Genomic DNA, 288,358 nt, shown 5'->3' on the forward strand with positions numbered 1-288,358 from the left:
TCTTCGTGTCTTCTGGGTATCTATACCCTTAGAGGCACCCACCGTCAGATAATAAAACATTGTTCAGAAGTTGGATTTTTTTGAGCACTTTGGCAAAGTTTTTGTTTCTGTTGACGGATGTGTCACTGTCTCTCACCCTGTCTGAAACTCAGTGAGAAGTGGCAGCTGTCTCTTGAAGTGTCGCCTCGCTCAGTTTTAATAAATCATCCCCAGCCACTCTGTCCTCCACTTTCCCAGAGAGTGGATGGTCTGCCTCTCTAGCTATGTCCCTTTCTCTACTTATCTAAGCCTGCTGCCTTTCCTTCCTCACCACTCTCTATCTCTGTTTTGCCATTCTCTCTCCCTCCCTCTACTTTCCCCTCTCTGCTTGTCTGTCTTTATCTCTCAGCTGCCAATCTCGTCGTCCCTCTCCTACCATCTCTAACTCCTCCGCTTTAATACTTTGCTTCTTCTCCCTCTCTGTTTTACTTTCTCCTTTCCAGTCTCTTTTTAGAAGCTCTTATCACTGCTAAGTTTCTCAAAAAAAAAGAGAGCCCCTCCCCTCGTGTTGTCTCCTCTTGGAGTGCTGGCACATTGAGCCTCTAAAAGCACAGGGTCCTTGGAAGGAGTCCAGGTGCTGTGGGTACCTCACATTTTGCAAAGTAATGGCAAAGGCACGGCGTAATTAATAAAGTAGCAGCTCTCTGCCATTCTCTTTGCCCTTTCTTCTGTATGTTTTCTCTCCTTTTATTGCCCGTATATTCTCTGTCTCTCTTCCTTTGACTACTTCGCCCTTTGTAATGCGATCCAAAACACAAAACGCATTACGACCTTGTGTTGTGTGTGAATGGAACTACACCGCCTAGAATAGACTGAAGAATTGATTACGTTGCCGCACACTCCATCTCATAAATGAGCCTGACCTGTATTGGCAATCCTTCATCACTGTGAGCAAGCTTGACTTTATGAGGCCTTGCTGTCCACTCTTTTGTCTTTGAGTACATTTAACATGCTGTAATTGATTATGAGCAGCCAGCCATCCCATCATTTATGCCTTTGTCTATACCTACACTGCAGTATGAACAGCTGCACATAAATAATAGCCCATTAGCCCCATAAATGCAGTTGAGCTGATAGCTGAGATGTGATGGAGCTCTTTCTGTCTCTTTACCGCTCCCAGCCTAATTTCATTTTCTTCGACTCAGAGCGCAATTCTGACTGTATTTCAACTCATGTCATCATCAAACAAACGTCAGGTCTCTTCACCAGGTGACGTGACATTCAGCCGGGGGTGCCTGCCGTGCCATACACTGCGCAAATATCCAATATAACACAGAGCGACAAGGCACCTGTGACAGGACCCTCCCACTCCTGATCCTGCCTTCGGTTTCTGTCTCATCTTTCTCCCGCTGTGAAATGAATAAATTCTTGGACTTGATATTGTTGCTGTAGCATTACCATACCAACTAGGCTGTTGGAAGGGGAGTTTAGACCGCAGCAGGAAGGGTGAATAGCTCTCTCCCTCAATCTGTAACTGCTGATTGCAGACACAAAGTGCACTGGTGTAGAAAAATATGCAGCACTGCAAATCCTTGTTAAGACCCAGCAATCTGTTAGATGTCAGACTGATCTGTCCTGCTCACTTCTCTGGGTGTAAGATGCAAATGTTTCATTTAGTTATCTGGGTGCCTTCAAGGTTGGGCTTTTTTAACACTGGGTTTTAGGTGCAACTTTCTTTGTGGATAGCAGTGTTAGAAGAAGGGAAACAGCTAGTCTGACGCTGCCCAATGGTGACAAAATCCACATACCGGCACCACTTTCAGGCTTATGAATGAACACATATTTTGTTTAGCTACTCTGAAAAAAAACTTTGGATCTCCTTTTGAGATCAGTACCCAGGGCAGAAAACCAATGGAGCCAACAAGAAGCTCCCAGACGTGAAATAGTCCAGGATATACCACCTTGTCAGTATAACAAAAAGTGTTGTTTCTACAAGGATATAAAAAATGAGTTTTACTGATGCTGGTTGGTGGATTTTCTAACCCCTGGACAAGGGCAGACTTGGTGTTTGCCCCTGTTTGAAGCTGATATGTGGCTAGAAGTAGCCTGACATTTACCAGACACATATCAAACAGTATATTTTCTAGGATGTACAACCAGTCCTATAAAATAGTCTTCAAAACAAACTGATGCCACTAAGCTCATTTTGCATTGATTTTGTCAATTATGAACATTTAGGCCAAGCAGAAAAGGAAACTTTAAACTAAAGTTACCCTGAAATACTTGAGTTTTATGTTGCCAAGGCCACGAAAAGATATACGCCAATCTTAGTGTGCCATTTCAGAATTATTCAACTTTAAGCCGACCTTAAGATCAGGTCATGGAACACTCCAGGAGTTATGTCACACATATATTCGAAGACGCTTGGGGCCATATAGTGGTAAATAAATAATATTGCTTCTGAGACATCTGCACCAACACAGGATAAACACAGCCAGCCAATATCAGCTCACGGCATTCAGCACACAGCCTCCTTTCAATCCCTCTGGTAAACAATTCGGGTGGGGTGAGATTGAAAACAGCAAGCATCCGCACCCAGATTTACATTCCAATCAAGTGACACCCCTGTCAGAAAATGGCTTCATTTTCTTGACTCTAGCGCACACACACAGACACACACAATTATTACAGTGATGCAACGTACAAAACAAGAGCACCTGATGTGCTCTTATTCTCATCCCACTGTCTCCCTACTTTTTCTGTTTCTTCCGTACATAGATACACACACATAGTGATTTCTGAGAAGCGACAGAAGGTGAACGGTCACATCTCGTAGCGGGAGGCATTCTACAGCATCTCCGTCCTCTACTTCCCTCCTCTCTCCTCTTGTTATTGTGAGGAGGACAAAAGCTATCTCGTGTCACTCTGTGGCGTCGTCTTCAATGCTGTTCGTTTGGAACATGGGGGAAGAGCTGAAGAGGCATTTTAAAGGGCTCAGACAGCCTGTGCGGGTCTCCACAGCACCTGCCTGCCTCCACCCAGAGGTACATCACGCATGACCTTGTCAGGAGCTATTGCTTCATGATGTTTGCTCCCCGGAAAAGTCAGAAGTGCTGCTTTATTTGATACAGGACATGGCTCATTAAAAATCCTATTTGGTATGCCTTGTGTTTGTAGTTTTAAAAGAATAACAGTCTCCCATGGTGCCAACTTCACAGTGCAAATGTCACCGGGGGAGCTGTTCTCTGAGGGCTGCAGCTACACGCTTGATGAGACATGACCTGAAACAAGTACTGGCTGTAAACTGGGAACATTGAGCACATCCCATTATAATCCTCAACAAATAATCCCAGCATCCCACTGTTCATGTTAAAAATACAACAGCAGTAGCATTTTCTCCAAAGTACTTTATTGCCTTTGAACAATGATAGGGGACAATATATTGATTTTAAAAACCACACAGAATGACAAAATTACGCACAAGCCGGCTGTAAAGTGAGGGGCTGGGTCGGCAGGTCCATGGTTGATGGGATCCATCTATTCCAGGAGCTCGTCCATCAGCGGAGGACAGACTGAGGAGCAGAGAGGCAGACAGGCAGCTCCACTGGCTGCAACACAAGACACGAGCGGGGAGGAGAGGCAGGACCCATGTCCTGTGTTGCAGCCGTTGGCCCAGCCAGCGAGTCACCTTCAGCTCTGTCCGGCAAACAGGTGATCCACTGTGAAGAGGAAGACAGGGAGACGGAGAGGAAGGAAATTTGGGGAGAAAGGGTGGAAGGGGAGGGCAGATAAAATCGGTTACAATAGATTCTGTGTGAGAAACAGAGGGAGCAGATGGGCTAAAGTGAGAGGAAAAGGGTGACAGAGAGGGGCAGGAGCACAAAATGAAACAGTGAGCCAAGGGGAAAATGAATGAGGGTAATCGAATGAAGGAAAATACTAATGGACAGTGAATGAGAGCAAGAAAGAGAGCGCCAAAAGGGCGATGCACCTCCACAGACACCACATTCATCACACGGCCAATGAAAATAGCCTTCTTCACCTTGCGAAGAGGGTGTCGGCCTTCCTGGCTACATCTCATATCCAGCCTGCTCAACATCCAGAGAAAAACGTTCCTCTGGCCCAAATTGCCTGACTAGAAGGTTAATGACTGCTAGTGCCACGGGTCCACAGAAAAAGATCTCTCTGCAACGTCCTCATATAGAAGCCCTGAGGTGGTATTGGTGCATGTCATTGGGAATAAATGTAATCATTATGACAGTTGTGCGTGGCACACTGAAAAGAAATAAGATCTGCTTTGGTGATTTAGGGAGGAAATTTGAAACGTGTGCAAGCAAACCAATGTTTATGCTGTTTGTTGGCCTCATGGGGAAGCAATTTGTCATCAAAGAAAAAGAAGGCATGCAATCAATTCCCAAACCACCCCGGAGCCTCTTTTATTCTCTCTCATTTTCAACTCGTCTCTCTCGGGGAGTTCGCCCTGTAACAGGCATTAAAAGGTCAAAGCTGAGTGAACTCGAAGCTGCGTGTATCTCAAACAAAGGTCTGAAAATGTCATGGCTTCACAGACATGTCCTCGTATCTGCAGAAGGAACATCAATGGGCACAACAACAACAACAAAAAAAACAATCAACAGCTCCTTTTCCTGTGACATTTATCCCAAATTTCTGATAGGGTGTATTCCTGTCAGGTTTATTCTCTTACCCCCCAGCCCTTTCCAGAGATGCTTACATCAGCCTCACTAGTTAAACCAGACTTCTGCTTTTGTGATGCAGTACGGTTCGGCAATTACATGACTATCTTTCTCTCGCCTAGTTTCGTGTATGAAAATGGGTCCAACCTAGATTTGAGACTACAGGGATATGAACTCAGAGGACAGATGAAAGGAGCTGAAGGACGAAGCAAGCAAAAAAGAAAGCGGTAGAAAGCCAGGGGCAAAATTCAATTCATTTAGCCCCTATTCTATTCGGAATTTTAAAAAAAAGCTTGTAAAATAGAACACCAGCTGAAAAAAAAAAAAAACATCAAATACAGCTGGGATTTCAAATGTGATGGGGTCAGATTGAAGTTTTTGAAGTTTGGAAAATGTGAACTTTGTAAGTTTTAAAAGGTGTCAGATATATTCGCACAGATAATTCTTGAAAGAAGACGGGAAAGGCTCGGGAATGATCTTTTTGAAGTATGCCTACATTAAATGCATGAAGCAACACCAGGCGCTGGCTCCTTCTGTAATCAGACTCACAGTGCCTTCACATAGGGCATGTGACAAAAACAGTGACTAATAATGGATGGCATACTACTGGAAACAGCTCAAGGCAACTTGGCGGTGGTGAGAAAGAGGCCACCCAGATTCTACATTTAATCGTTTACGTGAATTGCCTTTCATTAAGGCAGCAACAATGGGTTTTAACGGTACTGAAATGACTTTGCCGGACGAAAATTCTGCAGACGCAGTGTGGAGTTAATGGGAGTTATAATTGAGGTATTGATTTTGAGTAATAAGTCCCACAAATTCTCCATAAATAGGACAATGATGATACGAAGTGTAATGGATACGTGCTGTGCATCCTTTTGCGAAATAAAACCTTGTCGTTTGAAAAGATCCTCCCTCCTTCAAAGGTTCACACTAAAGGATGCTTCACAATTGTGCATTGTGCCAGCCTGTAACAATGGTCTGACTCCTCTGATCACTGTGTGATATGGAGGCAGAATTGTCGCTGGCGGATCAGGAGGACCACACTACAGTGTGATTCTTACATTCATGAGGAAATCGCTTGAGGAATATCTGCATAACTGATTCCCAACTTTACATAATGCTCGTGCCCCTATCTTGCCCCTGCTCCATCTGTGGTTTATGTTCATTAATAAAATTGCTGTATAAATTTGCTTATAATAAGACAGAAGCAGGGCCTAACTGGGGGAAAAAAACAGATGTCAGATTACTAATGGCAATTACTCAGGCTGTTCATTATCACATTAGCTAAAAGCCATCAATGAGTCCATCCATAATGTAAAACTCACAACAATATAACACCTCATGTGCATAGATCATTTGCATGTACACATTAAATGTGTCTGTGGGCTTGAGGTCGATGAGGCTGCAGTCTAGCTCTGCAACAATCCGTTAGCTGTCTAGGCTTTGACTTAAGAGGAGAAAGGAAAGTCTTATCTGGCAGCCTTGTTGGGTGTGAGGCTGTGTGCCCATTCTTTTATTGTTTTAAGCAAAGCAGCAGGGAGCTAACAAACCAGCAGGCATCGTCATTTCTGCACAGGATTTCACACCATAGACTTACTCTTTAAGCCTTACATCCAACTGGCAACTAATAATGACAACCTTAAATTATAGATGTTGAATCATTGAGGTTTGCTCTGTGGATAACAAATAAAATGATTCAAATGCAAGGTTACCTATTTGGGTTCTGTTAAAACAGCAATGGAGTTTTACCATCACATCTATAGTGCTTAGTGGTTCAATGACAATTTACCACAGAAGTTATATTCACCTATATAAAAGGATTTCAGTATTTTTCTGGGCATGTCTTTGAACACTAACCTTATATCAGTCCCTTCATTTTATTATGGAAAGCACATAATGGTAGAAGACTTTGCTATTCCTCGCTCTCCTTGTTATTCTCCACAGATGCACAACCTTTTTAAAGAGACCTTGCCTGGTCCCTCCACTGGGTCCATTCCCTTGGTGTCTTGTGAATGACCCACTGTTCTCTTGGGTTCTGGATGCCTGGATCGTCCTGATCCAAACAAACAGTGTTTGTAGAACATCTTTGTTCTCCCTCAACCAGATTATGCATGGTGTAGTAGTCTGTACCAGCAGCTCTGGCTCCCAAACACACACACACACACCAGCCAGTGCATATAGATACAAACACATGCATGCACACACTCATGCACATGCTCACGTTGTGCCTTGTTCAGAGCCACAAAAACACACAAGCTATTGTTGCCTAAAAATGGACTTCAATGAATGATTTTGCTTTAAGGCACAGGTTTTTTTTTTTTTCTTTTTTAAAAAGAGGAATATGTAACAAGGTTGACTAACCACATCATCTCCTTTAAGGTTTTGAAGTTTCTCCACCAAGAAGCTTGGTATAAGCCGCAGGAAGGTTTATTTAAAACAGCACATAGGGAAATTGCAGTCTTTTGGCCTCTACATGCGCAGCTTCCAGTAACAGTTAAGTGACTCAGCCCGCTTCACAAATAATCTCCATGGACAGAGTAATCACTCCAAATTTTAAATATAAAAACGATATTCCTCCTCACAGTGTAGCTTTGTAAAATAAGCATTTCAAAGCCATCAGACTATTGATTTTAAATGAAGTGGAATGTGAGAGTGGTTGTCCTTGAGGCAATGTACATGTGAGTGTGTGATAATTCCCGGAGAAATGAAGACAACTTCCAACCTGCACAAACATCAAATTCTTTATGAGTGAATGAAGCTTTGACCTTGGTCTTGTCTTACTCTGTGTTCCTGCATCAGACTATTCATCCACGCTGTGGATTGTGATAAATTCATGACAAGCTTGGAGTGTTTGAAGAGCTTACTCTCTGAATGATGTATTAAAAGGAGAAAATGCCTTGATGGTTGAGACGTAAAGGTCTGAAAAATGTACACATATACAGGCACTGAAACACAAATGCAGCAGCTGATAATAGGTAGTAAATAAGATCAGAATTTAAAAGACAAAGTGAAGATGATATGTGAAACACTGAATGCATCCAGTTATCAGGACACATAAAAACAGACTAAATTACCCTAATGCTATTAATAATTAACTCATCTGGATAATTACACTCATTACAGAAAATAGACTGTTAAACTCAGCAATGTTCCAGATCGAAATGTGTAAAGTCAGACTTCTGCAGGGGAGTGACCTCAGATAACAGCAAACAAATGAATATCTGTGATTCGCATCAGTATGCAGGAGAAAACTGATTGAAGTGGGGCCCTCGAGTTGTTGGAGTTGCATAACTGCGAAAGCCATCACAAAGAATGCAACACAGTGAGCAAATTCACACATATGTGCATGCATTTTAAGTGCATACACACTCGCAGAGCAGTAGGGCACATTGTGCCTTCTCTCTTGAGCTTTCTCAGCACTATTGGAGTTGGTGTTGCGTTTCAGGAGTGATAGCTGGCTCGATGGCTGCTGCTGCTGCTGCTGCTGCTGGGATTGGCTTTTCCCTGCAGATGCTGACAGGACACTTTGGGATGTCTCTGCTCCCCCTGTTTGGTCCTTTGTAGGTGAAAGAAGAATCCCACTGGCACCAGACCTACCTCACCACAGCATAATGAAGCCAGGTGTGGTCCTATCACTGAGGAGTGCATTAATCCTGCCAGGGCTGCTGGTTCCATCCTCTGTGAGTCAGCAGAGCGACTTAAAGAGCCATTGGTGAAACTGAGTGTGAAAACGTGTCTAACAGTGGTTTCTAAAGCATCAATTTTCGTTGTAGGGTTATCTTGTGGAAAGACTAATCCTCACGCTTTCAAGAAGACTTCAGAGGTTTAGTAGCACTACAAATAATGCCTGGCAGTTATGTGATCAACCTCCAAAGGCTTTAGGTTTCCTGCAGGGAAATCAGAACTGTGCAGGTCAGAGGGAGAAGTGCCCCACAAGTCTTTGCTCATTCAGGCTGCATTTTTCTGGCTCATCACAGCAATAATATTCACCCATGCCAATTTACTGCGGTGTCTCGGTGTTAGTGAAAAGAAGCAAAAATGCCTACCTTTCCATCATCACTGTCCTGGTGCAATTTTATTTCAGCATGCGCCAGTAAAGGGATGAGGACGCACTTTGAGCACCAAATCAACCGTTCTGTTGTCTGTGTGTATCTGTGTCTATGTGTGTCTGTGTGACTCTCCCTCTCGGACTAGCGAGTCAATTTAGTCCTAGTAGTGAAGGAGAATCCGTTTATCCGCGGACTATACGCCGAGCTGCACCGCTTGGCTATTTCAATCTGGTGTGGAAGCGCCTGCCTGACAGAGCCTGATAAAGTGAACTCGCGGACAAAGTGAGGAGCAATCCCTCACACTTTAGCTTACTCCATCAGTTTCGGTAAGCTCCATGGCTCGGTGATTTAATATCTCTCCAGTGTCTGGTGGCAGCCCCTCTCCTTTTCTTCCCATAAATGAGCACTCAGAGACACTAAGACGCACGCACGTTGCACAAGAAAGAAGTACAACCTGGAAAGAAGATTTCACATTTGATGATTCACAACAGCAAAAAAACATCACACAAGGCTCCCGAAAATATCCAATCAGGTTCATCCTCGACTCTAAATAACTGAGAACCCTGAACTCAGTAAGAACAGGCCTGGTGTGTGCTGCTGTTTTTGCTGGATGATGCTCTAAAAAGCAACATTTTCTACTCTGGTGTTCCAAACTTCCAAAAGGAAAATAAAGGTGAAGAAGCGTCAGATATTATCTATTTTTCAGTCAGATTTGTGATCAATTACAATGCTCTGGGATAACAATAAATTCGCGGCTTTTGCCTAAAATCGCAGATGAATGCGTAAAAACCTACCGTGTAGCCACGACAGATATTCCGGGGGAAAAAAAGATGCGCGTAAAACGCACCGGTCCCGCCGTGGATAGATGAGAAGGAGCCGGAGCTGTATTGTCGCTGCTGCTGAATGAAATCCCCTCTTGTGTCGAGCAAAAAAAACCTCTTTGTAACTTCTCTCTTGTCATCTCTGCTCCATCGGGCGTGTGTGTCTGACCGAGGTTGCTTCTTTTCATATCGTTAGAGGAAAGGTGCGCACTCACAGGCTCTTCCTCCCTTCTGCTGCTTCAAAAATATCCAATTTCACACAGTGGCTCTCTCTCTCTCTCTCTCTCTCTCTCTCTCTCTCTCTCTCTCTCTCTCTCTCTCTCTCTCTCTCTGTCCTCGCAGAATTCCCTTCTAGACCTGTTTAAATAATTGAACTGGATCCTGCAGGAGTTTTTGTGCGACCGAGTCCTTGTCGGATGTCAGAACCTATTAATGTTTTGGCTTCAAGAAAACAAAAACATTTTTTTTTTTTTGCTGGTGATCTGATGTGCGCAGGATACAGCAATAAGGATGTCAATAACCCCACTGCTGTGTAACATTGGTAATTGTTATTGTTCAATAAGATTCGAGGAATGATGACATCAAATTGGTATCTGTACAATCTAGGTGGGATGACTTTGCGCAAAAGTAATCACTTGACATTTTTGGACATCTTGAGTTAGTGCATTGGCATTTCACTTTGGCTGTAGGTAGTAGGTAAGGCTCCAAATAAAGCTAGACTACCAGTCGTTTAGCATCTAATTCCAGTTAGATTAGGCTAAATAACCTCAGAATTTAAACAATTAGTTTAAATAATAGCCTACAAATTTTATTATGATTATTATTCAAATAATTATTTTAAATTTCCAGTCTATTTGTAAACCATTAACAAGCAGAGAAGTCTGTTACACTCAATTATTAGGCTACCACCAATAGACAAGGGAACCGCACGGTCGCTCAGCAGTGCGCTCCGTATTTACTCAAATTCCCACAATGCACTGCGAGCAACGTCAGAATCTCGCGACGCAACATGAATCTCTCGGAGCCTACAACGGCTGCATGCAGGTTACATTAAAATTAATAAATTTTCCCACTATTGTCTGACGGCTGCTTTTTCGACTGTATGTAATTATTTTTCTAATCTACATCTGTAACTGCTCGGCCAGTTAAACCGTTTCGGAAGAAGTGTTTTAGTCGGAATTCACAGTTTTTCACGTGTCGCATCAGAAAACTCCCTGAAAATGGAGTGTCAGCCCGAAGAAGAAACAGCGAAATTTCTGTTGGACGCGTCTCTGCTGTACAAGGAGAAATGCCCGGAGCTCTCACGGTTCTTACTGTAAGAAACTTTGTTTGAAATCCATCATAAATTCCACTTTTAAGAGCTGAGCCTGTACTTTCTGTGCTGTATTGTTGTAATGGCAGCACGGAGGCGCTAGGTGGAGAACCTCGACCGGTGACGGTGGGTTTTTGTGCCAAAATGGTGGTAGCCAAACTCTATTTACATTTTCCTAATATGTTCATTACATATAGCTTAATGCTGAAACATGGCATTAGTTTGTCACTGAGTGGCGTCTTAGACTCTTCCACTGGACCAGCTTAAATGTAAATATTTAAAAAAAAATGCAAGTCCAGCCCACATTTCCTTCTTTTTTATTTTTACCGTGCAATATTTCAGACATTTAATAGACTGTATAACGAGAAAATAACTCACAGCTTTACCCTATAGCCAAAATAGAAAGGTGGCTTTATAACTGATGTTCAGTAGTACACTATGTATTAAAATTATGTTTATCATTTGGAGATTGATTGCTCTAAATTTGTGTTAAAAAAATAAGCCACTCCCCATTAAGATTGGCTTGGCATTCACAGATTTCCCTTCTTATTGCATATGTGTGCAGTTCCAGTCCTTAAAAATTGCTGTGTTACAACTACCTTCAACTGACGCCATGGTTTATAATAGCATTTGCGCCTCTAAATGTCATGTATTTTTGTGTTTAGTGGTGCCACAATCAAGACATTGTTTCTTGTTTGGATTGTGTTTCTCAGTGTGAAAGCTGCATTATTCCAGTGGAGTGTAGTGCGCCTGCTGATGTTAGACCAGTGACTTATTGAAGCTGTACAAGAGTCCCAGGAGAGTCCCGTGGCTGCTCATGTGCAGATGTAGTAAGCAGGTCTGTGAGCCATGTGTGGGTGCTTGTAGCTGATGATTTTAGCTTAAGTCTTTTGCCATTCGAGCTCATGTGGTTGCAGAGTGAAGTAAATTTTATTGGTGAGGACACAGCACCTTCTTAACAAGCATAAAAATGAGACCAACATGAAGTAAACAAAGTGGCACAGGCGTAGATAGTCCCTCTAATCATTGGGTACGAGAGCCAGGCAGTCTATAAGCTTTTCTCCTTTCTTGTGTCACTTGCATGGCTGTTAAATGGACCCATACAGAGTTTTTTCGCAGGGTACCGACTGTGTTTATCTGATTAGATCCCTCTAGTTAATTTTTTCCATTTTCCATTAGAATAAAACACAATGCTGCTTGGGTTTTGTTTCTTTTCCCAGTATAGCAGCTTCTGGTGGCATATTCCATACAGTGGAGATTGCCTTATTGTGGTGAAAGCTGAAAGTAATTTCCAGAGAAATCCTCTTAAGCCTTTACTGTAGACTGTGTGGGTGTGAGAGAGAGAGAGAGATTGTGAAAGAGAGAGTGAAAAAATGTGTGTACATATAGGTCATGTGCACTTACAGGTGTAGAGAAAGTGTGCTCGGATTGGATTTGTGACGGTGCAAATGGGCATTAATGCATTTAAAGCGTGTAAAAGCGTGCGTGTGTGTGTGGAGGCTTGTGGTGAAGTTGGGCTCCAGCCATGTCCCTGTATCCTCGGGCTTGTTTTCACTTTCACCTGAGCCAGGAAATTTGTGGGCAGTACCATGAATGGAAACAAAAACAGAGGTTTAAATAGTCAAACCGCGGTCTGGGTCATTTTACGGATGTGTGTGAGCCCACTGCTAGTTTAGGACATTGATCTGTTCCCCAGATTACCTGGCATTGATGAGTTATGGTGTTTACAGAACATTCTGACCACATTTAACTATGACCAGCTGCCCGGAAGGCAAGACACGAGTCTAAATGTTTGGACCACTGACTGTGAGATCTAACTGGAAAGAAAGCACAATTATTAGCCACAGCCAAAATTTACACTTATCATGGTGAGCTAATTAAGTGATCTTCGACCATATGGATAACATGAAATGCAGCTTACTAGGAAGAAAATGACTGTTCAGAAGAAATGTTTCTGATCCATATCTTGGATGTGCATTTGATCAAACTGTGCATCCAGGACGTGAGGGGAAATAAATGCCTTTCATATCCCTGGCATATGTGGTCATTGTGTGTTGATGTTTTAAGTCCTGAGGAACCACAACTGTCTGTACGTGTTCTTCTGCGGGTTTCCACTGTCTCTGCTTTCTCCAGTTATGGTTTTGGCCCATGCGTCACTGGCGTGTTTGTTTTGTGGGCGCATGTCATTACTCATACACACTGCTCCACATATTTGTTGGAGATGGCGTTACTGCCTCCTGCCGCTGTCTTCACCTTCTGTCAGACTGATGATGGCTGAATGTGTCAGTGTGTGAGTTACAGTTACATTACCGCTGAACAAAAATGCATCAGTGTTGTTGACTTCTGGTAAAGGCTTTCATTGAATTATTTCTGTCACAGTATAGTATGTTTGTTTCTGTGTGGAGGAGCGGAAACGGGTGTTATTTATTGAACACGTGGCTCGCTACGTGTGACTGTGTTTGTCCCTGACGTCACTTTATTGTCGCTCACGTTGCCAGACCAGTGAAGCTTTTTCCGGTAAGTTCATAATCATAGTTCTGTGTCTGGTAACTAGAGCCTGATAACCAAAGTATGCTCGGTGTCTGCTCTGTAAACAATGTCATAATGACTTGGTTTTTAAATGGCCTCAAGTGCTACTGGGTATTATGTCTTCGCACAGGGCCAACATTTTTACTCTCGTGTAGATAATATAACGGTAATTCAATAGAGACTGTTATTACTGCCACTCTGATTAATCAGTTGAAGTCTACGTTGGAGAAAAAATAAAGCTGAAGATTTTTGCGAAGGGTGATTGTTGTGATTATATTCTTTGCCTGTGCATAATCTGTTAAAATAGCACTTTCATACTATTTCTCAAAGGATAGTGTGATGTTTTCAAAGCACCTGTTTAATTTAATCTACAGTCTAACAACTAAAGATGTTTATTTCACTATCATTTGTCAAAGAGAGGAATCAAATCCCTACATCTGAGAAGCTGTTACTAGTGTTACTTGAAAGATGATTCATCGATTTTAATCTAGTCGACAGCTTATTTTCTCTCAGTTGACTAGTCATTGAATCAAATAATTATGTCTGCTCTAAAATGGTGCCTGCAGGGGCTTTGATTCAATTGAACCCTGCTTTTCATCTGCCTCATAATTAGAGATATGATGGATGAAATATCAATAAACCAATACGTGTCGTTTGTTTTCGTGATGCATTATATCATGAACAGTGTAAGTAATCAGTGCCATGGCTGAGCGTTACTTGCAGCAAGGGGCTTCTTGTATCATTGTTAGATCAGTTTCTGGTGCAAACGTGTGACTAAATTGCTCGAATAATATAATATGCAATTGTGTCGAGCAGATCAGTTTTACAGTGTTTGAGGTGAGCTGGTGTGCTCCAGCTTCCACGAGTGGGAAGGTTTGACTGAAAGAGGCAGGGACAGCCTGGATCCAAGCATGTGGTTGCATTTATCAAATGAATGAGAATACAGTGAACAGAATTTCCTAAAGTAGTGAAGAAATGGAAACAAAAACAGAAAGCTAAACAAATTAAAGTGACGCATTATAAAACTGAATATCAAGGATAGCATACACACACTGACACCACGCTGCAGTAAAGTCCTGCTTCTTGTCAGTTTAACCGTATGTTTTCCTTTCCTTTCCACTTACACAGATTTTGTAATGTATCATAGATATTATATCAGGTGTGGCAGAATCACTGTTTTATGTTGCTTTTTATTGTGGACAACAAATCATGACTGTTCTCAGCTTCATTTGACCGCATTTTTCCTTTCGTCTGCCACCACCTGTTAAAGACTTCTTTCATCTCACCTCGTTCATCCACCACTTGCTCGAATTTCCTCTCTTACTGTGTCTCTCGTCTTACTCCCCTCTCAGCAGGAGCCAGAAACCGTCTTTGGCCGTACAAATGAGCCCCAGACTGGGAGGCACCTGCTGGCCTCTTTCTCTGTCATGTCCGGCTGATAAATGGGTCCAGGCCAGTCTGTGCTATGGAGGGGTACAGTGTCCAGAGAGTTCAATGATTGACAAAGACCACAGCTCTACCTGTGTCTAAATATCTAAATATGTTGCAAACATCAGTGCAGGTTTTTTTCAGGCTATACCAGAAATTGTACTGTTTTCCATGATGGTAGCAATAAAATGTTCATAATGCTTTTAATTTTGTGCGCTTTGCCCCCGACAGTGTTTCTGTCTCTAATTACATTATTAAATTGTAGCCAATGCATAATCCCCCCCATTCAGTGTCCATCCTTTTGCATCTTCCAGTACTCTGTTAATAACGTATTCCAGCTGTCAGCAGTTCATGCGTAGGGCCGGTATCTTCAGCGTTCATCACCACAACCAAGTCTGCACTTAAAAGGCGATGCATGAAAAGTATGTTAATAAGATTTGTGCTGTGGAAGAGGTCTTTGCGGTGTACAGTTTCTGAGAGCTGGCTCATCACGCAAAAAGTGGAAAGAGAGGCAGGAAAAAGAAAATTCCCCACGAATCTGGCTTCTCTACACTCAAGCCATTGAGTTGTTGTTGTTTTTTTTAAAAACAGAAATCTTGTCTGAAGATTTGCTTTCATCTTCCGTCAAAGAAAAGCAGAACATGTTGTTTTATGTAGCCAGACTCTATAGCGAGTGGTGTTATCAATAGCGAAGCAACTGCCGTGGGAAATGTATTCAAAACCTGCTAACTTTCTAAAGAGGATTTTTATATTGGCTTGATAATTGATTGATAATATGGCTTTCACAACAAGTAACTAAGTGTTTCTGGAATTGTTCGAGGTCCATGAATCACTATCAGTCCTTTACATAGTCACACTTCGCCACACTGGCCTCATGCAGCCTGACTTCATTTCCGGTATTTTCTGACAGGGCTCCTATATAATCTGACAGTTTAATCCAGTCACTGATTATTAAATTGGGGGAGGATCAAGGGACAGTGCCTCAGACTGTGGGATGACTGATGAGAGATATGTTGCAAATCTGTCCTCACCCTGCAATGCGTCCAGCTCCATCCAGAATCATCCAGCATTTTAAAGCACCATCTCACATATGGTGCGTTTGGGAATGCAAGTGGTGAAAGTCAACAAACCGCTGCCTGCTGCCAGATGCCACAGCAGTTGCAGCCCGTGGGTCAGCTCCAGATTAAAGTCGACCTCGTACTCCCCCTCTTGTCTCTATAAACAGCCAGCCCCGTTTCTGTCCCAGCCACACGTGCAGCCGGACAGTAAATATCCCTCCATCAGTTTAAGCCTCGGGCTAATTTTAGCAAGGCTCAACTGGGTGTTAGTTAAAATATCTCATTGTGGGTGTTCCAAAAGTGGCGGCATCCCTGTTGTGGGGTGAAGTGATTGCAATGGTTTGGAGAGTTGCCCTATATTGTTTGGGAGAGACCTATCTGCTTTTCCGGTTGCATGTTTTCCACTACACACAATGGGAAGAGGTTTCCATGACGAGCTTTTTTTTCTTCTTCTTTTCTAAATTGGTGTTTCCAGCTTGTAATGAGTTTGTTTGCATGAATGTATTTTATGCAGATTACAGAATTATTTTTTGCAAGTAAAGAAAAATTGACCAGATGTTCATTTCTGTTCACTTTATGTCTTATTATATTAGTTCCATATGAAATGAGCTGTTGTAATGCAAATTGAGAGGAGCGTTTCAAAAAAGGCATGAATATGCATGTTAAATTACACGCTATTCTCCAGCGCTTTAGAAAACTACAAACTTTATCGATTGAAGAGATGAAACTATTAAAGTTCCACTTCATCATCATTTTTGTACTGATGTTTTTTTTTAAACATCAAACCCAGGGAATTTTACTTTTTCTTTTATAAGTCTGTTCAAAGTGTCTGATCTTGTCTCCTCTTTGTCTTCCCCAGGCAACCGCCCCTGAATGCTAACGGTGAGTTAATTTCATTTTTGCATGTTTTCATCACTGATGCCCTAGAGCGTAATAGCCACATAGAGAAGACTGCAGTAGTAAGTAGGACCTTGTCACTGGCTTGTCAAGGTTGATAAAACTCACTAAATCCTCAGCCAAACACACAGTCAGCCAGCTGTCTATAGCAGACTGCTGGGTGGGATCAAACACACACATACACACACTCTGAGACCCATGCCAGCCAAAATCACATCAATAAGCCGCAGCGCCATTTAGTAAGACTGCTCAGAGCTTTCTCATCAAATAATGAAAGGACTGGTTCCAAAGAGAGTAACATGGTGTTTGCTCAGGGGTCAATTTGAAGAAAATTACATTTCTGTCCAAAAGCGGATCATTTGATTTATCAAGTCTAGACATTGAATGAATAAACAGTGCAAAGTGTTTTTTGGGAGTGACAAATACATTCAAATGTAGCTTGTTTTTCTGTGAATATAGAAATATGGGATGGTGTCATTTTGAGCACAGTGTCAGTAGAGAATTGTTCTGCAGTTGCAAAGAAAAACCTGTCCTTCTCATCCTTATGTACACTTGGATCTTTTTGGTTACCTGAATATTCTTTTGTTCCTAAGTAACATGCATGACAGCACACTAAAATATTTGCCAAGAAGTGTTAGATAATCTGTGTGTCTGCTCTTTTCCTCAGCCCCAATGAAGTCCAAAGTCTCCAACCTGATACGAAACACCTTGATCTGCCCGTACTGTTGTCAGTGGCTGCTGCCTGACAATCACCGGATGCGACTGTGGCCCAAAAAGCGTCCGTCAGCACGGGTGCAGAGTGTCCTGCTCAGGAAGGCCAGAGGCAAACGTCTCAGCCTAGTGCAGAAAAATCTGCTGCACCGTTTCCAAACGTCCTCCTCAGTCCTGGTGAGAACACAAAGCACTACAGCCTCATAGACCTTGTTAGTATGTATTGTACTGCACTGCCACATATTGTCTTTGCAGGGGTATATGTCAAGGTAAACAGATTTCAACAAAAAAGGCAACTAAAAGTGCTTTACGTAAAAAATAAAAAGGCTGGACTAGTCGGAAAATAAACTCAAGGCAATTGAAAAAGACACATAAAGAGATTTTTATGAGAGTAAAATAAAAACTAAGATGAAACTAAGTTAAAATAGAACGCCGATTACTTTGAGAATGCAAACTACAATGCAGTGAAGGGGAAAAAAATGAATAAATTGTTCCAAATATAATTTAATCGTGGGGAACAGCAATCTTAAGCCTTGATTTATAGGAACTGACAATTGGAGCAATGTTGGCACAGTAAATCCAGCTGTAAGACTAAATGCTATCTTACGCTACAGTTGTGTTGATGTAGTTTAGGGGTTATTTAGATAGATTTAGAAATAATACTTTTTAATAATAATATGTTTTTGGAAGCTTTGTAATGTCATGGTTTTAAATGAATCCAAAGTCATTTTTGTCCACTTTTTTTTTTTTTAAATATTATTGTTAACACTGGTTCTACCTGTGATCTATCACTTTGACTTTAGTGAGCTCAAAAATGTTATTTAGTTGAAGGCCCTGAAATATCATCCTCTATGTACGCTAAAAAAAAACCCTGCTACATGGCCACTAATTCCATATGTTCACCTCAGATGTCTAATGGGTGCAGGACAGGACAGAATTTCCTACAAGTTATCAAAAATGATCACATTGCTATTTATGGTACTTGTCAAGCCCTGCATTGTCCTGTATTGCATTGTTTCCAGCCTTCGTTGCTATTTAGATCGATGAAGTCATTAGTATTCATTCCACACAATGTGTCTGGTTCATTATGGTGCTCCACTCATTGCTACCGCCTTTACAGTGGTCCCATTAGGCTTAACTGTAAGAGCACTAATGTTGCTAGACTATGCTTTGTCAACGCTCACCCCGTTCTGTCCCAAAGCTCCATAAATTGTTATAGTGTTCCTTTTTATCTGTCCTGTTAATGGATGGCGCCAAGTAGGGACAAAATGGAAAGCATATTTTGGCCGGCACCCACCCATTCTACTGATAAACCCATTTAGGTGAGGGAGCCGGTGATGGAGCACGTAACGATAGGGTCATTTCCCCCTGCATCAGAGAGCAGTGATAGGAGAGAACCAGCGAAGAGCCTCTCTGGTGATCTGACATCAGCCCTAATGACGAGCAACTTAAGTGGAAATGCCACTGCCTCATTAAAATCTGGTTGGGTTCATCGAGTACGCAGGTATTCGCCACACAAGGCACTTTGAACCCACTCACCATTATGTATCTGTTGACTCTGAGGGCAAAGTAGTAGACAGAGATGGACCCAAGCAGCAGGAATAAGAAATGTAGCAAAGAAATAACACAGCACAGTGAAACAGCAAATGTGATAAAAGCAAGAGGGGGAAAGGCAGATAGATAAGAGAGATGAACAGGAGAAATCAAATGATGGACTGCCAAAGGAAATGTTGTCATCTTTTGTCATAATTTAATATGCAGCATTGGTTGTGCAGTCCTGTTCTACCTCTCTGTACTGCTGTGGTGGTCAGATCCAGGCTCTGATAGGGAAATTATCTGGTTCACAGAGGAGAGTGCTGTAAAATGTCTATTATGGGGACTCTCGACATTACAGTATAGTGAACAAACAATTCACAGAGCGGCTGGAAAATGGAAAGTACTGCTGTCAAAATCGGAAGTTAAATTCAATACAGTGGATGGAATAATAAAACCCGGCATAAATAATCTTGATTTACGCAGGCCTCTAATAATAGCAGCTGTCAGGTAAGAACTATATGAATGTAGCTTTAGTGCCAAGAGCAAGTAAGAGCAGTGCTGTAAACTGTTTATGAAATCACAGTGCCTACAAATTCCGGCCTTCATATTCGTAAACTTAGACTTGTGTGGCTTTGCTGTTGAACTCTTAACTCTGAGGTAATTATGTGCTGTGTTGTTCGCTGAAGGCCTGTCTTAAAGACGCACAGCAATGACTCTGCACCTCTGCCTGGGCTCATTTGTCAGCGGGCGTCACAATGAAGAATGTTGGTCTTTGATCATCATGTGACTTCCTAGGAAACCAATACACTCCAAGAATGTCCTCCAAGGTATTTTTACCCTCTGTTTTCATGGTCACCAGCTTAAAATTTACCAGAGGTTCAAGAGGCAACAAGTTCAACTACATATCCGAGTCGGCCTACACCTGTGCTCCACACACGGGTGATGGTGAGGTGATACCCTGAAAATGCAGCTGTGAAGATAAGAGGAGGAATGTGTTCTTTCCCTTTCTTTGCCTCTGTGGCTCCATACTGATGAACAGAGCAACACAACCCCGACAGGAAGAGAGCGGCTCAGCACGAGACCCAGAATAAAGAGACCGACATCCACTCGAGTCTTTTTTAAACATAGAAGCTCCGGGCCACAGATAGGATTACGAAAGAATCACGAGTTATGTGTGTGTGTGTGTGTGTGTGTGTGGGTTTTTTTTTTCTTAGTCCTTGTGCAATCAGTTTTAAAGGATGCTGCTTTGATCTGAAAAACAGTCTCTGCATATCCTGGTCGCTACATGAATGAGATAATACAGCACAGTGAACATGTGGCCTTGGTATGCTTTCATTAGCGCTTCTTCCTTTTATTGTTTTATTTCAGTGTGCCAGAGTTGAGAGTTATGGCTGTGTACACGGAAAACTGCTCTTCTTACTGTCAGTTACGCGACACCTACAGAAGGAAGAACGTCAACACGCTACTGTATAATTGTGATGTCAGTTTTTTATGCACAGCCTGAGACAGACCTTTGTTAAAATAAGGTGTGAGTATTTGCAGATGTAGCTACTTGTGTTTTATTGTGTTCTCGATGTTCTTGCAAGTGTGAAAACAATTACACAATTTTATTGTGGATGAAGCGTGATGTGGAAACTTTGAAGAGTTAATAGCTTTTATGACCCATATTTGGATTAGTTAAAAGCAGTTGGGTCGAGGCAAAATTGCATTCAGTCTTTCTAGTTACTCGGAATGAAATATTTTTTCTTCCAAGCAGTGTGCATACATCCATATACTATGCATTTAGGGTGTCATGTCAATCATCCGCACTGATGATTACCATGATTTTTAAAAAGTCTCATCACATATAACTGGCTGATGTTTTGGCAGATGAGCAATACCCAGTACAGTTATGTTTACTCTCTACCTCCCTACAGTCATATTTTTGTTGTAATTAATTTGTCAAAAAAAGGGGCAAAACACAGAAAAAACTAAGTTAAAAATGAGTTTGGGTGATAGCATTATTAATTTTTTTCATTTTCTGTAGTTTTCGCAGTCTTGTTGTTATCAGCAATTGTTCTGGACAGGATAGCTTTACAGTGAAAATCTGATATTGTGACAGCCCTACTGTACTACATAATGATGCACCACTTTCCATGCAGATCCTTTATCGTATTTACAGTAAATTTATGGTTTGAACTTAATGAACTTATCTAAGCGTGAAAACTTCAGAGAAATATATGCACATTTATACTCGTACACATGCGCGTTTTGAAGTATTTATACTCCAGGATGTAAATCCCCCTCATTTCACACCATATTGCTCTCTCTTAAGGGTGAGTGTATGTGAATGTGCTGCCCTCGGATGCCAGTGTATGATAGGCTTTCCTCATCTCTGTGAAGTTGTGTCTTTGAGGTATTATAAATCAGGTATGTTTATGCATTCTGGGCAGGTTATCTAACAGCGGATATGGAAATAAGCTGGAGTGCATCCCCACAAGAGAGGCAGAGACCCTAAATGGAGCGAAGAATAGACTCTTCTCCTCCTCCTTCATTCTTCTGCTCTCCCTTGTCGAGTACAGATTTATACTTCCCAGCAGAGTTGTTTGTGACGTTCATGTTGTTTTGGGTGGTTAATTTATGTATATTCTGAAAACAGAACGTGTTTTCAGAATAACAGATCAACCAGACATGAAAAATATAACCAAGTGACAGCTCATAAGTGGTTGAAAAATCTTTCCTTTTTCCGAGAAGAGCCATCCCTTCTAGATCTGAGTCCAATCTGTCTCTGTAATTTATGTCACAGCTTCTTCTTAACCTCACTGACCACCTCTCTTCCTCTGCCTGTTTTTACTCTTTCCAATCTATCCTTTTCTCTTGCGTTTTACCTCAACTCCTCTACCTGACTGCCCCCTTGCATTATCTTCATCTTTCTCTTCTTCTCCTTCCATTCTTGGCCATCTCTTCACCACATCTCTGTCATATTTATCTTTCCTGGAGAATGTCTCTTGAGGAGATGACAGGGAACAGGAGGCAGCAATGTCTGGCTGGTGCTTTGCCTGTTTGCTCTCCGGGAACAGGAAACGCTCCACTGAGGGTTATGACACCTTAAGAGAGGCCAGCAAGTGACAGGATGACAGGAAGGGGGACATGTTGGGGAAGAGAGAGGCCATGAGGAGAACACGATTTTTTTTTAGACACGAACAGAGGAGACTCAACGTGAAGTGGAAACACTCATCATGTGTGCAGGGATTTAAGTGGAACATTTTAAGCATGCTAACAGGCACACATACAGTAAGAGCAGCAGTCATTGCAAATCAGTGCCAGCTGAGCTGACATCCTCGGGGAATCTTTAAGTGAACAAACTAAATATGCTCACTGCAACATAAATTTGAAGTTGTTTTTATACTTATAAATGACCTAATGTCACACCATTGCAGCATGTCAGCTCGTAATTATCCTCTGTGTCTCACTTGATTTTGTTTTTCAACACTGCTATTAAAAGCTTACTCTAGAACTTGGCAATCCCCTCCGTAAGTCTGACTGCAAGATGTCAGCAGTGTCAGGGTTTGGAAGCTGCCTTTGTTAAGCTTTTGGATCATCACTCAGCACTATTTACAATATTTTGCTGCTGAAACAATTTTCTCAGCACGTGTACACATTAATGACATTCATTTCATGTGTATTTACACTTGGGAGATTTGTCACTTCTTATTATATTCAGAAAAGAGTTCTAAATCTAGATCTGTCTCTCAGCTGTTTTCTTTATTCCTCAGTCCCAAATGTCTGTCTGCACTCAGAACAGCTGCACCCTGAAGCACAACTGGGCTGTTCAGGTGTGTCAAGAACATTAAATAAACAAAAATACAGACATACAACTGTCACAAATATGAATGTGCCTTGTGCCAAGTAGTTTCCTTTGGTCTCTCTTCACTTAGTAAAAAAGAATATGAAGGTTCCCAAATTGCATTTTTATATCCAAAATACTCAGTTGAGTGCTGTTTTTACTGCCACTTTAAACCAAACCAAGATGGCATGCTTTAGATAAATCTGCAGTGACTGGTTTGCTGTGACTTCAACAGATATTATCTGTGGGATTTTGACAAGCATTTGTTTTAACATTTTATTATCTGATTATATTTTAATTTCATATCTGAGAGAACCACATCAAACATTTTTCACAGGAAGAAGTCAAAGATTAAAGTTGCAGTGATTTCATGGTTGATTAGAAAAGCATATGGAATTTATCGTAAAGAATTAACAGAAGCAGGGCGATCCAAAAGCTGCAGAGGCCTTGATGTAATGTCGCTGGTTTAATTCCCAGCCAGCCTCGTCCCTTCCTGCATGCCATTCCCATGCTCTCCTTAGCTACACTTCTTGTCTCCAAATATCCAAGAAAGGCAGAAATGCCAACCAACATTATAGATGTATATAAAAGTATGTATTTTTATAATATATTCCAGCTGACAGGAAATTTGTGTTTGACTTTAGATACATCATCAGTTCATGTCTTGATATCTTTTCTCCAATCTTTTGCTGTGGTTGGCTTTGAGGCAGATCTGCTGTGTGATGCAGGATAAAATATGACCTTTATCACCACCAACAGAGACAGAAAGAGGGAGAGAAAAAGATATGACATCTTTTTTTAAATGGCAGTGTGTAGCAGCTCTGAATTCAAATTGGTTGTCTCTCTGTATTTACCGGGCTGCCTGCCGCCAGACATTGTACCTAAGTGGCTGCCTGCACCCAATCACAGTACAAGGCCACGGTTAGAGGAAAGTTTACGACGCTTGCCTCGTATTGATCCCCCAACGGCTCTTCTGCGTTCAGCTTTATTGTGTTGTATTGACGTGTTCTCAAATGACTTTCACACACAGCGCACGTAGATGTCCATGCCTTTGAGTTCACAAAAAGCAGAAACATTTTGGAAACTGTCACACGATCGACATTTAGCGATAAACTATTGTGAGACAGATTGTTTTGCTCCAGACGTCTAACAGGCATCTAATTCTGTCACTCACTCTGTTCGTCAACTCTACTCATCTTCCCCCTCTTGGGTGGTATCGTACTGCCAAGGTCAAATTAATCAGCCCAAGCTGACCTCTGGCAGCAGAGAGAAAGAGGAAGGGAGGTATTTATGGACCAGGGGCTATTAATAGAAGGAAGGGTCCATCTGCAGCATTGATTTATGTGGGCCTGTGCATGTTTGTGTGTCTATATGTGTGTCATTTTTATGTGAATTGTGCTCTCCCAGTCATATTTTTTATGTGTACACACACACACACACACACACACACATATATATATATATATACATACAACACAAATCAGCTGAAACATAAAAAAACACTGACGGGGGATGTAACTAACATTTATTATCCTGTTACAATATTAATCAGTCTATAAAGGGGTGGGATTCGAGGCATACATATAGATAGAGGTAGACCTATGCAAACCTCATGTGACACTCAGTCATATACCTATATTTGTAGTCGTGAACAAAAGTTTACCAGGTTATCATTACTGTCATGAGGTTCCAATAACTCCTGTAACTTATAATTTTTTATAATGGAATTATTGAAGCAAATGTGTCTTTGTCGCAAAAAATAATCGTGCATTTTTGTTCTTTCATAGGTTTATTACACGTTTTCTGGAAAAATGACACAATCTTTTGGGTCAAAAATATACATACAGCAACTTCAATTGTCAGTTTTAAGTATGTAGAATGCTGTATTAATCAAATCTTCAATTCAGTCACCAGCATGGCTCAGAGATAATTGGTCAGTGTCCACAATCCAGCATGTTCTACATCGGGATGGGATGGGCTGAGAGGCTGCCATGCAAGGAGGAAGTCCTTCCTCTAGAAAGGGCACCTTGATACTCGACTGAAGTTTGCTGCTGATCACATGGACAAACAAGAGTCTTCTGGAGGAAGGTTTGGTAGTCAGATGAAACAAAAATTGACTTATTTGGCCACAGTGGACAGAAATGTCTTTGGAGGAGAGAACTTCAAGAACACCAATGACTGATGCCTCATCACAAAACAGTGGAATATGACGAAGAAACAAGTCTGTGTAGGATAGCCAGCAAATTTAGTTGAACTGTATCAATTCTGTCTAGAGGACTGTTTAAAGATACTAACAGAAGCGTGTCAGCAGCTTGTGAATGGCTTCCAAATGCACCCAGTTGAGGTTAAAATGACCAAAGGACATTTTATCAAATATTTTTAACCGAGTACATTTTGTTATATTTCCAGAACACCTGTAATAGGGCAATAAAAGAGCCAAAATGCATGTTTGTTTTTTGGGACAAAGACACGTGTGTCACTGATTCCACTATAGAAAATAGTCACTGGAAACATGAGACTGCCAAGATATACAAACTTTTGTTCACAACTGTATAGAGTTTTTGGTATAAAACATAAATCTGTCTGACCTCCCTATAGGAGCCTTCCTTCCTTCCTTCCTTCCTTCCTGTCCTTACTGTCGCTTCCTTCCTTCTCTCCCTCCTATCTGTCGTTACTCGCCCCTTCCTTTCTTCCTTTCTTGTTCCGCATAGCACAAGCAATTATTTTTATTGACGTCCTCACTTGTTTATATGACAGCTTCAGAAGTGTTAAACTCGCCACCCCCCCTTGTCGTTTCTCACAGTATTCTTTTACACATATTCAGCTGGACACAGCTTTGGCCACATGACAAAAAGCTGCACAGCTACACTGAGAGTTGTCCCATTTATCATGAATTGTCTCTCAGCCTATTGAAACCTCATGCAAATATGCTTTGCATTCATAAAAACTGAGTTTGGACCTATTACTGTGCAGACATGAGAATTAACAGAGTGGTTAATTCTGTTGTAATTTTTAAAGGAGTGTATTTCAGTAGCTGCTGTTATCAGTGTGTATAATGATGAGATGTTGTCTTTTTATGGTATGAAGTTTGAACTGCAGGTGCTGACATCCCATGCACCATGTGTGGTTGTCAGAGCTGAATAGCCGGGGCGTGCTGTATGTGTATGGGATCAAAGTTAAGTGTATTTGTCACCACGACTGTCTGAGTTGGCTCACGTTTCACATTGAAGAAAAACACAAGCATGGGTATGGTATCAGAAAGAAACCACAAGGCTCCATTTATTTGTGATGGGATTAAGATGAAAGGTCACGGCTGAGCTGGTGTTGGAATATACAGGTTAGAGGCAATAGTAGACTTCTGCGAAGTAACAAAATGGAATGTCATATGTTCTTCCTCTGACCATATTGTCAACTTGATCTTCTTGACAGAAATTCAACTTTGTGCATAAAATAATCATCCTTCATATTACTCCAGCTGTGTATAGGTTGTTGTTTATCCTTACTCTACCCCGAAGATCTGAAACATCGCCATATGCTTGATTGGCCCGTGTTTAGGGTTGACTGCTGCCAAGATGAGGAAATCAAATCTGTCTCACCGACTCACGTGTGCCCCTCCAAGTGCATATGCTACATGTCAGAGGATTAGCGTAAATTAAACTAGTACACGTGATATTTGGGGATTGAATTTCAGGTTATCACGATGTCTTATCACCAAGGAGCAAACATGCTGTCATTGCTGTATTGGAGTGGACAGTATCACTTCCTTGGCACTTAAATATTGAGGTCTGATAAGTGTGCTCACTGTGAGCTTACATGCACACACATTTTGTGAAGGTTTCTTTACTTAGAACCTGCTGAAGCCTGTCGGTGTTTTAGTTCAGGCCAGCTGATGGTAGTTGGGCCAGTCGTGGTAACTAGAGGACAAGAGGATAAACAGCATGAGGTCATTCTAGCTGCAAACATGCATCTGCAGCCAGCTGTCTGTCTCTCTGTGTTTGATTCTGTCCACTGTGAGCCGCACACTCTTATTTTGCGTGGTAGGGGTTTTTTTGGGTTATTTATTTTTTACTTGGCAAGCATAGGATAGTCATCCGAGTTTGAAATGGTACAATCTAGGCTGTCACCTAAATTTCCACGGCTCTAATCACTTACTGTGCTACAACTGAGGCTGTTGCATTTATAACAGAGGAACAAATAGTTTTTGTTTGACTGTCCCCTACCAGTGTCCATTTTACGATCTGATTAAATGAGCCTTTAATGATCAACAAGAGGAAATTGTGTTATCGTAGCAGTAAAAAAGAACGGGAGGTAGTGACAGAAAAGTCATAAATAGAGACAAAGCACATGCAGAGGATGAAAATAGCATAAGAGTGCTAATCACAACCCTTAAAATAAGAAGAGATGGATAAAGGGAACAGAGTTAAAATTGAAATGATGCATGTGCATTACTGGCTCTCTGCATCATTAATCTATTTAAGTGTGTCTTATCTCTGTCTATCTGCAGTTTTGCAGAAGATATGACAAGTGAAACAAAATGTTATAGATGTGTATATGTCTACCTTGGAGCTGTTTGTTTTTTTTGTTTGTTTTTTTTGTTTTTTTACCAAGAGTGAGCTCCTAGACCAGATATTTCTTTGTTTTGATAATTAATACAGCTCTGTATTAATAGGAAACAACTTGCTTGTAACATTGGCAATAGTGCTTCCGTATTCCGTTGTCAAACGAGATAATGTCATTAAACAAATATTGTGTTGTACTCTCATAGCTCTTATTTTCAAAAGCATATTTTCTTTCAAATGTATCGCTGACTTTTGTTTTTGTCAAAATAATTTCTTTGTCATCTGATGGCACCCTGCTTTACTGGGAAAAAATGATGTTGCTGCATAAAACAGCTGTTTTTCAGATGGTAGCTAGTGTCTAAGTAATAACCCAACCAAGTTTAGTTTTTAGCTGTTTCTGACTTGCAGATATTATATTAAATCTGAGTTTTGAATACTTCACAAATCCTCAGTGTTTGACTTGGGAGCACTACAGCAGGAGAGACACTCCTAGAAGTTCCTCTATTTAGCCAGAAAGTGATGCCAGTATAACATCCTTTGCCATGTGTTTGTAATATAAATGTCCTTCCTTGCTTGAGGACACTTCAGACATGAATAAGTTAAAAAAAAAAAAAAAAAAACAGTTCCAGTTTTGTCTGCATCATGATTTGCTGTGACTTGCTGTGACTTATTTTTATACATTGATTGTGATCATAATAGGCTTGTGCTTTGCAAAGTTAAGAAGAGCGCCACTTATTTCAAGTTCACTTTGATGAAGAGGTCTTTACTGTTGGATATTCAAAGCAGTGCTAAAATAGGGGGATTGCCTTTTTCAGAGTTACACAAAAAAGTATTTTGTATCCCTTATGTGATCACAACACGTCAGCATCCAAGGTATTGGTTTTAGCGTTTAGTCCCATCCAAAGAGTAGACAGTTCAAACCTTTGAAATGTGAATTTATTGAGCCAATACCGCTTTGTTGATGAGTAAAACATCTGTATTTCTGTGCTCCTGAAAGTCCATTGCATGAGTTTGTGAACACTGGAAGTTTGCCACTGTGCCTTCACAATATTCGTAAAGTGCATTATAGAACGTAAAGCATGCCTTTGAATGACTTGAGGTCTTCCCTACAGCATAGAAATCTGCATTCTGTTGATGTGCTGAACTGAGCTCACCACTAATTCAGCGTAGTAACTTTTAAAACTTTCTGAGTTAGATCCCACAGATTTGCAAATAGAATTTATCAAATAATTTTGCATGTAGTAATAATGCCATTCGACATGGAGAAGTATTTAGTATATTTCTGTTTGTTTAGTCTGCCTTTTTGACAGAGCATTGGTCAGTCCTCCTTTGAGCCACACCCCTAACCCAAAGGTGGGTGGGTCAGTTGCTGGGCTCGGTCTGTATAAAGTCGGACATGCAGGCTGGTGGAGTAAACACTTCACACACAGTCAGGTAGACAGAAAGAGCAACTAAGTGTTCCTGGTTCACCGAAACCCAACTCTCCGGCACTTTCCAACAGACACCTGTCAGACTCTAACATGGCAACATTCGTGTCGGTGAGTTTTCCATCTCCTCAGCATTCGGGACTGTCAGCAGCTCGGCTCAGACTTGCTGACCTCTGCAACGGGGGTCTGTTCTAACCGGTTTTAACCTTGTACAACTCTGGATGCCGTGTCATTGATTGGATTTAAGTTACTGAAGGTTTGGAGGGATGTTAAGGAGTCTTTAATCAACACTAAATAGCACTTAACACTGTGTACTGCATTTTCTACTTTGAGGAAAGTTTTATTTAGGGACAAAGTGTAATTATCTCCTCTGCCCAAGAGTTTTAGTCTGTTGAAGCTTGTTAATGTGACAGAAAACAGGATCTATATCTTGTCTTTTACTTAGATTATGGTCAGCTTATTCCTGGGATGATCTGATTGTCTCCAAATTGTTACTTTCCTTTGTCCTGATGGTGGTGTCTTAGTTGTGAGTAATGCAATTGAAAAAGAGCTTCTGCAAATGTAAGAGTGATTGTGGTGTGCCAGAGCAGTTAGTCTGTTTTTGTAATTTACCACAGTGTTTGTTTGTGGAAACAGGATTTGTGCTTCATTAGGTTCTCATTGATTCATTACTGGTGATTGTGTAGCAGGCTGTGTGCACCCTGTGACGCGTACTGTCATTTGTCCCAGTCACAGTGTAATTGCACACAATGTGACATTTTATCGGAAGACTACAGAGTGCTAGGCAGGAGTTTAGGATGCCAGTAGTTGTCTTGGTTCATAACATTCTCATGACAGTGCAGTTGCACCTTGTAACTCTCACAAATGTCTACATGCTTTCCCTTCAATAGAGTCAGATTTTTTGTTTGCATGCGATGTGTAATATGTGTAATATAGTTTTAAATTTGTCACCAGAGGTACATTAAGGATAAGAGTCTGCTGAAGTGTCATTGTAGTTGTAGTTTAAAAAAAAGACTGCTTCATAGAGTTTAGTAGAAAGAGCTGACTGACGGTTTTGGTAACATTTGTCCCCCGACTAGGTCAAGCTGCATGGCAACAGCCCCAACTTGCCCTCTCATAGGCTAAAGACAGTATTTCCCATCCCACTTTGGCTCATTCAGCTATTTTCATGTCTGTGCAACATACTCAAAGGTGAAATTATGTTTGGCATGGCCAACAGGAAAAGCCTCAGCTGTTAGGTGAATCTCCTGTCAGAAGTTTGCTTCCTGGTCCGCATTATGAGCTATTCCTCAGCTGAGAGGCAGCAGTAGACGTCTCTGAGGCTTTGACTGGCCTGCGTCACCCAGAGCATATGAGCAGCACTCATTACAGCCGCAGCTAGTCGTGCTCTCTGTGCCCCAGGAGTCAATCCATCACTGCGGTCAGTGGCCAGACTAAGTCACTGCAAACTCTTCAGTGTCCCATAGAAGACAATTGTGGCAATGCTTAGTTGGATTTTTAAAAAATAGCTAGAAAAATAAATGATCAAAATTCCTCTCTTTGACTGACATCAATTAGTAAATATATTAATATTTTTAGTTTCAAAAACCTGCAGAATTTTCTGCAAAGTCTTCCTATGAGGACATCTTATATGGCTTCACCTCAAAACCTCATTATGTATGAGAGGAATGTAGATGCAGGGCATGCAATATTAATGAATATGTTCTTTTTCTCTCCTTATCCCAGATGGCCACCTGCCATGCTTGCAGTAAGACATCCAGACACAAAGGAATGAACAGGGATTTTATAGCTACCCTCGCTAAGACCCACAGCACGCCGGGGAGTGCTGCCAAACACAAGACACCTCAGTCCACCAGTAGATCCAGCATGACTACCCCCAAGACTCCTGGCAAAGACAAGACACCTGTTCATACATCGAGGTAAGTTTTTTTTTAGCTTGTTGCTATTAATATCTCTTGAGCTAAGATTTAAGATATCACCTTCCTCGACTAATTTTGGGAGGTGTCACAGACATCCGAGAGTCTGATGTGTGAGGCACGTAAGCATTTGAATGATTAAGTTTCTCTTTGTTCAGCAATAAGAGAACTGCAGCGAGTTAGACGAGCGTGTTGATGCCATGCTTGCTAGATTATATTTTTGTTGACGGGATACTTTTAGCAATTCCTGCCAACCAACAAAATCTCAAATTACTGTTTCTTAACTCTGTTTCTGTCTCTCTCCCTCCAGGTCATCCACCTCGTCCAGCTCCTCAGGGTCAAGCTCAACTTCCTCCAAGCCGCCCAAAGCTAAAAATTGGGTCGTCCAGCGTCTGAGCAAGATTCTCATGCGAGAGGACAACGAGAGTGGCAAGAAAAGGGGGTTGAAAGATTTTCTGTCCTCACTTTGAGTATCTCTTTGTCTTGAAGGTTATACTTCAAAAACAAGGGAATTAGACCCATGTTGTAACCTGTTTACATCAGAGGATAAGGGGGAGCTTAAATAACTAACCTCAGGTTCCAAACCGGCGAAGGAAGGGTTACAGTTGGCCCACCAACACTGCTGTTGCTGGGCTGATTGGAATGGCGTTCCTGGAATCCTGAATGTAACAACTGAGAGCACTGAGCTATTAATCACTTAGTGCATCTTCTGCTGAGTCAGACAGAGGTTTGTTTCCATTGTCTACTTTAGGACATGCCTCTTGTGATCTCCCAAACTGGGGATGTTACTCTTAGTAAAATGTTATTCATCAAATTTCTGGAACATCACAGGAAGCCCAGCTTTATTGTGTGGTGGCCGTTGTGGCATGAAAAGCTGGTTTACATGCCAATATCTTTCTGCGTTTTGAATTTTTTTCTTAAGTTACAATTATACATTCATATGACAAGTGTATATGTGTAACAAATCACTATTCATGCTAGTTTTTGTTAAAACATTTGTATGTGTCTCTCCAGTTGGGAGATGTCTGTGTAACCTCATTTGTCATAGCATAAGTTCATCACAACAGAGTGGCAAATGTATAGATGCTATAGATGCCTCTGCTTCATTTGTGTATGTGCATATAAAGGATTTCGAAGCTGTGCAAAACAACGATACAGTGTTTGTGGTTATCATCAGTTTCTGTTTACATTGAGCAGGCTCAAATGCCTAAAATCTGTACAGAAAAATACTTTATAATTAGTGTTGTCTATACTTAAATTTTTCTTTTGATACTTTCTGTGGCTGTGTATTTGAAAGGTTACTCTTTTCATATTGTTGTAAAGAGCAGGAATATTAAATCTATCCACTACATTTTGTACTGCCTGATTACCAACTCTGTTGTAGATCAGCTGTTTAATGAGCAGTGTGTGTTTATATCCTTAAATACCTCACATTTATATTCCACTTACTGTGACACTGAAATAAAATCTTTTCAGTCATGAAATTCTGTGCTCTTTATTCTTAGTCACATATGAGTGCTCAAAATGTTCCTAAACTGTAGCTTCTATGTCAATTTAATTTCCACTGATATATGGATAAATAGACAGAAAATGTTTGATCATTTGAGCTACATATATCGGGGGTGTTGTAAGGAGTCTCTACACCTTGTCTTGCTTAGCCGACAGCTGTTTAACACCACAGGTCAGGGCACTTCACGTTGTAAAGTTAAGACTTTACTATATTACTCTATAGTATGAAACCCAACATATCCAAATATTCACTCTGAGCAACCACTTGGTGACAGTGGAAAGAAAAAAAGTCCCTGTTACCAAGTATAAAGGAGGGCAGCTGTAGCAGAGAGAACCAGACAAATGACACATAAGAGAACAACAAACACCAGGGAGGCTAATGAGGCCAGTAACTACAGTGCAACTCTGCATCCAGAGATACCCGTAGGGGGCACAAACTACAAGAGAGAATACACAAAGTTAATTATATGCAATGGTGACAGATAAATGCATGTAAAATGAAACGGAAAGTCAAACTGCGCTTAAGATACTGCAAGATAAGGCATAACAAGAAAGTAGCTGCCAAATGCATTCAGTGTACAAAGTAAAAAAGAATAAAAATAACTGAACAAAAACATAAATGCAGCATATAACATTGTGTTAAATTCTACCCATTCTTTTAAATATATAGTCACAGGTATTTGCTGTTCCAACACTCAGTATTTTTACAATAGAATAGATGTTATAAAACAACCAAAAACACACTTTATTGGAAATGATGACCGGTAGATCGAGAGAGCGGTCATAGACCAGAAAGCACAATTCAGTGTGTTCATCACGTAAATCACGTCTGCAAGACAGAACTAATGACATTGTGGATGCTGGCTTCAGTAATATTGCTCCTCTCTTTGTGAAGGGCTGGTGAAGCTGGCACACACACGGACACGTCGGACACGTCGGACACGTCCATCCACAGCATCACGTTGCAGATCAGGCTTTCTGAAATAATTTCTTACATGACAAATGGTGGAGTTGTGGACATGCGAGAGCCTGGCTTATGTGGCCCTAACTGACCTGCCAGTATTCATACATTTAAAGGTGGCTTTTTATACTCACTGGGCATATGATTGTCTTTGTACTGGTTACTCTATCTCATCATTGTCATTTAAAGCCTCACATGACAGTGTGTGAATTAACTCAATTTGTGAATTTCTAACCAGTTGAAAAGCTCAGAAACATTTATAAATTTTATCCTTTTCTACCGATAGCAATAGAAATTAGGTTTCTAAGTTTTTCTTTAAGTTGAAAATGAAAACCATTTTTTGCTGCATTTATATTTTTGTTCAATCGAGAACAAATTTAACACATTAGGTTATAAATAGAAATTCTACATGCAATGGTTTAAAGTTAAAGGAATCAGTTATAATTTAAAACAAAGCTGTACATAATTGTGCTTTTAAAAAACATCTGTGGCCACTGCTGGTGGAGTATTGTTTGTATTTTTAAAAAAGCTACAGTTTGGCTGTAAGAAAAAGCCCCCCCGAAAAACATCACAGTCCAGCTGCGTTGCCGCTTGCGTCCTGCAGGTGGCGCTGGACTTTAACTAACCAACCCGGCAGCACAGGAAGTAGAGTAGCAGCACAGCAATGTTTGCTAGTTAGCACGGTGCTAGTTAGCTAGCGGCTAGTTAGCATGGTGGCCGGGACGTTTCATACGGAATTGTTAGCAAAAATAAAACTAATCCTTTTCGTGAACCGTTAATTCTAATTTAATGTCGTTTCCGGGGCACAGTTTGTTTACATTAAGGCAACAATGTCGGACAGAAAGCGAACAAGAGACACGGAGGACAGACGAGACCACAAGAGACACAAGGCATCCAAACATGATATGGAGAAACTCAAGACACACACGAAAAAACTCAACCAAGAAGTCCAAAAACTGAAACACGTCGAGACTTTGTGAGTAATTGCACTGAGAGGGTTTATGTATATCCTCGCAAACTTGTGCATGAATTATAAATGGGACTTAACTAATGTTTTCCACGAGCTTTAATTCCCTTAGGCTAGTTTAAACCAGTAAGTTGCAGTTTCAGTATTAAAAGTCACGTTTACAAGGTTTAGCTACGTTTATGAATCAATTACTTGTCCTCAGTGGGGCATTTAGATATGCAGCAGTGAGATGCAAATAATTAGCACACATTAAAACAGAGGCACTTAAACACAACCCTAATAACATAAATGCACAGTAAAATATTTAGCACAAAAGTCAGTGAAAGAGTGAGTTAAGTCCTTCTGCACAGAACATTTTTCTTCTAGAAAAGGAGAAAATGGCAGAAGGTATAAAGGAGTGTTTGAATCCGGTGGCTTCAGTTAGAAGTCTAAAGAGGGTACCAGATGGCAGAAACAGAAACTGTTGATTTGAAGGAGGAGAACAATCAGACTGGATGGATTTTGCTTTCTTATATAATTGTTATAAATATCCTGCCGAGCACAGTACCAGTTATTTTTGCTACAGGCATGATCCTTTTTTCTTTTTCTTTCCTAGCTTGACCTTGAAAGATTGATACTAGCAGATAAAAGTGAAAGAGAGCCCAGACAAAATTAAAGATTGATAAATACGCTGTCATCAGGGTCCCGTCAACCTGGAACTGAGAGCGTTGGCTTAGAAAAAAAAAAGACTCTGGCTGGCTTTTCTATGTCAGTATTACTCTCAAATTCAGTTTATTGTCAAGTGTAAGTTCGCAAGTACTTCTAGCACTCAGCTGTTTCTGTATTCTGGCCATCAATCACCACACTGTTAGGAGAGAGGTAGAACTGTCACAGTTATTACATAATCACCTGATTGAATTATTCAAGCTGACACTGATCATTTTGCATAAATTTAAGACTCATTTCCATTCACTTGAATAAAACGTTTTGATTAAACTCACAGAAATGTCATATTTCAAGCACTATTGCCACAAATTTTTTGCATTCTTTTGTTATGTTTCATTGACTTGATATGCTTAAATTCTATTTTTCTACCACTTCCATTTCAATAAGCATTTATTGGCATTAATACCGTGTATTTCATTGCAAAATCAAAGAGTGCAGCACTACTGTGGAAACATTTGGTTTGAAGCCAAATGAAAAGAAGAGGTCCCTAACATGTTGGATTTTGCAGCAAAGCTAATAAAGGCTTAAATTCAACAGAAAAAGACAATTGCAATTATTCTTATGACAGCTGTCAACTAAAATATCATGATTGTGACAACTCTGGGGAAAGTTGGGAACATCTAAAATCAGTGCACATGTTCTGAGTCTTTGACACATTCAGTACCAAAAATGATTCCTAATGCCATTGTTAAAAAATATTCAACAACATGCATACTTGTCATACATGCTGCAGTAGTAATTATTGTTCACATGTACAATAGAGAGGACACATCCATTAGCAGAGCCCAGCATGCTATGGACAGCTGGAAAGATTGACAGTTTACTCATTTTTTCGTGTCAAGAATTCATTCAACGATACTGCTGTCCAAGCCAGACTTGTTCATGAGCCTTCAGACTTGCAGATGTGGCTGTATGGTGTTGAAAACTGCACAACGATCTAGCAAGATTGCGAGAGGTACCTAGATTGCAGTGGGCCAAGATATTCAGCCCCATTCAGTAGTTCTTATCTGATCAGTTTTCAAAGGACTGGATTAATAAAAAGGTTAGAGCTGTGGCTCTGAAGACAATCAGAGATTTGGGAACTTTGGTTTTAGCAGCAGGAAATATGGTGGATTGGTTTGTTTTCCATTATCTCAACTACTATCTGTTTTCCTTCATGCAGCTATGAGAAACCTCCACCAGGATATATCAAGGTAAAGATAATCACGGAGTAAAAGCTAGCTAGTGAATGCACAAGATCTCAGTTGCATTTGGCTTTGTAGTACCGTATTTATACAGAGATATGTCTAGAATTAGTGACAGTGACAGTTTCTGTTGCAGGAGCATGAAGAAAAACCAGAGGACTGTATTCCTGCTGAACCAGGAAATGAGGCAGCCAGGAGCTTCCTGGCACACGCCCCAACCAGGGGGCTGTGGATGCCTCTGGGGAAGGAGGTGAAAGTGATGCAGTGTGAGTACAGTTACAGTTTCAGAAATGTTTTCCTGGGTTTCCATTGAGAGAACAAAGATGCTGCTTGTATTTGTATCCGCCTCCTGCTGTCCTGCTATCCCCCCTCATCCCCACTCTCACCCAACTGATAAAGACAGATGGCTGTCTTCCCTGAGCCTGATTCTTTTGGAGTCTTTTTCCTCCTACCAATTCTAGGGTTATTTTCATTCCTTAAAATCGTCACTTATAGAATCCAAAGGACTTCGGATTGTTGAGTTTTCTGTTCTCTGTTTATAATCCGTAAGATCTGTATCTTCCCATGCTAAGCGCTTTGAGATGACATGTTGTGAATCGGTGCTATGTAAATAAAATTGAATTGAACTGAATCTGCAAAAATTAAATCTTTAGCTGGACTGTCATTACCCCTGTGATACTCTCCACAGCTACAGACGTAAGGAGTGGATATCAGAGGTGACGCTTGTTAATTAATTGGACTCTCTTGTCAATTAGCAGAAAATCTGTTCCAAGATACAGCCTGTTGCTCTCAGAGCGGGGGCCATAAGATGATCCACAGTAGTCATTAGTCAAACTCTCCCTTCAACAGACTTTCATTTAGAATTAATACACTTCTCTGCAGTGCTGATGGTAGCATATTTTTTTTATCTTTGAATTTTTGCTGAAAGTGTTATTGTTTGGGCTGACCAGTCTCAATTTATCTTTTATGTTTGAACAGTACACATGGTGTCAGAAAGTCCTGAAAATGTCTCAAAATGTGTGAAATTACATAAATTATTTTAAATATAAGTTAGTATGTGCATTTACACCTTTGTGTAAAAACTCTGCAAAATATTGCTTTTTTTCAGTAATTAAACAGTTATTGCGGGATGTTATCTGATGATGGTTTGCATCATTTCTTTATTTATTATAGGTGTCTGATTATGCGTTCTGGATAGTGTTTAAGTGTCTTGAAAAGTCTTATTTTTATGTTGGTAGAATTTTCCAATATCGCTTATTAGCAAAGTAACAGCAGCGTTTACAGTTTTGGATCTGGATGTAGGTGGGACTAAACCTCCATGACGAGTGGGCAGTGGTCTTGATGGGGATAAAAGTAACATTCAGCACTTTGTCTATTGTTTTTCGAACTAAAATGAGGGAGTAGCGATTAATAAGTGTGTTGCGGAGATTACCTTCTGTCCTTCTGACAAAACAATGACTGTGATTATATTCAGTGTCTTTTCATTCCTTCGTCCCACACATTTTTATACTGCAAGAACAGTCGGGGACTTTGAAAGTCAGTGAGAACACACACACACACACATAGGGCCTGTCCACATGTTGGCATTTGTTCCGCAGTATCTGAGCATGACTTGCTCTGCTTAATCCCTTCAGAAAATGCTTACATTTGTCATACCGTTTAACAGAACAGAGAGACTTTGCTGCCAGTGACAGAACTTCTTTGACAGAATAAGCACGATTTGTGTTCTCACTTTTCAAAACCCAAGTTATTCACAGAAGCTACACTCCCACTTGAAGTGCAGAGCATTAAAACAGTGTGAAACTTTGACATAAATTCTTCTTTTCAGTGCAGAAAAAGTGGTATTGAATTTCAGATGGGCTGTCTTTGATAATGAGGCCTGCAGTTTGCAGCACATCGATACTTGAACAGGCCATTTTGAGTGTGGGACTCCCGAGTTGTTTTGTTTGTTTTTTTAAGGGGGGAGGGTTGCCATTTTTAGGTCAGATAACTAAGATAAAACATTTTGTTTACCCTAAATTAATGTATTTTGGGGGCTAGTGTGTAATGTGGTGATGGTGAGAGTAAGTACAGTGAGTGAAAATCATAGAAAACGTATTATCTAGTTTGACAAATGAATCTTACCTGAAGGTCTACTTTCTAGCTTCTTGCACAGCTTTCATCTGGTAGTTTGGTTGCATGATATGTAGTTGTAAAATATAGCTGGTTCAGTTGTCAGCAAGTGCAGAACCTAAATCACATTATAGTAGGTCTTCAGAAATGGTTTTACATATGTGTATGGTAACTGAGCATAAGTTGAATTACTGTTTTAGGTCATGAGATGCAACTAAAAACTCTAGAAATGCTAGTAAATGCTGGGATTAATTGGTGTAAAACTGTGCTTCTCGAGGACTTTTATTTTTTTTTTGGTTTTTCTGCTAGCTAGCTAGCTAGCTAGTATGCTTGTCGTTCATTTTGCTCAAGCCGACTCAGTGACGCGTGTTTCCTTCTCAACAGGCTGGAGATGCAAGCGCTACGGCCACAGGACAGGAGATAAGGAGTGTCCTTTCTTCATCAAAGGCAACCAGAAACTGGAGCAGTTCAGAGTGGTGAGTTTGTTAGCCGCTTAGCAAGAAAAAAAAAGCAGCCCACCCACAGTGACCCGTAGAAGCTGTTAAATAATACCTTACAATCAAAGAATTCAGGTTTGGTTGTGGCAAAGTTCAAGGGGCTGTGACAGAGACTAAAGTTTGTGTCTCAGACCCAGACTACGGTCGGGACACATTTAGTTTTTACACATGTGGGCAGCAGACTTGTTCACACAGCTTGCTCCAGTGTGTCTGTAATGGAACAATACCCACTGCAGGAACACACACAGCCTCTGCAATGATTACCATAAATGCAACTGTGTCATATTTTCCAACCTTGTATTGTCTCAGTGTTTTTAAAAGTGCTGACATAACACTGTTTGGAATACGAAGATTTGGTCCCCTTTCATCTCGTATGAATAATACAGCAACTGTCATAGTGAGAAGGTATGTTCCTCCTTTTTCTTAGTACATAACGGCACATTCTGTTCTATTTTAAGGCTCATGAAGACCCAATGTATGACATAATTCGGGAGAACAAAAGGAATGAAAAAGAAACCAGGTATGTACATTAATATGTTTGTATGTTGTTCATATCTGTTGCTGGAACATTCCCGAGTTAGACAGAAAGAACAGGCAAAAGGCAGTTTTGAGGCTGCACTCGGATATTTAGATCACACGCTGGAGAGCTTGCAGTTTTGACTATTCTCCCTCAGTAGAGTTAGACAATCTCAGATGACCTGGAAAAGCTCTCATGGTGGCTGGTTCCCTGTGCCGGTTTCTAGCAAATACAGTTTGACACCAGGATGTTTGAATTTGAGGTTAGCTCAGTATGAAGGCTCCCTGCAGGAGGCTGGTGTGTTTGTGAGCATGGAGAGCGGCAGCACACGCACTTGTGTGTGTTTTTGCATACATTACAAAAAGGTTATTAAAGGCCAGCGACACTTTGATGTCTCATTTGCGTGTCTGTGCCACATTAATTTTGCCGTCTCCTTTGAAAGGGAAGCGGCACAGTCCAAGCTCTCCCAGCTTGCTTTCTATTCTACGTACAGTATTTCGTCTCAGGCTGTGCTTGACGCAGTAGCCTCCTGTCATGGTGTGCTGACTGATTTAAGCATTTAATGAAAACTTTCAGAAATATGCCTCCTTTTTAGCATTCCTTCAAGGTTATTAAGATGTGGCCCATCTTGGATGTAGGAGCAAATGCTTTATTGTGTTTTTTCTTAATTTCCCATTTAATCTTCTGTCTTCAGTACATTTGTCTGTTTCCTATTTCGTCTGTTTTCTTTGATGTTCCTCAGAGTTTGACATATATTATTTTTGTCAGATGTAAACAGTAGGTTCAGGATTTTTCACATCTTTCTTAAAACATTGCTGATGTGTCAATTGGTTGCTAACTAGTCCTACTTCCCATATGAACCCTGAAACTTTTCTCTTTGAACACAAGAAGTGGCAGACAGAATTCCACTCCAGAATTTGGCGTGGCTTCATTTAAATCAGGGATGTCAAACTCATTCCACAAAGGGCCGGTGTGGCTGCAGGTTTTTGTTCCAACTAAGCAGCATCACACCAGACGTGACTCATTTAATCAACCGATCTCAGTCTCCAGACAGGTGATTGGTCAGACTGTGTGCTCTAGGCTACAGCATTTAGTTCCAACATATCTACAGCACACAGTCTGACCAATCACCTGTCTGGAGACTGAGATCGGTTGATTAAATGAGTCACGTCTGGTGTGGTGCTGCTTAGTTGGAACAAAAACCTGCAGCCACACCGGCCCTTTGTGGAATGAGTTTGACATCCCTGATTTAAAGTGTCAACAGACCCAATAAGCTAAAGTGAGCTGTTTTTCCTCAGAGTTATAGTCCAGTCCTAAACTAAAGTGTAAGAATCAAAATTAGCTGAATAATTTCGGGCTAGACTGTATGTCAATTTGAACAGCATGCACTAACATTTGTTTCTATAAAATAAATGCCACTGTAAAAGGTGAGCTGCTGACTGGTGTAATCTCCACAGCCTTTTTTGCAACAACATCTTACTCCTACATGTCCACATAACTTTAGTTTGGTTGGCTAATAATTAACACATTCCCGGTATTCATTTGCACTTGAGCTGTCAGCCGTTGTTAGCTTTACTGGTGATGGCACAGCGGTGCCCTTCAGACTTTCTTTTTCTCACAGTACTTCTTGTTCTACAGTAATTGTCCTCTAAAAATGGGTTCCAAATACATGTAACTCTCTGAGCTTTGCAGATGGTGTGTGTATGTCCATTTTTGCCCGTACAAACTGAGGCCTATTTCTTTTTCCGTCAACCATATTTTGTCCTATAAGCTGCAGGTGAGACGGGAACAAACCTCGAGGATCTGGAGGACAACAAGAGAACAGGCTGGATTGACTCTAGCTCATAAAGTTTGGTTAACAACAACAAACCTACATCCAGCTGTTGGAGTTTGTCCTTCCACACAGAATTATTGTCCTGTAAAAAAGAGGAAACGTTCCTTTGAAAAATGCTGTTTTGATTTGGCTAAGTCGGACTGCAGGAGCTTCACATGAGTCTCAGTCAGACTTTGGAGTGGATTTTTTTCACAGAGCATGAGAGGCTGTCAAGTTTGTCCCTCATTTTTCATACTGTAGTGGTTTCAGTGTCAGTATGGAGAGAGGAAATGGTTACAGTGACCAAGACAAATTCTCACATACATATGAGCACATTAGGATTTAACACACACTTAAAAAAAATCTTGAACATATCATCATTGTCTTTTTGTTTTGTTTTTTATAAGTTATTGATGTGTGTCTATGAGGTCTGGCTCCTCTTTTTGTGTGGTTTTTCCAGCCTGTGGCTTCAATATAAAGATGGGTTACTTTAGAACTTGATGCCTGATGGTGGGTGACTGAAACATAACGTCTGTAATAACTTCAATACTGACAGTGAGCAGGCATTCCACCTTTTCTTTCAGAAGTACATTTGAGGGAACTGTAGTTTTTGTACTGAGGGTAGAGACATTTTGAACATTTAACTGTTTTTGATAGACTTCACTTTGAGGACTAGAGGTGCACTTTAAGGATTAGTGTGACAAAACGAGCGCTCTGATCATCTGCTCCGTCTGATCTACATAAATGAGTCCATGTGGACGCTTCACAAGAGCATGTCGACCTTTTCTAAGAGAATCCTGTCATGGTTTCTGGATGTTTTTTGAAAGATACCACACTTGTGATATCATCACTCTCAGTGTGCCGGCTCATATTTCTGAGGACGTGTCCTTATTTCCTCACAGATGTAATGCGTGGATGTTTTATTTTAGCTTTGTGAGCCAGATGAAGTGGTGTTCCTGGGCCACTAGAGCAAGCGGGGAAGCAGCTGTTGTATAACCCAATTACTCCATTTATTATCGACTCGTCTCCTCGTCTGTTTTTGTAGTGAGAGCTGGGGTCGGAAGCAGCTTCACTGAACTCACAGGAGATTTTTTTGGGTTGTAAAGTAATTTTTTTAATCGTCTCCTCTCATTGATGTTTGTGTAAAAATCACCGCCTTGTTAGTTCTTTGTGAAAATAAAAATTTAAACCTCCACAGTTCTTCAGGAATGTATTTAATCAACAGGATGACCTCATTATTCAGGCCGTTTCCAGTGTGTTCTTAAAAAAAACTGCTCACACCTGCAGTTTTCATAATGATCGGGGCATTAGTACTTGCGTTATCAGAAATGTGTAAGATAAGCCTGTCTGGACATGCTGGTACTAGGAGACAAGACTCCGTCCTGCTCAAGGACATTTCAGATGCTGGCCAACCTGGACATCAGAGTCGGCATCAGCTGTATTTTCCTCCCTGCACTTGACTCTAATTCCGCCTCCTCTTCTCTTTCCCGCCCTGTTCTTCCTGTTTGCAGAATCCAGCAACTTCAGCAGCTGCTCCAAGACACCACCTCCTCCTCTTCGTCCTCCGACTCGGACAGCCCCTCCTCTTCCTCGTCCTCCTCTGACCGCCACCGTAGCAAGAAGAAGAAGAAGAGGAAGGACCGGAAGAAGAAGGACAAGAAGAAGAGAAAGAGGAAGAGAAAACACAAATCCTCCAAAACGAGTGACTGCACGGATTCAGATTGAGGCTTCGGAACACGCTGATATGTGAACTTGAATACTGCGTGCTTCAAACGCGGTAATAAACTGAATGAAGCAGCAGGAGTTGTAGATGTTACACAGCAGTGAACTGTGCGGTGCAGAAGTAAGAAAGCGCACTCTGGAGACCCCCTTAAGCCTTTTCTCTGCAGGTTGAAAACTGTATATCTACTGCGCATGACTTCTCCCAGCCGTTTTGCTCGCCCCAGGATGACGACTCGCATTTCCATCCTCTCTGTTAGATCACACAGCACCGAGTCAGATGGAACGGCTGCTTAAGTGTGTGTAAGTGTGCCTTGGTGCATATGTGTACGTCAAAAAGCATTTTCTGCATGGGTAGTCAATCTACCGTGATTATGGAATGAGCCTGCTGGTGTAAGAGATAATGTTCTTTCACAGGTTCTAATAAGATAGTCTGCCAGCAAATACAGTGTGTCATTAAGAGATTGTATTCCCCACCATATTTTGTTATTCCTGCCACCCCGCTCATATTAAAAACTTTGATTGTAGAGTGTGTTCAGCGCAAAGAGGTGGAAAAAAAAGTTCAAATTAAACGCTGGAACGCAGTGAGAAAATGTTTTCCACACAAACCCGAATGTTTAAATGCTTGTGACTGTACGTAAATATTTGGAATGATTTGAGGTTGGAATATGCTTATTTGCTCTGTAGAAGCCACAGAGATGGGGAAAGAATGTATTTGAATGTGTTCCCTCATTCTGAGAATAAAGACGGCTATTTTTCTCCGAAGTTTACTCAACTCGAGGCTGCAAAAACAGCGTTAATCATTTTGGCCCTGACTTAATGTGCGTGTCACTATTTTTTATTTTGCAGATGACTTCATGTTTTGAAGATACTGCAGTAAAACAGCACAGAAGTCTGATCATTAAAAAGTACACAACACAGTACTGTGGTGACCTTCCTAAGAGCCAAAGAACACTTTTCTTTTGATCTTGTCCTGCTAGCAGTCTGAGGATACTTTAGAGTGTTTCTCAAAAAATCATTTCACAGTCTAACCTACACAATGTGCTACCATCAACAACTCACCAAATCATATCTGCTGCAGAACTGTTGTGTGGAGGAAAAAGTTAGCCGACGCAGACGGGTCACCAATAGATTTGCCCTTTAGTTCACATTTGAGGAAGTCTGGAGCTTCTGTTCTTCGCGAGCAACATTTTCTAAAAGGAATCCCTGTGGAAATAAACTGGAAACATTCCCTCTTCCTAATGACCCTGATAGAGAGACAATTACAGTAGACCTACAGGGAACAAGCAAACCAGATTTCCATTTAGATTTGAGTCTTAGGCCTTCTGAGTAGTTCAAACGCTGTGGGGAGTATATGTGTTTGTGTGAGAAATTACAGTTCCATCAACGACTGACGGATAATACAGCCATGAGAGCGTATTAGTTGCTGATTGGGAGCGTAGTTTTATTTATTCCTTCATCTCACTCCCCTCTTTTCTCATCTGCCTTTTGTGGCAAGTATCCATCTTTTTTTTTTCTAGTGCTTTCACCAATAAGTAGAAATAAATCCGTTTCAGTGAAACAGTCTGTTCCACGTTAACTTTTCTCCTCGTCTCTGAGTAGCACAATGAATCTCCCAGATGAGATTCAGTCACAGAAGCAGCTCAGAGGGAGGTTGTGCCACGTAGAGAGAATTTGGTCAGTGGAGAGTCTTTATTGAAGCACTCTGTCTTCTTGGACAAGGGACGGGTCAGACTGAGTGCCACACACAGAGTGTTGATTGTTGCTTGAGCCTTATAGTCCAAGCTAAGTATGCAGAGACTTAAACATTTTTGTTCTTTATGCTTTCTGGTTCAGTCCATTCAATTATTTAACACTACCACGTTGAAAGAACTGTGTGAAACAGCCCCTTTAACACATAGTGCTCAAATTGCAGGAGTTCAAAAGTTGTAGGACTCTTAAATGTTTCTTAGGCAGCTGTTTGTTCTTCATGCACAAAAGAGCTCCCACATGACTTTGAGTTAAATGAAGCTTCAGAAATTAATTTAAAAAGCACTGCTGGATAAATATCAAAGGTTTGCCACAGTCAAACAGCAGGGTTCAGAAAGGTAGGTGCACCCCGACAAACTCGAAAGGGGCGAATGAAATTCATTTGCATGGTAAAGAAAATCCCTTTATCACTGCCAGGCAAGTCAGGAACGCTCTCCTGGATGTAGGTGTGCCTGATTCCATGTCAGCGATCAAAAGAAGACCTCACAACCCGAGCAGCTCAGGATTAAACACAAGATGAAAACCTCCCTGAGAACCCTCAAGAACAGAAAGACAAACTCTCAAAAACATCCAGAAAGAAACTGGGAGACTTGTGGAAGAAATGTTCTATGGGCTGATGAAGTGAAAAATAAACCTCCGTCCAAAAAAGAAAAAAAAAGCTCATGACCCAGTGCACCGCTTTATCTGTCAAACATGGTGGCGCTTCTGTTATGGCTCAGGCATGCATGGCTGCCAACGGAACTGGCACACTGGTGGTTAGTGTTGATTTCATTGCTGACAGAATGTAACAGAACGGCGTACAGGAGCATTCTGTGTGCTCAGACTCAGCCAAATGCATCAAAACCCGTTGGATGACATTTCATCTTTCAGCAGGTCAGTGATCCCAAACAAACAGCCAAAGCAACCAAGGAGCTTTTTTTCATCGCGGTGAGGTGAATGTTCGCCTGGCCTGATCTTAATTTTAATGAGCCGCGTTCCACATTGCTGAAAACTAAAAGTAGAGAGACAACACAGCGGGCAAGTGCTGAAGGGCCTGTGAGGGCGTCACCAGAGAAGATCTGAACAATCTGCTGATGTTTATGGATTAGGGATGCAGGATTATATCATCAGTAGAGGCTGATAAATGGCTTAAAACGGCTCAGTGGTGTCTGTCAGGCTGGAAGTTAACGATTTCTGCCAGGGAATGCTACATGAAAAATAAATACAGCAAGTCGGACATGTTAGTTATTATGGAAGCCCGTTTCCGCCGCTTGAAAAAAAAAAGTCACATGCTAGCTCATAATCATGAGATAGTAAGTCATAATTATAACTTTGTATCTCATAATTATGAGTTAGAAAGCCATAATTATGAGATACAAAGTCATAATCATGAGATAGAATGTCATAATTATGACTTTCTATCTCATAATTATGAGTTAGAAAGCCATAATTATGAGATATTAAGTCCAGTGTCCAAAAATATGACTTACTGTCTCATAATTATTAGATAGTAAGTCATAATTATGAGATAGTAAATCAAAATTATGAGATAGCAAGTCATAATTATGACATAATTATGAGAAAGTAAGTCATAATTATGACTTTCTATCTCATAATTATGAGATAGCATGTGACTTTTTTTTCAAGTGGCGGAAACGGGCTTCCATAAGTTATAGTCGTAAGTAGCTTTTTAAAATTTTACCCAGGGAGTGTGTACATTTGAAAAGCATTGCTCTTATATTTCAGTTGTATATATTTTTTAGGGTGTGTTAACATTGCATTATATAGTTTATTTTTAATGCTGCTATATGAAGAGTGTTAAACCGATCTTCATTGTCTTCTATTCTATTCATTGTGTCTCGTGTCTGTTCTTGCCAGGGAGTCATCCTGATAAGAGTATAGCAACGTGATGTTCTCTGCAATTAGTGGAAGAAATAATATAATGGTGTACAAATTACAGCTGAGATGTGACATTTTAGTATAGGAGCTGTTATCTTATTTCAAACTGAATGTGATGAAGCACAGCACGTGTATCTGTCCAAATACTTACAGTCTGGACTGTATTTCCAAAACACTGGACAATTAAATCTTCAGTGCACTGTACTTGACCCGTGAATAATTACCATGCATGCTAAAAAAACAACAACTGGCATCTCTATATAAAAAGAAGCCAATCCGGTGTTTCCCTTATGTAACACAAAACAAGAAGCAGCAGTGACTCTGCATTTTACTGCATGCAGAGATCCATTGTACTGCATTGTGAGTCTGCACTTTATTCAATGCATCATGCGGTACTTTTTTAGCCGTATGGGCTGGCTTAGAACTACTCCGCTGCCTCTTTGCTGTCTCACATAAAAGGATTACTTTTCCTGTGAGCTCTCAGGTTTAGTCTTGAACCCTCTCAGGCTGGAGTCAGGGATGCAAAGGTCACCGTAACTCAATGATGCAAACCACGCAGGGGGAAGAAAAGGAAGGTTTTGTTTGTTTTAAGATTTCCCCTAATAGAAAAGCGCAGAGAAAAGCTGTGAGAAATGCAGTAAAATGTGGTTTATTGCTGAACCACATCCAGCTCATGCAGCCTTTATAGACCACACAAAGACTAATTTGAGATTATTGTGTGGCTCAAATTTGTATGTTTACGAAAATGTAATCTTGTGTCGATACATCCTGAATCCTCTTATTTCTGGATCAGGCCTGCTTGCCTTCGCAGCCTGTTTGTGCAGCCAAATTACCAATCTAGTTGAGGACACAGGCTGTCATTTAAATAGGCAGAGCTTTGCATCCGGTGTCTTTCACAGAGAGAAAAACAAACAGAAGAGGGGATTGAGAGATTTCTGCTGGCTGTGTCGCTCCAGATTATTTACCAGGACGAACAGGACTCCTGTATTAATCCTCCTCCTGCTGCTCCTGCTCAGCAGAGACAAGGATGAGAGCTGCAGGACAGTCTGCAATACACTATTCTCTGTCTCTTTCACCCACAAAGACACACACACACACACACATACACACACTCTATGGGTTCAATATTGCAAACAGCGGGTAATTACTGACAAAATTAAAGCCAAGTGGCCTCATGTGGCCCTGAAGTACTGTAGTCTGTGTTTTAGTCTGTTGTCTGTCCTGTCCCAATGAAATCCGATGAAATTGGAACATTATGTTGTGTAGGACCCCATGCTGTGCCATATCAGAATTGTCTCTAACATAAAGTAACATCAGAAGGTCATAATCCCACCCTCCAAACAGGAGAGTGCGTTCAATAACCATGAATTATTGAAGCCATTGTTCCTGTCTGCCTTTGCTCGCCTGCAAGGCTGGATGCAGATATTCTTTTGTTTCATCCTTAAGTGTAAAAAAAAAAAAAAGCCTCTTCAGTTTTGGAGTTGTTTGTTTAGAAATAATCTATTGTAAATCCCCTTTATTTAGACAGTAGTCCACATTTGTTAGGCAGTAAAGACACTATTTACTGAGGGATCTGGGACTCAGCTGTAGTATTTTAAGCAATTATTTATCAAGATCTCAATCAGAAAGCTATGCATATAAAGCCTGTATATATACATATATACATGGTTACATATGGATTTTCTCTGAAGACATGATGTTTTTAAATAACACGCAAGTTTATTAAAGTTTGTATTGTTTTGTATTATACCATCCAACGTTTGTGAGCACAGCTTTTGTCCTTTTCTGTTTCTCCTCTTCTCTAGTTTCATCTTATTGTTTTCTAATTTTATTTTAGAAGAAATCATTTTGAATCATTTCCATATCATTTCCATTTATATTGCTTCTTATATTCTGCCTTAATACCATTTTATGTGTTATATAAAGCGCTCGGGATTGCTGTTTGCGGAAATATAAACGAAAAATCGTGTCATAAGTGTTGAGGAATATAGAGCAGTTGTCAAAATAAACAAGATAAGCTCACAAAAATTGCTTTAAAGCACACACGCACGCACATACACACTTTGTTAACCACGTACCTCAGTGTGCAGGAAAGTTCTAACTTATATGTGTTTAACTCTCAGTGTACAAATGAGGAAACACCGATGTCGAATGTAGCTGAAATATTAAAGGTCCCATCTGTTGCCATTAGCTTTAACTGCATGCCCAAAAGTCATAACTCTATGGAAATTGTAAAGTCAGTATACAATGGCTCAGTGGGTTGCTGTGTTTTCATGCTGCCCACCTTCAGTACCCCTGAAATTCAGACAGTGTTGTGCATCAGTTTGCTTTTTCTCAGTGACAGCAACCATAGGGAAAAATTTGGGAGATCAAAATTGACACTTTTCTGAAAAAAAGATTGTACTCAACATTACAAAAGTAAGTTTGTGCAAAAAAATTCAATGTAAAGATGCATCTTAAAAAAGCATTTCCTATCTCAGTGGCAGGAGTATTGCACAGATATTGACCAAACTGTCAAAAACGAAAGCTGTTCAAGGAGGTTATCCCTCACATTGTGATTTCATCGGCAACCCAGATTCTTCTTGTTCTGCACCACAGAAAAAACAGAGCCGAATTCCCAATAAAGCTGCATTTACATATTCTTCCGTTTCTGTTGTCAGACAATGTAACTGGTATGAAATAGTGACTGAAACACAGTCCTTGTAGCTGCTTCTCTGCCCCACTAAAATACTGATTTTACAGCTGCAACAATGTCAAAGATATGAGTTAAAAACAAGGCTGGGCAGTGTAATTTGGCTGTAATTCCACACAAAATAACTGCTCAGAGAGAAAGTCAGATGCAATATAATTTAGAGTCATGGTGTCACACATTCAGTGACATTGGCCAGCAGCTGTGTAGTCTGACTCTCTGTATTTAGATTGCTGGTATAACCCTGCCACTGGCCATGCATTTCACACGGTTTTCTCCTCCCGTTCCACTATGTGCATATTTCTGTTTTCAAAATCTGCCTCATTACAGGAACAACAAACCCCCAGGCTAGGTTTTACAGCAGATCTGAATGGTGCGGGAAGGAAGCCCTGCTAGATTTTGGTGGATTAGCCTTTTTAATCTCAGTTCTTGCTTTCATGATTGCAAATTGTGCACAAGAGCGGTTTCTGTCGTCACCATTTTAAGGGAACTCCGAAGCTGCGTCCTTCGCTTAGTTTCGTCCCTTCGCTTGATGACTGTGATTGGTTTAAAGCAGGCCTGTCAAACGCATTTTAGTTCAGAGGCCACATTCAGCCCAATTTGATCTCAAGTGTCCAGTAAAATCAGAGGATAAAAATTGATAAATAACTACAGCTCCAAATTTTTCCTGTGTTTTATCGCAGAGACAAAATATTACAAAAATGAGACACAAAATGAGAAACAAAATGAAAAAAATGAAACAAACGACACCAAACAAAACAAAAAAGAAACAAAGAATTAGACAAAATTTTTTTACAAAGTTACAAAAAATTGACAAAAATAGACAAAAAAACTGACAAAAGCAAGAAACAAAACGACAAAATGACTAACAACACACGCAAGACAAACAAAACACAAAACGACAAAACCGATTCACAAAACAACTCATAAAGCAAAACACAAAATGACAAAAATATGACAAAAACACAAGCGAGACAAAAAGGAAACACAGAGCGACAAAAACGAGAAACAAAACAACAAAAGTCAGATAAAAAACAACAAACACAAGACAAAATATTACAGAAATGACATGCAAAATGACAGAACAACAACGAGCAAGCTAGTATTTTACTTTATAATCAAAACAACTTGTCAACATCTAGAAATTATTATAAATTCATAGTTATACAAATTTGCAATTTGCAGTTAATGTCTTCTCTGTAATTTTCACACTTTACAAAATCACCCCACAGGTCAGATTGCTGGCGGGCCGCTTTTGCCCCGAGGGCCGCATGTTTGACACCCTAGGTTTAAAGAAATAAAAACAAACCTCAGTGTTTATTCTTACCTCATATGGCAGAATGCTGATGAGGTGCAGCCAGAAGGTTCTGTAATGCAGAATGATCTTACTTCAGTCAGCTGTTTTGCTAAAGGCTGTCAATCACAAATGCACAGAGCGTCTTCTTCCTGAAGGGGGCGTGGCTAGAAGGAGCTCAGCTGCTTTTCAAAACAAAATGTTAAAATGAACCACCTTTGCACTAGGCTGAAATTTTAAAAGAAACGTGTCACTTTCATTAATTTGGACCTTTAAAGCAGACAAAGGGTGATTTTTAGGACAGTTTCAGTATCTTTAGAGTGATCAGTGAGCCATTAAGTTGTTAACTGAACATCTAAGCTGTGATTTAAAAGACGCTATCTTGATTCTTTCATTTAATGTGCTGAAAAAGGGTGGTAATGCCTGGCTACCCGGTGACTCCAGAGCGCAAAGCTGCTCTCATGCGTCCTCCGTGTGGCATCACCGAGGCTGCCAGCAGACGGCAGAAGAAAGGAGGAAGTGGAAACATCAGCACTATCTCTACAGCAGAGGAGAGCGAGGAAGGGAAGAGGGAGGGAGGAAACACCAATGAGTGACACACACACAGACACACAAACTCCGGACATCAGCGCTCCAGTGGAAGAAGAAGTGTCCTCGCCTCGTCAGGTTGGTCAAAGCACGTTTTTCCTTTTTACGCACCGATGTTGCTGCCGCTGAAATCCGGCTCCACTTTCTCCCTCGCTTGGTTTGCGCTAAATGTTGAGGATTCGCGTTGTGTTTTTTGTATTTTTATTGTGTGTTAGATTGTAGCCAGATAACACTGTGTTTCTCCTCGCTTTTCCCACCTCCTCTCCTCTGTCTTTCATCTCCTCTGGCCGTCGCTACTTTGGGAAGAAGTGGCCTTTTAGCGGCTTTGGGCGCTGTTCTTTTATTGACATGCGTGTCTGATGAAGGCATCGCTGCTCACTGAGCCTCCCCACACACACATGCATGGATCTACGCGTTGAACTGCGGTGAATAAATTAAACTCCGTGTTTTATTCAGTTGTGGATTCAGAAAACAAGTGCACGGTAACGCTGCAAGTTGCGCGTTCGCAGCAGATTTACTACTGCGAAGGAAGGAGAGGCTGCTGCTGCTGCTTCCCCGGCTTGTTTGTTAAAGTGCATGCTGTTGGCTTGATGCAAAAAGTGTATATGCGTCCGTTTCGTCCCCTCTAATTGCTAATTAAAGAGCTGCTTTAATGGTGTGCGGTGTGTAACTCCAGCCCAGCATGCTGGCCACACCACGGGCCTGTGATTAGGCAGGAGGAGAGAGAACGCCAGGCAGCCTCTGGTGCATGTTAAAGCTCTTCTCTCTCCTCCTGTAAGTATGAAAACAAGCATTTCAAGATGCTTTGTAATCTCCTCTGCAAGAGTTTTTGCTTCACTCTTCTCAAAAATCTTCACAGGGACCCCAAATTCTGTGCATTTGATCAGTGTCGCCCAAACTTTTGTGTCCTGTGACCCCTTCACACAGACTACCCATGTTTGTGTTGAGACCAGTTCACCCAGGGGTGTCAAACTCATTTTAGTTCAGGGGCCACATTCGGCCCAATTTATTCTCATGTGGGCTGCACAAGTAACACCAGAGCATAATAGCCTATAAAAAACAACAATTTCACATCTTTCCTTTGTTTTAGTGCAAAAAACTATGTTCTGAAAATGTTCACATTTAAGGAATTATCTTTTTGGAAAACATTATAAGCCGCCTGAAATTTCTTCAGAAAAATAAGTTAAATTTTAACAATTGTTATGCTTCAGTTTATCATTTACACATTACAACTTACATATCCCAGAGTGTCTACAAAGACACAAAACTTTTAATCACAGGTATCTGGATCTGAACGATGTTTTTTATTTTCTGATCAAAGAGACTAAAAAAGAAAAGCGAGAAGCAAAATGACAAAAAATGAGACAAATGACAAGAGAAAAAATTGACAAAAAAGTTACAAAACGGCAAAAAAATGGACAAATGACAAAAACAAGACAAAGAAGACAAAACAACGAATAAAGCAAAACACAAGTGAGACAAAAAGGAAGCACAAAATGACGAAATGAGAAACAAAACAACAAAAACATGAGACAACAAAAAGACAAAAAACAACAAAAACAATAAAATATTACAAAAAATGAAGCACGAAATGACAAAAAAAAGCAAGCAGTCTAATATTTTACTTTATGATCAAAACGACTTGTCAGGGTTTAGAAATCATTTTAAATTTATAGTTTTACAAATTTAAAATGTGCGCTTAATGTCTCCTTTGTAATTTTTACTCTTTACAAAATCATCCCCCGGGCCGGATGGGCCCTTTTAAGGGCCGGTTTTGGCCTGCGTTCCGCATGTTTGACACCCTGAAGTTAACCTGTTTACTTCTGTGGTATATTAATTCTTTGTTGCTGCTTTTTTGTGCTGCTGGTTGTTCAAAGACTCTCAGGTTTATCTTCTGGCCTCTGATGTCCAGGTAGAGAAAAAACAGTATACCACATTAGACGTCTGCTTGCAAAGATCTCACCCTAACCAGATTCCTTCTAGAAATGTTAATGCTGTAGATCAATCATTCCCATATTTATAGCTAAAAAATCCTGCCAGCTATGATTAGCTCATTTCAGTGGTTTACTGCTCAGGACTTGTTGCACTTTTCCACCAACTTGAGTGTTTAACAGGAGCCCGACCAACATATGAGTTGATGGAGTTTATCAGCTGGTATTGGCATGAGCATTTACTGCATTGTCTGATATAAAAAAACTTTCTATTAAAGTAAATAATACAGAAAATATGTATGAAGCATTTAGAAACCGTGCAGTCACATAGTTTGTCCAACAGAGCAGCTCCATTCTTTACATTAATCTCAGTGTTGTGCAGCACATGTAGCAGAGCAGGAATCACAGCTGAGCAGATGGTGTTAACTAGTTTATGATTTACATTGCTGGAAAATTCTCATCATTTCCTCTTCAATATAAGTCTATCATGCAAAATTCCAGTATCTGCCAGGCTTTGCCATTAACAGTTCACTGCCTCGTGCTGTGATTGGGAGTACAAAACATGTAGTTAGAAAGTGAGAAAATAAGTAAAAGCTGATAGCTAAAAGTGAACCCAAATTTGACAAAACCTTCTGTAGAAAAAATTCCAGGATCACTGATTTCTATATTTTCTCATGTGCAGCCACAGATCCGCCACACTGGTCTCTCTGAACCGCTTTTGAATCCTTCCATAAAGCCATCACATCTACTAACAAGGCTGTGTGATAGGAACTGCAGCGAAGGTTGGGAAGCACTGCTTCCCAACCTTCGCTGTTGGACACAAACACAAGGTACATGTCAAAGACACATTTTGCTAAGTGACTACTGTACAATGAATCACCACGCCAATGCACTTTGAACCCCAGAATGATAAAACTTTTGAAATACTGTTAAAGTTTGAACAAGAAAATGACAATGTTACAATACAAGTATATCAAGTTACTGTAAAATAAAAGTTGGCTTCATGTGCAGTTTTTCACATTAAAAGCCAACAAGTAATTCAGGTGGAATAATTCCTTTCTTTTCCGTATGGCTCTTAATTTGAAATACATGCACAACAAAACTGTTGAGTTTTGCTGACAGTGACTCAACAATCTAAAAAATTTAAAGTGAAGGCAATTACAATTTTGTGCAGTTATTTGTTAATTTCATATGTCCTCCTATTTTAGAATTTACAGTAATATGTGAACCAAAAGTTGAAAAGATTTGTTCTGCTATCTGAATTTAGCACAGTTAGCGTGGACAGAATAGAAGATGTTTGTTTTGTGTAAAAGTGTGGTCCCACGTGACCGCAGCTAACCTTAAAAAGTTCACGTGTGCTTGTGAATGTGCAATGAGCATGTTTGCGTGAGCATTTGTTGTCAAAGCTGATCCTTAAAATAAAACGCAATGCGGCTTCACAGGTTAGACGAGAAAGACGAGATGGATAAAATGGTTTACATGACGAGGAGAGAGGAGGAAGAATTGCTGGAACGTGAAAGCGAGAGAAGACATCAACAACCCTCAGCCTCATTCTCGTTAGCATTTACAAGACTTCTCCCTCTTCCTCCACCTTTTGTTTGCAGACTCGTTCGAAAAGCTCTTTCCACAGTGTTCGGTAAAAAAGAGGCGATCCTGAGCCTCACACCAAAAGTCTTTGCATAAAATCCACAGTTCTCGAGTAGAAAGTCCGTAGACAGCCCCAAGTGGTTTTAAGTCCAGTCAAAGTAAAATACAAAAGAATTGCTTTTTAAAAATCACCACAGTTCATTGTTTAAATCTCAGCCACACATATGCACAGTCCCAACCTGTGAGAATTTATTCCTTTGGTCCCACGCTGGTCCTATAAGGGCCCCTGATTGTCTATGGGCCCCACTTTGGGCACCGCTGTTCCATTATTCCTTCCTCACTGATCACTCGGTAGCCATGTAATAGACCACAACAGCAGCCGGCTTTGGCATGCAGTGTGCCTCCGCTCTCTCCTCTCATCAGTGGTCGTGCGAGGCCGGGGGCTGCGATGTCGCCTCCTCACGGTCCCTCGGCCCCCCTGGGCAACTTCTCATAAAGTGAGAGTCCATTTACATGCCCCGTTAGCCACCGAAGACGTCCCTGTTGTGAAGGAGCCGCATGCATGTCGGCGTCATCGTGTGAGCTGAACAGTATACACAGACAGACACAAGTGAGAAACCGTAGCACAGGGACAAGTGCAGTCATGTCTCAGTCACGAGGGCTGTGCTCAAGCGCTCGACTGTAATAGATGCACAAGGGTCGCAGTTAACATTTCAAGTGCCATCACGGGAATGTCATCAAAGTGGAAAGTTGGAAGTTATTGCCAGGTTGTTTCTCATTATAAGCCGTGAGTGTTATTTGATATGAAATCTGGCTTCCAATCAGGGAGACATACTTAAGCCATTCTGTGTTACATTGTGAGGTTTTGGCTTGTGTCCTCGCTGTCTGTGTGACTGTGGCTTGGAGATTGATGTTTGGTTTTTCGAGGCAGGTCTGGCACAACTTCAGCACTCAAAGAAGGCCGTTCACGAACCAGACCGGAGGAGCAAACCGCCACCTTTAGCTCGCTCTTCCACTGAAAGCGCCCTGCAAAGTTGAGTGTGGGCTCAGCTCTGGCCAGTAGCTGTCCAACTTCGAAAGTGAAGCGTGCCAGAAGGATCACGTTTCAGCTTTACAGCCACCTGAGGGACCTATATGTCAAAAAGAATGCACGCACATGCGAAAACAAGTTTTATTAGCCACAGAAAACCTCCGTTTCTTGTTAGCTGGCTTGCCCAAATAAATATTTCCTTACCCCGACAGGGTCTTAAACAATCCCAGATAGAAATGCAGTGTTGCAACACACGAGCAAAAGAAAAGTGAGAAAGATGAAATACAGCTGCCATAAATCATGAGCCAAATAAAGCGACATAGTTAAATTTTGCTTTAAATACTGAAATGTAATCCAGGAAATCAGATTAGTGGAAAGAGATGGAGAGGCTTGGAGTGGTTTTTCTTCTTTTTATGGAGATGATGCACTTGTTTATTGAGTTGCATCACACGTGCAATCTTGGTGTGTATCTGTTTGACACTGCCTACTGTTTGGCACCCCCTCACCACCTCCTGAAGTGCAACCTCGCCAATTTCCTGCACCTCTCGTCTGACAGCCTTCCCCTCCTTTCGCCCTTCCAGGTTGTTATCTCCCGCTCTCATTAGCTTACTTACACTTGCTTTCCCCACACGTTAGCTCACAGTTTAGCTCCTCTGTCTCTTGCACTTTTCTTCTCATTTGCTCACTCTCACATCGCAGCGCACACCCCTCTATTTTCTCACTCTCTGTTTGTGCCCCCCCCCCCCCCCCGAGGGAAATGGAGGTATGTAAATTGTTTTCTCCTTGATGTATGCCCAGCCAGCTATCTGTCCATCTCAGTGAGCTAATTTCCCCCGTTTTTCACCTAAAAGCCCAAAAATTGCTGCGCTGAAGTGGCACAAGAAACTTCAGTAACCTAAAGTGGACATCTTGCGGTCATTTTTTATGTGCAGCAGTTGAACCTACTTATAGAAAAATTGCCATTTTCAGTCTCCTAGTCTTCTCGCTTGCAGTACTCGCCGGTGCGGCTGTCGCTCTGTAGCTTGAGGATAGATTAATTTGCAGTTCCAAATTAGATGAATGTTGCCTTGCATAATTGCTCCCTGTGGTATAAAATTAATTAAAACAGCATGTAGGTATGCTGAAGGTGCGATGGGAAGGTGCCAGACAGCCAAACAGACATAGGTGGGTGAGAAGAAATCTCATAGGCATTACTGCCATGTTCTGCTGTTTAGTTTACTGATTGCTGCCTCGGGCTAAAATCAGAGCCAAGCAGCTCTTTGACTTGTAAAATAAACGCGATAAATAGGAAAAAGCCACGGAGAAACTTATTGTTTCATGACCGACTGTGCTCTCTTAGCAGTTGCATAATGCAATACACTCATGAATGCAATTTGACCTTTTCCCCCTTTGCTTCCATAACTGTACATATCTTGCTCCTCGGGCACCGAATCCGTCCATTCTTAGAATATGAATCAGTTTAAGCAGAGAGCGTCCGCGGGTGACTTCATGTGGCGTGAAGCAGCCCTAGATGACCCAGAAAGTGATCCGGATCTCTGTGTGTGCTCCCTCTGCCCGCTGCATTCCAGCTGTGGCGCTGCTGCAGAGCCCCCTTCCTCTGTGTGTGTCTGTGTTTGTGGTGTTTAGCATCTCTCAGCTAAGAGCCTCTCAGCCTTGGATCCTACTGACCCAGTAGGATAAATGGTTAGATAGCCTCTGAGTTGAACCGGTGCATCCCGGCTCCAGCTGTGTGAGATGGCTTTACATTCAGAGCTGGGTACTTTGTAGGAATGTCCCAGTTGTGAGAGTGGGCATTAGGGTGTATTACACCGCATGCTGCTTGTGCACTAATGTAATGTATGTGCCATGAGTGTTATGATTTATGACACGTGTGCACATGTGCTGCAGACATTTGCAGAATTTCAGTGCTGTGCTGCTGTGTCAGTTTTTATTTCCCTCCAAGGCTCGCCTGTTTTCACAGTAGCTGCATGCTGGTGTGTCAGTATGACCCAGGTGCTAAACTCAGGCTTTCTTCAGCTGTAACCCAATTATAGCTTTTCACTCGTGTGTGTGTGTGTGTGTCTGTTGCATTTATGTATGTCTTTGAGCCCTTGGGTGGTGTTCAATAGTATGGGTCATGGCTGAATGTCTGTATTGTTGCCCATATACAGATGGCTGCTATCACGCTTCCTTGCATGTCCATCACTACATCCACCCCTCTATCCAAACACCTATGCATCTATTGATTCATGGATCCATAAATTCGTCCATCCATATGTCCGTTGCCTTGTTGCCTCTTTTTGTGTATCCATGGAAATATGATTTACAAATGTAATGATTTACAAACACCCACCATTGCTGAATCCTTCATTGATCTCAGTGTCTTGCAAGAAAACATTGATGTGAGTGTGAATCCCTTTAGGCCTGAAGATCCCCTGACAGTCTCATCCACTACTTTCTAATGTGAGTGTGAGTCAATGGAGATGACTTCAGATATCTATATAAATGTTATGTTATAAGTTCATGGAAGTGTTTGTCCTATAGGTAATGATCTTTCTGTCTGTTGTTAGATTTTAATGAACTCGTGAGTGTTTTTGAAGCATATTTTGTTTGTAATTTTAACTATATATGTATATCACACAGTGACTTTCTGAACAAGATGAGCTACACACTAACTTGCACTGAAAGGATGAATATGATATTAACAGGAGGTGGCATGTCCAGTGGACCATTTGTCCTGCTGCTGCAAAATGTACAGGTGAAAAAACATTAGCTAACCAAACTAGGAAATGAGATTCACTGCTCTACTTCACTTAATATAACCTCGTAGATGGGGAGTCAAGTGCACATAAAGGGCAGAGGCATCATCATGCCGCAAAAAAATGACAATTACTGGTGGTTATTTTACTTTAATCTGATATAAATTCATGGAAAAGAAACCACATCAATTGCTCCACTGGGTTATACCATTGAATAAGTGAAATAAACCTTCATAAATAAAAACCTTTTGTGGCCCCCGAGGGAGTTGAGGGATTTGAATTGCCTCACTTAAGGCTCGCAGCTTGATGCTACATTAGCTTCTGATAGCATAACACACCCAAGTCTGAGCAAAGTGTCTGCGGCCCAGTTGCATTGTTGGCAGTCATGGTGTAACGGACTGTAGTGGGTATGTGTTCCATATGGATCCCAGCCTGTAGGTCATCATACATGTGAATCACAGATTAATAAAGTAACTTAAAAGGCACTCCAAGAGTGTAATCCAATGCTGATGTCATAACTTGAAATTTTAAAGAAAGTGATCCGGATCCATGCTAAAATTTAATTGGCCCTGCTTGCGATCTTCTCCGAGTTTCCTGAAATTTGGCATGATAGTTTTTGTATAATCCTGTTTACAGACAAGCGAACAGAAAAGCAAACAGCACTGAAAACATACCTCTGCCTCAGTGACAAATAATTCCCTAAACATTAATGCAGAACTGCAGCAGAATGTTAAAAGCAGTTGACAGTGACAGTAGATGTGTTTGTGATGATCCAAACCATGAGTGCTGTGATTAGATTCCTGGTTTTTATATAGAAAAAGAAAGCATAGGATGGAAATTGTATCACCAGTATCATCCTGGTTCTGCTCCACTGATTTTGATACTTTTTTAAACTGTCTGTAATGGGTCTGAAAATGTTGTGGGATGGAATATTGAGAATGTGTGGAGTGCACTTTTAACAACAGCCACCAAAGGTTTCTAGCATGGTCCCATTATTGTGTGTTTTAGGCTGAGCATTTATGGGATGAGATGGAAGAGCAGCAAAGTCCTTCAAAGTCTCTTCAAGGGTTCAGCGCCTATAAAATCAACAAGTGCTGGAGGCCTCTCTGGCAGACTTCAGGAGCACTTTATGTGCCCTTTCTGTAAATACTTTCGATTTTGCCTGGAGGATTTACCCATAATTAATAATGTCCTTAAAATTCTTACGAATGTGGTTGACAAGGAATTGAAATTGGAAGCCCAAGAATAACATGTTCACATTATTCGGTTAAATTTGATTTGTTGTCATCTAACCAATGGAATGGCGCCACTAATACTATAATTGCATTACATGGAAAGATGAGGAGAACAGACGTTGCATTGATTAATGCTCTATGGTGCTCAAGAATCAGCTTTGGGACTGGTTCAGGCTGTTGCTGTTTGGGTTTTAAAGAGTCAGTTTGAGCAAAGATTATGGAGTCTCAATTTTCTTTGACTCATGTTAGAAAATGACTCTGCTGAGACTTGATTTATTCTTTGATCTGACTGGAAAGCAAGCAAGAAAAACAGACAAACTTGGGCATGCTTTCAGATAGTAGATCTCGTTGGTACTTTCCCCACTTGTTTGCTCTTCGCCACAGCAAGTTTGTTCACTTCAAGTCATATCCGAGAGTGGAGTTGAAGGAAGCAGGGCAATAATGCATCACTAACTGCACTGTATAATTAATATATGGGCCGAGATTAAGGATTTGAACCCATTCTGTCACAACGCAGGCCTTTGCGATGTCACTATGCCGCAATGGTGTGTTCCATTAGACTAGTCAAGGCTACCTCTAGAGAGAAGAGATTGAGGAGGAGTGGAGGGCCTCTCATAACAATCCAAGGTCACCAGCTCGCTTGTTGTCTCCGGCTGGGGAAACTGCAAGCCTTGGATTGAAGGTGTGTTGCTTTATGTTGGAGCTGCCTCCGAGTCTTTGAATAAATCAAGCCGCAGAAGGACATTCAAGAAACAAAACACTTTGATATCTCCCTCTTGTGCGCTTACTTTTGCTCTTAGACTATCTTCATATTTCTCTTGTGAGATTTTATAAGCCTACACCTCCTGTTTTCTTTATTTATCTTTATTTCTTGTATTCTCATCATTGTTTCTGCCTCTTCTCCACCCTTCACCTTCATGTTCTCACCAGAGCTTTCCTAGAACAGCTCTGCATATGCATATTGTCCAGTTTGCTGACCCTCGCTGCCCACACGTTGACCAGCAGAAACGCTCGTCGGGGCATCTGGATTGTATCGACTCGCTCAAAGTTTTCAGCGGTCGTCTCTCTTGCAGCCACAGTAAAGCTGAGAAGCAGCCTGGGGTGAGTGTCTGTTGGCTCAGACCAGCGAGTAAAAACAAGCCATAATCAACCTCACACCACCATGGTCCCTGCCGGCATTTGTTAGCCGCACGAAAATGGGGTCTCAAGCTGGAAATTGTCAACTGCATGATTAGGTCTTCTTTTGCACCGTGCAAAGAACAGCAGGTCAGCAGGTGAAGCTCTTTAAGGAGCTTATCCAAAAAGCTTGTGGATGGGTGATATTTTCCTTACTTGGTGCAAAGGAGAGATGTTTCAACTTGTCCTGCAGCCTCTGTGAAATGCTTGTGTTTATTTTCTGTGTCTGAGGGCATGAAAAATGGGAAGATTTCTAAGTTTGTCTCGGGTAGTTTTCTTGGCAATATTGCATGCAAACCTGTTGTCAAACTTTCATTTGTCCTTTTTCTGCCTCATGACGTCAGGGGTGAGTCACTGCACCAGAATATGAGCTTGTTGGTTTATTTCACAGCAAAATTAATACAGCATTGTAAAAAGTAGAAGTGAAGACACCCACAAGGGAGAGAGTTTTCTTTGGCAGAGATTTCTTCCTCCTGTGCTACACTTATCAGTGATTTCGCTTCTTGTCATTCCTGCCAGCTATGCTGTTGTGTCTACAGATACTGGGCTTTTTTTATGCCACCTGAGAATAAACATCAAGGCATGTTTTGGATCTCACAGACTCAGTTGAACCATTGTGTTAAGCTAGGGATTCTGTTACCATTTGTGGCCTGAGCAGATTCTCCATCTGTAAACCACCTGCCTTACCTCGTGTCACCCTGACCAGTCTGGCCACACATCAGAGTTTTCCATTTCCTGGGGATGTTACACGTTGTCAGTGTGCCTTGGCCCTTATCTTATTCCCTGCTATGTTGCACTGAAGAATAACACGGTACTGCTCAGCTCGGTTGGGCTCAGCATGGCTCTGTATTGAGAGAAGAGGGGTATTGTAGTGGCAGACAAGCTGGGTTTAATGTTGCCTTCGGGGCTTGTTGCTGTGTCTGTTCTTTTGTTGTCTGGAGGGGAAGCTTAACACCCTGTGTTTGTATTTTTGTGTGTGTGCGTGTCTGACTTGTCGAGCAGCATTTTCCAGCCCAGACAGTGCATTAGAAGAAAGGCCCAGGAAATACTAAAGGCAGTGTGATGTGTGCAGGACATTCTCAAAACGGGGTGGGAGTTTATTACAGATGAAATTGGTTTTCAGGTGTGATTTAATTCCCAAGAAGAGCAACCACGGTTTATGCTAAAAGCAAATTTTAGTGCAAAAGTCTCCTCTGAACTGAACATGGAGGGTGCGCCACTTCCTGCCACTTCTGCATACGAACCGATCTTTTTCCTGTTGACAGCGAGTGTGAAGAGAAAGGTCAAGAAGTGTAGGCACAACCCTGCAACTCGATGTAATGCGGTTAGACTTTAATGTCTGTAAGTGTGAATTACAGGGCGGGCTGACAAGGGAAACTAGTTGGGCCTTTCTCCATACACTGATGAATAGATGTATGGAGGGGGCTGATATGCACCGATTACATCATTCCAATGACATCGTACCCACAGCAATGAAAGCCTGGCCGGAGCAATGCCCTCCACTGGTGTTTTTCTTTCCCTTTCTCTCCCCTTCTTTTTCTGTCCCTCTGTTTCACATAAATATGGGTTACATGCAATTAACCCATAAAAGGCAAAAATAAAGCTCTTTGAATGCTTTGCCCCAGTCCATAAATAGCCAGACTCTCAGCCTCATTTCAACTTTTGCTGTACCACAAGCAGAGCCCCCACCCACAGTTTAACCATATAACTTGACAATAATAATGTAGCCTCAGATAAATCCCCAGTGGAGCAGCTTTTGTAGGACTCGGCCTGCAGAAGGGATGAAAGGGTTTTAGCAGCGGCCAGTCACCACACTGCAAAGGGTGGAGGCTGAGCTGGAACTGGCACCGGCTGCTGACTGACCAGGCAGGGCTGAGGCCTGGGAGGGGAGGGCATGGGTGTAGCATATGGTTTAAAAAAAAAAAAAAGAAAGCCGTGGGGGATAAATAAATAATAGGAAGGCAGTGGAGAGTGCGAAGCAGAGGGCAGAGCTTTGGGGTTAACAAATTAAAGGCCGAGTAAAAGTTGGGGGCATGGGGCATCTGTCGCGAGAGGGGCGGGCGTTGTGGTTAAAGGGCGTAGCAAGCGTGGAGCGGAGGTTGGGCAAATAAACTGAGACAGGCAAGAGTGGGAGAACAGTAACAAGCATCTATGGGAGAGTTGTTAAGAAAAATGGCAAGACGTGCAGCGTTATGTGGAAAATATTTTGAAAATCAGCTGCAGCGTTTTAGGCTCGAGCTCATGTGTTGTGGTTGTGTGCAGTGGGGTGATGCTGATGAGCCGCTGGTGGCTGCTGAACAACAACAGTTCACTCAGTCAGCGGGGGAGTCGTTCAGCAGGGAGGGCAGTGTTTTGGTGAAGCCAGGTTCCCGAAGCCACCGAGGACATGTGTGCGAGTGGGTGTGAATTTTGCGTGTGCGTGGAATTAAGGGCCCCGCTTGATGTATAGCCACAGCTGGGGGGGCTGTGGGAGGGGACAGAGAGACAGCTGGCGGGGCAAAGGGTGAGTGTAACGAGGAGTGTGTGTGACAGCCACAGTGACTCCTTTGTTCCCAATCACTTGTGCCAGTCGCAGCGAGTCGATGGCCGATCCGTGAAGTGACTGAATCCTTTCATGGCACCTAGAGCAGATCCGCGGTCTAACCTTGCACCAGTTTTCCCGTGTGTGAGTGTGTTTCAGTCAGAGTCGGCAACGGCAACAGGAGATTTCCAAAAGAGAGCCCATAGCCATCTTCTGTAATGTCAGTGCTCCTGTAGAGCGCTTATTATGCTTGTGATGATAGTCATCAGCGCTAACATAATTGCAGCGCCGGTATCATTGAGTACTAGCCTGTTCTCTATATGCAAAGGTAATGAGTGTTGTTGGGGGCCTGTGTTATCTCCACAGTTATGGCTCAATAAGACGAGCAGTTTCTGCTGTGGTGAAGAGGAGCTGTGTATACGTGCAGCAGTCATGTGGGACTTCTGGAGGAAATGCTGTTAATGTGAGCATTGACTTTATCAAGGTCACCTGAGACCTCTTCTTCAACTTTTATTAAACCTGTCCGGTGTCTGCTCACATGGGCATTTCTTTTTCCCCAACATGGTCATTTTCACTCCTCAGAATACCAGCAGTCTCTATATTCAGTATATACTCCACAGCTTATTATTCCCTACTATTAAAAAGTGCTCCCCCCCCCCCGAAAGCTCTACACTAAAGCATCCACTCTCCCACCACCATTTAGCTTTCCAATGATTTTTTTAGGAGTTCAATAAGCCTTTTCAGTGGCTGACTTCTTCCTCCGAGTATTGAACCATTTAGTTCAAGTAGGACATGTAAAAATAGCCATGAATCAATCCCAAATGTTCTCGGGGCTCTTCGCACATCTCGATCTGGGCTAGCACACGCCAACAGGGGATAGAGCATTCAAAGCCGGGCAGGATGACTGGCAAACTGGCACTTTAGTGGAGGGGCACGTTCATTAAATACGTGACTGGTGGCAGCGATTCGGGCCTTGACACACTTTAAAAGCCATTAAAGAGGCAGCGGCGGATTATGGTTTGTTGAGTTATGATGATGATATGACCTTTTGGTTATTACATGCTTCAGTGGAGATGGTAATCCTCTGAGCTATTGAATTTAGCTAAGTGGAGACCATGTTTCCATTAAGAGATGTATATGACGTGTACGACACTGCAGCAGCAGTTAATGGCAGAGCAAATTATCGATTGCACTGAAATGTCACATAGGATAAAGTGTGATTCAGCAACAGACCTGCAGGGAAAAGAAGCAGTATGCAGCAGGCGGGCAAAGAGCAACTGGAGATCATATTTTTTTAAGCATAATGCACCACTGTTTACTTTTGTGCACACCTAAGCCACCTTTGTTCCACTGAAAATAAGAAAAAATCATTTTTTAATCTGTATTTTCATGAGTCACCACTGACATTTTCTTATCACCAGCTCACTTTAGTAATGGTGAATGCTTCTGATATATTGTTGATAAATTGCTAATATCATCATTGCATCAGCCCTGACGCTTGTGATTGAATTGTAACACACTAGCGCTGCGTGATTTATTCATATCTTTATGTCATCTCTGCTTTAACACTTGTACAGTATGTACAGGCGGCAGCAGGAAGCTCGACTGCATCAAACCAAATGTTTACAATTTCTCCCTATATTACATAAGCAAATGACAAATCTGGTGCACCTCATGACAAGCTTCTCACAGCCAGAATAGGCAGAAACAGAAACAAAAGTAATGCATGCTTGTGTGTGAGCAAGAGAAATGCAAGGCACGAAAAAGTTTAAATAAGTCAGGTTGAAATACACTTGAATGCTGAATATTGGTTCTGATGATTGGCTTTGGTGATAATCTGTTAATCCCTGGTGACCTTGCATGTCTAAACAGCTACTTTAACAGTATCTTGCCTTAGCTGCAGATTTTAATCAAAAGCCTGCAGAAACACTGTACAGACGTCATTCTACTGTGCTGACCCTGTCCTTAAGGCACACAAATAAACCCCAGGAACAGTTCGTCAGACTTTCATGGGAAACTTTTCTGTGCAATGCAAACTCTCATGTTCACTGCTCCCCGTCTTCCTGTGTGTACATTGCGACTGCATGCGTCTCCCTGCTACGATGCCGTCTGAAAGCAATCCTGTTTGTGTATGTTTGTCTAAACGCTGAACAAAATGAAAGCCTGGCCTTGGTGGCTCAGCAATCATTCGCAATGGAAATTCCCTGACCCGGGGTGCCCAATCCTTCACATCCCATTTAACTCAGTGGAGCACATGCCAGTCCTGCCAGCGCTGTGAGTGGAGGGACTTAAGCTTCTGTAATGTAACAAAGCAGGTCTGAAAAGCTTTCTAGTCATCAGCTTTCCAGTATCCTTTTAGTTTAAAACCCCAAAGACTGCAGCCGCAACTGCAGTGCTTTTTGCCGTGGACTGTCCGGTGTCTTGTGTAACTCGTTATTTTCACGGTAAATCCTTCAGATTTATCAGTTTGATCTGTTATTATATGGAGCCAGCTTTTTAAATCCTTTTCACAACCTTGCCAGCTGCTTCAAGGGCTAATCAAAAGAAATCAGTATCTACAGCCTCAATTTATAGCAATTTTTCTTTTCTTTTTTTGCATCCTGCTAGTTTACAGTTTGATTTAAAATCTCCCTCGATTCGGTTGTTTTGTTCATGGCTGCTGTTTGAGCTGCACTGTTGAGAATGATGTGGGTGCAGTTTGACACCAGAAAGCTGTTTTCTTACTTTGATCTGTTGAAAGGTGAAAGTTTCTCAGAGTTCATGTAACTCTGAGTGAAGGAAGCAGGATTTTGTGATGCCAAAATTAGTCTGGAAGTGGTCGAGAATGTAAATTGCAAAAGTGGAAATGAGAAGCCCAAGAATGGACTTCAGAGTGAAGTAGGAAACGCTTTTTTTCATAGATGCATGGTGTAAACACAAAATAAAGTGCTGTATTTTCACCCTGGTTCCAATCCCGCTACGCTGCATGAATTTTAAATCTTGTTTTTCAACGTGGGTGACATGACATATGAAGCCTGACACTTAGAGTAATTAGCGTCCCATCGCTATACTGCCCATGCTCTTGGACAGTACAGTTCGCTTTTCTCTGCAAAATGGGCGAAACTAAACCTTTAGCTACAGTATTGTTCTTGCATAATCCCCACTGCTCTATTCTGAGACTTACACATCGCTCATGCCTGGTCGGCAGAGTGCCCTGCTCTTTTTGCAGCTTCGTGGGATCCTGTGTGTACGAGTAACTCACCATAGCACCTGGCTTTTGGTTTTCATTTAGCACACAGAAGCTGTACCAACACTATCTTCCTCATGAGCAGCGATAATCCAGTTAAGGGATGGAATATCCCTCAAGAGCGATATTCAGTTAGCTGGGAAGAGATAACCACAGTGTGTGTGTGTGTTTTATGAATGAGGAACCCCACAGAGGAGAATATAAAAGGCATTCTTATGTCTGTTGTCTTTTGCTTGTGTGTGCCGCTTGTAGATGCGTGTACATCTTTTCCATAATAACCTTTTGTCTGCTGCTTTTTTCCCCCGGCTGTCTCGGGTGTAATTTTAGCATTTTGAGGAAGTGAAATTTCAGGCTTGTCTGTTGCTCAATTCTGCAGATTTGCAAATGCTTAAGCTTGGTTGACCCTCCTGAATTGAATGGTAGGAGCCAGAAGATGAAATTGTAAGAATTTCTGCATTTTTAGGAAAGATTTTTTCGAAGCAGTTTGATTATTCAGCTGCTGTTTTTGTGAGGATTTGTTTTTGATATATATCCTTGGCAAAGTGTGGATGAGCCAGACTAGCAGGCATGTGGAAGAGGAGGCATTGATTCGCCCTGCAGGAGCACGGTGTGATTAGTTATATAGTGTGGAACTGGAGCTTAACGTCTGTGCTTTTCCCTTTTTTTTTCAATGACGTTTCATAACCTGAACTGAATATGTTTCTGTGATTGTTTGCCTCCTCTGAAACGCACCCACCTGGAGTTAGAGGGAGATGCTCAGATGCGCTGGCTAGAGTAGTCAAGGTCACTTTATGATGGAGGCGTTTCTCTGCTTGTGAATGAAGAATGCTGCTCTGGTTCTTCCTGGTGCTATGACGCCTTCCGCCTCCTTGAACACAACCGCACACGCATACATACAGGCTTCACAGGGAGACAATGGGACTATAGACCTGTTTCCATGACTTCCCTGTCTAACCAACCAAAAAGCACCATTTATCCCCGCCTCGGTCACATGACCTGACAGGGTTTTTGTGTGGTCCCTACCATCTCCTCTATACATCCCCACCCACCCACTCACACACAGATAGGGGTCCAGTGAACGTTTTCAGCATGGCTTGTTCCTTGATGCGTGGCCCCAGAGGCTCCAATCACTGTTGTCTGCAGTGATCAGTCACAGGGGAGCTCTGGTCAAACTATTCCACGTCCCCCCCACCCCACCCCACACACACACACACACACACACACACACACTTGGCTGCTTTTGAAGAATTGCACTTTGATGTTTCTGTACATCACAAAACTGTCTTTGGAAACAGTTCCGTTGTGTTTCATTTGACTCTCGAGCTCCCTCCAGTTTTTAGCGCTATTTCATGGTACTAAAAAGAGGGCTCCGGCTTTGCTTTTTTGATGAGAAATAATGGAAATTTTTCAGGTTCCATGGTGGGAAATTCTTTCTTATCACACTTCAATCTTTTTGTATCTCCCATGTGGCAGTATTGAGAGAGATAGAGCGCTTTGATTTTGAAAGTCGGTTGTTGAGAATGTTAAAAAGAATATATGACTGTCCTGTCAAAGATTTAGAAAATAATCGTGTTTTTATTCACTTTGCCAAGAAGTGCACCAGAATTTTTATAAAAACATGAAAGGTTTGAATTCTCTGTTACTAAAATGTGCTTGGACTAAATAGAGATGTTGATGTTTCGGAGCTGAGATTGACATTTTGCTGACATCTTGCATATTTTTTTGTGAAAAACTCCGTGGTTTTATTTACCTTGTTATCGTGTTCTTATGGTTTGTTTCACACGCGAGAAGACGCACCATGAGCAAAATTATCATTGCTGAGCATTTCCCCCTTTTAAACTGCAGTGAGACTCTCAAACATGGATTCAGACCTTCAGAGTTTTACACATGGCAAACCTGAACAACTGATCCGGTCAGGTGTGACTTTCTGTATCATTGATCTTTTTTTAAAATCAGTGTCTGTCTTCAACACATGGGACTGAGTTACTCCAGTGTTACTGTTTGTGCAGCATGAAGTCGTTTAACAGTATTTTAATAATCATTGGTGAGCTGGTGTGCTTGAGCTGCAGTGAGTGGAGGGTGGAGAAAGACGCAGAGACTTCATAGGTCTTCACATTCTAGAGACAGCAAAGGTGTGGAGTTGCATCTAAGCCAGTTTAAGATGGGAAGAGATCATTTTGAAGGGAAAACTTCTAAATATGTAGCTTAGATGAGGCTTTAAGGGTTAAATCATTGACTGAATAGGAGTGTAGTGTTCTCGTGCAGTGTGTTGAAACTCTGCCTAAAGACCAACTTAAACCAAAGCCAGTGAAGACAGAGTTGTGGCAAGACTGACCATTTTCTGTCCCACTTCTTCATTAACATGTCGGTGAAAACTGCAAGCAAAACAATACAGATTGTCAGTATCTGCGTTTTAACTTAATATTGCATTGTAAGTGACTTCAAACCTGAAATAATTACATCTCTCTGTGCACTTGGACAACAGTCACACTGGCCACTAGGGTGTTTTTATAGCTTGAAAGTAAATATTAACAAACTCCGTTCTTAAACCTCTTACCCAATATTGTTTATAGCGAAAGATCACTATATATATTTTAAGCCTCTTAAACATCACATTTATGAAGCTACGGCATTGCCTCTATGATAAATTTTAGCAGATGGCAGCAGATATAAAAATTACAAAACGAAAGGTCAATTTTCTTGATTATGTATGTATTTATTTTATAAAATGAAGACACTTAGAATCAACATGTGCAACATTTCCTTAAGGGAGCACATTTGTTCGAAATATTGAGGGAAAAGATGGTGACTTCACATACTGAAGATATTTTGCAACTTCCATTTGTTTTTGTTTTTTTCCTATTTGTCGAGATGACATAGATGACATTTGAGTAGTGTCAGTGTGTTCTTTGAGAATGCGTATACAACAATCAGCATGTTTTTAATCCACTTATTAGTCTGGGAGACTGATAAATCTGCACACTGCTACTGTTTTGAGTATACATGCTGTCACATTGCAGATTCCAGTCTGCATCTGTTTCTTTAAGCATTCAGGCTCCTCTTCCCTGCTTCGTCCTAATGGTCCAGCTATGTAAGTTGATTACACCAAAGACCCTGTGGCCTGCAGCCAGACCAGCCATAGTGGAGTCTGGAGACGCACATAGCATAGCTGACATTTTTATCTCCCTTCCCCGCATCTCTAGCTGAGGTAATTTAGGGTTTTGAAACCGCCGTTATCAACCTCAGAATTGAATCTGAGGTCGGTAAAGCCTTCTGGTAAAGATAAGAATTGACGAGCGGTTGAGCGTGCAGAATTTCTTTCTCGAAAATTGCGATGTTGCTATGTTTTTATGGTAACCCCAGTCACATGGTAAATCCTTATTACGACGGATCTCAGCTTGCTTACCAGTAAAATAGACGCTAATGTGTTTTTTGCTGATTGCACAAGTCGGCATGTTCACCTTATGGTACACTGATTGCTCTCAGCACAGCTAGAATTCAACGGTCCCTGCAAAGTTGATGCTTCCTGCTGCTGCAAGAGTTTCCGAGTTCCCGTCGACTTTTGAAGACAAAATTGCATCCGACGTTATTTCTATAACTCCATCCTACTATATTCTTCAGTTCAAAACAAAATACTCTGTGGAGAGTGGGTGTTTGACCTGGATAGGCTGCTTCCAACCGGCCTGAGAGCAGAAGGTCACACTGTCAGTGACTCACATAGCCTGTAGGCTCTCTCACACTCACACACACACTGTCTTTCCCTAACTGGCACTGAAAAGGCTTGCAGGGTAAACACCTAATTGTATGCCTCTTTTCTGTTTTAAAGCTCTCACTGCCGACCTTGATGCTGACTGATATTGAGTTATGTAATGGGCGAGGATGGCATGTTATTTTTAAATCTAAAGAGAAAGGAGATTGTGTTTGAACAGAGCACACAGCCTATTGTGTTTCAGTTAGTGAGGCAATGGAGGAAAAAACAACATGTGTAATAGTCGCCTTATGCAACGCTCTTGAACACACACGCTGGAAGTGCAGAGGATTAAAATATACACATGTGGTATTTTAATGGTACAGGTAATGTTTCATAAGCACTCGAATATCCAAAAATATCACGCGTTGACATCAGACGGTGAGCAGTGATGAGCTTCATTCATGAACAATGGGTCAGCATGTTTATCTGCTCACTTCTCAGCATTTTGTATCCTGAATGTTGGAAGCTGTAAACACCAAAAGCACTCAGAATAGAATCCGAATTAATCCAATCATATATTGTAGCATTGGTAAAGAGATAATGGCACACATCTGTGAACTGCTCAACATTTCGTCTTTTGTTATTGTTATGTATTTTCTACCTTTATCATTGTAATTCTGTTTCTGAAGCCCGAGCATTTCTTTGCTCCTGTCATGTTTTTCCTCACAGTGGGCTCATTTTTAACTTCAGCTCTATGAAAACAGCACAACAATGACTAGAAGTAAAGACAACAGAATGTCTTTTATGCAGTATGACATGATCAAATTTCTTTCTTTATTTTTAAATATATATATATATATATATATCTCAAACTGGGAATCAATATGGGTAACATTTTTCTGTGTCCAAATGTGCTACCACTACTAGAAAAAATGGTGGCTCCACATATGCATTTTTTGCTATTTAAATTTTTAATTTCTTTCCAAACTTGACTCTTATCACCCGTGTAAACACTGCCTGCAGTTCAACCCAGTTCATCTCTAATAGCTTTTCAGGTGCATCAAAAAGTGCACAGCTCTTCGTTTATTATGCAATATAGTTGATGCAAATGGTTTATTTATGGCAAATGTTCCAACAAGATAGATGGGAAACAGTGATTTTGATTAAATATCATGATTTTAAGCTTAGGTTTGGAAGAAAGGCGCATCACTGATGTGTTCAAGATCGTTAGTAAGCCGAAAATTTTATGATTCTGTTTGTACAGTTTCTGTTTCTGATACACTATGTTTTTGTGGAGAGTGATATTGGCGTCATCGCGTCCGTCCGTCCGTACGGACGCATTTCGTTTCCGGAGCATATCTCAGGAACTAATTGAGGGATTTCATTCATATTGCACCCAGGCCATCTCTATGTAGTATAGATGTGCCTTTTGGGGTGTATGACCTTGACCTCATTTTCAAGGTCATACTGAGGCACTTCAAATATTTTTTCCTTTCCGGAGCAGATCTCAGGGACTACTTGAGGGATTTCATTCATATTCACACTAAGCCTGTTGGTAATGTAGATGTGCCTTTTGGGGTGTATGACCTTGACCTGATTATTTTCATTGTCGTCACGATGTATCATTTTGTTGGTGTATCGTCCACTACAGATTATCTTGCACTTCCAGGCACTATATATACGGCGGGGGATGTTTTAAGTGAAGCGTGTTTATTTGTAAGATAGCAAGATTCCAATTGGTCTGCCAATGTGAGGAATATTTTAACATTTTAGTGTAACGTGCTCATTAAAGTGATGGTAGGCCGACTTTGTCTCTGCCAGACTAGCTTTTTTCCGTTGTTACCGCCTAGCTTCAGCTGCCTATTTTCTGCACTGACCTCAGTGTTATATTCTTGGTTCTGTTTACTGTATGTTTCCACATGTGAGTCACTTTCTGAAATCCTGACATTGCTCTTTTTCCAGGGTCCATTTCAAGTCCATTTAAAGTCGACGTGGCTGAAGTAGTGCCCTGTCCATCTGCATAATTTAGATATTACTTTTCAATTTCTGTCATTACAGACAAGGAGGAAAAGAGGAAAATGTCTGGATGACTGATGGTCTGAGTAGAGTGCTGACTGTAGCTGTGAGCAGATAATGTAAGAATACAGGTAATTAACACCATTTGTCATGGCAGACGAACAAAAGTATAAAACCACCAAAGTTGGTACCAAGTGTGTGCTAAACCAGCAGTTATTACACTGGCATAGTCACAGCATGAGCAAGTACAAGCTGGTGGGTTTAATCTGTTTTTTTGCCATCGATCTACTTAGTCCAGTTCCCACTGAACCGGCATGGTACTGTCAGACAGGCGAGGAGTCGGCAGCACATTAGCCTGTGTGACCATGTTAAATCATTATTATTACAAACTATCACATAGGATAATAAGAGGACACTTGCACAACCTGTGGGCAGTGAGACCATCTAAAACATCTAAAACAGGGTACTGCTACTTGACATTTCCTGCAGTGAGATACACCCAGGAGTGTTTGGTCCAATTAAGCAGCTTCTGTAGCTTGCAGGTTGTGAACTTATTAATGTTGCCTCTGCCGTTTTCACTGCAGATTGTGGCTGTTTACTCCGTATGAAAGGTGGCATTTGGACCGTATTTTGTTGGGGAAATCTGTTTGAACCGCTCCGTTTGTCGGTTACTTTTTTTCTGCGGAAATTAAAGGAAGAAAATATGCCAATTATGTGTACAATTTTTGCAGAACTTGTAAGATTGTGTTCCCTCATTGCCGTCTCTAATATAATTAGGCTGTTTGTTTTGATGGTTTGCAGACTCACCATGTGTTTGCATGGAGGAGAGATGGTGGTGATGTCCTGCACTCGGTGAGGAGAAGTAATTCAGTCGCGATCCTCCGTCCAGTAGGAAGGGCCTGCTGTTACATATGGTCCACGATAATGTCATTACAGGTTGTCTCTCAGTAAATCTTATCTAGTTCAGACTTCCTTTTCACTGCTTAACAAGAAGCATTTCTGTCTCTTCCAGTATCCTGTTCAGTCTGGGAGTCCTGGGACTCTTTTTCTTTTATTAATCTGGAGGCTAATAACTTGTGTATACTCATTTATTTGAGAATAACTGCTGTATCTGAGCCAGGAACAGACACTTAATGTTTCAGTTATTGGAGATGGAAGAAAATATTGAGAATTGTGATCCCAAAATGCTGAAAAGAAATATTGCTCTTATGTTGCGTATTACAGGAACTGTCATAAATGCACTGCAGATGCCAGAGTTCTGATTGCATAAGATAAGGAAGCCTTTTCACTCCATTTTTATGCATATGGTGGTGTGTTCTTCATGCTATGACAGTTTTCCTAAAATGAGATGAAACCCTATTAGCGGTGATCTATTCAGTTTGAAATCAGTGGGCCTTTAGCAATATATGGCTTGTAAAAGTAACATTTATCAAGCTGATTAAACTTCAGTAAACATCTACATTCCAGGACAGGCCGTTATGGAAAACAGGTTAGTTAATGTGGCATGTTACTAACTGCAGGATGTAGTCTGGTCCAGCAGTCCTCATGTTTACCACGTTGTTGATACGGACTTGACGTTTCTTGTTGGGACCTTAAGCAGCCGACACTTCTGCTCAAGTCCTCTCCGTTGCCATCTTCTCTCTTGCATGATTATTCGCAAACACTTGCGATTTGAAACAGCAACTTTTCAGTTGTTCATCCTCATTATTAAATTAGATGGTCAAACTTATGCGGGGCTTCACTGTTCTGCTGGACCTCAAGTCCACTGTAGCTGCATAATATTCCACTTACAGCAGCTCTGTTTCAACTGGCGCCTTGCATTTTTCATTCAGTTCTGGAAACTTGAGAAAACTGGGTGCATGATACCTACGTGTCATGTTATTTAATTGGTTTCATGCCTTTTGTAAGGTTATCGCGTCAGGGATTTCTCTTTTTTTGTTTGGGAACTTTCTCCTGTGGTGCAACACTGACAAAAGCATCTGAAATACTTTTGTTTTTTTTTGTTTTTTTTGCTTTGAACTTGTCACACACAGCTTTGAGGTGCCGATTTCAATGGTCAAACGTTAGTTTTGTTGCTTCATGTGGTGCTAACAAACAGAAAAAAAACTGCTGACAGAGAACCTGTTTTTGCTCAGGATCATCCTCTCTGTAGCCAAAGTATTTAGGTACAACTGATGTGTTTCTTTATGCAACTGTTAAATCTTAATTTTCAGCGTTTCTCTGCTGTTTCACACTCATTTCAATATAAACGGTTCTTAGCTCTACGCCTCATTTAAATGAAGTACCTTCTTAATGCTCGGTGCATAGAAGAACCAATAAATTTAAGTAAATGATGTTCTGTCAAACAGACTTTTCTTGGAGATCAGTCAGGGAAAATGAGAAGGGTAAGTTTTCTTTTCGTATCTAGCAGGGGGGGGGGGGGGGGGAGATGATGTAGCTTTTACTTCGTTATTCCTGTTGCTCATGCCCACGTCAGAAAGTCAACACTGAATCAATATAGCATGCAGCCCTAAAATATGACAATATATTGAATTGTGAAAGCCCTGTATCATGATACGTATCATATTACCAGACTCTGTTCAGCAGTGGTTGCTACCATTATGCTTTTAGAACCTGTGTTGTTGTGGGTATTGTGTGATCATACACCTGCTTGTGAGGTGTTATTAGCAGAGCGATGTGCAGTTTGGAAACAAAAATTGTGGGCCAACTTTCTGTTCTCTAGAGTAACCACAACACACACACACACACACACACACACACACACACACACACACACACACACACACACACACACACACTGCTGCACGTTTAAATTCATGGATCATAACCACTGGAGTTTGATGATTACAAGTAAAGCTTGTTACTCCTCTTAAGTGGAATAAATTTGGATGTGGCTTTGAATAATAGATGATCCCCTGAGGTGTTGTGGAATTATCTTTGCCTGACAGCCTCCTCTGCGAGCAAGCAGACTGCGGGAATGTGCCGATTCATTTTCTGTTTGAAAAATTCGGAGAGAAAATCTGCGGAAAGCCGAAAAAAAAAAAAAAAAAAAAAGGGTTATGAAATACTAATTGCCTGAATGACGTCAGCACCTGTTGGACGTTATTCAAAACCTGTATTAGTGTTTTACATTTTAGGTTTTCAGCTGACATTTTCATCTCAAGCTTTTTAGCTCTGACCATAAGCTCACATTCCTGAATCACCAACATTAAAGTAAACACTAGTGATGTCAGCCGTAATCAGAGCAACAGCTGACTGATAACAGTCTCTCTTGAATAGTGCATGCAAAAAAATAACTATTACTTTACTCATAAATCAGGTTGTTGTTAGTGATTAATTGATATCTTACATAATTTCCCGCCACACTAATATGCAAGATCCTTTGTTTGCCAGTCATGAGCTTCTATGTTTGTTAGTAATTACAAAAATCTTTCAAACATTGCTTCAACACAACCAGCCTTGCATACTAAGACTGAATAGCTGCTGATTGAGACAACAAGATGTGACCAGTAATCAGCAGCCACTCTGACCAGACTACACTACTGCAGGATCAACTTAAAAAGCTTCATTTTTCGATTTAACTCGGGAAGAAAAAAACATTTGAGCAAATCCGGACACTGGCAAAACAACAATCCACTTTTTGGGTTGTATTGATGTCCATATGCTTAATATGTTAATACTTCCAGCACTACTTCTTCTTACATTTTTCATCAACTTTCTCTTAGATTTTCTTGTATTTTTTTAGTTTTGCTTTAGTTTATCCATTCATTTTACAGGTACAGTGCATATGAATGATGTTTCTACAAATATGCCATAACTTGCTGTGCAGAGTTGGGCTATGTAGATGAAAAATGCATGGTAGACTGACAGAGTATGGCTTTGAAAGAGTGAAAGAGTGGGGGATGTACATTCCACAGCAAACATACAGGTTTTGAATTCTGAAGGAGTGTAGGAAAGGGGGTGACTTGGAGGAATTTTAAAGCCTGTCGACAGATATGATTCAGCCTCCTGGATGGGTCAGCGGGGCTCAAACAGAGTGAAAAGGCAGAGCAGCTGAGAGGGAGCAGAGATAGTTTGGATAGATTATATTATTTATCTGCTGTGGAGTTGAGCAGACTGTCTGACTCAGCGCACTTCACTCTCAGACATTTATATGGATTACACAAATATTCTTAGCTGTGCAGCAAGGGCTCACAAGCGACACGGTTCCTCTAAACTTTTTTCACTTCCTCAGGTCATAACAGCTTGTAAGTTTGGCAAAATCACCAACCGCATGACAGCTTGACTCGCATTCAGCCCTGCTTTGTGGTATTTCCTTCGCTTGGCACAAGAGAGAACTTCAACAAGGATGTGATGTATTTCTATTAGCTTGTTCACTGGTGTTGCTGTGTTGAAATGTTTTCCTACTTGGACTTTTTTTTTTTTTTTGCCTTTCTGAGGCTCTTACGGGAGTTAGAACTAACAGTCTTGGATCCTCACATTTATGAGGTTTGTACGAACCAAAGTTGACCTCAACCTGGGTGGAGTTAACATCTGTTTTTGTGCATCACGCGTGCAGATGGATTGTTTGAGCGCTCGGTCTGAAATGAAGATGTCAGTAAATGTTTAATTTGGGCATCCAGCCTCATGATCAGTGTAAACCGTCTGACTCACTGTGTTTGCTGCTGGTTGTAGAGCGTTCAGCCTCTGTGGTAATTAGAGGGAGCTCGAGATGGAAGTGAAAGTGTGTGCGACATCAGTTAAAGTGTCTTTGAACAACAATATTGCATGCATCAGTGAATACAGTCTTTGCAGCTCATTCTATGTTTTGTTGGTGTATTTTTAGCTGCTCCAGCAGTGTAACACTGTGGTCTGCTGGTCTGACACTTTGGTCTAAGCTGAAATACACACAGTGGGCCTTTTTATTAAGTAAACTTTGTTCTCTTCTGCTATAAAGTTTACTTTTATGGATGCCTGTCATTAAATTTTTCAACACTGTCGTAGAGGTCAATTAAATGCTGTAACAGAGTTTGTGGTTAGTTGTGGTGTTATACGAGACTAAAGTAAATTAAGGGTTGTTTCTAGGAGTCTGCCTTCCTCATGTATGTAGATTTTGAGGTGAAAAAAAAAGAAATCAAAACTACGTATGACTTCCAACAATAGACGTACAACTGAATTTAAAGATTTCAGTTTCACCTAGAATTGAACACTATACTCTGTTTAATGGCAGACCTATTGTTCCCAGTTTACCACACAGCTCTATCAACGCAGTGATGGGTGAGTGCAGTTCAATAACTAATCAATGGTTTGCCACAACATTAGACTTTCATGCTCCCCAGAGGGTGAATCCTACTCACTTTGGTAATCGCCATGCATTTCTTCAACATTACCTTGTACTATCTTGACAGGTATTTGATGTATTTCCTAGCAATTTTCCACAAAGAATAAATTCTAATAATGTTTTTCACTTCAATTCCTGAGTTAACACTCAGTAATGTGCAATAACTACATCTCTGTGTAATACCTCAAATATAACTCCATTACTATCATTATACTGTATTCTGTGTCTTAGAACAACACACATTTTGCATTGTATGCTTGTGCTTTTTCTACTAGGTTTATATTTTTACGTCATGTTTATCTGTCTATGTATTTTTTGTACCGCTTAAATTTGTAAAACTTTGAATGGGAGCAACTATGATGGAAGCAATTTCCCTCAGAGATCAGTAAAATATTTATGGGTCAGTATATAATTGAGGGACTTTGGGATATGGGATATATCTTGCATATATTTTTATTAAAAGTAAAAAAACTAATTTTTTAAATTTTCATTATGGTCACGTCTTTACAAATTCCATAATTATTTATTGTAGAAACAATCACTTATTAATAAAAAAAGACTGGATATCTCTAAAATGTCAACTAAATAACCTTCCGAAATTAATATCAACCACCTTCTAATTAGATAAACAATGATAAAATGACCTTATTCAAAAATAGTTGTGATTCTGTTCTTTTATTAAGTTGAGATAATGATGACAGATATTTCTTTTTGGCAATATGTCAAATTTTATATGGAAAATAGGAAATTGCATCTGTGTCCAAGAAATCACTTTCAACTTAGTTACCCATGACAGAACCCCTCTCAAGGAAGTGTGTTGATTCCAGATCACATGACCTGCTCCACATGATGCCATTTCCTCCTGGAAAAAAGACTGGCAAGACTCCAAGACTTTCTGAGTTATTTAATATAAAGTAGTGTTTGAGTCAAGTGTGGTTTAATCACGTCAACAAGTTTGCTACAATGTCTTTAAAAATAACTTTCAATTTCAGTTTTACTCAATTGTTTATATAATATTATAGAAGACCCTTTCTCTAAAAATGCCATGTGGTGTTTGGTTATAGGCGGCCATGTTGATTTTAGGCCTGAAAACGGCAAAAATGTCAACTATGTTACAAAAAGTCCCACAATTATATATTGACCCTTGTGATTCTTCATGTGATTCATCCAGGGCTGTCATTCTGACCAATTTGCTCTTGGTCATTGGTGTCTTAAAGGCCCCTGATAGATTAGCTGTACTGTGACTGGTTGGATAAGGTGAGTTTTTATCGAGGCATCAGTAGTTTAGACTCACACAGTGGGCTACAGGAGGGGGACACTGATGAAATATCAATCAACTATAATTACCCTAAACTAACCCAATCAACTCATTTGAGTGTGTTTTTTTTCATGTCTGTTGAGGATTCCTGGTGCTTTCTTCGCATTTTCTCACCTCTGAATCTTAATCTATAGACTCATTCAATCTCTTTGTACTCGTCATCTTATCTTTCAACTTTGCCGCCTTTTTCACCAACAGACCTGTTTCCTCTTTTCTCGACAAACGCCTACTTCCTCCTTCTGTCTGTCTCGGCGCACTCTTGGTTGCTCGTTTGCCTCAGGCGAAGCGCTGCACGAAACACTGTGAAGTTTGCGCCTGTAGCGTACGATGCTGAAGGCGCTTCACTTGCAGGCAGATTGTCGGACTAAAGTTGCTTAGAAAACAGCTGCTTCCTCCATCTTCTTACAGCCGCATGCGCTAGAAGCAGGTTGATTTGGAAGAAAGCAAACGGTCCTGGTTGGTTGTCAAGTTTTCCGGGTGAGTCCTCATGTCTTCATAGTGTTTTTTTAGTCTAAACAGGATGCAGTAGGCCTCAGGGTGCGGCTCTATGCTCCCCTGCCTCTTTTCCTCTCCAGTGTGTCACCAGTGGGCACGAACATTGTGGTTGGATGTTTGCAGTCTGCAGTGGTAAATATCTTGGTATGTAGTGTAGATGCCTTCTTTATTTTCCCCCGCCTGATCCAACATGGGACTCGTGTGGGTTTTCTACTCCTAACCAGAGAAGAATTGCAATGTCAAGTAACGGATGAGTTTAAAGGCAGTTGAGCATTGAGGCCTCATGGTTTTGGAGGGGGATGGAAATGTGGTGTCAGTAGTTTATGATTTTGGAAAGGCTGAAAAAGAGCATACTTATTCAGCTGATAAATCTGCTGCATTGGAAAGTAATTACTTGGCAATGTGAAGATTCCCTCACAATAGACATTATGAATTAGCTGTATGCCTGTGGGGCTAATTTTGTCTTGTAATAATTTTTTTTCTGCTCTTCTTTCTTTTTTGTCTTTGTGTCTCTAAACATTTCAGTGTTTTGATTATCTGGCTTTGCAGAATCCCATCCAAGTACCTCTAATTGTTTCTGACTCACTTGTTTACCTCAGTTTGCCGGCTTGTTCTGCTCACAACACACCGTTTAGGCTACACTTATACCTTTTTCAGCAATACCCTGCAGCTCTATGCTCACTCATTCTCCCGTGTGTGTGCAGATTTATGCAAGTTGACGCACATACAGTAGAATCAGCTGCATATGTGCTCGGTATGAGTGCAAAAGTTGACCTCAGCAAGCTGAACATCTTCGCAAAAGGTCAACCTGATGAGAGTTACGAGCTGCCGACGTTTGACAGGATATCCTGGTTACGGTTGTGCTGTGAGACCTGTGGGGGGGGGGGTTTCTGACGCAAAAAGATCTGTTGAGAAGCACACGTTGCCTGCAGGAGTCTCACAGAGTCGAGTCACCAGGCTGGTGTGATGCTTGTCAATCCAACTTCACAAGATTCTCTACTGAATTCATAAAAATCATCTGGTGCTGCACTGTGAGGAAAAGACTTGACCTGATTGTTTTGTTTCTATCTTGTTAGTGCATGTTGACTCTCTGAAAGCATGGCACTTCCTCCTTTGGTAGAGTCTCAGAGCCATATTTCTAAACTCTGACCCCAGCCTTTCCCCTTCTTTCCTTTTGTCTCCTCCCTTTATTTGTGGTTGTTTGTCAGCTCTTTGTCTCAGAGCCAGTGGCTTTTTCCTGTGGGCTGGGAGTTGGGTAGTGTTTGTTGGGGAGGGATTGGACATAACACAGTAGCATTTTTAAGATTCTTACTTTCAGTGTACTGTTTCGGTCATGTTCTCTTGGGACTAAGCTGTGTTTTTGTGTTAGTATTCCACATCAGCGGTTCACAGTCTGGGGAATATTTTCATCAGCATCTGGAGGGGGGAATGTCAGAGAAAGTTTGAGAACTGCTGGGATAAATGGTGGAAATGCTTAGTTTCTGCCAGCGGGAACAGTGCAAATGCAAAGAAAAAACTGACCAGAACATTGACGGTCCAGCTGGATGAGGAACATTTTGTAACGTTCACTATTACATTTGCTTCTATATCATTAATGGTGAAGTAATATCTTGTCCTAAAATGAGGCATTGCTCTGTTCTTTGGCAGAACTGCAGGGGTGTCAGACAAAAAGTGTTTCAAGCCTCTGATCTACATGAACCAAATGATGAATGTGTGTATCTATGCTCTGCACACACCCAGAAGGTGTAACATGATCATCCTGTGGCCAGTCTGTGTGTAGGTGTGTGAAGGAGTCACGCTCGCAGCGACAATAACTCGGCACCATGTCGGTGGCCTTTTGTCTCAATTCCCAGATAAAGGATGGTGCTCTTTTTGTAGAGACACACAAACTCAAACATACACACACACACACACCGGCCCCTGCAGCGAGTCGGGCCCTTTGTAGCGGCATCAGATGAAGAGCTTCTTTTGAAATCCATCCAGCTCATAAGCTAATACAGTCACACCCACACAGAGGCAAAGATTTCTGCATGAGCAAAGTTGTCACACTAAAGCATTAAGTATGCATTCTCTCCCACACTAAAAATGTAGGATCTTATGGAACTTTATGGGGCAGCCAGATGTGGAAACATAAGAGGATTCATGTTTTTGCAAGCTGAGAACAAAGATTTTGATTGTCAGGGTGACCTCCTCTTGCTGCTGCATGTTTCATGGTCTTTGTGGCCAACACGAGGCTGAAAATGACTTTTTATTCTTTGCATGTTTGGTGTTTCATGATGTGATGTTGCCGTTTGTGACAATAACAGATTAAAATGTTCACCAAACCAGAAGAAATGCTGTTTGGAATTGGGTCTAAAATTGTCAAGAATAGTCATTGTGAGTCAGTGTTTCTTATGAAGTGGTTGGGCTGCTTATTGTACGCTTTGGCAGGCTGCATATGTGGTCTGCTGTAGGAGACGGAGGTTCATGATGATGAGGTTCATCATATTTAGGAAGCTGTTTTGAGCCCTAGACGTACGATGAGTCAAAGGTAGAGTTTGAGTGAGCAGCTAAATGCAGAATTGTAGGCTTAATCATTCAAACCACAAGCAGTCTTTGAGTGTTTTTTGCTCCTGTCACATTTTACCTCACTGTGGGCTCTTTTTTTCCCCCCTGCAGTACTGTGCAAATGTCCTGCAATTCTATGGAAACGGCACAAACGTGGCTAGAAGTAAAGAACTCAAAAATGTCTTCTGTGCAGTAAATGTGGCTCTACAAACTACAGATATTTCACCATTTTTATTTTTTATTAGTTTCCATTCTTGTCACCTATCCGCTCTGTCTACACACATCCTGCAGTTCAGCCTAAAAGTCCCTGAATTTTTGTGGCATCACTGGTCACAGTTGAGTCATTAGTGGCTTCACAGTTGGGCAGGGCAATGTATGATTTCTTTCTAGGTTTTTACACAATCTGGTTTCCACAAACTACACCAATCATTACCCTGGCCTATTACCGTGGCCAACATTTGACAATTTTCTGATTGTCTGTATCGGTAAATTATTGATTGATAATTGCTAAAGTAAACGCGCTACTTCAGGTCTGATGCAGCCTCCTTTCTCTGTCTGTTGTCACTCTGTGGTGAACAAAACTGAACAAGAAACACAAGCTCTCGCCACAAACCAGGAAATTAGCTTCTCTCACAGTGGCTAAGGCTATGCTAGCAGCTAGCGGCTAAGTTAGAGGGCTGCTGCAGATTAGTTCCTGTTATCACATGTTGTTAAAACATTACATTTAATGTATATCAGTTCCAAATATTGGCTAATGGTGTTTCTTGATTTGCAATAATCGGTATTGGTATTGGCCACAAAACAAAACAAAAACAACAACAAAAAAACAACATAGTGGTTGATCCCTACAGCAAATGATTTCTTTTTGCAGAACTTTTAAATGAAACCAAAGAATAGAGTGATTTTGAAGAACTGTTTTGATCTTAAGGTGAGATTTGGCACTGAACAGCATGTCCCAGATGATGCGTTCAAAGAGCGTTTGAAAGGTGAAGATCCACCAATTCTTTCTGTTCTGACAGTTTCTGGCTCTGATAAGTGGTATCATTTTGGCAGTCTTTTAAAATATAACTTCTCTTATAAACCTGCCAGCAGGTTTTGGAGTTTCAGAGAGTTAAAGTAGAGATTATTCATTTAAACAACAAATAAATCAGTTCAAACTTTTAGCCAGTTCTTCTTCAAGCCACTTCAACAAAATAGTTCAAGAGAGATTACTTTAAGGCAAACTGTGTCAGTTTAAAGGTCAATTAAACATGATGTCATCAAGTCACTTAGGATTTATATCCTGGCCTAGTTGGAAAACGGAGAAAAATGACAGTTTCAGGAGACCTTTCTGTCCTCAGTTCATCAGGGCCGAGTGCTGGTCGCTCTCACTGTCACTGTGAGCAAAAACTGCTGCCTCATCGTCTCTCACAGCATTAAAGTTCCTGCTAAAAGGTCCCAGAGGAGCTGGCAGGTCCCACTATAGTTTGCTGTCTTCTCTTCCTCCATCAGTGATCCTTTAAAAAGTTTTCAGTTTCTGCCATCTGATGTGAAGGACATCAAGAGTAGTAGACCTATACATTACATTTTGTGAACTTGTGCATTGTTTTACATATGTGCCTATACTTTTGTCTTGTTTTTTCACTTCAAAATGTTTTGAATTTTTACTTTCTGAAGTTTTATTCCCCTTTTCTTTTGTTCTGCTCTCACATGTTTACTTATTGCTGTTTTATTATTTTATTTTCTTCATTTACGCCATTTCTTTCCCTTCTGCTGTCTTGCTTTTTATTATCCCCACTTGTATTTTCCGTCACTTTGCCCTCTTCCTTCATAACGACCCCCTACCCTTTATTTTAATCTACTTTAAATGTCATTCCATGTTTACTGCTTGTGCCTCTCTCCCTTTAATCTCCACTGCCTCCCATCCCCTTCCTCCCTCCATTTCCTCTCATGTTCCCTCGCATTTCTCACCTTCGCTCACCTCCCTCCTCCCTCCACGGATGATATGACCCTCACATTACACACCATGAATTATTGAGGTGAAACCCAGCGCCGCCCAACAAATCACAGGACGTCTCTTCCCCTATGTTTCTTCTCCTCTTACCTCCCTGTCCTCTGTATTGATGGTTGCGTTGCTTAATTTCGACCGCTGGCTCGAGGATCAGATCACAAGTTTCTGAGGGTAACACAAGATTTCTTATTTCTTTTTTCTTTTTTCTCGCTCTTTTGGAGTTACTCTTGAAGAATTATGGCCACTGTAACCCTGCCTCTCCGCTTACAGCAGGTGGGCGAGTATTTAAGGCCAGATTAATTGCACACATACACATTCAGAGCCTTGCTGGACTGCCGCCTGGTTAGTTTGATGGTTTTGGCAGCATGTTACTGCATACAGTAGATTAGTGCAATTACACCAGCAGAATGATAATGTGTCACATCTTTTTCTTTAAAAAAAGAAAAGATTGCTGTGTGTTTCTGGCTTGTGTGCTTTTTTTTCAAATCCTGCAAAATAATATGCTCTGCGGAGAGAGAAACTTGGCAAGAGATAGAGGAGAGGTTGATGAAAGCGTGCGGTGGACACGGTGAATGAACAGAGGTAAGAAGAGAGGAAGGAAGCCGGACGACATCCTGCAAAAAAAAAAAAAAAAAAACTGGCTGAGTGTTCTTCTGCAAATAAAAAAGATGGAGAGAGCTTCGTGTCCCGTCCGCCTGCTTAACCTACCTGGCAGAGAGAAAAATAAACCCACACTCGCTCACACTCAACTGAACCAGGTTGCTGCAAATCACCTGCTCTGACATGATGAGCGGTGGCAGCAGCAGGCTCGATAACAAGCTCCCATTTACAGTGTAAAGAGGCTGTGATGAGATGCCAGAGTGGCAGATTGGGAGTTGATACACAGACCCCCAGGCTGTAGTAAATACTCATGATGACATACTATAGACTTTAGGATATATGGAGACAAACGCACACCAGAGAAGAAAAATGCCTTGGTGCTAAGAACTTGTTTCCCGGAGCATGTGTGCGTGTGTGTGTGTGTCGACTGCAGGAAAAACATGTTGATCAAATGTGTGCTGGGCCACTTGTAGAACTGCTCATGATGTGCCGGTGTGTGGAACCGCTGTCTCTCTCAATTACATCTAAACCTGTTTTCAAGGGATTCTGCTGCGGCTGTCAGGGGTGAGAAAGGTGTGTGCGCACATGTGTGTTCTTTCCAATCAATAGGCCTCGAGGCCGCCCATCTTTGAGTCATCTGAAGTTCTCGGAAGATGATGAGAAGGTGCTGGGAATACACACATGCAGATGGAGACACACACACACTTGTTGGCTTTGCCGAAAATCCAAATCCCCTGTTTGAGTGAGAAAATTGTATTTTGCCTTGTAAACAAACCTCCTACTTGCTGTTTACAGGATCTACCTATTTTTTGCAACTCAGTTGTGGAATTTTGCCCATTCCTATCTCTTATACGATCACTGTTCTTGCTAATTAAGCTGGAATATTGGTACAAACGGGGTCAATGCCATTTTTCTATCAATTAATCTATCAGCTTTTTTTTTTTTTTTTTTAGCAATTATCAGTCAATCTAAACCCCGAGTTTTCCCAAAAAAATGATCTATTAGCTTTTTTATATATTTTTTATTAAGAGCTTTTTGCATATATTTCACAGCTAAAAGGACAAAATATGTTAGAAAGCTCTCTCTCCTAATGAATAGACCAAACAAAAAATGTTTTATCAAAAGTAATATCTCTTTACATATACATCAACAGAGTAAAACAGACACACATAAACATACAGCATTGAAATGAGTTTTAAAAGCATGCTGTTGATGTGATACTAACACAACAAAATGCATATAAACAAACCATAATATAAAATCACAAAATAAGGAAAACGGAATAAAAAGATGGAATGCAAATGTGTATTCACAAATTAAATTATGAAAATCATTTTTGCAACTTATCTACAGTGTGCTTTTTTAGCAAGTTACAGAGCAAGTAACTATGTTGTTTTAATGTTGTACAAATTTCTTAGTTGGAAAAGTTGTGTATCAGGCCCAAATACAATACTGATTAGGTTACAGTTGTATTTGTCTCTTTTTGTAGAACCCCCACAAAACCACACTCGCACCACCCAAACCCAGATTATAATTCAGGCACTTCTGGAGCAGAGCTGTCATTTGGCTCCCATTCATGCAACCCACCTAATGGTGACCCCGTTTTGTACCTGTGTTTATTAATGTAGTGCAGGGTGACACCCATGAGCACCTGTCTGTGGTTGATTTTTAGAATCAGTCTGTGATGTGTGATAATTGGTCAGATTTAGATTGATGTTTTTGACAAATCTGTTGTATGTGTTTTGACAGGAAAACTTTTAGCCATGTTTGTTTTGCTGTTGGTCTTTTTACTATGTTGTAAATGAATGTTTTATATTGGTGTTTCAGAGGGATTTTAATGATCGTTTGGTTTTCTGTACTAGACCACACTTTGGGTGGGTTTTGCTACATCTTCTAAATAGGGTCTGTGTTTTGGGGTTTTTTTCCCAGTGTTTGCTCATTGTGCTTCTATTGGTGTGGCATGTAGAAGCTTTGCAATGACTTGAAGTGGCCCTATACTTGTAACACATTTGGAATTTTTTTTTTTCTGAACCAAATCATACTCGAATGTAGCCGCCATTTTTAAAAGTCTGAGTAGACGGTAATGCGGAGTCAGACTTTGTGTTCACGGTAAGCTGCTAACTAATTCATGAAATACGTTGCTTGAAAGTTGAAAGTGAACTTCTATTTATATAATGAATCTGTAGCATATATAAAAAACTGTATCAGCCATAATATTCATATTAGAGTCTCATACTCTGTAAAATCTGTATCAGGCCAAAAATCCATTATCAGTCGGGCTCTGAGTGTGATCCATCCATTTTACTGGAGCTAAACAACGAACATTGAACAACATCTTGCTATAGTACAGCCTAAAATCTTGCCAAGGTGCCTCACGAGTCACAGCTTTATCTCTTTCATTCACTGTCTCTCAGTTAGCGTTGAGCAGTATGATAATCTGTGCATAGATGACTAACGTGCTTTTGTGCGCAGACTACAACTGAGTGAATCACACATTCTGTACATATGTACAATGAGGCTTGTCTTTTTGACGCGTTTTTTTTGTTCTAACATGGAACAAACGGGAAGATGCTGCTGATATTTTTCAGCCAACACGTTTGTTTCAGCAATGAGCGTCCAAAGTGTGATGTGCACTGGGTTGTTTTCATCCAAATGTCCATGCGCGTCCGTCTCGGTGTTTTCCAGAGGCGAGATATTCACCGCATAAGGTTACAAAGGGGAGAGGCAGAGGGGAGGGAACCGGGGAGACACATAGCAGCAAGCACTGAGCATCCCTGAAGGGAAAGTGAGTCACAAACTGTTTAACATATGTTATGAAATCACACTAATCTCCAGCGGACGTACTCGTAACATATGTCAGCGCTGAAATTCAAAGCAGAGGGTTGGAGTGGTTCGTTTTCGCGGAGTTGTGACAAACGTGACTTGAGTATGGCTCGCAATTTGGAGAGAAAGATGCATCCACATCTCAAGCTATTGATGCAGCAGCTGCCATGGCAACGGGCCCTTGAATAAAGGCTATGTGGATTATTATGGGGTGACTCACACACACAACACCAGGCCAGCCTCATCACATATACGATCTTTAAATTAACACTTCCTCATCAAGCACACACGTCCACAGGAACACACACGGCCCTGAGTGCACACCGCAGCTGCACAGTTGTTGACGGTGTTTGTGAAGACACGCACATTTCATCACTCACTATTCTGCCTGTGCTCATCTGCACGTGCTGCATGTATACACACTCACAATGTTCTACTCAACAGTGCTCTCCCAGGAATTAGTCGGAGCCGGGCTTTCTGCATAATGGATTGAGATTAAATATGTAAACAGACGTCTCCACCAGGAACTAGGATGATCCAAGCATACACAGGCTCAGACGGTGAATTATTGATGTCTTCCTCTGTTAGTTTGGGGGATATCCATGCTGCATTTTCCACCCAATAACTCGACACCGGCAGGTTTTCATTAGACCCCCCCCTATGAGCAGAGAGAAACAGTTTTACTTGGATGGCCCTGTATGGCTCTGAGTGACCACCATGGGACCTCTAACTGGCTTATCTTACAAAACCACAGGGTTTCAGGTCAGTCTGGCTGCCTGCTCCCCTGTCAGATATCGTGCTTCTTTTTTTTTTTTCTTGTCTGTTTGGTATCCTCTGGAGAGCCCTGTGCACAGGGATGAAACCAGGGAGGAGCCACCCAGGATTACAGGCTGGAGTGTAATTGCTGGAAAGAGGAGTGAGTGGCTTGCTTATTAGTGTGTGTGTGTGTGTGTGTGTGTATGAAACAGTTGACTCAAGGTCTGTTTCTGCATTTGTTTTGACTGCTGAAAGACGGAGAGCACAAGTTAAATTACTTATGTCTTTTTAATACTTAAGTCTTACCAGAAAGTGAATGCAAAAAAAATGCACTTATTTCACTTTTCCACTCTGCTGCTCCATGCCGTTTCTCTGCTTCTTACAGAGAGTTAAACTTCAGGCACTTGTAAGACAGAAGAAAAGAATGAATAATAACTGTTGAAACTATACGTTCCATTTAGAACATCAGTGTTTATCCAGTTTTGAGGTCCCAATGCTACAGCCTGACTAACGTTGGATTTTTCAGCCTGATGTATTGATTGAGGATTAATATTTGCACATTTCAAAATTCAGCACAAGGTATTAATCATAAATTACATCCCTTTTTAAATTTGACTAGTAAAAAATCAAAAAATCTTGCTATTAAGTGTGACATAGAAAAGACGTATAAATATTAGAAACCCCCTCTTGTCGATGGAGAAAGTGTTTCTAAATGACTCTCATCCACACATTTGGCATTTCTTTCCCTGCAGTTTCTGGCTGCACATCGCCTGACGTGTATGCAACACGACAAGGTAATATCTGCAGATTATCGGCCACATTCTGCTCCAAGTCCAAGCCGAGACATCCAGGTGATGTCACTTGAGCAATTTCCTCACACTTGACAAAGCTCACCCAGAATCACAGAAGACAGTTTACACAAATGCTCCCTGTGATGAGTAAGCTGACCTGAAAGTGTAAAACTAGAGGAAAACCCCTAAGGAAGAAGCTCTGCTCTACTAACCTGTTTAAACTCCTGCATTTGAGCCCTACATAATGTGGCTAAAGTGCAGCTGTGTGACTGCTACTTTCGCTCTCAAAACTCCGGGAACTCGGGCGCTTTTATTACTGTGAAAATGTCCAAAAGGACTTTGAAAGTGCTTCGCTGCTTCAGTCATGGCAAGATGCTGCTCAAGTGCTATGTGATTTTTTTTTTATTTTTTTTTATGTTTTTGCTGTGTATAAATGTCTGAACTGAGCCCAGGAGACAGTGAAGCACAGTTGATCTAAAAAAAAGTTTCTAATTCAACCTCCTGTTGTGACATTTTTAGCAAATTAGCAGTTAATTTAGATCTGAATTACACTTGTGAATTTATCCCACTGGCAAGTCCTACGGTTGTGTGTCAACAACAGTAAATTAGGCTACCTGTGGAGAAAAAGAGAGAGATCTCAGAGGACAGATAAAACTCTATTTGTGCGCTTTGATGACTGTGAGACTTTGAACTTATATCTGATATTTAGTAGCAGCATATGCAGGAAGAACTAGGTTTTTGGGGGAGTATGTTCTATCTTTGTGGTATAAATGGCAGGTATGGCATCTGTGGTTTCTGTAGGAGGCCTGATTTTAAACTTCATGGTTTCTTTGCAACCAGACCTCACATGGTTTTCGGTTCTGAAAATAAAAGCGGTCAGTATGTTTACTTCAGCGTGTTTGAACAAATTATAGTAAGAGATGTAAGTAGGTCAACTGACCAGTTTTATCTAAAACTTTAAATGTATGAAGCTGAATTACTGGTTTATGCTGTTGGCCTTTTGGCCTCAGTTAAACACAATTCAAGGAAGCTAACGCAAGCAAACATCATCTTAAGTGACTGGTCCTGCTTCTTGACTAATGTGCCCCATTTTCTTTCTTTTTTCTTTCTTGTCCTGCAGGTTTGGATGAGCAATCTCCAGTAGTGGTGGCAGAGGTGTGAGGCAGCAAGACTCACACCGAACACCCCCCCGGCAGCCATGCCGCCGCCGGCAGACATCGTCAAGGTGGCCATCGAGTGGCCGGGGGCCTTCCCCAAGCTCATGGAAATAGACCAGGTTGGTGCCTGAGCACAAAATACAGACACTGTCGCATTATGAGCTCACATTGCTCTCCTTTAAATCTGCCAAGACAACAATCTGACAGACAAAAGGTGGATGCTTTGTCTCTGTGACAATCTCCTCGCAGACTTGAACACCATAAACACAGAGCATATTTTGTCTGAACACAGCATTGCACGGTAATCCACTGTTGTGTATATAATGAAGTAGCTGAAGTGTTTGGGGGTGTCTGTGTCTGGAGGGGCTGGGCGGATGTGATCAGGGTTATGATGCAGCTTTTGCGTTGTTCCCAACAATTATACAAATTAGCCCAAAGGAAGTGCCCTTAATTAAAGATGTTTAACAGTTAACACAGCCACAGCTCTGACATGGCTTAAAGATACTGCACTGAATGTGATAAGGGAGGCGCTGTGATTACAAAAAATGGCTCCTGTTTGCTCCCGTCACATTTTTAGGTCACCCTGGTCTCATTTTTTACTGCAGTATAAAGCCATGTAACTCTATGGAAACAGCTCAACCATGGCTAGAAGTAGAGAGGACTTAAAAATGCATTATGTGCAGCATAACAAAGTTATGAGGCCATAAATTATATTTAAAATAAGGAAAGAATTCAAACTTCCTTGATAATCATTTGACAAAAATTGAAAATATCTGGAGTCAACATGTACATTTTTTTCCAAAGTGCACATATAGGTGTTACCAATATGGAGGGGGGAGGCACTATATACTGTAGATATTCTATTCCTTTCATTTTTAATTGGTTTCCATGCTTTCCTACTATCTGCTCTGTGTAAACACAGCCAGCAGTTCAGCCCAGTTCAGGCAAAAAGTTCCTGAATTATTGTCACATGACTGTAGATCACAGTCGACTCACTAATGACTTGATGTTTTTAACAAATTATATAAGGTTTGGTGCATATAAGGTTTAGTGCATATAAGGTGCATCACTTAATTAGTTTGAGAACCATGGGAAAATTGAAAATCTGCTGATTCTTTCTGTTTTTGCAGTTTCTGGCTCTGATGAATGGCATAATTTTGGTATTTTTTGATGTACTTATATTTTTACATGTCTTTTAGACGCTCTGACAAGTTTTGTGGTAAGAGTTCAACTGGATCTGCTATGTCAGGCCAATAACTGACCTGTTTAGGTGACTGTCGGGGCAGAAAGCAAGCATCAGATCAGTGCACAGGTTCAGGCTTAGATTGCAATGTACAAAACATCCAGGTGCCAAATCCGTCATTTTAACCCGACCCTGGTCAAGGCTTTTGCCAGTTATGACAAATGAAGATAATTAACATGAATTTTCTGCTGAATAAAATCTACTTTTAACAGTTGTATGATTAATGAGCTCTCTGCGAGCCAGTGTCGACTCTCAGCCAACAATCGTTCTCTGTATCGCTGCAGTATGACTACAGGTGGGTTTTTTGTAGTTCAAAGGGACCAACTGAGTGGTGCTTTGTCTCTGGAGAAATAATCCAGCTAATGGTGTTGCGTCAGGAGAATGTCCTGGTTAGGCTTTTATGCATGTATCATAAAAAATATCATAGTGTTATTTTAGCCTGAAATACCATTATGAGAATTAAAATCGGCAACGTTTAGAAGAAGTAGCGCAGGGAAAAATAAGCTGTAAAGGTAAGTAGGCTCTACTGGTTATTAAAATGTAATGCACATACATTATTAATCAACTTATTGCTAGATTTTATTCATTATTACTAGATTCAGTAGGGTATTTGATAAAACACCATACAGATTAACAGTGCAATTCATCTGCAACATTTATTTAACAGAACTGGTGCGGTTTTTGATGCGAATTGGTCGAGTAATGGCGTCTGAGACTTTTTTCCCCTGCCCACAGCTCGCATCCATTACGAGCCCACAGATAAAGGTCACACTGTGTGTCAGCAGATTGCCGGCATCTAAAAACGCAGCAAATGACATGCTAATAAAACAATTAGCCCAAACAATGACTAGCTCATGTGGGGAGGGGGCGCATGTTTACTGTTGCGTCGTTTGATTGCAAATAGTGTGTAACATGGCCTGTTCGCCGTGTGTGTGACTCACAGATGGGCTAATGATTGTACACGCTATGAGTCACCGTGGCAACTGGAGCCACGATTGCCCTTCTCAATGGATGAACCGTTGAATGAAGCATTGAACTATGGAGTAAATGTGTTGGGTGTTTTTTTTGTTTTGTTTTTTTTCTTGCAGCAAGGTGCTTTAGGCACTTAAGTATAGATTTAGGAATGTAGTTTTCTTTGTATTAACGACCCCTTATCAGCGGCACTATGTGCTGTCTGAATTGTAAATTGCCTTTGGCTTTAGTTTTGTCTGTCTTTTGTCTTCACTTCTTTAAGCCCCCTCCTCCTCTTTCCCTCTCCTCCGCTTTTCTCTAATTCTCTTATCTCTCGCTGTCATCTTCCTCTTGTTCCACCTATCTGTTGCCTCCTCCTCCTTGTCCTTCTTTGCTTCGTTCCCCCTCTCATTCCTCCTCCCCGTGTTTTGTTGTAACTGTGAAACTTGCCTCTTTCTGTCTTGTCCTCCATCATCAACCCCCACCTCGTCCTCCTCCCTCTGTACAATAGGCCCCGCAGCATATGGCTGTCTGAGTCATGCGACGGGGAGTGGGCTTCTGCTTCTCCAGCTTTCTTGAGACTCACAGAAAGAGTGTGTGTGCGCACAAACACAAACTTGATTTTTCTGTGTTTGGTTACGTGGGTACAACTCTGCATAAGTGAAACTGTGTGTGGGTGTGTTTGTGTGGCAACATGCATACTTGTTACTATTCATGTGTGTGTTGACAGCTCGCCGTGTGTGTGTTCGTGTCCAACTGTTTTGGGACTCGTGTGTGTCTGTGTGTGTCTGTGTATTTCAGATTTCTGCCTCTGTTTGTATATTCGTCTCTGCAGTGTGAATTTGAGAGCGTGTTTGAGGTACATCTGCTGCTTTTTGTGTGTGTCTGTGTCTGCATAAATCACGCTGTGATTTCTGTATCTCTCCAAATATCTTCAGTGCCCCATAGGCACAAACGTCCAACATTTGTGTAGGAATGCTGGGGAATTGGTACGAGTGCAGACGATTGTATGGAGTGTTTTATTGCGATTGTTCATCAGAAATGCAGCAGAGCAACAGAGGAGGATGAGGTGGCGGGGGTTTCTGGGGGGATGAGGAATTAGATAACTGTTTGCACGTAGGAAAAGATCATTTTTATTCAAACAATGGAAGAAAAGCAAGCTGTGAAGGCTTATTTCTATTCATAAGTATGCTTAAGACAAAGATTTTTACCCATTTGAAAATCTGTAGATAATAAAGTTGTCGCCATTGATAAAGTCAACCCAAAAACCTCTTATCTGCTGGTTGTTTGTAAGAACAAAACTTTATGTAATTGTTTTCTGACGTCATTACAAGGCAAAATAAGAGTCCTGCTGAATGCTGCTGTTGAAGTTTGCCACTTTTTCAATTCACAGATTTAACATCCTCCTACGCAGACGTCTGCATCAATTTATGTACAGAATCTCCAAGTCGTGCCATCGCTTTTATTATTTATATCTTACAGATGATGCCTGTATGAAGCGGGTCTCAGCTGTTGACTGAAGCTAGTGTATTTGTTCAAATGCATTTAACCCTCTGAGCCCCCAAACACAGCCATGGATTTTAAAAGGTGCGTTATCTTTAAAAGCAATGAGAAAACGACACCGTTTATCACTGCAAGAAACGGAAAGAATCGATCGCTTTTCAACCTCCCCTTGAATGAATCACGTGTGATGTGCGGTTCCCTCTGGAGGATTCACCAGATCTAAGGTTAGATCGTGATATTTCATCAAAATTGCTTCATTCTACGTGTAGAATAAAACACTTTTTATCACCCAGATCCTGTTAAGTATTATAAAGTCTGTGCTTCTTGTTGCATCAGAGAAGATGTTGGTGACTCAGCTGCAACCCACGGTCACGTGACAAAAATTCAAGGACTGTTTGGTTGAACTGCAGGTTGTATTTACACGGAGCAGATAGGAGACAAGTGTCGAAAAAAATTAAAACATAAGTAGTGAAATATCAACAGTACGTACGGCCACATTTTTTTCCAGTATTGGAGCATTATGCAGGTATTACGACACCTGTGAGTAAGTTGAAAAAGGGCGTTCATGTTGATTTCAAATATTTAAATTATTTAAAAATAAATAAAAGAAATTCTTGTCTTTTGTATAATTTCTAAATCTTTGTAAAACTCTGCACAATAGACCATTTTGAGCCACTGTTTTCTTCAAGGCAAGGTTCCATAAAAGTGCAGGATTATATTGCAGTGAAAAATGAATGCTCAGTGACTAAAAATGTGACAAAAAACAAATACGCCCTGAAACTGCTCAGGGATTCAGATGCTTAAGTGCAAAAGAAACCCAAAACAGAAATGAAAGAGAGAGATGAAATAAACTTCCTCTTTGGGAAATATGGGAGCAAAAATAGCCATTCTGTAACAGCAGCACAGTTAAACATGCATAAGAGGTGGGAAAGGATGCAGTAAACTGTGTCCTTGTGTGTAATAGGAGTTTGAAATATCGGTAGTAAGCATGTTTCTGCGACACATCGGTTCTTACAGCTGAAGTCTGTTCTTCTTCTTGTTGTTTCACTAAAATGACCTCGGAGAGAAAAAAAACTGAGTGCACTTGTTGTCCCTCCAGTTAGTGTTGTGTCAGATAACTGCAGCTGAAGCGCATGGTATAACATTATTATAGTCAGGTTTGCAGCTTTGCTTTTCACCTTTCCAACTCTCCACAAGGTGAACTCCGCTTCGTATTGGTTGTGAGACTTGCACTGCTCTGCTCAGTGGACTACAGTCAGTAAGAGGAGGTAATGGCTGGTGTGGAGTGAAGGTAATAGTAAGGCAGAGGAACATGCGGTGGGAGGTTCGACAGGGAAATGGAACAGGGGAGAGAGTAGATAGAATAATGGAGGTGGTTTAACTCCTGGAGAATTCAATGATAGGGCGTAGCGTGTATTTAGACCTCAGGCATCACAAGATATACAGAAATACAGGGGGAGGCTGTTGGAAACCTTATTTTACTTTTGTCTTTGTAAATTTCAACTTTTAGCACATCAGCTGTACATTTACTATTCCTATTTTTGCCATATCACTACATTTATTAAAATATCCACAGATTTAAATGCATTAATTTATTAATAATACAATTCCAAGCTGGAAAAAGCTTTGATCGTGCATTAGAAAAGGAATAGCTCCGAGCCACGTAGAAATGGCTTAATTTTTTAAAGCCGTTTCCAAAGCTTTGCTCTTTCTTTGATGATTGAACATATTTTATTAGTTTGCTCATAAAAAAAACACATAGCACTAAGAAATAGAAAACTTGTAGCGTGTAAACTGAGTAGTGTCAAGGCCTTGCGTGTTTGTGTAGTTGATATTTTATCATCAGAGGAGGATATTATATATATATTTTCTGCAGGAAACAGTAGATACATGATTTCCATTTCACTTCATAGTTTTCAAACCTTGTTTTTGTCCAGAAGTCAGTTCCAGATAACACTGAAAAGATCCTGAAATGGCCTTTAGAAACCCTCAGATACCCTGTTGTAGCTCGGAGTGCTTTTGTTTTTCTAAGTCCCAGAGAGTCTGAGGATGACAGCGAGCAGATAATAAGTTAATACTGACTGGCGTTGCTCATTCACACACTGTCCTCATATTTGTCACTTTATCCCCCTCATATGTGTTTTGCCTGCTCTTAGTTTTTCTCCACTTTTTCCTCTCTTCATCTGTTTAACAACCCCTCTCTTGTCCTCGTCCTCTCTCCTCCTGTTCTGCTGTTTTCAGTGAAACTTCTTCACTTTGGCTGTTTCCCACTTTTTTCCCCCCTCCTCTGTTCTTCCCTTTTGTTCTCAGCCCACCATCTTCTCCCGTCACCTCTCTGCTTTTCTCTCCCTGTCATATATGCCCACCATTATCTTCTGTCTCTAAATCTTCATCACAACAGCCTCTCTCGCTGCTCGGCCTAATCCTCCCAGAGGCAACAATGCAGAGGGATGAGCCACGACGCTCACTTTATTGTGATGGTATACAGATGCTCACAAAATGCTTCTGCGTTTATGTTGGTGTACATAGTTTCTGCGTACTTGTTTGATTTTGTGAACATGCTGATGCTTGCCTGTTTTGTAGAGATTGTGCTCGGCACAGTAGGGACGAGAGACCCTGTCGCATTCTTAAATCATTTTCTTGGCTATAAAGTCTGAGAGTCTAGCTAAGATGCAACATGGGGAGGATGGAGCAGCAGAGCTTTTGTGCAAACAAAAGTACATCTATTGTATTTTTGAAGGGATTCTGCAGTGATTGAGCACTTCATTTTTCTAAGTTGAGAGACTCACAGAAAGCAGAATTTCAAGAAAATGATCAGAATTGGAGCTGCAGAGGCAGACATTCCGGTTTTTGGTAAAATGCCCCAAAATGCTGCAACCTTAATTTCCAATAATGCAAAAAGCACCTTTTTTAGATTCAGATTCAGAAAACTTTGTCCCCAGGGTACAATTAAAAAAGGCACATAGAGCAGGCAGTGCAACAATGATGTAAAAGATCGAGTAAAAAACGAGAAATTAGAGATAAATATCATAAATAAAGCAAAAAGGGATAAGTATACAGGGTGACACAAAAAAAACGGGAACTATTTAACAATCCAATAAAACCAAGAGTGATGGAAGAAAAATATTTTATTCATAGTAATTGAAACCTTAAAACATGCCATTTAAGAAACGATGATGGAATTTTCATTTTTTAAAAATGACTTCCTGTAGACGGCGTCCTCCTGTACGAATACATTCTTGAAATCTACCTGGGGCTATCTCAAGAGTAAAGTGTACACGACTCGACCAAGAACTCTGGATGAGTTAAAACAGAGAATTCATGATGAAATTCACAGTATCCCAGCTGAGATGTTGCAGCGGTCAATGAGGAATCTCAACAAGAATGCATTCGTACAGACATCTACAAGAAGTAATTTTTTAAAAATGAAAATTCCATCATTGTTTCTTAAATGGCATGTTTTAAGGATTCAATTACTATGAATAAAATATTTTTCTTCCATCACTCTTGGTTTTATTGGATTGTTAAAAAGTTCATGTTTTTTTGTGTCACCCTGTATATACAAATGTAGAAAAAGTAACATAATAATAAAAATCTAATGAAAAGAAGGAGGGGGGACACAACTTGGTAACATATTAATGTAAATATGACATACTAGTGCAAATACAAATGAACAATAAGGTAGCTATAAATTGCGTTTTATTAGGTCCCTCAGCTTGAATAAAGCTTAAATCTCCATGCCTTCAGTTTGGGTACTGATACAAGAACACTCTTTATTTTTTAATCAAGATTTTTTGAAAACATGCCTCAGTGTTAAATAATGACATAAGTCTAAATCTATCTAAAATTATTACATATTTGCTTCAGATCAGGAAGTATCTGATTAAACGATAATAATGCATAATGTTACACACAGAGTTGGGTAGTAATGGATTATGTGTAATTGTAATTTAAGTAAATAAATAAATGTAATCAGCCAAGTCCCATTTTTCAAGGATTACTTGATTACATTTTGTATGTTGTGTGTCTTTAAAATATGGCAAAATATGTCCATTTTAGAACGATGCAACTGTTTTTTCTTGATAACCAATGTTTTCCACATATTTTAGTACACCCGGTACACTTTTAATGTGTAGCAGCATTTATTTTATGACAGCAATTTGATTTGGCCAAGTGTTAACACTAATTATGCAAACTGTATTTGATTTTTGTGGAAAATGTACCGAGATGTTTAGAAGAGGAGAAAAGAATTCGATATTTTTGCAACTCCAAACTTCGCTGCTGCATCCATTTTTCAGCATGAGGTGCAATAGTTTCAATGCTTGAAAATTCAAAAGTATTCAGCTTAAATTTTAAAATTTTGTACATTTTATTTAGTAACTGACTGCATTTCAATGTCTTCTGGCGCAACCTTGATCACTCATGACTGTAATTTGTGGTTCTTCAAGGTGAAGCAATGGGCTGATCTGTATCATTAGTGTCAGTATCACGTCAATACTTATAATTATACATCAGATTCTTGTTTCACTTTAGATATTTGTTTAAAGTGAAGCATGAAAACTTTTGACATATTTTACCGTACATCTACTTCAAATTTTAAACTGTAAATGCAGCACTAGAGTAAATGTTCTTTCCATTCGTTTAGAAGCAGAATATCTTTCCTGATGATCCGGTTGCACTTTCACAAACAGTAAATATGAATAAAATGCAAGAGAATTGGTCAGTGATCCCACAGCAGCAGTTGGATAAATGCAGGCTCCCGAAGAACAGCTCTCATTGTGCTTTTACCGCAGTATAAAATAATTGCAGCCTGCTCTGAATCCACTGTTGTTTTAGGAACTCAAGCCTGGACTGCAGACTAAATGTAGTTTTGCCTTCTCTCCACAGAAAAAGCCTCTCTCAGCCATCATTAAAGAAGTGTGTGAGGGGTAAGTCTCCATTAGTTTTTTTTTAAAATGCTTGCATCTGTGTGCACAAGAGCGTCTTGCAAAAAGGCTCTGTATCTCTATTCTGGAATCCTATTAGCTGTACATATTTCAGATGTTCTGGCCTTTTTGGAGCAATTATGCAATGTGTTTTCTCTCCTTCCGAATCCTTTTAGCTGGTCCTTGGGGAACCATGAGAACTTTGCTCTGCAGATTGCCGACGCAACGAATTTCTACATCACAGAAAAGGTTCAGTTCTCTCTTTTTAACCTCAAGAAGTTGGTAGTATGGGTGCAAATTTGCCTCGTGTGCTTGCTAACGTGGATCTCGGTAATGTTCCGCAGAATCGCAATGACATCAAGAACGGCTCAATCCTGCGCTTGACCACCTCTCCTGTGAGTTTTATGAGAAGCAAGAAAAGTGCATGTGGATATGCAATGTGATAGATGCTTTATTTGCATCAATACCTGTTTGCGTGTGTGTCGCTTTCCCTCTGTCTTCTGCAGTATCAAACTGCAGTCCAGCTTCATGAACGGATCCAGTCTTCTAGCATGGACGCCAAGCTGGAGGCTCTGAAGGATCTGGCCAACGCTTCCCGAGACATCACCTTCGCACAGGAGTTCATCAACCTGGACGGCATCTCTCTGCTCACTCAGATGGTGGAGAGTGGCACTGAGTAAGTCCGTTATCTGTCTATGTTTTCTGGATTTCATCTGTCATTGCAGTGTTTTCCTCCTTTCAGATGATGTTTTTAATTCCTGTCTGTGTGACAAATGTAATAAGGAACAGTAAGATATGACAAGAACCCACATTTCCAACGCTTTCCTCTGATATTCAGCACACGATTTAATGTGTTTATACTAAACATTATCCTCAATCATCCAAAATTTTCTGGATCAGTGCCCAAAAAACACATTTTTAGCTGAAGACTTTACTGCAGTTTAATTTCATACATTTTATTTGAGGCTGCTGGGTCTCTCAACATTATTTTCTTAACTTGACAGATGTGACAAACTGGGGATTTGTGTCCTAATAGGACGAGATTTTCTTGTGGGTTCGGGCAGCTCGGTATTTAAGTGAAGCTCTACACAGATCTGAAGTCTGAAGGAGTTGCACTGTGCAATCTGACAAGTTAAGTTCAAAGCATTCAGAGCAGCTGACCGACCTGCTCATTCAGTTACGCTTCTCAAATCATTGAGTTAAGCTGCATATATCATTTTTTTCCTGGTGTCTCGTGTTGCAGCAGTCTTGCTGTTGAGGCCTCTGGATATTTCAGAATACTGTAGGGGCTTCGTGGCGTCACTGCAATGCTCGATAGATGTGTTATTATTAGTTTTTGTTGCAAAACTAATCATATACATGACCTGAGGTAATCTAGTTTACATTCCTATATTCGCATGATGAGTCATAGCTGCGAGAAAAAAAAATACCCACTGCAATTTGATGACGTATGGCAAGCAAAAGCTGTGCAGTGGAAGTAAATGTGTGAGTTACAGGTGAAAATATGTTCTATGGTTTGAGAAAATCACACTTGTGCTTCCCTTTCAACAACACCGGCGTTAAACAAGTACGACAGGAAACACAAGCACCTTGATCTGACAGTTCTTTTTTATGTCCACCATGCATCTTCGTGGTAGTTCGGTTAAATTTTTCACTAGATCTTTGTCAGCTCCAGTGCAGCTCAGGGTGCAGCTTACAGGGACTTTGTGCACAGCTGGACCATGACCCCCCCCCCAACACTTTCTGAAAGTGTCATCCAGGTGTGTTAGCTCAGAAAAAGAGAGACACTCCTGGCTTGTGAAGTAAATGCCCGGCGGCTCCTGTTCGTCTTTGTTGACCGTGATGGTGATATTACACACAGCTGAGAGGGGAGCTCTGCAGTGGCTTTTGACTGTTCAGCAGATCCAAAAAGCTCACAGAGTCCGCGTTGAAGGGGGGGGCGGAAGAGCCCTGGAGACCGTCTCAACTGAAGGTTAAAGCGAGGACATTTTTCGCTGAGGTGAAATTTCTCAGCCGTGATGCCAGTGTGTGTGTAAGTGTGTGTGCCAGTAGCCAACCAGGAGAACTACAGTAAGAGTGCAAACGTGCGCACACACAAGCAGACATACGGTACAAACTGGCAGGGTGGGCAGCAGCCAGCCATGCAGTACAAGCTTGTTTTCTGCTTCATGCAGTTCTCATTAGCCACCTCTTTTTCCCAGAGAGAGAGAGAGAGAGAGAGAAGATAGATTGAGGAATTGTTTGCTTGCATAAGAAGTTTGCACCAAAGACACACTCTTGGTGTTAATGCGCACTCACACAATGCCAAATGCGCCGCTGCTACAGCACAGCTAAAACACTTTTTCTGTACAAAAACCTCACACTGGTTTGTGTTTTAAGCCTTCAAGCAGATCTTTTTTTTGCTGAATTCTTAAACTTGTAATAACTTCAGCTGCAGGTCCGTCCTGTCGTGCTCCTGACTGCTTTGTATGCACATAAAGGTTCAAATTCCGGTTAGGTATTTAATGTCTTCCTCTCAGCAGAAACCACTTAATGGTCTCCTATTTCTGCGAGTTAGCGCCTTTGGCATTACACTCACTTTGACTATCTGACAGGAAATCATTGGACCCTCTTCTCCTTTTTGAATATAATGTTCAAATTAGCAAATATTTGACCCTTTGTGATCTTATTGCAAGGAGCTATCCCCGAAGCACTGATGTTGACTCCACTCTGCTCCTGGCTCTTTGATTAAAAATGTTTTTATGGAAATCACCATCACATCAGATATTCAGCACAGAAGAGTTTTAGTGGTGTGTGTGTGTGCGTGTGTGTGTGTGTGTGTGTGTGTGTGTGTGCAGGGGAAAGGATGCAGGGCGAGTGCTACTGCTGCATTTTCATCTCAACAGAAGGAGCTTATGAAACACAGACATGCAGATAGGTATCAATGTCTGACACAAACACACACAGGCTCATTACTGCGCCTCCCAACCAACTTGGTGAACTGTAATTATTCAAGAGGCTCTGCGCTTGAGACTCTCGAGGGCTGAGCGGTTCTGTGATCTAATGCTTCTGCCAAAGATGCTGTACTGTATTCATGTGGAAATGAGCTGGCTGGCAGCTGCCGTTGCCCACTTGAGCTCCGCAAGTTTAAAGGTGGATAGTGCCCTCTACTGACTGAAAAGACGAACAGCCGAGTGCTGGCTGACGTGGAAGCTTGTTCAGAATGCACGGTGCATCTTCTAACAGGCTAAATAAGGTTTGATTTCTTTTCAAAGCAATGGAGAATTATTTAAAAATATTGACATTTTTACCTGATTTCTTTGGGATTCAGCCATGTTGACAAATTACGGCTTATTTGTCTGGGTTTTAAGACGCATCAATGTGATATTTTTGCATCTGCCTGAATATTGTGTCATTTAATTTGAGTTTCTTACAACCCTGGAGAACAACGATCCTGTCAGTTTGTCACATCAGTATCCACAAAACACCTTTTCAACAAATGTCCATGAAATGCTTTCTAACTGAAGAAACAAACCCTCAGAAAACAGCTGAGGTCTGAGAATAGTGAGGTTTTCATCTTGTCCTTCACACAGTGCAATATGCAGCATTTAGTAAACTGTGTAGGATTTTGTTCCCTTCTCGCTGTTTAGCTCAAAGCTTTTCTTCCACTGCACCTGTCACATGAGACATTTGAGAAACTTCAGTGTCATCTCTACTTAAGCTTGCTGTGTGAGCATAAGGTTTGCAGCAAACTGCCTTTTCAACTGTTTCTGCTTGGCACGCTTTCAGTGTCTCCAGTAGGCCTTCTGGTAAAAGATGTTTTCTTTGAGTCAGTGTATGAAAGTTTTTGTTTCGTTTTTTTTATTTTGGGGTTTGAATTTGCAAAATGTGTAAAGGACTGGGCCTCCCTCCATTCTGGTCTGTACAGTTAAAACATTGTGTTGTTCCGATGCTCTGTGCTGAGACTGAGAGGATTTTGTTGTGTGTTTCCCACCTGTGACGCCAAAGTTTCTCGAATCTTTGCAGGCGCTATCAGAAACTACAGAAGATTATGAAGCCCTGGTAAGCCCCCCCCCCCCCCCCCCCCCTCCGACCGGGTAACGTCATTGGCTCTGTGCTCTTCCTAACCCGCTGGCCGAGTTTGCATGATAAAGACTCTGGCCCCAGTGCCTTATGGGAAATTATATATGTGTGTATAACTCGGCTATTCACAGGCTTCCATTTTGAAATCAGTGTTGCACTTTAATTTCTTGCATGTGGTTTTGGGCAACAGAATGAAACGACCTCCTAATTCTTCACCACAGAGTGAAAGAAAGCCAAGATTTCTTTGTAAAAACATGATTCTGTGAGAAATTCATTGCAACCAATGAACTGCTGCTTTTGCAATTAAAGGATTAGTACAGCTACATGGGTCCTCCTAGTGCAAGTCCGAGCCTATTCGAAATTAAATCTTGGTGTTCTTTACAAAATGGTGCTCAGGGGTGAGGGGATTGTCTATGTCAACCACTCTATATACTTTTTCTTCAACATTATTAGACGATAGCTTTTATCATGATCCACATGTCAACACGGTTTTCTCTCCTCTACCTGCCTTACATAATCGGTCCTCTGATTTCAGTATTCTATGATAATCATGTAGAATTTTTTAGTTAATCATTTTTATGCCCAGTACCATCTGCAAAAGCCTCTTCGTTCTTCAGCTGTGGGTTACTAATTGTCCATGTGACTGTACACTAATCATCTACCATGATGCTCTCTGTTAATCTACTGCTTATGCAGGAATATTTCAGTCATTTCAGTTTAATTTTGCGAATGTGAAGGTGAACAGCGCTTTTCAGCTCAGACTTTAAAATTCAATAGACACATATCTTTCTTAATAAACATCTATATTAGCATTCCAGGTATTTATTTTTACTTGACTGTGGCACAGTTACATGCCACATTGATACAAGTTACTATCTATAAATTGATACGACATATGTAGTGCAACACAGGTGATTCTGCAATACCAGTAATGAACAGTAGAGGTCAGTATTGTAAAATCTATCAGAGAAGCTATAAAACATCTAAACTCTTGCAGTGTTGTCGAGACAAGAAGTAACTTAAACTGCCCTTTTTATTGTAATGAGTTGTAAGCAGGTAAAAGCTTTCATATTTGACTGTTATTCTTGGAGTTCTGACTAAAGTCGTTCCAGCAGTAATGTGACATAGCAGCTGTTTAATGTGTTTCTTTGCTTTGGCCTCCTCTGACTCTCAGAGTGATTTCTTCCTCCTGATATTTGTGTAACTGCATGACTTCACTCTATAACGTAGCTTTCTGGTCCTGATTGAACTCCGCCGTGTGCTGCCCGGCTCCCGCTGACCTTCTGATGGCTCCTGCTGTTTCTTGAGGGCCAGTCTGTCTGCTCTGCATCCCACAACTCTTTCCCATTTCTTCTACTCTGTCTTTTTTTTCCTGCCTTTCTGCAGCAAGCCTGGTTGCAGCATTGAACTTAGATTCATCTGTCCCCCCTTCTCTCCTCTCCTCTCTGCCACCTCTGTCTCTGCTGACCGCTCATTCCTCGTTATTGTTTCAAGCCATCTGGGCTTTGCAGCTACACAATGCTCCAAACCATCTGCTAGAGAGAAATTTCCTATGGTTTCTGTGTGTGTGTGTGTGTGTCTGTGTGTGTCTGTGTGTGTGTGTCGTGCTGTAGTTTCGGTGACCTGCTGTCCTTCACTCTGACGGCCTTCGTGGAGCTGATGGACCACGGCATTGTCTCCTGGGACACTTTCTCTGTGGCCTTCATCAAGAAGGTCAGCCAAGAAAACGTCTCATTAAACAGGGCCAGGAATCAAGAAGAACTTGCATTTACATGGCTGCTGTCCTGCAGTATATTGACTGGAAAAGATTTTGACTCGGTGACATGACGACTTTGTCAGTCTTTGTTAAAATATGAGGTTTGGAGCTGAGCATTTTCTCCTGGTACAGTCATGAAGCTAATTGTGATATATTTTTTAACCCTCCAGGGAGATTGAAAGGAATGTAATCATTAAAAAAATGGCAAAAATTACACCATTCACCAGAGCCACAAAGTGTAATAATAGGAACATTTGTCAATTTTTAAACTCTCTGACAACATTTTCTAAACTTGTTCATGATGTCTTGTTCTGTCGCAAAAATTGAAGAGAACAAAAGCTTAAAGTTGTTATATTCTATTAAAACACATTATTTTACATGTCTCGATTAAGAATTTGCCAAAAACATATAATAAACTCTAACCAGATTCTGTTAAAAACAAAAATTCTGCACTTCTCTGCAAAACCAAGACAATATTTGTGACTCAGATGTGACCAACAGCCATGTGACCAGAATTTAGGGATTTGTTTTTTGGCTGAACTGGGCCAAAATGCAGGCTGTGCTTTCACATGGCCGACTGGAGGGAAGTAATGACAAAACAAAAGAATTCTAAAATATCCGTTGTATGAAGATCCATTATTTCTTTTTTCCAGCATTGGTAGCACATGTTGGCACTTGGAAAAATGTTTTGCGTGTTGATTCTGGATTTTAAAATTTTTTGTGAAATAAATAAAAAAAATTCACCTCAGATTTTTATGGTTTATATAATTTTAACTTTGTCATACTGCACAAAAGACATTTTTGAGTTGTCCCTACTTGTAGACTTCTAGTCATGGTTACTCTGTTTCCATGTAGGGGCAGTACGTCTTTTATTACAGTGAAAAATTGACCGTCAGTGAGGAAAAATGTGTCAGCAGCTAAAACAAAAAGAAACTGCTGTAATTCAGAGGGTTAATGTCTAACAAAATGTTTAGCAATGATATCAGCATAATAAAAGACATAATAATTTACAGTTCACTTCTTTGACAGGAGAGACGAACACATGTCAGCGTTGAAATACTAAAAACACAAGTGGTTAGTTACATGGCCAGATTTTCATGTTTATTCTGAATGTGACGTCAATTTCTGAAGCAGGCCTGGCCTAAGTTAAGACGTGTAAATGTGCATTTTTGTAAAACAAATAGCTGTCTTAAGGAAACATCCAAACACAACTGGGGAGTTTCAGCTTAAATGTATAGTTATGGATGCCGAAGGGGTTTAACCAAATTAGCGAAATATTAATTTTCTTTGATGGAAAATAGTTTATTGTAGTATTATTCCATAAAAATGTGACTGCATTATGTTATTTTAAAAACTGGCAGTACCTCATTACATTTTACTTTGTCACTAAAGCTTTACATGTAATTGTCTCTGTGGATTTCTTTGCCCTCCCTGCAGATCGCCAGCTACGTGAACAAGTCGGCTATGGACACGGCCGTGCTGCAGCGCTCCCTGGCCATCCTGGAGTCCATGGTGCTCAACAGTCAGGATTTGTACCACAAGGTGGCACAAGAGATCACCATTGGACAGCTCATCCCCCATCTTCAGGGGTAAGTGGATGAGTCAGTAGGCTGCGTGTGTGAACATTAATTATGCTGACTTGTTTTTGAAAGCATCACAGTAATGAATGCATTTCAGGCCTCTTGGGTGGGCGATAATAGACTGCTCATTTCAATATTTAATTTTCTTGTTTGGGCTGTGTGTTATTATTACAGGACCGATCAAGACATTCAGACCTACACTATTGCTGTCATCAATGCTCTGTTCCTCAAAGCTCCTGAGGAGAAGAGACAGGTGAGGCTGCAGTATGCACACACTATATATTGTACATCATTTCATCTTGTAGTCATCAGCATTTGTAACAGTGGATCTGATATGTGTATATTTCAGTGTTTTAAGAAGCATCAGAATCTCTTACACATCTGCAGTGTGGTGCAACAGTAAAATCTAGTTGTGAAGAAGTGATAAAAGTGCCCTACTTATCTTTCTCTTCCATTCCTTTCTGTCAAAACGATGCAATTGCTCAACCACGCTGCCATTTCCCCGCTCATCTCCTGTTTCTCTCTCTAACTCTCACCTATGTCACGCATTGCCCCGTAGCTAATCACATGATCCCTTGCATCAGCACCATAGGGTCCAGCGATGCGCTTTGACATTAATAATGAATGATGCTAACCCACAGCGTCTCTCCTATGCGGCACACAAAGTTGAAGGCACGCTCGGCAGAAATAAGCTGCGCGGCGCTACTGCATACAAATTCAAGCGTGTGTGAATGTTGCAGGGCTGCTTTCGCCGGAGCTAAATTAGCCATTTTTGTGCCGTTTTGCTGGAGATTAGATGAGGTGTGTGGGCTCGGTTAGCAGCACTTTCAATCAACTTTACTGGGTTGTTTCAAGTGATAAGTGAACAATGTCTCCTTTAGCTCGCGTGAAGACGTGTGCGGTAATATACATTTATAGCAGCCAATTTTATTTCTGCAGAGAGGCAGTTTTAAAACATAACGTTATGGGACCACAACTGTTCATCATCTAAGGTGCTTTTGACGCTTGTGACACGTTTTAGAGCACGTGAGGGGCCGGTGACACTATTTTGGTCCTCGATTCTTGCTGTGTGGGACAGATAGTGTGTATTTTTTGTGTGTGTGTGTGTGGCAAGGACTCGACCATCAGTAAAGCTATTATTATGGTCCTCCAGTCTCTCACCATTCTGCTGACTCTGTTGCCTCCCCCTCCCTTCCTCTCCTCCTGGTCCACAAGCTGTACCACTGACAGAAAATGATTTTTTTTTTTTTAACCTCCTCTTAGGCTCTTTCTTTTTTTTTTTTCTCGTCACCCCACATTCACTCACTCACCCTCTCTGTCTCTCTGTCTCTGACTTTGTCTCCTCTCTGCACACGGTATGGTAGTTTGATGAGCACATTGTGGACATCCTAAATTGTCCCCTGACAGTAAGTGCACCCTTGATTAGCACACTTTGTAGTTTGCACTGTAGAAGACATCAGTTAGCGCATTTACAGTAGTATCCCATTTTAAGTTCCTCTTTCGGATGGCTTCCTTATTCTTTTACAGCCTGTCACTGCATACATCTGCAGTGTGCCATGGCCGTTCTTTTTATTTTTTATTTTTTTGGTTTCTTTTGCCCGCCTTAATTTCCCATTTTAGCGTAGAGAATCCTAAGACGCGTTTCATCTAGATATGTTACTGAATCTGATCTTTATCCTTCTCTCTCTGCTTTCCTAAATTCTGTCTTTCTCTCTCTATCCCTATTACTCTCTCCTTTTCTTTCTCCCTCTGTAGGAGATGGCCCATATTCTTGCCCAGAAGCAGCTGCGGTCCATCATACTCAGTGTAAGTCCAGCCAAGTCCTTCTCCCACTGTATCCCTCCTATCTGTGTTAAGGTTTCAGCCTCTGCCCCAGTCGATATCTACGAGGAAAATGACACCTGCCTCATCTTCCTCTGTCTCACCTCCCTTTCCTATTACCTACTGTACTTACTTTCTCCCACCTGTTCTCTCTCTTTTTTTTTTATCGTCTTTCCCTAGTGTGAAATCTCATTGCTACCTCTTCTGTTCTTTCACCCGACTTCTTCCTTCTAATCTTCATCATTCACTCCCAAACCCTCTTATTCTTCTTTGCTGTATCTCGCCATTTTCCTCTGAAAATTTAACCCTAAAACCCGTCCTCTCCATTCTCTAATTTCACCATTTGTTCTCTGTGATGTGTAGAATGTGATCCGGAGCCCGACACCCATCAACGATGAGATGGCGCATCAGCTGTATGTGCTGCAGGTTCTTACCTTCAACCTGCTGGAGGACCGCATGATGACCAAGATGGACCCTCAGGATCAGGTGTGGGCTGAGACAGTGCAGCCAAAAATGACAGATGAATGGTTTGATAAATAGGTAACGGTTGAAAGAGCATAGAAGGTGAAATCATCATGTTCAACGCAGGATTATAAAAAGAAGAGACACGAACAGATTTGCCCGACTGAATTCTTAAGGGGAAGTGCTTCATTTACTTCAGCTTTGTTTAGACGGAGCTGTCAGAAGTTGTGTTTTTGTTAATTAGATGAGTTTGCAAAGAACTTCACAACCTAAAGAATTCCAAAATAGGTGCAGAGTGTTTTATGTGTATACAGTACACAGCAGAAGCACAACAGAGCAACAAACCAGATTTAATGTTTTTTTTTATCTGATGAGGCAGCCAACCAACATTTTGTTCTTACTGAAGACATTAATCTTTAAAAATGGATCACAAAAGTGCACTTTGATGTTGAGAAATTTCCCAAAAACAACTGTACTGTGCTGTGTTTTTTGAGCAAACGTTCCTCAGACACGGGTAAACAGTGCATTTGTTGGGGGCTATTTTCAGCGCTGATGTTTTCCTGGCAGTGAGACAGTGTACTGTATGTTGGATTGACTCAAAGCAAACCGCTGTGCCTGTGGACATTGTAATATCAAACCATGTTTTCAGTGATTTCTGCAAAACAATGGGAGGTTTACAGGGAAATGATCTGAGACTGCAAACACAACCCTTGTTTGTCAGATCAATTTATTTTTGGCTTTTATGTTGATTGATTTACATGAAGAAAAAGAGAGGATATTAATAAGCATCTTTTGAAATAGAGCTTAGCAAGAGAGAATAATGAACAGCCAGAACATGCCTACGTAGTAAAAATTGCATATATTCAAAAAAGAATTCCCAAGTTTTTTTTTTCATGGGGAAAAAGCGAGAGGTATGTGCTGCAGAGGAATCCTTTTACATGAAAGCTAAGCATGATGCAGCCACGAGGAGTAAACAGTCATTAATCTTTTATTGAGCTTCTTTTAGGTCTGATTGTTCCAGAAGAGAAAAAAAAAGAAACTATTACTACAGTAGGTTTGGCCAAGTAATAAAAGCAGTGGCAAGAACTGGCTGTGAGCCATATTGCCTTGGGCAGTGCAAGACCCCAGACAGCGGAGATGTGGCTGAAGCGGTCTTAAATTATAAAATGGTAAATGGGAGAAAAGACAGATGGATTTATGAGCAGCACTTTAATATTCTTCTCTGCATGTGCAGGCTCAGAGGGACATCATCTTTGAGCTGAGGAGAATTGCCTTCGATGTGGAATGTGAGCCCAACAACAGTGGCAGCATTGAGAAGCGCAAGTCCATGTACACCCGTGACTACAAGAAGCTCGGCTTTATTGTAAGTTCTGCCTGAGAGGGCCTCTTGAATCTGTGTAGCCAAGTACCTGGAAGTGTTGTGGATTCAGTTTAAATCGAATTCAAAGGGGCTTCATAATAGAATCTGGACATAATAGCAATATTCTCAACATTATTATAGAGCACATGCGTACTGTCATATGCATGTGTGTGTTTGTGGAGGCCTGTCTGTTCTGTGTGTGTCGATGTCATTCACTGTCCCTCAGGTTGTGGTATATTAATACAACTCCCTTCTCCTGGGAGCATTTTAAATTTGAGAGCTCATGTAGCTCCTAGGAACCTACAATGACAGAGGTGTTCATTATCTCATTGAATGTTACACATTGTAGGAGAAAGTGTATCTCTAAACCTCACCTGTCAAACAGTGTGACTGCATTCTGTTTTCTTTTGGTTGGACTGACTTTTTTTGTCTTTTTCAACTGCCGGTTTGTGGTCACTAAGCCTCTGCCTAATCTCTACTTTCTCTGTCTGACAGTAGTTTGATACTCTGCTAATTTATAATCGTCTGTCTTCTTTTCAATTGTCCAGATTTCTTTAGATTGTGCTATAGTTTAGTTTACTTCGACTGGTGTCAGAGTGTCTGAGAGAGGGCAGATAGTCTCACCACCAACTGGCTCTCAGTGTTGGAGGACTTTGGAAAAGAGGCTGTGTAGGGTGCTGTATTCAAAGTGGTTAAAATATATGAGTGCGCATTGTTGACAGGTAACTATCGGGGTCTCATCTGCGTGACTCCGTTCTACATGCATTTGCTGGCATTTTGCCGTGAAAGTCTCAAAGGTATCTGCGTGGAATGACTCTGCTGGGTGCTTGCTCCTGTTGTGGGCCAAGCAGTCAAGCACAAAATAACACAGGATTAAAGTTAAAAAAAAAAAAAAAAAAAAAGAATTTATTTTCCAAAAGCAAATTTTAGAAAACAAATGACTAAAGCTAATTAAATCAAAACTAAAGGGCCCTTTAAAGAGGTCAACAAAATATAACTCTACTGAAAATAAGACTGACAGAACCTACAGACCTGCCAGAATGAGACACTGGAGCAACATATATAGTGATGGATCAGACCACACTTAACACATAGGGGCAGACTATATACACAGCAAATAAAATTAACTAAATGAAACCCTGATCCCCCCCATGATGTAATAGCTCTTGGTTTGGTCCATGAGAGAGCTTTCAGCATAAAGCCCCGCCCACCCTCAGCCTTGTCTTTTGTTTGTCCAAGCAGGAAATGCCACTCAGCAGCCAGGTAACTCAAACAAAGGAAAAATGAATTCCTACAAACAAATAGCAAAAAGATGAAATGTGTACGCTAAATGTGCATGCTAATAAATCAAATTTAAACAAATTACGTGTCAGAATTTAGATGACTGCCACTCAAAATAACTAAACATGCGACAATGGTGTTTGTAGGTAAGTCAATACTGCAACCTTTTGTGTGGCTGTGGGCACGGCTATCACAGCTCCAGTAAGTCTAACATAGTCAGACGCTTCCGTGCAGAATGGTCACACTGCACCTCATTATTTTTCTATGATAGGGGAGGAAGAAAAAGCCCTGGCATGTTTGTATTTCTTGAAGGCAATCACTATTGTATTGGGCTGGGCCAAGTGAAGGATGCAGCATGTCATAAAAATGTCTAATTCGCCAAGAAAAACTAGCAAGGCTGCCTAATTTCATGATCCAAACCTTTAAACCAACTTTAGGCTTTCAGTATGGCAGCCTGGAGGTTGTTATTGTTGTGGAGGAAACAATATTGAGGAAAAAGCTGTGTGAAATGTTTAGCCAAAGGCAGGTTTATACCCACAGTCCACATCCAGTGAGTCAGCCTAGTCCCAGCAGACATACCTACACTCATTGAGCTTTTTTATTTAATGCTTTCACAGCCATGTTGAAACTCCCTGTTGCTCTTAGGGTTATACCAAGGGAGGCATAACTCACACTGCATTCAAAGATATGATTATTTACAGGGAACTGGTGTTTGTTCACATGACATCTGGGGTGTTTTTGAAAAAAAAAAAATCCTAGTTCACTTCATGCATTCATCTTCTTCACATTGGCTGCCAGGGCCCAGTTCTGACACAACTTTGCCACTGTGTCCAGCTGTTTCTGGACAGTAGAACAAGGTCATCAGCATCAAACAGAGACTTCACCTCTCTGCTTCACTACTAGAAGTAATGCTTTCTCTCTTATCCTGTTATACTTTTAGTTTCTACCACAGAAAATGTTTTTGTTTACTACTTTCTTTCTCACTTTCTCATCTCCCTCTGTGATACATGTTTAATGTGCTGTGTGTGTTTGTGTGTGTGCATGCTCGCGTGTTTGTGCTGTGTGCAGTGGGTCTAACTATAGCATAAGAACTTGAACTAAACCCGCTGTGACTTGGTGTAAGCCCAGAGCTGTTTCAGGGCTCTTCCCATCCACATTCCCGCAGCAGTGTGCTCAGTAAAGATAAGCCCAATTGGACTGCCTTGTCTCTACTGTGCGGAGAAAACCCACCCTAAAATCCTTAGTCTGCTTTCCATGCTCGACAGCTTGCAGGCACACACACACACACACACACACACACACACACACACACACACACACACACACACACACACACACACACACACACACACACACACACACACACACACACACACACACACACACACACACACACACACACACATACACAATCATAATTCTCTAGCTAGACCTTATCACTGCTTAGATAATTTGTTTGCTTTTTAATGTCTTCAGGTTCTTTTAAGTAGGGAATATTTTCCTGGAGTCCATATGTGAGGGAGGGTAATTTTTAAAATGTGCGTGTGCCCGAGTGTCTTTCTTATTTAAGCCCATAAGTCTACTTCCTGTCAGGCGGAATTACAAAACTGATGAGCCAGATCTCAGTCTCCCCCATTCCTCTTTCATCCACCGCTTCCTCCGCTCCTCTTCCTGTCGCTTCCCTCCTCGATATCCTGTGTCACCTTTTAAACTCACTATGAGCATCAGACTGATGTGTTTACATGTGTATCTGTGGTTTTAATTAGTCAACTGAATTCTCTGCAGGCTCTGGGAGGAATTAACTGTGACATGCTGTGACAGCACAAGCAAGCAGCTTTCTGCATATATTTTGCAATATTTAAACGCTTCGGGAAGCGGCTGTGCAAAGAGTAGAGAAGATGGTTTGTTATTCAAAAGTTTTGGAATTTGTTCTTGAAATTTGGGGGTTTTGGCGTGCATAAAAGCATCGTGTAATTTTTTATGTTTGATTTCGTATTGTAGTATGAATCCTGTATTCCAGGCAGTATCTGTTAATATCACTAAACTCTGAATATCAGTTTGCATAAAGTTGCTTAAAGGTGGTATCACTGACCATTGAAAACTGCAGTATGCATCTCCAAAGTGTCAGCTTCTCATCTAATGAAAAACATACTTGTTTTAAATATCAATGCATTTTTATCCCCCGCCTCCATGAAGTGGAAAAGGGGGATATAGGTTTGGCTTCCGTCCGTCCAACATGAAGGGGACAGCTTTTCTCGGAAACTATTACAGCTAGGATTACGAAATTTAGTGTGTAGCTTCACACCATGGACACCTTGATCAAGTTCGAAAATGAGACCTGTGCGATAATATTTAACAGAGTTATGGCCCTTGATCACTATTTTGGATATAGACTCATAGACATCACATGTGGCGGGGGATATTGATGACCATGTCGTCTTGTTTTTAGTTATTTCTATAAATTTTAGAGATGCAAGAAGATTGTTTCAATCCATAAAAGGCCATTTGATTCTTCAGTGGACATTTAAATCACCAAATATGTTAATGAATTGTTTTGAAATGCTATATGCTTCATTGCAGTGAACAAAGGGTTGTTTTTTTGTTGTTTTTTTAAAGCAAAGTCACGTTCTGAGCAGAAGCCGTTGCCTTCCAGGTCATTTTGGCATCCAGAGCTGCTGAAAAGAACCAAAAAGCTGAGCCCAGAGGAGTAATCATGGCCACTGTGAAATAGATGGAGCTTTTTACTCTGAGAGACAGAAACACAAAATAATCAAAGAGATTTGTGGCTTTCTGTTTTCGCCTCACTGGTTTCAAATGGGCAGAGATCTGTTTGAAATAATCTGCACTAATCAAATGTAACATTATTTGAACCTAAATCTGATGTCAGTGGGTTTAATGCTGCCAGATCACTGTTAAAGAAATCTGATGAAACCACTTCTAGACTGACATCAGTGCTTTACTTAGTGGGCATTGGGTGTTAGTGTTTTAGTACAATTTGTTACAATTAAAATCAAATTTTTATGGAATTTGTGAAGGCTACACAACAATACCGTATATCATCAGCAAAACTCAGGATGGATTACCTATTCAAAGAATATCTAAAGCCTTTGCAGGTTGTTCTGCATGTTAAAGTGAACTGAATGGTGAGTCAAAACAATAAAATCATTGCATGGAAAACGGCTGTTTATGGAGTACAACCCTGCTTTCTCCCTGAAGCTGACTCCACTGTATGTGTGACTATCTGACTGTTGCATTGTGCTTTTCTCAGCCTGAACCAGTTTAAATCCTCCCAAAATCATTAGCGTACAGATATATTTGTGTTAAATGCTGATCCAGTTCAGTTATTTTTAAATGCATTTTTATCTCTGTTATCCTTCTGATTTGTAATTGTTCCATTTAGTTCCTCAGGAATACTTAAACACTGTGTGTGTGCTGCAAGATGGGTTAATAAAGATAGGACTTATTCAGTGTTGATATACAGTTCTAATATCTCTTTAGCGAAAATGCCTTTTTACTTAGTGAGCAACAAATTGTGTTCAACAAAGACCCACTGGCTCTACATTAAAACTCAATTATAGGGCTGATTTCACCTTTCCACCTTAATGCTCCGATTGTTGCAATGTGCAGGATGAAAGCAGCGTGCTCAGTGGATTATATGTAAAGGAATAAAGATGAGGTGGTATGTCTTTTTTTTTTAAAGTGCATTCCTCTGTTTCTCTCAGAACCATGTGAATCCAGCTGTGGATTTCACGCAGATTCCTCCAGGCATGCTGGCTCTGGATAACATGCTGTACTTTGCCAAGCACCACCAGGACGCCTACATCAGGGTAAGAACAGATACACACTCAGATGCAGTGATGCCATACTGACACACTAACACGCACACAGACTCAGCAGCCATTCTGTGAGGCTATATTTTTCCTTCATCACCTCCGCTTCCTACCAAACCTTCCCTCAAGCTCAGACTCTCATTTGCGGTTTCTGCAGCTTTTTTCTTCTCAGCTGAAGTTGTATTCCATGAAGGTAATACTGTAAAAATCATTTCATTCTTATGTCCTTCAGTCTGTGGACAATTGTGTCGTGACTTTAAATGTTTCCGTACTTTTTTTGCGTCACCAGTTTCAATAGACTAATTGTGTAACTGTAGTAAGATGGCATACACGCGCAGCACTTCACTCACCACACCTGCAATTCTTTGTGTTGCGTCTTTGTGTTGATGTGTCACTCTCTGTTCCTTGACTTGAACGTGAGAAAAAGGGATGTCTTTCCAACTCAGTCGTTCACAGTCCACCAGAGGGAGAAAACGCAGCCTTCAATTTCCTAAATCAAACTGTCACCAGCTAAAATGATTGGGCTCTTGATGGCCTCATTTATGGCGTGCAGCCACCATCCACATAATCAGAGTGAATTTTTCTGCTGTTGAATTTCTTTTATGTTTTCTGGCTTCAAAGCAGGTAGTTTTTAAGGGTTCAGATAAGGTCACATAATGACTAATAGTTTCGACCGTAATGAAGTGTTAATGGGAAAATTACCCTTAGTGTGACAAAAGGTGTGACACTGTAGATTAATGAAAATATATTTCTACTTAAAAATAAAGTACTCTGAAAGTGCAAAGCCTTGCCTTTGCCGTATTAGAATAATTGAGTTCTTTAACCCTCCAACTCTAAGCAATTTGTAGCCATTTTTACTTATGTCTTTATTCTTTACTGCAATATAAAGTCCTGCACCTCTATGGAAAGAGAACAACCATGACTAGAAGTAGAGAGAATAGCATGACAAAGCTGTAATACCAAAAATATTTAATGAAATGAATAACAAAAATGACAGCTGAATTAGTTGATTATATATTTTACAAAAATATAGAATTCTGGAATCAACATGTAGAACATTTTTGTGCTTACAGGTGTTAGCAGTACAAAAAATAATGGCTCAACATACTATAGATATCCACAGCTTACATTTTTAATTTGTTTCCATACTCCTAATTGCTCTGTATAAACACAGTCTGCAGTTCAACCCAGTTCAGCTGAAAAATCCCAGAATTTCTGCCACTTGACCATTGGTTGCAACTGAGTCACTGCTTCAATGAATGAATCAATGAATCTTTAGTTTAGTTTTTTTTTTTTTTTTTAAGGATCTGATCAAAGCAAATGTTTTTTGGGCAAACTTTCATTTCCAAACATTTTAAATAAACTCATTTTGATCAAACATCATGATTTAGAACTTAGATTTGGTTAAGTTAACGAGTAACACAGAGTAGTTCAAAAGACAGTTTAAAAGCCAGTGAGTTTCATCAGCTTCTATCTCTATTAAAAAGTAAAATTTTGGTAATTTAGCTTTTTTTTTTTTTTTTTTAAATAGTATTCAAACCCAATTACTGTTTCTGTTTGTTTTTGGTTCAGAGAGAAAATTTCCTCTTTTAAAACTCTTAGCTATTATGCCAAAAATGGTACTACAGCAGGCAGACATTGAATGCTTCCACTGCCTGCTGAGACTGAGAATGAATGGGATGAAAGGGCAACAGTACTACAGTTTATCACAAAGATTCCTCACATGGAGGCTTTAATGCAACTCGATCCAGATCTACATGTTATTTTTGATATCAGAATTTCACAAATTACTTTGTAAGCTGACCCAAACCTCACACTGGTAACCACTGAGAAATTCAGTCCTGTAATGTTACAGCTGACTTACATTTTAAGGATTGATATTAGCTCTAGGCAACAGGATCCTCTACATCATTTATGGGCACATCTGTTGTTGTATTTAGAGAGTAAATTCTCCAAAATGCCTGTCTGTAGATATGACTCTGATTAATATATGTTATTATCTCTGTATATGTAGTTTCTAAGCCCCCGAAAATCGGATTCGGATTTCTTGTCTGGCTTATTTCCTCATCTGTGTTCCCAGATTGTCCTGGAGAACAGCAGTCGAGAAGACAAACACGAGTGTCCGTTTGGCCGCAGCAGCATCGAGCTGACCAAGATGCTCTGCGAGATTCTGAAAGTGGGGGAGCTTCGTAAGTCTACATCAACACACACACAACTGACACGCCACGCTGTACAGTTTCCTCCTTAATCCTAAACTTCATGTCTTTTGCTCACACGACTATATAGACGGATGCGGTTCAGATACGTGCAAAAATACAAACATCCAGACAGTCATACTCACAATCCCTCCTTGTTAAGATGAAAGCAGCCATTATGCTCAGTAATTGTGCTGCCGGGAGTTTATTATTTAGTGATGCACCTCGTCCCCATTGGGCCCCTTTCAGCCTAATATACTGCATCTGGGAGGCACACAGCGCAGAGAAGGAGATGCTGTGCCTGCGTCCACTTCAAATTGATGTGCCCTTTTCATTTGTCTTTACTTGTTTAAATGGGCGAGTTGGTCTCAGTTCCGCTCCAGACTGACCCCTGCTGCTCCCTGTAGGGAGGGAGAAGGCATTTTAAACTGATGTGCCCTTTTCTTCTGCTTATGTTCTTTTTTTTTTTCCCAAAGAATTTTAGACTTGGCTGCATTGCAGGCTTTTTTGACTCTTGTCTGAGGAAAAAAAAATTGTAGGAAAATCCTTAAACTTTGTTTCATGAAAGAATAGTGCCCACTTCTATTTCCTTTTGAAAGACGGCTGTTCATTCAAATTCTCTCATCTGTCTCTAACATGACTGATAAAAGTGCCAGGCTAGGTTTCAGTTAAAGATAAGAAAAAGTGGAAATACTTTATGAAATAGAATTCCAAGCATATTGTAATTTCCCTGTCCTCTTTTAAAAATGCTCTTATCTCTGCCAGACTCGGCTCTAATGGAAAATGTGTCGACCTGTCTGTCTCATGAAACTCTGAGCACACAGAAAGGATTTAGATATTTCATTTGAAGCTAATAGATGCAGTATTTCGTCACACGAATGTGCTAAAAATCTGACAGACATGACCTGACCAGGAGAGACAGGGTGAGAGAGTGGAGGATTTGAGTGCAGGTGAGACATGGAGACACATGGTGAGCTTTCTCGTTTTTCAGTGGCTCTTTCATCCCAGTTCTGTGCGTTTTTTAGCGCATCAGCTTGTGGCTGTGATCCTCTGATCTCTGGCTTTATTTTTACTCAGTGTGTCTCATTACTTTTTATCCAAATGTGCTTTACTGCACATGCCCCGGTGACCTTCTCTCTTATCAGACTGAAATTGCTTCCTTTTAGTCTCTCTTCAAAATATCGCTTTGACCTCATTTATATCGAAATGCAGATTAAACGACCAAACTTGTCCCTAAATAGGGAAACATCTTTATCTCCAAGGCTTTTCTGAGCTTGCAGTTGAAGGCTTATGCAATGCGAGTTAAATCCCCAGGAACGACGCCAGGCCATCGTTATGAGTAAAACTTTTTGTCTTAGAGAGAATAAATAGACTGAGGAGCAGTGCACGATTCCACAAAACTTATTGAAAATATATGAACAGAATATTGAACCCAGACCTGCAAATTCTGGCCCTGACGTATTATGATCCTCGATTGGATCCAGTGTTTTTTTTTCTTTCCATTAAACTGTGGATACTGTTATGTTATGACACTATAATTTCCCGGTGGGACTGGATGCTGCAGCTGAATTATAGCAGCGACCTTGACTTGTAGTTCTGAGCCTTTCTATCGCCAGTGGCTGTATAATGTCCTCTTTACTGAGGCTGTTAGCATAGAAGCCTGAACCTACTATTAATATTAATGATGCCCTATGGTGTGTTTATGTGTGTATTTGTAAAATGCGGAAGGTGAAACCATAACCTGCACAGAACGGCCGGTTTGAGATGCAACTGCTTTAATAACAGCACCTGGTTTAAACATGACAAGGTTCCCATAAACACAAGTAGGTCACGTATGAACGTATGTAAAGGAAATAAGATAAAAAAAATTATTTGTAGGCAATCACAGGGGACAGGAGAGGAAAAAAAACATCTTTTTGATGTATTTATATTTACTGCGTCCTAAATCTTAATCTCCCCATCCATCTCTGTCACAGTAAATATTTGCACAGACTCTTCAAGCATCGCCTGCATCTTATCCTTATGGGAAGAAGCCACTGTATCCTGGAGTAGTCATTGCTGCACTACATTTTCATACACACCCCGTTGGCCGTGCTCGTATTAACACGCACTAATGAATGCATGTGTAAGATGAATGTAATGTAAACCAGGCAGGTGCTGAGGGAGAAATGCCTGGTATGTATATATATTTATATATATGTGTGTATTTATGAATGTATACATGTGTGAGTGTTACCCAGAGGTAAGATGAGAGAGGAATGAGTCGTATCTCTGCTCTGTCATCGTTCAGTTGACCTTTCAGTGCAGAAACAAAGAAATACTTGACACTAATGAGGCTGTTGAAGGTTGTGCCTGTTTCTCTGTGACATTTTTAGCAGCTTTGTTCGTGTGGTATTTAAGTCTTAGTAATATTAGAAACCATGGTGCATTATTTCACAAAAAACTTCAAAAGGAACAAGGTCACTTTTCTTAATTGTACAGTTTTTTTTCCCACATCTTTAAACAGTTTCTCCGTTTGCTGATTGTTACACAGCATCAGTCTTCGCTACGTGGCTGAATGGTTTTGGGGATGGAAGAAAGCATGGTACCTACTTTACTGATCCCCAGAGGATGAATCCTATTGACTCTGATTTTTTTTTTTTCTCACTTCAGTGCCACCATGTTGACATCTTTGTGTTCTAGTCAAATGCTTCTAATTATCTGATTGTCATAAAAGATTATACATATGGTCAAAATTTCCCAAAGATTTACTATCTGTCATAACTTTTCATGTAGCACTGAAGCTGTTACAATATCGGTGTTTCAGTATGCAATTATTGTCGCCAAATAAAGTAACAATATTATCACAATATCTAGAGAAGTTACAAATATCTGTAATGTATCTATATCACAATATGGCAAGTGTAGGAAATTACATATATGTATCATGTATTGCAGTATAATAGTTGTAGACAATTACCTGTATTTATGATATACCCCAGAAGATATCAAAACATCTGTTGAAAATCAGAAATATATGTAATATCTTCCAATACAATATCTATAGCAAATTACAACTCTATATTCCATCCATCCATTATCTAAATGTCACAAGGGGCTTGAGTCCATCATAGCTGACTTAGGATGAAAGCAGGGGACACCCTGGACAGATCACTGGTCTATCACAGGGCTACACAGAGAGACAAACAATCACACTCGCATTCACACCTACGGACAATTTAAAATTATCAGTTAACCTCAACATGTCTTTGGACTGTGGGAGGAAGCTGGAGTAACTGGAGAAAACCTACATATGTACAGGGAGAACATGCAAAGTCCATGCAGAAAGATTCCAGGCTCAGACCGGGACACGAATCGGGGATCTTCTAGCTGTGAGGTCATGGTGCTAACCACCAAGTCACTGTGCAGCCCGCAGCTATATAATATGCATCTATGATATATCACACTATCTACCGAAAAGTACAAATATCTCTATAGGTTTGCAATATATCTATATGTTGTACTGCAATACCTGTAGAAACTTATCAATATCTATAATATACTCTTAAGGTATTGCAATATCTATAGAAACTGTAAACAAATCAGTCAAAGTCATCTTTAATTTTGTTCATTGTGAGTCAACTCCGCTCATAATATGAGTGTAGGGAGGTGAAGAGTCTGTTCGTATTGCTGGAGTGTCAACCAGATGGTTACTGGTGCTAGACTATTGTCAAATGCATATTTTTAACATGATATTAACATGTAATATCTTTGAAGAGTCATGGAGCATGGAGTTCTTATTAGATGTCCATCAGCAGCTTTGAAACAATGTGCTTCTAAACGACATGGTTATCGTCAATACCAGTGTAATTATACTCCCCTGTGTAGCACCATCATCAAGATATACATTTGTAGAATGCTTTGATTTTTCTCCAAGACCTGCAAAAATAAAGACATTCAATATCAGCTCTACAAGTAAGACCAAACTAATGTTGGCATCCAACCATACTAAATTAGCTGGTGAGTGCTAAAAGTTCTGGCTGCTGTAAGTTCAGCCTCAGAGCTGCTCCACTGTCCCCATCCGTCTTTGAAACGCAACAGCTTACATTTAAATGTTCCTGAGAGTAATCTTCTCAGTGCTGCAGGAGATACAAAGCATTAGGAGGAAGTTGATAAACTGAGGTAGCTGCACCCTCTAAAACATTAATGATGCAGAACAAAACACTGTTTCAAAGCTGCTGATGGACATGCGAAAAGAACTCCATGCTCCACGACTCTTCAGAAACAGCTTCCATAAAAGCAAACCAATCCCCCGGTGCAGAAAAAGAAAGTTAATCTCAGTTTTAGTTTTTAAAATTTTCCTCTTTTTCTCCGTATCCCCGCGTGGATAAAGACAGAAGAAAGAGACGGCGGATTAATGGTGACGGTGATGACGTCTTTGTGGCTCATTTGCTCTCTCCGTCTGTGTGAAATGCCAGCGTGCCTCTGCTGCTCTGACGCTCCCTTCTTGTGTTCTCACGGGGATGAAACACTGAGGGGTTCTGGATTTGCCCGAGGCTGTTGAAGTTGCCTTTCTTCCCCACTTGCACGCTTTCCAGCTGAAATTTTCTCACTTTTCTCCACGTCATTGTTGCTTTCAGGCACCCTCTGCTTTTTTTCCCCACCTCCTCTCCGTGGTTTCTGAGGAACATCTGTCCCTCTCTGACTTGTAATCCTTTCTGATGCTTTCATGGTCTGGCTCTCTTTTTCCTCTATCCCATGAATTTGACACAAAAGAAATCCACCAGTTAACAAGTATCTTACCATTTTGAAGACTCCACTCAAGAATCTGTCATGATACTTGTCTCAGTGCTCTTCCAGGTCAATGGATTTTTCTTCTATCCCTCGTTTTCCATTTAACTCTATCCTCGTTTTGAGGTGTTTTGACATTTTTGCTTTCTTGTTGTTGTTATTTCTATGCAAATGTGGTGTGGAGAAAAGGAGGTAAGCTTGTGTGGTTGAATCAGCTGTCAGTGCTGCTGGATTCTACATAATTCATAACACTACACAGGTGTCTCTCTCCATCCTATCTCAGTTTCTCACTTTCTCCCATTGCTTCCTACCTTTTCTCGTGCTCTCTCACAATGCCTTGCTTCAGATCCTAAAAGATTAATTGTCCCACCATGTTTCTTCTGGAACACGGGGCTTAATGGAATCTGCGTCTGTGAGGCGCCAAGCCATGACTTTTCAGACTCCCCCTGTTTAAGCCGGCCCATGGAATATTTATGAAGTTATTTAGAAAGGGGGCCAGTCGTGGTGAGTAATGGCCCTGCTTGGTGATTCACGATGTGTCGTCTCGTCGCTGAGATGGAGAGCTGGGCGGCGAGGCGTGGCAAGTCCAGGCACGGACGCACGCATGCTGCCAGACGCATGCATGAAGCTGAAAGAGAGAGACGCGACCCTGTTTACAAGTGCATTCACACACACAGAGAGAGATGAGCAGGTCCGGGCACGCTGCAGAGCGACAGTCACATGAGGCCCTTATGTTTGGAACAGTGTCCTCCATCACAGAGACATGAGGCAAGGTCAGAACAAAAGGCCACGTTCAGCACCACGGACAGATCCAGGGTTCATTTCAGCACAACATCACAGGACATCATGTAGAATGTTTGGATTGAATTTCTATTTGAGTATGTCGATTTTTTTTTTTTTTTAACCCCAAGCAGATTTGGGGCAATTTTTGTTCCCATCACTGTCATTTCCCACAGCAATATGTGCTGCACCTCTATGGAAACAGCACAACCACGGCTAGAAGTAGAGAGAAATAAATTGTGTATTTTGTGTCTTGGATATAATGCCATAAATCATGAAAAATAGCAAAAGTTGAATTTATTTGATGATTTATTTTTACAAATATTGGATACTTGTTGCCTGTCTGCTCTGTGTAACCACAGCCTGCATTCAGCACAGTTAAGCTGAAGAGTCTTTGACTTTCTGTCATGTTCCTGTTGCATTGGAGTTACTCATGGCTTAATGATTGCACTGAGGTGCAGAGAATTCTAAGTTGTTTTTTTTTACAGAATGTGGCTAGTGCATCCAGTTAGACACTTGAAACACAGTGACTTTGGTGGAATATTGCTATTTTTAGCTCACAGATTTGGTTAATTTTCTCAACAAAACCAAAAGAACTTCAAGAATTTTAAGGACTTTTGGAAAGTTGAAAATCTGATGATTCTTTCTGGTTTTGTAGTTTCTTACTCTAATTAATAATGTAATTTGGATGTTTTCTAAAAATGATGACATACCTTTCGAGCCCATTAGTGATTCTGGGGGTTCAGAGGGTTAATGGTGCCTCTTCTCAAGGACAGTGCTAATTTGTATGTTTTTCTGTTTAGTTGTCAGTCTTGCATCAGAAAATAATAACCAAGCCGAGTGAATTCAGGTTTTCTGTTGCTCTGAGGCTTTTAGGTGGCTATGGAAACATGATTTTAGGGATTCTGTGTTTTTAGGTGTTTAGAAATATATTTTTAGGATATTTTATTCCTTTCGGTCGATAATGGAATGTGGGGAAATGAAGCATTAGATAGAGAGGTGGAAGATGACATAGAACAAGACTTGGTCTGAGATAATTGGTAGTCTTAATATGCTTTAGCGGTTCTCAAAGAGTAGAACTGATCTCCTCTAAAGCCTGTTACCTCCTGACCGGAAGAAGATGTTGCAACTGTTTCCCTCCATTTCCCTGCCATTACTCTGTTTTCTCTCAGGCTTTGGACAGTAGCTAATAATACTGCATATTCATTTGTTCAGCAGTAAGAAAATCTAGAACTCTGTATATGCTATGAGAACACCTCAATAATTCTGTTCGAAGTGAGCCTATAAGTTACAGGCGACATTGGGCAAGAGAGTCACAGGGCTGTCGAGGCACTACTGTTCAGTCACTCTTTGTCATGGGTGTGTGTGTGTGTGTGCAGGTGACTCGAGTCATCCAAACTCATTAACTTGACAACTCCTACTTTAATGGCATTCCTGAATCTCCTGCTGTGATCTGATGCAAACAACAACAACGTGCACACACACTCCTCCACAACACACCTAGAACCCCAGAGAGATGCCTCAGTGTGAGATTGAAATGCTGTGATATTTTTGGACCAGCTCGCAGTGTCTCACACACTTTACAGCCGCGGTCAAAATGGAATGTCATGTTTGGACGTGCACTCATGCATTGGGACCGAGAGGAAATGGCAGCCGCATGTGTTTTATCTCTGAGACTCAGGCTGTTGCTAGCTTCAATATTTCACTCTGCAATTGTAAAATATGTAATAAGGACTGTTATATATATGTGATGTTAATGCACCACATTATCCTACTGACATCTGAAAAATAATTTTGTTTGATTGAAATTCATTTTTAAGTTTCATTGTTTCTCTTATTTTGAAGGGGCAGTTTGTTTTAATGAACAACTGCAGCTATAATGACAGTTCTTTAATACTAACAAAACACCAGTTTTACATGTTTGTTAAAATAAGGTACATAGTTTTTGTTCCAGGTACTCCAACATGTGAAATACTTTCTGCAAACATGACAAAATTGTGTATCAGAGCTGACATATGGAAGCAGGGAATGCGGACAGATTTTGTGTCTGCTCAGAATGTCTACTTAGAAAATGATTTATTCATGCCAGAAACAGTTTTTTTTTTACCTATCCTGTAGTCCTTGAACTCCATATCTCTGGTGCAAAAAATGTGCTATTTCAACAAAATCACCTCGTTGCATCCCTCATTTTAAAAAAATGCCAAAAAATACACCCTTTGCGTTAGCCAGAATCTCTAGGAAGCAAAATAAATCTGACCTACTCAATGCAACCATGAAGTCATAATAACTCTGTGACCAACAGTCATGCGACAGAAAATTGGGGATTTTGCCATGAACTGGGCTAAACTGAAATGTCTTTATAAAGACATATGGAAAAAAATTAAAAACAGAATTAGTTTAATATCTATAACAGTTATAGTCCCCTGAATTAGTTACACCTGAAGGCAAATGCTGCACGTGTCAAGTTTTTTTTTTTTTTTTGGCCAATTTTTGTCAATGTATGATCTCTCTTTACCTCTAGTTGTGTTTGTGCAGTTTACTTAGAAGTGCAGGGCTTTATATTGCAGTGAAAAACGAGGCCACAGTGAGTAAAAATAACCATAAAATGCCCACGTGCTGCTGTGGGGTTCAGAGGGTTAATGGTCTGTTGTTCCACAGGATTATTCTGAGACATTTCTGTGGACTTCTTGATATTTTTGTGACGTCATAAAAACTTGCCTTCCAACAAGAGTTCAAGCACTTGCAGTTGTACTTAACATCCACCTTTTTAGGATTTAAGGAGCCATGGTTTCAAACTTAATTGAATTTGAGCAGTTTCACTTTATTAGGATTAATTAAATTTCTGACCCGCTGAGACATTTTTCTTCGCATGCTGACAAGTCATTACATCACCTAATAATTAATAAGATACATTAACAGTTGCTTAAGGGCAAAATAGTAAGGATAATATAACTTTTTAAGAGGTTGCTGTTAATTTTCCAAATTTGCTTTTAAATTACTGGTCGTGCTTATGCGGCTTTATGAAATATGAAGGAAAGCCGTGCTGAATTATAGCGCATAAAATGTACCTTTTATGACATGTTTGTGTCCTATCTCTGTGTAAGCAGTTGCTTGCACTAATTGAAGTAGTAGGGGGATGAAAATGTGTTTCCAAGATCAAGCATCAGTATGCAAACATTAGTGTTTGCTGAGCAGTCGCTTGGAAGCTGGTCCCTTATGAAATTACTTGATCAAGGTTATAGCCGTGAATCCTCCACACAAGTCTCCCCCAATGAATCACGAGCGAAATGGATGATGGCAAGAACGGCGAAGAGCAGGCACAGAATCCCAAATATCCCTCAAGTCATGACACGAGCATCTCTTTGACAGTCAGCAAACCACTTCTCACAGTTGTCAGTTGCAGTCTTGTGTTAAAGGGGGTGAGCGTTCTTCAGGGTTTTCCGCTCCGTAGCCTCAGGCGTACAGCAGCAAAAGGATTTCAAATTGAAGTGCACAAATAACAACAAACCTGACAGATGGGTGCTCGAGAATCTCAAGTTTTTTGAGCATCCTCTGAGTTTCGCAGACACTTCTATCCCCCGTCGGCTCGTAACGTACCTTGATGGACTGAAGCGATGCAGCGGTTCAAACAGAACCCGGCCTGCTGCTCAGATTTGGCTTTCGTACTTGGAGCTCCTTGGATTTAATTTACCATCAAACTCCCACCACCCCGTCACCGTGTTTAAACTGTTACACCATGCTCTCTACAGTCTGTTTTCCCGAAAGACCCCTTACTGGCAGACCTTGTCAAGGGTGAAATCAGACAAAACAAAATCACTGAGGTCTAGCGCACATTTCTCAGTATGCGTCCTTTAGATACACAAACACAAATAAACAGTGGAGCTGATTAAAGGCCTTGCTTTGGAAGTTGAGTTCTGGTTATGTGGGGGGAAAGAGTAACTGTAACTCCTTGGTTATATGTATATATATATAATCGTGCCATTAAAATTACGTTCAATATGTTTTTTTCCCGCAGAAATATATTTTCTTATTTCAAATTAACTTTGATGACATGTGAAGACTGTAATACAACACAAGACCTTATAGTAAATAATGAGAAGTTCAAGAGCAGCACAAACTAAGGCATCAGAGCGACTAATGCTAATGAAACTAGACCAGTGAATATAAATCAGTACGGTTCAAATACAGGTCAATGGTAATACAATGGAAATGTGAATTTCTTTTGTGCAAGTTACGAAACGAGACCAAAACTCAGAGAAATGTATTAGTCTTAGCAGTCAGACATCTAAAAGAGGTCATTTGTGTTTTGCCAGTGAAACTAAAATTATTCCAAAAATAAATTCAAATGCATGTTTGGATATAGACTTTATCAAGTGGTAGGAGAAACAGATGAAGAGAATTGTGTAGCTGTTTGTGCAACCATGCTTGAAGACTTTTGATAATTCATTACCAAAAAGTGACAGACAAAAAAGGCATGCACTCATTAAATATAACAAAGCATAATTTCTCTACTTACCACAGTTTTTTTAGTTACTAATAATATGTGTGAATAACTTCCTAGTGTGTAAAATTGTCTTTTAGTGTAAATATATCTTTTTTTCTTAAATATGCAGGTTGTGTTTGTGTGCCGCTCCGTGCACGTTGTATTAGTGCACGGGCACATATGTGCATGTAAGCTGGAGGATTTTCTTTTGTTTAGTAATGATTAAACAGTCCTGTTTCTGAGAGATTGTTTGTTTGCAAAAGCATGACTCAGACCATCTGAGATATTCCTTCAGAAGAATCTGGCATGAGGTGTAATATAGTGCACGCTTTAGCCCCCGTATCTCGTATATTAAGATGTGAATTGTGTTTTGTATATTTAATAAATGCAACCGGATGCAGCTCAGGCTCACAAAACTCCCAGCTAGATGCACTTACGCAGGCTTTATAGTCCGTGAAAGCACATACTGCTAAATTTGTTGGATACTTGTCTCAGTCCAAAGCGCTGATGGATTCCCTGCATGCCTCCCTCTGTCTCATTTTTCTCTCCCTCCATCTGTTGCTCTGCTTTTTCTTGCTCTTTCTCTGTCCTCTAATACATCTTGACCATTGTTGGAGACTCTGCATGCTGAAATGGTTCAGTTATGTAATTAGAAAGAGGAAATAAGGCTTTGATTTTTCCCTGTTTCCATTTAATCTGTGTTCCCTTTGGGCTTCTCTTACTATTATGACTTATTTAATATAAGTAAACTCTTTTTTTTTTTTAAATCAATATTGTGGACAAGTGGTTTGTTTTGTACAGGATTATACAGTTCTTGCAGTGCCTCTATTTTGACCTTGCGTTCCAAAGCAGACACTTGGAAGGGTGATCTCCTTCAGCTGGCATCCTTATTTAATGATCATTAGTTTCATGGTGGAGATGCTCAAATTAGAGGAGCGAGTTCGGCCCATCTGCCCTGCTGGTGTGGCACAAACATTATAAAATGTTCCTCATTATCATTTCACACTTCACAGATCCCAAACTCGGTAAACCTAGTGACATTACGTTTTAAAGTGACACATGGACCCTGCCACATTATCAAGCTTCTTAATAAGCTTCTAAGCTAATTAGTTTCCTGAATTTTAGTGACAGTCTAGCGTTATAGTTGTGGTTGCGGCACTGCTGACTAATTTGGTAGCCACTCAGCTGACTAAATTTATGTCTTTATTTATTTTTTATTTTTTTTACAAGTTGAGCCAATTTATACTGGATAGCATAGTCTGGGGTGGTGCTCTATTTATTTTCATAGAAATACCTTCTTTTTTTTCCTCTTCTTTTTGAGTGCAAGTGGGCAAAATTGTAGATGTCCTTAATGTAATTTCCCCCCCAATTAGATTAACCAAGTCTGCAGAAAGAGCAGTAAATAGATTGCTATACTTTGAAAATTATACGTTGAAGCTTATTTGGAGCAGGGTTGAGCCTGATATCTATTACTCGTGTCTGTTTAGTGATGCTGAGCTGTTGTTTGCTGTGGCATGAGAAGTACACAGCCTGCTAAGTCATGCAGCAAGCCGTGGTCTGAATCTCTGTGTACCTGCTGCCTTGGCATCCTGCACAAACAGTGACTGGACCGGAAAGATGGTGCTGACGCTGCTCGCCGGACACACACACACACACACACACACACACACACACACACACACACACACACACACACACACACACACACACACACACACACCCTCCGATTGTCTCAGCTGGACATTAGAGCATGCTGGTATTATAATTAGAGTGAGGATGACACTTTTCGCTGTGTATTTATCATGTGGCAGAGCTGCAAGGTGACTCTGAGGGTTGTGTCGCTTTACTTTGTGCACACTCACATGCACAGATACACAGAGGACCTTGGCAGATGTCAGGGCGGCGTTCAGCTCGCATGTCTCTCTTTGTCTCTCTCTCTCTCTCTCTTACTCATGCACAGAGATGCACAGACAAACACACAGCTACACACTCCTCTAGCACACATGCTTAGTCACCTCTCTCGTGGTCACCAGTTGAGTAATTAGCTGAGGTCAGTGAGCCCTCAGAGTCTTTATGTTGAACGGACTCTGCTAACTTGACAGGTGACAGCTGTCGCACATTCGCACGCAGACGCACATAAATGAACATAAATCACACGTTCACTTCAGGGACATGACAGTGACCTTTGACCTCAGTCCAGCACATCACAGAGGATGGATGGATGGAGGGAAAATGAAAGGAGAAGAGAGCTGCCTGTGCCCTCTGAGTGGTCCTGCCCTCAAGAAGAAATTGGGTGACTGTGTTTAAATTAGACTCCAGCCAGTCACTTGGAACTCTTATCTGCTGACAGAGCTTATGATGCGTTTATGTCACACCATTAAAATCACAATCGCGAGCAGTCGAAGCAGGGAAAAGTGTTCACGTCAGCCTTTGAATTGTAATTGCAGGTCATAAATACTGGGATTTCCTAACATCAACATTACATTCAGTCTTCCTGAAAAAAGAGCGAGAGATGAGTCAACAAAATTGTTTCAAAATGGCTGCACAGCCAGCACTTCTAGCTACATGCTAACTTGCTAATTAAAATCCATTACTCTTACTGTTGATTCAGATAATTTAACCCTCTGAACCACAAAATCCAACAGCAGTTTGAGAGTAGTGTTATGAAAAATAAACCAAAAGTAGGCTTAAAATCATGACATTTCATAAAAATCACTTTATTCTATGCGCTTCTTTGCACAACAGATAAACCATTTGCTCAAACCACAATCTCTTACGCATATAAGAAGCCATTCCTGGCCAAGCAGTGAGCAGCCGTTATATGTATAGAAAAATACAGGGGATTATTTTAAGGGGTTTGTTTTTTAGGCTGAACTGTAGTCTGTGTTTTCATAAAGCAGATAGAAGACACGCATAGACACATGTTGATTCCATTTTTTTTTTCAATTTTTGGCAAATAATCAAAGAAATTCACTTCATTTTCCTCTTTTTTATGATTTTTGGCTTTGTAACTGTCGATGCCAAAACTCTTATTTTTGCACCAAAGATATTTTTGTGTTCTCTCTCTGCCAGCCATGCTTGTGCTGCTTCCACAGAGGTGCATGACTTTATATTGCAGTTAAAAAGAGCCCATAGTGAGTAAAAATGTGACCGGAACACAAGAAGCGCCCAGATTTAAAAGGAGATATACAAAGGTTGCTTGGTTGTGGTCTCGCCTTTTAACTAAAACCTCCGAATGACATCAAAAGTCAGCTATTTAAATGGTGAAGCTACAAGGCTCAGAGAAAGGACTACCATCTCAGAGAAAAAAAAATTAAAAAAAACTATTTTGCTGGCATTGCATGAGTGTAGCATTGGTGGACAAGAGATTCTTGTTCTACATCTGAATTTCTTTTGTCCTGTGTTTTCTTTACTTGGCACTGTGGGGGCCATACCATCTGTTGCAGGAGTCTTTGTTTTTCATGTTTGAGGTTGTTTTCTGCCTCCCTGATGGTGCTGCACAGTGGATAAAGATCTGAACAACTTTTGCACAGTACTGTACAGTTTGGTTTTTGTTAAAAAGATCAAACGGCTTTGAAGACAAAAAAAATAGTTGATGAAACAAAGTTAGTTAGTAGTTGCAACTGTTGTGATAGTGTTTGATTAAAAGGCAAAGGAAAAGCATACTAATGGAGATGTGGAAAAGAAACAACTTACACTCCTTGTCATTGTCAGGTGTATTTCTATAGAAGTTTTGTCTGCAATTAAGAGTAAAAATAGAAATTTCTCATCTGTTTTTCATCATCTTGTAGTAACAGAGTGTTGCACCATAACCGTAAAACGTCAATTTCTGCTGACCCATGTGGGCATATGGTGGAATATAACCTAAACTGGTCATCGTAGTGTCCTCTTACCCGTTTTATGAGCGGTACAGACACTGAACATCTGGTTGTGCAGATGGATGAAATGCATACAGGACAAAGAAAACTCATTAGAGCCCCATTTTCCATCCATCCAGATTGTCTGCTCTGGACCCATATGCTTGGCCAAAAAGAGTCATAAATTGCGACTTAAATTGAGCAAGAGTTCATATCTGCCCTGCTGTTTTGTGCTGCGTTACCAAGCTACAAGCAGAGTTCAGAGTGTCTCTGTGTCTCTGTGTCTCTGTGTCTCTGTGTCTCTGTGTCTCTGTGCGTGCGTGCGTGCGTGCGTGCGTGCGTGCGTGCGTGCGTGCGTGCGTGCGTGCGTGCGTGCGTGCGTGCGTCCGTCCGTCCGTCCGTCCGTCCGTCCGTCCGACTCGTCCATCAAAAAGTGTCAGACTCCTCAGGCACTTGTGTCCAGTCGTCCACCCTGTTTCGTTACATCAGTCACGGCGTGATGTAGTTTTGGACATTTTTTTTTTTTAATTTTCACTTCAAGAAGGAAAGGTAAAGTGACAACAGTGGAAAAAGTGTTGGCAGAATCCATCCTAACGCATAAATAGGTTAACTGTTGCTATAGGGACCAGTGAATTGAGATTTTGCAGACGTAGAATCAACTTTATTTAGTTTCACAACTTTAAATGCAGAACATACGGGGATTGTGAACATAAATTCCACTAAATGGATCGTAAACGGTGAATAATGCACATTAAAGTAAAACTAGATGTCAAAAATATAACTTCTGATTTATGTGGAGCTTTTGAGACCATTTTTCTCCTATGTTATCTGAATTCATGTAACTGCACAGACAACTAATCTAACTGTATGTGGTCAACAGAAAGTCATAGTTTATGCTTTAATTTCCGCTTTTGCATTATGCTTTCATGGCTTGAGACAATAGTGCTAGGTAGAAGGTCTAAAAGCATTGTCTGTGTGCTTCATTCTCAATTGCGCTATGTGTTTATTGAGTGACATTGCAGGTCTCCGCTTTGAGAAGGAAGTTAAGAGCTCTACTCATCAGTAGTCCTTCATGTGAACTCGGTAGTGACAGTTTGTGATGTTGAAAGAAGTTTCCAAATGGTTCCCTGACGCTGGATGAAGGCCATCGGCCTCAAACAGAGGTTGTGTGCACGATTTAGGGCAAGAGTATCGAGGATCTTGGTGTTTCTTTGGGATTTTTTGTCAGTAAACACCTTCAGGACACCCAATCCAGCTGGTATTATTAGTGTCACATGTTTCATTGTGCTTCAGTGTCAGTCAGAATAATGCTAAAGCGTAGTTCTGGAAATACAGAGGGGAAAAAAAAATAGGGCTGCTAAAGGTTAGTAAGGGTAAAAGATATAGTTGCCCACTCACAGTAACATGACTTTGCACTTACACAGTTCTATCTCCATTCAGGTGAATAATTCTAAGTGATTTTGTGCAGTGATGAGAATGATTCAGTTGTGGCATTTCAGCTAGCTGGAGAGCATCTGCAGTGCTGAAGGAAGATGGTCCTAATTTTCCTCTATATTCCAACTATCTGTTCAAATAGTCAAACACTGAGCTGTAAATGAAATATTTTCACTCCGCATTTGAAAGGAAACAGCAACTACATTTGTGATGACTCGCAGCTTAAATTTCCTGAGAATAAATGCACAGGGGAGAAAGACACCATCTTAAAGCACACTCAGCTGCACATTCAAGATGATATTTTGATTTTTCTCCCCTAGTGAGTGGGTGAATTGTGTTTGTTTGAAGCCTTCAGTGATCCACATTCTGTATCCATTTGGGTAAGACTATTACAATGCCGAGCGCCGTCTGAGAACCGTTTTAGAGAATCAACACTCTGTAATGTTTTTCCTGCCTCGTCCTTGCTGCTTCAGGTCCTGCTGAGCCCTGTGAGAGCTAATAAAATTGTCTGCGACTCAGCATGCCTTGCAAAGCCTCAAGATGGAGAAATTTCTGCAGAGTCACACGAGACACTTTGCTGTCCGTATCTCACAAATAAGCCTTGACATGTAATTCCGCTCACCTTGCCACCTCAGGGCTCTGTTGGTCCTATCAATAAACAGCCCATTTAGCTCAGAGGTCACTCCAAACCTTCTCAACAACTTTTTCCCAGTCAGCCAAAATGTACTTGACTGAGGAAGGATTTTTTTTTTTTTGTTTAAATGTACCCTTTCTGTTTTTCAATCTTTTTTCTGTTTCGCCTCCTGAGGCTGACACTGTTGACTAAGCAGGTCGTCAGCATCTGTTTTGGCTCCCCTCCATTAGTTTCCTGATTGACTACCAGCACCGGTGGCGCATCCCTCTGGATTCTCACCCTCCCTTCTTAATGTCCCATCCATCGCTCCAAATCAAGGCTCAGGTCGCCGTGCCCGTGGGCTCAGGGCATCACTCATTACACCGTGAAGTTTCAATCGCTGCCTGACCCCCTTCCATCCAATTTCATGGCTCCTCGTGGTGGGCCAGTACCCCCGCTGCTCCACTCTGGAACACTTTAAACGAACCAACCTTTGGCTCAGGGCCGCCACTCATCTCAGCAAGACGAGAGGAAGACAAATTTAGCTCAAATGAATGTCAAGCCTTGTTATTGTACCTCTCGGTTAATACGGTTTGGGCACTTAAAGAACCCCGGCTTTCCTTCTTCCTTCTCATTCTTATTTCGAACACGCTCGTTCACAAATAGTGGGGAGTGAAATGCTTCACCACCCTGCTAATAAAAAATAAATAAACCACCTCTGGATGTGGAATGAAAATTCTAGGCTTAATCCAGTTGGAACTGGTTGTCTCTGAGGGACATTTTGTGTTTGAGGTTGATGAGTAGCTAAATTTTCAATAACGCCGAGTCGTGCTTCATTGAGCAGCTGTATTTCATTCTCAGTGGTTGTTCTAATGAAATAACTTATAAACACATCAACGTCCTGCCAAGTCCGTAATGTAGAATCAGAGAATCCCTCCCAGGCCATTTAGAGTTTTTTTTTTTTTCCTCGTGAAGTTAGTGGAAATTATTTAGAATCTGGATTTTCACCACATGAGCCTGATCGTTTCGTCTTTGCAATTGAATTGTCTCAACGGTCGTTTTTGATGATCAGACACATTTGTCAGCCTAATACAGATAATTTTGGCACCAGTTAGGCCATGACTTTATCTATAATGGTTTCTAGCTAAGTGATATTTACTTGCTGTGTGTGTTTGTGTCGCTTTTCCCTGCAGTGCATTAGTCAGGTGTTCAGGTCCAGGCTGGGGCCTGCATTTCCTCAGACCCAATTCTGAATAATTGAAGCCAGCATATGGCATAAGTCGCTCTGCAGAGGAGAAATATATCAAGTAAATGGACCTTTGCCTGCCAACTGGCTGCTCTTTTATTAGTGTATTTGAGTATGTGGACAGATATCAGGCTCAGGCTTTGAGTAGTTATTGTAGCATCCATACGAATACCAATAAACACAAAATCCAGGCTATGATCAGATGCATCATTAGTGGTGATGTGTGTTAAAGGACTAGTTTCCCATTGTTCTTGCTCTTACTAAAAGGCCAAGGTACTAGACATTAAGCCATTTATCTTAGCTTAGCATGACTCCTCTGTGAACCACAACTTCTCCTTTTTGCACTTTATAAGCCCCCTCCAGTGAACACGAAGTTTTTATTTTACCCCGTTAACATGTCCATATGCCGTTTTAATATGCAGAAAGACGCATAAGCCGTGGGTGATTTTTTTTTTTCCATCTTGAAACAGCAGTGTACTGATGACAGTCTCAACCACAACACAGATTCACATTTCCAGGGTTTCAACATAACAAACCTTAGAAACCTGTCAACTTGCAGGGTTGGGTTCTCTGTGTCATCATTCTTCCTGAGAATCAGTTTCTGATTCAAATCATTTTGGCTGAGTTATTCCAACATTACTACTTGCCGTTGTGTTGAGCAGTTTTACAGCCTTTGAGCAAAGTTGTAGAGGAAGAGGTAGGAACATCAGAGATCTGTGAGGAAGCAACAGTATTGTCTCAACTCAGCCAGCTTCAAGCAGGAAGGGATTATTTTCTTGGTAACAACTTCTAAATATGTACCTTTGATACACCGAGTTGAGTTTTTAGGGATTAAATCTGTGACCGAATGAGAACCTTTAATGTTTGTACAAATTATACAAAAGCAATGTTGTGTTGCTGTTATATTATTGCCATTATTTGTTAACTGGTTTGCTTTCAAGGCGGTGCATTGTGTTTTTACCTCTGGACCAGAGTCACGCTACTTGTTTCTCACTGATTCTGGTCTTTGTGCCCAACTAAGCGTCAGCACATAAATTCTATTTCTGAAAATGTCAAACTGCTGCTTTAGAGATTTGCTTTGGAAGAGAGCATTTAGTGTATGTGTGTTTGTTTCCACCTTATTTAACATGCACCAGCAGGTTCATGTGTACTCAAGGCCTCCTTTTTGTTTTCAGCTCACATTTTGCCTGTGGAAAATAAGTTTTTCTCATTAGCAGGTTTTTATTGGATTCAGTCGTGAACCGGAGAAGGTTGTACTGGGCTAAAAATCCAGTGATGGTGATTATAAATTTAAGAGAAAGATGAGATAACATGAATAAGAGCTGGAGCAAACATACTGCAAAAATGAACCGGCAACAGTAACGAGGAAAATTAATTTGACAAACTTGTCAGATCAGCCACATACGAGAAAAATACAGTAATTATGTCAGTAAAAATACACAAGAGTCTAAAAGACTTGTTAGTGGCAAGTCAGCTGAAACCGACTGCTGCTAACAGAAAAGCTCATACTGCATATTGAACACCAGCTAATTATTATGCCTAGAATAATTTCATACTACTAACCGAAAATGTTTTTAATCAAGTAAATCCACTTTAATTTGTGTTATGTCAGATTAAGTGGCAACCTAAAATTGCTGCCACTCCCTAACAGGCCCATTTCACTGATATTTGTTGCTGTCTGTAACCATCTGCATCTCTTGTGTCCACAGCCAGTGAAAACTGCCACGACTTCCACCCCATGTTCTTCACCCACGATCGCTCCTTTGAGGAATTCTTCTGCATCTGCATCCAGCTGCTCAACAAAACCTGGAAGGAGATGAGAGCCACCAGTGAAGATTTTAACAAGGTAAGCTGCGTGTGTGTGTTTTGAGGAAGTTAAGATGAATATAAAAGATCATTTTGTTCCATTTCCATGTTGTATATTAATTGTAGCTGAGTTTGAAGTGCATCCACACTGGACAAGAGACAAATTGAACTACACTTGGCACCAATAGACCTATTTATTTTTCTAGATTTTTGTGATGAAGAGGTCCTCATTGCGGGAGAACATTTAAACATATTGTCGATAGTCCTAGTTAGATTAGAGAACTTCTTGTTTTTATCATGTCCTGTTTGTAAATCACACTAGAATTAGTACTAAAATGTTTCCGAATACTAATGTGTTGTGTTTAATTGTGACATAGCTAGAGTTTTTCACAAGTATAAAGTAGACCCCATCAGAGCCTACGTCATCAACAAGCTGCGTGCGCATCAAGGCAACGGAAGTACCGCTTCATATCGTTTACCTGGCATTGTCCGCACCACACGGAGTAGCAAAACTAAAAGCTAACGCTGAACTGTCGGCATCATAATGTCTGGCTGTTGTGTTTTTGGTTGTACGAACCAAAATACTCAAGAGGGACATAAGTTCTACCGCATGCCAATGGGCTCTCAGCCGTTTCAGAGCAACCGAAGGCGGCTGTGGCTCCAGGCTATCAAGCCAGCGGATTGGACGGAGGATACCGTCAACAATGCACGCGTGTGCTCTGTTGTGGCAAATAAAGTGAAATCAGTGCAAAATACACTGACGAGCTGTCGGTTCCCACACGATTAGAGCCACTAATAAAAGCCCTGTTGACTGTTGTGACAGGGGGGCATAAAAAAATAAAGCGGCTGGAGTCGCCGCCATAAAGGTGCAGTTTGCTGTGTGTATGTAGTTCTCCACTTTGTTGATGATCACCCATGCCTCATACATCGTAGTCTTCTGCCCTTGCCTTTGGCTGGGTAGGATTTCAGGCATCAAAACACAAAACTCTTTGTCAGTGTCCTTGTATCTCATCTGTACCTGTCCACAAATTACATAATCATAGGCCTCCATAGATTTGTATGATCGCAGCTTCTCTCTAGTGTACACTCTAGGTTTTTCAACTAAATACAAATAAATATCAGGCCACTGAATATTGGGCCACTTACTAACGTCATAGTCCCATTCAGTAAGTGTACAGGGATCTGGGAGCCTCTTGCCATTTGTTAAAGTGATCTTTTTAAAGTATTTTTCGCGATCTTTTACTGATAATGCACCCGCATGGCTTGACAAGCCACTGCCAGCCGCCATACTTCCGTTGCCAGGGTGCGCGCGCAGCCCTCTTTATTTACCTACAGTAAATGGGTCTATAGTTTCTGAAGACAACAGAAAACAAAAACTGACATCATAAATTTTTACTGCTTCACCCTCTGAAACCCAAATCCTGCCAGCAGCTTTAAAAGGTGTGTTATCTTTAAAAATATTTTATTCAAGTGACACCGTTTATAATAACAAACTGTAGAAACTAAAATAACTGTCATCTGATTTATCGGAGACATGTTCTATTGGGAAAATTAAGCAGATCTTAGCTTAAAATTGTGGTACTTCATGAAAGTTGTTTCATTTTTACATGTCTCTTGTACAAAATCAAAAATATGCCTTTAACTTTTAGCAGGTTTTGGAAAAGTCTCTGTTCCTCAGTGCAGCCATGAAGCTATTAATGGTATTATGATAGTATCATACTGAACAGAAGACATTTATTAGTTCTCTGTACTTCGTGTCATGGTTGTTGTTGTGAGTCCACAGTGAGAAAAAAATCTGGCAAGAGTAAAAAATGTCCAGAAACTGCTTGGGGTTCAGAGGGTTGCATTTCTTAACTAAAAATTTTAACTACACGATGTGACAGACTCATAATTTCATATTTGTTGACTCAGAGCCAGCAGGCTGATGACACAGAATTTATAGCAGCAGAGTATTTGCTAAATAACTGTTTTTAATGACTGGATTTTGCTATTTTAAGGCCATGCAGAATCGTGACTACATCATTAACTGTCTGGCCGGAAGCAGCACGGTCACATGGCTGCCACCTTATTACAGCTGCAATTATTATATCTCCGATTCTCTTATTAATATGGTATGCACATGCATGTTCCAGGATGAGCGTGCTGTGAGCGTTTAGTTTTTGAAAGAGGGAACTGTGCACACATCTCAAGGGCTTTATATTTTAGAATATTTGGATAGATCTCTTCCTGCATTGCTTTGTTTTCTCTCACATGAAACATTAGCTGCCTCCATTGGCTGAGCCCATGATTAAGCTCCTACATCTTCATTTAGAGCTCAGCGTAGTTTGGATGAAGATGACAAACTTCCTGTTAGCTGGCGAATGTTGAGTCAGCTCACACAGGAAATTATGTGTGTGTGTGTGTGTGTGTGTGTGCACGACCAGACGGTGATAGTAATGAGGTGTTTATGACAGATATTGTATGTTGTGCAGTCAATTGGGCATCAGTTGTAACAGTCAACAGATGCATTGTGCCTTTTGCTTGATTTGTCAAACAAATTATGATTATCTTATGGTGTTAAACACCAAACAGACCGGCACAAGCTACAAGCCGGTCTGTGTCCAAGTAGCTGCTGACACAGTTAGTAATTCAGTCTTCTGCTAATTCTTACTGGCTTTGCTCACCAAAAATAAAAAGTCTCAAACATCATTCTGCATAAAGGTGACACTATATTCTCTAACAGTGTCCAGCATCACCAGTATATGTTTTCAAGAGCCTGTGATTCTTGTTTTTGTTTGTGAATAGAGTGGCTGTTGATGTGCATAAATAAAATGTGGAATTGCATCATCCTCAATTATTTTGCTGCGAGTCGAATGATGGAACACAGCAGCGGGAGTTTCATAAGCCGGCCTGATTGTCATTACAAACAGAACTTAGCGCTCAGATGCAATGTTGTGAAAAAAAGTCTCGCTCTCAACTTTCACTAAAGACATGAGGAGTGATATGAAAAATGTATTGTTGTTGTTGTTGTTTTGAGACTTGTTACAGCATTTTTGATCCACTGCAAGAGGCTGTAAGAAGAATAGTGGCATATTGAAATCGAGACAAAAAAGCTAATTTCGTGGTGCGCTGTTGCATTTGTTGAATAAATGTTAAATCCACCTACAGTCTATTGATGTCCTCATCAAGAAAGTATTTTTAACTCACTAACAGATTTTGGAGTGGGATAACTTGACAGCACGATTGTGTTGTTGGTTTTATGAATTCAGAACTGAGAAAAGGACATTTTCACTGTTACACAGGAGATTTATCTTGTCAGTCTCCTTCTTTGATCAACTAAATGTCCCTCTAATGAACTGAAACTTTCACATTATTTAATGAGAGACGGGAATCCTGCAGCTATCACTAATAGGCACTGAATTACTGCAGCTCATGTTCAATTGAACGCGCACGCCATTCACACACCTCCTCCAGCAAGCAATCCTGTTATCCAATCCCCTCTCCTCGCTCCCCGTGAAGGTGAGTCGATTGAAGATGGATGATGCTTTCCTTCCCTCGCCCTCTTTCCCTCCCCATCCTCATCTTTCGTCACATGCTCGGGAGTTTGAAATTCAGCAGTAGCTTGTCGATAGCAAGAACGTTGAGTCTCAAGGGCTTCGTATCAGCTAAATGGTGCGTGTGAAGCTTGCCGCTTCCCGCCGAGTCTCACTTTGTGTGCACTATGAACTTCGAGAAATGTCTTGAGACATCAGCTCCTCTGATGACATTGGAAAAGCTGTCGTTTCTACCTAATTTGTTAGACAAGAATCAGTGTTGCTTATCTGTAAGTGAAAGAGTCATCGGGTGCTTGTTCCATCAAACGAAATGATAGCGAGGAGGAAAAAGTACACTGAGAAGGCTCGGATTTCTCCAAATCCTGAGAATTAGCAAATAAAAAAAAGACGATTTCGTGCTAATGAGAGCGGGAACGAAATTAGTTTTCAGTTGAAACCTTTTGCATGGTCAATAACGCGACTCGTTAAAATGCTATAAAGCAATGAAGGGAAATGGAAATGACAAAAAAAATCTACATTTAAAGTCACAGTGAAAAGCAATGATGTATGTCAGTGAAGTGCAGTATGTGGGTGGAGTATAATTATGAGATCCAGGCACAGCCCTCTCTTATGAGCTAAATGAACTATTACCAAGGAGAGTACTAGGATTTGGAAATTTTTTTATTTTTTTTTTTATTTCATTGTATCTATAAGGGATACGAGTGGGAGAGGGAAGAAGAAATCTTCTGAATGAAGAATAGAGAAATTGCCTGAAAAATAGGCGCAGGGAAAAGTGCAAAGCATTTATGTATTGTTCAGTGGAATAATGTCTGATTCTAATTTATGCGTAAGTGCTGACGTGCTGTGGACAAGAATTAATGCCTCTCGCTGCTACTAAAGCTCAGTGATTGGGCTTTTAACTGGACTGTTGCTGCCCCTTCTTCTCAGTTTGGCAGGTAATCAGCATTAGTAAACCAAGAAATAAATAGCCTGTTTCCTTTATGGTGCTTTATGAAAAATGTGGTGTCATGAGTGCTCACTGTGATATTCATGAATAAGCTTCACACAATCCAACACATTTTGGTTGTGTTGTAAAAGGCCCAGTTTGTGTAGTGTGTAGATGTATGCAAGGCGCCGCTCTGAATGTCACGTACATACAGTATAGGAGGGTGTATCCTCTTTAGAGAGGACGCATCCTGGCGTGGGCGGATAATAAGACGTGTCGAGGATAATTCTGAGGGTGTCCACTTCAAAACAGGCTTGGTGTATGGCTAGATTTCCCCCGCAGCTCCTACATTTTCTGCCAGACGCTAACAGCACTGAGCTTTCTGAGGTGTTGAATACTAAAACACCTCGTTCAGGTTTTATCGATGTTTGGACGTGCGTGGTGCTGTGGACTTGTAAGTGTGTGAGCATATCTTAAACGCTGATGACTCTCTCAGTGGCTTCACGGCTGACTGAGCATCACAACACACACACACCACACACACAGGCTCTTACATGAATTCATGCTCATTTAAGACAAAGGCTTAAATTAAGCTTAAAAACACTGTGGCAGTTAAGCCCACGCACACATCGCCACAGAGCTGCTATACTTTCTGCCTTGTTGGTTTTTTGGATGTAGTGTTTAGTAAAAAAGACAGAGAACAAGAGGTGTGTGTGTGTGTGTGCACATGGATGCAAGTGTGTTTAATGGAGGCAAGTCTGATGCTCCCAGGGCACAGCTCCGACCGTCAGCAACCGTTTCCCCTGTTTCCATAGCAACCCCTGTTCAATTACCTCTGCTGTGCTGCACTACTCTGGCTCTGTATCGGTAAGATGGAGCCACTCCGCTGCATGTGCCTGTGTTTCTGTGCATCAGTGCTTGTGCGAGCGTCTATCAGAGACTCTGTCTTGTACGGTTGCCTGTCATCCCTTCATCCAAACGTCTGTGCTGAGAGCTTCTCCTCCTCCTCACAGGAAAAGAAAAAGAAGAGGGGGAAAAAAAGCCTTCATCTCTCTCTCTCTCTACTCAGACTTCTCTTGGAAAAAAAAAATTCCTCACTGATGTAGCGGCTTGCAGCCACTCACAATACCCCTCCTCCTCCTTCTCATCCTCTTCTCTTATCCCTCCCTCTCCGTCTAAACCTCTCTCTCCCACACATACACACACACACACACATGCATACACACTTATCATGTGATCCACTCGCTGCCCCTCCATTGGTGTCTCTGATCGTGGCGTGTGTCCAATCAGGGCATAAGCCTGGAGATCAACATAAGCGAAGGCGAGCAGCCTGGCTGATGCTCTTAGAGTCACAGAGGGAGGGAGGAAGGCAAATAGAGAGGCATTACAAAAATATAGTAGATGGGAGATAGGTGAAGTTTAGAGCAGGAGAAGTAGGTAGGTTTTTTTATTTTTTTTATTGAAGAGAATGTGCTAAAAGAGAGAGCCAAGCAGTGCAAGTGAAGGAACAAATAGCCAGAGCAGGAAAGAAAAGGCAGAAGGAGGAGGTGCTGGAGCTGTGTTGACAGACGAGTCTTCCCTTATTGTGGCTAACGCTAAAGCTAACTGTCCACAATCAGCTAGACTGCTCATTCGAGGAGCCATCTGCTTCCTCCATCCACCCTCCTATCCATCCCTGCCTCCCCGTCGAGCGCTACAAAACTCCTTCTCTGGCAAAAAGAAAAGGCACGAGGATTCGTCAGTCATTGTGGAGAGCATCACACCACATTTGGAAGCATGGAGGTGACATGTAAGTACTAAGAATGGAAGTGAGAGTGAGAGACGAGGGTTTTCAATTAGCATGGATGGACGGAGCGAGAGGGGAGGTGGTAGTAAAGGGGAGGAAGAGGGACTGTTTGTGTTGTTGCCTGGATGCGGAGGAGGGAGGGAGGGATGGTGGGAGGGGAGGCATGGAGAAGAAAAGGTGAGGGAGGGATGGAGAGGATGGGACGGGGCAGAGCGGAAATAGAAAGAGGAGGGACAGATGGGACTGTGCAGACTCGGCGAGGCGTAAGCAGGTTAGACCGGGACCCACATCGCAGCCTTTTCATTAATACACACACACTCAGTCACACAAACATAATCTGCTGGATCACAATTTCACCCTGTCTCTCAAACTCAAACCCACATCTACTTAACTGCCCACATCCACTGTATCCCCTCCATCACACCCCAGGCATCATCTGTATTCCAGTATACTGTGTGTGTGTGTGTGTGTGTGTGTGTGTGTGTGTGTGTGTGTGTGTGTGTGTGTGTGTGTGTGTGTGTGTGTGTGTGTGTGTGTGTGTGTGTGTGTGTGTGTGTGTGTGTGTGTGGTGGGGGGTTGGGCTTTGTTGTGTTGTGAATGGGATTACTCCACATCACCAACACCCACTGTTTGTCACCAGAGGAATTCCATGCCACTACTACTGCTCTCCTCCACTCCACACTGTCTCTCTCGGTCTTGGATGAGCTTCAACCAGTGCTTTAGCCAGAGGGGTCTGACACAGGATTAGAGCGAGGTCAGGCCCAGACTGTCGAGCATGGAGCCTGTGAAATACTGCCAGCACCTGATTTCATTTGTTTTTGGACAAAACACAGTAGCATTGCATTTGTTTATTGTCCTATTCAGCCCAGTGTTCAGGAACAGTGTCTGACCTACTCTGCTGCCATCAGGGCCGAAGCAGTGAGATTAAAAAGTTGACAGACTGAGATTAATCAAGAACAATTTTTATAATCGATGAGAGAAAAGTGCTGATACGAGTATTTGTTGCATGATATGAGGATGTTCGATTGTAGGAAAATGTTCCTCACAGAATATTTAATTAACTAATCTAGGAAAAAGACAGATAAAAAAGAGTAAATTCATATTTCTAAAGTGATATAGAAGATAATTCGGTTTAAAGCTGCTGCCAGAAGGTAGTTCAGTGGAGGGTGCCAGTCTGCACCTCTAAATCTCATTCCTTGCTTATATCTTGTTCTTTTTCTTGTAAAAATCAAGGTGTAAATATGACCCATTGTGATTTTACCAGGGTGCAGAATTATTTCTTGGCAGGACCAGGCGTCATGCTAACTGTGTCCTAGATCTAGCTTCACATTGAACAGATGGATGGGAGAATGGTATCTAGCTCTCAGTAGAAAAAAAAAAAGAAAAAGCAGTGTATTTCATAAAAAACATACGCAGCATTGTTAATGATACTATTTCCTGAATGACAGGCCCAAGTTCAAGCACTGAAAAAGACATTGTTGTGTCTGTTTACCGGTAAAAAAAAATAAAGTGGCCTTAAGCGAGAGAGCATGATCCTGGTCGAGGTAGCACTTGAGCTAAATGAACCAAGCGCAGAGGTAAAGCAAACCCTTGTTTTATTGGTGTTTGACATTTCTGTTCCTGCCTGGGGTGATATAGAGGAGAGCAGATAATCGGCTTTGTTCAGCCATGTTGAAGACCGACCTGTCCCATGTGGGATTATTCATCCTCAAAAACCCCAACTGCAGCAGAGCAACCCTCACATCAGCCTCCACAGATCAGCTGTTATTTAGCCACTATTAAGACGTGGTGCTTCTGTTCTATTTTAGGCCGCAGATCAATTAAGGACGCTTAATGCAAATCAATGCAAATGCTTTCTGACTCTGCTCTTTAGCAGAGAGGACAGTTCACCCAGTTTGCCAGAAGGTTAACATGCGTGCATACTTGATTAATTAAATGGGTGTTGGTGCGTCGAGTCAGAAGTGATGTGACAATAATAATGCGGGTGCAGGAGCCAAAGGTTTTTTGGGCGGATGCCACGTTTTGGTTCCAGGAAGCAGCTTGGGGCAGCGGGTGAAAGTACTGCTCAGGCTGCCATATGCCAACAACTGTGACTGCTGCTGTCCTGCTTTGCATGAAACGGTACATCTATGAGGATAAACCTGCACCTCCCCCACTCCTCTCCGCCGCTCTCCTGCAATGAGACCTGCTGTTTTCTTATTTGGTTTCCTATACCTCACCAGGATGTTGCTATTCCTCCTTCTTTTCTTCAGTTTCTTTATTTTTCTCTTTCCATTTCTGTCTTTCTCTTCCTTTCCCCCCTCCTCCTCATTCTTGCCTCTCGACCACCACCAGCACCCACCCACCCCCCACCACCTCTATTGTTGAATTCAGACAGGCTATTTATATCTTTCTGCCTGACTGCTTCACCTCCCACTCCCTTAACAAGGTTTGCTTTATTGTTTTTTTTGTGTTTTTTTTTTTTTGCACTCGTGAGCATGCCCGGACAGTGCGCAAAAAGTGTGTTTTGTACGTGCGCCACAACAAATTGGAGTATTTGTGTTGGAGTCCTTGTAGGGGCGTGTAAGGTTTTTATGAGTTTGCTCTCCTCATGGTTTCTATGTGAGAGTATAGTGTGAATGCTCAGCTGTGTTTCCATGCAGGAGGCTTGTGTTTTCTTTTTTTCTTTTTTTCAGCGCATTAGTTTTTCATGAGTGTGTGAGTGTTTGTGTGTGTGTGTGCGCCTAAGGGAGGATCTCTGATCTGAGGCAGCGTTGGCCCACTCACATCGAGAACACCAAAGCTAAGCTCAGTAATCAGACCAGAGAGATCATCAGTCATTAGTATCAAACCTTCAGAGCTGCATGAGCCGAGATGCAGAGCTAACATTTTTGTTGTTCTGTGTATCCAGATAATGATACTGTTGTCTCATCCTCCACAAAAGCTCACCGAAAAACCAGCAGGGGGAAGATGCGAGTAAACTCAAGTTTTTCTTGTCTTTTGAGTTAGTTATTCATCTCTCTATTCATATATTTATGTCTGCGTGCCTTTCTGTCAAGTGCTTGCAAACTGTTTTTCATTTTGTGCCCAGTAGCACTCGCGAATGGAAAGTCTCCACAAGGGCTCTTGTGTGTGGGTGTGAGTCATTGTGTGTACATTGTAGGATACGGCTGCCAAAGGCCTTATCATTAGTATTGTATAATAACCCAGTTTTGATGTATCACTGCTTCAATCATTGATTAAATTGGCGCACTACTTCTGTCTGTGTGATGGTGCATGGAAGGAAGAGAGACAGATATTTTATTGCTCAGACAGTCCACCTTTCTGTGTTAACAAAGAGACAAGAGCTGGACTGGTTTAAAGCCACACGCAATTAACACTTAGGACTATACACACAAGAACAATGATTTTGCACAGGGGATTGTGCATTGATGCTGCAAACTATAAGGCACGAAATGGTCACATTATTAAAGCCCCTCTTTGGTCATTAATTAGACCTCTGTTAACTCATCTCTGGTCATCTCTCAGTCAAGTGCATCCGACGGAATCGGTGACATGAATGAAGTCCTTCATCCAGCTCCCTCTGTCCAACATTGCAGTCAAAAGTTCTTTGCCTTCCAGACCAGTGTCTTCTTCAAGCCTGTATTTCCTTAATGTTGTGCTAGGCCTGCCAACCCTTCTGACAGAATGAGTTTTCCATAGCAGGACTGAAGTGAAGATGACAACTCCCATCCACCGGGTCTTCAGGTGGCAGAGTAACGGCTCTCAGATATGAGGGTTAGCGAATAGCAATCCCGGACCAAATTACGGGCTGCCCTTTGACAAGGCATAGCCCCATTGCGGGGTTACGTGAAGATCCATTCGGGAAGCAGGAATGGTGACAGCATCGGTGGGTGAACATCGATAGACAGCTGTTTCTGTCATTGATGCCTGTTTAAGCGGACTAGCTGTAAAGAGTCAGCAGGTAGGAAATTGTGCTCCCTTCAGTGGGGAACTGCTCCTGTGATAGTCTTGGCAAGTTGTCACAGTATTTCTGCTGATAGAAATTCATGATGAATTCAGTTTCTGTATGTAAGTGGCATACTTAAATTTAGTTTTTTTTAATGGAAGTGATCTCTTCCTGCCTTAGAATAGCTTTGATGGAACTTTAAGCTGCTGCTTCTTCTAAAATTGAGATTTATGACTTCCCTGCCTCTTTGCAACTCGAGCGTACCAGCTCACCTATGAATTATCCACTTTGAAAAATCCCTACATTTCATGATGGCAAGTTGTCATATCAGAGTAACTCATCCGTACATGTTTTCAAATCAGAAATGGTAAGTTGGCAAGGCTTTGGTTTATGTAAAAACCCTAGAAGACTGAATCCATGTTTTTGAGACCGTCATTGAAGCGCTACAGCTTGGAAGTAGAAATGCTCATCCATGGCCCTGACTGCTTATGTTGCTCATTATACTTCATCCAGCATATAAAAAGCAGCATATGGACACTGGAGGGGATGTTTAATTTTTCAATCTGATATCCTCATTCTGCTTGATATTTTCCGCTATGCTTGAAATCCCACTAACTTCATAAACTCCGCATCCTGCCAGTCCCTGAATCCCATTGCATGTTGTACAAAATCACTGCATCCGCCGGCTAAAATTTCTTTGTACTGTGCAATGCCAAACTTGCACTTTTTGCATTAAAAAAAAATCCTGGTCACCGGCTTAAATGGGAACTGCTTGCATTATTCATGGAGGAGTTGTTTTATTTACTTTTCCAGATAACTTCAGTCAGCATGCCTTGCGACAATGCGTAAGGCCGTGCTCTTAGGTGGTGTTTGTCTCCAATGCATTATCTCACATAATTAAATACCTGCTTTTATGTCCTTGAATAGATGTTTAATCACCACCAATTTACTCGGCCCTCTGGGACAATTAATGCTGAATGTTCATATTTCCTGTAACAACTATGTCATAATAAAACACTCATTAATGCTGTACACAAGCCAAGGTCAGCAATTGGCTTTCATTAGCATTTCTTGATGGACTCACTGTAAGTGGCGATTTCCCAGGCGACTTTTCCTCTCCAGTCATCCATATGGACTGCATTGCATCTCACATAGTGCCGCTTGTTGAAAAAGAGCTTCCCTGACAGTTTGTGTCAGCATGCAGTACTGGCCCTCTAAATATGGCAACAACAACAGCCAGCAGCAACAGCCAGTGTCGATCCTGCATCAGTCATGTTGAAGGAAGAGTCGATGCAGAGAGGCGTCCAGGTGTGGTTTGGGTAGTAGTCGTTATTGGCGACTATTAGTTGTTGTTTATGTGTGAGCTGGTGTTTGTTCCTGTGATATAAAGCTTGTAAAAGAGGGAATAAATTAGCATATGTGTGTACATTGAGTGTGCCCTCAACTGTTTTGCCTACAATACAGTTTGTGCACTTTTCCGTGGTGCAGTAATGCTGTCAAAGAAGTCCCCGAGGCATTCACTAAGAGAGAAAAGACTTGCTTTTCACAGCACTTTAAAGTAACATTTACCCCCTTCACCACTCCATTTTATCTCATTGAAATATTCAGATACAATGACTCGATACATGCAGAGAGTAGATGCATATTGAAATTTTAATGAATGAGAGTGCTGCCTTCCCTCTTATTTTGCTCTTACCAGATGTAACATAGACGAGGTTTGTCAGGAGAGTCTAACAAGAAAAGCCGGCTATACTAAATATATTCTGGAAATCTTGCTGTTGTGCAATATTCACGGCTTGCACCTCGCCCTCTGTGAAATGGCACCCTGACTGTGACACTTCGTGCCACGAGCTCGGCCGGCCAGCAATGTTCGAGATAGAAATAAAACGATTTGGCATTGATTTTTTTCACATTTAACAATTCCCATCTGTGCTATAGGGGGAAAGTTTGCCACCATGTCACCGCCGCAAAGACATCTTCATCTGAAGTTCCTTACAAATGTCATCTCTGTAGCTGTCACATGTTTGACACCGACAGCAGCTGGCATGCAGAGCAGCTTTGACTGTTGTTTCAGCTCGAGCTTTTTGCTATTTCAGGCCGGTGGGAAGCATTTGAAGCACTACGCTATGCTGGGAGCAGAGAGAAGCTGCGGAGATCTGCGTTTTGTTGTGCCTTCCCGAACGTCCTCTCGCACAGACTGCAGGGGGTGAGGGAGACTAAAAACTGGCACAGTTGGCACTGTTGGCATAGATTAGTGTCACTATCGTTTCATAAACAGAAAGCAGAACGAAGCAATAGCCACATGCATGAAAAACGCTCATCTTATTATAGATTTAATACAATGCAGACTACACTCTTGTAGATTTACTGTATAAAATTGCATCTGGCTCTCTGGTACTGATTTTTTTATTGTATTAAAATCAATTTAACAGTAACTTTACAGTGACAGCGGAAGCTTTATGTCTACAACCACCACTTTGTCACATTTTTATCCCTGTCTGCTTCCGTTTTTGCATTTTTATCAGCTTCTAAATTTAATACAAACTGCACCAGCCTCCTCTCTCTGTGCAGCGTGATAAGAGGCGTCCTTTCATGTCCGTCTTTGCAGCTTTGTTTTATTTTTAATGACATCATGGTCAACTTTGAAGGAGATAATTAACTGAACATGGGACGAGGTGGCAGGGAGGGGAAATGTAATTACCATTTCAATAACAGAGAAATGGATTCCCTGTATTCTCTTATTCTGCTACTTATTAAAGAAACACATGCGTGGTTGAGTGTGCTCCTTTTCTACGTGCGTGAGCATGTGTCTACTTTAGTAGAGGTCCCACTATCAGCATGTGAGATTGACTTTTTGATTGCTTTCAGGGAGTTATCAGCAAAGTCATTATTCTGTGATTACTGCCTTGTTATTTGCCCACCAAAGTGTTTCTTCAGGACAATTTCTAGATTTCTCCACACAGGCTTGAGTGGCGGCTGAGCATTTGACGGACAGCTGGTAAATGATGTCATTAGCATCCTCTTAGGTAAATGGAGCAGCCGCTGAAGCCGATTGGCCGGCGAGCAAGGGATGGTAATTTGTCACGGCTGATGCGTTGTCGATGATGGATGGCGGGGCAACTTCAAGGGAGTGGAACTGCCCGACTGTCCTGTCTGAGGAGAGACTGGAAGTAACAGAAGGAGGAGAGTGAAGGAGTCTGGTGGGCAGCTCTTCATTACGTGTGCTTGATGGCTCATGGGACGGCATTGAATTACTTTCTGCTGACACTTGCTCCGCCATCTCGCTTGTCGTAGAAAGAGCTGCGAGAAAGAATGATGGCCTGTTTTCTAGAAGAGATTAGGGAATGTGGAGAAAGACGGGAATAAAGGTGAACAAGATAGAACCGATAAATCTTGGATCAACAGAAACGACTAAATGGAAAGAACAAGATGAACAATTCTGACCATCAAGCGTGTCTCTGGGATGGTGGCGGCACAAAAACCGAGCCTAAATTTATCCCCAGAGAGAGCTCAGGCTGCAAAGTTTGCTTCGCTGACGTCACCTCACCTCTGCCAAGGTGCTCTCTGTGCAATTAGCGGATAACAGAGAAGGATGAAGCTAAAATATTCATAATGCCCCCCGCCCTGTTGTGAAAGTACCATGTGTTCGTATTAAATGTGATGAATATTCGCTGTGTTAATTAGCATGAGAGCAGCCACATGGGCCAGCAGAATTGTTTTCCTGCTGGAGACATGACTGCAAACAAGGCATATTAATGAACATTCCCCAGGGATGGCTCTGCTGAAACACCGGGGCTGGATGGCAGTGGGTCTCTAGAGATCAGGATTAGGTGGGAAAGAAAGCTGAAGGTGACGAAGAGATCTGACGTCTCTGATTTCATTTTGTTTGCAGTCTGCAATCTTCAGCGCACACCAAATTCTGTCTGTCATCACTTCTTATGTTTTTAAAGAGCTTTTTGAAGGAATAATGTTCATCGTAGACACCCTGACACACCATTTGTAATCTTAATGGGAAAATAAATTAATTTTAGGCATAATTATGAGTATTATAGATCCGTGCATGTGTGCGAAAATTTATGACGGGCTAACTGCGTGAAGCTGTGATTAAAAATAGTGGATGGGAGTGATGAATCTCTCGTAGCATGATTGCAAGCTGCAGCTTCATCCATTTGGCTGCGCATTTTTCAGCTTGAGGAGGAGGAGGGGAGGCTGAGGTGACGGACTGATGCCGAAAAGCCAGTCCTGGGGGTTGTAAATCTGGTGTTTGCTGGACACCTGTTTCTCCCCATGAAAATATGGCACACAAATTACAGGGAATCACAGATGCAGGCAGAATACAGAGCGCAGTCTTTCATGGAGGTTAACGGTAAGAGTTGGCATAAATGTGTTCCTAGCTGCTGCAGCTGAGGCAGGAATGGAAAGCTGTCTTTATGGATGGATAAACCGACACCACAAACCTACATTTGAGCTCAGAGTCTCTGCACCTGACCTGCAGGGAGGGAACATGTCGACCCTCGCCCTCTAGTGGATGGTCATTTTGATGCTGGCATTTGCATTTTGGCTGCGATGCTACATTACTGCGGATGATCTCCATGATAAATTCATAAATGATCCAACCACTTTAAAGTACAGCAACATTTTTCAGCACAGTAAGCTCTGAGCCACAAGATAATTTAGCATCTTGGTTTCTCTTCTTGTTTTAATTGGCTTCCCTCATGCACAATATATCCTCTGCAGTCCTTGTATAATAGAGATGTCTTTGCCCTTGGTGAGGCGGTTGGTTTTAAAAAGTCAGTGATAGCAGAACTATTTAGAAAGTTACAATATGGGGTTCATTCTCGATACACATCAGCTTTATCATAACAGAGCTTCTTTTTAAACAGTCAAGATCCTGATTTTTTATTTATTTTATTTATTTCATTTATTTAATCAGGGACAATGCACAATAAACATTAATCCATATAAGGAAAATATGCATGTGCCAGGTTATAGCACAAAGAGCTAATTTCCACCTGTAGTCCCTGGGCAGGTTGCTGTTACCATTAAAAGAAAAAAAAAAGAAAAAAAACAGTACATTGTAACAGTCACACAGTAACACATACAGTTACAGTTTACCCCAGTCACTCAATGTGTACAAACTTGCTGCGACAATAACCATGTTCTAGTTAAACGCTTGAACACGCTAAAGTCTGTGCATGCCATGATTTCACTGGGAAGAGTGTTCCAAAGGCTCACAGCTCTGTAAGAAAATGACTGTTGGCCAAAAGTAGTTCTGCACCTTGGAACAATACACTCTCCTCTGACTGTCGACCGTGTAGACCGAGAAATTTGTTCTGCACTCAGAGTAATAAACTTTCTCAGTGGGGGGGCAGTCAGATTATGAATTATTTTAAATAATAAGGAAATTTGATTGAATTTAATTAAATTATCAAAACTAAAAAAATTGTATTTATTAAGGATGTTACAGTGATGATATCGAAAAGGCTTTCTATCATGAATTTTTAGGGCTCTCTTATACAAAGACTCAAGTGGTTTCACTGATGTTTCACAAGCCTGAGACCAGCTGGACATACAATATAAAAGATGCGGGACAATCATCGTATTGAGATAAGTATAAGAGGCCTCTGTTGTTAAAGAATTTCTAATATGTTTATAATTCATTAAATTAAATTTTAGTTTATTACCAATTTTTTTAATATGGGTTTTAAAACAAAGATTTGAATCTATTGTTAAACCCAAGTATTTTGTTTCATCTACATTTTTAAGTTTTTGCCCATTTACTTCGATTTCACATATTTTTAATAGTTTTCTTTTATTTGAAAAAAACATTGAGACTGTTTTATCTAAGTTTAGAGTGAGGCAGGATGTCTGTAGCCATTTGGCTACTTTCTGCATCTCCTTATTTAACTTTTCCACAACCTCAAACTCATCTTTCCCGAAAGTAAAAATCACCGTATCGTCGGCATACATTATTATCTCAACATCAGGACACACTGCAGGGAGGTCATTTATATAAATGCTGAAAAGCAAGGGTCCTAAAATAGACCCCTGCGGCACTCCCATAGAGGCAGATTTAAATTCAGATTTAGCGTTATTCACCCGCACACATTGATGTCGGTCACTTAGGTAAGATTGCAGCCACTTTTGGGTATGATTAGAAAAATGATATTTATTTAACTTATTATGCAATATCTGATGATTAACTGTATCAAAGGCTTTACGCAGATCAAGGAAGACTGCTGCCACCACCCCTCCCCGATCTATGAATGCCCTGACTGTTTCCAAAAAATAACAACAGGCTGAATCTGTTGAATATCTTTGCCTAAAACCAAATTGCATTGGATTTAAGAGTAATTGTGAGTCCAGGTGGTTGGTCAGTTGCTCTGCAACAATTTTCTCAAGCACCTTTGATACGGCAGGAAGAATACTTATCGGACGATAACAACTCATGTCTTGTTTGTCTCCAGATTTAAAAATAGGGGTAATAATGGCTGGTTTTAAAACTGCAGGAAAAATACCCTCCCTGATCGAATGATTAATCATCTTTGTTAATGGATCAGAAAAAATATCCCTATAATGTTTTAAAAAAGTTGTATCTATACCATAAATATCTTTTGCCTTACTACTATTCAATGTTGTAATTATTTTTTTAACTTTAACTGTATTTATTGGGCAAAGGATCATATTGGAATTGTCATTAATGACAGAAATAGGATCAACGAATTTAAAGTCTTTGGCCAATGTTTTGACACCATTTATAAAATAATCATTAAAATTTGTTGCTATTGCCAAAGAATCATTAACTATATTTCCATTTATTTTAAGACGAATACCCTCACTTTCAGATTTTTCTTTTCCAAGCAATTTATTAATAGTTTTCCATATTATTCTACTATTTCCTTGTGCATTTTTAATAATGTCAAGGAAAAACCCAGCCTTGGCTTTTCGAAGTGCTACTGTAACCTTATTTCTCTGACTTGTAAAATTAAGACGATCAGTTATTAATCCGGACCTCAGGAAAGCTTTCAATGCCATATCTCGCTTTTTCATCATTTCCCAGATAGCTTTAGTGAACCACGGCAAATTTTGTTTTGTACTTTGCCTTCTTTGCCTATTTTTTGTATATTTTGTTAAAATACTATTTACAGTTAACATTAAATCATGACAACCCTCTTCACAAGATTTATTCTTGAGGATGTCTGTCCAGTTTATTTGTTTTAGATCGTTTTCAATTTGATTCAAATCTTTCTTTGAAATAAAAGTGATACATGTTTTACCTTTAATTTGAATTTCTTCTTTATACCTTGCCTTTGTCAATTTTCGAGCTAATAAGGTTAAATTATGATCAGACATACCTGTAATTAAATTATAAATTTTAGTAACTCTCTCAGGCTTATTTGTAAATATTAGGTCTATTAAAGTTTGTGAAGATTTTGTTATTCGCGTTGGTTTATCTAACATCTGTGTCATTTGAAAGGATTTTGTTATTTCCTCAAGTTTATACCTGCACGATCTCTCAGACCAATTTAAGTTAAAATCACCCAAAAGAATAACTTCCTTTCCCTCACACTGTTTAAGCAGTCTACCAAGAGAAACAAAGAAATCATTAGTAGCTTTTGGGGGTCGATATATTACAATAACACAAAAAATCATTTGGGGGGACAAAGTAATAATGATACCAACACATTCCAGATTACAATCGTTAAAATCCAGTATCTGACTTTGAATATGATTTTTTACATAGATCAACACACCACCGCCTTTACCCTTCAATCTATCACGCCTGTATAAAGTATATCCCGGCACATTCACAACTGATGAAGGAATAGACGGGGTTAACCAAGTTTCTGTCAAGCAGAGATAATCGAGATTTGAATCAGTCAACAAATGCTCTATCTGCTCAGTCTTTGAGACAACGCTACGGATATTCAAATGTCCTCCGAAAATACCCTTTGGCTTAGTTTTCGGGTTCCAGAGCACGCTCGCGTGATTTACAGTCTCAAACAGTTTCATATGCTGTTGTTTTTTTGCAGCGATGATAGTTGCAGTGTTTGCTAATTTTGCGTGAGCTAAAGGCGTTAGCATTGTCCCGGAGATGTTATTAGGAGTAGAATTTGTAGCATTACCTCGTCTTCCCACACAGGCCTCGTAAAAATGGGGCCGCGACATTTCCACCAAAGGAGAGGGAACAGCTGATTTTGAAGCGTCCCTCGATTCATGTGGTCCGCAGGTCCAGGGTTTAAGTGGATATCTCCGCATAGAAGTAAAAACGAACAAAACAGGATAGAGTATTTCCGAGTCCAACTTGTTGGCACCAATGTTTGCCTTAGGCCACGCCGCTGAAGTAGCGCACTGCCAATGCACGCTCGTCCGCCATTTAAAACATTTGCGTATAACGTGTACTGGCACCATGATACAAGTGGTTCTGGTTCAACTACATCCAAGCACACCGAAGCCTGTTTCTGGAAGGCCGAGGAGCGCTCGCATCTGCACATGGCAGACCAATTTCCCCACAGTTGAGTCAGTAGTAGAAGCAGCACATACAAGGTAGCCCAAAGATGTAACGAAGGTGCCCTTGCTTTACTGTATTTAAGACGTATATTCCAAGATGCAGAAGTTCCGTTTATAAAAAAGTCAGGCGATCTCTCATGTTGTTTTAAGAGAGATACAGATACGGATGCAGCAGCACCTGCCAAACTGCTGCCTGCCACCGCCGCCATAACCTGGCGGCGGTCCACCCTGTCAAAGGGGATTTGAAGGATGTACCTATGCTGAGTTGCTGGTATTCTGCGTCAGTGCCAGATAGATTTGGATCACATCAGTGAAGACCACATACGCACGGGCGTTTGTCTGTATCGAAACTTTGTAAATACATCAGTGTAAGAGTTACACATGGTGATAATCTCCTTCTGCAAGTGATTCCCAAAATATGTCAGCTGAGAAATCGGACAAATCTAGTCACTAAATTGTGCTAAAGCTCATTTCTTTTGCGTTCTTGTGCCCGCTGCTCTCAGGAACTCTCCTCATGCTTCTCTTTACTGTGGCTGTCGCCTTGTTTGTTTTCCAGGGGTCAGTTTGTCACCCATTAGTTTGGAAATACACTGTGATTACTCCCTCCAAACATATTTGCATGCCAAAAGCTAATCCTCAGATTAAATTTTGTAATCAGTTCCAAAATTACTTTTTCTTTCTTTTTTTTTGCGTGAAAGCTTCATACCAGCGTATTAACACCAGACCATATCAGATCTGCTATTAGAAATGGGTTAATTCCTTTTTCTGGCGCTGTGCAGCAGCAACTTCCCAAAAAGGGGACTTAGAGTCCGGTTTTAATGCACTGTAACACTGAGAATACTGCTGATGCTGATTCAAGAGGATTATCTTCAGTTGCCTGCATGTGCCATCTTGAGTTTCTCTGTTTTGTGTTGGATTGAGGTTTAGGCTGTGCAGGTTTCATTTTTTAGAAATCTTCTATTTTTAATGCTCTCACCCCTGGCTTAGCCTGGATTGTGAGTGTCCAGAGGTTAGCGAGTTGATGAGTAATCGCCTTGCAGTGAAAACAAACAGCCAAAACAATATTACATAAGTCTGTGTTTGCGATCTTGGCCGGGTTTTGGCAAGGTTTTTAGGGTTGAAGAGTCCGGATGATACTGGATAGCACAACACAGGAGAACACACCAGTCACAAAGAAGCACATAAACAGCTCTACTTTTTTGCGTATCTGTAAACACATGCATGTGCACAAAGCATCATCTAAAACTCTTATTGCCTCTCTTTACAATAGAGTGTGAGAGAGTGTCCACAGAGGCTGGAAATAGATGAGGGTCTTCAAACATTTGATCAAGCAGAGAAAAGCGAGAACACAATGGAGCCAAATCAAAGGGAACAGAAGGGAAGACGGTTTATTTCCTTCTGTCACCTCGGTATGATTTAATCCAGTGAATCAGCATCTGCAGGCCCAGAGGCAGCTGCTAACAAGGTTGATCCTTAATCAGAGCTGCTTGTCACGTCTGCCATCACATCATCTGCAGTAAGTGGAACGGCTCTGCTTGGCCGGAGAAATGTTTAAAAGCCCGGTCAAGTTTATTTTTATTGCCAAATATTACATGCAGTGTCTCAGCAGGATTTACAAGCTCACTTTAACCCAGCCTCTATAAACTACTCTCTGTTTTGATGGGGAGCCACTGTTGCAGGTGATGATTTGTTTTATCACATCAGGAATTATGTTTGCTCTCAGTCAGGTCCCTTGTATGGTTGGCTGAACACCTTCACAGACAAAGAATACATTTTTTTTAGTTATATTAGTGTTAAAATGGAAATGACTCAACATCCACATCACTTGTCAGAGTACAAAGCTTAAATGGAAGCAGCTGTCAGTGAATATTTCAGCTTAAGACTCATTTTCTACGGGCTTGACAAATCGGCTCTTAATAACTGTTAAAAATCAGCACAGTTCTGTCGGAAAGTAGCTCAAACTGAGATGTAATTCCGTTGCACATCTTAATGAGTTTCATTCAGGTCCTGGACTTTGGTTGGTCACTAATTTTCATCTCATCTAGTGTTTGTGGTGCAGACACACAAGCTCAAATTAAAGCTATAATAGTTGGGTGAAGCAAATAGCATTTTCTACTCCTGCTGGAGTGGCAGTTTTAAACTTATTTGTATGTAAGTGACGTGTATGTTTTAAAATTCTCTGACAATCTTATTTCTGTTAAATTCTCTGGCAAAACCTTACATACTGACACATGCCAATCCCCATTTTTCCCCTTTTTGTCTGCAAAAACATAAGATAATATGTTTTTTTCTTCTCTTGCTGTTTGTAGGTCATATTCTTCATTTAGAATCAGCTGTAGCCTCAAACATGTGCTGGTCCAGCTCTGCATACAGGGGCTTTGTGTGTTCATCCCCTGACAGTAACGCATATGTTCTAAGCTAATTGGTCCAGACATGCATGATGTATTTCATATGTCGCTGTGCATTGTTGTATTGTTGGCCCTGCTGAAAACAAAGACCCCTTGAGAGGGATTGATGACTTGGAACACCGCTCATGATATCATGCTGCTGCTGCCATGGCCAAATTAATGGTATTAGCTAGGTGGGGATTATAGGCAAGGTCTTTCATGCATTTCCCTGATGTACGATGCAGGGACTAACACTTGACTAGCCACTGCTGATTTGTTCGGCTCTTTTCCTCTTAAGGCTCAATGCACCAGACTGGATTACTGGCTCTAGTTCTGAAAAACATAGAATAAAAATAACACCATTAATCCTGGTGGAAACGGAGCAGAAGTTTATCTGCTCCTCCGACCTCAAAAATACGGAGGTTTTGACTTCTTGTATGTACTCAGACGCACACAGACTCTTGTCTTCACCCATGATGATCTCACCTCACCCTCCGCTGCCTCTGTGCTCTGTTCCGCAGGTAATGCAGGTGGTGAGGGAGCAGATCATGCGAGCGCTCACTCTCAAGCCTAATTCCCTGGACCAGTTCAAAAGTCGCCTGCAGAACCTGAGCTACACAGAGATCCTGAAGATACGCCAGTCCGAAAGGATGAATCAGGAAGACTTCCAGTCCCGCCCCATCTTGTAAGTCGTACAAGCGTGATGTTGTAATCTACAAATGCAATGACACACACTTGTCAAATGTCCTACAAAAGACTGCAACTGAATGCTGAATTTAATATGAATTCTATCCACTAAAATGTTGCTAATTGCATGTTGTAGATATGACAGCTATGTTTTAAGAAAATGACACTCCGAAAAGACATTTTCTGCAGGCTTGGAGTAACTGGGATTCTCCTGTTGTTAATTGCAAGTCCTTCTTCTCATGATGACCTGATCAGGTTTAAGACCCAAATGAGGACATAATTTGCATCTACGAAAAGACCTGTGTTTCCTATACACCTGTAATTGCGTCTTTTATCTCCTCTGCATTTGTCTACCACATACACGCAACTGGACTAAAGCAGGATGCACCTGTGCTTTCCTCTCGTGATTGAAAATAGGCATCACATTCAGATTGTCTGTAAATGGAATTCCCAGTGAATACTCCATTAATGACCCTCCAGCTCATTACGCACAGAGAGCTCGTCGGTAATAGATCATTCATTGAATGATCATGAATGCGGGTCCTGTAATGAAGAACATTGTTTCGTCCTGGCTGTATTTAATGGAGTAGGTAGCACTATTGAAAAATCGTTCCAGCGAAAGAGCTTGTCCCTTTGAACAGTAATCAATGCTGAGCCAAGGGCTTATTGAATCAATATTGGAAGGGTAGAGACCAAACTTTAGACGCCAATTAATCCCAGTGGAGACGATAGAAAAGAAGCCAAGGAAGTTGCAGAAAAAGGTGAAACTCTACGATTAGTTTTTTTTTTATTATTTCAAGGCCCATTTCTTGAGATTAATATATCACAAGGTGAAATAAGAAAAAGTTATTTTGTGAGTCTGAGGCTATAAGTAATTTAAAAGCAACTGGAAATGAAAAAGCGCTGCTGGAGTCACAGACTGATGAGTCTCCTCAACAGTGTGAGACTGGAGCTGGAATTTCCCTTTAATCAATACAGTACAATCATGACTTGTAAACGTAATGAGCTGGACCACAGATTTAAAGAAGCCCTCCGCTACTCACTACACTCCCACTTTAATGCCATCAATTATTGTAGAGGACGATTTAAGACATCAAAAGAAGGTGAAGAGACGCTTTTCTGGCTTCAGATGAAAGCTGTCTCTCTTGTAGAAAGTCTGAGGATTATTTTATGTCATTTTAACTCCTGATAGGCAGCGTTTGGAGGCACTAAGTACATTTTGCAATGCATTAGGTTGGTGTTTTATTTACATGAAGTTGCTGACACCCGAAAAAACTAAATCAATTTCACATAAAGAATTCATACAGTAGATCTACTCCAAAGTGCTGAGGAAAAGTGAAAAGCGTTTCAACTGAATTCAGTATTGATTCCCTTTTCCACCTGTGCTTAGCAATATTTTACTGATGTACTCTGCAGGTATTTTACATTCCCACAAGCGATGTGTCTCGCTTCTTTCATTATTTAAACACCTGATACCAACCCGAGTGCTTCTGTCATCGAGGTCTATCAGTACAACACTTTTTCTGTGATTTCCTGCATTTGCCAGAAAGAATCTATTTGATATTGAAACTGAAGCTATCGCGCAGGAAGACAAAGCAGCAGAGTCATCTAAAGCCCTCTTACCTGTTTGCAGCTCCGCCAAAAGAAAACTAACATACCATCATTCTTCCTAGGAAGTGCCACGCCTCTCCCAGTTGCTGTTTCTTTAAAGATGTCAGACCGAATGTCCGAGCACAGATCAATGTAACGACTGGAATCACCAATGAGGCAAACACATAGACATGGAGGGCAGCAGGGAGGCAGATGAAGGCAGACGAAGAGGAGAAAGGAGGACAAAATGTGATCAAGGACTGTCAGCGCTGAGAAAAATAAGGAACTGTTAAACATCTGAAGCCTTTATGTGTCTCAGAAAAACAAAAATTCAGTTGAAGTCAGCAATATTTCTGGCATGGTAAAAGAATAAAAGGTAAACTGGAAGAGAGAAGACTCAACGATAGGGAGCAGCGCTGCTCAGCTAGATAAGATACATAATTCATGTTGTCCAGTGCTGTGTGCTTTGCATTCACATGTAGCACAGACATACATGAGGATACATGAATAAATGACAGCGATTCAAAGGGAAGTCAGAGCGGCACAGATTTCCACTCAGCGTCATGAGAAGCTACATGACACATTTGTGAGCTTCTGAAAGTACACCTGTGTGTGTGTCGTTCTCCTGACAGCCACAATCCAGCTGCTTTTTTTTTTGTGAAAACTGGGGAAATGCTAAAGAAATGAAATTCTGTTATGTGCCTGCTGGATGCGTGTGGTTAACAGAATCTAGATGAACCAATATTGCGTGTTTGTCACCCTTCAGGGAGCTGAGAGAAAAGATTCAGCCGGAGATCATGGAGCTGATCAAACAGCAGAGGCTCAACAGGTTGTGTGAGGGAACCTGCTTCAGGAAAATCAGTAGTCGCAGGAGGCAAGGTAAGACACAGAATTCACAGAAATGCACGACACAACATTAAAACCACATGCCTAATATTGTGTAGGTCCCCCTGGTGTCAATAAAACAGCTTTGACTCATTGTGGGATGGACACTGGGGGAGTCCTGTGGCGTCTGGTAGCAATGGATCCTTATCGGTGCTGTGGGTTGCAGAATGGGGATGATTCAGATTTGGGGAGTTCGTAGGCTGGCTAAACACTTAGCGCACTGTTCTTGAGCAGTTTTTGTGGCATGGCAGGGCTTACACCCACATGAATGCCAGGACACAAGGTTCCCAAGCAGAACATTGCATTGTAACAGCATGTTCAGTGTCATTCACTTCCCCTGTCAGTGCTTTCAACTTTGAGGCTGATCATATCACCAACCTGACTTTACATCGCCTCCGTCCTCAGATCGTATCCACATATGCATTGAAATTCACAGCTCCGTCTGCTCTGTCCACAAGGACTCCTCTCCGGTTTTCTCCCTTGTCTCCCTCTGTTTGTTCTTTGTCTGAACCGCCTTATTCCCTTTTCTTTACGAAAACCCCACGGGAGATATTTTATCCGAGGGGATCTTTTGAAGCTCTGGACTGCTGTATATCTGCCGTCGTGATCACTCACACAAGTTTTCTTGCTCTGTGAGCCTTTGAGGCCAAGATCTGTAGCGACACAATGCCTCTTCTAATGCACACAGAAATGCAGCACACGTCTGTCTGTCTCCGCTCCCTTGTGCTCCCCGCATACACAGATGTATGGAAATACAGAGATCCATAAAGCCAAAAGCACAATAAACACACATTTATACACACTTGTCAAGATGAATTTAGAGAAAGGTTTGAGAAAAGAAATGACAGAATAAGAGACGAGCAGACTGCAGCAACCCCAGGCTTTACTGTATGGAGGGTGTGGTGAAAATGACAAAGCAATGTGTTACCTAGTGGGAGATAACACAAGGCTGACGTTTTTGGCTGGAGCTATTTAGACGCTCACATTTAAAGCTTTTAAAAGGCATCAGGCGATGTGTGGTGCCAATTTGTGATGCATTTCCAGGAAGAAAAAGTCTTGTTCACACACATACTGTTCACTCTTTTCAGTTACTTTAGTTTGTGTATTAATGCTATTCTGTCTGAGTGACACAATGGAGAGTAAAGGAAGTGGAATAGAAATTGAAAACCCAGCAGCCGGCTTAGATTGGAGCGCATTTGAATCATTCCGCTTAATATCGTATTTCACACTCGGTGCCACAAGAGAGAAAGCAAGCAACGAGGAGTGAAAGAGGCAAAGCAGGGGGAAGCAGTGGTAGTTTTAGCCTGTATAATGTACTGCTCTTGAGTCACAGAGGATTTAATCTTCTCCAGACCTGATCCCTTCACTCTTCTGTCCTCCCTCCTGCACTTTTCATCACCCCGCTCTGTCACTTTTTCCTCTGTCTGCATATACAAATTTATGAAATAAAAAAAAAAACTGACAAGCTCAGGTTGTGTGTTGGATTGCTGTTATTGCATTACCGTCATCGGCCGCCCTGCAGGAACTGTACTCTCCAATAAGTCAAATCCAACTCAATACAGCCTTTTTTTCTCTGCACACGTCAATGTATTCCAACATTTTAAAGCATGATCACGATCCGTCTTGGCAGCTGTCATCCAGATGTTGTCAAAGCTGGATTACAGAAGCAGGGAATCTAAAAAGCAGCACTGAGGTGGGGAGAAAAGGATTCTGAGTTGAAAAGATTTTGCAGGGGAGATGTTCAGGTGGAAACCGTCACTCAGATCGTCTTCGCTGCATGCGGTCGACTGATTTGTCGACTGGCTTTTGTGTCGCAACGTGCTGTGACTGGGCTCATACTGAGGTTCTAGAAAGCTTGTCAAAGGAACTGAAGACGCGTCGACACATACGGCCAAATGCAAGCTATATGGAAATAAACACATTCGGGCACGCTGGACCCGCAATCTGTGAGCTCTGCTGGATTTAATTTAGCAAACTCGCCTGTGGCATAACTGTAGCCAAGTCATCTTCCAGCCTGCTAAAACGTAGCCGTAGCTGCCTCTGAGGAGACGCTGCTTCTCTACAATCCTCCCACAACCTATTTCTTATGTGCCTTGAGTCCTCCTCCTTGTGCATGTGTGAATTTTTGTCATTTACATATGCTTCCTCCTTCATCTGTCTCTCTCGCTCAGAACTTTCTTTCCGCTCCTTCTCCTTGCCGAGGCTTTGTTCTCATACTTACAGTACATCCACATTAAAATGTGAGGAGCACTTTGTCTGAACACGAATAGGAGACTCTATAGCAGGCTTAATATACTCTAGATGTTCATGTAGTGAGATGTTAATCCAGTGTGGTGCACGTCAGATGAAACTTGGGCTTATTCGTCTAATTTTTCTTTTGTCTTTCATTCATTGCTCAGACAAACTTCCCTGATTATTAATTGTTAACTCTCCGTCTACTGTTAGGTGTTTTTCTTAACATACATAATATGTGCTCCACTCCTCCATCCTTCCGTCTCCCACAGTATCTTTTAGGACTATTTCAAAGTCCCCCAATCTGCAGGGACTCTGCGTTAAATATTAATTCAGCTGACTTCAGTGCCAATGAATCTTCTTTCTATCTTCCTCGCTGCCCATTAAAGGGGGATGCTTCCCTCTAAAAGCTCAGGTGGATGGCACTTTGAAGTTTGAAATAAAGAGTGCTACCTGTTCACTCTTTTAAGTGCAGGATAGTGGCGGGTAACAGCACTTGGCTCCCAGGGAAGTGTACTTTTGTGTAAATGCTGCTCTACAGGCAAAAGTAAACTTGGAAACTTGGCCTGATTCTGCAAACTCGTATCACTCACCGATGTTCTGTTTGCTGAATCAGTTTAAAGGGATGCAGGGATGAAATCTAACATAGACAAGCAGCTTCTCTGAGCCAAAGGAGCTCCATATGCTATTCTATACAGACACACACACACACGCACTAAATCAGTCACCTTATCGGTTTAAGCTGAACAGTTGATAGCGACTCCTCCCTGAGCATCCACTGTGCAAATCTCTATCTGCTCCCTGTGGACTGGAGCCACTCTGCACCATCCTGGCACCACCAGCTGTCTATTTTCAGCAATTAGGATTTGGATTGCGTGCACGCCAGTCAGACCTCCCCAGTCTGCGCCCGCTCACTGCCAGCTCAGCTCGGTTCGTACCTTGGCAGGAAACCGCTAAAGAACACCGGGTTGGCTACAGAGGCTGCTGGTGGAGGAAGCAAACAACTACTCTGGTAGTTAGAGGCCTTTACAAGCTTGAGGATAAGTCAAGACATCAGCCATTAGAAAGACAAATCTGAAATAATCTTGGCTTGACACGTCGTCTCAATAAAACCTTGAATTTGCTAAAGAGCTGTTGTAAGAGCTTTGCATTAAAACAAAGACTTTAGTAGAACTTTTTCTGGGGTAAAAAACCCAGTGTATGATGCCAGTATCATAGAAAATCAGTTATACAACTAGTCAAGGGGCTAAAATGTTTGTAACTTCTTCCTTTTTGATAGCCTAGTTGGGGAAAAGTCCTTCCATTTTGTATGTTCATTAAATCCAGATCAACTTGTGATAGCTTTGTTTATACTCAGTGTTCTCCCATTTGTTTTTTAATATTTGGCCATAGTCAAACAGCATGTACATGAAGCATCAGTTATAGACTATGATGGAAATGCACCGACCGGATAGCCAGGCGCTTGGGGCACATACCACATGGGGGTAGATGCCCAGAGAAAAAATTTCCCAGTTGATTTCCAACTGGCTGAAACATTAGCTGCATGTTATTCCCCTGGTTTCTTCTCCCTGTTCTTGTCTGTCACCAGCTGCAGCTATCAATTCAGACATGAAAATGCTTCAAAAATAATCCTTTAAAGCAATGCTGGTGATGAGTACATTTCATAACGAGGATTTATTAGTATAGAGGTGTTGCCTTCTTTATTTTGCAGTGTACATTTTGAGGAGGCACGGTACTTGACTGTCATTTAAACAGAGCCTCTAATATTTAAATTATAGCATCCTGTGTCCTTTGTCCTTCATGGCAGAGAAAGCATTTTCAATCTTGTGGCATCTGATAATTACCCTGCTGCATTTTTTTTAAATGTCATCATTTAGAGGAGCATGAAGTTTCATCTGGTCACAGTTAAAGGTTTTACGAATTTCTGTGCCTCTTCTTATTGAGCCCTTCATGTCCTTTCTGTGATCTTGACTTGAGTGCGTATTTTGCTGTTGAATCACTGTTAAAATGATAAAGGCCCACTGTCTGTTTTGTTGCCCATCAAGATCCCTCCTCGTGGAGAGCATCACGGCCCATCTGTGGATTTTCCTCAAGGCTGTTTTTTTTTTTTTTTGTCACAGATTTTTTTTTTTTGCCTCGCTAATTTTCTCTCCTGCTGATGACTCATGCAATCCATAGTCGTATAATGCCTTTTGCAGCCACTGTTGTTTCATAACTCCTCTAAATCTGTCTCTTACTCCCTTCTGTCTTCTGTCGTTTCCTTGCAGATAAGTTTTGTATTGTCGTCTGTCCCCGAATCATAAAGTCTCTGCACTATGGGATCTGGAGGAGAGCCCTCAGGGAAGGTGCCCACGACTCTTTAACAGGACAAACGTGAGTGAATTACTATTATACCCAGCATCGTATTGCAGTGTGTATTTTGTAGCTCACAGTATGAAATTCCAAGTACACACATAGCCCCAAAACCAATATGAGCAGCAACAACCAACTGTGACAGATACTGTTGGCTTTTTATAGTCGGTGTAAACTCAGTTTTAACTTATGGACTTTGCACAGTGACAGATCTGGGGAGAATTATAAATTTTAATCACTTTGGATTAAACAGGCACCCATGTGGGATGTCACAGTTGTCACAGGGATGATGTTGTTGTTGTTGTTATGAACTCACCCTGTCCTCTCTGCAGTGCCTGTGGCTGATATCAAAGGCTGTTATCACCGCAAGACTGTCCTCACATGAGGAGAAGGGGGCCCTGAAGCAAAACAAAGGTGTGTGTCGGTGTGCATGCATGTGTTCGTGCGCACACGTGTGGGGTGGAGGGGTGGGTATCCAGGCGAGAGAATGTGTTTCTGTGTTCGTGCCAGTTGCGTAACTTGATGTCCGTTACATAATTTTGCTTTGGGAAATAACACAATAAGTCGCGTCTCAGTGCCCAGCACAGAGAGAGACGCATCCATCAGCGGGGATGTGTAGAAATACATTACTTAATAGTCGCACAAGACAAGAGCCACCGAAACCATGCCGGCATCTTTTCTTTGCTGTTCCGATGTGATAGTAACACGTGGGCCTGCCACTCTGTGGTTGCCTTTAACCAGGATGAAAGAGCCATCCTGCCTGCATCTGTGTACACACCAGACCTTCCTCTCGCCGCACTTTTCCTCTGCAAACCTTCCGGCCCCCACCCGCGGGACTCTGATATATTGGATCTTGGATAAATAGCCTTGAAGACAAAAGAGCATGCCTCCTCCCTGCTTTGTCTCCTTTATTACCTTGTCGATACGCGCAGGTCTAGAGAATGACCTGAGGGGGGTCTGATGGGGCTGTCTAACAGGCCTGTCCCAGCCTTGTGAATGAGAACATAAGCACATTTCATTACTCACTGTTACAAGGCCAGCCAAGTCACCTCTAGCGGGATTTAGTTAACGGAGCTGGCATGTGGACCATTTGTAGGACGCTGATAGGCAAAATGTCTGATGTCTCTTAAATTCTTCCAAATATAATCATAGCAAGCAGTTCTTTAATCATTTTCATTGTATTTTTTGTAATAATTCCATATAGTATGCCTCATGTTCCGCTCATTTCAGCGCCGTCTGTGCTCAAGACTTGTGTTTCAGGAAAAACAGGCGCGCTGACCTGGAAAGCAGTTTGCCTGTCATCTGTGCTGCATTTTGCATCTCATTTCTGAAGCGCACCTTTCAGCTCTTCTTTCCGGGCATTTTAGAACGGGATCACAGAAGTGGCTGGAGGATGCGTGCTAAGTGTGGCTGATTGCAATGTGTCTGCTGTATTTGCTAATGTTCACCCGCAATTTCCGATGGGTTCCGATTTTGTGTGGAAAATCCTCTCAGTCCTAAAAAAGAACAGGTGCAGATTTGTGCAGGCTTATTAAATAATGCTGTGTGGGAGAGAGAGAGAAGGAAAATTAAATTAAGCATGTTTAATTTAAAAACGCAAAGATAGCAAACACAGCAACACAGGAAGGAGAGCTGCAACTTAATTAGTTCGTAGAAAGAAAAAAGAGCAAGGAGCAAATGTTTTATTATACAAATAAAGAGGGGAATGTCTCTGAGGTCATAACTGAAATATTAACAAAGTTGTAAATGCACAGTGGGGATTACATTCATTTCATTTATTAAATGTTGTAGACATTTCTATATCCACCACCTTGTTCGTTTTTTGAATGCTAGCGTGCACAGCTCTAATGAATGTTACGACGCTTTGGTCCACATTGAAAATATCTTCTTCTTTTTTTTTTTTTTTTACTGACTGTCACGGAATTGTGTTGAAACATTTCAGGCACCCTCGGGATATAACTGGATTATCCCAATACTTTGTTAAAGTATTTTAAAATACAATTACCATCAGTCTCAGCCTGTACTTTATGTTTAGCTTCAATAAAGACATTGCCATCTTAATCATAGCAATGCTAAGCTACGAGGTAATATGACAAAACAACAGTGCTTAGCTTAACTCTCTGAACTCTAAGCAGTTTTTTTAGCATTTTTTGTTACATTTTTAGCCAGCTGTGGACTCACATTCACTTCTGCAATATAAATTCCTGGTCTCTTATAGAAGTTACATGACTAGAAGTAGAGGGAACTGAAAAATATTTTCTGTGCAGTATGAAACAGTTACATGTCATAAATCGTTACAAAGAAGCTATAATCAGCATCTACGAAAAGGTCTCAACATACTATAGACATTTTTGTCGTGACATTTTTGAATTGTTTTTTCAACCTTTTCCCCTCTACACTGGTTGTAGTTCATCTTGTTTCAGCCGAGAAGTTCTTGCATTTTTGGCACGTGACTGTTGGTCAGCATAGCTTTGTACTTGCACTGAGAAGCTCAAAATGTTCTGGTTTTAACAGAATTTGATAAGTGCAAAGGATGTCTTCCAAGTGAATTTTTAAAAAAGACATGTAGAATAAATTGATTCTGATGACATATCACGATTTTAAGGAATAAAAGGAAAGATTTTGTGAAAGGCACGCCACAGATGAGTAGTCCAAGGTCTGCCAATTTTTTTTACTGTTAGCAACCTTTGTCTCTGATAAATGTGTCATTTTGGTGATTATTTTTAAAGATAAAATGGTCTTCAAACCTGGCGGTCGGTTTTGGGGTTCAGAGGGTTAAAACAGCCTCACACACAGCTGAGAGAAGTGCTTCTGTTTCAGCATCACTACATCTTTTCTTCTTTGTGCTTTCAGATCTAGACAAATCTCACCACTGAGCCACGTCTTTTAAGCTCTCCTTCACAGAATGCACCTCGGCTGCAGTCCCAGTCTCTGACTGTGTAATTACCTGCTGCCTTAGTAACCAGACGCGCTAATTTCACACAGATTGCAAACACACATTTAATGAATTGCCTGCTTGTATACAAATCGGCTGTGTCCCTGTTCCGTCCTCGTACTCCGCCTCAGTTTGTTCTCTGTAGTAGATCGTTTAGATTTCTGAGTGTATACACATGAAGCACATCACATCCACTAAATATTTTACGATATCAATATCTGGCTGGTACAACGATGAGCTAATGTGCAGCTGATGTAGCAGATGGCGATAAGATGTGAGGAGGAGAGGGACACTGCACTCGTATGAGAGCATTGTGAAGTAAATCTCACCTGTTCTTCCTTTTTGTTTCTTCTCCCTTTTTCCTTTTATCTCCTATCATCCCACCTCCCCCACACTTTCATCATCTGCAACTCCTGCTCCGTCTCTCCTCGTCCTCTCTCTGTCCTCTCTCCAGGAGGTGTTGGAGCTGGCCTTCTCTGTCCTCTATGAGTCGGACGAGTACTTAAACTTTATTGCTCCTGACAAGCATGAGGTAAGTCTGCAGCAGTCAACCCTGTCGTTGTTGACAGTGTCAGACAGAATGGACGCGTTAGATCACACAAAGGGAAACGTTCTCCTGTAAACGCTGTTCACAGTGAAGGTAAAGGACTGAGGTATACGTGATGGCCTATGATGCTATCTGCCAATAGAAATGGTTATAAAAAAAGTCATACTGAAAACCAGAGCTGTAGATTTAGTACTTGATCATGGTCAGTTATGTGATAAGACTTCATTAGGATTTGGCTGCTTTAGGAATTAAAATCGAGGTTTTCTTGTAAACAAAAGTGTGTATTGTGTCATTGCATGATTGAGCCAGATGCAAACCAAATAGGATCAGACAATGTCTGTTAGTGGTCGATAACTTTACAAGGTACCTTTATTTGAATTTACAAAAGAAAATGTGAGTTGAGAGACACATGAGAGACACGAGTTAAATCTGATAAAAATCCAGCTCGTAAGACAGCTCTAGGCAAGCTTTGTTTAACAACACAATGTAAGATTGCATATTAATTTCAATGTTTTGTAGCATTATGATAAAATACTGAGTCATTGCAGTGGAATAGGCTTTAAGCTTGCAATTATGCATGGAGGATATGGATAAAATCATCATTCTTTCATTCATTTATTTAAGCTTCAAACATCACTGAGATTTCCTTCATCTGCAGGGACGGTTAAGATACAGAGGAATATGCAGATTAACAGTTCAACAAAAGGACAATACTCAGAAGAATTACACATTGAGGTGAAGTCGTTTGAAATCCTAGTCTTCAGCTGTCCAAAAAAAAACCTGCAGGACTTTGGGCATGAGACACTTAAAGCGAGGTTCATTGTGTCCTGTGGTCCAGTTTAGCATAGAATGCTATATGTATGTATTCCTATTCAAGTATCATAACTAGAATAAAACATAATAATAATCATAATGTTTTTTTTCTGACAAATCCAGTAAGAAAAGTAGAGTTTTATCAGGTATAAATGGTGTAGAAGAAGCAATGACAGTGTTCGTATTACGCAGAGTTTGCTTGAAATGAACTTTACTTGGACTTCTGACTTGATATCGACTTGTCCCACTTTACTTCTCTTAACTTTGGCTCATCCCAAAAGACTTCAGAACAGCTCTGTTCATAAATAAGTAATACCTATAATCCCTGGGAGTTTGTCGAACAGAAGGGAAGCGTTCTTGCTTATCATAGATTTGGGTCAGATATGAACGCTACACGAAGGTCTACTTCCAGAAGACTTTCACAAAGACAACTCACATCATTTTCATGTCATTGCTTGGATCCAGAAACTTTTTTGAGCTGTTTTGTTTTAAACATAGAACTTTGTATTTAGGACAAAAGAGAAGAAGGTGTCCCTGCTCTATTTCTCCTGAGTCACAGAAAACACAAACCTTCCTCCCTTTGTGATCAGCTGCTTTTATGCCTGCATGTCTCCAAAGAAGGTGGATCCTTTAAGTTTGGAAACATGTCGTATTTATTTGAAGTTTGTAGACTTTGGAGGTTTTGTATTCATAACTTGGATTTCTTTCAATTAGGACGGCTTTTAAAAAAAAAAGTAAATGCATATCTGCCCATCTCTCTGCAGTACTGCGTGTGGACGGATGGTCTCAACGCCCTCCTGGGGTAAAAGAGATGACCAGCGATTACACAAATCCGACATGGACACCCTGCTCTCCATGGAGATGAAGCTTCGCCTCTTGGATCTAGAGAACATCCAGATTCCTGAGGCCCCGCCCCCGATTCCCAAAGAACCTAGCAACTATGACTTTGTTTACGACTGTAACTAGACGTACGATCCCCCCCCGAACGGAACCCCGCTCCTACTGTATTCACTGGACCAATCCCCCTTTTTCTTAAAAACTGGAACAGAAAATAGATAAAACCGTATAATATAAAAAAAGAACTGTTGGATTAAAAGGGAAAAAGGATTTATTGAACTCTTTCCTCTTGCTCTTGGTAAACCTTTCTAAGAGAGAAAATGGTGCAATGACTGTTGCACACTTGAGGGACTTGGGGGTCGATGCGGAGTCATCAGGTTGCCATGGAGAAGAGAAACCAGGGAGTGTTTGTTTGGCCTGTCGCTGGTCGTCCTCCGTCGTCTTCTTCTTCCTCGCTCTCTTCCTGTCTGATGTTTCCAAACATTCACTTCTTCTTCTTCTTCTTCTATTTGGCCGCTGTCATTTTGCTTCAAGACTGTTGTAGACAAACGCTTAGAATATTCCATTTGATTCAGCATTCCTTGTTGTCCTATTTTTTTTATGTTTATTTTATTTTTTTTTTCTCAGGGGCTTTTGTGGGGAGGGATGATGAATGCAGGGATCAGGACGGTGGTTGTGTAGTTTCAGGAGTAGTGGGGGACAAGGGAGGGTGTTTTTTGGTTTTTTTTTTGTCAACTTCCCAGTAGTAATTCCTGTTCACATTTCCACTTACAGTACTTGTGGCAGCAATGTTTCCCCAAGAGGCTGAATTACATTTTAAAATTCTACATTCTTTGAAAACAGTCTCATATCTACTCTGTCCAGCTTCACTTATACTGAAGACTGTTAGAATAAGTCGAATATTCAAAAATCCAGGCATTGTACTACAGTGAAAAGGGAAGCCTCTCTTTTTGAATATTAATGTTATTACCCATCGCTGCTTGTTGCTTATTGTACACACCTACACAGCGGGTTTGCCAAAAAAAAAACAACTGTAAAACAGCACCATAGTGAAACACGTTCAAACACACACTCGTCTCTCCCTCATTTGAGTCTCTCTCTTGTAAAGACTGCTGTACACAACATTCCTAAGCAATATTTGAGCTTTTTTTGTTTATCATTTGTAAGATGATCATAATTTAGTGATTTTTATTTTTTATTATTGTGAAACTGCCAGGTAGTTGGTATTGCAAACTGTAAAGTTAGTATTTGGTAAAGGGAAGTTGACTTTTTTGTGCGTGTTCAGGACTATGGGCCACAAAATTGAGAGTTTATGTATTTTTTTTTTAATTTAAAAACAGATCATGGTTGTTATTTCTAGTATGATTTATATATTTTCCCCTTCCTATTTAATGCCTTCTGATGTTTTTCTTTAGGATTTTTCAAAGCCCCTCAAAACTGCTGTTTACATTAAAGATTTAAGAACCGTAACGACTCGGCGCAGTTCCTCTCTTCACAGATAAACTACAGACACTCAAAGGGTCCTTCATACTTTCTGATGATGTCTTTTGATTCAAAGCAACAAAAATCTCACTTTATAGTTTTCTTAAGGAAGTTACACTCAATATTGAACCATTTTTTGCTGATTTAATCCACTCATGTTGGCACGCTGTCGCTTTAACAGTTCAAGAAACAGCGATAGATTAGGACTTTAATCTTCACAAAAGCAATTTAATGTTCACAGAGAAGGAGCTAAAACGTGATTAGCAAAAAGAAATAAATCACTCATTCAAGCCCTTTAAAATTGTCTGCCCTGTTCACAATGCAAATGCATTTTAAACATGAAAATTGCGCAGAATTTCTTTTTGGCAGTCTGCAAATGGGTTGCACATTGAAATATCACAGGTATCAAAAGCTACATGAAAGCTAAAACTGTGTTGTATCCGGTTACTACACCTCAATAAAAATCCATACAAAATAGGTTTAAATCACGTACATCATGTGGTGTGTAATGTACGTCTCCCTGTGGAAGCATTTTTTAATTTGTTCAATTATTTGATCAAAAAATATTACTTGAACATTGAACGACATCACACTAACGTAGTATAATTAGCATGCCAATATTTTCCAGCACATCTTGACTGTTTGCCAGTGCAGATACCTCAATATGCACATATTCTTCCACCAAATTGCAGAGAAGGAATTAGGAATTAAGATATTATGAGGCCTATATCATGTTGGCCCACTGGCTGGTACAGACCAGGCGTGAACTAACCATGACGTCACCCGTTGGTTTCAACGCTGAGAAAATGAAGCCCGGATTTTGCTACTTCCTGGTCGCCATTTTGGATTTTTGGAGCCAGTGACGTAAAAAGCGTCATCAAACAGGCTGGACCGGAGAGCAACTCGGGGCGGGACCAGTCAATGGGACTGTCAATCAAGTATTGCCACGCCCCCTGGCTCCCCAACTTTAAGGATTTATTTAAAATTCAGTATTGATTTATTTTAAGATCGGCCACCTGATCTCTCATTTTGACCATGAAAACTAACAAGAAAAAAAATCGTGAGCTGTAGAAAATCAGTCTATCAAATTTTATTTTTTCCAAAAATGAATAGACCTTTTCGCAGTGACGTCAGAGTCTGGGACACGTGACCATACCTTCCTTAGCAACGCACGCCGCCATTTTAAGAGGGGGCAACAAAGTCATTAGCAACCGTGATTTGACCGCCGAAACCAGCGGTTTTGACCCGGAGAAAAATGTCTGGTGATTATTTCGGAAATCTTGAGCCAAAAGCCAAGCTACGGTATAAAGAAAAAATAGAACTGGTTGGTTTGCAGTCATGTCCGTACCAAATTGCACTGGGATCATGGGAAAACGACCCTACTACATGTCCAGATCTTCATTGGCACTCCATTTACGAGTACCTTATCAACAGCCCAGGCATCCACACAATGGAGAAGATGAAGACTTATAAAACCCTGGACTCATACGTTTTCTTTGAGGTATGCTTATATTTATACGTTTTTGTGCATACAGGTCAATGTTAGAATGATAAATGCCTTGTAAGATATGGCTACACCAGCTCCGCTATGCTAAGCTAATGTTAAGCTAACGGGGTGAGCCATTACACCTTTTAATTTCAAGTGGAAATAGTGTATGTATATTAGTTGGATGTGCATTATCAAAACTAAGAGTCAGATACCTGTAAATGAGCTCTACCCACCCAGGCCCAAGGGTATGAGGTGCGAACAATAATGAGGACAATGCTGCTGATTACAGCATAGTAGTTAGCAGAACGAAAGGGAGGAGAGAAGGTTTGAAAATAGCAGTGTGAGTAGAAAGACCCCTGACTTTTTGTGGGAAGCACAGCTAGCACTAGCCTAAGCTAAGTAGCTAGCCCTCAACATTTCAGATAATTATAGACATCATAAGCTGCAGTCAATTCCAGCCACTTTCAGTACAAAAAAATCGCTAATATTCTATTTGTAAATAAAAATATGACGAGAAATACAGGGAATATTGGACGCGCATCGCGAGGTGCATTTCCTTGAAAACGACCTATTCGTGGATTATATACCGACTTCAAGGTATGTTTTGGACAAAATATGTTACTGGCTTGTTTCGTCTGGATGTCCAAGGTTGGATTATTATTGCGAAAAGGCCGTTTTTTGTGGAATATTTTCATCTGTGTGTAATAATGAATCCGGAAATGTGAGTCGCGCTGTGTATGTTGAAGCTGGGTATAGAGAACGGATGGATGGATATTCGTTGTTTGTCGGACAAATGTGTTTATATTACCCGCTGTGGTAATCGCATCTGAAAGTGGTTTATATCGGCGGATTCATGAGAATCTAAGCTTTCCATCGGCGCATAGTGTTTGTATAATCGCATTTGCAGTTTCAGACATTTAGCAAATTGCTTATGCAGATTTCAAAGTGTACCGCGGACGGGACACTGAAGCACAACCGGTTAAGCTTATTAATTAATAATTTCAGAAAATCAATTAAGGGGTAATAATTTCATGAAACACAACATACCATTGACGAAATGCTGACTGCAAACATAGGACCATTTTGACTGTGGGCTCCATGTGGTTCCATTATTGTTTATCCGTCTCAATGCTGTGAGCCATAAACTCCTTTTCCGTCCCTTTTCAGTCGGAATCCTGTAAAAGGAAATGTTCTTGTTGCTCCATGACTGAGAACTACAGCCAAAAACAGCGCAGGTTTTGGGCATATCTGCTTTTGGTCGTTCAAATCGGGAGGGAAACGTGGGAAAGTAATGGTTGTCAAGGCAAAGCATACCCCTCTTAAAATGGCGGAATCACGTTGCTAGGGCCGGTGACCGGCGGTGACGTTCGATGATGACGTTTCGGAAAAAGGTCTATTGGGGTCTATGGAGCAAAAGCTTTTTGGAGCCAACCCTAGCGGACGGCGAGATATTGCACGTTTTTGACACTTCCAGGTAGGCTTCAATTTTGGAGCCAGATACTATGTCCATCTTTATATACAGTCTATGGTACAGACATGCTTTCTCAAAGCAAAATAAGAAAACTATCATTTTATATGTTAGTTTTATGTAACATTTTAAAACTGCAAGGTTTTAGCCTGTCGGTGTTCTTTTTGGGCATGAATATATTTTATTTTTAAGCCTTCACCAGCTGATCCAGATGATAACATCATGCATCCCAAATAAGTTGAATCTCCGCATTTTCGCTCTTTCCACTTTTGCACACGAGCACATAAAAACCGCACCACCGGCCCCTACACATGACTGCACAGACAGAGAAAGAGGGAATAGATTACTGGCTGGTCACTGACAGTCCTTCTCGTCACGCACACCTCATGCTCAGGTGGGTGGGAGCTGTCATGCAGAGAAACAGGGTCTCTCCACCTACACCAGGTTCACCTCCTGTCCGGCTTAGCTTGTGAGCTGCTGCAGCTTCAGTCAAAGCGACATAAAATCTGGCTTCAAGAAACCCAGAAAAAATGACAGCATTTGATGCTTCTCTCACAGAAAATGTCTATGTGCTCTATTCAGCAAAATCCCCCTGTATAAATCTCCCCACTTGGCTTAAGTTAAATTTTCGATGTATTGAAGTGGGCAGAAAATACCACAGCTCAATATCTCTATTAAATAAAGCAGCATTTAAGTTTAATGAGTTACTGTCAGATCAGTCAGATCCTTAAATATCTATGAGGGGAAAAAAATCACATTTGGTGATTTATGACTTCATAGCCCCAAGGGTTGAGGCTCTGCTTTGTTTTTAAAGTGAATATTTTCCCTCAGTTTTCCTCTGTGTGTTTGTTTGTCCTTGGTTTTGGTGCCTGAGTTTTCCCATTACATGCCTGGCTGTGTCACAGGATATTTATTTCCCTACACACAGGTCGCGGCAGTCCCTTAGTCCTCGGCGTGTGACACCATTTCCTGCTTGATGGCTCTATCTAGCACCCAGCCCAGGAGCCTCCACTGAGCTCCGTCTTCAGGGGAACATTGTTCAGTCGCTAATGGGAGCTGATGCCCCTGTGCTCATTAGAAATGTAAGCCGGTGCCTAACGGCGTCTGTCTGACACTCTCTTGGGCAAAGAAGGAAATGCTCTCTCTTGCCTACCACCCAGTCTTTGATTCAGTCACCCCGTCTCTCGGTCACACACAGCATGCAGTTATTTGAACAGCCACACTTAAACGGCTCTATTCCTCGGAGGGAGGAGCTGTGGGCCGGGCAGAGCAAGACCGAGAGTGGATTACTCACTGTAGCTGATGGCCCTGATGAAACTCTATTAGCCAGTTGTTAGCAAAAAATGGAAGAGGAAACACAGAGGAGAGAGCAAAGAGAGCAGCCAGGGGAAAGATGACATTCATGCAGATGGCAGACAGAACTATTCTGAGTATGCACAACTTTCTATACAGCAGCTCTACACTAAATATGATTTTTATAGATAGATATATAGACTGCCAGTCAAAGGTTTGGATATTAATCCAGATTTGCCTGACAAATGCATTCAACCCCACATTTCTGTGAATGGTATGGCTAAAAAAATCCCTGTCAATTATTTATGGTAATTACACTGTGTTTCTGTGTATGCATATGTGTGAGTGGGAATTTGAATATGCATCCTCTAAGCTGCTGGAAAAATTCAGTAAAGCTTCAGTGCAAGTAGCTTTTATGTGCTCAGATGATCTTTATTCCCTGAGGTACTCACTGCCAGGTGTGTAGCCCTGTGAGTGTGTTTGTGTATATGTTTGTGTGTTTCTGTGCTCGCTGGCCTGCGAAAGGCAGTGGAGGAGAGGACTTGGCTGGCCTCATTACAACTTCTCGGAGACTTCATGCAGAGTGCGTGACAGCAGCCTGAGGGCGGCAGCCAGCAGGGTGCAGCTCCTCTCCTCGTCCAACAGGACACACTAATCAAATCATATTAAGGCTGGAACTGATTTCATGGGCACGCACACTTCCTCAGCAGGCTCTCTGACAAGTCGGCACGGCATCCACACTCGTCCTCCTTCTGCACTCATTAGCAGCCACTTGCTAGTGTTTAAGGGTCAGTCCAGACAAACACAAACAAAATAGTTCCAATTAAAACTATTGACAGTGAGGTCTGCATGTCTTCCACAGCAGTGGGCATAGATTGATTTTTCAAGTCTGATTTTTCATTGCTATCGGTATGAACATGCTTTAAAATTCCATTCAGATGCGCAGATATCTCAAAAACTCAGCAAATGCAACCAGTTTTCCAATTCAAATTTTTTGTGTGTGTAGTAAAGATGAGGTAATCCTTCAAAACTTTGTTAGAGTTGGAATCGATCGTGTGCTGGTTGTTGCTGTCGTCTTGCTTTTGTTTCCATTGTTGTCTCAGACTTCAGGTCAGGAAGCTTGAGACCTTGTAGAGATTTCACACTGCATCATCAAAGTGTCTTCAGAGTAGGAAAGGATTAAGGGTGAAGCCGATACAAACAAAGAAACCATACTTTTATTATCGAATGCGCTGCCATAGTCAGCCTCTCCCTAAGGGCATTATTGACAAAATGTCGTCTTACTCAAGTAAATCACAAATCTAATGGTGCCAAAAAAGCAGCTATAGGACAGAGAGAAAAAATATGTGAGAGAAGTTTTCCTGCTCATCATTTGTATTGACTTGTTTTCTCAGCTTGTTCTCTCTGAGTCTCTCATTACTGGGGACATTTGTCCAATGTGAAGCCATCAGAGGCTGCAGAGAAGCAGCTCTGCAACACCGCTGCTATTGATGACTGGAGAAGCAGATCCATATCCCTCGTTCATTGTTATTCACCTGACCTGAGGGCAACAATCCCCAGACTGAGCAGTGCTGCGAGCTGCAATTTCTAACTGAATGTGATTGGCACCTTGAGGTGCTGAGTCTGAATAGTGTTACTGATTAATAGTTCTTCAAATCTCTCTCTTGTTATTGATTCAACTGCTAAAAGCTCACCTCTGTTTATCAAAGTTGCATATTTAGACTTTTTTTTGGCCTTAAAATTACTTAGATGTTGCACTTAATTCAGAATATGAGGATCTATGAAGTCCCCACCTCTTTCTCTACCAGTCCCTCTGTTACTCATTGCAGCCCAAGCACACCAACTCGCCTCCAACTCTGCTCAAACACTGTAGAACTACTCTGTGCTACAGGACAAGCTGTAGTTTGCAAATTTCCACCCTGCAAGTTAACAGAACTGGTTCCTTTGCTTTGTCACATATGAAACCATAGAGATCTGATTCCATGTTTTTGGATTCAGATCTAAAAGTAAAACTCTCTGGGTCTCATTCCTGATTAGAACTTTTATTAGATATCTACTGTCTATTTAAAATTCTCTCTATATATATATATTTTCACAAACCCGAACACCCATCATTCTCGAGTAATTAATTACTTCCATAGAGTGGCTGTATACGGGTGTGACATATAAAAAAAACACCATAGGTAGGTAAAAATCTTGATTTTCATTTATAAAGGACTGTAGGATTATAAAAGGGTTTCTAATCCGTATTGAGGGAAGCCATAAAAGTAATGTAAATGATATGTAAATATTGTGGTGATCTGTATGGTTGCTGCCGAGACATTTCACTTCCACACACCTCATGATGATGCTAAAATGGCAATCTGATGTCAGAATACGGAAGTCATTAAGACTCATTCTCTGAGGATCACCACTGTATATGCAAAATTGAATGGTTTTCCACATTGTTAAAATAACTCAAGCTGGACGAAAACCATGCTGCTACGGCGACATAAGACATCAACTTCACATTAACAGCAAACCTTTGCTTGGTCAGTAAATTTCCACCCTGAACAGGCAGATAACTGATAACTTCTCCTCAGGCTGCAGCACCTGGGGCCCCAGGGCTGGATTATCAGGGCAAAATGATTGCATTAACCCAGAGAAAGATCATCCCACTATAGTGGGAAATTGAGATTTAGATAAATGGATACAACTTCGACATTGATTTCCACGTCCACCCCAACAGCTGCTTAAGCTCAGCAATCTCAGTAATGAATCTGAAAGTCTTATCTTCACTGGTGGTGGTCTGGGGATTGATTGAAGAGCTTTCTACACACTGCTGCAGTCAGTCAGCATTTACAGGCACAACAAGACTAATGCATGTCTAATAGGCTACAAGAGGTGTAGCCTGCCAAGATATATTCACTGTGCATCACTGGAAAACTGTCATAGATGACAAGAAGTCAAGTTTATTTGTATCGCTAGTTGCCAAATCTGAAATGACTTGGGACCAGGGCTAAGCTAATGAGATGAAAAGTTTGGATACTGCAGCTAAGAAAACAATTTCACCACAAGATGCTTTTAGTGGCTGTTGTGGAGATTTCAGTCATATCACTAAATTTGTCACTTTCACTTCAATAATAGCCTTGCCTTGTTGTTGGATTAAACTGGGGAATTTCTCGATTTCAAACCAATGTTAGTCTTCAAATTGTTGAAGCTCAAATGACTGAAAAACAATAGAGTCTGTATTTAAAAATGCCCTACATTTTCTTGTACCTTTTATCATATTCCTGCTTGCCAGGAAATGTACCTGTCAAGAAGAAATAAAATCTAACGGAGCTAAAATGGTCCCAGAGTCTTCTGTCATCTCTGTCTCTCACTCTTTTTTTTCACATATAGATTTCAGTCACACCCCACCACTGCATCTTCTACTTTGATCTCCTCTTTATATCAGTAAACCACCCTCATCTATCTTCAACATCGTTTGTTCTATTTCAGAAAAAAAAAAAGCAGCAATAGCGAGTGAACGTGTCATGCCCAAGGCCTGTTCTCCTTTGCATTGGTGAGGATCTAATTTTAGTAGAGACTGATGCCTCTTCATGTTGAAAAATGTACAATTGCTTTGTTTTAAACCCTTAAATCACTTTGAAGAGTAAAAGCACCACTGAGGAGGAGGAGGAGATGATGAACAGAAACTTTTTTTTTTCAAATGAGACAATAAATGAGCTACACTCTGCCTCAGGTGCCAATATTTTGGGCCGTGAGGTTTGCTCCTCTAATTGCTCATGAGTTTTAAAAAGTCACCATATGTTCTGCAGTGTCAGGCGTTGATAAAGAAGACCTGCCGGGAAAATGAAGGATGGATGGTGATGTACTGGAGACCACAGGGAGTGTCTGTCTGATGCACCGATAAATCTTTTGGATTCCCCCCACTGACGACCGAAGCTGCACCAGTGATGGGAGGAGAGAGTTGCTTCAAGTAATGTTTTCAAGCATTTTCTTTTTTCAAGAAACAATTGAATCTGGCCTCGTTGTCCCTGGAGATGGCAGGCAGAGAGTTTCCTATATTATCCACAAATTATTTTGTCCAAATCAGGCTTTTTTTGTCTCCTGTCTGGATATCTTTGGCACCAGAGAGTCCCATTAGAAAGAAATGCTTCTCATCAAAGTCATTTCTTCTCCTTTGTGTGTTTTAAAAATGCATTTTTCAGTAATTTATGACTTCACTTCATTGCAGGTGTGAGAAAGATTGATTAGGCAGAGCCACTCCTACTGGGCCATTTTTTTGTGCTGCATTGTGTGGGTTAGACACAAGACCAAGGCAAGCCAAAAGCAGTCCGATGCCTCTATATTTACCACTGCAGAACCTGCCAGCGCCTCTTTGTGTGTGTGTGTGTGGTGTGTGTGTGTGGTGTGTGTGGTGTGTGTGTGTGTGGTGTGGTGTGTGTGTGTGTGTGTGTGTGTGTGGTGTGTGTGTGTGTGTGTGTGTGTGTGTGTGTGTGTGTGTGTGTGTGTGTGTTGTGTGTGTGTGTGTGTGTGTGTGGCGCGCGCGCGCGGGACGACAGCAGGCATATTGCTTCATTTGGAGAATATTCTCAAGACACCCAAAGAACAAGTTGAAGACGACTGTCTCAGGTAAGCTGTTTCAGATTCCCTGGGACTGTTCAGTCAGTAGTTATTGAGGTACAGAAGCTGCAGAGAGTTTCATCCAAAAAGGCTAAAGTTCAGCTGCGTCCTGAGATTTGGATAAAGACCACAACAAAGAGCGATCGCCAGGTAATGTGGAGGTTTTTGTTCACTTCTCATCTCTAGTATGTTGTGGGACACTCATTGAGACTATCTGAGCCGATCAGTGTGGGGCAAAAAGCACGTTAGGGTGGACTTTGACGCGGGGGAGCCAGCTGCCCCATACTTTTCACTAGCCGAGCTGCTAGCTGAGCTGCTAGCTGTCTGCCTGGCTAAATAATGGAGCTATGTCGAAAATTCATTTCTCCATCACTCACATGTATGAAATGACATATGGAAACAGAACCCAGGTTGAAAAAAAACGAAGTTCCCTTTAATTCCTGCAGAGTACACACACCACATGCAATCTTGAAAGTCAGCTGTTTTTGAAAGCATGTGGTTGATTAAAAGAAGGGAAAGTTCAAAAATCGGGCTTCTGAAATTAAAGTTGGTGGCAAAACCGAGGTGCTTTGTGATCTGCCGTCATGCGTTTTGCCCATTATAGAAGATGATTTTCAATTATTCAGTATCTTGGTTTCAGAGACCGTGATTAAAGTGTCACAAAAACTATATGTCAAACTGCTTGAAAGCAGCCATAAAGCTTATATGCAGTAGATTTGGTGTTTTTAAATCTAAAAATGTGTGTTAGGTTTAAGGTCAATGAAAGTGAGATGAGCTTGAGATGGTTTCTTGAGAGATATGGGGATGTGTGACATGCTAATGTGCTTATTACTTCACATCTCACAGCTAAAATTTTGGGGCACTCGGCTTAATATGGCTCTCCTGGAGCTCTAAATGTGGCATTCAACAGTCTTGCTTGATTGAAGCTTAAACCAAAGTGTTTGAAGGCAAATACTCCTCTAGATACAGTATAACATTCACTATTGACTGTGCTGGTTGTACAGGAAAGCTGAAATGAGTTCCTCTTCCTACAGCCAATTCAAATCATTCTTCATTTACTGTCTAATATCTTTAATCCTTCTCAATTTATATTTTTATATGTAACTATAAAAATAGATTAATACTATATGATAGGACTATTATCATGGATTCCCGTCTAATAGTTTTTGCAATGAAATGACACATGTAGCAGCCTAAGATCACATTTTTAAAATTGTGTAAAAACTTCATATTAGAGGAGTCCCTGCATATGCAGTCATGATACACCCACACCAGGATTTTCACTCTGTGTAATCGTAGTTCTCTGTGGAGTGTAAATAGATATCCACCCAAATGTTGTACAGCCTGTACCATGAAACAGGTTATGCATACCCAGGATATCTTTTTGTTATCTGACTTCGGTAAACCTAACGACTGCAATCAAACCAAACAGTTATATGAAGCAGGTTATTACCTCTCTAAGCACATTTATTATAAAAGGAGCTGCGGTGGTACTGTAGCTTGTACATAAAAGATGCGAGACGTAAAAATGGCTTCAACCTGCATTCTATCTAACAGCCAGCAGGGGGCAACTCTTCTGGATGCCTAAAGAAGCATGCTTGTACAGAAGTCCTTGAGAAAATGACCCTAAATCTCATTTGATCTAAACATTTTGTCAGTAAGATTATGGTCTTGATTGCTAGTTTCAAGACTTTATTTTAATACAGCATGAAGTTCATTTAGTAAATTAGTCCCATTTAATGTAAAATGGACATACAGGGGCGGACTGGACAGTGGATCAGTGGTTAGCATTGTCACCTTGCAGTGAGAAGATCCCTGGCCTGGAACTGGAATCTTTCTACATGAAATTTGTATGTTCTCCCTGTGTATGCGTGGATTTTCTCCAGGTACTCTGGCTTCCTCCCACAGTCCAAAAACATGTTGAAGTTAATTAGTGGTTCTAAATTGTCCTCAGGTGTCAATGTGAGAGTGCTTGTTCGTCTATCACCTTGTGATTGACATGTCACTGCCATATTGGTGTGCATAGTGTCCTCGAGTTGTCAATCAGATCCAGGGGAAAGGACAAAGATGAGATGGTCAAATGCCAAACTTATGTCTTCAAAACAAGTAAATTAGTGTTCACAGATATCTAATCCTCATGAATAAAGAATAATTATTGCACTCTTGTCTGCAAGTTTGTTATTCACAGTGTAACATAACTTGCTAATGAAATTTTAAAAATGCTTTGATTTTCATTTTATAGGTAGTAGTAATAGTAGTAGTAATAGTAGTAATAGGTAATAGTAGGTAGCAGCAGAATTATCAGCCCAGTGCCATGACATTGGCCCTCGTGGCCCAAACATCAGACTGGCCCACCGTGAATTGTCCCAGTCCTCCCGATTAGCCACCCCGGGCCTGTACTAAACTATGACGTTTTGTGACGTTTTAAATGACATACTAAACTATGACGTTTTGTCATGTTTTGGACGACAGACTAAACTATGACATTTTTGTCCAAATTTTGGAGGAAATACTAAACTATGACGTTTTTGTCACATTTTGTACAACAAACTGACTTTTTTTTTGGCATTTTGGCCGACATATTAAACTGTGACGTTTTTTCATGATTTTGGACGACATACTAAACTTGGACGTATTTTTCCCTCATTTTGGACGACATACTAAACTATGACATTTTTGTCCACATTTTGGACGACATACTAAACTATGACATTTTTGTCCACATTTTGGACGACATACTAAACTATGGCATTTTTTGTCCACATTTTTGACGACATTCTAAACTACGACGTTTTTGTCCACATTTTGGACGACATACTAAACTATGACGTTTTTGTCCACATTTTGGACGACATACTAAACTATGACGTTTTTGTCACATTTTGGACAAAAACGTCCAAATGGACAAAACGTCATAGTTTACTATGATGTTTTTGTCCATATTTTTTTAGAAAAGCACTCAGAGAGCGCAGACCTCCGCCAAGGATATTGACATTCCCGTGGAAAATTGTATTCACATACATTTATGTACGATTTAGAACATTTTGGATGACATACTAAACTATGATTTTTTGGTGACATTTTGGATGACATACGAAAATATGACATTTTACTGAAATTTTGGACGACATACTAAACTCTGACGTTTTTCTCATATTTTAGACCACATAGTAAACTATGACGATTATGTCACATTTTGGACGACATACTAACTATGATGTTTTTGTCGTTTTTGGACGACATACTAAACTGTGACGTTTTTTCCACATTTTGGACGACACACTAAACTATGACGTTTTTGTCAGTTTTTGGACGACATACTAAACTATGACGTTTTTTCCACATTTTGGATGACACACTAAACTATGACGTTTCTGTCCACATTTTGGACGACACACTAAACTATGATGTTTTTGTCATTTTTGGACAACATACTAAACTATGACGTTTTTTCCACATTTTGGACGACACACTAAACTATGACGTTTTTGTCAGTTTTTTAGGGAGCCCCCTAGGGGACATCCTTCCTGTTTGTGTTATATCCCTTCCTGTTGTACTTTTTCTCCTCCGCGTTTGTATTTTATTCCTTCACGTTTGTTTTTTTCCTTCGCGTTGTACTTTCTCTCCTCCGCGTTTGTGTTTTATCCCTCCGCATTTATTTTTTAAGGAACACTTTTGTCATTTTTGCTGTTGACAAGTTGTTTTTCAAAGACGGAGTTCGCGTTCAAAGTCGAACTCCGCGTTCAAAGTCGAACTCCGCGTTTAAAAACGAACTCCGCGTTCAAAGTCGAACTCCGTCTTGGGCCCGAGCAGTGTCACTCAGTCAGTCTGTTGAGCGTGCAGCAGGGGAGTCAGAGGACGGATTCCTACGGTACTACTTCCTGTCCAAACTTAGTTTGGAGGTTTGCTTTGCCTGGCACACCGGCTGATCATCACCTTGGGACATTACACGCCAAACGGTAAATAATTATTTTAATGAATACCACTGTGCTTCGTCTATTGTTCTGAACTCTGCTCATCTCAAGTCACATTAGCCCTTTCTGTATTTATTGCAGTTGGACTGCTTCGGTTTGCACGCCAGCATGAAGCTAAAAGGAGCGCTCGTTTTTGTTCAGTGGGACCGCGCGCGGACGGTGCGCTTTTTATACATTCAGAGAAACAGTCGCGGTTTGGTCAGTAGAAACGTTGACAAAAACGAGCGCTCCTTTTAGCTTCATGCCAGCGTGCAAACCGAAGCAGTCCAACTGCGATAAATACAGAAAGGGCTAACGTGACTTGAGATGAGCAGAGTTCAGAACAATAGACGAAGCACAGTGGTATTCATTAAAATAATTATTTACCGTTTGGCGTGTAATGTGCCAAGGTGATGATCAGCCGGTGTGCCAGGCAAAGCAAACCTCCAAACTAAGTTTGGACAGGAAGTAGTACCGTAGGAATCCGTCCTCTGACTCCCCTGCTGCACGCTCAACAGACTGACTGAGTGACACTGCTCGGGCCCAAGACGGAGTTCGACTTTGAACGCGGAGTTCGTTTTTAAACGCGGAGTTCGACTTTGAACGCGGAGTTCGACTTTGAACGCGAACTCCGTCTTTGAAAAACAACTTGTCAACAGCAAAAATGACAAAAGTGTTCCTTAAAAAATAAAGGCGGAGGGCAAAAATGACAAAAGTGTTCCTTAAAAAATAAAGGCGGAGGGCAAAAATGACAAAAGTGTTCCTTAAAAAATAAACGCGGAGGGATAAAACACAAACGTGGAGGAGAGAAAGTACAACACGAAGGAAAAAAACACAAACGCGAAGGAATAAAATACAAACGCGGAGGAGAAAAAGTACAACAGGAAGGGATATAACACAAACAGGAAGGATGTCCCCTAGGGGGCTCCGTAGTTTTGGACAACATACTAAACTATGGCGTTTTTTCCACATTTTGGACGACATACTAAACTATGACGTTTTGTCAGTTTTTGGACGACATACTAAACTATGACGTTTTTTCCACATTTTGGCTGACACACTAAACTATGACGTTTTTGTCATTTTTTGGACGAAATACTAAACTATGGCGTTTTTTCCACATTTTGTACGACAGACTAGACTATGACATTTTTGTAATTGTTTGGACGACATACTAAACTATGACGTTTTTTCTCTCATTTTGGACAACATACTAAACTATGACGTTTTTTCCACATTTTGGACGACATACTAAACTATGACGTTTCATTTACATTTTGGACAACATACCAAACTATGACTCAGAGAGCGCAGACCTCCACCAAGGATATTGACATTCCCATGGAACATTGTATTCACATACATTTATGTACAATTTAGAAATTGAAGTATTGTATTGTATTTTCATGGAAACATAAGATATATATTTTCATGAACAACTTTATTCCATTCTTAATTAATCAACAGGGAGAGAGGAAAACAGGAAACCCATGCAGTAAAAGATCATGAGCTGGAATCGAACCTGCATCCCTGACATAGTTCTGTTAGTGAATTGCCTTCTTAACCAGTTGAGCTATCTGAACACTTTGTTCCAATTTGTTGGACGATATACTAACCTATGATGTTTTTGTCATATTTTGGACCACATACTAAAACATTCAAAGTGATCCAGAATCCAGGATCCTTTCCGGATTGCCACCAAAATTAAATCAGCTCTTCCTCTTACCATAGTCTACATCCCCTGAAAATTTCATCTGAATCTGCCCAGGCGTTTTTGAGTTATCTTGCTAACAGACAGACAGACAGACAGACAGACAGACAGACGGCCACATAAACGCCGGGTGTCACATAACCTCCTTGGCGGAGGTAACTATGACGCTTTTGTCATATTTTGGATGACACACTAAAGTATGACTTTTTTGTCATATTTTGGATGACATACTAAATGAACTATGACTTTTTTGTCATATTTTGGACAACATACTAAACTATGATGTTTTTGTAAAATTTTAAACAACGTACTATACGATGACGTTTTAGTGGCTTTTCTGACCACATACTAAACTATGGCGTTTTTGTCACGTTTTGGATGACATATTAAACTATCACTTTTTTTTTACAGTTTGGACGACACACAAAACTATGACGTTCTTGTCACATTTTGCACAACAAACTGACTTTTTTTTTACATTTTGGACGACATAATAAACTGTGACATTTTTTCATGATTTTGGACGACATACTAAATGATTCTGGTTGTGTCTCTGTTGCTTCCACAGTCATGTCCTACAGCCTTGTATTACAGTCTTTTGGGTCCTGCAGCATCATACATCTCGCTAACACCTTAAAGGGATAATCTGACATTTTGGGAAATACACTAATTAGCTACACTAATTAAATTGATGAGCGGGTTCTGGTTGATGTTGGGGTTTCGGATCCTGTTGGGTCCCATGTTGTTGTTGTTGTTGTTCAGGGGGATGTTGTTGTTGTTGGCCTGGTTCTCCGACATGGTCTCGGCGTCTGGTTCTGCTCACACAAACTCACCACTGTGGCTGATTCTAGGTCAGCATGGCGGCCGGCAGCGGCGCCAGAAAGAAGGCGGAGCTCTGAGCTGGGATGAGACGATGGCGGACGGAGAACCTTCACACCTGTTACACCCTCTGCAGACGTGTGTCCATGGCCCCGTTAACAGCTCCTCCTCGGTGTTTTCATCTGAACAAACAAGCAGATTCACAAACGCCACAGCTAACAGTTAACACAGTTAGCAGGCTCCGCTAGCCATGCATAGGAGAACTCCGCTGCAGGATCTAGCAGCTAGCGGCTAACAACTAGCAGCTAGCTACAGGGCGGCTGATGTTTTTGTCACATTTTGGACGACATACTAAACTATGACGTTTTTTTTCCACATTTTGGACGACATACTAAACTATCCCGCTTTTTTGTCATTTTGGATGACATACTAAACTATCCCGCTTTTTTGTCATTTTGGATGACATACTAAACTATAACATTTTTCTGACATTTTCTACGACATAGTGAACTGACGTTTTTGTCACGTTTTGGATGACATATTAAACTATCACGCTTTTTTTGGTATTTTGAACGACACACTGAACTACGACGTTTTTGTCACATTTTGTACAACAAACTGACTTTTTTTGACATTTTGGACGACATACTAAACTAGGACGTTTTTTTCACACATTTTGGAAGACATACCAAACTATGACTTTTTTTAACATGTTGGACGACATACTAAACTATGATGTTTTTGTCCACATTTTGGACGACATATTAAATTGACGTTTTTTCCACAATGTTGGACGACATACTAAACTATGACATTTTTGTCACATTTTGTACAACAAACTGACTTTTTTTTTGACATTTTGGATGACATACTAAACTATGACGTTTTTTTCATGATTTTTCACGATGTACTAAACTCGGACGTTTTTTTCCCACATTTTCGAAGACATACTAAATTATGACATTTTTGTCTTTTAATATTTTGTTTTTGGCATTTTCAGTTTTATTTGGATGATTGTAGTGAAGGCAGACAAGAAACGGAGGAGAAGAATAGGGGGAAGAGATGCAACAAAGGGCAACTAGGAATCAAACCTGGGCTGCTGCTGGGTTGCACGCTTATCCTGCTGAGCTATACGTAAGCCCGTTTTTGTCAGATTTTTGACGACATACGAAACTATGACGTTTTTGTCACATTTTGGACGAAATACTAAACTATGATGTTTTTGTCACATTTTGGACGACATACTAAACTATGACGTTTTTGTCCACATTTTGGACGACAGACTAAAATATTACGTTTCTGTCACATTTTGGACGAAATACTAAACTACGACATTTTTGTCCACATTTTGGACGACATACTAAACTATGACATTTTTGTCACATTTTGGACGAAATACTAAACTATGACGTTTTTGTCACATTTTGGACGACATACTAAAACTATGACGTTTTTGTCACATTTTGGACGAAATACTAAACTACGACGTTTTTGTCCACATTTTGGACGACAGACTAAAATATTACGTTTCTGTCACATTTTGGACGACATACTAAACTATGACGTTTTTGTCACATTTTGGACGAAATACTAAACTATGATGTTTTTGTCACATTTTGGACGAAATACTAAACTACGACGTTTTTGTCCACATTTTGGACGACATACTAAACTATGACGTTTTTGTCACATTTTGGACGACATACTAAAACTATGACGTTTTTGTCACATTTTGGACGAAATACTAAACTATGATGTTTTTGTCACATTTTGGACGACATACTAAACTATGACGTTTTTGTCACATTTTGGACGAAATACTAAACTATGACGTTTTTGTCACATTTTGGACGACATACTAAAACTATGACGTTTTTGTCACATTTTGGACGAAATACTAAACTATGACGTTTTTGTCACATTTTGGACGACATACTAAAACTATGACGTTTTTGTCACATTTTGGACGAAATACTAAACTATGATGTTTTTGTCACATTTTGGACGACATACTAAACTACGACGTTTTTGTCCACATTTTGGACGACAGACTAAAATATTACGTTTCTGTCACATTTTGGACGACATACTAAACTACGACGTTTTTGTCCACATTTTGGACGAAATACTAAACTACGACGTTTTTGTCCACATTTTGGACGACATACTAAACTATGACATTTTTGTCCACATTTTGGACATACTAAACTATGATGTTTTTGTCACATTTTGGGCGACATACTAAACTATGACATTTTTGTCACATTTTGGACGACATACTAAACTACGACGTTTTTGTCCACATTTTGGACGACAGACTAAAATATTACGTTTCTGTCACATTTTGGACGACATACTAAACTATGACGTTTTTGTCCACATTTTGGACGAAATACTAAACTACGACGTTTTTGTCCACATTTTGGACGACAAACTAAACTATGACATTTTTGTCCACATTTTGGACATACTAAACTATGATGTTTTTGTCACATTTTGGGCGACATACTAAACTATGACATTTTTTTCACATTTTGGACAAAATACTAAACTATGATGTTTTTGTCCACATTTTAGACGACATACTAAACTGTGACGTTTTTGTCACATTTTGGACGATATACTAAACTATGACGTTTTTTCCACATTTTGGACGACATACTAAACTATGACGTTTCTGTCCACATTTTGGACGACACACTAAACTATGACGTTTTTGTCATTTTTTGGACGACATACTTAAACTATGACGTTTTTGTCACATTTTGAACGACACACTAAAACTACGACGTTTTTTCTCTCATGTTGGACAACACACTAAACGATGACGTTTTTGTCAGTTTTTGGACGACATACTAATCTATGACGTTTTTGTCACATTTTGTACAACAAACTGACTTTTTTTGACATTTTGGACGAAATACTTAACTGTGACATTTTTTCATGATTTTGGACGACATTACACTATGACGTTTTTGTCCACATTTTGGACGACATACTAAACTATGACGTTTTTTCCACCATGTTGGACGACATACTAAACTGTGACGTTTTGTCACATTTTGGACGATATACTAAACTATGACGTTTTTTCCACATTTTGGACGACATACTAAACTATGACGTTTCTGTCCACATTTTGGACGACACACTAAACTATGACGTTTTTGTCATTTTTTGGACGACATACTTAAACTATGACGTTTTTGTCACATTTTGAACGACACACTAAAACTACGACGTTTTTTCTCTCATGTTGGACAACACACTAAACGATGACGTTTTTGTCAGTTTTTGGACGACATACTAATCTATGACGTTTTTGTCACATTTTGTACAACAAACTGACTTTTTTTTGACATTTTGGACGAAATACTTAACTGTGACATTTTTTCATGATTTTGGACGACATTACACTATGACGTTTTTGTCCACATTTTGGACGACATACTAAACTATGACGTTTTTTCCACCATGTTGGACGACTTACTAAACTATGACGTTTTTGTCCACATTTTGGACGACTTACTGAACTATGATGTTTTTGTCTTATTTTGGACGACATACTAAATTGACGTTTTTATGACAATTTGGATTACATACTAAACTGAGACTTTATCTATGATAATCAGAAGATGAGTGCCTCATTGTCTTTGCATTTCTGTTGCAGATTTAACACATTAGTGGCAAATGGCTTGTATTTCAAGTCAAGTCAAGTCAAAGGTTCTTTATTGTCATATTCCACATTTGCACATGAAACAATACGAAACTGGACCCTGGTCCCGGTTTCAGCCATAAAACAATATAAAAACACTTTCATAAAAGACAATATAAGTATAAAGAGACACACTAATATATACAAACCTGCAACATAAATACATGTGCAGTGAACCATCAGTTAGTGCAATATTTAGTAGGTAAATAAATAAAGAGCCTAGTGCAGTAGTGCAGTGTGTGTATGAATGTGTGTGCCTTTTTGCGTGTGTGTGTGTATGTGGGGATGTGTGCATGCATGTGTATTTGCGGGGAGAGGTGGTGATGATACGAAAAACAGTCTACAGAGACCTGTTCAATAGCCTGACAGCTTCGGGGAAGACGCTGTTTCTTTGTCTTGCAGTTCTCGTCCGGATGCTGCGCAACCTTCTCAAAGCGTTTGTGTGCAGGGTGGGTGAAGTCTTTCAGGATGGAGGTGGCCCTCCTCCTGCATCTGTTGGTGTAAATGTCAGTGGTGGTGGGTCGACTGCCTCCTACAGTCCTCTGAGCCGCCTTCACCACCCTCTGCAGAGCCTTCCTTTCTGCGGCCGTGCAGCTGCCATGCCACACAGTGATGCCAGTGCTGAGGATGCTCTCCACCACCCCTCGGTAGAAGCTCTTCAGGACTGGGCCTCCCAGACCGGCACGTCGCAGCTTCCTGAGGAAGTAGAGGCGCTGGCTTATAAGCCAGTTTAGCTAACCCTTTGTCTCGTGCATGGCAGCCTGATTGTAATTGAATTTTCTGCATTTATTTTCAGTTTCACTCTTTCCTAGCTAATAAACCTGAGGACAAACTCGGATACCGTCTGTGGAGTCGTAGTGAAAGAAAGGTGGTTAACTGACTAGGCATCGTGAGTGTAGACAAGACAGTACCATGTCTGTACAATTTTACTTTCAGCATGGCTCCTGGACTGTAGAATCATATAAAATAATGAGGACATAACTTGTAGAAATACTTCCATTTTTAATTTAAACAATCTATGAACAAAGCAATTTATAATCTGACATTATACATATTTACAGTAATTATATTCTTAGTCACATTCACAGGGAGTTAAACGTCTCATTTACTAAATCAGTAGAAAACATTTCTAGAAACACTTAATTTTAAACTGACATCAATCCTTGAAATTGTTAAACAGGAAAATAATGAATTAGGTGAGTATTCAAGCTAAAGTCACACGTTGCCCAGGTTTAAATGTGACAGAATTCAGAGATCTTCTGTCTTCAGAACCACCAAAGCCTTCATACCTAAAAAAAAAAAGAATATATTCATTTTAAAACACTGTTTACATCAAAAATCAGATGTACTGACTATATTTCGGACTGTTCATTCACTTAACACCTAAAAAAATGGGTCAGCAATTATATACATTTGACTGTGATTTCTCCGCTCCGTAGCAGATTTCACTCTTTTCAGCTTTAAAAAAAAAATAAAAAATCACAACAAAGTAACTTATAACTAAAAATGCTGAATATTGATTCTTATTCCTTTATTGTTGCTATTTGGCAGCAGCCTTGAAACATTTTTAAAACAAGAAAATCACTGAGCGCAGTACTCCGCCAAGGCTGCTCAGTTGACGCATCATTCCCGATAGCTGAAATCTTTAATAAAAATGACCTTGCGCTGAGCACAGGCATGTGTTATGCATGTGCACGTTATGTATGCATACCGAATCGCGTGTAAATTATCCTTATAAAAGTCTGTTGATCAGTTCATTCATTTTGGCAAGCCTTTGTTTTGATAGTGTTAAAATAACCGTTCCCTCCATGCTTTTATTTTGAAGGCATATTTTTTAATGTCCGGGTTTTATTTTCTCACAATTCCAGCTGTACAGGAAGCGTTTATCTAAGACGCGTTTTCTTCACATAACGAAGGTGCTGCTGAAAAGTCTGACAATTCACCTAAAGATGAAAGAAAACTGTTCCATGCTGTTGCTGTCTAACACAAAGGTAGTGTTAAAACTTAGAAGTAGCTGTATTGGGGACAAGCTATTGCAGTGTTTCCTGAAGAAACGAGTGAAGGACAGAAAGGTGAATTTGTATTCAAAATAAGGCTGACGGGTGAACATAAAGGCTTTGTGAAACACCAGGAACTTCACCAGTTTGCTATATCACGTGACCTAAATATGTAAATATGAATTGATGGGACTCAGAAACATTCCACAGTTTAATCATTGGTTGATGCTAGAGGTACGGACCCGTACCCGTAGCATCTGTACTAGAGGTACGGACGTGTTAAGGTCACTGAAGAGCTGGCGCCAGTTAACTACTATTTGCTGCACATTACAGGCAGTTTATATGAATGACTCTGATGGCGAACATTGTATAATTTAACTAAAAATACACCGTCTCCTCTCACACTTTACGTAGACAAAGTAGTTTTTACGCTTTTAGACGCCGTGTCTAAATTGTTTGAAGTCCAGTTCCTATTAATTAGTTTACCGCGTTCAGTGGTGGAAGCGGCTGACGAACTCCATTGCAAATGTTCCCATTTAATTTCGGACGCTAATTTACAAGATAAAGTTAAGGATGTCGAATATGAAACAAACACTCGTGAATGGTGAGGAGCAGCTCTTTAATTCGGCATGAATTAAAAAAAACCCACAAACTCGATTTACTGTGATATTGTGAGATTTGTTTGTGGTTATGTAACTTAGCCATTCAACAGAGTCCGCTAACATTAAAGTGACTGTGACAGTGTCTGTGTTGACAGACGCAGAAAATACGTCAGGGTTTTGTTTAGGTTCTTATGTAATAGTCTGTCGCTACTTTTGAAGGTAAAAAAATACTTATAGTTTGCTGGCTGTTAGTTCCGTCATTCATTCCGCAGATTCACCTCGAATCACGGAAGCGCCTTCATCAGCGTCGCCGGCTCATTAATATTTATGTCCGTCGGATTACCAGCCAATCACAAAGCGCGTTCATCAGCCGGCTCATTAATATTTATGTACGGCTCATTAATATTTATGTTAAGGGAAAGTGCCGTATCCATAGGCCACAGGCTACGGGTACGGGTCAGTATCTGTAGACACTACCTTAATCATTTGTTCCTTATATGATTTCAAACTGATAAATTGTGGTCATTTTGTCATAGGATCGCAATCGTGATCGTCAGCAGGTAACCGACAGTGATCACGTCATGGTTACAGCGATGCTGTACAGGCTGCTATATCGCCCAATGGGAAATCCTTAAAGCCGTGGATCGAGACTATAAGCTGCATGATTGCCAAAATCTAATGAGGTGGTCTGTGTGTCATTTCTGACCTCCCACTAAAATTTCATACAAATCTTTTAGTCTGTTTTTGAGTCATGTTTCACCCAGACAGAGAGATTCACACACAAACATACACTGATCATCTCAAAATTCTGTCGTTCTTTGGCGGAATAACAAATGCTAATATTCTCCTGTAGGTGGGGCTATAAATTATACATTTACTACACTGAAATTAATCAGTCATTTAACAGCAATTTAATCAACCTACACCAGTGGAATTTGTATTGCTGTTGGTTGCATGTTGGCCCAGTCACATGTCCCGATACTCACAGTTTTGCGTATCTGTTCCAGTCGGCTTGGCTGATGGATGGTCTGGTCGCAGCCAAGGCGGCATTCACATGAGCCTGACACAGCACCAGGCCTGGCTGACTGGAGGTTGAACGTGCCCAGACACACTCTTCCTACACACACAAACACAGTAAGTTAGTAATCATACAGACAATTGCTCAAAAAAGCAGTTTAACGAGACCTGGTTCTGCAGTGGCCCATGGGTAAAGTAGGGAAGAGTGGAATACGCTACTCCACATGTATTTTCTTTAAAAAAAAAAAAAAGGTCATGGAACATACTTTAAATAACATTTTAACATACTCTAATATGGTACATAGCCATCTATGCTAAATTAGGGTAAATTTGTTTCAATAGTGAAAGATTAGTAGACATCTAGATCATGGCCATGTTTCAATACCATTACAACAGCTGTATATTTAAAGTTGAAAATGCATAACATAAACATACATTACTTTTGTTTTTTATTGCAAGATGAGGCAAAAGGTAACTATAGACCTGAGCAGAGATCAAAACTACAACCATTCTATAGCCAAAACTAAAGTATTTTACCGCAATACATTGACTTCAGGTGTACAGCTGTTTGTGTGATTACGTGAACATAAAAAAAGACATAAACTGCTTAGGCTATAGGTGGTCTATGTTGATATCAAAAGTACACACTGTATATTTTCTTTTTAAACATGTTTTTAAAGATGATAACATATAAATCAAAATCTAAAGGAGTGCTATAATTAGCGCTTATCTATACCAGAATTTCTGTGGCTAACTATGCTACTAAACTGAGCTATATCTATACCTATATCTTAAGTGATGTATTTAATTGTAAGTGGTCTGTATGAGAACTATAATATAGCTGTGATGTTGAATTCTCGTCTAATGCTCAGTGGGTACGTTTTTATTTTTATTGTCGTCACTTACGTTGGCTCTCCTGAAGTTGTTCTTGATGTTATTAACGTCTTGTTGCAGGCGCTCCAGCTGCTCTGGACCGAGCTCTTCGTATCCACTCTGGAGGGAGGACATGTAAGCAGGAGGGACTGAGCTGACGGGGTCACGAACAGATCCACCTGTGAAGTCATGGGTCATGGAGTTTGGTCGAGAGGCGCACTGGGAGTTCTGTTCAAGGAGGACGGAAGAAAGAAGAAGAAAGTAAACAGACAAAAAAAACTTTTGTGAGATATAACTCTTTTTTAAAAATATTTTTTGAAAGTTTGCCTCTATTTATTCGTTGTATTAACCCTTGTTGACCCGGTTTAAAGTTTAAAAAATGTGGAAAAAAAAAAAAAAAAAAATATATATATATATATATATATATATATATTCAGTGAAACTTCTGATGTCCACATTTTCAGGAAATTTTTAAACATTTTTTGGTGGAAAAAAAAGAAATGTTAAAAGAAATGTTTAAGAACATTCACACAAAAAAAATCAACCAAAATCCAGCAAATTTTGATGGATTTTGGTTGACCTTTTGGTTGCTACTTTAGATATTTTTAGGATTTTTTTTGAAGATTTTTATTCATTTTTTGAAAATATTTAAAAGAATTTTCTTGCTAAATTTGGCAGATTTTTTTTAAAAAATGAAACTTTTAAGGGAAACTTTTAAGGTATTATTGTAATTTTCTTACTGAAGGTTTTGCAAATTTTCAGAAATTTGGGGAATTTTTTGCTGAATATTTGGATTTCAGACAAGGAAACAATATTTTTGGTGCTTGTAAATGAGGATAACAGGAGGGTTGAATATAAAGACAGAAAATGCACAGAGAGAAGGCGACATAACAAAATGACTATTTATAATTTTTGGTTGAGTTGCATGTTACAACTATTTCTTGTACAGTTAAACAAATGAAAGACTTGGGATTGATATCCATCTTTTCATTTTAATCCAAGCATTTGAAAAAATGTTATTTTCTATATTCTTTTTTGTTAATGATGAAGGAAGGAAGAGAAATTTAAAAAAAACAAAAACAATGTAATCTTATCTCATTGCTTGGTAATGCTATAAATGCATAATCTACATTTACGATGAGGTGAAATGACACGGAGGTTTTCACATTATTTATGTCTGTTTTGTTGTTTTTTTTAGTTGACTGATTATACCTGAATGTAAATAAAAGACTGGTAAAGCCATTTCTGTTATTTTGCCAGTATTGCTCACCTGTCCTGAAAAAGGTGAATTTCCAAACTCTGACTCGTAGGAACTTCCAAAGTACAGCCTCCAGACGTTGGGACGTTGTTGTTCTTCTACTCGAAGATCACTGTGCTCCAGCAGCACCATGGACTGGTCCAGCCCCACCCCTGCCTCTCCCTCCCCCATTGAATCATCAGAGGTGCTGTAGTTGTTTGGGAAGATCATGGAGGACAGACTCATGTCGCTGTCTGAGCCACAAGTCAAATCCTGATGGTCACACAGGAACAGAGATTACAAATACAAGGATTTGTAGTGACCAAAAAAAAACAACCACACGTGAACAAGCAGAGCTTAACTGTGTTACTACAGCTCAGTCTGTTTAAACTCACTCTGCCTCATTTAACTCATGCTATTTAGGGTATTCAATCATATTCATGTCACCATGGTTGGAGATAATTTGAATTATGCTGTAAACTGATAATGTATTCATGAGTAGAGTAAGTCACTTGCTGAAAAGCAAACAAAACACCTTATTTAATTAGCTTCCAGGGCTGCTTGTGTCACAGAACCATAAATAATTTATAAATGGTCCGACCAACAGTTCCTGTTTTAAAAGCCCGAGGCAACCTATAACAATAAGAGCAGCAGACTTACATGTGGTGTGTTGGTGCCCAGGCTGTTGTGGACAGCCTCCAGCTGTGCGTTGTAGACCAGCGCTTTCAGGTCTGCCCCGGTGAACTGCTCGGTCGCTACTGCCAGCTGCTCCAGGTCAACATCAGCAGCCAGAGAGACGCCTGCACTCAGAGCCTTCAGGATCTCCACACGAGCCTCCTGGAAATGTGACACGAAGGGAAACAGTTTGTCAGGAGTTTCATTCCAAACCAAGAACCTGTCTTGAATCATAAGCCAACATTAATTCAGTTTACTTTAAGGACTTTTCCAGAGTTCATTAGTATTTGGTTATAAATAATATTCATTAACAGTGTCAATGATTGATTTTAAATCAACAGACCAGGTCAGGAGGGGGACAGTAGAGGGACTTGTCCAGTCGTCCAGGTCTCAGCAGGGCCGGGTCAATTAGATCTGGGCGGCTGGTGGCTGCAAGCACATACACACCTACAAACACAATTCAGAATTATTTAAATTAAATGAAAGATCCCTTCCAGGCATGTTTAAATATATATTGAAATGCTCTTTTTGAATAATTTTATATGACTCATATGCTTTGTTTTCCAGAAAAAGTTAAAATACCTGAAGTTACCTTTAGAATTACACATACACCTCCCTTACTGAAAAAGTAGAATCCATGAATATATAAATTATTTATCATTTCCAAAGTTTAATTTCTGGGTATAAGCCCCTCCATCACTGGAAGACCTTTTTAATTCGGATAGTGCAGTGCAGGTTTGCAGGTGAACAGAAACATTTTTCCATTTCAGTTTCAGCCTCTGAGTGTGCAACTGTGAACACGCAATATTTTGTGCAGTAAAAAGGAACAAAAGACATTTTTGATGTGGAGTAAAGTCTGCAAATCAGGCAAAATGTCTCACCGAGTTCTTTCTGACAACAAATATAATGAACCTCTAAGGCTCACTAATTAATATGCTATGTATTTATTTGTTTATGCATACAAATATGGAGATTCAAAAACCAGTTATTTGTTGTTTTAGCATGACATTTACTGCTGGCCCTTTGTTGTGTTTAAATTATGGGTGTGTTAATGTGTTCACTATACAGTCATGTGTCTATGATCCTACTCTCTGCTATCAAGCCCACAATTCAGATTATAGAAGTGAAACCTAACATTGTTTAACATCTGTCAGTAATGACAGAAAATGATAAATATTTGGAGGTGTTATCAATTTCCTGCTCACTATTCAGTATCTGTTACATAGCGAGAAGCCAGTGAGTGAACAATAGGCTGGTTTTGGACAGTCTGTTCCTTAGCCTGGTACGATCTCTTCCTGGAGTTCTGTTGTCACCATGAGGTAGTAAAGCAATCAGCCTGACTCCTGGAAGTCACTGTGTCTGGCCAAAAAACAGTGCAGAATGTAACTCCAATAAAACAGCTATTTTCATATTTCTTCTACACAAATAAAACCGCAATACATGACTTAAATATGCCAACAAACCTGGTAACTGTCAAAATAGATTGCCATGATGCTGTATATAGTACAGTGAAGTACGATCCTACCCTGCAGTCCCTCCACCCCGTCCAGCTGGGTGAGGAGCTGGTTGACCACACGGTCTGTTACACCCGTGCTGTCGTGGCCCCTCCTGGGAGCCAGAGAGTCAAACTCATCGAAGAACAGGATGCACGGTTTGGCAGCTTGTGCCCTGGAACAGACAGATGAAGGACCGATCAGATGGAGGGAAAGGAAATGACTCCACTTATATTACTATTAATATTTGATGATACTCATTAAACTTGCTACAAAAGTATAACAGAGTAGCAGTGTGGTGTTGGGAAGAGTTTCAAAGTTTACTAACCTCTGGAAGACATCACGGACTCCCTGCTCACTGGCTCCTATGTACTTACTCAGAAGTTCAGGTCCCTGGGGAGCAGTAAAAATCACAGGTCAGTGAAAATACACTTTGCTCTCATACAAAAGGGCACAATCTTTTTTTTTTGACTGTCTGAGCCAAAGCCCAGCTTACCTTGATGCTGATGAAGTTCATACCGCTGTCTTTGGCTACAGCTCTGGCCAGCAGCGTCTTCCCTGTACCAGGAGCTCCATACAGCAGAATTCCAGAGCGATGGCGGATGGGAAGATTGGAGAACAGGATGGGATACTGGAACACAGCAAAGACCTACCATCAATTACTGTCCAATAAGATGTCTTCAGTTTAATGCTTTAGTCATGTTGTTTGACAATCTTTTGGGGAGGCCCTCGTTTAACGTAAAGTAATGTAAACAAAAAAGTCAGCTACTCACTGTTATTCCTCCTAAAACAAATATGGTGTTTTGAAGGACACCACACTTAATGAATGCATAAAATGTCCTCACTTACTTTGAGTTATCTTGGAAGTACATTTTGTTCTTACAAGAGTTAAAAACAGAAGTCTTTTAAAACATGGATGTAACTGTAATTGTTGCATTTTCTCCCACAAAGACCTACATTTTTGGGATCATAGAACAGGTTTGGGGGGGAAGAAAATAGCAGCAGCACAGACTCGGGGCTAGCAGCGTCAAAAATTAAATGATAAAAATAGATCAAATCAACCCCACTAATCCCAAGGCGTCCTGATTCATTTTTTAATCAACTGGAAGTACTATTATGAATCACATGTGAAGCAGAAGTATTAAAAATTAAATCAAACACTGAACCTCAAACACTAGGCGATAAATTGGTAAGTGATTTGCTCAATCCAATGACAGAATTAAATTTATTAAAAACAAAGACATTTTCATTATTTATAACCTTCTACCATACGAACGAGGAACATACACATTTATCGGTCTGGATAAAATGGAATGGTGGAAATAAAACTGATTATTTAAGAGGCTTTAACATTAAGAGTAAACGAAATGAGAGTTTTGAAGGTGCTGGAGAATTTGACTCCGTTTAATTAAAATCAATCCTCAGGTGCTGCTTTTGTTGAGAGCTCATGTTCACAACAATCAGCAGTAATTATAGTGTTTAAATTATAATTACAAAGTCACTGCATACACTTATATGCTTTTCATTTTAGTGCTTCTGCTCCACCTATACAGCACTGTGGCACTTTCATCTGACTAAAACACACTCTGTCATCTAGTAATTAGCAGAGGGCAATTGACCTTAGCAGGGAGCAGTATGGTGTCCATTAGCTCCTGTTGCACCTCCTTTAGCCCTCCTACTCTCTCCAGCCCAACTCCACTTGGGGTGTGGAGGTCCACACTCCACAATGAGGGAGGAATGAATCCTTTCAGAGCCTGCGCAAAGTCCCTCCATGACAGACACACACCTGACAGATAGAGTGCAAACCAATAATGTAAAACAATAATAGCAATATAACAATAAATCAGCAGTACCTGAACTGGTGACATAAAACATGAAAAAGTCAAAGGACGACTGACAGTGAGCGTTGAATAAATAACATATTGCAGCCAGAGTCTTTGGTACCTTGGTCACTATGTCCTCTTTGTGCAGTGCTAGTGTGGACAGCCCGCTCCAACAGCACTGCCAGATCTTGTGGTGTGTATCCCTCTGTCTCCTTGGCAACAGTCCCCAGGTCGAGAGTCTGTAAGGTCTCTTCAGATAAGCAGGACTTCCTGAGGATCAGATGGCGCAGGATCTCAGCTCTCTGGACCTGCAAACAATAACACAAGCTGTTGGTTTTTTTCCCACTTTTGGCCTTTCTCAGCGTGTGTGCACATGTTGGTATGTGTTTGAGTGCTGACCTGGTCTGGTGGCTGGATGTTTATAAATCCCTGGATGAAGTGGGAGCCCTGCACCTCAGTCAGAGAGGGCTGGAGAGATTGTTCACTCTGACTGGTGATGACGACGCACACCAGGCTGGAGTGAACCACCACCTCATCCACCACGTCCTTAAGACCTTCCGCCATGAAAAGACAAAACTAATCAGCATCAAGGCCTTAAAACAACATTTTCCCCCACTGCCACACACATAAGAAAATACTTTCTGATTTACTCTGTGCGATGTGCTGGTGAAGCAGCGCTTCAGGGCCGTGCTCATGTTCAGGTGAGGTTGCCGCCCGCGTCAAATGATCCAGGTCATCAAGTAGAACAACTGAAGGCTGCTTCCATTCTGCTTGCTCAAAAATGTCCTGCACAATCTGTCTCACAGTTTCTGCCCTTTTTCCTAAAAAAAAAAAAAAAAAACATACACAAATCTGTAGATAAATAAATTCAATTTTGCATTCTTTGATACTGTGCATGTTGATGGAGTCTTTCCTGACCTTGTAGCTTTTTGCAGTCCACCACCTCCACATGTGCATCCAGATCTTCTCTGGCTTTCCTGCAGAGAGCTCGGGACAGAGAGCTCTTCCCACTCCCCTGTGAAAAGAAATTAAGTTATAGACTTTACAAAATGATACGGGTTAAGATAAAATGTAGTGAGTTACTTGACTCCTGTTTCCTGGTGAGCTTGGGCTGACAAAAGCAGCACTGCCAGTATTGTTGTCAGTTTTTTCAAAATCCCTTATTCTTTGTGAAGCGTAGAAATATCTGCCTCATGAACAATAGCAATTAGCTACACCAGTATGTGAAGACACACCTTAGCACCAGTGATGAGCAGTGCTCCACCCTGGAGTCCCCGTCCGGTAGAGCCAAGTTCTTGTGAGAGCGGACTACCCAGAAGGCTGTGGGAGATAAACTCAAATCCACTCCTAGCAAGCTCATCAATTGCACTGAGAAAAGAAAATTAAATGACAAATACGGAGTGAAATAAATACCGAAAAAGATCCTTACGTAAACCATGCACAAGCACTGAAATAGCAAAAAAACTTACCCAAGAATACTGAGAGAGGGAAGCTCTGGGTTGGGCGTTTCAGCTACAGTCTTCACAACCAGCTCAGCTACAGGCTCTCTGTCTACCTGATGTTGACACAAAGTGACAACTGTGAAGAATACCTCAGAGACATTTTTTAAAAAAGACTATTTTGTCCATCATTTGTATGAATTATAAAACTGTATGGAACAATTCATTTTTATGGGTATTGTTTCAGAAAACTGACGTAGAATATTGCAGTTTACATGCATGGCAATACCTGTATATGCTCTTTTTGGATAACAGTGGGTGCTAGTAGAAACAGCTGGTCTGGAGGGTCGCTCAGTGGTTCTGGTTTCAGCACAGTTAAAGCAAACTCTAACTTTGCTATAAAAGGACAAAAAGTAAGAAGAGATTGCTATTTCATTGTAGGTGAAAGAACTGTGACATTAATGTATGCATTACAAATTTAGCCTCTTTGAAATTAAACATTTTGGAAGCTTTATTACATAGCTATGAGCAGATTTATAAATACACTTCTCAAGCTTGTAACAGGAGTGTAGAAATGAATCACCATCGGTTCCATGTAGGAGGACAGTGCCAGACCGTGCTGTCAGACAGGCTAAAGGTTCATGACTCTGCGTGTGCAGCCAACCAAGAAAAGCTGTCTGAATCTCCTCATCATCCTCCTCAGGCTGATAAGAAAATGCCAAAGATCAGACAGACATAAAGGAAAGCAGCGGATTAAATCTAATTCATCTTTGAACAAACCAAATGTTCTTACACTTTTTCCATTCACAACACACATTGAAACCATGGATGTCCTACTCCAGCACTCACCATTGGCTTTAGTGGTTGTAGGCGAATAGTAGAAGCTACTTTAATAGCTGATTTCACTGGCTTAATTCTGACTGTTGAATGTGGCAAGATCTTTAATCTGCTGGCCAATGAATGTGGGATCTGAAAAAAATATATAGCATATAAAGAGACATGAGACTAAGCCATGAAACAATCTGAACTTTGTGTTAATAACTGTATCATATAATTCTCTGCTAAACATCACACTCACCCATACTCTTCCCCTATGGATCTCTCCCTTGCTTTGACATCTCTCCTTGCCTGCTAACACTCCAGTACCATGGCACACTGTCCTGACCACCATGGCTTCCTCTTCCTTAACCTCCTCTCCTCCTTCAGCTGTATCTTTAGTAGCTCCTACATTCTTCTTTTTCTCTATTGCCTGCTTTGTTCTGTCCCTCGCTTCTTTAGGGGATGGAACTTTGGAGAGAAGGCCATAAGTGACTGGAGAGCGAACTCCACTCAGCTGCCTTGCATTCAAATTGTGGCTCCAAGGAAATAAGTGAATAACGCTTGTTGCAACATGGCTTATGGTGCGAAGGGAGTCAGGAGGTGTACTGCACACTCTGTAGATAGAGTCAGTAAAAAGGGCGGGAATGTCAGGCACAGGTGGATGCTCTTTCACCGGGTCATAAGATCCCTTTATCACATGGCGAAACAGGCTCCTTAGGTCAGCTATGCCACCCCATTGGTGGCTGTGAGGAAGAGGAGTGATACTTTCTGGTGGTAGTCCTGAGGGGGAGGCGAAATCCATGTTTTGCAGTCTGTCAGAATCCTGATTCTGGTTGAATCTCTCTTGAGAAACACTGAGGTTGCCAATTCCAGCATGTATCTTCGGAGACACCACGAGTTCTGAGAACTGCTCCAGGCGACCGTAGGGCACAGATGGGGAGAGTGAAGCTGTGTAGAGTTCAAAACAGATCATATTGTTCATTAATGCTGTCTATGAATATATCCAAGTTTGAAAATTTTACAAAGGCGCCGTGTTACAACTTGGCTCCCAAAAGTCGCAACAAAACCAAGAGACAACAATGGTGTGGTGACTAAAAACGGATTACTGCCACGCAAAAACAACCAAATGGGCATTAAAAACCCAAGCCAAAACCCAGAACCATGCTGCTGGAGCTCCACACGCAGCAGCTCCTGTCAGAGAGCCCGTTTGAATGGAAGTGGGCGAGATTAAGTGCAGCTGAGCCACTGGACACCAGGTGTGGCTCAATCAGGTGACAACTGGAACAGACACAACTGGTGTCCAGGTGGAGGGTCGTCACAGCTGGAAAAATGATTTCATTTGTCGACTCAACTTGCTGAAAGTACATATCTGAGGGCAATTACACGTTAAAATATTATATTTTGACATAAAGTAATCAGAAGCCATGTTTGATTTGTTACTATGAGTATCAAAGTTTTGGACAGTATGATGTCCAATTACCAGACTGTTGGATCATTTGACAACAAGACCATACAATAAAATGGAAAAATCACACTGAGACCAACCTATTTGGACGTAGATGACGGTGTGGTTGTCCACCCACACAGGGAACACGGCATCTTGATAAACCACTCTGATCTGGTCCAGAAGCTGCTGCTCCAGTGCAGAACTGTGGAGCTCCTGGGGGTGTCAGAAACAAGAAACAGATGATAAACTAAAATGCTTTCAAAATGTGGCTTTAGGTCCTCGTCATGTTCCAGATAAGCTGGCTTGTAGTAATCAGGGAGTTGTATTTTTCTTTTAAATGCATACTTGTATGAGGACAAGTTACACATTACTGTAACTAATAATGTTACCCACCAAGATCTCCCAGTCATCAGGTGACAGAGGCTCCACAAACACCTGATGCAATGATGAGACCTGATGACATGGTCTTAAGAAGCCCTAAGGGAAACCAAACAGCAAGTCGGTCAATTCCAACACCTAGTCAAGTGAGATAGGAACTGATAATTACTGTAACCTGACAAAAATGTTTGCCACACAGAGAAAACTACTCATGCAGGAAAATTAAGACAAGAACAATCTACTCTCTGAGAGGTTGTACCTGCTCTCCATCTTTTAGCCCCAGCTTCACTCCCAGTTGTCGACACAACTCCACATTGTGGTTGTCCAGGCTGGAGGAGGTTCTGCTTTGAGTCCAGCTGAGGAACACTGGAGATCCATGGCCCCAGGATAATTCCAAAGCTTGGTTCTGAAACAGACGGAAAAGGGATATATATTGTGTTTTACTTCTTGTTTGCCCTAGCACCTTTCCAGTGAGATGTCTGGATCAGAACTATACTTATTTTTCTTCCAGCAAACAGGTTCTCTACATTTGAGTTATTTTACACAACTTTGACTACTGATGACAGTGCTAACCAAGTTCTGATGTTGTGTAAAGATGTCAGACTGGAGAGGAGGACAATTGAGACAAGAAAAACAGAGATATGTCATAAAATCGTTATCAAAGATACTATTTGACATAGTGTTCATTATAGATGTGCAGGAATGTTAATGGACTATAGTTAATCAGGATACAAGGCAGTGCAGTAATTTTGAATAATGCAGTACCTCGTCTCCTGCTTCATATCTAATGTGGCCCTTTGTCACCACCAAGTGAGACTCTAAAGGAACTACTACAAAAATAGCGAAACCAAGATGGAAACCAACAATGAATATACAAATTACCACTGCTAATTACCAACTTCATTCAGTCCCCTTATGTTAAAGGATGCATTTTTCTGACTGACTCGGTTTAACTGTATACTGAATTCTTGCTAGGTCTCTACAACGTTTCCAGCTGTGCGTGTAATTAAACCTGTAGAGTGCCATTCAGAACTCCTTTTTATCAAAGCTAGTGAGCATGCTTACATCATGTACTTAACTTAATGTAGATTCATTTGGTGCTGTCAGCAACGGGAAGTAACTTTGACAAAAACGTCTCAGAAATTAGCCAACAGCAATGTTAATTGCCAATATAAATACAAGTAAGGAGCAACAAACAAAAACACACGAAACATAGTTGAAGTAAACAGGTCAACGAACTGCCTAACTACTGCTAGGTGGACAGTTAGCTAAGCTAGCTTACCTCGTTCAGGGAAAGATGCGATATCAACTTCGAGGGGAGGTGAAGAAAGCAATTTTTTGTGTTGTTAAAAACAACACTTACGGGTTGAATGCCCTGACTGCCGAACATAATTTTCACATAACTTTCTTTGCTCTGTACATGTAAGACAGACTGCTTCGTAAATGTGCAACAAACACATCGATGTGTTCTGACAGCGACCCATCAGACCAAAGTAGGTGACAAGTCGACTGAACTACTTTTCAAAATAAGACGCATTCAACGTAAACGCAGCATCTTTCAACATAGACCGAGCTCTTATTTTGAAATGTATCAATCGGCACTTCATTTCCACAAACATGGCGGCTCCTGTCAACAAAAATGACTGTTGGAGAGTCCCGGAGGTTTACAAACACCACGAACAGCGGAAAGTATGCATTTCTCGACCAAAATACAGGGAGGGAAGAAAAGATAAAGCGGTTAAGGTAAGAACATCCTTCTGTCTGTACAGAATGGAGCTTAGGTTGACACACTGCGGCTCCGAACGAGGTGGTGAACCTTATCTTAAACGTACATAAGCAATACAAATAGCCTATATTTGCAGATTTCACAAGATGGTCCTGCATAAACCTCGTGATCTCCATTTAATATACTTTAGCCAAGTGTTACATTAACTTGATACCCTACATTTGTTTTACGTATTATCAGGTGTACACCATCAATTTAGAGTCCCGTTACCTGATGGTCCAAGGGGTCCCAGCCATTGGGGTGATGACAGAGCTGATCCAGCTGTGTGCTCTGTACGGAGCTGTGGAGGAGTACAGACCCCTGGACGAGTATCCTGCTGAGGAGTTCACTGAAGTGTACCTTGTCAAGTTCCAGAAACTCACAAGTGCCAGGTACAGGATGCAACTTACCTTATTCATCATGTCTTATTGGCAAAGTATAAAAGATCTACTAAATTATTTTTCTGCTTAAAAACGTGTCTTTCAGAGCAGCAAAGCGACACATGGACGAGAAGAGTTTCTATGGTGGTGTGCTACATGTGTGCTACGTCCCAGAATATGAGACTGTGGAAGACACCAGGCTAAAGCTGCAGGACCGGAGGGGCTACGTACGAAGGGCTGCTCAGTATAGAGGTAGAATTTTACATCTCATTTATTTATGCTTAAAGAAAAGGTAGTGTCTACAGATACGGACCCGTACCCGTAGCCTGTGGCCTACGGATACAGCACTTTCCCTTACGATAAATATTAATGAGACGTACATGAATATTAATGAGCCGGCTGATGAACGCGCTTTGTGATTGGCTGGTAATCCGACGTACATAAATATTAATAAGCCGGCTTGGTAATCCGAGTGATGAAGGCGCTTCCGTGATTCGAGGTGAATCTGCGTGCCGAGCCTGTCATGTCAGTCATCTGCTGTTCTCTTTTCTATCATGCATAATGTCTTATAAATATCCTTATCTGACTTTTTCACGGACAGCGATTTGGGGGTTGAAATCAGCACTACTATTAAAAATAGCAAAACTTTTTATTCACGTGACCCTGTTCTAATAAAGCACAAACAGCAAACAAAACAAATGGCGGAACTAACAGCCAGCAAACTACAAGTATTTTTTTTACCTTCAAAAGTAGCGACACACTATTACATAATAACAACCTAAACAAAACCCTGACGTTTTTTCTGTCTGTCAACACAGACACTGCACGTCAGTCACTTTCATGTTAGCGGACTCTGTTGAATGGCTAATTTACATAACCACAAACAAATCTCACAATATCACAGTAAATCGAGTTTGTGTTTTTTTTTAATTCATGCCGAATTAAAGAGCTGCTCCTCACCATTCACGAGTGTTTGTTTCATATTCGACATCCTTAACTTTATCTTGTAAATTAGCGTCCGAAATTAAATGGGAACATTTGCAATGGAGTTCGTCAGCCGCTTCCACCACTGAACGCGGTAAACTAATTAATAGGAACTGGACTTCAAACAATTTAGACATGGCGTCTAAAAGCGTAAAAACTGCAATGTCTAAAGTGTGAGAGGAGACGGTGTATTTTTGGTTAAATTATACAATGTTCGCCGTCAAAGTCATTCATATAAACTGCCTGTAATGTGCAGCAAATAGTAGTTAACTGGCGCCAGCTCTTCAGTGACCTTAACGGGTCCGTACCTCTAGTCCGTACCTGTAGCATCAACCTAAAGAAAATGGAGCTGTGTGGATAGACACCAAAGTACAAAATCCAGCACTGCCAAAACCAGCAACTTTTTTTCTTGGAGTGCTGAACATCTTACAGCCACACAGCAGTCAGTCCTCAGTGTAAATAATATCACATGCTAAGCCTTACATCAGCTTATTGTTTCTTTGTGTATGTATGTGATTGAGATCTTTCTAAGTTTCGTGTGTACCCATACATTGATTATATTGTATAACCTTTAAACCTTACTACTGGAGAAACATAATTTAGTCCCAGCTGTATTTAGTTAGTGGTAAAGACAAACCATCATTGAGATTGTTTTCTCTCTCTTTATGTTGTTAAAAAGCAAGAGAAAGGGAACAGAAAGAGGCAATACATGAGGAGCCCACATCATCAGAAACAACCTCTCCTTCTGACCAGATCATCAACGGACACATTCAAACCTCTGATAATAGCAGTGCAGGAGAGATTTTGAACATCAGCCATTATTCAAGCTTTCCTCCACTGCCATTACCTCCCCAAGAGCATCATTTCTACGGACATAAAAGTCAACCAGCGATGATACCAACAGAGGACAAAATGGGCACTTTACATAATGTTGTCCCTGACACAAAGCAGCAACAGGAGCAGAGTTCAAGCTCCAACCAAACCTCCTACAACAGAAACCAAGGCACTGAACACAGACTGAACTCAAATCAGGCTCCTGCAGTCAGGTTTGTCCCGAGGACCACACACTTGCAGAACAGAAAACGCAAAATGGAAGTGACTGCCGAGCACTCAGTGACTGTTCCTGGACAAAATGAGCCTTTGATTGGACCAAAACTACCAGAACCCTCCAAACTGGACATGGAGGATGAATCGCTAAACACAACTGTTGGCCTGATCAGGAACACAATGAAGCAGGTACCCATAATCTGATACTAACTAGGAATGAAACTGATTCTTCACTATAATGGGAACATTTTTATGCATGCCACTAAAAATCTGTCATCTTTCTTAGGTGGGATCAGTTTCTGACCTGAAGCCAGTGGAGAAAAAGGTCAAACCACGACGTCGGATTTGATCAAGCAGGCGTCTTGATGGTGGACTTTTTTGCAGACTTGTTGTACTATTTTAGAAAATGAGCTTCTGAACAGTGTCTCCTAGGAGCTTCTTTTCATTTACAAACTTTGCAGAAAACTTCCAACTATTGCGTTTTTTAATAAAGACAATGAGGTCAAAAATGTACATGAATATGGTTTCTTTCTTTATTGTTCCAGCTGTTCTTGAAATACATATTGCTCAAATGCCTCAATACTCTGAAAAGAAAGAAAACAATCTGTGAGACAAAGTTTTCTGACATGTAAATTTAAGCAATTACAGTTTTTAATTTGTGATTACCGTGGAGTCAGGAAGACAGGTTCCAAATGCCTCAAGCAATAGGTTCTCCTCTCTCACTGCCTTCTCAAAGTCTTCAAAAGACAGTTTGCCATCATGATCATGGTCCTGTGTGAAGATATGACATAGGCAGGTGTTGACAAATAATCTACAGACCAGATAGCTATTTTTTACCTGCTGAAAGCATTCAAATTAAAAGCTAATCATTTGATAGTACCAACATCTCACCATCTTCTTAAGTGTGATCTCCACCAGGTCTTTCACTCCTTCGTCGGGGTCCTCTTCAGTTGGCTGTATGACAAGGCTGTTTTTCAGCAAGTGAAACATCTCCTCTCTGGTGATAAAGCTGTCACCATTCAAGTCATACACGTAAAAGCAGTCTGAGCCACAGAATAAGAGAAGAGTTGTTAGCTGGATAAGCTTGTAACTATGAAAAAGAGAGAGCACTTCAATGCAGAAAGTAAGGTTGGCAAATTACATTTTATTTTTTCCGTCAAGGTTCCCCGAAGAAGAACAGACAATCCCTCGATCCACTCTTTTAAACTGAGAATGCCATCATTGTCTTTGTCAAATGCCCTGAAGGCTAGAGGACAGATAATCAGTTACATTCAGAACATGTCTAGGTTAGCAAACATTCTGCACTCAGTCAGTCAATGGCTACAATTTGCAGTTATCTAATAGCTGCTAGTTGTTTTTTGACTCTTTGAATGTTTAGAGGCTTAAAAAGATTGAATGCCTTTCATTCTGTCATACAGTATAGATTCTGGCAAGATTTATGTCAAGTATCAAACACAACATTGACTCAGTTCATTGCATTGATGCACAGCTTTTTATAAAGGATTATAATTCTCTTTTACACAACCATATACTTACTATGCAGTTTTGTACATTCTCACGTGAATAATTTGCAAATTTCTGCACACGTAAACATTTTTATCACTTATAATCCCTTGCATTTGCGATATTTGATGTTTTTATTTAACTTGTAAAGCTGTATATTGACTTTATTAAACATCTTTTTATGCTTCTTCGAAAATGTACTACGTGTCAGTGTTTAATGTTATGCATTACACAATGTCGAATTCCCTGTATGTGAGAACCCTCTTGGCAATAAAGCAGGCTCTGATTCTGACACGTAAATGCCTACCTCCGTCCATTATTATGTCATCGGTCAGGTCGAAGGTATGGTGCAGAATGCTCCTGAACCTCGCTCTGTCCAGGCCCTGGACTGTTCTCCCAGTGTTGGTAGGCTCCCCCAGCAGCAGGTTAAACTCTCGGATAAGGCACTCAGCTTCCGTTTTATTGACTTAATAAGAAAACAAATCACATTCTCAGACATATCTTATTTTACTTTCAGCACTGTCGGCAGCTGCTAATTTATGAATGAAATGTAAAGTGCATAGAGGAAAGTGTGCCTCACTACTACTAGCTACAATACCTACTAGCTTAGCTTAGCACGGGATAATTAGAAAGAAGTTAAACCGTGATACTCACAGTGCTCCACTTGTTTGGAGATCGTTTCAGCGAGAGTTTGTATCACTTTTCTGTTCATAGCGGACATTTTCGACATTTTTGGAGCAAGACGACGGACTGGCTCCGCATGAGCCCTACTACTGAGGGGTGTTATTGTTGTTGTCGTCGCCATGACAACCGTGTAGCATTCACGTCTGCTTGTGCCGATAAAAAAATCACCCTCTTGGAAGTTTTCCCCTTTCATCACCTTGCATCAGGGCTGGAGTGGGACTCATTTTCAGCCCTGGACTTTCATGCCTCAGACCAGACCACTTTAGATCACGACTTGTTACTATAAAATCATGAAATTCTAGCCTTGTTTTTCTAAAATATTTCCAATTCAGTGCGAGTTGCTTCACAATGAGGATTTATTCCAACATGAGTGCACATCTCCAATATTATTCTTTACAACAATATCAGAATCTATATTCTGTTCAAATGAGTGTTCAAGGATATCCAAACCTTAAAAATGAAATAAAAGAAGAAATAAAATATTAAATTTAAAAAACATAAAATAAAATGTGTTATTGTTGATATTGTTGTAAAGAATAATGTTGGAGATGTGCACTCATGTTGGAATAAATCCTCATTGTGAAGCTACCCTTACTTGCACTGAATTGGAAATATTTTAGAAAAACACACTGAATTACAAGATTAGGCTAGAATTAAATGATTTTAATAGTAATAGGTTGTGATCTAAAGTGGGTCGGTATGAGGCATGAAAGTCCAGGGCTGAAAATGAGTCCCACTTCGGTCCTGGCATCTAGTGTAAACAAAATACGTGCAACTAATGTGACCAACTGACGTGAGATTCATAAACAAGATTTAAAACACATACAGCCTTGTAGTGGAGACATTATATTGCATTCCTGTCGCTTCACTTCAGCTCTAAGTCTATCTTGAGGCAGAACGTTAACATTACCATCTGCTGGAGATAACTTCTGACTCACGAGGAAGGTGTTGCTCCACTGCCTTTTCCTGATAAATAGGAGATGAATAAATAGCTGAAAAAAAATTGTTTTGAGGTTAAAAAAAAACAGAAAACCCTGTCTTCTTTTCTTGTGCTCATGATCGTATTCTTTACTGTTCCTTCAGTATTTGTATGTTTGTAGAATTAAGTATACACTTTTACCACAAGGTGGCAGTCAGCCAAACCATTCAAAAAGAAAGGTTAATGCCTTTTCTTATTATTTACAACTATATTGCCTAGAAATCTAATAATTACCGGTATCCAAGTAATCTGAACGCATCCTCTTTTAGGGTGAAATAATAGCAGTGACACTATTACTGTAAACTAGTCTCTCTGTGGCTATTCACTTCTAAAAAGCATCATCTTCTTTATGTAATCTCAGTAAGTAAACCAGAACACTGCATGATTCATCAGTTGATATTTAATTAATTAACTACAATGAATTACAAATTCTTCAACAGATTATACACAGCCTGAGCTAAAACATGCAAGTGAAAACATATGAAATGCAGACAGGTTTGATTTTGAAGCTAAATATTGCTAATCTACACCATTAAGTCACAATATTGCACCACTACTGCTTTCTTTGTGTGTTTATGAAAAACGGAAACAAACAGTCTATGTGTGTCATTGTGACAGTTAAATGTGCCCACGTGAAGAGGGTGGCCTTTCAGTCTGAACATCATTTGAACCAACATATGAAAGTGTGTTCGTGTGCAGGACATGTCCGAGTCACTCGGAACGATGTGTGAGGTTAGTTCTGATTGGCAGTGTTGTGTCGATCCAGTGGTTTGGGTTTTCGATCATGGAGGTCCACACAGTAACTTCCTCTTCTGTGGAGTCCATCCAGCTGACAGGCTCACCGTAACTCTGACCTGCCATTAAAAACAACCCACACAACTGTTTAATATTGATGCTGCGGGTACTACCCATGAGTCATTAGCTGCGAGCACATATAGCTTTTCTTACGGAAGAAATAGTTCCAACAACTGACCACTCTTCCTGTACAAACATGAACATATGCTGCATTTCCTTGTGCTACTTGTTTAACCTACACTGCTATTAGAGGCTTGCTGTCAGTGCAGGCTTACCTTGAAAAGTAAATGACTTCATCAGTAGACTAGAAATAAACACACAATACCTTAGAGAAACTAAGAAATCATAATTATAAACAGTCTCAGTAGTCTACAGTCATGTGTTCTGAATACTACAACTTTATGCTGAAAGATTTGTTTACAAGAAGAAAACCCTCAAAGTTGTCACTTCACACCACAATACTGACAAAATTTTGATCACAGTCAGACAGAAGACAGAGCTCAGCTGTCAGTGATTAGATCTTAAGCACTACCCACTTCATGTCAACCACAATAATACCAACCATGAGCAAAACAACACTATCAGTACTGACGCAAACAACCTTATGACGACTAGATCATCTGACACTATGCACACAAGTATAAGTTCACTGGTAACAACAATTTCAGCAAATCTTGTAGTCTGTGTGGCAGATTTCAAAAGTGACCAACTCAATAAGGGATACTTAGCGATGCACAGCGAGACTGAGACACAGTGATGACCTCGCTCTGGTGACACGACCATCTGAAATACCTTCAATGCCAGCGGGGCAAAATTCAGTCCAACACAAAATACAGCACTGAAATACTATCACCTAAACACCACTGCAGAGGAAACCTGAAGCTGTATGCATGACACAGTCTACAAAGCTGACCTCACAATAAACCAACCACGCAGCAGCTCCTTTAATGTCATATCTCCGGGTACAGAAAGTGCTGCAAAACCTGCAAAATGTCAAATGAGACGACACTGAATCTCAAATCACAGCTTTATACAAAAATGAGGGGAAAAAAGAAAATGTTGTCAAAGCTTAATTTAAACAGGTCAAGTCTCCAGTCAACTACTGAGTTAAATAGAAGAACAAAGACAAACATAAGGGAGCTATTTTAAAAGTAGCGCGAGGGTTGAGACGTGTTAGATAAGAGATAAGATCTGCTGCATAAAACAGGCTGGTATCCACAAGCACTGCAGCACAGGAGAAAGAAAATGCTGTCCCTAGTCGCTTGTGACTCTTACAACATTAACTTCACACCATACTGTCGACTGAAATATTTCCAGTCACAGATTATATTCACAATAAACACAGCAAAACACAAGAAAAGTTACGGATAAAAGCTTCAGTGTTTAGTATGGGTGTTTAAAGCAAAGATCCATGATGAAAAATCTGCTTAGCTACTATCCATTATCTACTGTTTGAGATTAACCTATTTCATGAAAGCTTATAGTAATTACGATGTTCAATTTGTGATATTTAAGGTTAGAACTCAAAAAAATATTAAGCTGTATGGGAACTGACTATTTATGGAAGCATTTGAAACACAAACAAGAAACAGCACCCTACAATGAAAACAAAAAAAAAAGCAAATATCAAGAGTGACAGTAGCTCAGCTGGAGAAGTAATCAGGTGATTGGTGGCTCAATCCCTCCTAAGCCAAAGTGTCCTTGGGCAAGACAGTGAACTTGATGTTACCCCAGGTGGCAGGCAAGTACCGTGCTGTGCTGCCACTGGTGTGTGTGTGAACGGAAAGGTAAAAAGCTGCATAAGTGCAAAACATTTACCATTCAAAAATGTCACATTATTACAATTGTGTTATTTCAGTGCAAAAATATATGAAGTCTTTCTGAAGGTGAATTTGCCTTTGCATTTGTCCCTTTTGTATTGGAAATAGCTGCTCTGTCGTAATGCAAATGTAAATATAACTATCAAAATGTACAGTGCAGGAGAGGTTCTCACCACTTCCACAGCTCAGACGGATCCCTCCTAAGATATGTGTCTTTAACCCTTCGCGGTGACAGACAGTAAGCTCAGCGCAGGCCTCTCTCAGGTCGCTGGTCTGGAAGCCGTCGTACACCATGGTGTGGTTGTAGGTCGGGCTGATGGAGCGCTTCACCACCCGCGTCTTCTGACCGCTCTGTCGACTGGCGTCTGGGAGTATGTAGCTTGTGGGGTGCAGAGAATGAACAGTGTCATTTCAAGAATAAAGAAAAATGTAGGTGAAAGAGCAAAACTCCATAAAAAAAAGGTCAGATTTAACGCCTGAAAATAAGCCACATTATCTGAACAAAATAAGATCCAAATGTAGAAGATGATGTCATAGGGCAAGTGGTTTCATATAAAGCAAATAATACAATTATAATACAATGAACTCTTAACTCCAGATACATGGACGTGTATGTGAAAATGCAGGAATGATTAATCCTAAAACAATTACAATTAAAATTTCTAAAAGCATTCAAATAAATATCAAACAAAATCATAAAAATACCATAAATATTCCTAAATGTATATGTGAATATAGAGAATTTTGATTAATTATTGCTGAAAATACAGCATCTGGATTACAGGTCGAGCACTACAAATGATACTAGGATGGATTAGTGAAGACACGATGTGAGGCAGTGTGTCGCAGAGCTGACACACCTTCTCACAAAGGAGTCTATAGCGCCTCCTTTGTTGGACAGGAGACCTTGAGCCTCCCTAAGCCAGATGTGGAGCTCTCCTGTCAGAGGCAGACCGCCACCTTAAACACACAGAGTGTATGAGACTCGGGTCATTGTGCTATAGGAGTCGAACATAAAGCGCATATCCATGATGCATGTACAGTATGGTTTCTGCTCACCCTCGAAGCCGTCTGGGATGAATTTAATAGAGAGCATGATGTTTCCTCGACTGTTAATGGAGTCTGGGCTCAGATAAACCTGTGACAGGGAGTACAAAAAGCACAAAAAAAGATTAAGTCATAGGAAAAGACAACAAAGTAAGAGGGGAAAAAAGTAAGTGGGAAGAGAGAGGCAGACGTGTGGAGGCTAGGAAAGATTAAGGTTACATAAAACCTTAGTTGAAATTCACAGCATGTCTTCCTCTCCCTTCAGCTCTCCCAGACACAAGAGACACTCCTCCCCATATTCTGTGTCTCCAACAAAGCTGCCAAAACTGCTGCTCACACAGACACCCAGACACTAAACAAATGTACACGCTGGCATCACAGTGCTTTGGTAAATATTTATCTGGAGATATTCAAACGTGCATGCTAATTTCACGTCACTACATATTTGCATGCACGCGCTGGTGTCAGGTCTGGCCTACCCGCGGCTGCAGGTCCTGCCACAGCGGCTGCATGCAGGTCCAGTCCCAGAGCCCCAGAGAAACCTCCACCTCCCCCAGAAACACATTCCTCCCCAGGGGCTCGGCATGCCACACAGAGAGGTTCAAGGTCCGACTGCGCAGCTCGCCGATCCGCACTTTATACTGAAAGAATCAGACAGTTAGCACATAATAGGATAAACAGAACAAGTGCAGGACAAAGCATTGCAGGATGTTGCATTTTGTGACAAAGAAACACATCATGAGTGTGTTGGTTGTGGTGCATGTTGCAGGCCGCATGGAGAAGAGCTGTGGGACAAATGGCAGATGCGGGATTTGATTGCTGCTACTTTATGTAATATGTAAATGAGAGAGAGTCTCACTCGGAGTGTCTGATCATAGACTGGGTTTAGTGTCTTCTTCTTCACTGCAGTCTTCTTCTTGCTGTGATTTGACTTGTCTGGCAAGAGATAGGTTTTTACATATCTGTGGAAAAAACGCGCACACAGTGACAGATTCAGTGCATGACACTAATGATTCATTATGCACATGCACGCACACACCGTCACTTACGGGTCGGAACGATTCTTGCGTGCTGAAGCAATGTCCTCGCAGCGATACACTTTGACTTGCAGCTCCTCCTTCTGGGTGTCGTAAACCAATGAGTACTGGATGCGGCCCCTCACCTCCACCACTCCGAAATCCCCCGAGCTGAACAGACTCATCATGCTTCCACTGAGCTACAACACACACACACACACACACACACGTAAAACAAAGAACAGCCTTTACGTCACCGTCCCAAGCTGAGTCATCTTGCGTCGCCGGATAGTCAATTAATCAAATGTGAGCGTGTGTGTGAGTGTGCACCGTATAGGCCGAGTGAAGGCTGCTGGTGGAGCTGCTTGTTTTCAGAGACGCTGGATCTGCTTCTGTCAGGCTGCTGCTCAGAGAGTCACTGTCTCCGTTGTGACCGTCAGTCAAGTCATCCTGAACACACACACACACACACACACACACAGAGCGTCATATTTTAGTCATTTCATGAACTAGTATATACAGTACAGTCACTTCAGAAAGTATTCCAACTCCTTCACTTTTAGCAGATATCCATACTTATCAATACGCTCTGAAAACTAACAATGACAAGGTGAAAACATGATTTTCAAACTGTATTCAGACGCATAAGTCAACACGTTGTAGTAGCCCCCTTGGGAGCAATTACAGTTTTGGATTCTCCTCAGTTAAGTCTCTGCAAGCTTTGCACATCTGTATTTGAGCAGTTTATCGCCCTAAAGCTCTATCAGACGACAGGAAGCATCTGCTATTCCCTCTGCAGATGTTCTCTAGGGTTTAAGTCTAACTTTCCCAAAGCAACTCAAGGACAGATACGAGTTTTGTCCTGAAGCCACTCCATTGTTCTCTTGGGCGTATCATTTGTGTCATTTCTTGTATAATTTCTGTGTTTGGCTGCATTCATTGTCACTCCATGTCTGACTGGTTTCCCTGCACTTGTGATGAACCCCTATAGCATGATGCTGCCACCACCATGCTTTACTAAAAGATGGTATCAGCCAGGGGATATGCAATGCCTGGTGTTCAACAGAATTGGTGTTTGGAGTGCAGTGAATCTTACATTTCGGTCTCATTATGGTTGAATTGCAGTGTACTGATGGCACTCTCAAAAGCACAAATTGAGACTTTGTGGTGTGTCATTACCTTTCTTCAACGCATGCATGACTGAATTACTCCAATAGAACAACTTGTGCAGCATAGAGTAGTTTTGTAGCATTTAAGCAGAGTCTGAGGTGAGCTGCTGTGCTCAAGCTGCAACAAAAATTGGAGCAGCGGGTGGAGAAAGAGGTGAGATTTCATAGATCTGCATACTCTAGAAGAAACAGTGTAGAATTACATCTAAGCAATTTAAAAGCATGAAGATGTTACTTTTACTTTTCTGTTCATAAAGGTATATATGAATGAGATGCGGGTTTCGAGGGTCATGCAACAGAGAGGGAGTAAACAGGATGCATCCGACCAACATCAGGAATACAATGGCAAATGATCTGAATGATTTCAAAAACGAGGGATTTCAGTTTTCGATTATAATAAATTTGCAAAGAAAATGTTTTCTCTTTGTCACTGTGGGTTACTGAGAGTAGACTGATGAGAACAAATGCGAAAACTATCAATTTAAAATGAAATCAACAACACAAAGTGTGCAAAAAGTGGTCTAAATCCTTTCTGGAGCCACTGTATGCATATTATTCCTAAACTACTCTGCGAAATAAACAAGGCAGCATGTTTGACGGACTCACACATTACAGCAATTTATAATAGTCTCTGCAGTGAACAGGAGGTGGAATAGAGGCCGTCTAAACACAGTGTTTACCACGGCCATTATTCATGGTAATCTGGGCGTGTGGGTGTGGTATAATCACCTCAGGTTCCTCTGAGTGGCCATTACTTCTCCTTTCGCACTCTGTGAACAGAATGATGAGTTAATGATGGTACAGAGAGTGCTAAAGAGGCATAGTGACAGTGGAAGAGAAACTTTCATACCTTTGGGTGATGCGGAACCATTTCTATTCTGGTCATCCTGTAATTTAAGATGATTTACTGGGTTTTAGATGGCTATTTAGAATGCATTTTAAAGGATGGGAGGGAAACATGAATGAACACACAGACCTGAACTACAGGAATGTTTGTTCTGGGTGTGGGGATAGGCTTCAAATTTCCTTCACTCCTGAAAACACAAATGAGAAATTGGAAATGCAGCTATGAACAAAAGTTACACACAAGGATTCACTCTGGCAGACGCCCTCACTAACCCTTCAATCTCATCTTCTTTGCTGTCCTTCAGTCTGTCATCTGCCTCGGGAGACGTGTTGTTATTGTTGGTGGTTTCCTCGCTCTCTCCGTTGAATAGTTCATTTAGGGGCACATCTGTTACCATAGCAACAACCACAGAACCATCACTGGGATATCCCCAAAGCAGTGGTGGAAAACAGCCCCACTGGCCAGCAGTGAAAGTGCTGCATTAACGGAAAACTGACCTCTGTTCTTGGTCTTTCTGTGGCGTATGGTGGCGCAGACCAGGTCGCTGCCCGAAGATTGACTGCGGTGGCGTTTGCTGCGCTCCTCGCTGAACCATGCCCCCGAGAGAAAGCGCAGCCGTTCCGGATTCGTCTCCGTCTGCTCGAGGATCCTGCGGCGTTGACAGGAGGCCAAGTTCAACAGAAAACAATCACAACCTCTCATCTGCAAAACACAGCTGATGACAGCGTACGTCAGAAACACTCACCGTTGTCACTTCTGGCAGATTAAAAGACAAAACACACGCTTCAGCTCTGCTATTACAAAAAAGCGTGACCTGCCAGGCTCGGTTTATATAAACAACATGATGCTTTCTCCTTGATGCACCTGATATTCAAATGGCGTGTCAATAAATGCAGAAACTGCACTACGGAAAATTGCCATGTCTGATTAACGATTTAACCAAACAATGAAGGAAAATTGCAGTGAAATGTCAGGATGTGCTGCTTCAATTCCTTTCATGTCACAGTAAATTGAATAACTTTGTATTTGCAAGATGTTACCTTCACTTGAGGGAAATTAAAACAATTTTCTATGTTTTAAAGAATAAATGACAGATTTATGTGATAAAGTGAGGATAAAGACAACAATGCTCTGATAATAATATCAAAGAATTGAGAGAATGAAATGCTTAAGTCATTTGCAAGGAAAGATTTCAAATTTTTCACAGTTTTAGCATCTGTTGTGAGAATGTCCTGTTTGACTTTCTTTTCAGTTTTAGACTGAACAAAACAGACATTTCAAAGACATATCTCTGGAAATGACAACGGACAGTTTTAAAGAACAAACAATCAGTTGATAAATTAGAAAGGAAAACTGAGAAAATTAATTGATATGAGGACTATAGCTGGTTGCAGCTATTTACACGGCATGAGTATTTCTCACATACAGAAGCTCTGCAGTAGGCAGAGCTTCTGTATGTGTGTTAAAACTCAAGTGTCACAAAAGAGAATTTGATTTTGTTGGTTACAACATAAAATGCACTAATTTTAGAGGTGTACAACATGATGCAATCAGGCAGTCAACATTTTACAATGTGCTCAGACGTCTAACTTATCCTTTTAGAGCAGAGGAGTCAAACTAATTTTAGTTAAGCAGCCACATTCAGCTCAATTTGATCTCCAGTTGCCCAGATCAGAAAAATCATAACATAATAACATCTACACTTTCCTTTGTTTTAGTGTAAAAAAAGTACATTCTGACAATGTACACATTTAAGGAACTATCTTTTTACAAAACATTATGAACAACCTGAAATTTATTAAGCAAAATAAATGAAATTTCAACAATATTACGCCTCGGTTTATCATTTGTGTATTACAACTTACAGATCACAATGTCTACAAAAGGCACAAAACAGTTAAGTGCATAATATTTCAGAACTTGCCAAGATCTAGAAATTATTTTAAATTCCCATTCATTTCCACATCTGTGTAGCAATCCTGACACACAACACTACACAAACCTAAAGTGGGAACTAAAAACTAATAAGTTAAGTTATCCCCCTGTCTTGTAAATGTAGAAAATTTATACATAAAAATGCATAAAAGTTGCAGAAGTACATCAACAGTAGGGTTTAGCCAAACCGAACTCTGGCATATAAAGCTGCTGACTCACATTATATTGCACAATGTTCAATGTCTTTAATATTTTAACAGGAAGTATTCATTTCCACCTTTGTCATTTTTACACTTTGCAAAGTCATCCTGTGGGCCAGATTGAACCCTCTGCCGGGCCAGTTTTGGATCACGGGCCTTATATTTGACACCCCTGCTTTAGTGGGACGCAAATCATTCTGAATGAGCACCTTCATCCCATCTTCCCAAATAACCATTCAATTCCCAAATCACAGGAGCTCAAAAAAAAGATAAAAGTGGTAAGAAGCAAACACTAAAGTCTTCACTGCCACCTGATCTTAACTTAGCACATACAGGGGATTTTGCACCAGCAGTGTCTTCCAACACCACCATCAGAACACCAGATAAAAGAACATCTCTTGGAGGAATGATTCATTCCTCTGGTGGAGTTACAGAGATGTGCGGAATGCATGGAAAGGAGCAGAGGAGCTGAAGGTTCACACTGGCCCAACACCTCACTGAGACATTTTATGTTGGTTTTCCGTTTTATTTATCTCCCTTCTCTATGTTTGCAGTCTGACTCACTGGATGTAGATTGCGGGTATAAACCTGCCAGTGGCTGCACATTTCATGTGTCGTTTCAAAATTCCCTTTGCTAAACAGCAGCCTCCAGGCCCCAACCTATAACACTGAAAATTTGAAGTCCTGCCGAGGATCTGGATGGTGCAGTAAGGCAGCCCTGCCAGTTTTTGTTTTTTTGTTTCTTTTTGGTGAATGCCATTTTAAGATAATGTTCGGCCTTCTCCAATCATTGTTTTGAAGGGACACTATTGCTGCATCCTGGGCGTAACATTGCCCAGTACAACTGTGAAACACAATGAAACCAGATCATAATGATAATGAGGAGCAGCCTGACCATTCTGCTATGGAAAACTAGTATGTTAGTGTTAATAAGTGGGACAAAACTGCCTCTTCAAGAGATTAAATAGTCACCTCTGACCTTACACGGCCTTCATCGCGATGACGTAACTCCAAGTCACGTTGTAAAACCTCCAGGATGGAGGACTGCTCCTCCTCCGTCAGGTGGCTCAGGTCAAGAGATGAGTCAACCCGCTCCTCCATCCTGAGAGAGAAGTGTGTATGAACATCATGCTTAAACAAACACAGCATACCTGGTAATCTTTAACTAAACAGTGTACTGTCACTGTTGTTTAATGTCGTGCCAGAGTTGAAAATAAACATACAATATATCCACCTTTTATTGTATTCACTTTAAAAAGTTCTGAAATCTAAACCTTTTCTAGCGCAACATTAGGGCAACATTTTGGCTGAAAACCAGTATTTCTAAAACATTATGGCCTCATAAGCTCTTAGAATGAAACACAATCTACTGGCACAGAGTGTTTCATCTGAATAATTTTAGAGGCCTGAAGCAGTGCAATCATCCAGTGTTTCATGACACACAATTACACACAGTATTACATGTAGAATTGGTATATTTTGTCTTCAGTTTTATCCTATAAATCATCTCAATACTTCCAAGCTACTGCTTCATCCCTACCTGCCCCCTTCAAACATCACTGACCAAAAGACATCATGCAATAAAGCACTGCGGTACATTTTTCCCACATCTTCAACCTTTACACCATAAATATGACACATGCTATATTCAATACAACCTCAGTTTGTATGTCTAAAAGTAAATGACAAGTGTTTTTGATTGAGTGCATTCAGGTTAATAAGGTAGAGACACAGCAAGCTTAGAATTCTATTGCACTGATAATTCCACAATTCTACAATTTCATTTAGCAGACGCCTTTGTCCAAAGCGACGTACAACACAAGCAAGAATTCAGACATAAGGAAAAACCTATAGTAAGTGCAAAAAGTGCTTCAAGTGCGATTGGTCAAAGGTGTTGCCATCAAGTTGCAGAAGAATTGCCAACCACCCCCCCCACCACCACCACCCCTTTTTTTTTTTTTTTAACTTGTTCATTGTTGCATATGACGACGCTCTTGAATCATCTGAATCTCAAGTCGCACAAGGTTCATCTTTGGACGGCTGCCGACCCCCATGCTGGAAACCGCCGCACGCTTTCAAGCTGTTTCCACCACTCTCACCACTTCCTGCTCCAAATACTCTTCTGTGGACGGCCTAAAAGAACTACAAAACACCTTCCACAAAAAGGTCAGTGATGCTATTTTAGCTGAAATTAACTGATAGGAAACTGAGGCTGTTAAGAATGATTATAATGTACAACCTGCTGCACCATGTGGAAGCAAACTCAACTCTTAGCTTCTTTTTAAATTGTAATGATCTGTTAATCTGCTGTCACATGTGTACAGAGTTACAGGCTGACTGCTGCTTTTAGTGACATGAGATGTCGCCGTGAGAGAACCAGGATCAGAAATAGGAACTTGAGTATGAAGTTTAAGTCTAAAGAGGGTCCTTGGTCGAGTTATGGAATGTAGAGTAGGCTCTGGGATTTAGAGGAACACCTTTATGTCTCTAGGAAGTGAAATGTGTAATTAATGATGAGGTCAACAATGTATAGGCCAATAGAAAAAAAACTGTGGTCACTTCATATTCTAAATAAGCTGTCATTTGCCTCCACAACAACCACAAATATAAAGTATTTGTTGTCTGGGAGCTTTGAGGCTTCCTCTGAAACTAACGCATGCGCAAAGCTACCGTCTGTGCAAGCTGGTTAGTTCAGCAAACAGGATATCATGCAACGGGCGCACCACAGTTTTCACAATCAATCACATCTAAAGCCACACTAAAATAATCTCATGTTGTTTGTATACTGTATGATACTGAATTTGTGATATTTTACTTTCATGAAATGCTCCTGTGGTAACTTTTGCTCTGATGTGAGCTCACATTTTAATTAAACTGTTTTTGCAAACACTATAATGTTTAATATTTTTTTCTGACCGATTACTAAACACGTCTGTTTTGTTTATCTGCATGGAAGTTGTAATTTGGGTCAAAACAGGGACTTTCCTCATCATGAAACACCGCGAGAGAGAGGACACCTGTCGCCAACTTTTTCCTTCTGGACCACAGGTTACAAACTCCTTTATGTCCGATTTACACCCCTAAAAAATACACGTAAGGAAATATAAATCGAAAAGAAGTCGTGTTACCTTTACATGACAGCTTCTGCCGGTTCCATCTGGGAAAAGTTTGGTGAAAAGTTTCCCTGGAGTGTGTTTGTGTGTGTGAGCGTCTCTCCGCGTCGACGTTTGTGTACCGAGTAAACGCAGTGAACACGCCCTCAGCAGGGCTGCAGTCAGCTGGGAGCACAGAGGAACAAACACAACACACACACACACACACACACACACAGGGAGGAGTGTGTGTGTGCTGCAGGGTGTCAAACTGATAGTATATTTGTCAGACTGTGTCTTTATGACTCACACACACACGGATGTTTCAGCAAATGGCAGGTTGGAGGTGGGATTTAACTTTCCTCCTTGTAGCAGTCCACACCTGCTAAACACACACCTGGCCTCAAACACTGAGGTTACACCTACTCTAGTGTACACATACACACACACTCACACAGCAGAGCTCTCTGCTTGTTTTAAAGCTGAAGAAAAAATAGCCAGCAGCAAGGAACCACCTTTAATGTGGGATTGTAGTAATGTGTCTATGTGCTGGACTTCCCTTTCACTCAGTGGAAATGTGTTGAGGGGGAGGGTGCATTCATAGTGGGAAAAAAAAGGCCCGTTTTCAGTCCTGTCCTTTGTCAACACACTTGGACGACAGCCACTGTCTGCTCAGTTGGGGAAACCTTTTTTTGTGTGGGCTTATTCAGGCCTGTAGGTCCCTGGCTCAGAAGGAGAGTGGGGCGTCCAACCAGCTGTCCCGCTGCTCCCCTAAAGGCCTCCATCAGAGCTCCGTCAGAGCTGCACACTGGGGTTCACACCAGCTGCCAGATATTTATGAGAAGAAGGTGATTCTTATCAGCAGACGCAGCTGAATCAGTTCACTCCCTCTGCTGGTATGGGCAAATATACAAATCAGTACATACTGCATGATCCGGATACACAGGAGTCTTTAGAGGTGGAAGGATCAGAGAGGAGATCTTTATGGAATCACAGAAGCGCCATAATAAAAGATGAATTTATTAAAAAATAAGGAAATAAATAAAAAAATTGAAGATGGAAATACAAAGGTAAATTTTGTATTTGCTTTTCCCTTTTCGTTTTATTTTTTCAGTTTTTTGTTTATGTTGTTTTTTTGTTTTTTTATTGACTGCTCACTGTGGACAGAAAATCCCGCCCAAAGCCATTTGATCAACAGCTCAGTCCATCAAGTGAAAGCAAAGGCAAAAAGGACAAAGCAATGACAAAAGGAAAAAACAAAAGGAAAAAAACAAAGGGAAAAGCAAAGTCAAAATTTACCTTTGTATTTTCAATTATTTTTTATTTATTCCTCTTTATATTTACACAGTTCCATCCATCCTCTATACACCGCTTTATCCTCACTAGGGTCGCAGGGGGTGCCGGAGTCTATCCCAGCTGACTCAGGCGAAGGCAGGGGACACCCTGGACAGGTCGCCAGTCTGTCACAGGGCTACATATACAGACGGACAATCACACCTATGGGCAATTTAGCGTCATCAATTAATCAGCATATTTTTGGACTGTGGGAGGAAGCCGGAGTGCCCGGAGAAAACCCACACATGCTCAGGGAGAACATGCAAACTCCATGCAGAAAGATCCCAGGCCCATCCCAGGATTCGAACCAGGGATCTTCTTGCTGCAAGGTGAAAGTGCTAACCACTACACCACTGAGCAGCCCTATTTACACAGTTATTTCTTTATTTTTTAAACAGATTTCTTATTTTTTATTTATTTGTCAAGTTATTCCTCTTTATATTTACACATTTATTTCTTTATTTTTTTAATGGATTTATTTTTCCATTATGTTACTCCTGTGATTCCATAGCTCTTTACTCAGTATTATCGACATGACCTCTCACAGCAGCTTCTGGCATAGACTGAGACCACTGAGGAAGTCTTTCTCATCAAAAAAAACTCTGTTACTCCTCCTCATTCTGCAGCTTAAACATCTGAACAATATCATCCCAATTTGCAGTATCACTTTTCTCAATAGTGTGTGCAGCATCAGTTTCAGTATAATGGCTAATATTTCATTTTCACGTGCAACATTTCATTTTTCAGTCGAAACATTTCAGTTTCAGGTATTTTAAAATCATTAGCAATGATTCTTTATCATGAGTAATATTTTATTTTCATGTACATTATCTAAATTTCCAGGGCAGCATTTCGTTTTCTGGGTAAATATTCTAATTTCCTGTCATCATCATGTGGAAAACTACTTCATTATTTCAGATAATTTGGGATTATTTTGTTGTTGTTCTCGCCTTGTGCTTGCTTATATTTTCAATAATGTGTCATACTTGTATCTTATTGCTTTTCTACTAGGCACTGCATTTATTCTCATTTTATGTCATTTTATTTTCTCCGCAATATCAAGCAAAAGAATTTCATTTAGGAATAATAAAGTTTTCTCTTCTCTTATCTTGTCTCTACATGCAACAGAATCCAAGACACGACACAAACACACACTGGGAAAAACAGGTGTTTATCCACAATTTATTCAGGCAATCTAATGGCATCACAAATCAAATTTATTGATATTAAACAACTGCCTAACCAGCATTAACACGATCACATCTCTTTGAACTATTTAACCTGTATTAAATGCTTAAATTTAATATCTATATGTTATAAATGTGAGGAATCGGAACACAATTCTCCTCTATGACAACACATTTATGTGAAAAAAGAGAGACTCCAAGCTACTGACACTTCAAAACAAGCACACCCAAATTAAAGTAGCACAACAGCAGAGCCATACTGGAGGATGTTAGAGTTATTTTCCCAAGAGACAAAGAGTCTTATAGGAGGCCTCTTAGAGCCTTTATTAATTTATTGCACTCACTACAAGTTAGCATAAGAACTAAATGTATTAGCTGCATAAATATTTAAACTTCTGGTTTTAAGAAAACACTATGAAGTTTTTAATCTGCACATTAAATATAGAAGTACTCTTTGATGATGGACAGTTCCAGAGTCTCATTTTTGATCTATTTTAGGGCTCTTCAGAAAAAATTCTAAATGCTTGCCATAACCTTGTCTGACCCAAAGGTCTACACGGGATTAGATCACTATTTTCCCATTACTGCACTGCACTATGAAAAGGACACAACTGAAAAAAGCTCAATTGATTTGGTCGCAGAAGGACAAACATTTAGATAACTGCCAATGGAGATTTATTGTGGGTTTGGTCACAATCACAGCCTTTTTGTTTCTCTGATTGTCTTTTGTAAGGACAGCAGTGAATGCATGCACAGACACTCTTACATAATGCAGTATTTTAAGAAAAATGTCCTCTTATAATTGCACCCATCCCCCAAGGGAAGCATATGAGGACCAAACCAAAAATGACAGGGGGCTTGGAAAAAAAAAAATCTTGCCGTCACAACTGGATGAGTCACCGCTCTGCTGTCGTCCAGCCTTGTCAGCTTGTCCTTCGTGTATCCGGCTACTCTCTGTGTGAAGACAGACAAAAAAATTAAATGGACAGGTGGGATTTGTGATCAGAATCTCGACGCAATCTAAGCCAGAGATGCTGATTTGCTTTCTGCTGTATGTGTGTGTTGTTAATCATTCCTGCCACCAGAGAATGCTGTTGCACCAACACATCATCCCCCCCTGGCACAAACATGCAAGATTCTCTGCTCCCTTCAACACCCACATGCAACAAACTCACATGGGGTCATAGTTGGTCTTCTCTTTGGATTTGAGGAAGCGCATGGCGATGAGGACGCCGGCCTGCACGATCAGAACGAGCACGATGCCCCCTATGAAGCTGGGCATGCTGAACTTGGCCTGGGAGAGCTGAGGGGGTGGCTTTTGTCCATCACCTTGAAGGGGAAAAGGAGAGAGTTTAGTGCTGGCAGAGATTATTTTTTTACTGGCAAAAATGACTTGAGTGCCTTTGGGGGAAGATTGTCCTGAGCTGTAGCGGTAATACTAAATGTCTGACGCAAAAGATGGGAGGGGGTGAGAGAGGATGCTGAAGCAGAGACGATCAAATTTACCTGACTCACCTTTATCTACTCCAACAACAGCAACGGTCTCGACAACTGGAAAAAGAAATATATGATGGAGCCTCTGAGTTGACAGGGGACGGATTTAATGTCTTTTTTTGTGAATGTGTTGCTGTTTCTTACGTGGGCAAAGACCAGAATCTCTGGTCCAGCTGCAGTCGTTGCTGCTGTCTGCTACATCGCCCTTGTCAGTCACACACACGCCTGTATCATTACCTGAAACATAAAGAACAGGCATTTTTAGCGTGTGTTTGAGCGTGTGCTGGCAAACTAAATAATTCAGCTATCTTGTACAAACCAGGGGAGCTAAAGTTACAGCAGCTGTGATGATTGGATTACTGTCAGAGGTCATTGGTGTGTGTGTGTGTGTGTGTGTGTGTGTGTGTGTGTGTGTGTGTGTGTGTGTGTGTGTGTGTGTGTGTGTGTGTGTGTGTGTGTGTGTGTGTGTGTGTCACCATTCGGACAAAGCCTCCAGACGCAGCCTGTCGGGTTGAGGACGGGGTCTCCGACACACAGGTCACAGGACTGGGCCTGAGCACAATCTGTAGGAGGGCAGTTAGCTGGTTAATGTCAGTCAAACTCAATTTATTCACCAGCGCATAATTATCCTCCCACAGAAATACTGGAACAGCTGCATTACTGCAAGACACCCTACCAGCTTGGACAGTGTGGAAAAAAAGGAAAAAAGTGTAATGACAAAGAAAAGATGCTATTAGATTAAAAGCCACCTTCCCAATGAGTCAGAAGAGGATGCTGCAGCGCCGAGAAGAAGCCAAGTTATACTCAAATAATGAAGGGAAACTGCCAGACACTCAAATGTCAGGATTTCCTCCTTTTTATTTAATTTCTACATCATTGTAAATTTAATATCTTTGAGTTTTGGATTATTGGTCAAATAAATGCAAATAATTTGAAGATGTCTCAACAAAATAAATAAATAATGCTCATGTAATTATGTACAATAACCCAAAAAAGTCATTTTTCAAGCAAGATTCCATAGTCTGAGCTTCCTTTCTGAGAATGTTCTGTTTGACCGAGGTGACAGTGAGCTGATCATTTGAGAAACATTTCTCTGAGCCAGAGGAAATGAACATGATTGTGCGGCAAGCCATTATTGATTTATCCCGAAAGAAAACTGAAAAAACGAAGTGATAATAAAAACTATGACAGCTGTTCTGCAGTGTCTATACTGCATCTGTGTTTCTCAGATACAGCGCTTCTTCTGCAGGCAGAAATAATTCTACCAGTTCCTTTTTTCTGTTAACCAACTTCTTGTTTCTCTGAATTTGTCAAAGCTTCAAACAATTCAGTTCAATTCAATTTTATTTGTGTAGCGCAAATTCACAACATGTGTCATCTCACAGCGCTTAACATGGTAATATATAGACCTTGCAAGTTTTAAGCAGAGAACAGAGATCCCAGTTAACCAAGTAGCATTTGAATTCCCTACGAGCAACAGTGGGAAGGAACGATAGAAAAAAACAAAGAAAAGGGATGAGAAAAACCCTCAGACAGAACCAGGTTCAGGGAAGGCCGAGGTGACATCACTGCCTCGACCAGGTGAGGATAGCAGATGGAGAACAATACAAACAGAACAATGGCCTTTTGGAGGTCGGCGAGGCAAGAGCCAAAAGGTAACAATTCAATGTTTTCAGCCTAAGGGTCAATATATAATTGAGGGGCTTTTGAAGTCCATGGGACATATCTTCCATACATTTTTATTAAAAGATTAAAAATATATGTTTTTTATATTACCTATGATCATGTCTTCACAAATTCCATAATTATTTATTTTGGAAACAATCATTTATTAATAAAAAATGACTGGATATCACTAAAATGTCAGCTAAATAACTGTCTGAAATTAATAACAACCACCTTCTAATTAGCTAAACAATAATAAAAGGAGCTTATTCAAAAATTGTTTTGATTGTGTTCTTTTATTAAGTTGAGATAATCATGACAGATCTTTTCTTTTTTGCCAATATCTCAAATTTTATATGGAAAATAACAAATTGTATCTGTGTCAGAGAAATCACTTTCAACTGAGTTACTCATTACAAAAACACCTCTCAAGGAAGTGTGTTAATTCCAGATCACATGACCTGCTCCACATGATGTCATTTCCTCCTGAAGAAAAGACTGGCAAGACTCCAAGGCTTTCTGAGTTTTTTAATATAAAGTAATATGTGAGTCAAGTGTGGTTTTATGGCATGTTAACAGATTTACTAAAATATCTTTAAAAATAACTTTCAATTTCAATTTTACTCAATTGTATATAAAATATTTAGAAGAATCTTTGTGTGAAAATGTCATGTGGTGTTTGGTTATAGGCGTCCATGTTGATTTTCGGCGTAAAAACAGCAAAAATGTCAACTATGATGTCTGTGAACTATGGTACAAAAAGTCTTGCAATTATATATTAACCCCTAAATTATACATCTAATTATTATATATAATATAATTTAATAATTTTATATATATAAATAATAATTCTTTGCAGTTTGCATACAAAGAACACATTGGAGTGGATGATGCCATCCTCTTCATGCTTCACTGTGCCCTGTCTCATCTGGAGGAACCTGGAGTTTATGTGAGAATCATGTTCTTTGATTTTTCAAATGCATCCAACTCCATCCAACCCACCATCCTCAAAGACAAGCTCACAGAGATGGGAGTGGATCTTTCCTGTGTTTCATGGATTACAGATTACCTGACAGGAAAGCCGCAGTTTGTCAGGCTGGGGAACTGTGTTTCTGGGACATTAATGAGTAGTACTGGGGCTCCACAAGGAACAGTCCTGGCTCCATTCCTGTTCACTCTGTATACATCTGACTTCAAATACAGCACTGAGTCCTGCCACATTCAGAAATACTCTGATGACACTGCTGCCGTGGCATGTATCAGAAATGGACATGAAGCTGAATACAGAGATCTGATAAGTGCCTTCAGTGACTGGAGTCACAAAAACTGCCTGCTACTCAACGCCTCAAAGACAAAGGAAATGATCATCGATTTCCGCAGATCCAAACCCCCTCTTCAGCCGGTGAACATTTGTGGCCATTTGTGGACATCGAGATGGTGACATCATATAAATATTTAGGTGTCCACCTTGATAATAAGTTGGACTGGTCTACAAACGTAGACTTCATCTACAAAAAGGGCCAGAGCCGACTTTATTGCCTCAGAAGACTTCGATCACTGGACATCTGCAGTAAGATGCTGCAGATGTTTTATCAGTCTGTGGTAGCAAGTGTCCTGTTTTATGCTGCAGTCTGCTGGGGAGGCAGCATAAAACAGAAGGATGCAAGGCGTCTGAACAAACTGAATAAAAAAGCTGGCTCTGTGGTTGGAATTGGATTGAACACATTGGAGGATGAGGTGGAGAGACGGGCACTGAGCAAGATGGAGGCCATTCTGACAAACATGGATCATCCACTTCACATCGGCCTCAATGAACAACAAAACATCAGTGGACGGCTCCTATCCCTGCGCTGCAAGACCGAAAGATTTAGGAAATCTTTCTTGCCATCAACAGTCAGGCTATTCAATTCAAAATTAAACAGATAAGAACCCTGACAACTGAATTTCTCTTTGGGGATGAATAAAGCGATTCTGATTCTGATTCTGATTCTAAAACAACAACACATAAAAGGAGACAGATTAGAAGAAACCCCTCAATAAATGTGTATGAAAGACATGTAGACTCCACATATTTTTGTTAGATATGCATCCTACTGCATGATGCAGTTCAGCAGTTAACATCCTACCATGCTTTCTGACATGTAACTTATCCCCGTATAGGGAACACAAGCTATCCTGACTGACAGATGTATCCTTTCACTCGGATTCTGAAATTCACATAAATTCGACAAACGGTTTGATGAAAATAACATGTAGCAAAGATTATTTTCTTCATCACCAGATGTCAATTTAACATTTCAGCTCTCGACCTCCCCTAAGAAAACACCAAATAGAATGGCGTTTTTGGAGAAACGATGCCTCCAGGGAAGTGGTTTGTGTAACGCATGCAGAGGGCAGAGAAACTACAGGTTCACTCTGACCTAACACCTCACTGAGACAGATTGATGGGGAAGATTTTAGTCAGCTGTTGTGGGAATATTAAATGTTGACGCAAGTGAGGGGGGGAGGGAGAGGGGGTGAAAGTGGATGCTGAGGCAGAGATGCTTTCATTTACCTGAGTCACTTTTACCAGCAGTCTCGACAACTGGAAAGGGAACATGTCATTGGGTTACTGAGTTGGCAGAGGAAGGTTTCATGGCCATTTTCTGTGTGTGTGTGTGTGTGTGTGTGTGTGTGTGTGTGTGTGTGTGTGTGTGTGTGTGTGTGTGTGTGTGGATGTGTTATTGTTTCTTACGTGGGCACAGTTCAGAAATCCTGGTCCAGCTGCAGCCCGTACCGCTGTCTGCCGCATCTCCCTGATCAGTCATACATGTGCCTGTATCACTGCCTGAAACATAAAGAACAGGCATTTTTAGTGTGTGTTTGAGCGTGTCCTGGCAAACTAAATAATTCAGTCATCTTGTACAAACCAGGGGAGCTAAAGTTACAGCAGCTGTGATGATTGGATTACTGTCAGAGGTCATTAGTGTGTGTAAGTGTGTGTGTGCACATATGTGTGTGTGTGCATATGCATGTGTCACCATTTGGACAAAGCCTCCAAACGCAGCTTGTCATGTTGACAAATAAGTCTCCGACGCACTGGTCACATGACTGGGCCTGAGAACAATCTGTAGGAGGGACCAAAGTGTCAGTTAATTGGTTATTGTCAATCAAACCCGACTGATTGGTCGATGCGCAGTCATCCTCCTCCACAGAAACACTTTAACAGCTGCATTGCTGCGAGACATCCTACCAGTTTGGGCAGTGGAAAAAAAGGTAAAAGAGCGCAATGACAAAATAAAGATGGTGTTAGATTTATTTTTTAGTTTCTCGTTAGTTTAAGAGCAAAAAACACCCTGAAATGAATATTAAGAGGAAGACAACAGATGCAGATCAGACAAGAGGTCAAGGAAAGTTGACGCCAGATGCAAAACGTACAAAGACACCAACGGGTTTCTGACAACACCAAAATACACTCAGATGGTCATGCATTGGGAAAATAATAGTAAAACACATGGATGAACCCATACCTGACTGTGAATACACAGGTGGAACCACCAACAGAAGCATCAAAGTGGAGCAAAGAACTTTCATGGCTGATTGCTGCATCCTACCAGCTACAGAGCAGCAACACCTGCAACTGGCAACCGCAAACTTTGGTACTTGGAGTCGAATTAGAGTCAGAAAAATAACTTTTATCTCCAGTGAGTCCTTTAAAGGGTTCCCAGCCAGGACGCAGAGAGAACAAGAGATGAACAGAAGATCTCTGTAACATGAGCGAGACCAAACTCGGTTGCCTGGCAACCAATTGGTCCGCCTCAACCCTCCTGAAATACACACCAGTTTGAACAGACTGACACCTGCTTACCTCAACAGGAAGCAGGTAAACTCACACACCTGTATATGTACTTATAAAAACCATTAACAGTAGCGAGACTGCTCCTTTAATCCAGTGTTCCAAATAAAGTTGTCTGCAGTTTTACTGTCCTCTCTAAGTTTTTAACCAGTTTCTTTTCTATTCTATTGTACAATTTTATCTCTTTTATTTTCTCATCCCTTGTTGTTTCAGCTGTTTTTTTCTATTTCAGTTATTCTATAAATCTGTGTGCACTTTATCCAATTTATCTGTACCATTTTTGATAAATTTAATTTATTCATTTAATTTTGATGACTTTTTAATATATGTATTTATTTATTTTACTTTTTTTGCCTACAAAGCATTTTGAATAACTTGAATAGCTTGGACAAATGGGAATAAACTGCACCCAGTTCCCTAATTACAGACCATTTTGCCAATATGTGTACTAGAATAAATGATGATTTTATAATTTTCTCTCCCACTGAATTAAATAGATGCTGGGTTATTTTACAAGATGCAAAAATTTGAAAATGTGACCCGTTTTTAGAGTCGTCATTAGGATTCTACCAAATTCCACTCAGATAAGACAAGACAAGACAAGACAAGACAAGACAAGACAAGACAAGACAAGACAAGACAAGACAAGACAAGACAAGATAAGATAAGATAAGATAAGATAAGATAAGATAAGATAAGATAAGATAAGATAAGATAAGATAAGCTTCATTGATCCAACAGTGGGGAAACCTCAGTTCAAACTGCCCAATAACTGTTGAGATATATAATTTAGTGTTGCATTAGGGGACCAACCAAACCGCCAACCTCAGAACCACACTGCCACTGTGAGTAACAAAATATTCCTGTTTCACAATATTTTCTGACCTTTTTCTTGGCCCAAAGAATCATTAAAATCACATACTTTGAGGAGGGAAAAACACATTTTAGTCAGACTAATCAAAATTCATGTTATCTCCGAGTCCACAGCCTGTGACATGAGATTTTAAAAAGCTTCATTTTCAGCAGCCACAAGCCAATTAAAAGTTGGCAACCATTGTTCTAGATAAAGAGTCTCAACCTGACAGGAATCAATTAGGCTTTGTGCACCTTGTGAACATCCAGACAACAAAGAAACACTAATATTTCACAGGCATCCACTGGAAAAATGTCTGATTAATTGTAGCAGCATTGTCTGTGCACTCATTTTAATCAGGGATGTGTCTGATATATAGTGCATGTCTCTAGTGTTTACACAGCCTTAATCTATGGAGGTGTCAATGTTTTTAAAGCACAGTGTTGTTTGTGTGAGACACTGAGGTGATCAGAACAATGCATGCAGGTAAGTAGTAGAAGAAGTCTGGCTCCTGGTATCTCTGACTGAATTTTAATGCCACATTGTTGTTTTTTCTATTTTTCCATTTGTCTTCTATTATCATTCGTATGTTCCGCTGTGGGTTGATTAAGTTGTTTTTTTTTATTATATTGTTTTGCTTTTTTGGCAGCTAACTTGCACATCCTTTTATCACTCATTAGACACATCCAGTTTTCTATTCAATTCAATTTTATTACTCTGCCAAGGAGGCAAAACCTCAGCAGAGTTATGTGACGATCTGTGTGCCTTTGTCTGTCCGTCTGTCTGTCTGTTAGCAACATTACTCAAAAATGGGCCAAAAGATTTGGATGGAATTTTCAGGGAAGGTCAGAAATGACACAAGGACCACCTACTTGGATTTTGGCAGTGATGCAGCTAATAGTCTGGATCCACAGATTTGTTAAAGATTTCTGTATCACTGTGAGATAGCGGCACAGCGTCACTGTAACTACGACAACAAGTGAACACTAAGTCAGCTGTCTGCTGATGATCACATGATTGCGATCCTACTACAAATCCACCGCTGTGGACTTATCAGGACTTATCTGTCGGAAATGACACAAGGAACAACTGATTAAATTGTGGGGGTGTTTCCAAGTCCCACTAATTCCCACTGTTTGCAACATATTTACGTAGGTCATGCAATTCAATATCTGTACATAGTGTGTTATATGCATAACACACTCCTGTGCTCAGCGCAAGGTCATTTTGTTTGCGGGCACATCTATATTAAATGGCCACATTCTATAGTGCCATGATTTATGCCACTAACTTTTCAAGATTTCAGCTGTTGGAAATGATACAATGACTGAGCAGCCTTGGAGGAGTGCTTTTCTTGTTTCTATAACGCCAATTCACAATATGTCATCTCACAGCCCTTAACATAGTAAGGTACAAACCGATCTAGTTTAAACACAGAACAAAGAACCCAACAATCCAAAATAGTAGTCATCAATGGTGGGAAAGAACACAAAATAAATAAACTTAACGGGGAGGAGAAAAAAACTCAGACAGAACCAGGCTCAGTAAAGGCAGCAATCTGCTTCCAGCCAGGTGGGGATGAGGAGGGAGGGGGATGGCAGAAGGGGTTGAGGTGGGGATAGCAGGACAGCAGTTTCCTTGGTTTTCTGTGTGCAAATAAATAAGCTAAATCTCCATCCTTTAAAAGATACCAAATAACCATCCTGATATTTTTCATTAGCTCTACAGCCGAGCCCAAATATGCATTTTGCAAGATTAACAAAATAGTTGCAGTTAAACGAGTACACATGCATCAGAGTGTAATCTGCATATACAGAGCAAGACATTGGGTCTAGACATAGATTTTTAAAACTACATGAAGCACTGGATGGATTATAGTGATGTAGAAAAGGCTGAGAGCAAAAGGTGGCTCTACTTGTGGCTCTGTAATTTCCAGCTCTGCCCCTGAACAGAAACATGCAAATCCACCAGCACACATTGTCTGGTACAAGCGTTCTGACCTTCAGAGTGTTGCTTTGTGATGCAGATGCACTGAGTCACAGCTCCATGACCAGGCCCCTCAAAAACCAGGAGCATTTAGTTCAGAATCACGACACACTTTTCAGCTGCATGCTCCATCACCACCCCCTCCTTCCTTCACTCACACCGACGTGGCTCCTCCACTCCCACATCTCATATGCTCCATCACACATTGTCTGGAAGGAAAAAAAACTATGTGTGGCTCTTTGTGTTTAAAAAAAAACACACGCACACAAAGGGATATTCTGCAGTCCTGTCAAACACGATTTCCTCCTCCAGTGCTGCTCCTACTGCTGGCAGAAATTGATCCACCAGCTACAAATAGGTGTATAATGCTGGAATTTACAACTCAATGATAGATTAAATGAATGAAATACATGGATGAGATTTAAAAAATGTTTCTTTTCTTCTGATATTTGAACAAGCTGCCACAAAATGTGTGCTTTACATCTTTGGGCATCTACTGTCAGCATCAGTGTCACACCTGTCATGAAAAACTGGACAATTAATCAGTTCTAATTGTGTAGAAATGTGGAGAATCTAAATAATAGAGGTGACAAATCTGAAGGTGCCAACTTTTTTTTTTTTTTTTTTTTTTTTTTTTTTTTTTTTTTTTTTTTTTTAACTCTTTTTTAATTTTTTTATACAGAGAACATTTACAATGCTTAACAGCTTCAAACATGATTTAACAGCAGGTTCATCAAGACTTTCTAAAAAGTTTCTAGACAATTTCTGCCTGATAGTTGACAGCAGATATACAGCATTGCTAGATTAAAATTGCAAGGGGTTAAGTAAAAGAATAAAAAAAGAGAAAAGAAAGAAAAAAAAAAAGAGAAAAAAAAAAAGAAAAAAAAAAAAAAAAAAAAAAAAAAAAAGGAGAGAAAAAGAAAAAGACAATACACACTAACTCTACAACAATTACAGACAGCACATGATGTAACACAACGACCCATGCATAAAGACAACCAATGTTCCAGTCTTCATTCATATATATACATGGTATACACCAATACACATATACCCAGTGTAAAGCGAGCCAAACACCTCGACCCCCAACTGGCCAGCCCCGGCCGCTAGCGGATGGGAGTGGCCAGTACAGGGTCAAGCGTGGGGTTCCCCACTTTTTTCATAGCAGCTTCAGACTGTTACAGATGGTCAATGTTTTCACAGCCTTCTTATGATTACATAATTTAATGATGGCCAAATAATGTTCAAGTTCCTTTTTAAATACTACAAAACTAGGGGTAGAGTTGGCATATTTCATCTTGTGAATATGAAATTTTGCAAGGAGAATGAGGAGATTAATGATAAAGGGCCCCCTCTGGGACACTTTATCAGTTTGGAAACCAAAAAGAATATATTTAAAGTAAAGAGAGAATGAGGCACTGACTTTTGATGTAATCAAGATATTAACATCATTCCAGAACCGCTTGGTAGCTGGACACGACCAAAAAAGGTGAGCCAGAGTTTCAGGTGAGCCTCCGCAAAAAGCGCACATGGTATCTATGTCTTTTTTAAATCTCACTAAGAAGTGTTTCACTGAATAAAATCGATGTAATATTCTATATGATATTTCTTTAACTTTATTTGTAAGAAAAAAACGTTGTGGTAGGGTCCAAGTGTATTTCCATTGAACATCTGGTACGGATTTAGCCCAGTGTGCAATTGCAGCTGGAGCAGATGTTATGTTCTCCTGAAACAGGGCTCGAATTCTGCCATTTCTACCACTACTTAACATGGAGAAACAAATTTTTCCAACATATGTTTTAGTTGGGTCACAAGGGGACACTACAACCGGAGGTTTAAAGTTAGAGCATTTGCAGAGCATACGTAGACCAGACGGTATTGCATCAAAAACAATAGCATATTCCCGGGGTGGCACTGGTACTTTATACCTCTCCAAAAATTCACTGTAACTATAGAGAAGACCACTTTCATTGAAGAGCTGGCTAATCAATAAAATACCATTACCACACCAGTTTTCTAAGTATAGCGACTTGTTTTTGAACACAATATGCTGATTATTCCATATGTAACTCTTGTGTGGAGAAAAGTTATGTTTGAAAATCAGCGTCCACGAGAGCAGTACTTGTTTATGAAATGATGAGAGTTTAATTGGAATTTTCTGAATACTATAACTGCACAGCAGAATAAGTTTCAAACCACCGATTTGAGAGAAAACAAAATGTGGAATAAAATTCCAAATAGAAGTAGGGTTTGCAAGATGTTGCCTAATCCAATTAATTTTAAAAGTATTATTAAGAGAAGCAAAATCAATTAGCCCCAGACCCCCTTTATCAAGGGGATTCAGAACCACAGATTTTTTAACATAGTGGGTCTTATTTTTCCATACAAAATTGGTCAAAACCTGATCTACTTTCTTGCACACGGAGGGCTCCACGTCCAGAACCTGAGCAGCATACGTCAAACGCGATAGACCCTCTGCTTTTGACAGCAGTACTCTGCCCGCAAGAGACAGGTCCCTCTGCAACCAACGATTAAAAACAACTTGAGTCTTTTCCATCATTGGTGTAAAGTTTTCATTATTTCGCTTAGACAAATCTTTGGTTATAGTGACGCCCAAGTAAACGACAGAGTCCTTAACTGGGATATCACAAATTAAGTTCTTGAAGCAATTTTTCACGGGCAAAAGCACACATTTATTAACATTTAATTTGAGCCCTGAAGCCTTGGAGAAGGACTGTATCACATTTATTGCAACAGGGACCTGCGAATCATCTTTCAAAAACAAAACCGTGTCATCTGCCAGTTGGCTAATTTTTATTTCATTCTTTGCAATGGACACACCCTTAAGAGAGCTGTTTTTAACCTGCAAGTTAAGAAATTGTACAGCTATAAGGAAAATATAAGGGGACAAAGGGCACCCTTGACGGACACCTCGATTTAAGGGGAACCTTGGTGTGGTGCCGTGGCTCAATTTAATGGAGCTATTGGCATTCGAGTACAAGGTGCGCAACGCACTCTGAAAGAACCCGCCAAAACCATACTTTTCGATCGCAGAGAGCATAAATCCATGTTCAAGTGAGTCAAACGCTTTATAAAAGTCGAGGAAGAGAATCAGACTCTGATCCTGGACTAAGTCACTGTAATCAAGAATATCGAGAACTAACCTAATATTATTTGAAATATGCCTATCACGCATAAAGCCCGACTGACATTCGTCTATAATTTTTGGTAACACTATTTTAACTCGAGACGCAAATATTGATGCCATAATTTTATAATCATTATTAAGTAAAGAGATAGGACGCCAATTATCCAGAAATAATGGGTCTTTTTTAGCCTTTGGTATTAAAGTTATGAGGCCTTGAGTGAGCGTGGCAGGCAGTGATTCTCTATCTATAGACTCCTCGAACACTTTCAAAAGAAAGGGACATAGACTAGCTGAAAATCTCTTATAAAATTCAGAAGTTAACCCATCATTACCTGGGGATTTATTTAGTTTTAATAGATTAATAGCATCTTCAACTTCTTTCAAAGTAATATTTTTATCACAGAGTTCTTTATCCACTTGTGAAAGCTGCTCAGGTGCTGGAAATGATTGAAAAAAAGTGTAGGCAGTTTGCTGGCAGAATGTTGAGGAGTAAAGACTACTATAGAATTGGGAGCAATATTCCGCTAATTTTGCTGGATTGTCCATAACAGATCCATTGATATTAAGTTTATTTATAGTATTTTTATTACCCTGCTGTCTTTCCAGCCTAAAAAAGTAAGCAGAATTTTGCTCTCCTTCTTCAAGCCACTGTCTACGTGATCTTACATAAGCTCCTTCAGCTCTGTTCTTGTAAATTTCATCCAATTTTTGTTGAAGGTCATTAAGTTCAGTTTTTTCAGATTCAGTGATATCACTAATAGATTTTGATAATAAGGTTGTAGTTCTTAGAATTATATCATTTTCGACTTTCCTTTTTTTCTTTGCTACATCACTACTAAATTTCCGTAAGTATTTTGCTGACGCAAATTTGAAAAGTTCCCAGTTAACATTAAATCTTTTTTGCTCCGTTGCTTTTGTCCAGTACTCGCTTATTAATTCCAAAATAGTATTAGCCACTTCATTCTCCTCTAAAATTGAGCTATTAAGCTTCCAGTATGATGGTTTAGGAGAGTTTGCTCCAGTTGAAATATGGAGACTAATGGTTTTGTGGTCCGTCAATGGGGCAGGGAAAATATCTGAGGTAACATTTTTTAAAGTTTTAGAGGTCAACCAAAAATCAATACGTGACTGTCTTGTTAACGTTTTGTTCGACCAGGTAAATGCCTTCAGAGATAGGTGACCCTCCCTCCACGAGTCAATTAAATCAAATTTTTGGGCAAAAAATTTAACAAAGTTACTTGATGAATCTGGCTTTTTAGGGGGGATACGATCCAGCTCATTACTTAATACCACATTAAAATCTCCTCCCAGAATAATAAAGCTTGTAGGGTATTTATTCAACCAGAACGACATGCGCTTCTCTATTGTAGTAAACAGGTTTTTGTTCTCATTCAGATTGTTAAAGCCATACACATTAACAATAATAAAGATAATATGATCTTTTTCCAATACTAAAGTAATGTAATGGCCGCCCTTATCTAGGTCTGAATGTAAAATCTTACCATTGAAACGATTTTTCAGAATGCCCACCCCTCCTGAACGTTCTGTACCATGAGCGAACCATAAGTCACCTCCCCATTGGGATCTCCAGAAGCTGCCATCAAGCTCCACAGAGTGAGACTCCTGAATAAAACAGAAATCTGTGTTGTACTGTCTGCAATATAAAAAAAAAGCTTTGCGTTTAATTGCATTTCTTAACCCTCTCGCATTTACAGAAATAATAGACAAAGACATTTAACAAACCACACAAAAAAAAAAAAAAAAAAACGAACAAAGAATTAAATCTAAGAAAGTGCTACACCAGCCCCACCTGGTGTTACACTGGTGAAAAACAAGTCTCTATATACGCTAAACTAAAGAGCATAAGAGACTATGAGCTGCAAGCCTTTTCCTATCCAATATCTCAATGAGCAAACAAAAGGAAAAAAAAAGAAAAAACATTTCATAACCCAAGGCAGCTTAATTAAATATCAGGAAGTCCCTACATGAAACACATTTTCAAAAGTTAAACAGCAAAGCTATGATCAAAGTACAACTCATGCACATTTATAACTAACAAAAACGATATCATATTATCTTTAACCATATAGTTACCCACAAAAGTGTAGGAGATTGTCAAGAAGGGAAAATTTCTTTTCCGTCGACGAATGCCCGTCCAGCAACCAAATAGGCAGTGCGGCCCTCGTCCTTTGCCCTGGCCACCATGGGGTAGAGCTGACGTCTTCTCTCCCGAACTTCTGGCGACCAGTCTTGAGCAAACTTCAAATGTCTGTTCCTCAGCAGGACAGAATTTTTGGAGGCCTCCCAAATTCGATCTCTGTCGTGACGGTAGAGGAATCGCATAATGACTCCTCTAGATTGTGTGCTGCCGGACTTCCTCGGGCCAAGGCGGTGGGCCACATCGATTGCCCCCGCGAACTGGTCCCTGGCCTCCGGCAGCAACTCCTGGCAGAGACGAGTGGTCACCTCCCGCAAATTCTCCTGCTCCTTCTCCTCGATCCCGTACACCTTCAGATTCTGACGTCGTGAGTAATCCTCCAGGCGTGTTACTCTGAGACCCATGGCCGTGAGCTTTTCATTGTCTTTTACTCTTTGTTCTGATTGTTCTTTAACTTGATTTCTCACTGCCATCACGTCATCATGAACAGCCTTGAACTCATTTTTAATGGCTATGATTTCTTTAGTATTTTCTTTCATTTCGCGTTTAATGTCTGCGATTTCAATTGAGTTACATTTCATCATGCCCTGCAAAGTATCCAACCTTTTATTAATATTGTCCGTGAAAGCAGAGAACTCCTTTAAAATAGTCGTGGTAGCACCTTCAATACCCCAGGCTTCCCCCATACGTGTTAGCTTAGCAGCCGGCATAATAGCATCAGGTGAGGAGGAACCCTCCGAGGAAAGTGGTAAGGGAGGATAATCTCCGGAATTATGGTGCACAGTCTCATAGTGGTCAATATAGCCATGCATATTATCATGAAGTACAGGCTCACTTGCCTGTCCATGGTTGTTCGCTGTTGTTAGCGAGGATGCGTTAGCCGCTATCAGCGTGGTAGCCGAGGCTAGGCTACGAGTAGCATCTGACGCCACTTGCTTCCTTTGACTTCCCATTGTTCTTTTGTGCCTTCCTCTTCCCATAGTCAAACGATCACATCACAGGGACACACAGTTCTCACCTCCATTTGCCAGTTTCAGCAGTTATGTTTGTTCACATTCTACAGGCCTGCAGACCCTTCGGAATGCAGCTTCAGGACGCCAACATCCCGCCGCCCTGAAGGTGCCAACTGTTTCACTTCTGCTCATCCCAGTGACGTAGGAGGGGTTTATCGACAGGAAGCGTGTCCTAATATGGTTCGAGCCAGGACGAGAATCCCCCTCTCCTCCCAGAACGCATCGCCATGCGCGTCCATGCAGCTCCGCTCAGCCTCCTGCAGCGCCCACGCAGCTCCCTCGATTGCTTTCAAAGCGGGGGAAGCCATGAATTCCCGGAGTGTGAGAGGGCAGGGGAGCTGCTTTTTCAATCAAAGATACAAACCGATACCTGCATTAGATAACAGGCTGAATGGATTGTATGCTGGATCACAGGGAAGCCCTCACCAGACACATCCGCCTACGATGCACCCCTTCATGCACGATCCTGTGAGACAGACATGACTGTAGGGCTGCGTGAGGCTCATACTGAGCATTAATGTGAGCGTAAAACTGTAATCGCGGCGGTAGTGTTTGTTATATTCAGTAGTATTACATTGTGTAATGCTTGTCTTGTTTTGTCCAGCCATGTGTTAGCAGCACTGGTCGAGTCAAAAAAAAATATTGACACACATTTAAAACAACAGCCTCTGTGCCAAAATGTTTCACAGTACAGAAATATGAATGAATTAATTCACCTAACAAGTTTAAATATTGAGTTTAACACACTGCAGGGCAGTCTATAGTGTAAATTTATTTGATTAATTTAAATATTGGGGATTAAAACACCCCCAAAAATGCTATAAATGCCATAAAATAAAACTCGATATGACTATGATGGATATTAATTTTAATATTAATAATTAAATATTATTAATTATACAGACTACTCCGATAAATTTAAAAACTGATCACTTAAACCCTACAAAATGATAGACCATTCAGAAAAATGCAACTTTTCCTGATTATAATGAGTATTAACTTCAACAACATTCAAATATTATTAAAAATGAATATTACCCTAGCTAATATAAATATTCAAGACTTTAAACCCTGCAAAAATAACGAAACACATCTTTGCCTGACAAGAACAAATACTGTAATATTGATTCTGAGACAAATTTAAATAGTAGATCTAAGACTCTACAGTATTATAAAGGATGGAGATTACAAGTCAAATGGATTCCATATGGGCAAGCATTTTTAATTAAATTGAAAATGATGTGTGTAATTGTTTTTGGAGACTTGAATTATTTGTTTTATATTCTATATTGCTAGCTACTACCAGTTACTACCACTACAACTACTATTAATAATAATAATAACATTAATATATATACATAGCCTAGTGATAAAAATGAAAAAGGGGGAAAGTGAGCGAAAATTAATTAAAAAACGTTTCTTGTCTGTTAATTTCGGTGGATCCTTTCCACTCTGAGCATCTGTTTCACACAGATTTGTGTCGCTCTGCAGGACATCTCCCCATGAGTCATCCTGATGCGCTTCAGCACCTCGGACAGCGGCAGCCTCCAGCTCTTCTGTCCCCACAGCTCAGAACTGAGCCGAGCCCAGGAATAAACTACACCCTCCCATTCATCCTCTAATTCATGCCCTTGCTCTGATTGAGGAGGTGTGTGTGTGTGTGTGTGTGTGTGTGTGTGTGTGTGTGTGTGTGTGTGTGTGTTGGAGCGAGCCATCGATGATTATTTACGAGAAATGAGAGCCGGAGTGAACCGCAGTGGGAGGGGCTACCGAGATGCCGCATTTTTCTGAATGAAATTACTCCCCGTACATCCTCCCCCCCTTGTTCTTCCCGCATGCATCAACGCCGGCTCCCGATTGGACGAGCCTCCCAGTCGCTGACGTCAGAGAGCCTCTCTTGTGGACGAATCCGCGCGCAACATCATCCATTCTGCCTCCCATAAGCGCTCCGGAGAGATTGAAGGAACAGAAGAAGAAGAAGGAGAAGAGATGCAAGAGACGCGAAGTGAGAGTTTGGCGCAACTTTGATGAAGAGCGGAGCGGAGCCTCATCCAGGATCTGTCTTTATTTAAACCGATGCCAAACCAAACAGCATCACCTAATCTCCATCATCTCCTGGATCTTATAATAAAACATCACGAATCTGCTCAACTCTCGCTAAGGATTGATTTGTATTAACAATAAGGTAAGCAGAATTATTCAGCTGTATGGATGAATGTGCGGTGCGCGTGTGTGCGCGCGTGTTTTGGGGACATCTTCTGTGGTGCAGTGAACCCGCAATTGTGTTATACAACAGGGTCCACCGCACCAGGAGGTGGGATATACCTCCTCACTCTGGACTGGAGAGGGAGGGGGGATGAGAGACTCCGCCAGGATGAGCGAATAGAGCAAAAATAAAAGCATTCATTTTTGACTGGATTTCATTGCAGGACATGCAGTAGCTCACATTCTGACCAAGAACAAGCAGATAACATACCAGGGAGCACGAGCATCTGTGGAAAATTCCTTAAATAGCCATCAAAAAACTGCAGACTAAGATGTGCAGCTGTGCAGCAGAATCTGTGGAGGTTTACACACATTCTGACATGAACAAGAAGGAAACCTCAGGTTGTAGCTGGCAGGGTGGATCTAAAAGAGGGTTAGAGCTCAGATTTACAGTTGCCTAACTGTACATCAATTCTGTAACTCTTTCTAAAAAATTGTATTGAGCCTAAGTATCGATTGAGACTGTAATGTGCGTAACTTCCAGCAAGACTCCAGGTTGTGTTGTCACTCACACCTCAGAAGCAGCAGGGTGACTGTAGGAAACATAATTACAAAAGAGCTCCAGTTTCTCTACTGTATTATGATGTAATTTAATATCACAAATAAAAGGGAGCAAGAAAGCACAGAGCATCACTAACACTACTTGATGCTCCGATGGTGATTTTTTATAGCTCGGCTGCATTAAATTGATTAGATCAAGTACTCTTCTTCTCTTCTTGATGCCACATCCGGCATCCAGCTGCCTCAAAACCACAGCTTCTGGTAAAGTAGGCTGTTTAATTGAGAACTGGAGACGAGTCATCAGAGATAATGTTAACACAGTTGTGTCTTTTCTCTCTTCCTTCTAGATTGTGTTTGTGTGATCAACCATGATCCTGAATGCCTCAGACCTGGGCTGGGATGAGTCCTCAGGTGCTGAACCCTTGTTCCCGGTGGACCAGCCGGACAGCCCACCTCAATATGAAGTCCCTCCTCTCACGGTGTGGGGAGTGGCCCTCTGTGTTTCAGGAACCCTCATCGCCGCTGAGAATGCCATCGTCATCACCACCATCCTGGCCACCCCGTCTCTTCGCGCCCCCGTCTTCTTGCTACTAGCCAGCCTCGGACTGGCTGACCTCCTGGCAGGTGTGGCCCTCATCCTGCACTTCCTCTTCCTGTTCTGCGTAGAGCCCAATGATTGGTCGGAGCTGCTGACCTCGGGTCTGCTGGTGACCTCGCTCACCGCCTCCCTCTGTAGCCTCATGGGTGTCGCCCTGGACAGATACCTGTCCCTGAGCCACGCCCTCACCTATGGCTCTGGTCAATCGCGTCGCAGAGCCGCCATCCTCCTGCTGCTGGTCTGGTTGGGCGCCGTGCTAATCGGGGCGGGACCGGCGATGGGATGGCACTGCCTGGAGGAGCCAAACTCCTGCTCTGTAGCACGGCCTCTGACTCGGACCTATCTGTCACTGCTGTGTGGTGGCTTTCTCGTGGTTGTCGTGGTCACCCTGCAACTGTACGCCGGAATCTGCCGTGTGGCGAGGCGGCACGCCCACGCCATCGCCACCCAGAGGCACTTCCTCCCCTCCAATCAGCCATATGCAAGCAAACACAGCAGCGGCAGGGGCTTCTCTCGCTTGATCCTGGTCCTCAGCGTATTCGTGGGCTGCTGGATGCCTTTCTCACTGTGGGGGCTGCTGGGAGATGCATCCAGCCCTCCTCTCTACACCTATGCCACCCTGGTGCCAGCAGCAGGCAGCTCCCTGCTGAACCCCATACTCTACAGTCTGAGAAACAAAGACATTCGCAAGGTGCTGCTCCACGCCTGCTGCCCACACAGATACTCACACAGCTCACACATCCACTACCCTGTTGACGTGTAGACTGCCAAACCTCCGCAGACTTGAACCAACACAGAAAACTATGCCAGACATATCACTGTTTGTGTGCCAAGATCCACACATAGCTGCACTGACTGATATCCAGACCCAGAACACCAAGTCTCAAACACAATACATACTCCCACATACATACACACACTATCACACGCAGAACTTTTCAGAGATGAAGTCCTTCTACAAATCAGAATGTACTGAACTGTCCGGACCGACTGCGATCTTGAGACTGAAGATTTAACGTACTGTCCTGCGTGTACTTTGTGCCTCATCCTCAGTCAATTGTAGCTCCACTGGAAGAATGAAACAATAACAGGGACATCAATCAAAAGTGAAATTATTGAGTATTGGCACTTTAAGACAAGAGGAAGACATGGGTGTTAAAAGGAAGCCTATCACAGTGTAGTAACATATGTGACCCAAAGCCCGATTTTATTTACTTGAATGTCTAGATAAACACAATGTTCTAGATCTTTGAGAATATATTTTGCACACACTGTTCAAGGCACTTTGAAAGTTACTGACCATATGTTCGTGTTGCACAACCTTTTTGAAATGAATGAATATTTTATACCGATGAATAATAAATATGCTTTTTTTCTACTGCGTGATGTCAGCACTCTTCTCTTCACTGCTGCCGGAGCTTTTAGTGTTTGTCTCTTTAACTCAGTCAGACAGACTGCTGCCACTTTTCCTGTATCCTAAATTATTTGGTGGTTAAAATAATCTGGAACGTTATCACAGCCAACCTGCATCATTTGAAAAAAACCTACAAAGCAGCCATGGTGTGAGGATGCAGTGATTATGCAAAAGGTTTTTCTTCTCTCCTCCTACTCATTTTTTTTTTTAAACTTTTCTCCAGTCAATTCATTTCACACTCCCCACACAGTCAGCGGCGGGCACTGTGGAAAGGTGTCCACGGCTGATATAAAGAGGATGAGTCATGGATAAAGCATGAGCCAAGGCTTCACACACCAGGGATCGTGGTATTCGGGACATCGCGGCGCACACGCTGTTCCGACAGTCTCACAGAAATCTCAACAATCGCTGAATTTCAATTTCTTTATTGAAATAATAACTATAATCATTTGGAAGTTTAAAGCAGGAGAAGCAGAACTTTGGCTAGGCATGCTGTGTGATTGTGCTTGAACACAGGCAGACTTAAAATAAAAGAAGGCACTTGACAATATTTGGTCCACACTAAACATCAGTCAGTTTGACATTTGACTTATCAACCACAGCTGTTAATATTTTTGGACTAGTGACCAGTGTGAGGAATCAAACTACTGCACAGACAATGAAATGTAGTATAAAAAAAGGCACTTATCAAGAAGTAGGAAAGGGCAAAAAGCAGCCAGATTCTATCCAGAACACAGTGACTCAAGAAACAGACTTAGTTCAACCCCAGAAAAGTTTGAAGTACAATTGCAGGAAGAAACATATCACAAATCTAAAATACGTTACAAAATAAACCATGATATTTGTGTTAAACGTCTGCATATGTTTAGTATGGCAACCTCGTCAAACACGCTTGGTGTCTGAGCTGATACATCTCCCCTGTCACACTGATTAATTCATTCATGAGTTTGTTTATAAGCTACGACAAGCTGATTGTTCCCATGACAACCATAGAAAAAACAGGACTGAATACAAAAAGGGAGAAAAAATGTGATAAAAACTGGGCTGTAAAAGGGATTTAAAGTGATTGCATTATCTTCAGTAGATATAATTCAAAATGCAACATAAACTTTACATCTGTATCACATAATCTATGGATGAACAAGAATGTTTTACAGTTAACACCTTGTGTCTTTCAACTAAATACATACAAGTACTGTGAGCAGAAGACGTTGGATTTATGTGTGCAAATTTCCTCTCCATTATCCGCTGACATTATGCACTACAGCAGATAAAATCAGCCTGCAGGGAAGGAGACCTGATTCTAACAGACACTAAGAGAGAGAGGAGATGCGTTTAGGTGAACACACTCGGCAGAGAGACGTGCTTCACATCACTTAACACTCTTGCATCACTAACAGCGGTGTGTCATCCAGTGAAAGCATCGGCAAACTGGGACACAACCAGACACACTCACACTCTTTGTATTTTTTGCACCTCTGATATGGATCATTCTGGTTAAATTCAAATAAATGGGTCAAGGAATGTGAACTGAAATAATAGGTCACAAGTGCATATGTGTGCGCATACACTAAAACCGACTGACTTACACACAAAAATGCACTGACCTCTGGTCTATTAGTACTTGAAGAATGTAATCTGAATGGAAATACACAGACGTCGTTTAGGGCTGAGGAAAGACACGAGGTTGGCAGTGAAGGTGAAAAGGGATGGCGATCAATCGGACCACTCGTCATCGTCAAACTCTGAAGAGTCATCCTCGCTGTCGCTGCACTCTACAGCAATACGACGCGACAGGATGGCAGCCACATCGTTGCCAAAGTGATCCCTCTTCTCCTGCTCCCGCTGTGCCTCCACCTTCCGCAGGTTGAAACCTAACAGGGAGTTAGTTTAATGATTAGAACGAGTGTGTACATAATCTTTTGCAAACAGCCTTCTGTCAGTACAGCTGTAGACACAGTGTGAAAAATCAATATACAAAAGGTCATTCATACAAAGTGTTTTCATTAGTGATCACTGATACATCTTGTGGTAACCAGGAAAACAGCAGGTGGGAGGAGCTCTCCTGTTTTTCAGTTTTATTCCTAACACATTAACATGACTGCCATTTTGATTTTAGAAAAACGAAATCCAGTAGAAGTGGTGGAGAAAGTATTCACACACCTTATATTTAGGTATAACTTTAGTAGTATCTTCTTTCAAAAAGTCCTTGATTACAAGCAACAGTTTTAGTCACTATTAGCACTGTGTAGCAACGCTTTTGAGGCCAGTAAAGACAAACTAATAACCTTTTGTGGCCGATGCCGAAACAATGAATAATGACAATAAATCTTACAAATTAAGAAATGCGACGAAGAAAAGACATTTATATTTTAAGACTGGCAAGTTTTAATAATCCTATTAATTATAGATTTAATAAACTGACTAATTCAGGACCAGATGGTAACTCCTTAAGCAGAAAAACCATAACCTGTAACATTACCTTTTTTTCCCCCAATTTACGCACACATCCACCTACTTATGTGCAATAACTGATACCTTATCCTCTTGTGTATATAGTCTTCTACACAGTATTAAAAAAAAATCATCTCTATATAAGGTTCTCTGCAATTTCTACACTGTGTTTTTTTCATACTTTTTCTTTTGGAGCTGCTGTAACGGTGAACTTTCCCCACTGTGGGATCAATAAAGTTTATCCTTACATACTGTTGGACAAATAATGATTACCTAAAGACCTAGATCTAATAAATAACAGCTGTGGTATCAGTCATTTTCTCCTCTGTCCTCCTCCCTGTACTGTTCATAATGCAGAAACATACTGCTCTACAGGTGCTGCTGGTTCAGAGGGCCTGGCCAGTATCCGTCTTAAAGGTCCCACATGGTGATAATCCATTTGAATTGTATTCTGTGATTGTTAAAAACTTGGCGGTATAAGTAAAAGCTGTTAAGATATAAAGACATAGACTTCTCCCATTCCTTAAGCCCATTAAAATCCATATAGGATACACAGAGATAACAAACACTTACTGACTGAATTAAAACCAATAAACAAAGACTGAGTGGGTTCATGTGTTTTCATGTCAGCAGTTGTGCTTCAGAGAAACCTAATCTCAGCCAGTGTTCACATCTGTTTGCTTCTCTCCTGCCTTTGTGCTCACATATACTACATATTAATGCTATCAAATTCCCAATACAGCTGTTCTTATGTACATATTTTTCCATTTCTGTTGTCAGACAATATGAAATGGAGACTAAAATGCAGCTCAGTACGACTACATGCTAACCAGCAGTCACTTCACCACAACCACAACACTGCTGTTTAATTAGCATTCATTTGCAGTACATCTATAACAATCTTGTATAACAGTTCTCCTTTACTGCATGTCACTCCCCTCTACTCTCCCTCCAGACTTCCTGTCTGTCTCTACTCCTGTTTAAATAAAGGTCAAACGCGGAAAAAAAAAAAGTCACATTTCTGCTAGTTTATCTTCTGCTTGTTGAACAGATGTTTGAGAAATTGCTCATCAGGGGCAAAGAGAATTGTCAAGTAAGGTAACGTCAAGTGTATTTCACTCTGTCCTCTGCTTCGTGTGTGAGGAGCCCGACACTTTTGCAAAACTTTAAAGTATAGCAAAAAAAAATGTCCACTTCACCCCACGCAACAGAGAGGTGTCTTTTACTCTTATCTGCATCCAACTTACAACAACAATCACTTCATTGTATTGTTTGTAATATATATACACACATATGTATATTACAAGTCACAATTTTTTGTCCTGAATGCATGAACATTAGGCAATCCTACATTCCTGTACAAAGCATTCATGTCATATCTCTACTTGTCAGCAGCAATCTGACAAGAAACGTATGAACTCCAAAAGTACATAAGACAGCATGAAAAAGAGAGGATTTTACATTATTTTTAAGGGCAAATGTTTTGTGAGAAATGAAAAGCCCTGAAGAAGTGAGAGGCCTGAAGGATACACAAACGCTTTTTGGTCACAAACATTAATCAGATACTTTGTCTGATCACAAGAAAACATACGCAAAGTAGAAGTTAGTTTACATAGTTTTTTATACGGTTTGGTACTTTAACTTGTTGATTTTGTTGTTTTGTAAAGTCACTATAGCAGTAATAATGTTTGTACTTTAAATGTTTCATTCATTTGAAGTACAAGAAGCTAACAACGGTATTTAAGAATGTTATGTAAGCAAACGTATTTGATTATTTTCAAATACTGCACCTAAATCATCACCAACATAGTGCGATTACTTTGAATTTCAGTCTTTCTTGTGTTTTTACTGTTTTATACAACAAGTTGGAATTATTATTAACAGAATTCTTACAATCAATCATAAATGCAATTTACAGTTACACCACTACTAAGCATACTGCAATTACCAGTAACATATACTGTGTATTTCCTTGTTTGTGACTTCTATCAAGCCAATGAGAAGTAAGTAATAATCCAGTTTATGCTGACCTGTATCTTCAGTGTCTTACCTTGTCGGATAGCCTGCAGCAGGTCACTGCGAGCGTCACCTGCAGGCTCTGGGGCAGGGGCAGGGGCAGGTTTGGGAGCAGAGCTTGGTGCCGCCCCACCACCGGCGGGAGGAGGAGCAGAATTATTAAAAGATGGTGGAGGAGGGCCAGGAGGCGGTGGAGGAGGAGGAGGAGGTGGTGGACCGCCACCTGCGGCCATAGGTGGTGGAGGAGGAGCAACGGCGGACATGGAGGGTGGAGGAGGGGGAGCAGGTGGGGAGGGATAGGCAGTGGGAGAAGAGGACAGCGGAGGAGGAGAAGGTGGGGTGTCGAAGCCAGGGGGAGGTGGGGGAACCCCGAAGCCATCGGGTGGAGGAGGGGGAGGAGGTGCAGGGGGAGGGGCAAGATTTGGGCGGGAGTTGGGCGGGGAAGAAGCCATGGGGGGAGCCGGAGGCGGGTGGTTCGGACTCAGCACGCTGACACGCTTCTGAGATGGTGCTCCGTACTGTCCATCATTGTACCTGGAAGTGATAGAGTGGAAGGATAAATTAAGCAGCATTACGCAGCCTTTACTTCCCTCCATTAACCTTCAATTCCACTGCAGCTGCTACATAGCATATCCATATCCATTACAGAATCACACGCTGAAAGGGAACAGTGACTGTGTAATCCACTTAGCTACGTCTGAACCCCACAATCTCGAGAGGATGTGTCAGGAATTACAGGCAGCTGTACAGCACATGTGAGGCTGTACTTCCATGACGTGCATATGGAGGCGGGACTGTGCTCCCGGCATGTGTGGGCTAGTGTGTATGATGCTAGAGTACTCACGCCATGTCTGGAGGTGGAGGAGGCAGGAAATCATCGGGACCAGGTGGAGGGAGAGGGGAGCCGGCATCGTAAGCGTACGAGCCTGTACTCTGGTCAAGGCAGTCAGAAGTGAAGCCCTCCCCAGACCCAATACTGCCATTCAGACCCTCAGAGGAATTCCTTTAAGCAAATTAAATACATCAATATCAGGCCAAAATCAAATATTTAACACGCAATTTCTGAATTCTGGTCACAGAAATGAATTGAGATAAACAGCACACGTATTTAGTTAGAGCTCATGTGGTGTCTGTTTATGAGAATTTATAATTAACCGTTTAAGAGGAAGTTTCAAAAATACATTTACAGCAACGGACACAAATAGTTACCGCTTCATACAGCTATGAAAAGTGACAAGCACAGAAAGAGCTGTAACCTAACAGACAGTTAATGGTTTGTTCTTCATCTTAACAGGTCATCAGAAAATAGCTGCCTCTGATGGAAATGAGTTTTTTTATGCTCTTATCTTCTTCATATACAGTTTTTTAGGTGCTACAAAACACATAATGGCTGAAATAAGCAGAGGCTGAGCATTTCCACCTTGAGACTGCATTGTACTGAAGACAGTCTAAAAAATACTTGTGGGGTCATAGAATTGATTTCTGGTTCGAACATGTATGACTGTATTACGCCATTGTGTAGCATAAAGTACATCTAGTGTTTGAGCAGAGTTGTGAGTGAGCAGCAGAGAAAAAAGACTTAATAGACACACATCGTAAAGGGAGTAAGACCATAGCTACATCTTCAGTTTTTTTCAACCTGGGGTCTGTTTTCATATGTCATTTCATACATGTGAGTGATGGAGAAATTAATTTTCGACATAGCTCCAGTATTTAGCCAGGCAGGCAGCTTAGAAGCTCAGCTAGCAGCTCAGCTAGCGAAAAGTATGGGGCAACTTGCCCCCCCACGTCAAAGTCTGCCCTAACGTGCTATCCCCCCCCACACTGACCGGCTCGGATAGTCTCAACGAGTCCCACAACATACTAGAGATCACCAGGTAATGTGGAGGTTTTCATTCACTTCTCATCTCTCGTATGTTGTGGGACTCGTTGAGACTATCTGGGCCGGTCAGTGTGGGGAAAAAAGTACGTTAGGGCGGACTTTGACGTGGGGGGGCAAATTGCCCCATACTTTTCGCTAGCTGAGCTGCTAGCTGAGCTGCTAAGCTGCCTGCCTGGCTAAATACTGGAGCTATGTCGAAAATTCATTTCTCCATCACTCACATGTATGAAATGACATATGGAAACAGACCCCAGGTTGAAAAAAAAACGAAGTTCCCCTTTAAGGCAGAAGGAGATTGCTTTCATGGAAAAAAAACTTCGACATATATAATTTTTGATACACAGAGATGAGTGTTACACGTTCTTCAATAGCATACAAAACATATTTACATCCTCTACATCAAAAACAGAAGATGGAGTTCAATGTTTTCTCTTTTTTCGCCTGTTATCAATGTTATGAATACCACTGCATGCCAATGTTGCTCGAATTAATTTTTCCCTCTCATATTGCTTTTCTAAAATCGTTTAAACTAAACTGTGAGCACTGTGTATCAAACACTATGGTAGAAACATAAACAAGCTGAAACCTACTATGACACATGTTTGTTTACAGCAGTTTTCCAGTGACAGCAGGGCCAGCTCTACACCCAACCCCCTGAGAACATTTTCTGACAGGACATACCACCCATTTCACTGTGTACAGATTGGTGATAAGAAAAGGATGGAATTTGCCACAAGAGTGCCCGATCTGAACTTCTACTGTGTAAACAACAGAGAATGTTTAAGGCCATTGTTGAAAAAAGCCTCTGGACAGATGCTCGATTAACCTGCATCGATTTTACGTCGACTTACATCAGTTCGTTCTTTGGTACGACAAACTCCTCTCCCATCTTGCGCCGTTCCCATTCTTCCTTCCTGGTCTTGATCTTTCGAGGATTGAGAGTCCGTTGGTTCAGATGGTCTTTCTTCTCCTTCTACTCAGAAAGAAGACAGTAAAAAAGAGTAAGACGGTTTTATTTGACCTCACGAATATTGACTTATAACTCTGTGATTCATGTTTGTGTGTCTCACTCTGTGCTTCCGTTTCTCCTTCATGATGTCCTTGGTGTCCTGCAGCATCTTCTCCTTCCACAGGTCAAAGAAGTAGGAAGGATCAGTGTAAAACTTCAGGGCCTCCTTTCCATCATCCCTGTAGATAACAGCCATTTATATCCCTTATAATTACATCTGCATTCTGTCACACTTCTTGTTATCATAAGCGCACACACATAAATAATGCTAAATGTGTGCTGAGAGACTTTTATCTGCCTTATGTGTCAACATACTATCCAGCCATACACTTCCCTTATAGGCACAAATAGAAGCTTTTAGTACAACACGCTGCGGTCTTTTCATCACATTCAGCTTACATAAAAGCGAGCTAATGTACCATCATATAAAAAAAAAACAGTCCTAATCAAACTAACACACTGACATTTACACCTGTCACAGTAAGCATATATATAGTTATAATGGAGCTGTAGAAGTGCAGTACTCCCACTCTGTTTATCACTGACGTAGCTGTCGATCATACAGACTTCATCCTCCAGCAGCCACACTCTCTCTTTTCTGGTTCCTCATTAATCATACTTCCAATGACACGTCAAGCCCCGAGCATAATTTAGATTGAAGATCTCACTGATGTGTGTCAGCTACACTCTTTGCAGTCACAATGATTATTCCCACCTTATCTTCAGTGAGTTCCTCAGAAGCAGAGCCATTTAGATGTATTTTGATTGTCCAGTTTTTTGGCTCTAAATGTCACTGTGTTTGTTCCTCAAATCAGTACAAATGTGTAAGAGCAGATTATCAAACATTTCAGCATAGAATCTAGTACACCAGAACAATAATAGACTACACACTAATCATACAACGACAGCAACCATATGCATTAATTCTCCCATCTCTATATGTCAACTGAGTCACAATTAATGCATTCACCACTTGAGACCCACTCCTTAGCGAGGACTGGCAGCATGTGCATTGGAGGTGGGCTTAAATAATACACTGTCAGTACAAAATAAATCACTCGTGTATTTCCAAGTGTGCTCAAGCATGCTGTCATTATTCCTTGCATTTTCTCCTGCCATGAATGAATGTGAGGCCTGGATGTGTCCTACCGGTACTGGCTGAGATGGTTGAGCGGTGGCGGCGGATCACAGGTCGTGTAGGTGTCTTGTACAGGCATTGGCAGAGACGGTCTGGTGAACAGCTGCTGGTCCTGGGTCAGACTGCTGCGGAAAGCCTTACGGGTGGTGATGGCCTGCAGAGAAACTGACAGAAGCAGCCAGACAGACAAATAAGGCTTTTAAATATTTATCGTGCTTAAGTAGGTAACGGCTGCTTTATTAAGGAAAGCCGTATTATTTTTTAAATTTTAAATGGAGCGAGTGTCCATCAGCGGAAGCAATTTCAAACTAATGGACTGCATACTATGTACACAGTAAAAACAACAAGTGGCAATGCTTACCCTCTTCTTCTTTGGGGTCCAGCTGGGTGACTTTCACCTGCAGACGATCCACTCTCTCTCCCAGTGTGTGCACTCTGACGGCAAATTCTCCAGCCTGGACAAAAAGCTCCCCAAACACATCCTCTGCGTATTTGCCTACACACACACAAACACACACAAGTTTATAATCTGTACTGGTGAACAGATTCGTCTCACGAGTGTCCAATAAATGCAAATTCCCAACCACGTGAAAACAAAACCTTGCATAAACCTTTGAAAGCACATGTGTCGCACATATTCGTCACGTCATTGCCAGCTCACACCATATTGCAGTGACATATTGAGACCCAGCCACTCATATTTGTCACTCACTGAGGCTGCCGAGCTGGCGGATGATGTTAGCCAGGCTGATATTGGTGACACATTCCAGTTCACTGCGAATGCTGGAAGGGATGGTCTGGCGACACACATGCCGCGGCTCTATGTTCCTCGTCACCAAAGGCATGGTGGGGTGTGGTGGGTAGGGTGGCCGAACCCTGATGGAGAAGAAGAGGTGAGTCATTTGAGACAAAGACATACAAATGTAATCGGACTTAATTGCATCACTGAGATGTATTACTATGTATAACTTACACCCGTGATACTAACGAGTGCAGGGTTTGGCTGACCAACTTGAGAAAAACATCAAATTGTGTTTATTCTGGCAAACGTTGTTAAAGTGGTTTGATTTGCGATTTAAAGCCCAACTTCTCACTGTGTAACATCTTTAAAACATGTGATGGAGAATTACTACAAGACTTATCATTAAAAGCGGGACGGTCAGACAACAAGGATGGCATGAATTTGTAAGACGAGTGACACAACAGTTGAAATCCTACGTCAGATGTGCTGCATAACCTATATCTGAAATTGCAGCTTTTGTGATTAGCAAATTGCATTGTTTGATTTTGTAATGTTGGTCTGAAATCTATTCATTGTTGAGCCCTAATCCAGTGTTGAAATAGCTGAGAGCACAAAGTGTCGAACTGGCACATAATCTGCAACCATTATGATAAGGAACTGATAGTTCCATATATTTTTTTTCTGGCAAAAAGTGCAAATCCTTGACTGGTCTGACTTCGCCTGATGAGAGGATTCACTGCTTTTCTGTTTTATACTTCAGCAAATTGAATCTCTTTGAGTTTTGAAGTGCTTGTTGCATCAAACAAGACTTTAAAAGACATCACCTGGGCACTGTTTACTGGTTTATGAGAAATCATGGGCCAAACATATAATCAAGACTTGATAAATTCCATTATTTGACAATGAAAATAACAATGCAAGTTTGTTTCTATTCTTAAATAAGTCACATGCTGATGAGACAAGCATCCGAAAATAAAAAAGGAGACAGACAGAGCTAAAGCAGAAGCAAAACTAAAATTTTGCTCTGCTAAGCAAACACCCACCAGCCTCTGTGCAAAACTAATCAGAAAAGACCTTTATGGGCCAGTGATTTCTGCACAGAAAAGTAAATATATGAAATTACATTGAACAGATCACACAAGGGGGTACTAATGTCAGCTCACACACACACACAAAGCAGTGACTCCATGGTGCCATATGGAACAAGTTGAGAAAATGACAACTCCCATTAGGCACTCAGAGGTTTATTGCTGACTCTCCCTGCTATCAAGCTGAATTTGGTTGACTATAAGTATAGCCTGCTGTGCTTCCTATTGCCCAGTTTGGTGGCCTAATTACAAGTTTTTCATGTTAACACTGAGGCTTCAGAAAGTGGTGAAGTCATGAAATGAGTGTTGCTCATAGAAGTGTGAGTTTAAAAAGTATCTGCACCTTTTTATGGCATGACAAGCACGTTTGTTTTGCTGGAACAGAACAGACTGAGGTTTATTAATTTTTTCACGAGAAAACAGCTGCATCCATTATCACTCCGTACTGTATTTTCTGTCATATGTTCGGCACTGACAGCCAAACGCCCAGTCTTTAACAAGCTGCAATTAGTGGGGTTTACTGCTTAAAAGTTGAATACTTTGCCTAAATTCAGAACTTTCTCGCTGAAAAGTAGCTAAAAACGGGTCGCACAACATTAGCTTAAACAGGCTAAATGTAACTTGGGATCTCGGCCTTGTCAGAAGAGCAGGAAGTAACTTGTAGGCGCCTCTTTTCGCGAAGAAACAGTCAAACAAAAGTGTATTTACGTCCTCTACTTTATAAAAACTACACCAACTAAACGTACTTTACTTACCGTAGAGCCTTGCAGCCGTGGACTCGCCTTACTCAGCCTTTTAGTTGGCCTGTGTCAAGATTTTCTCAAGAAATGTTGAGTGGTACTGTACGCGGACGAGCTAAACAGATCGCGTCGCTCCCAGGATTCTGAACTTCTGATTGGTCGAGCGGCCGAGTTCCTCGAAGCTGATTGGCTACGGCGTCCGTCGCTCGCTATGGCCGAGAGCAGGATGTGAAATTTGAACGTAAAAAGCGCAACTCCACCCAAACTAAGGGCAAACATCTGTACGCAATTTGCGTAACGGAGGGTGGAGGCAGCGTCACATTCCAGCGTACGCTCCAGCGAGTTGGAACGCGTCCGAGGAATGACTGGCATTGGGCTTTCTGAATGTGTTACTGTGGAGGGAAGCACTTATGAAGACAAATAACTGTACTGTAAGTGCATCCCGCAAACTACAGACGCTTAAGATGTAAGGAAGAGGAATAAAGTATGCATCCACTGAAGATTAAATCATGTCTTTGGTGGTTTAAGACTTAATGACCTTGTGGAAAATAACATTGAGACACATTTTGTTTGTGTTTTGCAACAGGGTGGCATCATCTTAATCATTTAAGCCACTGTTAGAGACACGTATGGTGTTTTTTTTGTTCATTCATCAATTGCGTACTCACCATCCATTCTTCTGTTAGTGTGAGCAAGAATTACATAAATCGTAATCATTTAAGGCGCTGCTGGAGCCACTTATGTTGTTTTGCTTCATGAATGAAGTCCAAAGACAGCACATTTATGAAAAACACAATTTACTGTATGTCTAATTTCAAATTTATGTGAATTAAAGGTGTATGTAAGGGACAAGTGGCCAGTATTTACTTACTTGATTTCTCTTAATTTAATAAGGTACTATACTTGATAAAATATTACCATATAAAATGCAATGTGTATAATAAAGTCTTTCAAATACCACAAATGCAAAAGTAATGGATATCTGTTATACATATTTGGAAGCAATTATTATACCATCTGCTGTTTTCTTTACAAATTCTACACAAGCTTTCAGTATGGATCCTTTCATTTAAATTTTACGTATCATTTTGTATAATTTATTTAATTTTGTTTTGTCGAATCTCATCTTTTTCACTTGTTCAACCAGTTTAATTATTCTATGATTCCGTGTGTGTCAAACTTGTCTGTGCTGCTTTTGATTATTTCAATTCATTGATATAATTTGCTGAACCTGAAACAACAGACTCAACAGGTAATCAACCTGTATGTTTTTATTCTTGAGCATTATACAATGCATAATTGTGTTTCTTATGAATCTTGAATTTTTATTCCATTTATTATTTTACTTAATATTTTTTTGCTTGTAAAGTGCCTCTTTGTATCATATAATGCTATATAAATAAACGTTTAATTTTCACATCGTAGTTAAACAATTACAGCATATTCTAAAAGACACCAAAAAGTCTTAGAATTCAATATAAGTGGTAAATTATGCAGAAAGATTTTATGCAGTAATATTGAAATAATATTTAATATGTAGTGAAACAAAAACAAAAAAAAAAATCTAAATCCTGGATGGTTAAAAACATTTCTTGAGTCACCATTATTTTATGCTTTAACTCTATGTAAAGTCAATCGATGATCCAAACTAAATTATAACCCAGTTTGAGATGAAGAGATGACGTCAATCTTTGTGCTTGACAAAGAGTGATTCAGTGAGAGAGTCATTACTTAGAATCAGCAAAGCAGCTGTCCATTACAGCTTTAAGAGGAAAACACAGCACGGCTCCACCAAGAACCGCAAAGGAAGAGGAAGAAAAAGATGGTCAAAGAGAAGATCTCAGTCAGAAATGACAGGATTCTCCACAGACATACAAAAAAATGTCCGTTCTCTGGTGTTATTTTGTATTTATTGTGATATTAATGCACATTATGGTTTCATTATTTTCCTCTTTGTAATACAGTACACAGAAAAGAGCAAGAATGCTCAGTATAATGGAAGAATTTCTCTATATTTCACAGTAGGCACAAATAGTCTAAATATAAATTAAGCTTGTCTTCAATGTAAAGATTTATTGCACATAAAAAAAACATTTAAGGCTGTACAGAAATAAATAATCTGTTGAATCTACATTCATGCTACAGCCGGATGAAGGTTCACGTGAAATCAGTCGCACCGTCTGATGTGATGTGATGTGTGCTGCGTTTTAATATTGCAAATGATACAAATCTTTATATATAATTATTATTTGATTGTGCTCTTGCCCAGTTATATCAATAAGCCTTCTTTCTGCTTCATATTTGGTCACATTCTTCAGTATTAAAACAAGAGTATTTCCCTCTGATGGAATAGTTGTATAAAGGCAAATTCATTCAAGTTCCACTAGAGGGAGATGTCAGATGAAGAACTGTGGATGTCTGAAATCTCAGGGAAAAAAAAGTTCCTTATTCTAAGAAACCTTGTCCACTGTTCTGGCTCTGAGCTTCTCCTTGTTTGACGACATCCATAAACTCAGATCACGAGTGTCCGTTCATGTGTGAGTGTCAGCGTCGTGTGTTGACCCAGCTGAGGGTGTAGGAGCTGTGAGCGTTGGCTACTGTCTTCTTCAGGATGCTGTGACCCTCTCCTGCAGAGCTGTGAACCAGCTTGAGTCCAGAGGCCTGGAAACCCTGAAGGATGCTGAACCAATAGCGCAGCACTTCCTCGTCCGTCCCCCCCACCTCAAACCCTGCCCACTGCAGGTGCACTGTGGCAACCAGATGATGGACATTCTGTAGAGCTCCCGCCTCGATCCAGTTCTGGAAAACTCTCCACTCAGCACTTAGCAGGTCAGCAAAGAGGAAGTGAACCTAAAGGAAAATACAGAAAAGAACATGTAAATTCAATTATATGGTCTGGATCTACACAATTACTATCATATATAAATGAAAGGAAAAATTGCAAATTGCTTTGCAAATATCCGAATCAGAGAACAGCTATTTTGTTCGATTATTGCAGGAGAAAAGTTAGTCAGAGCTGACAATAATTGAAAGTTTTGTCAGGCAATCACCAATCACTATTGCCAAATATTTGGAAATCAAATTAAAATCGTTATTAAATATAATAAAAGGTTCTTGGAGCACTTCTTACTCTGCCAGCCAACACATGCTCAAACTGCAGGTCTGTAGTTCCCTCTTGTGGCTGCAGGATGTAACTGGGCCATTCTGTGATTCACTCACTTAAACTGTTGCCATGGCAGCCAGGGATGGCGCAGAGCCCTGTTGCTATGGGAACGTGCAAGTAAAAGAGCTTTCTGGGTACGTTGGGGTGAAAAGACTCTAAGGTATGTTTGTTTGGCACTGTTTCTCTAAATTTCTGCCTGTGTGTGTGAGTGTGTGTCTCACTGTGTGGTGTCCCAGAGCTGCCATGACATCTGCCAGGGTTTGAGAAACACTGCCCAAGTTGCCTCTCGTCTTGTGCCTGCGCTTCTTTGGCACTCGCCACTCCAACCACATCTTGTGCTGGCTGACCACGCCTCCGTCGCCACGGTTACTCGCCAAACTGTTGCCAAGGTGACCACCAGATGCATTGGAGTTGGTGGGATCAAAAGTGTGGACTTCGCATCCTAACCCCGACACAGTCTTCAGAAAGTCTGCATCCCCCCATCCATGCTAGAGAGACAAAGACAAACATGAAAAGACAGACAGAGAGGCAGGGGAGCACAGAGGTGGATTGAAGATTATTGCATGCATGATTAAATATGCATTGGCATTGTTTATTCCGACTCCGTCAGTGATATGAATGCTCAAGCGTCTTAGCACATGCACTGACATAAGCGCACGGTTATACACCTGAAGGAGTATGCAACACACGATCCATCTGCAGCTGGAAGGAGCCAGTCTTCAGCACACAGCGACCATTGGGCTGGAGCTGCAGGGGGCTGTGCTCCCTCAGACTGCCCCGGGGATAAAACCCTGGAGCAGTTAAGCTGGGGATGGACAGTCGAAGAGAGTCACGTTAGACGGGTTGGGCAGAAGTCTGATGCAGAATTAGCCTTCGAGTAAGAAGAGAGGAAGTTCAAGAAGAAGAAGAAGTGGTTTGAAGGCTTGTCTTGTGAAATTCGTGAGAACATTTCAGACAGCAAGTCATGTCTCCAAGTGACTCTAAGTAAACCAAATTATTCCCTGGTGAAGTTCTGAATGTGTCAGTCATTTGATGAGAGATGTTCAACAAGAATACATCTGACCGACTTAAATTCATGGCAGAAATTTAATAATTAAAGGAATATTGACCAAACATCAGTACAATAAAGTAGGTTTTGCAGACATGTAAGCTTCCCTCCCAGTTCCCAGCTCTTGGTGTTGCGTAAGTCTTAACTCTTGCTCGGGAGTTTCCAGTCTGGAACTGAACGTCCTTACTGGCTCCAGATTTGGTGGAATTCTGCTGCCAGCACATTGACAGCGCCTGACTGATCATATTACTGCTATGTTAACCCCCACGCTAGTCTGCAGTCGTAAAAGTGGAGTTGTTGAAAAAGTGAAGTTTTTTTTATTGATTGCTGTTAAGGCTTGGCAGCATCCAACTCCTGGCTACAGAAGTTGGAAGTCCCATATGAGCTGGAATGCAGCCCTGAGACCATCATCGAGGGTGCTGTATATATATTGAAAACCAGTGGTTTCCAATGTAAGGGTCGGGACCTTCTCAAGGGGTCACAGGGTAAAACTGAGGAGTCACAGGGCATCATTACAAAAACAGAGAAGAAAAAAAGAAATCACTACTCAAGATTTGCCTATTTCCCTCTGACTTTTCTCTTATTTTAGTAGCTTCCCTAATAAATACAGCACAGTTTTTGGCTTTTCCAGAATCTAAAAATGATTCAAATGACTGGAAATTTTCAACCTGTGAGGAGTCACCAGCTAAAAAGTGTTGGGACTACCGTATGAGACTTTATATGCTATACTGTACCCATTTACAATTATTCATTGTGCCATGCCTCACTGTTTATCTTATTCATATTGTACATAAACTACAATTTCATGTCTGCATTGTGCCAAAACAGTAAATAAACATAATAAGCTGTTTCTGTTAGGTCATATTTATGATAATGGAGACCTTTAATGTGCCTTCACACATTTCAAACATTTCAATGAGTTGTGCTGTTTCAGTGTCTATTTATGTGAGATATTTTTACTTGACATCACTACGGTGTTTCAGTGCAGCCTACCTGTGGCCTTGTGATGTATGTGATGATACGATTGAGCTCTGATGTGAAGGATGGCTTCTCTGCCGCCCACCGCTGCACCTCCAACGCTCTGGGCCCCCCCTGGGAAAACGTGCGCATACATCAATGCATACTGTAGATACTACAGTGGAAGGAGTACCGACAGATCCAAGAGAGTCTGGGAGAAGTGGCTGAATAATGCATTGAAATGACAGCAATGTGTGTGAGAGCCCCAGGTAGGAGTGCTGAGGAGGCAGGTCACAGGCGCTGACCTCAGTCTTGCTGGTTTAACATATATTTGCCAGAGGCGCTGTAACATGCATGCAAACGCACAAAAGCCCCCCCGCTCCCCTAACTCAGAATGAACTCTGTGCTCACCATGGTAACCTCTGTGAGGGGGGGGGGGGGGGGGGGGGGGCTGATGATTCACGAGAATGAGTCAGAGAGTTTTAGCCTTGGGCAGATAAAGAGACAGTGACAGAGAAGGAGCATGAAAGAGAGAGAGAGAGAAGGTGTGAGGAGTGAGGGGGAAGGGGTTGGAGGGGTGAAGAGGGGGCACATGCACCTCCACACAGATACAGATGGAGGCTGTGAAAGTGAAGGGCAAAGACAGGAAGAGCAGAACAGCTGTCGCCTCTCTCTGATGTGGGGGTTAGTGCTGCTCACCTCCTGCCCTCACCTGTTCCATCATGTCTGCAGCAATTCAGAGCTGTGTCCAAACTGGCCCCAGCGCAATGAATAAAGTGGACACTGTGTAATCACCATTCCTGAGCTAAACATGAATGAACTCTCTATCTGCCCATTTAAGCTTTCTCTGTGCGTAAAGTGAGCAATACAGATGATAATAGCAATCATATGTGATGCAAGCGGTCAGAAACACCTGGGTTAAACTTCATTACGAACCTGGCGCGACTGCATCTCGTTCTCATCCTCATACGCGCGTCCCCCCTCCCTCCTTTCTCCATCGTCCACCTCCACCTCCTCTTCCTCCTCTTCTCTCTCCGGTCCCGGCCGCCTGGACTGGCTTCCCCCACGGCGCGTCCTCCTCTCCGGCTCGATGCTGATCACGGAAAAGGCCACCGTTCCGTCCGGCTCCTGCCCCCCAACCCACACCCGAGCAGCTTCAGGTAGCCGTGTCCCGACGACGAGCAGCTGGAGAGCGAGGAGAAGCGGCGGGATCAAGAGGAGCAGGATTCGCGAGCGCACGGAGAGACCCCCGCGGCCCCACCACCGCGCACTGGTCCGCATACCTCCTTGGTGGCAGCGGCGGCACCGGGGATCATCTCCGGCGCGGTGCCCTGCATGTGATTAAAGTTTTCTCTTTTTTTCCCTTTCCTCTCTGGAGGGCAGCGAGGAAAGTCCCAGCTGAGAGCTCCCCTCCTCCTTCATTCCTTGCTTTCTCCTCCTCCTCGTTGCCCTCAGGGGGAAAGTTGTGGTGACGAGGTGCATTCCTCAGTCAGCGGTGGTCTTGTTGACACACTGACTGCTGTTTTATTTAGGCCAGAACTTAGTCACAAGTAAATGTTGGACAGAAAATGACTTGTCTTATAGGGAGGCAAAGAACTCACACGTTAAAGAACCGAAAGGCTTTTAAGTTTGTCAGGCAAAATGATGACCTATAGTTTATATTACACTATATAGTATAAAACTGTCATGCTAATGTAAAAAGCTAAATATAAAAAGGTTATTTTATAGTTAACAGTGACTGCTATTGTTCCACCAAACTAATATGAGTGGTGACTCTAACTTCACTGATATATAATGTTGAAATGCCTTGAATTGGCTTTACTAGATTACAGTGTGAAAAAGAAATCCTTTTTATCTCAGTGTGTTTTTGTGCATTTACAAATATCAACGTCTAATGTAAAATAACATTACATATCCATAACATTTCCATTTTTTTTGACAAGACTCTTTTTTTTTTCTAAATAAGAAAGCTGGTAAATATACTTATACATTTACCATATTTTTTTCGTTTTCTTTAATAGAGGGCTTCAAGGTTAATAGTGTAACTAAATGCGTAAAATTAGATTAGATCCGTGACAATAAACAAAAAAGGAAGCATTGGTTCTACAATTTTTCATAGATGTGTTTGTTAAATGAGAAATATCTTGTAAATCACAGAAGCTTTTCACTACAAATTATTGTGTTTTCATCATTTAAGTATTATATATAATACTTAAATCTATATCTATCATTTTTATCTATCATTTAAAACAAAGTTGACTCAAAATATGGAAATTATTGTATTTTATGGGATGGCTTTTTCACAGTATAATGCCTCAGTATCACAGTTTTGTTTTGTTTGATATTTTATTCTCTTTTTTATAGTGTAATGTCAATTAAATATTTAGGCCATTTTACATTACTTATACTCCACTACATACAGACAGGTGACAAATTGAAAGGAGAACCTGGATGACTCCTACAGTGAGGAGATCTGATGACTGTTATTCTGTGGTTGGCATTTTGTTGGCTCACCTGTTCCCGAGAGGAATGTGTTACTACAAATCAATACCACGTTGTTCAGAGTGATAACCTCTATCCTGTGATGAAGGATTTCTACCCTAATGGGAGTGGTCTCTTCCATCAGAAAGATTATACATAACAGATTATACGTAGTTATATTAAAACACTGCTTGAACTTGCATGAATATGTATATCACACATTCCTGCATATGTACATCAGCACATTTTGATGATTATACTTCAGTACTTTTACTCTGTGGTGGAGTATTCTGAAATGGTGGTATTTGTACTTAACAAGAGAAATAGTGGACAAATATAGTAAATTATTAAATACTTATATCTGCTAAATTGGGGGATTTAATGTGTTGCCTTGGCTTACACCGTACTCATGTTACAGATGATGACAGATAAGAGTTGTTAAACTTGCTAATAGCATAGGTTAAAGTTGGCTGTAGAAAATAAACATTTGTATGCCAATGAAACGGCAGTGTTTTATACAAATACAGTACAAAGAAAAAGCCTGACAGAGAGCTGTTGCTCTGCACCCTCCCCCTCTCTGTCTGTCATGTCGTGTTGTTGACAGTACGTGTCCCCTTCCACCATACAGTGGAATGTCACAGCAAACACATTTCCTCCGGCCATGTCTGAGTCTATTTAGTCAGCCTGTTGACAAACTGTACACAATATGCAGCCAGTAAACTTCCCCCATCTGCTTTCTTTCTCTCTCATTCTTTCTGGTTGTCTGGCACAAACATGCGTACACACAAGCTGCAGATGTACAATATTTGCTGTACAATAGCAAGTTTCCCTGTGAGGACACCGAGTGAGCATTGGGTCCTTTCCTCTCAGCTCCCTGCTAGCACCAGCTTTTACTTTGTGCTTTAATACAATTCCTTATTTGGATGAGGAATTCTGAATCTGCAGTTTTGTGCATTTTGTTTCAGTGGCTTTAAAACCTCTTCGACACCCTTTTCTGATTTCCTCAGTCTGGTTTCTTTCTTTTCCCTCCAACACATCCTCCCATGCTCTCCCCGCCATCCATTCCTCTCCTCCCCTCCCTTTCGCTCCCTGTCGAATTGTGTCCTTGACTGAACTCACTCGCTCACAGTCCCAGACAGCCTGGGCAAAGCCCAATACTTGGGGAGGCTCTAAAACACACGCATGCACGCACAAATATGCCCACACCTCCCTTAATCCGTTAAAGAAGCTGTACGCTAAAGACACGATTACCAATGGCAAGAACAGAATGTGTATTTAAATATTTTGCACCTCAGATACATACATGATATGTAACAGACAGATATACAATTTTTTTCATCACAAAAACCACCAAACAACACAAGACCACAGAAAAAGAAGGGAGAGAGTGAAAGAAAGAATGAGGCCCCGCCAAGACTTTTGTGTCTGGGGAACTTCACTCCTTTTGACCCCACAGGCACGCACACACACTCATATGCACACATATATGCACACGTACACACAAATACATGCATTACTGCGGTCACGCGAATGCACCCTCTGTCTCACACTCGCACACAGAAAACAAGAGTCTCTTTGGGGCCATTGTGTAATTTCAATGTCTCTTTCCCTTGTAGTTAAAACAGCAAAACACAGGATGTTGAGTCTCCATGCTGCAGTCCTCCCCCCCAAGAGCAGAGAAACCATGGCAGAACGCAGAGGAGGGCAAGTTGATGACGGGCCTTCGGAGAGAAGAGAGGCCCCCTGGCTTGGAGCTGGAGTCATATGTACAGATGCTGGTATTTCAAGAGCAGAAACTGATTTAGTCCACATTTCTCTTATGGGACACAACACAAGGAGTGCACAGAGTGGGACATTTTGCTAGGCTCATGGTATTTAAAAAGTTGATTTGGGCTCAGATGCGGTTCATGTTAGGGCACAAGACAGAAATGCCAGGTTAGTGAGTTGAGTGCAGATCACGGTTGCTGGTTTAGCAGAGGAAAGGGAAGTTGGGAGTAAACAGACAAAATAAACAGAGGGAGAGAGAGAGAGAGAGGCGTGTGATCCTAGTTTTTCTATATTGCAGATGTACAGAACAGAGCCGGAAAGATTTGGCGAGATGTATCACAGCGGGACTCAAAAGGATGAGGAAATAGGTTTGTCTCTGTCCGTGAGCGTCTGGTATTCATCTGTCAGCTCCTCTTGGCCGTTCCCTCGTTCCAGCGCAGAGTGTGAGCGAGTGCGCACATGTATGGTTTTATGTGTTTAGGTCGTGGACTTCTCTGCACATGCGTGTCTGTTTTTGTGTGTGTGTGCATTTGTGTATGTGCATGCTCGGGTATGTAAGTTGCGGTTGATCTTGATTGTCAATGCTGGAGAATTAAAGCTTTACTGTCCAAAGCTGGCAGCTAAATTCTCACCCTTCATTTCACAGTCTCTCACAAAGAAGTCCCCTTAGAAAAGAAAAAAAGTAAAGAAATGTTTGCAAATCTGTAAAAGCTTGGATTGGATGCACCTGAAAGAAACAGAGAGAGAAGGAGAGACAAAGAGATGAAAAGAGACAAAGGGAGAAGAATGAGACAAATATATTTTTGACAGTGATAAAATGACTGTGCTGTAAGTGAAGCCGTATTTCCACTGATTTGGTAATAGAAGTAATGTAGTAAATAGCATGCACACTGGTTGCTGTGTTGCAGTCCATACTTACTGACCTACGTATGTGTGCTTGATATGTTTCTTTTGAAATATGAGGTACTATAACATACATTCAAATTGACCTATAACTTTGATTTAATTGGCAAAAAAATGTGATTTTTATATATGTAGAGCAGGACTCAAACAATAAGGTTAAAGCGTGGTTGATTTATTTCAGCATTGTTTACTGGAGGAGGAATAAAAAACTGTTTAACAAACTTGGTGGCGACAGTCCTAAACATTCTCTGTGTGTTTTTTAGAGTATAATATGTCTTGAATAAAAAGGATTTATAATTCTGTTTATTATTATTGTATCACACGACAGATGCCATTTTTCCCTTCACTTGTTAAGAGATTTAAAATAGCATAGACTGCTATAAAACATTTTTGGCAACGCAATTGATTTGTGTTGTACTGCGAGACTTAAATTGCATTTGATTTGTTATCAATAAAAAGTGACCTGCTCCATTTATGGTTGAATGAAAACACTGCTACAATTGTTGCTTTTTTAAGAAATTTCATCAGCATCTTATGTTTTTTAGACTGTAATTGCACATTATAATTGTTAAGGTTATGTTTAATGGGATTTCTACTACTACTACTACTAATAATACTGCTTAATCACTGATTTGTGATGTTTTTTCCCCCCTCATTTTAATAATCCAATTAAATTTCCACGAATGTACTGCTCTGAAAACATTTGACAAGGTTTTCTATCTATCAGTGAGTAAATTGTCTGCTAGTAATCAAACACTGCAGTTCCAGTGGTGGTCCTCAGTCTGATTTTGGGCGTATTGTCGACATGAATGTTCAATAAACTCACCTGCTGTTACAGGCTGGTGACGCTGAAGCTGTCTTCATTGGCTGGGTCCAGGAGCTGGCACAGCACCCCACTAGCCTGAGCCGCCTGGGATGGGTAGCGGAGTCCCATGCCCTGGTAGGATTGCTGGGGCAGGGAGTAGCCACTAGTGTCCTCCTGATGGGGCGAGGAGTCCAGGGGAGGTTTGGGGTAAGGGGAGTGAGGCAAGGGACCCTGGCGGTGGCCTGTGCTCATGGCGTGGGGGGTCAGATCCCGCTTGTGGTGGGTCATGGCGGAAGGAGGGCTGCGTTCCTCGTAAAGCACAGGCGTTGAGTGGGAGAGAAGGCTGGGGCTGGGGTTAGAGTGTGTGTGGGAAGGGAGGTGGGTGTTAAGGTTGGTGTGTGCATTGTGGTGGGTCTGATTGTTGGTGTGGGGGTTTGAGTGGGAGAGGGGGTTGCTCTGGAGGTGTGAGGTGGGATGTGTGGTGGTGTGTGAGCTCAGGTTTGCGTGGGGCTGCGTGTTATGAGGATGTGTGTCGAGGGGAGTTGGGGTCATGTGTGTATTTGCGTTGGGGCTAGTGAGTGAATTCCCATGCGAATTTCCGTGAGGGCTCGTGTGCGGGTTGCTGTGCGAGTGCATGGCTGTGTTTGAGTGCGTGCTGTGCGAGTGCGGGCTGGGGCTGCCGCTGTGCGACGTCTGTCCATACCAGTAGGGGGAGCTGCAGTAGCTGGGGAGTCGTACTGTGAAAACTGTGGGTCTTTCGGAGGGGGACGGTGCGAGGGACTCAGTGCAGTGCCGCAGTGGGGTGTTAACCGTGGTGAGGGGGAGCAAGAGGGGGAGAAGGTCCTAGAGGGGGCGAGGTGGTATGACTGGGGCGGTGGAGGGGTGGGCTTAGGGGGGTAAGGGGGAGATGAGACACTGGGTGAGAGGGAAGAGGAGGACTCTCCAGGGTATAAGGCTGGATATCGTTCCTCTGAAGATGGTGTGGACGGGTGGGCAGAATAAGGGGAGGGGTACTCACAGGGGTCCTGGAGGTAGCTGGAAGGCGGTGCAGGATTAGGTGTGGCCAGGGGAGAGAGGCTGCTACTGTCTCCGCTGTAATAATCCAGCCCCTCCTGGAACAGCCCAGACCCGTCTGGACCTCCAGCAGACACATGTCCCACTACTGAAGCAGCGGCAGCTTTGCCTCTGCCTTTAGACCCTGATGGTCGCTCTCTCTGACAGGGAGACAGACCTCTGCCCCCTCTAGACCCTCTGCCCCGCCCTCCAACCCCTCCCCGCTTTGGCCCAGGAGTAGGTGTTGGGGAAGGACTAGATGGGGAATCAGAATGTAAACCAGAACCCCCATCTTTATCAGAATGTGGTTCAGTCCGTTTCCTGCGACCACGGCCGGGTTTGGTGGTTCCCCCACCCTGGAACAGGACGTTCTGGCTCCAGTTATATGAAGGTCCTGATGCGCTCTCATGCCAATCCATCATCAGTTTCTCCAGGCTGGACAGACTTGATTGACCCCCCTCCCCAGTGGCAGATACAGCCTCATTCTGTTTGTATATGCCACCTGTGGAGCCAGGACCACAACCAGGAGCTGCAGAGCCAAGATGTGAAGAGTCAGAAGAGGATTCTGATAAACTTTCAGGAAATGGCTGTCGCTTGGCCTTCTGGGGGGTGTAGTTTGAGATATCCAAGATGTCTTTGGACTCATTGGAGCCGTATTCACCATAGCCATGATACTGAGACCCAAAGCCTTCTGCTGACCAGCCGCCATAACCATGTCTGGAAAAAAAAAAGAAACATACCAACACATATTATTAAACACATAAATAGCACTTGAGCAACATTTCTCCTCTTGAGTGTTTCAGTTTTCACTGCTCTTTTTGCAGTTTCAACAATCAACACTGAAAATGAAAACTCTGAATGCAGATTCTGACTATGGATTGATGCGATGTGTAAGCACCATGCACATTTAGCCAACTGTTAATTACATGGTAAATGTTGCAAAATTGAAAATTATGTGTTTGAGTGAAATATTTATATTTGGTAATTCATATCTCTTTGACCCTGCTACGATCTGGCTTTTATTCATTTGCACTTTTCTTTTCTAGCGTAAGAAAATATTTAGCTGCATATTCATTTTGGTTTCAAACAAAGTCAGATTTTAATTTAATTATTGTATTTGTTTGTTGAGTATATCTTTATGACACACAAATTATTTACCTGAAGCTCCACTGACTGGAGAACTGTTTGTAACCCTCTGGGGAGGAGGAACTGAAGGGGCTACTTTTGGCCACAGACATATAGCCGCCTCCAGGTGATGTGGGTCCTGTTGACTCCCCCTTGTTCCAGGATATCCACTGAAGCCCCGCTTGGCTGATGCCTGATAGCTAGAATAACCCATCTGACCAACAGGGGTGGCCTTTCCACTGCTGTGACCAGACCCATAGGCAAAGCTGCAGTCTGAGGACCTCTGCGGCACTGCAGGAGAAGAGCAGGAGTAGCCAGAGGAGTAGTGGCCATAAGAGGCAGGGTGTGGGGAGCTGGGAGAGTGTGAGAGAGATGGAGGAGTGGATTTAGGATAGGCAGAAGTGGTGGGCGATGTTTGGGCCAGGCTGCTGTAGCTGTATGGAGGCCTGGTGGAGGAGCCATGTGTCTGGGCTGGGCCCTCCACTCCAGAGCTTCCACCTTTAGAGCTCCACTTAGGGAATGCAGGAGACCAGCTGTGGCTGGTAGCTGGGCTGGATGGCTCATAACCAGGAGTGGATGAAGCTTTGCGGGGGTCTGACTGGGAGGAGATGTCCAACAGGTCTGATGAATCATCAGAGTCGAGCAGTGATCGAAAATAACCAGCAAAAAGGCCCTGTGAGTCTTCGCCAGCTGGCCCCACCCTTCTGTTTCCTCCTGAACTGCTGTAGGCACCCCCTCTCCCCATCTCACAGGAGGAAAAACCCCCTCTTGGAGATCCACAGAGCTGATACCCACCAAAACCTTTCTCCTTGTCCATAGTTCCATCCTCTCCCCAGCCACCTGCCCCATTAGTCCAGTCCTGCCCCATGGACATCCCGCCCCCTTTAAAAGCACCATTTTTTCTTATACGTTTCTTCCTGACTTTCTCACCCCCAGGCTCTGTTCCTACCATACCCCCTCCCCTACCAACTCCACCCACACCCTTCCCCTTTTCCGAGGTAATCCGTGCTCAGACAGGGGGCTCAGTTTCCGCTTTTTTCCAATGGATTCAAAGAAGTCACTGAAGGTGCTCTTATTGCACTCAGTGCCCCCAATCCCCCCTGCTGCTCCTCCACCTCTTCCAACTCCCCCTCCTCTGCCACCCCGGGGGCGTCTAAACCCTGTGAGCCGGTGGAGCAGGGTGGATATGCCAGGGTTTTCCAAGGGCGCGTGAAAGCTTTCTGGCTCACTAGGTGTCCAGCAGCGAGGGGGAGAACAGCGGCCAGTGGCAGGAGGCTGTCGGTTTAAAAAGGCCAGCTTGGAGAGAACATCCCCATATTCTGTTTTCACATCATTTGTGTCATTAACATAGGACGGATAAGGAAAAGGGAGTTTAGTCCGACGGCGCCTCCGGGGCTTTTTGGGCTGGTCTCCATTACCACCAGGGTTCACAATATTCTGAGGCTCCCCCTGTATTCCTGGCAGAGCCTGTTTAGGAGGTCGCCCACGTCTGCGTTTGAGAATAACAGGGAGCTCTCCCGGAGGGAACATCACCATCACACTTTTCCCATTGTTTTTCATGCGGAGAAGTGCGGTTGGCTCTCGAACTGCCTCTGAGCCCTCCACACTGCCATCATTAACTTTCTCTGTCCCCGTGACTGTCTCCAAATTAGAAATTTTGTAGCTTTTCTGTCGTCGACTAAGGCTGACAGGAATGCGAGCCACTTTGACCACAATCCTCCTCACCTGAAAAGCAGAGACCAACATAAAACATGTGCAACTGCAAATTGTCTAAACATCTTCTGGAATTGTATGTAATGTCAAGAAGAAACTAACTTTAAATCAACTTACGCCAACAAAGCGACCACGTCTGCGGTTACTGGGAGGACATAACCCCAACTCTGCAACAGGTTCTTCCTTCATAGTTAGCAGAGGTGCAGGGAAGGTGGACGTATTCACAAAAGGCAGATGACTGGTAGCACGTTGTTGGAGGGCCTGGGCTGCCTGGCGCTGTTTCATTACACTTTTAGGACCTGCTTTATGGACAGATTTGGGTGCGGGCCTAGACCTGGATTTTGGTCCTGGTCTATGCCCAAGTCTAGGCCCAGGTTTGGGAATAGCTTTAGGAACAGGTTTAGGTACAGTTAGAGCAAGAGGAATGTCTGTATGGAAGGTGGGTGTGGGGAGAACAGCCTCAACAGTGGAATGCTCTTCTTTTTCTCCAACAGCCACCTCCTCCTCTTTAACACTGAAGATTTTCTCCTCTAATACTTCGTCATCCTCCTCTCCCTTTTCCCTCCCTGCTCTTTTCTCTCCATCCTCTATGCTTCGGCGGAGGCGAGAGGATTTGCGCAGGTGACAAGGAAAGCGGGGACGTCCAGAGCTGCGCAGTGCATACTTCTTTTCTGTCTCTACAGGAAGAGGAGAGGAGTCTGCATTTGGGTTTGGGACAGCAGGGGCTGGACAAAAGTGAGAGGGAGTGTCTGTCTCTGTAGTCCGGACTGGGGCTGCTAGCTGATTGGTGGAGGCAGAATGATTGCCAAGTGCCAAAGACAAGGGCTGAGGTGAAGCTGTGTGCATGGCTTCTGATGTGAGAGTTTTAGAGAGTTCAGGCCCTACAGAACCTGTATGTGTGTTGATATCCATATGTGAGTGTGAAAAGGCCTGTGCATGCACATCTGGGTCTATGTGTGTTTGCATGTTTCTAAGTGTCTCTGCAAATGTGTGTGTCTCAGTGGTGTGAGTCTCTGTCTGCCTCCGCCGGCAGGTGCTGTGCCCCAGCCTTCTCTGTAGATGGAGGCCGTTGGCCAGGGCGGAGGGAGAGGAGGGGGGGATGTGGTCAGAGGTCACCAGTGCCAGTCCATCTTGAGAGGGGTCCTGGAACCCCCCCTGGAGCCCGAGCTCCCTGGTCCAGAACTCGGGCCCCTCCAGCCCCTCCAGGTCGGTGATGCACCCCTTCTCCTCTGCCTGAGTTTCACCACAGCCCACTGGAGCCCCAGTTTGGCCTGTATGTAGGTGATCTGACAAGCCACTCATTCAGTGCACAGTTTTGCTGGTACTGAGGCAGGAAAAAGAGGGATGTTTTCAGCTGTATGCAAATGAGTATCTCTTCTTTGTTGCTGTCCTCCTCTAACAGCTGGCAAGAGACTTCAAACACCTAAAAACAGAAATAAAAACAATTGGATGGGAAGTCCATAAATACTTTGATATCTCCTTGATTCATTCAGGACATGTAATTCATATGCCTAAACTCTAAACACACTGGTTACTGCAAGACATCACACACGCTGTACAAATGACTAGAATTATTCCTTTGCAACTTAATGCCAACCAGAAAAGTTGCATTCTGGCCCATCTATGTTTGTCAGGACTCATGCAACATACTTAATGAAGACAAAGTTGAAGCTGTGACAGTAGAGTATGCCTCAAAAACAGATGTTGGCGGCACAAATTTGGTACAAAGGAGGTACAAATTCTAAAACTTGAATCTTTAACCAGAGAGAGAGTATCTATGCAATCAGCAAAGTTTCAAGTGCGCATCCAAAATGTGTGTCATCAATTCAGTAACTGACCAAATGTGAAATATGGTCACAATCTCCCCTTCTGTTTGTGAGTTACGGCATTGAAAAAGGTTTTTGCTTACAACATTATCATGTCACACTGAAGCTGACCTTTGACCTTCAGGATATAACATAGCATCACTTCAATATTTAATCTTGCTAGACATTTGTGTGAATCTTTTTCATAATTACGGCACGAAGTCTTAATTTATGGCCAAAACATCTTTTGTGAGGTCACAGTGACCTTGACCTTTGTCCACAAAAATGCGATCAGTTCATCCTTCAGCCCAATTGAACATATGTGCAAATTTGAAGAAATCCCCTCACGGGGTTCAGGAGATATCGTGATTAAGATTGAGACAGGTGGAAGGTGAACAAATGTCCGTACGTATGCATGGACAAACAAGACAACCGAAAAACATAGTACTCCAGACACGACCAGAGCCGGTGCGGAGTCTTAAAAATCCAACATTTACAGATCAGAATTGTGATTGTGTGATAGAATCGTCAACATTTTGGCAACAGGCCAAAAACTTAATCTGTAATGCACTCTCTTCTATTAACTGTGCCACCCACACAGCAGCATTACAACATTAGATTACATTTACCATTCATATCCTGCTCAATTGGTTGCTTTTACCGAATGGTCGTGGCGCTGATTCTGATTTTGATTCTGAGTTGAGCCTCACTCTGTCTGCCTGACTGGCTCTGTTCTGCAGGGGATCATTGGGTCATCAATACTGCAGTGGAGAGCTCACATACTTCTCCCTCTCCCCTCTGCTCCTGTCTTTTGCCCATGGTTGCTAGAGAGTGAGAGAAAGAAAGAAAGAAAGAAAGAAAGAATGAAAGAAAGACACAAAGACAGAGAGACAGACAGACAGAGGGAGGGACGGAGAGTTGAAGAAGGTGGGAGAAACAGAGAGTCGGGAAAAAGAAAGGAGTGTGGCAGAGGGTGGAGCAGAAAGAAAAAGAGAATAAGAGATTAGTACATGATGTCACAGCATGCATCAGACCAGACTAGAATCAGTATTTTGGTGAGGGCTGCACCATCGCACATCAGACGCAATTATTTTGGAGAGATGACTTGCAGTATATATTTTCAAAGTCTAATTGTGGCTCGTATTTCATTTTGATGTGTTCCAGAAGCACATATAAGCCAGAAACTGGATTTCCACACATACTGTTGATCATCACTACATGACGATGACCAGACTCACAGGATTGTGTATTGTCTTTGGGATTGAGTGCATTTTTCCACGTATAAATCTTACGATATTTGAGTGAGAAAGAATAAAAAACAACCCAACATTACAATCTCACACACACAGACGCACACACGAACTCACACACTGCACGCCACATCTCGCCAAAACTATTCAAATGCATTACAAAGCACTAGACTTGGAGGGTGCAACAAGAATGAGAATGTGTGAATAATCACAGCCACCAGGGGGAAGCAGAGAGGTGATGAATAGAGAGGTGTTAAGAGGATGGAGAGATGAAGGTGACAGAAAGACAGGAACGGTGCAGGGATTATAGGAACCCAGAGTAGAGCACAAGTACAAACATCCAGAACACAGAGGAGTATTTGGAAATCTGGACCACATGTGCTGTCAGACTCACATGTCACTATGTGCACTCACACATTCAAACAGTAATACTAATACAAGCATGCGTGCAACATTTGCAGGCATATATGCACATGGCTGGCTCCAACACTGTACCACACACAGTCCACATTCAACACAATTATGTCCATCGTCTGATCTCTGCCTCTCTTTCCAACATATGGCTCTGATTACGAGGGAGGGAGAAGGATAGAGAGTGAGAGAGAAAGAAGGGGATGTGGAAGGGAGGGAGCGAAAGACATTAGAATGAGTGGGAAAGTATGAAAGGGTGAGAGACGGAGGAAGTACAGGGAGGCGAAAGTAAGGATGGACGAAAAAACAGATTTGAGCAATTTCAGAAAAATGAGGGAGAAAAAGCTGGTTGGGGAGGTGGAGGGAGCAGAAGAGGACAAAGCAGTGGAGGATGAAGAGGAGGAGGGAGAGTTTTCCTGTAGCAGAGTTTTGGGCTGCACACATGGAGCGGAGCAACCTCAATGTTCTTCTGCTCTGAGAAATGACACAACTGGGACAGACAAACATGGAGATGAACACACAATCACACGCACACAATTACACACGATACACATAATTTCTTTAACCCCCAGTACCCACTCCCTCCTAGGGCCGCTCCTGCCTCCCTCCTTCCCTCCCTTCTCTACCATTCTCATTCTCACTTTCTCTCCGGTCTAATTAACAGCGCTCATTAATTAAGGCTTCATCTGACCAGTTTGTGAGAGAAGAAGAACGCATACTTTAATTAAAGATTGCGTCACATGTGCTTACACATACGTGCACACGCTGTCACAGACACGTGGGCGCACATACCAACACACAAACTCACATGCTAATGTGCCCCCACAGCTTCATCCTCCCACACACTCGCACATCGATTTACACATAAAGACAGACGTATCACGCACACATATGTACTCATGCACGATCACACACAAAACAAAGACACACAAATATCCCTCTACTGTGCTCTGCGGGGGGCATTCTGACAGGGTTGAGATGCCAGCCAATCAAACACTCCCACTATGATTCATTGTTTAAGCAAACACTCCTGGCATCCATCAGCCGCCATTCTAATATAATCACCGTCATACGTAGCAAATGCGTTTTGGTGCATTTTACTGTGAATGGCTCTGGGGCTTTGGAACACACAGTGGCGTAGTATTGTCTCTGTGAAAACAACCGATGGTGTGCGCTGTACCCACATGATGATCTGTTGAATCCGTCTCACAAAGAGCAGCTCTCATATGAATGACACTGTTTGAACTGTTTTGATCTTGTACGTGTTTTTTATCCTCTTCTAAAAGTTTTCGGTGGTATTGTACGCATGCAGGAGCGGCAACAACAACGCAACATGCCACAGAGCGTATGTGTGCACATGCCAGTGTGAAATCAGGGGCTAGAGCTTGTCAATTTCCAGTTTGGGCAATTGCCCTGTTGTGCATAGTCTGATGACTCTGTACATGGTAGCTGTACAGCATATCTATTCTCTTCCCATCTATCTCACTGCCACAAAGGCTTGCAGACTCACAGGCCTGCCAGCAGAAACCCTCAATGAGGAACTAGACCCTGTGTGTATGAGTGTGCGAGTGTTTGTGCACACTCGCGCGTGTGTGTGTGTGTGTGTGTGCCTGCGAGTGTGCACGCGTACGAGTGTGTCTTCCTGGGTGTGTTTGTAAAAGCACTCACTGAGCTCTAACGGGTGTGCAGTTGTTGCTAAGAGACAGGCAGCAGCACCGAAACAGCATGGGGGGGTGTAAGGGAGGGGGACATAGAGGAGAGAGAGAGAGAAAGAGAGAGAGAGAGAGGTAGTGAGAGAGAAGAGGTGAGGGGGAGGAGGGGGGAGCTCCACAGAGAGGTTTAGACAGATAAGAAGGAAGGGGGGATAAAACAGAGAGAGGGAGCGAGATGGAGAAAGTGTATGTGAGGCCAGGAGAGAAGAGGAGAGGTTGGGAGGAGGAAGTGGGTCAGGGGGTCCACAGAGACTGAGTGACACCTTGTAGAAACTCAGCTACCATCAGCCTCTCGTTCCTCCACATCACCTCAGCCCTGATGCAACCTCAACCTGCAGCGCTAACAGCCTCCAGCCTACGTACAACAATGGAATCTGTCGACAAAAAAGAAAACAATGCAAAAGACAGTTGATAAAACAACTTGGCGCCTATCTGTTTTCAAATCATCTGTGCATCTTCAGTGTGTAAAGGTGGAGAAAGAAGTGTGGCAGGTTGTATTCCAGATGGGAAATGTGACCGAGTTTGGCAGTGAAACACTGTGTGTAACATGATGTTACCCAGCATCGCTTTAAAGTGGCCGACTAACTGTAAATACTCACTGTGTAGTAATCAAATCAAGCACTTGACCATAAATTATATGTCTCTGAGTGACGAACAATATAATTAGGAACATATTTGTAATTCATATTGTTACATCAGTTTGAGGCTAAAAGAAACAAACTTTATTTATCTTGAGCTGCATCACAGAACACACTAAAACAACCCCATTTAACATGAGCAGAACCTAAACGTCCACTTAAGATAATAGGCTTACATATGGGATTTGAAGGCGATATTTTTCTTCCCCAAAAGTTTTCAATATTTGCTCTTCGTACTGTACAAAGTTGAGCCAATCTCTGCAAACTTTTAATTCAGCTAAATTAACAAAACAGTAAAATTTAAGTTTGAAGGTCCTGCCTTGACTGCAGTGCGCTGTAGCCCAACAGGCCGTAAGAATGAGCAACAATTTCAGCACATCCAAACTCTTCTAATCAACAGACCTGGATTGTCTGAGCTTGAGGTGCTAAGAGTGCCAAAGAGGGGGAGGAATGTAATACACACAAATCACAGCACCAGGGCCAACATGCTTGCACACAATTTACCACCAACAACCCTTCAGAACTGAGCTGAACTTTGGGCTTTGGTGGGCAGCAGCTCCATGCACACACGTCAGTCAAACAGAGACGGTCCAGCTAACTCACTCATACACAGACCCTCACACTCTCCTTCACTCTGACCTCTCCTCTCTGTCTCACCCACTCACATCCCACCCGTCCTGCTGCCTCACCTCCACTCCCCCATCCAAAAAAAGCCCACCACCACCACCTCCTCCCCAGCTGCAGGAAATTCCTAATGATCTCCATCATCAGTGTGCACGCTGTATCTCCTGCCAAGAGCAAGCACGTGCACGCACACACCATACACGCACACAAAGCGTATAAATGAACAGAGACCAACACATAAACCATATGTGCAGACAAACAAAAAGGCAGACAGACGTTCAGAAAGACAGACACACATCTAACATAAACAGACTTCACACAGACCAGATACAGTGGCAGCTCAGCCAAGGATGCACACAGGGGACTGGAGAAGTAGCTCAAAACACTAGACAACACAAAACCAGGACCCCCCACCCCCATCTGACTGTCTCACTATCTGCCTGTCTCTCTCCTGTTGTTTCTGCAGGAACCTACATGCTGTAGTTATTTTAAGATGAGGAGGACTGTATTACCCCTTCCTCTTCCTTCCTCACCCCCTCCTCACTTCTATTCCTCACTGTTCCTTCTCTCATCTCTCTAGCACCCCCCGCCACACACCTCCCGCCCCCAGTTTCTCTCCCACTCCCCAACACCCCTCCCTCAGCTTCAACTCAGCCTGACACTCTCTCTCTCTCCTCGCTCTCACTCCTCCTGCAGGCAGTTTCCTGGCGCTGCTGATGGCCGTCCCTCAGTCAGGTCGTGTGACCAACCACGCCAGCTGGGGAACAGCGAGGAGTGCGCACACGTGTTCATGCAAAAACATACAAACAAGGACGCAGGCGGGGATTAGTGTGGAGACACACATGCAAATACAAGGAGATGAAACCAGCCACTTAGGTGCACACACAGAAACACTCCCACTTAGAGTTCACACAGGTGCACACACACAAAGTTGGCATGAACACACAAACAAGCGCGAGCAGAGATGCACGCTCACACTCCACGTAGTCCTGCTGATGAGAGCCCACAGACTCACTTAAAAACCACACATACCAACACGCTTAAATGTAGTCACGCATATCTAACTCACACACAGAGGACACACAAACCAGATGCTTGGACCCCGACACACACTCAGACCTTGAGGCCAGTGTTTTGGAGAGGGGCCTCTGTGCTGCGGCCCTGACTTCCTGACTCCACCTCCTCCCTCCATACTCCTGTTCCACAGTTGCTGTGGGAGACGCTGCTGCAGCGCCCGTTGCCAAGGAGAAGGCTGCTGGCTGTTTGAACAACAATGGCCGCCTTGTGAACATTCCAACTGTAGGTACTGACAGCTCATCAGCCACAGCCTCAACATACACACCTCTCAAAAACGCACACACGCACCGCTCACGCTACACACCGATGCTACACCACCACTGTACCTCTCTGGTTCTTGGCCTCGAGCCTGAGCGAGGTAACACGTTCAGACACAAACACAATGAGCCATGCACACACACACACATACACACACACATCTGTGCACGCTCTAAGAAATTATGACTTCTGCTGAGAGGATAAGAAACCCTTCCGTCCCTCTCTGTCTACCTGCATCTCTTTACCATCTCTCTCTCACACACTCACACACATGCACACACAGTGCGCAGTGCATTCATCCATCTTCCCCCTTCTCCCCGACTACTCTCTGTCTTTCTCTCTTATCTCTTTCTCTCTCCTCCCCCTCCACAGCCTCCTGCTTTCTCTCTCTCCCTCTCTCTTCACTCGCTCATCCCCTGCCTCTCTCTCCCTTTCCATCTCAGGAAGTGTGTGTTCTCACTCTCACGCACACACACACACACACACACATACATACTATCATCCTGGCACGCACACATGTGGAGGACACACATTCACACACAGAAAGAGACACACACAATCTCTTTCTCTCCTGGAAGGTAGCGAATCTTTTCGTCCCTTGGGGGCATACACTTCCTCAGAGAAAGAGGGGGAAAGGGAAAGAAGAAAGAGAACTAGAAACAAGGGTGGAACGGGCAAGAGAGGAAGAGCAGGAGGAGGAGGAGAGGAGGAAGAGGAGAGAAGAAAGGAGGCGAAGAGGGTGAAAACTATATTCACGGCGGGGATTTATAGACAGACCTCTTAGTGCTCTGATTATCTGTTCATATTGATGGGACGACATTGAAGCCACGCCGGTGGAACGTTGAGACGGCGCTGAAGCCAAATTGGGTGGTGGGGTGGTGGGAGGAGGAGGATGGGGGGGGGGGAGGAGGGGGGTGTTGAGGAGAATCACTAACAAGTCTCTGCTTATCCTCTGACTCACTGTTTTTAAACACACATACCCAGACACATGTATACGCACACTCGCGCCGCCAAAAACAAAGATAACACACTGACACACAAGCGCTGAGCCACATAGAAATCAGCCATACTGTACATGTGTGAGTATGACGATAGGTGTGTGTGCGTGTTCTGAGTTTGTGTTGAGTGCCAGACACATAGAGATGCTTTTGTGTGTGTGTCTGCGTGTTTTCCCCATCTCTCGCTCCTCTTTAATAATTGAGCTGATTCTGTCCAGCTTGTTAGGGAGGTACACAGCAGCTTCACACTCTGTCTTTCTCTCCTTCTCATCTTTCTCTCCTTGTCCTTCCATCTTGCCGCTCTCCCTTCATTTATCAACCCCTTTCCCTTCCTGACCTCTCTGTCCTCTCTGACTCTCTCTCTCCCTCCCTCCCACCCCTCTGTCCCTTCCCCCCGAGCTCTCCTCTCCCTCCTTCTTTGCAAATCCCTGTTCTTTGACCTCTCCCTCGCCTCTTGCAGTTTCGCCCTCCTCCTCCTCCTCCCCCCCCCTCCTCCGCCTCTCTACTCCACCTCGCTGCCCTCCATCATCCCTCTCCTCTTCCCTCCCTCCATCCTCCGGAGGTGAGAGGTCGAAGCTTCCTCTCCACTGTCAGACTCAAACCGGCTGCAACCAGCCCTGTGGGGGGGAGGGAGGGAGGGAGGAATGGTGTGAGGGAGACGAGGAGAATGAGGAGGTAGGTGAGGAAGGACATATAGGAAAGGAGAGGAAGGAAAAGAAGCGGGAGGAGAATGAGATGGGACTGGCTAAAGGACAGGTATACGTGGGGGGCAGAGGGGTTAAAAAGAGGGAAGGAGGCGAGAGAAAAGAGATGGGGAGATGTCTTCTTTTGAGTCACTGCCTTTGGCGCGGAGGAGCCGTTTTATGAATGTATCGTGTGGGAGGTGACAGAATGGAGCATACAAACACTGCTTACACTAATGCTAAATGGTTGCTGTGTGTGTGGGTGCATTTGTGTGCGCTTGCCTGTGTGTGTGTGGGAGTTGAACCACGTTTTTACCTGCCTGTGGCAAAAGCTATTTCACTTCAGGTGACGATTAGATTAATAGGAGTCATAAAAGACAGGACCCTTTACCCCAAGGACAAAGTAATGGCTAATTATTTTTTCGCCAGTAGTAGAAGCTTGTTGCATTATAAAAATGGCAAAAGTTGGAAATTATTCCGAAAAATGTTCTGTTACTTTGCATGAAAATTCGACGTCTTACAGTATATGAAGCTAGTTGTTTTTTAACAACAAGCAGCATACAGAAAAACAGCTCTGATTTGGAAACAACAGCGATAAAAACACTGACATAATTTGCATCTCAATGCTCAGTTTACACTTAGAGCTGTCAAGAGATGGATCTAAATGCTCTATTCAACCAAATTCCGTCACTGTAAAGCGATGTGAACTGCTTATGTGAAGCTGTGCCCTAAAATCAATTTCTCATGTAATTTATGAGGCGTTTCAAGTACCGAGTTAAAAATCCTGAATCATTCACTTCTGTGATGTAAATTTCCGAGGAGTTCAAACAGGAGTGTGAGCTGATGCTCACAAAACATCTGTAACTGAAAAAAAATAAATCTATTTGTTGTGTTTGACAAATCTTGTAGAAGCCAAAATCCTTCATCATAGCTGTACAGAGGATCGATATTTGAACAGATTCAAATTCTGGTTGGATGTCTTTTCAGATTTTAACTTCTGAAGCTCTATCTGATGGCATTTTTTGTGTGTCACTTGAATTTGAGATAAAAGATTATTTGCACAACCACAAAGAGTTTTACATAATGACATTTTCTCTGAAGTGAATCTACTTCATGTTCAGAACTGATGCATCAACTCTTCAAACCCTCCATTCAACCATTCAACAGGTTGCACCATCCTGAATATGACTCAAAACTTCCCCAGACACCGGGAAATCAGCGGAAGTCGACAGATGTACTGTACCATCCAGTGTTTCATGTGTCTGTGTGCGTTTGTGCGTGTGTATACATGATTATGTGTGTCCACTCTGTCTTCTCCATCTCCATGACGACCTCCATATCAAGAGGACGTCTGACTACGGCAACCTCACATGCTGATAGGCAGAGAGAGAAAACAGGTGATTGGTTGAGCTGTCGGCTGTCATATCAGCAGGGTGTATCTTTGTGACACTGCAACACACACACACACACACACACACACACACACACACACACACACACACACACACACACACACACACACACACACACACACACACTGACTTGTCTGTGCCATCAACCTACACGCCTACGAACTGCAGCAAGGCGCAAACAAAAGGTACTTCCAGAGCACAAACACACACTTGGCAGTACACATGTGTATGCACACACACACACACACACACACACACACACACACACACAGATTTGAGACGAGATGTGGTGTGTTAGGTGCGCTGACCCTGCCAATGAGGACAGGAGGAACATCAACGGAGCTACAAGGCCGTTGCTATGACAACTAGCCCCGCTCACACAGGTAGGAAGCACAATAGGCCTAAGCTGTTATATGTTCACATTCTCTGTGTTTGTCACACACACACATATTCACACACATTCAGACACGCGCATACACACACACACACACACACACACACACAGCCATGCACTCAAGACAAGTCTGACAGACAGCGGCAGAATGCCAAGGTAAGGCCATTTCCTTTTCATTCCAGCATTCACAGGGCTGAAATTATTCATTATGTCCAAGTGGACCTGCCAATAAGAGAACTCACTCTTCAACCAGCGACTGAGGGAGTGAGACTGGGCGAGTGTGAGACAGACAGACAGGCAGACAGACAGAGCATCACTCTGCATACTAACAGCACCTGCACTAGGGCAGCCTGTGCACGTCTCTGAGGGGCCCTTAAATAACGAACTGTCACTGCCCAGACACTGACATTGACTTCTCTCATCCTCTCTCCCCTCTCCTCTCTTTCAGTTTCTCTGCACTCTTTTTTCCTTTATCTCCACCCTCCACCACGACCAACACCACCACCTCCTCCTCCTCCTCCCTCCAACTAAACCACAGACAAGAGCTGATAATCACCACCATGAGTATGCCGTGCCTCCAGCTCACCGGCTCTGTTGCCACTGCAGGATGTGCTGCTGCTGTTGCTGCTGCTGCTGTGTCCTGCCTAACTGCCCTGACAGCTCAATGGGGGGGGGGAGGAAACCCAGAGGGGGGGAGGAGGGGGAGGGGGCTCTCACTGGGACTCTCCTGTTTATATGTGAAGCAAACATCTGTCCATCAGCAGGAGGAGTTGGGCTGACAGTCAAGCCAATGGTATGTGTCACTAAATTTATCATGAGAAAAGTCCCAACAAACTCACCCACAGGTAAAAAAAAAAAAAAAAAAATCTATGGAGAAAACAAATAAACAAGAGAGAGGCTGTGTGTGCCAGCAGTGTGACAGTACCTGGGGAGGTACTGTACACTGCTGCCCTGCCTACACTGTATATATATTCAGTGATAATGATGTTAATAGGTGAGAATGTTGTAAATAATCAGAAAAACAGGTGGGGGTACACAGGGTTCATTGCGCGCACATTCAACTACACTGCGTGAGTAGTCTGTGTGTGTGTGTGTGTGTGTGTGTGTATACATCATCATTTAGGATCTCACCACACACGCTGCGTGCCCACAGTAAAGCCCAGATGACCCAGCAGCACGAGCAGTACGCATGCAGAGCTCCGCCCGGTACCGACGTGGTTAATGGAAGAGAAAAAAAAATACTCAACCAGAGGTGCGCAGCACAGCTGGCTGAGTGGACAGTAAGCAAATGTTTGGTACATAAGACGCGGCACGCGCACTCACCGGTGGAGAGAGACGGAGTCTGGGGGCTCGCGTTGCCTGCTGCTGCGGAGTTAAAGCTGGCTGGTGGGGCTGGCGGGGCTGGCGGCTCACGCGGCTGTCGGTGGCGGGGGCTCGCTCCTCTTCTCGCCCGGGTCACGGAGCGGTTGCCTCGGCGGCTGCGGCCGTCGGCGAGCAGCATTCCCCCGTCATCTGCACTCCCCGCGTCGGAGGGAGACAGTCCTCCCACATCAATGTTCAAGCGCTGTCTCCTCCCGCCGTCGCGCGCCACCGTCAACGGAGAAAACCGCTCCTCTGGCTCACATCAATATCTGCACCCACAAAAGATGGGAAAGCAAAGAGCAGAAAAAGAAAAAGCTTGCAAAAATAAGGAGCAGGGACGTTGCTTCACAGTTTTCTTCCCAGCTAAGGCGCTGACACAACCGCACTCGAGCCCGGTGCTCCGGTTTTGGTGACAGGCGCGGGACTCCCCAGTATGCGGGAGGCGAAAATCGACCGTGCGCCCGTGCGTCTCTGCCTCTGCAATTCCAGCTCTCTGTCTCTCGTGCGCCCCAGTCTCCGTTGTGCCTCTCCAACGTGCCTGACTGTCAAAGCCATCCGGGCACCCGTAGCTGGCTCCACTTTCCACCTCTGGAACTATGGGAGTAGTAGTTTTCTAAAGACAGAAAGAGAGCTCGTGAATTCAGACGGGAGCGATGGAAGGGAAGAAAATAGTTACCGGGATTCGCCTTCAACGCTTGCAAATATACAACGAGGTTTTATTATCCTGAAAAACAAGAAATTAGAATATAAATCCGTCCTGTCTATTACAAAAATGATTCAATAGTTAATATCTGTTTTCCTATAACAACATGATTTTGGTATATTCAGTGATGGAACTAGTAAAAACAGAAATTCATATAGATTTATACATGCATACATTTCAAATCCATCCAGTATTAAGATAAAATATATATATATATACTTTTTTGCCTTGACTTCAAAATCTCCTTTAAGGAGCCCTTTTAGCTCCATAAGTGAAATTAACTCAAATACATGTTCCTTCTCAGTTTCATAGTGGTACATCATGTTTTTAAAAAATGTATTACATTTGATTAGTTTTTATTAGGACTCTGCAAATAGATATTAGACTAAGGTAGTATTTTTTTTCTGGCATGTATGAACAAAATACTCAGATCTATCAAAATTACACTTAAGTACAGCACTTGAGTGAATCTACATGACAAATGATCATTGATTCAGGAGAAAAGCTTCCCGTATTTGTTTTTGTTGCTATAAATACATGTATATCAATGATAAGTAAACCTTTGAAGCCAGTACCAGTGCAGCTTGCGCAAAGGCCCACCAGCGCTTATGCTTTTACGGGAAGCTCAGAAGTTTTAAGGTCGACATGATTTTTATGAGAATGATTTTTTTTCCTTGTTTTGTTAAGCCTGTTTTAACCTTCTCTTTTATTTGCTGGTTAGGGGCACTTTATTTGAAAAACAGGAACAGGTTAGAAGTAATTGTTAGAATGTGCAGGAAAAATTGCAGGCACAAATCTAAATGACCCACAGAGTCACAAAGAGAATTGTTTAGCGAGTTGAGGTTGCTTCCATTTGGTCAAAGATAGAATCTGCTGAGATGCAGGAACAATAGATTGAAGAACTCATTTGTATTAACTGCTGGCTGTGCAACTAATTACCCTTACTTAGTTACATTCCATCGCTGCATTTAACAAAACATCAAAATCTATGCTGTGACAGTGTTAAAACCCAAATGCACACATAATAAGAGACGTGCCATACCCTGGAAAAGATATCTGATCTTTATTACAATGACATGACAGGGGAATCACAACATGAGGGTTACATTCTAGTCAAGAAAAATCATTTAAAACACTATTTTTCCACAGGCCTCTGATACTTATCTTCTCCCCTTTATGCGTAACATTTCACTCTGCCCTGCCAATGGATGAAAACTGCATACATGTTGACTAGATATGGAATGCTTTGTGATGCACAGATATATCTGACTTAAATTAAAACAACAAAAGAGACAATTCATACAAAATTGTCATACAAAATATCAAACAAATAAAAGGAATTCCTTACCATCCCTCCCCTCAGACTTTCCTAACACATTGATAAAGGCACCTAATCTAAAACATTCTTTAATTTGACCACATTAAGGCACATGTTAGTGGAAACATGGAAACCAGTTTGAGGAAACAGACATGGATGCGGCATTTTTTTTCTAAACATGAAAAAGAAGAAAACGGACCTCTGTTCAGTTATTGCAGAAGTGTCAATCTTCTTAAACCTGAAATAGCAGTGTCTGTGTCTGTACATAATCTAGTCAGTTACCACACAGGTCCACGGGGTTCACTGACAGTTTTTAAAGACTGTATTTAAAATGTCGTCTGATAACCTGTCGCACCTGTGAACCTCTCTGTATCGTCGCATTTATCTCCGGCAAACAGTCGATCCACTAAAATGCTCTTCTCAGAAAGAGAAATCAAAGGACCTGAACATATATGGCAGCTGAACAGATCATGTACCCACTCGACTTCCCCCCACCCCAACACAACCATCTACATCTTCTTTCAGTTCCTTGTTGTCATGGTTACAGAGTAAAGCAACATTACTGCGAGGCCTGACCAGAAGAGCTCCGAATCTGCTCTTCAACGCGGTTAACTGATCTGTCCTGAATGGGCTGCAGCGATCAATGATCAAAGAGTCTTTAAAAACTGTTAAACAAGGAAATGATATGTTTCTTTATATCTGTGCAACAAATACACTGAACGCATGTATGTGTACTACGACATGCCTGTCAGTGTATTTGTATGCATGTGTCTATCTCTGTCTCTGTCCATTTAT

The 288,358-nt window shown here is 41.3% G+C and overlaps 14 protein-coding genes and 1 long non-coding RNA gene across 33 annotated transcripts in view; 5 read left to right on the top strand and 10 right to left on the bottom strand.

Annotated features, from left to right (window-relative positions):
- Positions 1-3,366: 3,366 nt before the first annotated feature.
- LOC110956493 (uncharacterized) lies at positions 3,367-9,867 on the bottom strand. The gene is made up of 2 exons (XR_002596047.2): positions 9,520-9,867; positions 3,367-3,698 (listed from the first exon to the last, which is right to left on the bottom strand). It is a non-coding gene; the product is annotated as an uncharacterized LOC110956493 (long non-coding RNA).
- A 672-nt stretch (positions 9,868-10,539) lies between these two features.
- c11h18orf21 (chromosome 11 C18orf21 homolog) lies at positions 10,540-32,229 on the top strand. Its single transcript, XM_022202025.2, has 5 exons — positions 10,540-10,861; positions 16,733-16,755; positions 17,438-17,658; positions 30,555-30,748; positions 31,056-32,229. The coding sequence occupies exons 1-5, from the start codon at positions 10,767-10,769 to the stop codon at positions 31,213-31,215; spliced, it is 693 nt and encodes a 230-aa protein (XP_022057717.1). The 5' UTR covers positions 10,540-10,766; the 3' UTR covers positions 31,216-32,229.
- Positions 32,230-33,839: 1,610 nt separating this feature from the next.
- rp9 (RP9 pre-mRNA splicing factor) lies at positions 33,840-43,504 on the top strand. The gene is made up of 6 exons (XM_022202024.2): positions 33,840-34,191; positions 36,050-36,080; positions 36,208-36,337; positions 38,568-38,659; positions 39,139-39,200; positions 42,522-43,504. The coding sequence occupies exons 1-6, from the start codon at positions 34,046-34,048 to the stop codon at positions 42,733-42,735; spliced, it is 675 nt and encodes a 224-aa protein (XP_022057716.1). The 5' UTR covers positions 33,840-34,045; the 3' UTR covers positions 42,736-43,504.
- A 7,327-nt stretch (positions 43,505-50,831) lies between these two features.
- Positions 50,832-160,115, top strand: elmo1 (engulfment and cell motility 1 (ced-12 homolog, C. elegans)). 7 transcript variants are annotated; one of them, XM_051955645.1, is made up of 20 exons: positions 50,836-51,005; positions 60,379-60,549; positions 89,839-89,994; positions 98,460-98,500; positions 98,674-98,746; positions 98,842-98,892; positions 99,004-99,173; positions 102,503-102,538; positions 104,173-104,272; positions 105,753-105,904; positions 106,070-106,148; positions 107,260-107,301; positions 107,651-107,701; positions 108,080-108,202; positions 109,413-109,541; positions 114,542-114,646; positions 116,730-116,838; positions 135,737-135,873; positions 157,425-157,588; positions 159,947-160,115. In XM_051955645.1, the coding sequence occupies exons 3-20, from the start codon at positions 89,917-89,919 to the stop codon at positions 160,098-160,100; spliced, it is 1,794 nt and encodes a 597-aa protein (XP_051811605.1). In that variant the 5' UTR covers positions 50,836-51,005; positions 60,379-60,549; positions 89,839-89,916; the 3' UTR covers positions 160,101-160,115. The 7 variants fall into 7 exon arrangements, with proteins under 7 accessions (XP_051811611.1, XP_051811605.1, XP_051811604.1 ...); XM_051955644.1 differs by lacking the exon at positions 60,379-60,549; XM_051955646.1 differs by lacking the exons at positions 50,836-51,005; positions 60,379-60,549 and adding an exon at positions 79,007-79,193.
- Positions 160,116-191,301: 31,186 nt separating this feature from the next.
- pex1 (peroxisomal biogenesis factor 1) lies at positions 191,302-205,628 on the bottom strand. The gene is made up of 24 exons (XM_022198701.2): positions 205,402-205,628; positions 204,379-204,525; positions 204,135-204,218; positions 203,840-203,954; positions 202,554-203,242; positions 202,325-202,444; positions 202,059-202,179; positions 201,765-201,871; positions 201,506-201,591; positions 201,272-201,404; positions 200,955-201,051; positions 200,687-200,857; positions 200,436-200,590; positions 200,158-200,344; positions 199,833-199,999; positions 198,710-198,844; positions 198,542-198,606; positions 198,246-198,388; positions 197,064-197,167; positions 196,706-196,882; positions 196,079-196,318; positions 194,842-195,036; positions 193,905-194,035; positions 191,302-191,608 (listed from the first exon to the last, which is right to left on the bottom strand). The coding sequence occupies exons 1-24, from the start codon at positions 205,507-205,509 to the stop codon at positions 191,524-191,526; spliced, it is 3,762 nt and encodes a 1,253-aa protein (XP_022054393.2). The 5' UTR covers positions 205,510-205,628; the 3' UTR covers positions 191,302-191,523.
- Positions 205,629-205,701: 73 nt separating this feature from the next.
- Positions 205,702-208,808, top strand: rbm48 (RNA binding motif protein 48). Its single transcript, XM_022198705.2, has 5 exons — positions 205,702-205,862; positions 206,086-206,276; positions 206,371-206,516; positions 207,928-208,484; positions 208,582-208,808. Exons 1-5 carry the CDS (start codon positions 205,737-205,739, stop codon positions 208,642-208,644), a joined length of 1,083 nt encoding a protein of 360 aa, XP_022054397.2. The 5' UTR covers positions 205,702-205,736; the 3' UTR covers positions 208,645-208,808.
- On the bottom strand, positions 208,807-210,645 carry clxn (calaxin). The gene is made up of 6 exons (XM_022198700.2): positions 210,453-210,645; positions 210,106-210,264; positions 209,437-209,541; positions 209,187-209,338; positions 208,962-209,066; positions 208,807-208,879 (listed from the first exon to the last, which is right to left on the bottom strand). The coding sequence occupies exons 1-6, from the start codon at positions 210,601-210,603 to the stop codon at positions 208,829-208,831; spliced, it is 723 nt and encodes a 240-aa protein (XP_022054392.1). The 5' UTR covers positions 210,604-210,645; the 3' UTR covers positions 208,807-208,828.
- A 1,198-nt stretch (positions 210,646-211,843) lies between these two features.
- On the bottom strand, positions 211,844-223,576 carry sytl1 (synaptotagmin-like 1). Its single transcript, XM_022198697.2, has 15 exons — positions 223,419-223,576; positions 221,270-221,392; positions 218,653-218,804; positions 218,428-218,542; positions 218,285-218,342; positions 218,159-218,195; positions 218,038-218,078; positions 216,470-216,589; positions 216,173-216,339; positions 215,983-216,085; positions 215,603-215,764; positions 215,136-215,214; positions 214,937-215,036; positions 214,250-214,455; positions 211,844-212,315 (listed from the first exon to the last, which is right to left on the bottom strand). The coding sequence occupies exons 2-15, from the start codon at positions 221,389-221,391 to the stop codon at positions 212,173-212,175; spliced, it is 1,605 nt and encodes a 534-aa protein (XP_022054389.2). The 5' UTR covers position 221,392; positions 223,419-223,576; the 3' UTR covers positions 211,844-212,172.
- A 2,309-nt stretch (positions 223,577-225,885) lies between these two features.
- Positions 225,886-242,732, bottom strand: cd164l2 (CD164 sialomucin-like 2). Of its 10 annotated transcripts, none has more exons than XM_051955871.1 (9): positions 240,388-242,198; positions 232,084-232,170; positions 231,798-231,890; positions 231,618-231,647; positions 227,875-227,961; positions 227,543-227,635; positions 227,411-227,455; positions 227,080-227,233; positions 225,886-226,858 (listed from the first exon to the last, which is right to left on the bottom strand). In XM_051955871.1, exons 1-9 carry the CDS (start codon positions 240,617-240,619, stop codon positions 226,852-226,854), a joined length of 828 nt encoding a protein of 275 aa, XP_051811831.1. In that variant the 5' UTR covers positions 240,620-242,198; the 3' UTR covers positions 225,886-226,851. The 10 variants fall into 10 exon arrangements, 9 of the variants coding, with proteins under 9 accessions (XP_051811831.1, XP_051811832.1, XP_051811835.1 ...); XM_051955872.1 differs by having other exon boundaries at positions 227,420-227,455; positions 240,388-242,194; XM_051955875.1 differs by lacking the exon at positions 240,388-242,198 and adding an exon at positions 235,752-236,346.
- Positions 242,733-243,950: 1,218 nt separating this feature from the next.
- gpr3 (G protein-coupled receptor 3) lies at positions 243,951-246,798 on the top strand. Its single transcript, XM_022198693.2, has 2 exons — positions 243,951-244,241; positions 245,170-246,798. Exon 2 carries the CDS (start codon positions 245,191-245,193, stop codon positions 246,181-246,183), a length of 993 nt encoding a protein of 330 aa, XP_022054385.1. The 5' UTR covers positions 243,951-244,241; positions 245,170-245,190; the 3' UTR covers positions 246,184-246,798.
- A 445-nt stretch (positions 246,799-247,243) lies between these two features.
- wasf2 (WASP family member 2) lies at positions 247,244-258,040 on the bottom strand. 2 transcript variants are annotated; one of them, XM_022198692.2, is made up of 9 exons: positions 257,919-258,040; positions 256,046-256,209; positions 255,695-255,829; positions 255,345-255,498; positions 254,257-254,374; positions 254,038-254,159; positions 252,149-252,307; positions 251,339-251,838; positions 247,244-248,708 (listed from the first exon to the last, which is right to left on the bottom strand). In XM_022198692.2, exons 2-9 carry the CDS (start codon positions 256,176-256,178, stop codon positions 248,551-248,553), a joined length of 1,479 nt encoding a protein of 492 aa, XP_022054384.2. In that variant the 5' UTR covers positions 256,179-256,209; positions 257,919-258,040; the 3' UTR covers positions 247,244-248,550. The 2 variants fall into 2 exon arrangements, with proteins under 2 accessions (XP_022054384.2, XP_051811837.1); XM_051955877.1 differs by having other exon boundaries at positions 257,910-258,038.
- A 1,759-nt stretch (positions 258,041-259,799) lies between these two features.
- On the bottom strand, positions 259,800-264,727 carry LOC110954240 (probable methyltransferase-like protein 24). The gene is given in 6 exon segments (XM_022198691.2): positions 259,800-260,753; positions 261,288-261,544; positions 261,547-261,554; positions 261,735-261,871; positions 263,108-263,206; positions 264,008-264,727. Coding segments are annotated over 6 exon segments (1,152 nt in total). The 5' UTR covers positions 264,353-264,727; the 3' UTR covers positions 259,800-260,447.
- Positions 264,728-269,508: 4,781 nt separating this feature from the next.
- Positions 269,509-271,431, bottom strand: LOC127536185 (AT-hook DNA-binding motif-containing protein 1-like). Its single transcript, XM_051955879.1, has 2 exons — positions 271,239-271,431; positions 269,509-270,797 (listed from the first exon to the last, which is right to left on the bottom strand). The coding sequence occupies exons 1-2, from the start codon at positions 271,316-271,318 to the stop codon at positions 269,576-269,578; spliced, it is 1,302 nt and encodes a 433-aa protein (XP_051811839.1). The 5' UTR covers positions 271,319-271,431; the 3' UTR covers positions 269,509-269,575.
- Positions 271,432-272,039: 608 nt separating this feature from the next.
- LOC110954239 (AT hook, DNA binding motif, containing 1) lies at positions 272,040-286,104 on the bottom strand. Its single transcript, XM_051955876.1, has 4 exons — positions 285,504-286,104; positions 275,353-275,547; positions 273,036-274,341; positions 272,040-272,930 (listed from the first exon to the last, which is right to left on the bottom strand). Exons 3-4 carry the CDS (start codon positions 274,218-274,220, stop codon positions 272,151-272,153), a joined length of 1,965 nt encoding a protein of 654 aa, XP_051811836.1. The 5' UTR covers positions 274,221-274,341; positions 275,353-275,547; positions 285,504-286,104; the 3' UTR covers positions 272,040-272,150.
- A 1,180-nt stretch (positions 286,105-287,284) lies between these two features.
- yrk (Yes-related kinase) overlaps positions 287,285-288,358 on the bottom strand; it is an 18,870-nt gene continuing 17,796 nt past the window's right edge. For all 3 annotated transcript variants that reach the window (XM_022198688.2, XM_022198686.2, XM_022198687.2), the window contains one exon: positions 287,285-288,358. This exon is cut by the window's right edge and continues 238 nt beyond it. The gene's annotated coding sequence lies outside the window, so the exon portion shown is untranslated.

The sequence above is a fragment of the Acanthochromis polyacanthus genome, chromosome 11 (genome assembly GCF_021347895.1).
Source record: "Acanthochromis polyacanthus isolate Apoly-LR-REF ecotype Palm Island chromosome 11, KAUST_Apoly_ChrSc, whole genome shotgun sequence".
NCBI lineage: Eukaryota > Metazoa > Chordata > Actinopteri > Pomacentridae > Acanthochromis > Acanthochromis polyacanthus.

What these genes read in the sequence shown, in the direction of transcription:
- c11h18orf21 (XM_022202025.2), top strand. Translation starts at nt 10,767, where the DNA reads ATGGAGTGTCAGCCCGAAGAAGAAACAGCGAAATTTCTGTTGGACGCG. An exon ending in GAGCTCTCACGGTTCTTACT is followed by an intron (nt 10,862 to 16,732) that starts GTAAGAAACTTT and finishes TGTCTTCCCCAG; the next exon opens with GCAACCGCCCCTGAATGCTA. An exon ending in ACCGCCCCTGAATGCTAACG is followed by an intron (nt 16,756 to 17,437) that starts GTGAGTTAATTT and finishes TCTTTTCCTCAG; the next exon opens with CCCCAATGAAGTCCAAAGTC.
- rp9 (XM_022202024.2), top strand. Translation starts at nt 34,046, where the DNA reads ATGTCGGACAGAAAGCGAACAAGAGACACGGAGGACAGACGAGACCAC. An exon ending in CTCCACCAGGATATATCAAG is followed by an intron (nt 36,081 to 36,207) that starts GTAAAGATAATC and finishes TTTCTGTTGCAG; the next exon opens with GAGCATGAAGAAAAACCAGA. An exon ending in AACTGGAGCAGTTCAGAGTG is followed by an intron (nt 38,660 to 39,138) that starts GTGAGTTTGTTA and finishes TTCTATTTTAAG; the next exon opens with GCTCATGAAGACCCAATGTA.
- elmo1 (XM_051955645.1), top strand. Translation starts at nt 89,917, where the DNA reads ATGCCGCCGCCGGCAGACATCGTCAAGGTGGCCATCGAGTGGCCGGGG. An exon ending in ACCAGGACGCCTACATCAGG is followed by an intron (nt 114,647 to 116,729) that starts GTAAGAACAGAT and finishes CTGTGTTCCCAG; the next exon opens with ATTGTCCTGGAGAACAGCAG. An exon ending in CCAGTGAAGATTTTAACAAG is followed by an intron (nt 135,874 to 157,424) that starts GTAAGCTGCGTG and finishes TCTGTTCCGCAG; the next exon opens with GTAATGCAGGTGGTGAGGGA.
- pex1 (XM_022198701.2), bottom strand. Translation starts at nt 205,509, where the DNA reads ATGTTCGGCAGTCAGGGCATTCAACCCGTAAGTGTTGTTTTTAACAAC. An exon ending in GGACTGCAAAAAGCTACAAG is followed by an intron (nt 200,858 to 200,954) that starts GTCAGGAAAGAC and finishes TTTTTTTTTTAG; the next exon opens with GAAAAAGGGCAGAAACTGTG. An exon ending in ACATCCAGCCACCAGACCAG is followed by an intron (nt 200,345 to 200,435) that starts GTCAGCACTCAA and finishes TATTGTTTGCAG; the next exon opens with GTCCAGAGAGCTGAGATCCT.
- rbm48 (XM_022198705.2), top strand. Translation starts at nt 205,737, where the DNA reads ATGGCGGCTCCTGTCAACAAAAATGACTGTTGGAGAGTCCCGGAGGTT. An exon ending in CAGAAACTCACAAGTGCCAG is followed by an intron (nt 206,277 to 206,370) that starts GTACAGGATGCA and finishes CGTGTCTTTCAG; the next exon opens with AGCAGCAAAGCGACACATGG. An exon ending in AAGGGCTGCTCAGTATAGAG is followed by an intron (nt 206,517 to 207,927) that starts GTAGAATTTTAC and finishes GTTGTTAAAAAG; the next exon opens with CAAGAGAAAGGGAACAGAAA.
- clxn (XM_022198700.2), bottom strand. Translation starts at nt 210,603, where the DNA reads ATGGCGACGACAACAACAATAACACCCCTCAGTAGTAGGGCTCATGCG. An exon ending in TGACATAATAATGGACGGAG is followed by an intron (nt 209,542 to 210,105) that starts GTAGGCATTTAC and finishes TCTGTCCTCTAG; the next exon opens with CCTTCAGGGCATTTGACAAA. An exon ending in CTTGACGGAAAAAATAAAAT is followed by an intron (nt 209,339 to 209,436) that starts GTAATTTGCCAA and finishes TCTGTGGCTCAG; the next exon opens with ACTGCTTTTACGTGTATGAC.
- sytl1 (XM_022198697.2), bottom strand. Translation starts at nt 221,391, where the DNA reads ATGGAGGAGCGGGTTGACTCATCTCTTGACCTGAGCCACCTGACGGAG. An exon ending in CGCGATGAAGGCCGTGTAAG is followed by an intron (nt 218,805 to 221,269) that starts GTCAGAGGTGAC and finishes TCAACGCCGCAG; the next exon opens with GATCCTCGAGCAGACGGAGA. An exon ending in AAAGAAGATGAGATTGAAGG is followed by an intron (nt 218,343 to 218,427) that starts GTTAGTGAGGGC and finishes TTGTGTTTTCAG; the next exon opens with GAGTGAAGGAAATTTGAAGC.
- cd164l2 (XM_051955867.1), bottom strand. Translation starts at nt 240,238, where the DNA reads ATGTCGTTCTGGTTGAATAAATACCCTACAAGCTTTATTATTCTGGGA.
- gpr3 (XM_022198693.2), top strand. Translation starts at nt 245,191, where the DNA reads ATGATCCTGAATGCCTCAGACCTGGGCTGGGATGAGTCCTCAGGTGCT.
- wasf2 (XM_022198692.2), bottom strand. Translation starts at nt 256,178, where the DNA reads ATGCCTTTGGTGACGAGGAACATAGAGCCGCGGCATGTGTGTCGCCAG. An exon ending in GTACCAAAGAACGAACTGAT is followed by an intron (nt 252,308 to 254,037) that starts GTAAGTCGACGT and finishes ATTTGCTTAAAG; the next exon opens with GAATTCCTCTGAGGGTCTGA. An exon ending in GCTGCAGGCTATCCGACAAG is followed by an intron (nt 248,709 to 251,338) that starts GTAAGACACTGA and finishes ACTCCCTGTTAG; the next exon opens with GTTTCAACCTGCGGAAGGTG.
- LOC127536185 (XM_051955879.1), bottom strand. Translation starts at nt 271,318, where the DNA reads ATGTCTGTGGCCAAAAGTAGCCCCTTCAGTTCCTCCTCCCCAGAGGGT. An exon ending in TCCAGTCAGTGGAGCTTCAG is followed by an intron (nt 270,798 to 271,238) that starts GTAAATAATTTG and finishes TTTTTTTTCCAG; the next exon opens with ACATGGTTATGGCGGCTGGT.
- LOC110954239 (XM_051955876.1), bottom strand. Translation starts at nt 274,220, where the DNA reads ATGAGTGGCTTGTCAGATCACCTACATACAGGCCAAACTGGGGCTCCA. An exon ending in GACGTGGTCGCTTTGTTGGC is followed by an intron (nt 272,931 to 273,035) that starts GTAAGTTGATTT and finishes TCTGCTTTTCAG; the next exon opens with GTGAGGAGGATTGTGGTCAA.